Source organism: Varroa destructor, unplaced genomic scaffold (genome assembly GCF_002443255.2).
Source record: "Varroa destructor unplaced genomic scaffold, Vdes_3.0 BEIS01000001.1, whole genome shotgun sequence".
Taxonomy (NCBI): Eukaryota; Metazoa; Arthropoda; class Arachnida; order Mesostigmata; family Varroidae; genus Varroa; species Varroa destructor.
Genome location: NW_019211454.1, coordinates 48,006,543 through 48,294,900, shown reverse-complemented (window position 1 = coordinate 48,294,900; position 288,358 = coordinate 48,006,543). Strand labels below are relative to the sequence as shown.

Sequence of the window (288,358 nt, the reverse complement as noted above, 5' to 3'; positions counted from 1 at the left end):
GTAACGAAAATCGGGCCTTGATAATAATTGACTTCAAGAAGAAATACTAAAGAAGCTAATACTCGTATGTAATTTGCCTTTTTAAGAATAGATCGATGTATTAAGCAACTTAGTTTACAGAATATAGTTCAGGAACTTTTCGGATCATAATTTCAAATATATTAGTGGGTAGTGGCAAGAAATATATTCTCCAATATTCAACGCAGCTTCTGTGCTGCTCGATTGAAAAATTGATTGTGCCTCTAGTTGATTACAAGCAACCTCGTTTAAAAATCCTTCCAGTGATATCTATATAACCAAACAAGGTAGAATGGACCTATTGGAATCGAGCACCGAAGTAATTGTTAGTGATCAATGTAACAAATAAAAGAATTTTGCCTACGTTAAACAGTGTCTAGATAAACAACACATCAGTCGGCGAAAAGACAGCGTATATGATTAAGATTATAGGTAGATATTTGTGTCTCCATAGATCATTACCAACCGAAACAAATACATCGATCTAATCTTTATTGACGACTTCTCAGGCTCCGTGACGTTTCTCTATGAAAAAGCGCATTTCGCCAAAAAGATACTCATAGAAAACAACCTTTTGAAGTTTCGCTTTCATACGGTGTCTGAAAGCAATCACAAACAGAATACTATCTAGTAGTTGTAGACTGTCTAAATTTAACCAAGTTCACTTGCTGTAATAATAATGCAGTGTATGTTTTTCCATAATTGTGAGTTAGGGCCAAAAGGCTACGCTTTACAATCAAATAAGCAGGTTTCCGAGTTTGACTGTTCCTGCTTGAAAGCGGGACAACAGGGCCACTACAAAGGGCTGCAACGGCTGCCATCGAATTTCAGCCATATATTCGAATTCGATAGGTACATCGCATAGCAGACACAGTAGCAACGCTAGCGATTCGAAACTAAGCATAATGTTTTTTTCGAGGGTAACTCACAGTGGCGTATGTTACTCTATTTAGGTAATGACTTTGCATAGTTTAGAAAAGCGGCTCAAATAGCTCTGTCACAGAAAGTGAGTCGAAAATGGAATTAGACCTTTGAAACTCGGACAACCTATAAATTTCCCGAGGTGCACAACAGATGCTTATTATGCACTCCTTATTGCACTTTTTCTCTAGAAGAAAAAAAGATTTATATCAGTCGGAAGGTATGTCTCTGCTTATAGTGGTGTTTGAAATGCTCTTGCTTGACAACTGACTGGCTGGATGTCCATAATGGTACTAGCGCTACTCGATTTTTTGTCGCGCAAACACAGTGTACGCTTAATTGAACTACTTGGAAGTTTCTAGTTTAGTACTAGGTTTTTTTATTTTGACTCGAATCGCATCTAGTTCTTAGTTAGTAGTTAATAAGAAATAATCAAGCCCAACCTAAATAAGTAATGTGCCTTTGATAAATCAGAACAGAGTGCACAACCATGGAACACAGACTTGTTATGCCACGGGCTGGTACTAGGGCGCATAGAAAACTGATATCGCTTTATCTAACAGTTGCAATTCTTACTTCTGTTACAAGACAAACAAAAGCTTATTTTTCTGTATCATTAGGTTTATCCAGAAGTACTATCTGAATTTCGAAACGGATCTGCCGTAATGTCTTAGAATGGAAATCAATCTTTCGGAATCATTCGACATGAGTCGATGATTGCTTCAAGGAAGCGTAGCGATGCGCGAAGACAGAACATTGCTTTTCATCTTGTGGGATTTTGAAATTGCCGAATTCGACCACTAATTAAATGCATATTACTCAGTGAAATGTATTATTTTTTTGTATTTATTTTATTTATTAAGCCGGTAGGATTTAAGTAGACGATCTGCAGATGCATACAATGAACTTTGTTCGATTGCACCTCATCGGCTATTTTTTAGCAAAATTAATTCGATTATGTAGATAAAAAGGCCGTTCTCCCCATCTGCAGCGAACTGCATAGAGCAGTAAAACATCGATGAAGATTACGACCATTATACTTCTATACGGTTATAGTCGTTACTCGGACATCGTAGGCATACAAAGTATCAAGGTCGTTTTAGAACGTCTTCTATTTCGTCGAGGGCCCAGTGTATGTAATGTATTCATATCTTACACTGACGATTCGATCGTACACATGATACACAAGGTTGTCATCATTTTTTCTACTAGCTGTTTACTGGTTCTCGCTTTTACACGGCATCTATTGGTGTGTCGGATGCGCCATAATGTTGGGACACCGTCAGCTTGCTTGTTCTGACAGTGTTGATTCTTACGATTATCTGGCAAACTTTGCTGATCTATTAACAGTAAACAAGAACCGACGTCACGGAAGGTTACGTCGATCAGACACGTCGTTCATTGCTCTTGAAAAATGGGTGCTGCGTTTTTTTACCTGCACGATAGGGTACTTTGAGTAACGTCTGCTGTTGACAGAGATATTTCTGCTTTGTTGACTGCTACATTCCACCCGTATAGCTGCTAGTCTCGCAGTCGCGTATATTTAAATGATACCGCCAAATATATGAACAAAGATCACCTTAAAATTCACAAAAGTACTCCGTCGCGCTAGTGGAAGCAGAGGAGTTTTACCTAACTCATTGCGTGTGATGAACTGCAAAGTTTGAACGCGACAGGGGCTAAATGCCAACGTGTATATTTTGGTTTACAGTCATCGTGATAGGTGGCGCAATCCTTACACTCTTTATGCAATTACAAGGTTTTAACTATACAAAATTTTATATAATTTTTCAAACAACGTCAGTGCTCTCAGTTTGACTGCGAGATTGTATTAGTGAAGTTCTTTATCATTCTGCTATTTATGCTAGACTGGATTATTGGGCGAGGAATGATCTGCCCTTGGTGGAAAAAGATCCGAAAAAGACCGAGAAAATCATGCGATACATTTATAAGACCACGAAGATCTAGGATCAGGTTAATAATTTAGCTATTTATCTAAATCTCTGAAGTTACTTTGCGAGGCCCACTATTCGGAACAATAATCCTATCCATTCAGGCTTTAAATTTTCCCACTCTTTTGTGGTTCACATTTGAGGTGCATAACCTACCCGATGTAACGAACCGTAAAGTTAACAATACCCGCGAACACCGCAAAACAAGGAAAATCAGTAGCGTGAATCAGTTCAAGGTATGCTACCAACCATATATATATATATATATATATTTGTCTTACATGCTCTGACAATTTCGAAAGTTTGTTTCAATATATATACATATGTACGAATTCGTCCTTCGCTATTTCGTAAATATGCTTTCTATCGTGATGTCGTAAAAAGTACTATTTAGAAATTACATTGTCAAAGCCTTTCTTATATTATATATCTTACATATAACGAAAATGTGATGATTCAGGACTTCGAATCGGCCACGAAAAGATCGGTAGCCATAAAAATCATAAACGGGCGAAACTAAAATTAAGGTCGAAATAAGGCGAAATTAAAATTAAAAACAAGGTTAAAAATTCGAATGATATGCCCCAAGACGAAATGCGCATCAAAATCACTATCAATTCAATAGATTTCGAAAACGGATTCACTGCGATTTGGCAATAGTGATTGATATTATGTAGACGACGAGGTAGGTCCATGGCAGTCACCTAACTTACCTCAAACCCTGGACTCATTAGCGACGGTGAAAGGAGTCAAGTGCCAGTGGAACGAGACACACTGGCAAGCGCAAAGCAAGCTCTTACAAGCTCATTAACTTTATATGCAATTTCTGTGTCGCTCTTCGACAATTACCTAACGCGGTATGATACCTTTTCGCTGGAGGACTAATACCAAATTTTACGTAGGGAATGTAGTTCAAAGTTCATAATGAAGGTCTGAAGACCGAGGGGCGGATTTCACTTTGTCTGTCACTTTGTCACATACTTGTCCCTCCCGCCACACTTTTCAAGCATTCGCAGAATGTAGCGAACTTATACAGACCCGTCGATTTGTTTTGTTCGATCCATCGGCATGCCTGAACTCAAAGACACGTGGCCTGCGACTCTTTATCGAAGTTGCTATGGCGCATAACGTAGACGAAGGGAAACGTATTCCTGTTGCTCAAGAAGTTGCCGATCTCAGTCTTGTATCAAGAAGGACAACTGAGTTAACGTTCATATTCAGTATCAATTGTTTTAGTGCGATGGCATCTAGTACAAGGTAGAACTGGAGTCTCAATTATCGCTGTTGTGTACACATTTGCTTGACACCTCAATATTTTTGAACGAAACCGCCCAGCTTGTTTTTAAGTGTAGAGGGACTTTACGTGCATGTTTGCTTCATTTTCGAGCGGAACACCGTTCTGTATAAGTATGTAGACTCGTTGAATGCACACAAGCGCTGTACAACTTTTATCCTTAATACCTATACACGTTCTCTACGCAGGAAGGCTTAAACTTTCCAGTCGTCTTTACCCCACCCGAATGGTTGTTTCTAGTTGTCAGACCTACAACTCGGGGAATTACTCCATATTGCCTTGAGTTGAATTAAAGCGCCGCCTCGCCCAAGCTAGTAACAGGGAACAAAGCGACGAGAAATCTGGAAGCACTTTTCTATCTTCTATTCTGCTAATACTTTCTTCTTAGATTAATAGTTATTTAGGAGATTGAATTAATCCTGCAGCACCTGGCGGGCATACGAGTAGTGGGTCGCGTACTACCGTTTTCTGATTCTAATTGTTATAACAAGAACACATACCTTAATTGACGAATGTATTAAATAAACAAAATAGATAGCAAACATCAAGGGACCTTGCCAGTGTATGTATATACAATGACAAAAGCAAACATCTGGGTGTTGAGACGTTCATGTTTTTTTACAGCCCTTTATAGATTGAAACGCTTGAAATGAAGAGATCGGAGATGACTGTTGAATACGTTGTGTCTTTGCACAGTCTTTTTAAATCTTCACGATACATCGGTCATCGGGCACCTGTTGCTCACATTTGCTCGTAGCGTTATAGCTTTATGATTCTGGCGAAATTAGACGGTTGAATCATTGGCGAATAACATAGAGCGTCGACATTACCTGCCGTCATATACGTTACATACACACGTATCGCTGTGATGTCTGCGTAAGCACAGGAGCTGTACGCTCAAGTAGATTAGTGTAAGGCGTCTACACTGTGACCTGTATTAATACACATATAGCGTCGGGTTATTATGATAGACTTAGTGTAGTGGGTCGTATTTGCTAAAATCACAAAAAAAAAACTCAAGTACGGTGACCGTGAAGAGAAACGCGTTGCACTCTACTTCAGATTGCTTCATAGCTGCTTAGCTTATTTTGGACGATACGTTTCAAAGAACAGCGAAAGAAAAGCAAAAATATCTTATTATTGCAATAAATGTATTATACGTAACAGTAAATAATTAAATGTTCGAAAGCTTTACATTGCATATGTAAATCGATAGGATTTTGCCTTTGTAAGGAATACCCTTTCATCTTCCTACGTATTCTTTGGAATACCTGAGCCTCGGAATAACTGTCTCCAGCATGCGTCACTTTTGTCTCTTCTGGCTTTTTAAAGGTTTTTGTCAAAACTCTCCTACTATCATGATCAGGCTCACTGTTCCAATTATCTATAATTCAGTGGAGGTCTCTAAGGCTGATAATTATGAGAAGCGTTTAACCAACATACAAAGAAGAAGTCGGCTTTGAAATTACACCCCTAACCATTTTGATTGTTTCTTTTCGGACAGAATGAAAAGAAATTGAAAAGAACCTTTTAAACTTCCTGAGAACAAAGAACAAACTGATTAGAGTAGGATGGAGTTGCCCACCATTAACGCTGCCAGCTAGCTAATAACATGGCGAAATTGTTTTTCTTACTTACTTATTTTTCGACAGATTTTCACATTTTTAAAGAAAAAGAGAACATATGCATTTTATAATTATAAAATGCATATGTTTTCTTATATTATATTGATAAACTGGATTATTTGTGGCCAGAAAAGTGTGACCGCTGTTGACGTACGTTGCGAGTTTTGTTCATGCCATAAGAACGTCTCGGAAGCAATGTATTTAGCACACGTGATACCATAAGGTTAACGGAAAGTGGCCTTTTTCATCTCAAATGTGTAGAAGACTTATTTGGAAAGAAGTTGCATGCCATAAACTTCTATGTAAAATTGCGTGTAGTTACTTGCCGGTTTCTAATTAATAATCGATTACTAACTGGAGACTGTTACACTCGCCTAAATGTAAACAATCGAAATTGGTAGAACTTCTGGGTACAACTTATGCTGTACGCCCTCATCCGCCCTACAGCCCCAGTTCGGGATGCTAGGGGGCTCAGATCTGGTCCACTGGGATGTTGTACATTACTGTGTAATGAACGAAGCGACATTGTAAGTTAAAAAAGAACAGCGTAGAAACTGTAAAAGATGTAAATCAGGTATACCCACTGAATCCTTAAGTTCCGAACAAGTCTGAGACGTTGCTGCAATGGACGAAGAGGAGGGCCCTGAATCTCTGAGATACTTGAGCCTACAGCCGTTTTTAAATAGATGCGAATTTTCTTTTTTTGGACCGAACTTATCGAACAATACACATACATATACGCATATAATGGTTCATCATGGACTGCTTTTGACACAACTATATTTTACAAGGGGCAGGTGTTTTCGAATTGCTTCATACATGTGTTCGCTCGTATATATATGTATTTTGCGCGGAAAATATCGAACGATTTTTTGTCTGACGTGTACATCTTATAAGATAGTTATATATGAAGGCTTCTTGGGTGGATGATTCGGAGACCAGCCGCCGAAATTCCACGATAGAGTTTCAGCGGCTGTTCTACAGGTGGCCTGTATTACACATAATAAAGCAAACATGAATGTCAAAAACCGGTCATATGAAGTAAACAGGAAGTAGAACAAATAAATAATAATTCGAAGAAGCTGACACTCACTATTAAATTAGATATTAATTTTTTGTTAGTTGGTTCCATTGCAGTAAACCTTAGTCACAAGCATGTCAAGCCTGTTTAAGTAGGTAACATTCACTTACCCGCTTTCGTATTGCATCCCTTTGTTGACAGTGCACGACGTAGGGGTACTGACATGTTCGTTCTGAGCAGGCAAAGTTTGTCGAATTAAGACATTTAGACAGTTATGTTTTTGTGAAAATATAGAAGGAGTTCTCAGTGACGAAAGGTAGGTATCGGTTCCACTTAGTTCCACTTAGGGTAGTGGTCTCACTTTCCAAGCAAATTATCAATCGAATTTAATTTAATCGTTAATTAATTATTATTGTTAATTAAGAAACACAATAACCTAACACTAAAGAAAGAGCTCATAAAACCACTGAAAACCTTTTGGACCATATGGGTTAAACGAGATTACTACATCATTAGATGGGTTAATAGATTTACTACATTAGAACTTTCTGCGGTTAAAATTTGATTGATTCATATATGTATGATAAGGTGTCCATGCAGGAAATGACCTCGACTAATTTCTTCAGTCTTCATATTAATCAGAAAGGTCATTCAACAAGATGGAGAATTAGGCTGTCCCTATGGACCATGTCAGTTGCTCGTTTGAAACGCATAGCTCGGCCACTTTATCATTGCTGCATGCTTATTTCATTCTTCCTTGTAAGAAGCTTGAGCACGTTCATAGGGACAACCAGTTCGGCCGGCGTAAGCGTAACCTTGTCGTCAAAAGCTGAGTCAAAGGAACGCCGCATATAACGTATTGTGCAACGTCTCGACTCTTGTACGACGTGTCAGCAGAGCGCTTCTTCCGTTGTTTTGTAGACTGAAGAATTGCAACCAGATGCCGCACGCAAGGTTCGCCATGCACTACGTCAGCTATAGGGAGAACTTCGTGAGTGTGTTTCAGTAAAAAAAAAATCCGTTAGTTTTGTCTACTATGACGTGCACAGACACCATTTCACCTGCAAAAATTCGAATTAAGATAGCATTACAGATAAACTACAGTGTTGTATACCTACGTAATTACCTTATGAACCTTGTGAATTCAATTTACTCCTCAGCATTTCCAGGGTGGCTGAAATTGTTGTAGAATTTTCTCCCAAGCTAGTGAATATCGGTGCCTTTAAAGTCATGTGAGAAGTATGGCCGTTCTTGGCAACCTAGAGATTGGTTAGTCGCATAAGGGTTCTTATTGGCAAATAGGCGCTACTTGGACCGCCTAGTATCTATTATGAGAAGGAACGATGGGACGGGCTGTTTCTGGTAGTACCCGTTTGCAGCAGCCGAAGCCAACATAGCAGTCTGCACTATGAAAAACATGTATCAGGGTCTTTACGTTTCGACCTTGTCGTGGAAGAAGCGTGCTTGCACAAGGTATATAAATGCGTCAAGGCCACTTCGTGCAACCTAACGTGCTTTATCTACTATTAAGTGCGACTCCTTTATCGACTAAAATTACTAAGAAATACTTCCCGATACATGTAGAAGTAATTGGTCACTGGTGTAGAAACGAAATAAATTCGCTGATGCCTTAAGCATCATTTGCTAGGCATAAAGGCAAATGCTGCACGAGACGTTCCATATAATTGCATTTTTACCTCTGGAAAATTATAACAACCGTATGTATATATACGTTTATTGTACGACCTCCCTCCCGTCCCCCACCAAAAGGACGTGGTGCGCCAATATGGACGAACAAATTTTTTTGAATTTCCAAAATCTTAGCAACAAGCCAGCCGCAGGTATTAATCCACACATACACCGAAACACAAGTTATTAAACAACGATAATGTATAATCTAATCAGCCTAAAAAAGGCACCATTCTATCCCCAAAAATTGGTAGAAAAATGTGGATCCTAGTTGTTCTTCAGACGAAAATAGTCCGATAAGGTCTGTTTTCAACTGGAAATAATTCTCTTTGAAAATGATGATACCGCTGATTGAGCTATAACAAAAGCTGAATAACAAAAATAACACTCGATATGGACAAATTGTCTTATAATTGAAACTTTTAGTGACGGTCCGCGCAAGCGGACGATATTTGGCAGCGCTTCAAGGTCGCGATGAACAACGGGTTTACTACGACAACCTGGTCGCCTACGCATTGTAGAATATTATGGCGTTTACTTTTCGTTTATGAAGCTGAAATGTTTTGGTATAATTGATATCAGGTGGCATAAGTTCTGACAGAGCGCGGATAGTCCGGTGGAAAGGTTTCTATTTAAGTCCCACGTTTCAGATGGGCTGTGGACCGACGTTACGCTGAAAAGGTCTGCAGAGTTGTTTTTGCACGACTGAATAGCTCGGTTGCGAAAAAAATTTCTAGCAGACGCTTAGATAACTTTCCACTGGGCAATACTAATGACAGTGTATGTATATCCTAGCTATCTGATCTACTCGAACTAAATATCATATTAATATTATAGAATATTATGAGCTTTACCTGACGCTGAGAAACTCACAAGAATATTTTCATCCGTTGTTGACTGTTATTAATATGTTTCTTATCAGCAGTTGTTTGCTAGATGTAAAATGTCATCAACCTAGGGCAACAATGTTACATCGTGTACGAAATGGTATCTTAAATTCGAGTCCGTACCAGCCACTTATCTGAGGGTGGATGCTGCAGATCACGCATAGTCAACAAGCAGAGCGCAGTAATTTACAACTTACCCATTTACCTCAATGTGCTGGTAGTTGCTCCTCACACCCCACGGTGAGAAGTTGAATATTGTATATGCAACGTAGTTAAGATTTGTATTCGTTTTTTGATATTTGACGATACGAAAAATTGGCAGATGTTTTCCATAAGTCACCCAGATGGGCACTGCTTGACGTACGTGGCTGGTCTAGTGATACATGACGCGTTTTACTCTCAAAGTCGTCGAAAAGTGGTTTCGATGGTGGTTGTTAATTTTTTCTTCAATGCTTTTAGATAAAAGCGTATCTGTTTGGTTGCTTAGTTAGCTCTATGTATTAGCAGGTTTGTATTGCATCGATCACTGACCTAATACGAGATATAATATAATTATTTTTTATATGATCAGTTTTTAAAATATTTTTCTAAATTTATCAACTCAACGGACTGTAATGTCTCACTTGAGAAGATATTAAAGCCAAATAAAAGTAAGACAATTAACGAAAACTGTTGCTGGCAATTAAAACAGACCTTTGATCGTGTCAAAAGCACAGACGCATAAGCTAGGAAAGAATAAAACCATTTGTCAAAGTGTTGTTTTTACTGAAATTATCCTTGTGTATATTCAGAGCCTCTAGTAGAGACAGAAAGCCTTTAGTTGGTAACCGGATGATCAGTCACAACGGAATCAGGGACTGAAATCGCGTCCATGAGCCGTCCAAAAGCTAGGTCGACACACTTATTCAAAACCCAGATTGCTGTTATTACTCAGACCAAATATTCGTATCTGAAGGACGTGCTTTGCAGTCAGTTTTTTTAATTTGTTTATGCACGATTAGGCTTTTGTCGCTTTTGTTAGGTATCTATAAGTACAACTAAATGACAATGCAAATCAGCGTGTATGCATGCACGCATGCATGCATGTCACGAAGCTGATGTACGATCATAAATTTCTCTGGCATCAACCGATATTTTTAGGGGTAAATTGTGTTTTCTTGTAAAATGCCTGGCGGTACTTGATGATAAATGATCATTGAAGCCCTTACTTTTTTTATAATAATTGGCATTTTTAAATAAATCGTCATTACATTCTCATCCTAGGAATTATTTGCAAAACCCTACATGCATAATGTAAAGTTCACTTACACATTGCAGTATGCAACATTGATATGGAGATCGCTAGAAATAGCTTGAGTTAACGGAAATAAAATGGCCAGCAAGTTACTATAAGTTATGCGTATAAAATTTCAGCCTTCTAATTTAGCCATGTTCCGTACGAAGCGCCACCTACTGAATAATAATAATTGATGTTCTGTTTTTCATACATTTTATGCAAAGGCAATAACCCAAGTGAATTCCTTATCGCCCTTTTTTGTGCAATCTTGATAATTGGTACCTTTTAGGCATATAGAAAGCGGTTTGTAAGGATCCCGACGAAGATTAGAATAGTAACCGAAATGTCTGGAAGGTATGGATCCAACAATTTTTTTTTTTGTTTAATAGAGCGACATATCATTATGGTGGTGAACTATGCATCATTGACCGGATCCGAGAATTATAATAATGCTTTCTTAGCAAGGCCTGCTCTATTATTCGCTCCATCAACGAATACAACATCACAACCCAATAATCAGTAGAGTTCTGCGTCTGCGACTGCGCGGTAAATTATCGCTGTAATTTTGGCCTGCGTAAAAACTGGTCACAAAGTATCTCCCGCGGCTACGACACCGAAGAGTAAATCATCAGACTCGTGGATAAGCTCTGGTAAGGACTCAGAACTTTTGTATAACTTATGCTCGCCGAAAGGGTTGGATAGCACAGAACGGCCTTGTATAATAGTACGATAGATAATGATTGTTTTTTAAAGTAATATTAAGTTAGTTGCTAATGAGTAACCATCTATTCTGGAAGCTATTCGGAGAGTCTCATCAAGAGCTGTACTCTCAGCACAGAAAACCCAGATCAATTGCCAACAATTAACATAACTTATAGCCAGAATTTTCGTTCATAGCAGAGGTATGTCTAACGATAAAGGCCGTCATAAAAGGACAAACCATGAACTTAACTTACGTTGTATTGTTGCAGATACACAATTATGAAGACAGATTTCTAAAAGAAGGTAGATCTAACTATAGTACGCTTAGCGAACATCCGTCGATCAGATAGACTACTATAAAGTGTTACTGGGCTTTTCTAAGCGGTAACTTGTGAGGAAACTTTTTTACGGTTGTATGCTTGTGGTATCTTTTGCTGCCACTATAAACAAGGGCAAATAATAGAGAATGCAAAATAGCAGACAAAGCTAGAGAAGTTCACGTGGCAATTTATGGCGGTCCGTTGGCGGTCGTCCTAATTAATACCGGAAACTGGCTTCCTTTTGTCGTCTTATTATTTGAAAAGGCTCATGCATTATAACCAACCTATTCAGGAATAAGTGATCAAATAAAGAATGGCATACGACATTAACATACTTTAACAAAGTACATACGATAAAAGCCGGGTGGGAATATCGTTTATTTTTTCTACCTATATTGTATTATGGTAGTGATATAGTTTATCAGGCACAGTAACGCTTTGTTCATAAGCTGCTGATTTCACCGCATGTATTCTTAGAGCTGGAAAATTTTCGGCTTCTCCCTTGGAAGTCGGCTATAATTATATACTTTAAGCTTCTATTCAAGCCTAATACGAGTGGGATCGTTGGTCTGACTTTATATTGATTCATTATTATTGAACACCTTTCATGTTCAATACAGTGATGTGTTAAGAAAGCCATGGCTGGGCGTTGAGTACTTTTTATTAAAAAAATTAAGCCCAGAGCTGTCCAGTAGATTCTAAACTAAATCACATAGGTGCCGTTGTCATATGCCCAGCCCAACCCACCGCTTAGTGTGTTATAGTTTTAACAAGGGTTATAATCGCTACCGCTCAAAGATAGCAAATTAGCTCATGCAATATGTGCATCTATCATACAAAAAGTATGCTTTTTTTAGTCTGCAGCATCTTATCGTCGCCGGCTCTAAGTCCCCTTCGGATGCGGAAACTTGCGTAGTGCACGCCCGACTTCGAAATCATGTGTGTCCTTCCGGTATTATTGATATATTGGTTTACAACTGTCCGTTCTCACATGGGATATCTTCGCCTTTTTTGTCAGGCATCTAACGATTCGGTGTCGCAGACCGCGGTCGTTATCTCGAATGCAAAAGTTTCTGCTAACGTAAACAGGCTACACTTGAATAACTAAACTTCAGAGCTCAAATTCGTTGTGCGATTGCCCCTTGCAGCTCTAATGGTACCTACATTTAGTTAAAGCGATGTTTAATGATCCTCTATGCTTTAATGTGCCATAGAAAAGCTGTCATTTCTTAGCCCATTGTTTGTTTGGCACATAATGCGGCAATATTTTCCCCTGCACAGAGGTATAACCCTACCGATATTTGTAGATACCCGACGCACTACCTTATGGTAACAATGGTCAGTGCCTTATGTTCTGCTGAACTTACATTTTCTCGCTTTTTGTCGCGTCTTTTGTTTGTGTCGTGGGCCTTCGGTTAAACTCTGCGTGCTGTTAATGCTTCCAAACAGGCCTAGTACCAAAATCACCCATTACTATTGTGTTAGGTAGCGTTCTCGGTATTTGAATGGTTGGTGAGATAGATCGGATCTTGATACGACACTGTCCCACATTATTTTCAACCTAAAATATGTCGACGAAAAAGTCTGATAGTTCGACAAAAGCAGATAAGTGAAACGTAAGATAAAAATTACGAAGTCACATTTCTAAATGTATGACCGACTGCTAACGATATTAGTTAATGAGAAGTATAGATAGGAGCTAAATGCGCAAAAGGAAGGAATCTGCTAACACAGACCTTATGTTTTCTACAAGATCAATAGTAGTAGCGCAGTAGTCATAATTTCTTAAAGATCTCTGAGGGGCACTAAAGGCCTTAGAGTGGCCAGGTCACCGAGCGTTGATTAGATGGTTTCCGAAACTATGACATTACCTTCGGCCAATAAAGATCCATATTTTCCAAGCAATCCATATTTTCCAAGACTCAAAGCATCAAATACGTGTCTATCCAAAACCATAGAAACAACAGAGGAGACCGACTTTAAGAATAGTATATATCTTGCTTTGATCTTTTCCTATAATGCGAGGCTTTTGGCACATCGTGTATTCTTTGTTCCACTCATATTATAGCCGTGAGTTTGCTGATGCAAATTTGGCCGGGAGGAAAAGAAGTTATCAGCTCAGGCGCTTGTTGCGAATGACTCTTTCAAGACAGACACTGAAAAATCCCCTTTGCGAGTTGAAAGTAAAAAAGATTCGATTTTGAGATGTCTGCTTAGGATTGGACACCAGCGCCGATGTGGGTGTGTAAGATGAAGCAAGCACCACACTCAACGAAGAGACCCACACGTAACGCGCGGACCAAAGCAAAAGAAAACTCCTCAGGTGCAGACGGATTTAGCCAACTTGGCCTAAAGTCAGAGTAGCTCGGAGAGTTTCATCCAGACTTTCGTAGTAAGACAATAGGCATTACGTAATCGAACGCCGAATGGCTAACCAAAAAAAAGTGAGTCAACACTTCTGCGAGTACGGATGCGAGCACAACGTAAACAGTAGTGATAAAAAAACCGCCAGCCTACAACTGATACTCGCCTCGATTTCTGGGTTAGCAGAAGTAAAACCTTTGACCCAGGCGGGCAATTTGTTTTAAATAATAACTCACTATTTTTACTTAAAAATGGGTACATCTGTAAGTACAAGTTCTTTCCGATGAATATATATCTCAATTCTGCAATAAAAAGAACGGATATGTGTATCCATTTAATTCGGAATAATTAGATGTTTCGCTGCAGTAACTAAAATAGATGCATTTTGCAAGCTACAAAGGAGGCGTAATGCATGATGGACACTAATTTCACAAAGACCCTGACATAGGGCAACCACCTGTGCCTATTACTTTGCTCCGTGCTAGCTAATGATCCACCGTGAGAAAGAAGAAAGGGCACGGAAGGTAGGGGGTATTCCTTTTAAGCAAATTATCTCGTGCTCTTCAACAAAAGCCACATGCGGCACGCCCGAACTCATGTGCCGTTGATTCAAAAAATTCCGGAAAGAAAATTTTCAGCTCGAAAATAGGCTCGTGGATGATCCCTCCAAAGGTAAACAACGACAGGTTGCGAACTGTGCTGGAAGCCTGCCTACCTCTCTGTGTTAACACTTATTTTGGTGCATATAAAGGTGTCATACCTGTTCATTTATAGGGTAAAACTTATAGAGCAAGCAAACTGGACAAATAGGTACTACATGATTTGGGCAAGGAGGGGCACGTTACAGCAGTGACCCATTCCTACAGGTTCTTTACAATAGTCGCAAGGGTCACTGGATTATTAGGTGGATGTAAATGAACCGACGGTATATAGCCGAAGGACACACGTCCAGCTGCTGGCCAAAATTCGTGAACTCTGAAACGCAAACGATATCCACTACAGCTTTATCAGTTTTGCTTCATCGATTATCCTTCGGCTGAAATAAACTGCCCACAATTGGAGAAGACGATGAAAAACTCTGCATTAAAGCCACTCACACAATGCTCGATTTCATTTAGCAAGAAACACGGGGGCAACACTGTAAGGTTTCAATACTCGTTTCGGCCGGCCACCATGCTCGCCAGATATTGCTCCCACGAATTACTGCCCTTTTAAACTGGCCTACTTCTTATATATATATGTATATATGTATGCCTTCTGTCCAGCCGACGCAGGCCGAAGGTATTTGATGTGTACGAAGTAAAACGTGCGCTCGTAAAACTGCGTTGGAATTATTCATGAGAGTTATGCTGTATATTTTGTAGGAGTATGCGGTTACTCGTTATTGTTAGATCCATGGTAGCGTATTATTAATCCGAGTAATTTTCAGTTCTGGTAATGTTACATTTCAGTTAGCGTCAGTTACAGAGTAAAGCATCTCGTATATCGCTAAGAGCTTCATGCTACTATTAATCGCAAGGATTCCGCATTATCAGTCAGTGTCATGGTGGCGCTGGGCACTGCCGATATCCTGAAGGGGAAAGTGAGTTCTTCAACAGCCTGCCGCCGCAAGCTACAATAAACACACGAACACGAACGAGCTCGTTCGCGTTCTCGGAGATTTTACAATCCCTGCTGTCAGCTTTCAGGTACTACTTCGTCTCTTGCTTAGGAAGATGTGACAGTATGCGTAACATACACTCTCGTAGACAAGCAAGTTGACAAAGACCCATACAATGTCACCTAATAATAGTGGCACTGACGGAGGCCCGGATCCCTATCGAATACGCAACTTTATGGTTGTATAGCATTACCGTATTCGGGCAAGTTGCCCGATGCTTTCGGACCCTTCGGCAACTTCCGGTGATCATTCTTGTAGAAACGCATTTCAGTGAGACGACGCTGCACAAAACAGAGCCAATAGAGAACGCTGTTATCCATCTTCGAAGGCAATATCCGGCTTGCAACTTATAATTCATCTAGTACTGTGAACGTTGCAAGAGATGATCTGTATATGTTCTATAACACGGATTCTACATTTAGCTCGAGAAGTTTATCGGAAACAGAGTAACTTGAGTGCGGCTAAATGTCGCATTAACGTTTAGCCCAATATAGAAATCACCAATAGTTGCGAATCTGAAATTCAATGTTCATTAACTTCTGTTTACATTGTCACACGGATACATATTGTGGTGAACGAATAATATTTGAACGGGGGTCTTACTCTTCACGATTAGCATCCCATGGACGCTCTGATCTTCAATTTGTTCTCGATAAAACCGACTGAATACATATATACAAAATCACCTATCCATATTTGAAAATCCTTTGTAATGATTCCACTTTACTGTCACCGAGTCTATCATATTATTTACTTTGCAACTTGCGGACGACAAAATAAATAAAATAATACTCCTTCTAAGCTATTTCCATGAATGATTTTTCATTCTTTAGATACGAATGGTTCGTTCTTCGACTCTCGCCATTATACGTCCGCGGGGCTTACTAAGAAATACATGAGGTCTGCCCCACTTATCGACTTCATGATTTTGCCTCATAGCCGAATCTTGTTACCTGTACCAATTCGATTTGGTCGTATGACCGAAGCTGCCCCCAATCAGGTCAATGCGATTTTCACGGCAGCCTGGACCACACCCACATCGAGAAATGCCTAACCCAGCTGCTATTGTATCTGGAATTTAGCAGTGCGCGGCAGATCTTGTTTAATTACAAAGTACACCTGATACTTTGATTCTTTCATTAAACGTTACTCAAAGCGCCTTGGCGATAAAAATTTCTTGAGGCGCCATATTCTAAGCACATTAAGTAATTTCAACGTCAATATATAATAATAGTAATGTATAGCATTGTTTTTATCCAGGGGCGTTCACTGACGCGATCTTTACTTCGAAGAAAATTAAAATTCAATATTTCACCATAACTATTTCACACAACGAAATTTGCTTTCTCTGCACGAATCTATGATGGGTGTTTTTATTCGTGTATATGTACAAAGCTGAAGAACACGTTTCTGAGCTGGGGTATGCTCAGTTTTTTCATGTCGAAAAGTTTTTTGTTGAAGAACTTAGATGTTTTGTTGTTGTTGACAGTTGACCTTGATAATGTTATTGGTCAGCCTAAACAATGAGCAACTTCTTGTTGTCAATACGATGTTCTATTAAATCCGTTTAATTACTAGAGTTTGCTTTGTTTGCAGAATAAAGCCGTGTGGCAATCCAAATGTTTTTGAAAATGTTTGCGACAACGGGAACACATCTGTAACGCTAGTTATGAAAACTTATGCCTTCACAATTTTTGACATCCTAGGTATACTGCAATGAAAAAAATCCCATGATTAATATGAATTTCCACTGATAAGTATGAACGACTAGTAAATAATAAAAAATCGAATATCTTTCTACTCATCTTCTATGCTATGTCTATATTACAGCCTTATTGAAGCTCCACTATTATTATTATTCCGTAGCCTCGTTTTTGTCGCCATTTCTAATTCAAATCGATATATGTGTTGCTGTCGATGATGTTTGCCTGCAATCCTTAAGCAGCCTTTGAATCTGCTGTTTAGGTCGTCAATGAAATATTGATTATAAATCTTAATAATAATAGTGTATTTTAGCAAGGTGACTACGTTTACATGATATCGTGGTACATGAACTTCGTGAAGTCGTAATCCAGGTTCGAACACACGTATATGAAAATTTCCTTCGTACTGGAGATAGCCCATCGACGAGCGGTTTAGATATATGATGGGAAACACATTGATAATGTGTTTCCCATCATATACATGGGGGAAATAGATTGACGTAATATTTATCACGACATCCTTATGCGCTTCTAAGAAATGTTTTTATCGTTAATTATCACCTAATTTAACACAGGTTTTATAGCCACGCCTTTTTTTTGGCATTTTCTTGTTTTCTGGGTACAACAAATCTATGATAAAGATTTTTGCCTCAAACCCTATTATAGTGTATAATTGCGCTAATATCACACCGTATAATGTCTGCAGGCTCGTCCTCTTTGACCAGTTAAAACAATGGCGTTTCAACCTTTAAAACACTTTACATTATATGTCATACGATGCATAAGAGGCCTGTTGATGCTCTTGTTAATTACAATACGGTATATCTATTGTTACAGAGTGCGTTTTTGTGTGTACGATCCATAGGTCGACTGATGTATATCAGTCGGTCGTGTTGAGATTTTCTTCACCCGTTCTTGAAGATCATTCAATGCGAACTAGCGTTTGAATTAGTTGTACAATCCACTGGTCCTTATCTCTACGAGTGCATTGCTTAATTTAATTGCCTGTAGAGTTTCTGAGGTGATTAGAAGATTAAGCTCCTGCAGATAAGGCTACGTTCCTAGTGGAGCTCATCACAATGACAGAAATCTTTTAGAAAACGCAAGCTGTTTTTAATGCTCTTACCTAGATGGCCTAAATGAATATTTTGTATGTATTGCGCGACACTGACAAACTCCATATTATAGCAGCGTAATAATGAATCATACAATGTTTTTTTTAACTATACGATTTCTGCGATTAGTAATCGACTCTCACACGTCAGCGGCGAAAAATGACATGATTGGATCGGTATACTAAGATAAAACGGCTGTATCGTATAAAGATACGAGGCGCGAGAAGGGAAAACTGCCAGCTCAAGGAAAATCGATAAGCCCTTCGAATCACGAGATACCTTTTAAATCGGTGAAGTTGATATGGCCATTGGAAGCGAGAATACGGTCTAAGAGAGCATGCTGAGCAGTTACAGCTAGATCTAGTACAGATGTCTTGAAGCCTATAGCTATCGGAGGCGCGTATCAGGCTAAGAAATTTTATGTAAAAATACCAAGACGATTTACAGTACGTGGGTAGCCGACGTTCTCAACGACACCCCTGTCTAATCGACGTATGTAGCTGGCGTTAAAAAGTTTACCATTGTCTCAAGCGATTTTTTTATTATTTCCTCATATTTTCGACGAATTTATCGGTGGAATCTCTCAATGATTTGGCGGAATCGTAAAACTGTATCAGCAAATGCAAGTAGTGTTCTCTCTCCGCTGTTGTTAGTTATATTTGCTATTCGTGCGCATCGTTGTACCAGGTACGGAACCAACATCGACCGCTTTTGCTATTCGTTTATAAACATTTTCCTATTGACTTTCCTATTTCCTATTCATTGATGGAAAAAAAATCGACTAATAAGGAGACATGAGTAGGTTCCTTCATGTGCAAAAAAGGATAACATTTTCTTCTAATGTCAGCCTTCAATAAGGCTCTTGTTGCAGACTTCAAAAAATGAAATTCAGCCAGCCCTACAACTGCAATTGAAAATCCTCGCTCATCAAGTAAGGGTACAGTCGAAAAAAAAAAAAAGGCTTAGCCGTTACGAATCAGGAGCGGAAGCCATGGAACGACAATATAGAAAGTTCGGAAGCTCTACAAGTAAACTATGCCAGATAAATCACTTATATAAGGTATACCCATGTTAATAATCCACCTTGCTGTAACATAGTTGGCGGCAATAGTATCCCAGAGCAGACTTCGGTTTTTGGTTTATTATGGCGCACATGCGTTCATCCAGTAGGTCGTAGTGTTAGAGAAGTTGTTTTTCAAAACGAAGCCTTATTATTATGGCCGAAGCAGGAAGTTCGCCTTCGAATATATGAGCTGTTCTTTAATAGCCTCGCATTGAATAAACGTTCACCGAGACTTGCTTGGATACCCCAAATTGCCGGTTTATTCCACTGCCACCCAGTATGGGGCTGTTAAAGTGACCGAAGCATTTTTGTGTGAAAAGCCACGGTAATAACAAAGATAAAAGTGCATTTCTGGCCGCCCTGGTATCTCAAAGCACGTCCTGACAGCCAAATTGACTATCGCTTGAATCGTTTACGGGCACAAATACGCGTTTTGCGTGCGAGGTCAGGTTGAAGCTCTTTGAAAACCGCAAACAACAAGACATTTGATCGGTATTTGTCCTTTATTTACTTCGGAGTGCCCTTAAGACCTCAGCAGCAGAGGCAGCGGCCGATGCTCGATTCTTTAGCAATGAAAATGTGGCAGTGCCGGCGGATACGAAAACTCAGACGCGGGCACCAGCACTGGCTCGTCCATGATCTAGAAAATGTTTTTTTTTTCTGCAAAAAAACAAACTTTTCAGCCAATTGGCGCCTTGTGAGGGCTATGTCTACTGAGAAATAAATCACGGCACAGAGAAGTCTATGGTGATATGAAAAGATGGTGATGAATCCGTTGTCGATAGCTACTGTATCGTACGGCAGGCTATGTCCCTTCCAGCAAAGTGAAGCATACGCTTTGCACTTGCTCATTACAGCAAGGCTGACTGAGGATGGGAGGATATTGTGGAATAAGGACGCAGTGTTGAACGGCAGACATTTAGAGGAATAAGGGCTCAATGTTGAACGACAGACATCTAGAGGAATAAGGACGCAGTGTTGAACGACAGACATTTAGAGTAGGTAGATTACCATAAATAGATGGTGACTATGCCTGATATGGCAACATCGGCTCATTCATTGTCGTTATTAAGACGGCGCTTAGAAATACGGATAAACATGTTTTGGTAAGGCGTTGTTAGTGCTTTAAAAGCCAGACGGAAACGGTGACTGAAGCTGGATTTCGTAAATAAACACATCGATTAGAAACGTCAGTGTTAGCTGAATCAAAGTACAAACGAATACTTGGAGAAAAAAGTGCACCCGAACATCGAAATGGTTGCCATTTAGTATGTAGCCGTGATGGCTAAACACATATAAAGCCAACAAGAACATCTTGCCTAAACAAGACTAAACCGAAGTGCATAATGCTACTGATTTGTTGGCACAGTGTTACCTCTTTGGGTATATGTTTACCTTCCGACATTTAAAAATTCTAATTTTTATCCTAAAAATATCGATGTTATGACTTGATCGGTTCAAACACAATAATAAAATAGCCTATTTTAAACACGTTACCTCGTGTAAGGCTGGTGAGAAAGGATAGATTTGTCTGATGCGTAAAACGGTGTGAAATGCCTAAAGCGATTATGGACACAGCTCGCTTTTGTTTGGAGATTCAATCAAACAATGCCTAATGTAAATAGTAAGGAAACAAGAAGCTTTCGAGGGTACCATAACGCTGAAGTACCTTGCGGGGTAAAACGTTGTGTCGCTTCATCAAATCGCAGTCTTATAAAAAGAAGCTTTCGAGGGTACCATAACGCTGAAGTACCTTGCTGTAGACTCGCGAGGTAAAACGTTGTGTCGCTTCATCAAATCGCAGTCTTATTTATAAGACAACAACGTTTTACCCCGCGAGTCTACAGCAAGGTACTTCTTAGCGTTATGGTACCCTCGCAAGCTTCTTGTTTCCTTACTATATATATATATATATATAATTCTATTTGCAAATGGCGTGGATTCATGCCTTACAAACCTGCTTGGCCCGACAAGAGAAACCTATATATTGAAACATTGATTTCAATACTTAAAAATAAAAAGGACAATTTTAAGAATTCGAGTTACGACATGTTTTTTCAGATTTGCGTATCGAAACGTCGTTTATATAAATGACTGGAACTTAAGAAAACACTTACTCAAAGATTGGTAATGACTGCAAACGTGATAATGAGATGCAAAGCGTAAACGATTTTTAGTGAAGTATCTTTTGCGAAAACGACAGAAAAATTTTTTTTTTTAGATTGCGCCCATTAAAAACAGCTGCGGACATATTCAGTGATGAGTACCGACGTATTAATAAAATTCATGTTTAGGTTTGATTAATTAATTAAGAAGTAGCAGTTGTTTATGATTGTTCTTGATAATTATTGGTTATGGGCACAAACCTAACAGCAAATTGTAAAATGGAAATTATTCATAAATGCGTTATAGACTGAGCCTCGATCTACGGCGTTATTCGATCTATGGCGTTACGATTTATTACCTTCAAGCCTATAGGCAAAAGTAATACGCGCCCCGGAAAAGACCACCAAACTCAGAACATAAAGTAACTCGCTCTGTTGTTGATTAGGACACTTATGCTGTTCCGACGATAATTCAGTGGCACCGCGTTTGCTTTTCTAACTGGGGCTATACAGAAGTCCATCTAGGTTCAAATCTGGTAGTGGAGCCACGTTGATCCTTCAGCAAAGGTTCGAACAATAGCTAATGAATATAGAAATTCCATCTAACGCTTAGTTACTCTAGATTGTTCTGGCTGAGCCAACCTAGCGTAAATTAAGGCCTGCCGTGGAAAACACGGCGCAGAGTCGTCTATGTGAAAAGTTGGGGTATCTATGGTGCGTTAAAAAGGTATGTGCAGTAGGTTCTAGTAACAGGTGTCGTCTGCGATTTACTCGCTTTGATAACTACCGGCTATAAATGCTTCAAATCTTACGCCCGGTACTGCAATGTGTCAGAGAGCTTGGTCTTTCCAGCACGATACGAAGTGCCTTCACGCCCGAATTCGAATTTGATCCATCTCTCATACAGCTACATAAGAAAACTTTACAAATCCCTGAGACAAAGCTATTTGTTATCTAATCAACCCAAACGAATTACTGTGGCGGTCAACATGGGACGGCATCCTATGGACGAGAAGAGAGTCTTTTCCCCAATCGCTAAAAAACAGATTAGCACAGCTGAGCGACAAACGAATGCGAGTGGCAAAAGCCAACCGAATACTTCGTTCCTTCAGGTATATCTGGGTAATATTAGTAGAAGTTGCGTAGATAATTCTTATGTGATAGCGGCGGATGATACACTTTTAAAAGAAGTAAATCACCCTTGCCTTTCTCACTTTACACAGTAGATCATCGTGACAATGTACTTTTTTCAGTTAAGGCCAATTTGATGACGACACGTAATCGCAAAATTTAATCTTCGGTATCTATTGTGACCGCACGCACCTGCTTCTTTACCGTGCACAAGAATGTACGATATGTACGAAGAACATGATTAGAGAAAAAACTGGATAAAAATTCTACAAACGTGTCATTAGTGCCAGAAGAGCACGCATTGACATTGCGTGTTGTAGTCTTGTAGAATTAATCGTCGATTCAGTGGCAAGCCGTCTGCTACAGAGCCTTAAGTCGTCAAGGATAATGCAAACAGATACGATCCTGGAGGTGGTTCGCCGTCTGATCAGATGTAAACGCAGCTCCGGTGGTTGATCTCGAAATTTTTATTTTTTTGGGTACCTAATTTATCTTTTGAAGTTTACGTTCAATTCACTATGGTAGTACAAATTTAAGCACTCAACTATTTATGAGCTATGTTTGCGTGAGCGTGCTGCTTTGGAAAAGGGGAACAGCTTGTAAAGCACTATCTTAGATTAAACTAGTTAACAGTAAATTCATCTCCCAGTTTGATACGTCATAGTGATACTAAAGAAAGTAATATACATGCTACGAGATGGTCCTATGTCTTTCCTTCCGTCTGGACTACCCTGTTGGATAGGAAAATGCAGAGAGCGTTCAAAAATAGCGTCAATCCCACTTTTGACGAACGCTCCTAGAGCATTCGCGCAGCCACCCTCTGGACCGCTTTGGGCTTGCGTGCAATTTCAGGTTCCGCAACCTGCAAATAAAGGCCTGGGTCACTTATCGAAACAAAGCCCCGCAGCGACGCCAGGCATACCAGCTGAACCATCGATGGGGAAACAAAAGAGCGATTAAATAGCTTGACAGGCTGGCCACGCAATTCTTTTATTGAGCCGCGAATTTGAATTAGATGTTGCTCTTATGTTGGCTGAAGGGAGTTCAGTTGCAGAGTGCAGGGGCGTTGTTTGATGCATTATGATCTAATCTTGTCTGGGCTGAATTGTCAAGAACAAGTTTCGAGCTTCCTGTGGACCCATGTTCGAGAGAAGTGGAACGTGCGCTAACGAATTGTGAACTGAGTTAGACGATATCCGTTACCACGTGGCCAACGCGGAGGCAAGCGACGTTTATCTGATAACCTAACCAGTAGCGATTAGGAAAGGAAGGATCTGTTGTAGAGGATAGTGCTTACGCAGTGGACTGTGAAGATTCATCGATGGTAAAACTAGATTGTGTGTAGTAAATCACCTTGAAAGTGTATAGACTTCTACTATATACTTTTGTTTACTGAAGATTTACTTTATTGCTATTTGACTTGGATTTGTTAAGTATGCAAAATGCATAATAAGATTTCCTTAATAGCCTTCGAGACAAAATTAATAGCTTTCTTAGAACAACGCAATTTTGTACGATGTAGGAATTATATTTGCGTGCCATACGTTGATATAGTTATTAATGTTCTTAATTTGTTAATAACTGTGACAGTTGTTGAGCGGTCCCTGTGACTATCGAACAGAAAAATTATTTTTTCTTTAATGAACCAATTACAAGAATTTAATTTTACATGTATTTTTATTTGTGTAATAGTAATTATTATCTAAATAGCACGTGTCCTGTAATGCGTGCTTCTGCCACCATTTCACGTTTGTACCAATAGTAACATTGCCAGCTATTTGATATTAAGCGTAGCATTTACCGGAAATATGGGCGATCAAGCGGTGACAAAATCCACAGGTAAAAATCGAGATCGATTAATGAAGTGGGGCCTATCGGGCAGTGAAGGGTTGTTTCTCTACCGGAAACGAGTATGCACTCAATTCCAGGGTTACCAAGCGCTCGAGTCCAAAGGTTTAGTCTTCTCGCCACACTCGCTTCCCTATTCGAACGTTGCACCGCAATATGATTTGTCGGTAAGTAGTGTCTGGTAGTAAAGTTTGTCAAAACGTACACCTTGCAGTTCAAGATAAAAAATACAAAGAAATACTCGTTCAGTAACGCTTCAATTAAACTGTAATGCGCACGTACAATATAGAAGTCTACGACCGATGATCCTTTGGCCTGTTCGAGGTGAAGCTTTCCGTTAAGCATCGCACAGTTGTACCGTCGCGCCGCTACAACGCACAGAGCTTCATTCATTTACTAAGCAAAGGAAAAACGTGCGACCATTAATGTCTGCTAGATGGTTCTCAGGGATGTTACTATCGAAATACACCCGCAAGGCCTCATTATTGGCGCTGCCGGGGAAAACGTTTACTTGTGAACGAGAGATTGATGACGCTGGGTTTTCCCATTCATTAACGAAGTCTAACAATCTCCAGAAAATTCACATTTTATTTATCATCTTGTGAAGTTATATTGTGCTACCAACTGTAAGCTAATTGTCAGAATGCTGGCAATACGTTATCCATGTATTAAACCCATATACAATGCTAAATATCCATGTAGTGTCCAGTCTGATGTTGCACCTAGGATTTCACATACGTCCGTTGTATAAGAATACATGTGATGTACCCCGAATTCTGTCTATAGAAGTTCAGATAAATATTATTTAGAACTGTGCAGTCGGAACACGATAAATGCTGTATACAGTATAGTTATCTGACTCACTTTTCAGCTAAATTACATCAGACAATGATTATTATCTGACTACTAGTATTTTTTTTTTTCGCATTTTGTCTGTAGTCTTGATAATCTCTATAAAAGTAGCCCCAAGACCGCATGTCAACATTGTTTGGCGCAATCATTTGCCACGAGGCATCTGTGCGGATATGCTTGCTTTTCATTAGCTTTAATTCCATACCGTAATTCCGATCTATCTACAATTTGCCCAATCAATATATAATAGTAATAATAACAGTATCTAGCATTTATAGGGCTCTAATGAGGGATCTATTTCGTTTATATGCAATCCGTTCATGAACATCACAGAAAACACTCCATTTTGAGCACACTACCTAAATTGAATTCAATATAAGAGCGAATCCAAAGCACCAAATGAGACGAGACAGACAGATATAATAACAAAAAAAACTCGTTTTTCATTTGGCTCGGCAAAGAGTTTGATTTGAAGCAGCTGCAATCTAAACGTAGCGCGATTCTTTTCGACGAGAAATGGCGACATCTGTGAGTGTAACCTAGGTAAGCCTTTGAGTGCCCCTGTCCTGACAGACACAAGGAAAAGGATACGCTCCGTTAACTTTCCTCTATCCAACGGTAGACGCAGGGCTGAGTGAAGTAATTGGAGAGGGTAGACGTTGCATAGCTAGCGAAGGCCGTGAATAACAGAAGATATCATTTTGGTTCCGCCTCACGATTATGCTAATAGTGTTATACTACGGAGAAAAAGGAATGACAGTACCAGCTAAGCGAGTTCGCCATCGGTCAGAGCGAGCGATGTCGCAGGTTACGAGGAAGAAGGCCGCTGGTTATCTCTAAGTGGAAAATGTAAACTGGTAATTCTAATAATAATAATATTAAGGATGGAGCGGTACCCAGGCACAACAGCAAGTGACAACCTCCTCCCTTCATCTTCCCTAGATGTGAGGGCATTGTCGAAACGATAGGCGACAGCGACATAAATACTGATCACGTGACACGACGCATCAACAACAACAAACAAAAGATGCTCCCAACGAAAATATGTTGTACACTCTTTTCGGAGCGGTGGAGCTGATCCTAGGGGTTGCGACGGCCAGGCTGTTCCACATAGGCTCACATGTCACCGCCCTTCGCGCTCCTTACAAAGCAAATTAATGACAGCGACGTCATGCATGGCAGATGTTCAGGGATGATTTTGCCCCCCTACCAATCCAAACTTCCGGCCGCGCTAGCGGTTGGATGATCAGTTTTTGTTGCACTGCTGCTCTGAAGAACTTTTGTCATGACAAGTTTGTTTGCCAGTTTACGTATTGTGCTCCTCTGTACTTTCGTCCCTGGTTAATGATATCAATGGTTCACCGACCACCCATGGTAACAGCACGGGATTACCACTCCACACAGTCTGGGATAGGTGGTTAAGTAATTCTGATGGTCGCCAGTCTGATTTCGGATGTCTTTGTGTTGTATTTGATTATTTGACACTGTAGGATATATCTAACTTGCATACATCTGAATAATATTTAGACAATGCGCTCACGGGGTGCTTTGCATTGTAGCTCATTCCTTCACCTGCACCTTGAGGGAATTTGAAGTATACTTGGGGAAGATCACGTTCGAATTGACTATTTTGTCCTGAGCAATTTGCCACTTCAGACAGAAATCCTCATCAATCAAACGGGATCTAGCATGGCCACCACTGAGCGAAACGTACAGCCTTTTACTTTTTCGCGGCCTAATAACAGGCCCATTGAAGAGCATCCGGTGCCTTACAGAGTTATACACATTTTTCATTTAAGCCAATCGCTCTGTAAGCAGCATTATTTATTCCTGACACGTGTCAAAAAATTGGCATACAAGCAGCGTTGCAAAAGTCAAGTCCGGTTAGGATACTGTATAATAATCTTCCTTTTCGAAGTCTTCAAAGAATAGTGCATCCGCCAAATGTGACGGAATCGATGAAGTAAGACACTGAGTCATTGCATACAGATACGGATCAGTAAGTTGAGATACGACTAATATTTGACAGCGTTCACTGCGGCGATATAGCATCAGTTTCAAATCAACAGTCATTTTTTACATATACATATATAATAACTTAATCAAGTAAGCAGATTCTAACTAGATCGAAATTTATCTAAATAGTCGTTGACACTCTGCAATCAGAATTTCTGTTAACAGTTTTCAGATACACTTCGACTTATTTCCTACAGAATCATAAGTAGCTCCAATGAGATACTTGTTGGACACGAACGATTGTATATAAATGAGTTATGCTAAATTCCTAAGGCCTGCAGCCACACGGTATTCATCCCATCCAAAGGTAAAGGAAAAGCAAATCCTTTTCGGTGATGAGGACGGCATCGTTCTTGTTCTTTGAAACGTTTACGCCTGCTCTTTCTTACAGCTCGTAAAGAAAAAAAACAAATTAATCATTCAACGAGCTAAATACTAACTCTAACTGGTCAAGAGAATGGGACTGGGTTACATTAGCATAACACACTGTTTCAGACGAGTAAACAACGTCCTCGTTTGTTACGGACCGGCAAGCCACTTAAACAGAGTCAAAACAGTAAGGATGGAGTATTTCTTGGTAGTGATAATTGCCATACGAAACGATTTCTATTTTAAGCTAATTATTGACACTGACTTTATAAAGGACTACCGTGAGCCATTGTTCCCTCCCACTTGCGTTTTTCCTGCGTCCTTTTCATATAGCGAAGAAGAAGTGTCGTAGACTTGGCGGATGAGGTACTCAGCTCAAGGGACATCGTCTTACTGCTGCGCCAGGCAGACAGCGACATAGACGGCGCAGAATGGCTCTTGGAATTGCTATACAGATTTGTTGCAAACCACCCTGTACGTTTAACGAGGGAGTATTGTTATTATATGGTAGCTCACAATGTCGTTGACATCCGGTCAACATGAACCCTGGCGTAATTTTTTAAAGCAGAAATATTACAGAATAGGTTTACCCTAAACAAGCGTTCACTAAACTTTTGTGAAAAGGGCGACCGTATTGAATTCAGCAAAGGTTCAGCTTCTAATTAAGTACCTATGATACCGCAGACATAAACTATTAATTGTCTCCGTACACTGTGGCGTTATTAGTAAACTAGCTTTTTTTAAAGATCTTTATGCCCCTATACCGGACTAGTGTTTACCCTTAGGAGTATATAGTACTAAAGCAAATTTGATACTTCATGAACTTATTTTTCATCTTTTCTACCTTAATATAGAATTCGAGAATAGGAAATAATTAATACCAAATGAATTGCATTTGGACGGGTGGCTTTCAGTAACTTCGACGCTTAAAAATATACGACATCTGTAATTATGACTGTGATAGATTCAGTTGGCTCAATAAGCGTAAAAAAGGGCGGCATTACTAGTATTTCAAATTATTACATGCGCTTTTATTATTCAAAATTTATCTAATTTCGCTTGCAATCATTAAAAAAAAATCAAAATCACGAAAAACACCGAAACGTTAGCGCTGTTCAGGCAAAGAACTACCCAGACAATATTGCCTTACTTTACCGCTGTTAATGTATATATTGGCTTTTAAACACGAGCTGCTGTAGATAGGTCCGTGCATTTTTCACAACACCTATGTTCAAATATCTAACGTTGTACTTATATAATTTCCCGTAGGCGCCTAGCCGTTATGGCATAGACCGATATGGTACATTACGCCAATATCTCGTGGATGGTCATTAGGTAGTCATGCCAAATCTCAGAAAATGAAAACCCTTGTTATTCAATCATATTCTATACAATGGAGGTGGCTTCTCGCTTATGGAAAACTATCATCACTTTGTTTTGTGCCTACGAACTACCTATGTGATTTTCCGTATTTACCGCGGACCCCGAATTACAGTCTAAACTGTAGTATAAGATTCAATATGACTGTCTTGATCGATTCGAGAAATCGGCTGGGTCATAAATCAATGATTTCCGCCTAGGCCAGCCTGCCTGTGGGCCTAGCAAATAAATGCAATTGTGCGAATAACTACCAGCTTCTTACTGTCCGTATTCCCAAGTAGTTTCCTCTACCGGAACCGTCTTTGGTCGAAGAATCTCACTTGAGGAGAACTGAATAGCTTTAGGAGGCCGAATATTCTGTATCTCTAGGATTTAAACGAGAAGTATATCCCCAGCTCGGAACACGGCGTCACACTAGTCTACAGCTAAATCAGGTGATTTTGCTGTGATCTATACATATTGATGTGGTGGTCGTACAATAGACGCTTATAGTACGAAGACGAACCCGCATAGAGGTCACGTCATTTTGTCACTCCGAACCCCTCTGATAGGCCATTCTAGCCTACCATCTTTGCATATATATGAACACAATAAGTAAACTAAAATAAACAGCTACTTCTCTAAGGCCGTGCCGGTTAATTGTATATAATAATAAAGAGTCTAGTTGATGGCCTGCCTAGATGTATATAATGATAGCTGTGCTCAATCAGAACTGGTGTTAATTCAGGTTGAGCTTAAATTTTCTAAATAATTCATCCCTTAGCTGTTGTACTGTTTATTTAACCGATGACATTTGTTGATGTCGCATCTAGCTTAAAGTAAACAATCGAGTTTTATGAAAACATACCAACGGCTGTTCTGTTGCATTAACCCGACGCCGCCTATCTATTTTGTATTCCTCTTCCAGTATGACTGGGGTTACATTTACCCTAATATTCCACTGCAGTTCTAATACTTGTTTGCAATAGGTCCTTGACGTACGCCTTCCTGATTTAGTCAACCTATGATAAAGCGTTAGTATCCGCGCTACATATAGACAGTTACTCTAATAATCTCTTCTAGAGACTGATTGTGCCTAGTTTAAGCTGAAATGTTACTATTATATTGCAGTTGTTCTATATAAGTTACTAGGCTCTTTTATTGAAATCTTTCTCATTCAGTTTGGCTATGCTGATGGACGTTTCTCGACTTCTTATCGCAGTGTTATTAATTATTTTTAATTATTCTATAGCAAATGAACAATTTTGTTATTCACTATAAAATAACGAAATTATTATTCTTTTTTTCCAAATTGAATATTTGGTCCAGCTTGAGGAAGAAATAGGTGTTGAGCAAAAAAACCTTGAAACTGAAAAGTTCCAAACTGTTTCTGAAAAAACTGCCAAAATAGTCAAAGCTGGCCAGGCTAACATTACGTTGTATGGGTTGAAAAGATACTCGTTTCAAAATAATACTCTCTCTCTGATTACCCATTCTCTTAATAAGACAGTGGGGGTATAACGATGGCCAAACCTCTCCAGTAGACCGTTTAAGCTCTTTTTTAGCGTTTTTTTTTCTTCTTTTTAAGAAGGTAAAATCTTTACAAAACATAGCGCGAATACACAACATTTTATTTGTCTACACTACCTCTGCAAATGTTTCGCTGCTAGCAAGCAGAAAATGGCCCACTTCTAATGCTGTTGAATGAGGTAAGATGCTGCCTCTGAAAAGCTTAAGCTTCGTCGAATTCCATTATATCAACTGCTTTTTACTGCCAATGAATGATAGCACGAAAATTCTGCTTCGACAAACGGTCCGGTCCAGGGCGATTTCTATAAAATTTTTCGTTACATTCCCATCACTGCACGCTCATCGAATGGTGTGCCCATCACCTATGGCTTTGTACGTCTAACTACCAAATGGCGTCATTACCCTATACGGCCTATTATACTTCGTCTTATAAGGATAGCAAAACACTTAATTCTTTCCTTTGGCTGTTTTGTAAGTGCTTAGTACGCAATATATAGACTATCTTTAGCAACAAGTGCTGAAAATTGCGTAGGAGTTAAGGCTAGAGACGATCCTTGGCTCGTGATTAGGAGCATTACCAAGTGTTCTTCTCCGGGTATCAAGTAAGGGCAAGGTACGAGAAACTACCTAGCTAATAGCGAGAATGCGTTCGCACCTTCAAATGTGCCAATGCTAATAAAGGATCATGGCCAGTGCACGAATCATGATCGGTCTGCTGCAAAAGCCGATTATCATCATTTCTTCACTTTACCGCATCGTCCCTCCTTAACGAATGAGTATACGTTGTTAGAGATGGGCTTCCACTATGCACTATAGTACCATAACAGGACTCCGTAGGAATACAGCTACCATCCCAAAAACTGTTCTGCTAAGTTGTCTGTTTTTTCGTTTGAAAGCGATAACAAACTGATCGATCTTTTATTATAACGTCGTGATTTTATAGTAGAGAAGCCACTCTAATGCTGAAAGTATTGGTACGGATTCAAAATCGTTTACATTTAGCGCTGCTCTGAGTAATTGAAATGGATATTGTAAGCAGCTTTATGACATTTGCTTTATCTTTAGGAAACCATAGTAATCCTGCTGTTTACATCCTATAAACATACTTTTCTACATTTCAGATATGTGTTTATTAAATTTTTATTCTAATACATACAAATATGAACAGAGACCTTTTGTTTAAGTAAAATGTACCGTTATTATCTATGATCGTATGTTTAATGTTAGTTTCTATTGTTCTTTACCCTCTACAACTGCCACATCTCTACCTTACAAAGACCGATCGCATTAATATTTCTCCGCATGTTGAGCACTGACCTTAATCAGCTGACGTATCTAGGTAAATCTCAATACTTTTGCGGGATATATGCCAACGATCGCATTACTTTGCTTCAGTTGACCTGCCCCGACGCCTATTACGTAGATCTTCCTTTCCACCTTTCTAGGACTTCACACTCAGGTTAGACGCGACGAGAACAGATAGATAGATAGATAGAGTAAAATTAAAATCGCAAACAGTAAAGCTAAAGCAAAAATCAGATTGTAAATACGAATGTCATCATCGTGGCGCTGCGGCTGTGCTAGCACGAACAGCTAATCATCACGACGTAAGCGTCTAGCAGTTGCGATGCATTGATTTCGTCTGCTAACACGTTTATTGTTAGATAATAATCAGACCAATATGTCGCCCGTCGACCATTCTAAGCCAACAGGCCACTTTTCACTCTCTCTTAAATACTATTCTATTGGATTATAGTTAGTGGCCAAGTTACCAACTGGTTAGTCAGTTATGTCAAGCGCTTGATAATATATGTCTTCTAGCCTGTCAAGGACACGAGGAAGTGGAGCACGACTGGTTTTATGAACGTGATTTACTTTATTTGAATATATTTGACACCTTAGAGCTACGAAGAAACGAGCGATTGAGGCTTGAAAATATTGGCCTGTTACTGTGGGGTCAATTGAAAGCGCGTTCTTGATGGCGCGCACATGTGTGGTAAAATCGTTGTGGCTGTTTGGAAAGTTACAGCCTTACGGACATAGCCTTTAGTAGACAAAGGCTAGAAGATAGGTATCTAATACATCCGGTGTCATAATCTTTATGGCGAATCACCTTTATAAGCACTTGAAGAAAAGAGAAGCCAATGAGAGGTATTGAATCCTTGAACAAGACGCATTCTCCATTATTATTATTATTATTATTATTATAAAAAGAACAACGTTCTCGTTGCTATTCTTTAAAATAAGGAGTTTTGCGTGTAGCGCATACCGCAAGGTGAAGAGATTCACTATGAGTCATTGGTTAAGACAAACAGAACATAGCAGGATACAGGAATCCGGCCAGCGCTTGCGCCGTTATGGTCTAAGCGACGGATTTTACGTGACCGAATCATTTTGCTTAGAATAAAGTACGTACAGAAACGGAGAGATGTGAAAATGCTAGGCTTTCACTAAATGCTTTTCAATATTCTGTCCGCTGAAGGTTCTAGTTGACGGTTAATCGTTAATTTTTGTTCATTCAATTAAGCTATATTAAGAATTGGTCACGCTAATCAGATGCACCTATCCGGCAAGTTTACAAGGCATATTAACAAACGTTTTACTTCTAAATTATACCGCGTGGTCAGTTTACTATGATTAAAAGGCCGTAAGCTTTTTTCTTTCAGGGACTCGGTAAACGTACTTTTACCGTGAGTTAAACCTCCCCAGAAGCTCGTACAGCCATTCCTGCAATGGATTCCTTTTCTCTTCTCTTTTTTTTTTGCTATTCATTGTCTAACTTCAGCCTGGCCTTGACAAGAGAAACGCTAAAATTATTGGCCTATATAATTACTGACCTCACTGAGATAATGCGAGGAACTTTCGGCATCTGAGATTCGTATAGCTCGATATTATTCATGGCCGGTACAGAACGTTAGGCTAAAACTAGACAAAATCTTCTATAGCAACAGCATGAACAATTGCAGAAAGCGTTGGTCCTTGGCTTCTATCCCGATCAGGTAGAACAGAAGATGCAGCCTACATACAGTATCCGTAAAAGAGGAGTAAGGAACTAAGAATGCTTCACTCCTTCATTCATTAAGCAAGCAAATATGCAAAATACGCTTATATCGCGCCAAGTCTAAAGTCTATGCGGGTAAGGGTCATAGGTCGGTTCAGGCTGGCCGCCCCCTAAACCTTCGCGGGTGGCATAACACCATTGTAAGCTATAAAGGACTGTAACACACAAACCTATTCTACCCACTATCTTGTATGCAGATAGTGATGACAAAGCCATGACTGATGAGCCTGCAGAAGCTATCTTTTTTCCATTGGGTAGGCTCGTATTCGGAAGTGATTAAACATTGGGCATAACTATACTGGCCGACAATGTTCGTCATTGATGCTTTATAATATTGCTCAACGTAATACCTAGCAGCGTATGGTCAAAAAAAAAGAACAAGGATTTACAACTAATGAATAAACGATGTTAACTTGGCAGTCATCGACTTTAGTCATAGAGAATATCTAACAAGAAAGCAGGCAAGATCATCTAGTCGTGCATACTTATATATATATTTTATCAATTAAATTCTTTCATTTGATTCACATGCATCTCATCAACGTACGTGCATGAAAGCCGATATCTAGACGTCACTTTAATTTATACCGTCAAGTATAATCTGTAAGAGGGATAGCCACCCCACAAACGGCTAAATAAAGTATTATGAATATGTTTAAAAATCCTTGAACGATGACTTGTTATTATCTAACCTTAATCCGTCAATCGAAACACCTTAGAGACGGTTATATCTTTGTCAATATCGTAACTAAGCCTTTTAACTTTCCTCATGATGTTGCGAAAGACGGATTGTTCCTCTCAGCAGGCTGACCTAGTCACCGCCGTTGCTACGCAATAAAGTGTCTACCACTGTGAATTGCTATCGATAGCTTACTCGCAGAACGTAGCTTGTCAGCAGAATTTGCTGAGCGGACTTCAGAACCATCCGATAGCGCCCAGTTGACGGCCGGGAAAATGCCGTTCGTCAGTGTTTTTCAAGTTAATTCATTTCAGACCTGCTACTCTATTCTCGAATATATAGAGTTTAATAGAACGGAGAGAGAGGAAACAAGCGGGACCGACGTCGACTGAAGCTCCGGTGATGTATGCGAATTGCGTATGAGCTCACGTAAATTGATCTAGATTGCTGTGGCATGTGAAAACACATATGCGCTGCTGCACATGTAAATAGCTGAACCCCGCTATTTACTGGAAAAGAGATAACATGTTTAGCATTTGGAATTGGTGATTAGCAATAAATACTGATACCAGTTTGGTAAAGAATTCAACCCGAATTGACAGGGTTCGTTGGTCCTCTTGTCGAAAATAGCTGCTATCATTAAGTAAGGTACATGAGCGAACAATAAAAGTGGGAAGTTTATTTGAGTATAAATAGCAAAATATCTCTAAGTCAATGTGAACTATAGCTCCCACGAAATGCATGTACGAAGGAAACGTCTTCATCGATTTCGCGTGCACCTCGAGAGCTGAGACCATCAAAGGTTGCTAGATTACCATTAAATTTCGCACTAGAGAATGTAGAAGGTGGCCGACCGAACCATAAATAGCCTTTTCTCCCATAGGACGTTCACAACAAGTAAATTTAGTTATGGAAAGTTTCAATCATACCTCAATAAATGCAAGTTAAATCAAGTTACATATGTTTAGTTATTACATGTCCTAGCAAAATGCCTAGATGTTCTCCCGTGATTTTTACTACAGATCGTCTTGACTCGACTTTAGTGCTAAAAAAAAATGTAAATAACATATAATTCAACACGCATTGTACCAAGTTAGTATGGCTGTTCATTGAGAAGGTTTGTCATTCTTGTCTTTCATCGATGTACGTTTTATACGTACCATTTGCACCGTAGAAATCGCGTTGAATTGATGTCGCACGAAATCTGGGATATAGAAAGGCGGAGAGTGCGCGAAGCAGAAAAACGTTCTACAGGCTTCGACAAGAACAAAAAGCAAAGTTGTGTAAAAAAAACATGTTGTGGGGTCGAACAGCGATGGATGAAGCAATCGATTACGTTCGAATCACTGCTCGCCGTGTCGATGGTTATCGACGTCGTTGACCGAGACAAAGGGATGTCACAATAGCGAAAAAAAGCATTGAGAAGCGTATACAAGTGGCAAGATCATTAAATACGAGACGGATAATCGGAAATCACTAACTAGTGATATGTAATTGGCGTATACTATACGCTGAACGTATATGCCGCGATGCTAAGCTATAACCTGGTTACTAGAATCAGTTTCGTATGGAAAGCAGAAATCTAGAGCAAAAGTCGGTGAACAACCATCTAGTATTGTTGACCATTGGACTGTTGTTTACAGCTTCAAAATCATGCGGTTCGTGTGCTATAAGAAAAGCATAAACATAATCGCCGTCGCGTCGTCGTCTGCAGATGATCAAAATAGAGTAATCATCGTGCGCGCCATAGCAGCTAACCCGTAAAAGGCGTAAACAGCCATAGAACGTTGCTTTACGAAAAAAAACAAACGGTTTTTGGCGGCTGCAACTGCCAGCAACTGCTTTTCAAATTGATACCGAGTTGATTGACGACGAAATCACTAAAGGTCTCGGAAACTTTCTATAACGTTACGCACTACTAAAGGTATTCTGTGAACTAGAAGCTTCCCATCTAACGTTAACTAACTCAATTTGAACAACAATGAACAAGAAAAAGGCTTGTCAGACGCTAGCCACGAACGATCTAATTGCAGAAACTTTTCAAATATTTTTCGGTCTCAGAAAGGGACTACAAGATTCGAGACAAGCCCAATCTCAGCGTCAGTTTAATCTAAAACCATTATAAATAACCAGTTTCTCTCAACTGGTTTCTTGTAAAACCGCAGCAAAGTTGATATGGCATATAATTAGACTAAACTCTGTAATAAAATTATATTTTATTACAGAGCTTAGTCTGATTATATATACCTTAATGTGTATATGTATAAAGTAACCACTAGTCGATTAAATCAAAAGTACATATATACATGAATGGAAAAAAATCGACCGAGGAGCTAATCCGAATTCATTCAATGAGGCTGATTCATTTGTGGATAAGAGCCCACGTAGAGAGTCAAGATCAGTTTTTCCTGCACTGGGTACGGGCTATCCGAAAGCGCAAAGTATACATTGTAGAGCATGTAAGACTTTCAAATTTCGTGGTACAGAGATTATGTACATAACTGAAAAGTAGGCCCAATAGGATGCAGCCGCGTAGGGCGTTTCGAATGGACCTTGTTTTTCGAAAGGCCGTGTAGTAATATTTTCTTTAAATTTAGCTCTAACAGGCGCGACACTTCAGACGGTGGCCGAGCTTGTCGCTGCTTCTCAACAATTGTATGCATTATTTGCTTAGGGTAGCTGATTGGATGACAATCGCCTTGTGTTCTACGTGTTTTAATGGGTGCCTGTGTCTGTACAAATACGTGGGTGTAAGGCTATGATTATTTGAGCACCGGATAGAAAGATATCGCATTCGAATATCTATATCTGCATATTTCACGCAACGCGGGCTTTGCTCTATTGGAGTATAGAATCTTTGAAGTAACTGAGAATTTTCAGTATATATATATATATAACTTCTAAAAATTAAACTTAAAAATACCCCACTGCTCTAAAACTTTCGTTAAGACTAACTTGCACAAACCTTTTCTACATAATGCGAATTTGCCGCCACTCGTAATACAGCATATTGCACAGCTAACGTATTAGGTAATGGCAGATAGCTGAATCAATCGAGCAGGACGATGCAAAACGTAGAAGTTTGAACAGATTTGTAACCGATTCTGGCACGAAAGGTGCTAACGAACTTAAGCCTAATTATTCGCTTTGACAAAAACAATCAATGTCTAGACTAGAACTATAATACCTGGGTAAAAGGAATCGGTATAATAAGGAAAAGACGAAGGTGCTTGCGAGTGACAAACTGTAGGTAACGTAGCAAGCGTGAAAAAATACTCATTTTATCCAAACTTCCTTTATATGTATAAAGCTAGTCGTAATGAATGTCTATTTATAAATTGTACACGTTTCCTAACGAGGAATAGGTGTACAAATTCTCGTAGAGCGATATCGATGTCGAGCTACTACGATGTAAAAGCTTACAGAACAATGTCGCGCCGATCTTTACCCGGCTTCTCTATTTTCTTGTCCGCTTCCATGCGACGTTTGCGGCATTGCTCCACACGGACTATCAAATGACTGCAGGGTATAAGGCCAACCATTGCACTTTTGATGAGACTATTATTGATATTACAGCTATATAGCTTTCTTTTACAATTATACTTTGCATAATAATGTAATTTACAGCCGACAGATGGGTAGGCCCGAAATACGGCAAATACTGACGTTTCTTTACCGGAATCGAGGCACATCACTACTGCGACTATGGAAACATCGCGGAAGAATCGAAAACTAGGGCATAGGCCTAGGAAGAAGACTACCAGGCTTCGCTTAATACCACAGAAATCGAAACTCTTTGCTAATCTCTGTTCACTATAAGCATGCATATCTCATACGGCCTGCGACAATTTACACCCATATATAAAAAACTGAATAAAAGATAGCAGACGAATTCTGAGCCCTTATTCCTTAAACCAATGACGTTATATACGATTAAATTTGGAATCGCGCTACGCGTGATGAAACTTCTACTGTATAAAAACAATTATATAGTGTCTAACAGTTTCCGTCGTTTATACATCGCTATTTCCCATTTGTTGTATAATACTTAGCACAACTAGCGGACGATCATCTCAAATCATATACTATGGTAGTTTATGTCAGTTCTGGCCCATTCTAACACCTAAAGAAGCTTCCTTGTATTCCGTTATCGTTTTATCGAAATAATGTTACCAAGTTGAATTCGAAAAATGTCGATCTTCATCAGATGGGCTCAGTTACGTAATCCCTCATGTGACATACAATAAGACACTAGCTCATATAACCTATCTTAAGCTCGGTCAGAGGTTAAATTATTCTTCTGAATTTGTGACGTTAATTTTTAGAACGGAGTACCACTACCTGCTAAAGTAGTTAATTTAGATTTTTGTGACTTCCCTCACCGTTGATTTTTGCGTCGTGCTTTCAAACCGCTTCTCCTTCAACTGTAATTGACGAAATGTGAGCTGCGCATAAAATGTTTTTTGTCCAGGACCTATCAGGACCTTCGGGCAGACCAACGCCACAGGGTAAAGTAAAATCATACACTGGGTTCACTTTTAGCGCTACGCTCTCTATCTATGGCCCTTATATTACCACTTTTGTAATTCAGTTCAACGTGTTAAGCCAACCAATAGTCCACGTTCACTATTATGGTGAATTTCCGAAGCCCTTAATAGAGTATTCCCTTTAGATCGAACCTAATTTGAAGGATTGTCTCTATTGGGCATATCCGGGTTTACCTATATTCTTTTGCGCTAAAGGTTGCTGTAAATGTTTCGGGTTTCCATTCTTGGAAACAATATTATAGAAAATTTCTTTTTTTTTTTCCGGTCGCTTAAAAATAGATATTCATATGCTCAAAAGTTTAATAATGGTAGTCTAGTGGTTTTATGGTGGTCTAGTGGTCTAATGGTGGTCTAGTGGCACATTGCTTTCACAGTTTAATTTGCTAATTTATGTAAACGGCAGTGGTATGATAAACTCCCATCTATGCAGACAACTCTTAACGACGGGAAGATGGCTAAGAAGATCTCGTCGAAGATACAGTTTTTCTGTAACTTGATTCGACTGCGCGGAAAACTACTGAGAATGACGTTAGGAAAAAAGTAAACTGTGGAACGAATCTATGAAGCTTAAAGAAGGAAGGTGTAGACCTTCAATGCAGATGGCTAGTAAATAGAATCTGCACGTAGCAAAGGCTATCGAAGGTATCTTCCAACCGACTAAGTCTTTCGGATCAGGAATTTTCGGCATGAAGCAAATCTATAGAAACTATGCACTCATAAACACATCATGGATTTATCCACAGCTTTAATTTATCCAGAATAGAAAATGCGTATAATTGAAGACATGACTGTTCCACAGTGAATTATGCATCATTTATCGTTGCAAAGTAGAGATACTTTGACAGACAGAGTGGTGGACACAAGGCACGGTGCATATTATCATTTGTAGTATGTGGTGCAGTATGAAGTTTTCATTATTTAAAAGTACGTTATATTATCTAAAATTGCCAGGTCAACGATGCAAAAACCTGACTGAGTGTGGCTGTTGGGTACAGAAAAACATAGTAAATAAAGGGCGTGTTAATTAGGCCAATTCGAAAAGAAGTATCGCTGTTGACCATCTGCGAATGGACTCATGACGTATGCGTTATGATGGAATACTGTTTAATTATTGGTAGATAATTTGTTGTTGAGGACAACTAATGTCATTGTGCTGTTTAGAAGTTCGTAATGTAAATAGACGACGACAACAAGGAAGCGTTCACAGTCTCAACTTAAGTTTACATTTTTTCGTAAACGTACGCGGATAACTTTAATCTATGTCGTAGCGGCTTTCCACAAGTATAGGAAGAAACACTTGTCATAAATATGCCCTTGGTTTATTATCCACTTCAGTGTTCCCAAGTGGTTGATTGTTCTAGACCTTAGTCTTTGCAAATACCCGTCGCTAACTGCCAGCTCCCAGTTCTCAATACTGAGGTACATGAGATTAATCCGGTTCTGTTCCCAAAAAAAATGACTTTCTTTGATAACGGGCTTAGTGTCCTGTTTGCTGTTGCCCACATACATCTTCCATACGTATGGTATTTTGTTTTCGATGTCAAAAATTAGAATTTTAATTAGCGGAAGTGCTCTCTGTCTGTCTGATCGGGCCTCAGCGCCTGAAGCAGCTTCGCCAGCGCAACTCCTTATTGAACACACCCAAGAATAAAAATGGGCTTCTATTTGAGAGCAAAATTACCCTATGTTTTAGATTTCACTGAGCATCATTGAGCACTCTCGTTCGATTTTCTTATTTATCTAAGAATCGATTTGGCGTCAGTTAACCACAGTAGATTCATGCTAGCGCACTGTATAATCTTCAATAGATCTTTTCCTGGCCCTTTTCCCTGCTATAGAAGCCCAATGTGGCCTTCTGTTAGGCAAACAGAAGCAATTTCTCTTTGATGAAATGGAAACTACACAGCGGCATATAGATTTTTACAAGTAGTTAGGTTAGGTTTTTTAAAAATTTTTCTTTCGTACGATGAGATGAGCTGTCATTTACTGGGATAATCGCAAGGTAACTTTAGCATATTACCTAAGTGGTTCATTATAGTATGCTATATTCGCAAGTTTTTTTCATGGGGCCGAACGTTAAAGGAGACAAGAAGAAGTGTTTAAACAGTGAATACACACAGGTGATAGTATTTGAAGTGGAAGCCAGTAATGGTACTAACATATATGGAGGAGGCGATACGTTAGCAAGCGAAATCTGGCCCAGGTGTAATTTTTGAATATAGGGTAATTGATAGCTTTGCCCAAGGTCCTCTGAGACTTTGAGTGAATACAAAGCGAACTGCTACGGTTTATCAAATAAAAGTACTATTATTCGAACTCAGCGTATTATTTTGAGTAAACATTTTGAATTAGTCGAATGTGTTCCAAGAACGCCTCAAATAAAAAAACTTTTGGCTTCATTTACCTAAATTCGCTTTTTTCCAATATTGCCATAGAAAGCCGCTTACCATGTTATCTAGTTTACCTAAAATTCAAGCATTATTAATTTAATGTAGACCTCTATTGTTTTTGACTTTCCTCAGGGATTTCTATTTAAAAAACTGACGTTGTGAGGCACTATTAGATAGCTTTTATTAAAGAACAAGATGACATAAAGGTAGACCTGTAGATTGAAAGTTCTATATATAAAGATTAGGAGAAAAAGTGATAACTACTATAGGAAACTGGTGAACAAAGTAATTGGAACCGCATATTGCCTTCGGTTTGAAATCCTGGTTACTGAGTAGGTTGAGAGCTAAACAACCGTCGTGGAAGTCTCAAGGCTACCCTGAGCGTCACCGGAAAGACTTGCGTCCTTTCCGACAATCGCTTGCACTAGACCTACTAGCTGAATTTTTATATAGAGGCTGTGCTGTGATATGGCTCGCGATGTAGTATTTGAGGATAAGAATTTGCTGTTTGCATGCCACTATATTCAGTTCTCACTATTTATGGGGTAACTTTAGCCGACGTCGTTTCGTCTATCTTTGGATTGACTGTACAGAAAGTTTCCTGCCTGCAGCCGGCGCCACTTGACAAATGTTTCGCTAAATTTAAAAGGTGAGATGTATGGTCCCCTTTTAGGTATACTAGAGTTTCAAATATTTACCAAGCTCGAAGAAACCTGCTTGTTAATAAGACGTTCAGCAATACAAAAAACTTCCGCGCTCAAACTGGAGTTTTCCTTTTTTGTTATTTCCGATATTTCTATTGGCGAACAGACTAACATTGAATGAAAATAAGTAGTCTTGAAGTTGTCAACAACATAACATCTTTGGTCATGGTTCCTGAAAAAAAAAACTGCGGTATCGCATTGCTGGAATTTATATGAACGTGCATCTAAATCTAATTTTCATTCAATATGATGATCGAGACCGCGGAGAAGTCGAACGAGCAAATGTAGCGTACCTAGAAGGGATCTTCACTTACAAATATTTATAAAAAGAATGGCTTGGTCTTCGGCTCATTCTGAATTACAACGATATCGAAAGGGACGTCATAGGGTGAACGAGCTTTACATTAATATACAGACTAGATACAGAATAAGTCGCATAGAACTTCTTGGACACCAATATACATTTTAGGTTTGTGTATCATGGTATTACTAGTTTACTGGTTGTCACATTTATAAAGCTACGTCCATAATCTTGGGAGACGATGAATTTCCACGATGGGACGTAATAGGTACCAGGGTAGAGGTCTATAGAAGACATTGTGGCCTAAGTTGTGTGTCTAACATCCAAGTACCAAGAGAATATAATAGCAAGACAAGAAGAAATATATAGTTCATTTTTTACAGTTTTATAGTAGATAGCTCTAAAATGGTCATATATTCATTCATCTCTTGTACCTTAATTTTTAGAAAATATCCTGATACGTAAATTTTTCAAATACTTTTTTTTAGGCGATAAATTTTTTTTAGGCAGCACTCCATTACATAAAAATGCATTACGAATAATATGCTATATTACTACTATAATTATTATACGATATTAATACTGTTTGTAAATATTGAATGTTCTTATTTCACTCAATGTTTTCCAGTGCAAAAACCAGCAAATATGTATACGTTGTTTTTCCGTGCATATCTGGCGATGTAAGGCTCATAGTTAGTTAAGGGAAGTCAAATACATAGCCAATCAAAAATTGACCACTATTAAACGCGACGTGGTCTTACGTTTATGTGAAAGTTTGACTGAAAATAAAATATTAGCTACGACGAACCCTAAGTTAGGTGTAGGGTTAGACACAAAAGCTTTCGACGCTGAGTTAAAACAATTGCTAACCTTGTTTGCTCACGAAATTTGCTAGTTTAGTCCAAAACTGACTACTAAAGTTAACGGAAAGTCGTTTCTTGTTAGAAAAGCTTGTCACACAGACACTAATGACGGTAAGTAAACTTGTAGTTTAGCCTCCTTGAAGAATTGTACAAATTTCTTATCCTTAAGTACAACTGCATACAGGCACGATTCATACATCCTATCACGAGCCGGCTGAAAACAATAAACTAATACGAAAAACTTACGACATAATAGTTCTCACATATGTGCCGTCATTGGCATGAAAACATGTAGTTCAAGATAGGCCCCGCCTTAGTCACATTTCCAATATATATTATTATGCTTATTAGGCTGTCATGCTTACACACATGCATTTGCCCGGTTGTTTTGTTTAAAACTTCCTTATATATTGTGATCTACCCATCGTTTACGATGCATCATAGGAAATCTTTATCTGGATATTCTACACGGATGGAACGATCCTTAGATAAATGAGTCATGGATCCTGTGAGTTGACCGTGATAGTAACATAGGCACAGTTTGCCAACGATAGGACACATCTTACATCGTAAATGAGGAGTATGCTGGGCCGCAACCCTGGCGTTGTTGTTGTTGTTAAGTTGTTTAACTAGACACATTCGTGTCTAGTCCTTTTGTGGCTCGTAAGGATACTAATGACTGAAAAAGGCGCACTACTGTTTGCCAGATATGCGTATATACCGACATACAAAGAATCCACTTTTTGGATATGGCTATTTCAGATGTGTCGCAATCGCCCTACAGAAAATTTGCAGTTACAGACCCCTAACTTCTAAAAATCTTGAACGCTAATGTATGATAATACTATCTATCCTGCAAGGCAAAATAATTCTGATGCTGTCATGTACTACGGTGAGCAGTCGGTTTGCCAAGAGAATCGAGTGCCGAAAATCGCAGCATTTCAAACTAATGCTTAATATATTTGATGATAATAATAATAATAGCAAATATATGTGGACCCGAGAGCTGTTATGAGCTTCTCTTCATGTTAAACTGTATACAGAGTTTTCTCTGCTGACACAGCGCAGCTCGTGCCGCCTACGTCAGTTTGCTCAGCACACTAACAGGTATGACGAACTACTAGACGTGTATCTAAACGAAGACCACCATCGACATGCATAGCGTTATCGTCTGGTACAATATATTCTACACTGTATCTTAAACGCTAAAGCAAGAAAGACTAACGAACGATTCTGATTGTCGATGCAAAAAATGACTTAAGATGAATGCAACGATCGTTTGAGGTTTAGTTCACAAAACGTATGTCTCTACGATACCACTTCCGGGAAGCAAACGGTCTGATCCGGCCAGTGTCCTTGAACTCCAGTTTGACTGATAGTGTGAGCTAGAGTCAGCTGCACAAAAAGTTCCAACCCTTGGAAACTTTGAAAGTTCCAGGGAAGACCAAGAATACTAGTTTCTCCCGAGCGCCCCTTGGCGTCACTTCAGTCGAAATCCTTTGTACTGCCAAGGAGCAAGGAACGGAACTATATAGTCCATCGTTCTTTTCTGAATGCAGACAAGCGGGTGTCTAGTAGGATTGGCCAAACCGCTCCCCGTGCCGACTCTCGTCCGAGGAAGTCAACTTACGCCAATGCTATTGCAAATATTGGGCGGCAGCATGGAATCAAAGAGGTAGCTGGTTGTCGACGTACCGCGGTATAATATTCTGCCACTGCTTTCTGAATGTAAGTCGCCTAGTAACTTTTCGATTGTTAATGCTGTTTGGTAAAAAGTGTCACCGAGTGGGCCATGGAACGATAGCCTGCTATAGTCTCTTGACCGCTGTGACCATTACGTCTTGAGCTTGTTCTACAGGTCCCTCTAGGAGTTAGCATCGGTCAATGGAAGAAATTCGGTTTTTGCACCAGCACTGCATAATGGAGACATTACAATGGCTTGAATAAGGTTCGATCCTCTGATTTTCGTAACGTATCAGCGACCTTCGTTCCTCCACATGGACATTATGATTACTGGGTACTAAAAACACCTGAGCGGGAGATGCACAGACGGACGCATTACATTAGGTGGTTTTGCCTGTACCAATCGTTCTTCTATTCTAAATAGTTTCTACAAGAACGATAGTGTCTAAAAGATCGCGTCATCCAAAACAGCGATGTTAACCTCAGTAATGAACGCCTAAAAGTTACCTTTACGTGGAACTGGGCCGTTTCCAGCTTGCTGGCCAGAGTTAACAGTTATTGACCTGTCAACTATCTTTAAGATCTAGACAAACACAATAATAGTGTACGTTCGCACTCGGTCACATGCTGAATTCGTACTCACGGAAGACCTTATAAAGCACAATGGGCGCAGATGCATTAGGTTTCCGTGAAGCAGCGGTGCTTACAACCTCAAGCATCTTAAGAATTATCCTGTGAATTTCTGCTTTGCTTGACTCGATCTTTTTTGTCAATTATGAAGTTAGTTTCGGTCTTGTGAAGCCTCGAAAAGGTTGCGCGAGATTGGTACCTTTTTATGCTAACATTAAGTTATCCTCTTACGGTTTTAGCATCCAGACAATTGTGCGGGCTGTCATAACGGTACCTTCTGATGTATTATGGATTTCGATTGAGTGCCGTCGCACAGAGCTATTCTATATAACAGCAATTTCACTACTATTTCTCGGTCCGTCGACGTTTAAACTCTTGGGCGCTACAACGGATGCGTCTCTCGCAAAGCACACATCAACGCGTGCGTCGGCCATCGCTTCCGTGCTTACGTTATCAAGCGAGCAGCTCGTCCATCATCCGACCATCCCCAGCCCAGGTAATCTTTCAGCTGTTCATGTGAGATTCGGATCCAGACTACCTACGTTCGTAACGTATAAACTGTTGATGAACGTGCGTGAATGGCTACGAGTTAAGACGGTACCGATTTGCTGCTGAAATCAGTGATCAGCCTGTGAGACTGCTGCAGGTTTAATCGGCCCATTTCTCACATGTTCTAGAACACATTGACCCAGTAAGAATTGGTTGGTCCATGCACTAAGTCAGTTTGCACAGTATGTGTCAATGACTGATCCATTTTGAAGCACTATGCGAAGTATTATCACTTATTAGCCACCTAAATCCCGAGCTGCGCCAAAGTGCAACAGCACCATTGGAAAACCAAAACACCAAATGATTTCTCACAGGCACATTATCTTCTAGGTATTAGATAGGCATATGCACATCAACTAACCTATACGGTTTGCCTATCATTATATGAAATCGTAATTACCGAGCTTGAAAGTAACGCGTTGAGTCCGAGCTTTTATTTTTCTATCGTCCCGCAAAATGTCAAACGCTTAGCTACGACTCTGATTTTGTGGAGTTTAGATCAGCCACTTCCGCCAATTATCGCGACGGCACTTCGTACGCGTCGTATGAGCCATAATTTTCGAGATACCTGCTAAGAAGGCGCGTTGTAGCTTTGCGGAAGTCTATGGGGTGAAAAATCATGTTCAGAGTGAGCTAAACGTGGGAAACAGATGCGACCATATTTTAACAGGGGATAGTGATAACGAGATGCTAGAGCGCGCTGCTTGTATAACTTATACCCTGAGTAAACGGACGTACAACGCTGCACTATGATAATGGGCAGATAAGAGCATAATTTCCGCTGCTGATGTGAAATGATTAATAATCAGTTGTCTGAATTTGTTTGAATGGCGCCACATTTTGAAAAAACCATCGTATCCTTTTAGCAAACACACAAAGCGTAAGGCGCATTGGATCAGCACAGCTAACACTCCCGGAAACGCAATCCTTAGTCGTAATAACGCAGGTTCCTTATTGTAGCGACTGGGTGCGTCGGTGCGATTCGCGCGCAAGTCCTTATCTACCTGCTTTATCTTACTACCATTTCTTCGACTACATTGAGAATCTGCTATTACGAGTGTAGTAAAAATATCTGATTGCTCTTTTCCAAGCATATTAAGTTTAGGATTCTCTTAGTCAAGAAGACTGGGACAAGCAAATGGTTGGATGACTGCGGCCCTTGTGAGAAAGCTTTTAAGGGATATAATTCACCTTGCACCGTCCTAATATATGGTATAAGAGGCGATAAGATTTAAATAGCCATCATGCATCTCTGTGAGTACGTTGTCATGCTAATCATAACTAACATGCTGCTATAATGGTTCAAATCTTAGCGTTAAAGGAACTATTTTTAAAACAAGTCACTAGGGAAGTATAAAATTATGGAAAAGTAAAAATCTTTTATCCAGGCTAATAGCTCTTTGCATGGCTTCTATGCCGTTCCATAGGTCTATTGGAAAAATCTGAAATGAGTCCTAAACTCCTAATGAAAGCAAGTCCTTGACGCAATACTTAAAAAACTGTGTTTCGAAAACTTGTTCAGGTAAAAATGATGGATATCTAAAAGTACGAAAAAGTAATGAAATACATACGGTAGTACCATATAGTAATCTAATGGTATAAGTCTGAATGCTCCCTAAGATAATAGACGCAGCTAAAAGATCATTGTAATACTTCTTCAAACGAGGCGAGTCTATGCATAGATCTGAGAAAAACACGGTTGCGTGGTTAAATAGTGGTGGCAGCCCTCTTGCTGAAATTAATACTGAGCGAATTTTGATTATTTTAGAACGCTCATAAAAAAATAAAGTTCTAGCCGTTTTCATCTTCGTTTTAACGCACAGTGCGCGCTTTCCGTTGTATATTTACGCTGTATGTGGCTGCGGTCTTGCCGAGGAAGTCCATGCAAGGTCACTCACAGAGGGCCTATTGCTTAAACAAAGCTGTCGCCACCATTGTTGTTATTGTCTTCTGCTGCTACTGGTCTTCCTCTTGCCATTTCTATTCGCTTATGCCTCAGAGGCCATTTGTCAAAAACCAAGTTGGGTGATCGGCGTGGTAGTGACAAGGTAAAAACGGTCACTTTATCCGTCCTTCCCTCATATCCTATGGTTTCAACATGCCCCGTTGCTGACAAATCCACTCAAGGTCGGTTGACCGGGGGCCTGCGAAACCGAGCTCCTACCAGTACCGTCTGAAGCCATTCGTCGTTGAAATGCCAACCCAGTCTTAGCTGTTTCTCTCTGTCGACGTGTCAGCCGCGGCACCACCTTCCTGTGATGGTGCGGAAATAAGGGTGTACCACGTAGGGAGCATCTGAACAGTCTGACAACGCACATCAAGCTCAGCACAAGAGACCATTGGTAGCGACCACTAAAGGCTCCTCTTCTTGGTCCCGCAATGAAATACACGAGTGCCCTCTAGGTACTTAGCGATTGGACCAATCTCCGTCCCCTCAAGCGCACTTATACGCCCCCTCCAAGTGCTCTTTCGATACCACCTTCACCTCTGCCGTTTCTTTTTCTCACAAAATCATAGACGAAACAATCTTTCGACGATTTACGTTTTATGTCTCCTGTCTACTGCTGAAGGTTTGCCAGATCGGGTCCAGTAGCCGGCAAACGAAACAGGTTACACTGGCTTGTCATAAACCCCCTATTCGCCTACTGGCTGTGGACGTTTAGCATTAGTAGTCACCGGATAATCGTCACTGTTTCTATTCAATAGTAGCTAGTTGTGTTGTGAGCAAAGCTAGTTGTTCAACCTGCGAGAATGTTGCGAGCTGGCTCCCCTGTGAAAAGTGAGCCGGGGTAAAGTAGGTCAGACTCGTAGACGACGATGTTATTGTACGTGGCGCCGGTACATACACCACTCTCGGACCCCCATTCGTGCAGCGGGTAGTACCGACGGCCTTTAGGGCACCGCCTAAATTCGCCATGGGTAAAGGAATGCGTGGTGGATTCAGTCTGCCGAAAGCGCTCTATTCTTTCGGTACAGGAGAGCACGGTCGGGAAGCAGCAGCTGTATTAGGTATGACCTTAATGGCCAACATTGCGATTGTCCCTGTTGTCCAGAAAAAACAACTAAGGCTGAATCCTTCACTGATTTATTGACATTCAATTTTTTTGAGCTTTGTACTTTGAGAGCGTTGCTTTTGAAGTAAGTGAAGAAGAACAATAAAGCAGCAATGGAGAGACTGAGAGCGGTCGTAGAAGCTTGACACTTCGGTAGGAAACATCGTTATATGAAACCTAGCTACAATATGGGGTCAAACAAAGTAGTACAAATGGGAACCTGTGTATTGATTCCATATGTTTGCTAAAAACGTTATACGTAATTTTCTGTGGCCGAAATACAGGGCGTCGTTGTTTTACTAAAAACTATCTTTTGACATACTTTTTGAAGAAAAAAAAAAATCGGATATTAGCTTATTGTCCTAGTTGCACGTCTATATAAGTTCTCGTCAAATTAATTGTTTGAATTAAAGGATCGCGGCATTGAACTACGATTCTTCAATATGCCGTCAGATTGTCTTCAGTAATTATACAAAGCACACTTGAATCTCATTGCTTTTAAGCGCATTCCTAAGAATTTGGCTTTTATCACAATGTAAATCTTTATTCTTGTCTAAAAAATCTTTAACATAATTCTTCCAATATCAGGATCTCGGACTTGGCTTAAGTAAATACTTTGTAAAATCATTTATGCGTCTTTAAGGATCTAGGTTGGTGCGTTAAATAAAGGAGCTTGAAAGGGCCTCTACTTGATCGTATTGTACAGAAATTAGATTACTCCATTCAGGCAACTGCAGTGATTAAATCCGCCTTTTGGCTGTGAATTAATCGCTAGATCCCTCAATTTTGCATTTCTAGAGAATATTGTTGTTCAGGAATTCTCTACCTGGAGAAGATGTCATCCATTCTGCAGCTCGTTCGACGGTAGCCGCTCACGATATATTAAGTAGGCGTTTTCCTACGTAAATGCATCATGACGCGATTAGAATTAATCCACGGAAACAACAACGTCTGTAAAAGTTTTCCATGTTTAGTCCAAAGCTCACTTCAACCTCGCTTATGCAAACTCGAATTTTTCGATCATATACTCCACGTAAATCGTGTACGAGCATTTCTGACTGTGGAAAATTCCAAGGAAAAAATATTTTGAAGGTGCTTGCAATGTGCCATGTAGTAGGAACCAAAAATAGGCTTCTTATTTAAACTCTTCTTTCATTGCATGAAAAGCAGATATGAGCACCGCATTCTGAATCCGAAGAAATACTTTGAAATGAAGTAAGTTGTTCAAATGGAAACAATGCCCACTACGAATACTATGAATGTCCTAAGAAGAAATTCACGCAAGTACGCAACAGTGAGAAACCTAAGGTAAGGGTGTAAAAGGTGTCATTTGTAAGTTTCTTGTCTCCATACGGGGTTGTGTAAAGGTCAGTTTTGGCTGTGACGTTGACTATTGTCAGCCTCACAAATTACATCCTTCAGTAAAGATAAACGTGTGTTAGAGACACTTCTGTCTGAATGCCTGACAGCTTAATTGGCTCAGTAAACGAGTATACGACTTACTTGACCCCCTGTCTTGTTGAGCTATAGTAGCACGGTTTTATACGAAAGGCCCATGGTTGTTTTGTCAGTCTGCACTATCTCCGTGGTTACCAAAATAATGGGAATCCTATAATTGAAGGAAGCAGAAGATTTCGTAAAGAGCATAGGATTACTAAAAGGTTTTCTGATTTGCTTTTCAGAGAGGCGAGCGAATGCCGAAACCACTTCCGTCTACCTAAATTTTCATTAGGATAAGTCGAGTATAATGGCAGGTATTCCTCTGTAATATTCCTTGATGCGGTGATAGCGTTCGGTGCAATAAACAGCGCCATTGCGAAAGCTCACGGGAATGGATTTCCTGGAACGTATGCCTGGAATCCTGAATCATTTTTTTGGTATGAGAGATTTCGCTCGTGGATTAGGGGTAGGCTTTATTCTTTACGATCTAATAAAGCCGGCAATTGCCGCTAGAAAATCTCACACGTGAAAGAAAATACACGTGTCCTGGAATGCAAATTGCGTCGAGATCTGAACTTAGGAGCGCAGCTGTATTCCTGTTAGAACGGCCAGCCTTCGGGTCAACAAGTTTATTTGAAATATTAAGTCTGTGTCCAAAGTGTCGTGCAATGACTCGTATTGCCTCTGCGCTAGCATGGTACAACCTATGATCCACTTGATAAAAGAGCGCCCATCCATTAAGTAGGATCAGAGCTTTTGTTCGGCATCAATCTGTCGCGTTCCCTCGAAAGATATACTTTCCTTGGAAGCCTTGAGGAGTTCTCCGTCGGATAGACGTTAACATTAAATCGGTGGCACGTAGCAGGATATGTTAATGTGTCTACGTAGTATAGATGATTTGTGTTTTTGTTTAGTGCAACTACGAGTACAGACAAAAGTTTCTTGCACCATAGGGCAGGGCGAGCAACATAAAGATCCAAAAAGACCAAGATAGTGAGCTCGAACCTGCTACCTATTCGGCCCTACGACCAGGTCGACTACTATAATAATCTCTTTTTTAGTCTGTTACTTTTTAGATATACCGTACAGCTAACTTAATACTAACTATATTGAGCTAATACTATTTTCTATTCGCGCCTGATCACCGTTCTGAAATGAATTCGTGGATTGATTTGGATTTTAACATTTTTACAGGGATCTACAGTAAAGTTGCTTTTTCGGTACAGAGTAAATATCTCCTGTAATAAATCTAGGGGCTTATCTGGCAGTGCGTGGTTGCGCGTTTTGTAATTGCAATTATATATGTATATACACTCGCGTTTCCGGTCACCTAATTCAGTTTTTAGTGTCGAGATAGGAAGAATTTAGAAATAAATTCGAAGCTACAGATTATCGGACATAGCGGTCCTTCTCTTTGTTACCGAAAACTGTGGAATTATACAGTACTTTAATATATTCGTTAGGACACGACACGATTTGTGCAGCAGTATTACAATAAATGCAGTAAGAAGCTAATGTTATTCTTACGTGTGGCATTCAAACAGTGCCGTTGAAGTTCTCAAAGGACGAATATATGCTTATTGCCAGCGTTCTACGAATTCAACGAAATCGATTTACGTTAAACGGATCTTTTCGTATGAAACGCACTTAACCAAAACGGTTGGTTTTACAGGATCCATATTGTTAGACTCTTAATCGTAATCCCTCACCCCTTAAAAGCAAAAAGTGGGTCGAAGGGATGTCGAAAAGCACACGCATGTTAACGAAGGTTTCAATTACTGCTGGACTGCCTGAAAATCAGTTGGGCAACGAAACCGGTGGCTAAAAGCCTTTGCTAAACCCTCAGACCTCGTTGGCTCGTCTCTATATCTTGTTTGCGGGTTTAACATTTTCGGAAGCTTCACCCGCTGGCACAGCGACCACCGGCCATTAGTAATTAATCATAATAACAAGGGCTTAAGAACAGCAATTAGCAGTCTCCTCACCACACGCTGATCTCGAAGCCAGCGACGAGGCCGATTTGCTCTTTTATAGAATTGTGGGTTTTTAACGAAACTTTTGACGTGTCGGCTAAATCGTTACCCACTTGCCTTGTTTTTATATCCGTTTCTACCTAGCTACAGTCCCAAATATGCTAAAGACCTTTCTTTTGGACCAAAGGAAATTTGATGCCAGTTCGATGATGCGGGTTAAAATTGGGACGCCAAGGACCCAGTAGATGGAAAAAAACTACATCGCTAAGAAACCATCATAGATATCTATACGCAGTTCGATATATAGAAGGAATCACATTACCGTAACGTAAGAGTCGCTAAGTGAATTCCAAATAACCATTAAATAAGGATAGATGCTTCAGCAGCATTGATAGAGGTTAGAGACAGGGCCATCATCCGTTTTTACATCCTCCATCATTTGCATAGATTTTGTAAAACGAGATAAGGGACTTTGTTATTGGAAGTTGAAATATGTGGAGCTGTTAATTTGAATTTTTCTGCGTCTGATTAAACTGTGACGGTCAGATTGGAGCATATGTAATATTTTGTAGCCTCTATACACTTATAATTTCGTATTTTGCTTAAAATTAGCACAATTTTGCAGATGCATACGCTTTATCAATCCGTTCGATAAGGTACTTATCGACTAGCAGCTCAATAGAGACCAAAACTACTCATAATATATCTTTATTACTTCGTCTACGTTTAGCGAATTTACAGCTTTTTATTTCGCCATTTTGAATTTTTATTGCTCACAGCTGGCAGTAATCCTAACTTCGTAACGTGCAAAGTCTACCGGCGTATCCGAAAAAACTAGAGGATACAAGCATAACCCGCCAGCTAGCGGACAGACGGCAAGGTTATTGGATATCAAATCAGGCTGATTTCGCATACCTATGTTAGATTTTATACAGACTGGCATCTGATTTCCACTGAATGCGCGAACTTGGTGAATTCCTTTTTACAACTTCCAGAAACTAATAAAGTTGCTAATAGTGACTTGAATGCATCTTAAACAAAATTCAGATCTGTGCCGCGAGCTAGCCTATTTGAAAGAAATCAACTATAACCCGGTAATATGCAAAGCTTTAGGAGCGCATGGTTCGTATCGATGCAGCTTCCAACAATGCTTAGGACTGAATGTTGTTTCACCGAAGAGATATTCTTTTTCTAGCTGAATAAAACCGTAAGCACTTGTCTCATTACGACAGTTTCGCTCAGTACAATAGAACGTCGTGTTTAAAAGCGGCGGAATTTTTTGTATGCCAACCTATCAACCCCTCACTTGATAGCAGAAGTTGCTTAGTAACTTTTCTTAACAAAGCCAATTTGACGCCATTTTTAGGCCTTTCTTAACGATAATAGCCGATGGCAAATAGTTACCACGATATAAGGTTAGCATACCGTTTCATAGGGTCTGTTCAAGAAACCCCCGATAAGTTCGGCGAGAACCGTTCCAGCTAAACCTACTACTAGTAAAGGAAAGCCGCTGATAATATAATAAAGAGATGATTTTGAGGAATTGTTTAAAAAAAGTAGGAATAATCGAAAGCGTCTAAAAAAAACCTTTAATACCTTTTAGGGTTATACGTTTAGGGCGATATCGGACCTAGAAATCGAAGCATAGAGGGTTTCGATCATAAGATAATATGAATCCCAATATGCATTGAAAAATATAATATGACTCTAGAGGATAGTCCGGATATAAAGCAATTGCCGTGTTCGCAATAGACCGTTACTATATATTATGTTTGTTCGCGTTTTATCGAAAAGGTTTGCTACACTTTTACAAGACGAGATGTAAACACCCATTCTCTAAGCGTACGTGAAAGACCCGATGGGAAAAGATCGTTAAAGTATCGTTTTGTTTCTTTTATTGCAACTGTAATCAGGATCTTTTGCGTATCTTGGACTCCACACCGGCACTGCGCGAGTCACTATTGGTTCAAAATATCTATATGCGACAACCGTTTGGTGCATAAATTAGAATCTCTTGCCGAAAAGTCCTTAGAGTCCAATTGAAACGCTGCGTCGTGTGAATCGCGACACACATTGCGTGTTTTTAAGACTTGAAAAAGGTAGACAATCTGTACTTGTACCTTCCGGACATATAGGTGTTACACTAGCATTCTTAGAATATTGACCTTTCACATGAACGCCATAAGTTCTCCTGCTAAGAATAGCTTCAAGCCAAGCTAGCTGAAAATGTCTAAGTTGCGGAAGAAGAGCCAGCAGCTTCCAGCGTGGGACACGTTTAAATACGGATTTAAAGTTGAAGCATTTAGCGTCGCAGCACTGAAACCTGTTATGCTTGATCATCCAATGGAATTCAATATTCAATAGTTGGAATATTGAATAGTATTCAGGCCTATAGGCAAACTACACATCCAATACGGTTCCTCGTGCATTGGCATTTTCGTATATAGTTTGAGCCATATTTTTCAGGACTTTACGCGCTACAGAGATTAATGGTACCGGGCGGTTATTGTAGAAGGCTGCCGTTGAGCTTTTTTATGGACAAAGCCGTCCTAAATTTCTGGTGCATATCCTTTACCGAAAGCCCATGAGAGCTCGGTACACGTCAACAGCTCAAAGTTTTTCACTACGATAGACGGAATTGCGTCTAGCCGTTTGCTTGTTTTTTACTGCAGCTTCTGCAGGGGCTGCCAGATTCTAAGGAAGCTCTTCTGAGATAGTAGATGGCCTGTTTTGCCGAATTTCGTGTATCGTCGGGTGTGTCTCGTTAAGGCGCTTCTTAGGATTTCTGCCTGCGTTCTATTGTCCCTGGTGAATATATTCGAAGATTCTGGCGTCCGCTACACAAGTATCCTCTCATCATAAGCGAACTTGCGCATAAACTTTAAACTCAAAAGATAACACATTTTAATTTATATTTCGTTAACCTTAAAACATTTTCAGTTACTATTAAATCAAACAATAAAACTATAATGAGCTATTTAATTTAGTAGTAACTCTTAAATGACAACAAAAAAAAAACAAACGTTTCACATCGTTTGTCTGCATCTTTGTCTCATCGTTTTCGAGCGTCACGATTCGGCCATTTTGTATCGCACCCGTTGATAAATAAAAACAAACCTTTTATACTTCAGCAACTTCTGTTATCAGACAAGCAGGGACCAAAAGACCGAAGTGGCGTTTATCGGTACAGAAATGCAGGTAGTTACGATATCCCTGCAGCGCTCATATTGATGAGGTGCATTCACACCTTCTTAATAACTTGACAAAAATTGCTTGTAACTTCCTTGTGAAACGTATTCAATATACAAGAAAATTTACTTAATGAAACTATCACTAACTTTCTAATTGTTTCGCAATTTTTTTCGGTACAATCGAAGCGTAGTATCGTTCGTCGAAGTATTTTGTGCTGAATCAAAACCAATTCAATACGTACTACATAATTTGTGTGAATAAATAGTGATGTTTACTATGCAGACTGTATCACATATATAGCGAAAGATCAATTTACTCATCTACATATATATAGTCTCCGTCGTTCATGCATAGTCTGATTTGGAAATTTTCGTGCAATCAGCATCCTTCAGTGTTTCGTGAAGTTGTCGAAGTAACTGTATTTCTGTAGCGCTCCCTTTACCCAAAGGTAATGAAGAGGACTCTGTAGGAGGGACCTTTGTCCGTAAACGTTGATAATGCGCCATTCTTTTCTTTATCCTCTTCAATATTAACCTGGGGATAAAATATAATAATAACAAGCCAGCATAAGTATATTGAAAGGTAGACTCTCATTAAAATCAGAGTTGAATTCAGCCCAGTTTAATTATACAAGTCGATACACCCGCAATTCTTGGAACGTCGACCGCGTCGAACGGAAGTCTATCTATTTATCTATCTAATCCGCTTTCTTCAGAAATCTACATTTCTACTCTAATCAGCTTCGCTAGCTGAAACGTATTTTCTCAGTTTGAACTCTGAGAAGCGATGAGCCTTATAAGCAGGCCAATCTAATATAAACTGCGGAGTTTGTGGACGAATACCAGTATTTCAGTCTAAAGCAATCTTTGAAGAAGTCAGCTATTGAGAAGCACGAAAAGTCTTGCGTATGAGGTGGAATACCAGGTCAATTTGACGGAGCTAATCTCAGCTTTTTTATGGATGGGCAATAGTGTTGTAAAGAAGGAAGATACAAACTTGAATTTGTTTTTACAGCTAAGAGTAATATTAAATATACGCTGAACCTTCTTAGGCACCCATACAACTTAGGGAAACAGTATAAGTTCACTCTTATTCTCCATCTTGGGGAAGAGCCTCTCTGATTAAATAAGAGGACCGAGTAAATCAGTTGAAGTCGTTCTCCATGAAAACGCTCTCAGGTCGAACAACTTCCAAATACAGCACGCCTTTGTTCGAACTCACGTGGCGATCACAGGCTTAGGACTAACCGTAAACCTGACCAAGACAGAGGCGACAAAATTTAGAAGGGGAGGCGGGACAGCAGTCACTGATCTCTTGTTTTTGGACAGATCGCCTCTTTTTTTTCGAGGGCAAATGCATGCAGACCAGACTTCACAGATGTGTTGTCTGGCTGGTACTGTGCAACTCTCACCCACTAAACGCTGGATCATCAGAATCTTAGGCTTTGGTTCGGAATATAGTTTATACTACTCCGAACAGATCGCCTCTAGTCTATGTAGACCGGTTTCCAATCTTGGGGTTGCTGGTCGCTTCGAACGGCAGAAGTTTCACCACGTACATCACCGAAAGACGCAGGAAGGCATCTGTGTTAGCCGCACAGTTAGTTGAATCGCTTCATCACTTGCCTGTTTCGACTGCTCTTGGCTCCTTCGACTTCAAAATAGCTCCGATTGGACATGATCACCCGAAACGGCCTTGCTTATATCCTAACCGACCTGCAACTGTTGGTTGAGAACCTATGACGCCGCTTCGAGCTTTCAGCAACGGAAGCCCTCAGAATGAACCCTAGAACTTGGGATGAAAAACTGACGAAGGTTGATAATAGTTATAATAGTAACAACAATAGTAATAAGTACTCAAATAATTGCGATGTGAACTTGAGTACATTTTACAGTATAATTGAAAACAGCGACTGGTAGATAGTAATATTATGTATGTTTATTAACAAACTTCTACAGAAGGTGAGCCGCAACAAGATGAAAATGGCTTTATCCCGAAGCGCGATTTTAAAGGCTATTTAAATATTTTTCTAATAACTTTAATCGTAATAAAGGAAATCCAATATTGATTGATAGTAATAAATCTATATACCTGATGGAATGTTTCTTATTTGTCATGCGTGTGTATCTACCTACACACATATGTACGAACAACCTTGATTTAAGCTAATGTGTAGCTATACTGTAAAACATAGGTAATTTTGACGCACTGCCTGCCACAGCATATTCATTCCAAGAAATATATATGTTCTATGAACAGAAATAATGATAATCCAAATGAAGATATTTCTTATTATCGTTCACCTGTGGCGCCAACAGTCCTAAGTACATAAACTAGTTATGCGTACTTATGGTACATATATGTGTGTGTATGACGTTAAACGCAACGATAGCGTTTACCTGCGAAAAACATTTCCGGCAAAATTACACGCAAACGCATTGCTAAACCGGCTTCTACGTGTTTCGCCTATTTGTATTTCCTATGTATACGTATGCATTTTTTCCTTGTTTAATATCCTCTGGTCGTTGAAGGTGACGAAATATCTCTTGTAGGCGACAAAAGTAGTCGTTGACGCGGTGTGGCGGTTCGTGCTGACCGTTCCTCGGTCTTTATCATGCTTTTAGTTAAACATTATACGTACAAGGCCCACGCAGCACGGTTATGCACCTACGTTAGCGTGAGGATGGTAATATGTCAGCTCTCTGACGATACCATGAATCGATTGTGATCTTTGCGGTTGGTTCGGTGTTGCATTGGAACATCAAAAACCGGCCAAGGTTTAAACCCTCAGGAATCGTTGACATTTTTTTACGACACCTAGATTACTATTATTATCATCATTAGTGTGATACGAACTTTGGTCTCGCAAAGGATATCCGTACATTGTTGAAAAAAGATGGCTGTGAAGAAGATAAAGCGGCGACGCTGTTACGCAAATGTAGTAGCTATGCCTAGATAATTGCGAACTAGAAGCAATAAAGTATAAAACATTTCGGGGAAATATTACGGTATGTGACCTTTAGAAAATATGTAGATATATTAGATAGAAAAATATATATAGAAAATAGTAAATTAAACTTTTTCTCTAAAGTTTCAAAACGACCTTTAGCAATGCACCTAAATTTCAGTCAAGTTCACACCGTAGTAGAAAAAGGAGAGACATTTACTGACTATTTGAAAAGAGCTCGTTGACAAGACGAAACAAAAGTGCTTCTGTTCTGCTGTCGTTTATATAGAAAAGACGAGACGAGACTTGCGCACATGGACGGTATCGCACTTCTGTGAAAGAAATTTTCTTTCGGTTCAACATATTAATATTGTAATGTAGCTTGAACCAATGGTCTCAATAGGAAGATCCTTACTAGGACACGTTTTTTTAACTAAGCTATGATCGAGACGATATTGCAGATGATCAACAGAAAACATATCTCTTTCATACGTATTTGCCCGAACCCTATCGCCAGAAGCGGCTTTTTCTAATGTCGGTTAATAGCAGCGCTTTTTGGCAGAAAGTGTTGACACGAGACACAGCTCCACAATAACTCTCACCTGTTCGTCTGCTTACCTAGCGGTACGGTATTCCTGCGATAATAAGTTTACTTCATTACTGAGTGCTACATTTCGTCGTGAAGCCCAACCACCCAATGACGCCAAGTTTGTCCACGGTAAGTAACATATCATAAGTTAGTAAAGTTATATGGTACGACTCACCATATTCAGCCTCGTTGGAATCGACCACTTATATTGTGAGACGTCCATTGATTGGTCAAATGGGTGTGTTTTATTCATCCGTAGAGCAACTCTAAACTATTCAAACTAGCGCTTTTTCTTTGTAAGAAGCAGTTCGATAGCGAACTTTGCTCATCCACAATTAATAGGCCCAAACTTACCACTATATACAATATTGAAAACAGGTAAACGTACGTATAATAGTAAGCGTCGAAGTTACGTGAGCAGGATAGTAACTCATTAGATTATTATTACAACATGGTAGAAAAATATAAATAGTTTACAACAAAAATTGGAATATAGGTCTACACGAAGCGGAATTGCTTCCACACGTCTATTATCAATGGGAGCGCTAGCCGGCTAGTTATTACCTAGAAGCGAATGCATATGTGTCATACAAGGACGTTATGTACAACGAAGACAGGGACACTCATAGCTTTTTTGTACAGAGTGAACTCAGGAGACTTTGTCGTGTTTTTGTTTATATACATTTGGCGATTGCATGTCACAATGACGTTAACTTTAAAAGCTATGTTTATTTAGCAGTTAACTCCCTTTCAGTTTGGCTTACTATTTTTTTTAGCGATAAATCTTGTCGGTATGAAGCCAACTATACCGTGCTATACATACACATCGTCCTAGAAATTAAGGGCGTCCCAAATGTACTGCAATTAACGAAAACTGCAAATCCAATCGACTGTCCTAAAATCACGGCTCCAGAGTGAACTGCCATATGAATTTTCCGGTATGTATATCCTTGTTTTTATATATTTTGCGTTATGTGTATATACCTATGGTTTGTTATAATAACTGTTTAAGACCACTCTATGCTATGCGACTATATATGTATATATAGTATGGATCTACACCAAGCGAAAACTCGACAATCCTGAACGTCTCCCATAAGAAATAACAGAAGACCATACATGTACAGCCATATATGTATGTAAAGCTACGAAGACTTCAGTTGACGCTGCCTACACTTATGATTTTCATTATTTTTCTTAATTGAGGACTATTGGTTTTGACGAAAAGCTGACTCGTAAAGACTGTTTTTTTTTTTTTTTAATTTTTTGATCGGTTGGCAAAGCAGTATAGTTTGTATGGTTGTAAATTACTATAGTTTCAATCATATTTGGCTAGAATTTACGCAGACGCTCACTCACGATCAAGTTGAAGAAACTCTTTAGAAAAAAAAAAACAAAGAAAATATCTCCAGGCATTAGGTATCGTTCGGTACCTGATTCGATATTTTTCATTTTATATTTCTCCCTGACATTTTCGGTTCTACTATCGTCAGATAGCAAGTGGCTAGAAATTTACGCATCTCAAGTGTGCTATCGGCACTAAGGCTGAACCAAGAAGCGACAGATTAGATGGATATTATTTCTATTCGCTGGATCAAATATAAATATTTCGATTAAAGTTCGTATCGAACCCAGATCTGGAGATGCCGGAAAAGGTTAGCTATCTGTAGCGTATCAGGGTGCGTTCACTTATAAGCTTGCGAGTTCTCTATAGGTATATCTAACAGCAGAAAGGCAGGCCACTCATTAATTAGCCACATGTAGGTAATATGGCCAATATATCATGCAAAAAACTAGAAATGCACTGGGGAAGCCAATGCGCGATAATCGGTCGATTCTTTTCGCGCACACCTGATTGCAGTTGAGGTAGAACGCGAACAGCTGAGTCGCTGCAGAGCCGTGCGACATCTGCAACGATGAAGCCTGCAGATGGCTGTTAAAACGTGCTCTACTGTCAGCCAAAATACCTGCCGGTTCCACGTTCTCCTGTGAACGATCAAGTAAATATATGAATGAAAAAAGTCTGGTTAGAAAACAAACACAAAAATCCACTCTGACATATAGCTAGTCGTGCTATTGACGATTCGCATGTCTAGCTTGTAACACTCTTATGACAGTGTACCGCAACTCGAGGACAGCTTTTTTTTCAATTCAATCTAGGCCTAAGATTGCTTTCAGTCTATTCGTCCCTAACCGATAGAAAGAAAATAGGAACAGGGTAAAAGCAAATGTTTTATCCTGACTGAGAGGGTTCGTACCACCGGCGTGCTAAATCTAAGGTTTGCTATATGCATTCTTCTATTCTCGCACAATAGGACGATGAAGCGAGGTAACTGATCCTGAGACGTGAAAATATCTTTGACATTCAATCGCTATGCGTATACGTAACAACTGCGTTACGCAAACAAAGAAAATTGATTCGATAGTGGCCCCCTATACACGTGTGGAAGTTAACGCGGAATTCTTATGAGGCTATCATTGTGTTCCTTGCAGATGAATAAATAAAAGTCTACAAAAACAAGCCTTTGTTGGAAAACATCGGTTGATCCTGTACATTCTCACACAACAGGCATACTTTAAAAAGGTATAGGGCGTAGATTTTTAGACACTCTCTGAAAATGGCTAGTTTCTTGGAAAGAATGCTTATTTTGATGATTACCTATTATGATGCATGGTGACACAGTGTGACAGGAAAATCTGGTTCGTCCGGTTACCAATTTTTGAGGTCATTATAACCTTCGACTGTCAGTCGAAAAAAAGGATCGAAGCTCTGCACAATCAATTGTTCTACTTTAATATTTGTTGCGTAATGCAGTTAATCTTCGACCGACCGCTCGAATTTGGCGGGGATCCCGATTTCCGCCGTCATCGTAACCGATAAGCTGGCTGCTTTTATATATATATATATGTATGTATAGGAGCAACACGTCGGCAGGGTCAGCAGTTAAACGAGTAGAAAAAGCTTCGCTTCGAAGTTGTGACAAATCGTCTTGAGGAGTTATATTTTCGCCTCTAGTGTTTGATGTCTGAGGCGGTCCAGATCTACTCGAATGAAAGTGGATCAAAAGAGCTACTAAACACAACATCTGCAGATTCTTTCTTTTTTGCTCCGGAGACCGGCTCTGGATGTACGACTCGAAAACACAGCGACAGTCATATTGGCCCTGCTAATATACTCGACTGCCATGTTAGAATAAAAGATCTGCGCAATCTTCAACATTGCTTTTCTATGTACCGAACTCACGATTCCATAGAACGCTGAAAAAATCATATATCTACTAATATAATATCTAAAATTTCAAGATCGAGTCTAGCATCAAGTTTTATCTATGGGCAGAAAAACTATATGGGAAACCCGAATTTACCGAATGATAAAGTACTATTACTGTAATCAAGACGTAAGCGTAAACGGTGCACTGGCGACGTACACCTGTCTATATCTGAAAGGGTGGTAAATACAAACGTAATGAACATTTTCGGGTAGCAATTAAGGACTGAACACACATTAAAAACACTTTGAGGAAAAGCATGCCAACATGTTTGTTCCTAACTAGAGATAGTTAAAAAAAAAAAATAGTGCAATTTTGGATCCTCTTGGTGCTCACACCAGCCCTGACTATGTAAGCAAATGCAGCATAGTCTTAAAGTTTTTTCGGTAGAACCTCGTGATCTTTATACGGATCGGAGACTGGAGTGAGCGCTCAGTTATCGAAGAACGCAATACGAGGTTCGAATAGGCTTAAAGTGAAATCCACGCAATGCCCTGGCAATATTACTAAAAGAATATTTAATGAATGTCAACGCGTTCTTCATTGTATAATAATAGCTTCGTGGAAAATAAGTTTGCCATATGTGATTCTAAATAGATAAATAAAATAAAACCATCCAAACAGAGGCATATAAAAAACGTTTCATAATTTAATAAATAAATAAAATAATTTCTTATAAGGAACTTATTAAAGGGGAAGATTCTAAATTAATAGCATAATTAATAAATATAAAAAATCGTAAAATAGGAAATATGTGTATTATTCCTTTTAATGAATGAAAATTACAGGTAAAAAATCGTTCATAGTAAATATGGGCTAAATAAAGTAATCTGCTAGAACGTAGACCATGGCTAATAAGTATTCGAAGGGCGCCTGTGAGACACGTGTGTCGATCATCAATAAAGTTAATCAATAAACTATAGTTATCAGTATGCTTCAAGTCGAACAAAAATAAGCTTTTTTTTTGCTAGCCAAACGACACACGGTAAGCGAAATTGAAAATCTATATGGCATTAATTTATTTCTACTAAATTTTCTTACATCTTCGTGCTCGATGAATGCAGTAAGTTGACAGAGATGCGAATTGTCCTATCTAAATTTAGAAAAAATACTAAATGCACGTTTTACGTTCAACGAAGCGGTTACTTGTTCTTGAATGATCGAGCGGCCTACAGATAGTAGAGCTTTCCAATAACTACTTGGTTGAAATCCGTGTCGTATAGATACATCGTTAAAGAGCTGATACACGGTATTTTGCCTTGCATATAGTTCACAATGCGTCTTCACAGCTCATTCCAACGTAAGGGAGCAAGTAGAATGGGTCATGTTGAAACAATTTGTATTGAAAATCCGGTCGCGTCTATAACTGTCCGGATAGTTCTTTAGCAGATCAACACAAACTGCTAAGCGCAAGATGTCTGCCATACAATCAATCTATAAATACTGACTCTATACATCCTAGAGTGCTAGAGATGTGCGTCTATCCGAACTTTCTCTTCAATAGATACTTACCACATTTGCCGTTTGGGTCCCGCCATTGTTTGTCGTTATCTACAACGCAAACACAATACAATGTATGAATTATAGGTTAGCGCTGTTAACTGACTGATGATGGCATTTTTTGTCCAATATGGAATTTTTTCCGCCGTCCTCAGGGTAAGCTTTGAATATAGAAAATAAAAAGGCACTTTCCTTGCTGATTTTGTTTATAGTCAGTCTAACAACAGTCTAAACAATATGACACTATAGTTCAGGTCTTGATATTTCGTTAGGGGTTCACTGAAGAATCAACTGGGACGGCTGCCTCACTTTTAGAAACTAAGTTTTATCATCTCATTGTACTATATATTTACTGTATTTTCACAAGTAGTTTATTAGTAGATCCTCTGTAAATATCGAATTTTTTTACTATTCAATCAAGTCTCCATTGCTAGCTATTATTATCTCTTGTGCTGTATATAACATCAAGGATCTGTTACGCTCCGTCAGAGCAATGGTTCCAATTTGAAAGGTATCTACGGGAGTTTTATAACCTGAACGTTACGCTGCGGTAACACTCAGATTTTATACCTCCCTAATAACTATACCTTAATAATATATTATCTTGGAGAAAGACCGTATTGGTTGAACTAGTTCTAATGGATTTGATAATAATAGTTGATTAGCAGCAACAAAACAATATGTGTTACTTAAGAAAAAATACATTTCTTACTAACAGAATGAGATAAATGGCTAAGCTACTCCGAGGCGAACGTTGTTTATAGCGAAAAAGCTGATCCTTTACAGAGAGATGTATACGCTTCACTGCGCACCTGTCCGTTTTATCGTAACTGTACTGTTTATCATAATCGTGACGTCACCTCCTTAATTATGTTATTCTATTAGTTCGATACCGAACAAAAACAACTACGCCCTTCATCGATAAACGTAAACCCCCCTTACGGACCTTACAAACTGACACTGAGAGATCAATTTAAGCGCGTAGTGCAAGGACTAATTATTACTATACTAGGCGAACGACCCATTAAGAAGTGGCTCAACTGCCACAGTGGATAACTAACCGAAAAAAAAGATCGCATCCCTTATTTAAGCAAAGGTTTCTTATAATGTCAAAAGTTAGATCCGCGAATGACCTGAAATTGGAGTATTATATATATATATATAAACACAAATGAAGCTTTGAAATCGGAAAGAGAGGTTGTTTTCGATTATGCGAGGTTTACAAAATGCCTATATTAGCCCATTAAACGATGGGTAAAATACAAACAGAACATGCCCACCAAAATATTGTTGACATGAAGCGCTAGAGTAGTAAATTTCTGGGATGATTTCAGGAACCAAAGGCCAACTGTATGCGTAAATAGATCTGTGTTGTTAAGGAAAAATCTCAGGTGCATTTCGTTGAGACGTGTTACTATGCAGAAAATCGTAATAGTGGAATTAGTACTCCCTTCCCGGTCTTAACAAAAACATTCTGCCGTTATTGAATTTGCCCGCTTTAAGGCTCACAAGCTTGAATACGAAGAGCCGAAATCGTACGCATTTTCAACATACGAGCTATGTTTAGTCTTTATAAGACACATGCCAAGTTTTTTTAAAACGGCTTTTACTGCTACTTTCCTTCCCAGATCATGGAAACAAAAAAGCCAGTGGCCTAGGCTGACCGGTAATAGCAAAAAGCAAGAGGCGGCAGGCACGCTCTGTGCAGGATTTACTCAGCGCAGGCAAACATTCTCACGTGTGTTCACTGGGTGTCGACTAAAAGTAACAATAAGCTACTAGTAAGGGCGTGTTTAGGGAACACATTACAGACTGCCTCCAGATGTACAATTTAACACCGCCACCAGCATTGAACTAGCGAAAGTGTGTTTGCACTTAGTCCGCCATTTTCCTCGGATACGTATCCATGGGCACCGTTCTTTCCTCCCTCCCACTTTGCCCTTGTTAGTCTGCAACTGCAGTAGTAGTGATTGCTACTATTAGGTACATAACATGTGCAATTGCCCCGTTCGGTCACTAGCTTGCTTGTACGACGGTTCCTTTGTTGACCTTATAGCGTAAAACAGAAAATGGATGACGGGACACTCAGCTGGGTGAGCCGTTTAGGCGGTGGATGTTGAACCTCGGACGGTCAATCCCGCCTATTTAACTGTCTCCTGGGTAAGGACCTATGCGCTATTGTGCCTTTTGTTTCCACATTCTCCTCTCCGGTTACGCACGGCCGGACAGAAGGGGCAAAAAGTTCTGCTGAAAGCTAAAGCGACAGAGGACTTCGCCGAGTAGAGGCAAGCAGACGCAAGGGCTAAATGATCCCTTTTGATCACAACTCGCTATATCGTCTCGTTTATTGCCACTTGCCGGTAGGCCTAAGTAACCCAAATTGAACAAAAGATTCAAGGCTATGTCGGCCGTGCTTCATCGCAAGCTTTGCAAGATCAAGTCGACCTTACATAGATATCCATATATCTTCATAGTTTCGTCTTCTTTCTTTTTCGGTGTACGTTCGGTTTCTGTGTCCAACGCACTGGAACCGCTAATTTTCTACCATAACTCCGTTCCATATATTTACTGGATTTAGCAAACAAGGCCGATAGCAGTGGTCACTAGTATCACATTTGCTATTCGCGGTATCAGAGCCCCCCACTTCTTATAGAGGAACAATATACGATAAGTTAGATCGCTGAGCTAAAAGTGATCGTTTGTAGACGTTGACGTGTCACACACGTCTCGTTACCGAAGTCACTTACTGTTAAGGATTAAAATACATACTAGGATTAACTATTAGGTGTTATAAATAATTCATAACAATTTTAACGACCATATAAATAAATATAGGCATTAGGTGACGTCACCTAATTTATCTATGGTGAGACCACTAGGAGGCATTTGTGTGGATGGGTGCTCTAATATACCATATATGTTGCTATTCGTATAGCTTATATCGTGCGCCTGCTGGCAGTCAGTCGGAAAATTATAAGCTTCTGTCGTGTGTGCTTTTATCGTACATGCAACAGGGCCTCTTTGCTTTCGCCAAAAGGTCCGTTGTGTATGTATGTTATACGTTATATACATCTACCCATGTGAGTGGATTGATAACAGTCAGAGGCAGACATTGAGCTTGTTATGCAGAGCTTGTCTGCTGTTGACTGGAAAGGAGTGTTGTCGGTAGCTGAATAACAGTATGAGTCAGATTTTATCTGGGATAGAGCCAAGTAAGTGTATCAACCGGTGACACAACTACTTACCTACTGATTGTTATGGGTATCTGCCACCTCCGAAATCAGATTAGCCATCAGAAACGCCTCGAATGGCCGTTCGTTCCTGGCAACATACTGCTCAAACCAGGCGGTAAGACACGGCTAACGTGTGACGACGTAAAAAATAAAGTAAACGAGATAACGGGCACGATCTATGCGACGAAAATAATCTAGAGGCAGGTACGAATGCACAAGGTCGACAAAAACAGAAAAAAGTAGGAGGAAATTATAAAGGTAAAGTGGTGAGGGGAAGAGTGTACCAGACAATGTTTCTTATAGCTAATTTATAACGAAAGGCCGTAATAACTAGAATGAGGAAGTACGAAACAACCTGCTTCGTCGTTTGGGAAAACGTGCCATCGATCATATCGGACTCCGCTTACGTATACCGGGTGAAGACAGTCGACACTATGTGTAGTACCTAATGAAAGTTCACATCGTTTTTTTTTCAGAAAAAGGAATGTAACTTTTTTTCATGCTTCGATCATTTCTGTTATCAAAGTTAGGCAAGCCTGTTGAATCGACTAGCAGGACTTTAGGTCGGTACCGGAAGTACTAGAATTGGAAATGCTGATTATGAGCGTCAAATGCAGAAAGGGCTTTCGTAAAAAAAAACTTAAAACAGAAATGAACGTGTCAGAATAACGTTGACTCATCAACTAATTTTTGGTTTTTTCAGTAACTCGTCTAGTAACGTTCTTCCTTCAATCTAACTACATCGGCCGAGCTTCGAAAATCACACACACACACACATGTCGCCATTGCCCCCATTCTCCCCCTAGAGGTTGCTTATAAGCGGGTTTGAAGCATGAATTCAATTTATCGTCTTTACTTCTCCAGTACAGCTGTACCGGCGTACAATTTTCGTAAAGTTTGTCGCGGTTAACGGCATCATGTAATAGTGACCTAATGCACTAAAACTTTGCTCCGCGCTACAGGTGCTAAGTACCTTCCCGAAAAGTTCCTTATTGAAATTCTCACGTTTTTTTATTGCTGGCCCTAACTAATAATTGGTAGTGCACGCGGCTAGACAAATAGCTTTATTTTTTGATATGGTAATATAGAATGAAAAAAACGTCGGCCTACTACAAAATGAAGAATGATCTTTATGCCAATCATTATTAGCAATCTTCAATTATAAGATATCGGTATGACGTACTGGTAATATTTCTTTCAAATGTGTAACTCTTCACCCAACACTCTTCGACATACATTTTTTGGTTATATCTCAGAGTTCCGATTTGAACGCTCCAGAGACTTTGAAATCAAACGAGGTTTTGTCGAATAAAACAAGGTAATCTATGGATATTGCAGGTCGCACCTGTTGGTTGTAGCTCTCGAAATAGCTAATATCCTACACAAAGCTAAAAGCAGCCGAGTTTTGAGCAGTGACAGTTGCGCTGTCTGACATTTGGTCGTTAAAAAAAGCCAGGCAGTACATGATTGCATACTCGGCATTGGCGCAGCACATAGTATACCATTATCATAATTGCAACACGTAGATGCGTACTGGAGTTGCTACCGAGCTTGCCGTCAGCTACGGTAGCTCCAAAACGCACCCGATAAAAGACGATGAACCATATTAATTTTTGGTTCAAGGAGACAATTTGGGTTTTGGAAATGAACGCTATTGAACATTTGCGAGACCGAACCATTCAGGCCACTGGAAATTGTTCATGGTTTCACATAGCCATTTTGAGGCCTGGATAACTAGGGCTAAGTGTCTACTTTGTGGCAGCTAAAATGAGTCTAAGGTACGTGTGATTAAACATGGTATGTTGATACGAGAATCGTCCAGACGATTAGAACTTTGAATTGCAAGCCCTGATGAACGAGACAGATGATGTCAATGAGTGTCGAGGACTACAAATTTATTAATTGCTCTTTCGCAAACATCACCTGCAGGAACTATTACAGTTAATAACAATATTGGCGTTTTTCTTGTTAATTTTTCTTTTTCACTCACCGTCTTGATATCTGTTGGACGATTTTGTTGCTGTTGCTGCTGTTGTTGTTGTTGCTGTTGTTGCGCTACACAGACCAGATCTGATACGGCGTGGGGTTTTTTGCGCCAGAGATAGTTGACAAAGGTAAATTCGAGTAATGCCGTAAACACGAACATGGTACATACGCCCATCCAAACATCGATGGCTTTTACATACGAAACGGGCGGTAGATTCGATTGGATGCCGACACCCTACAATCATACAACAACAACAGTAAGAGTTTCCATGTTTGCTTACAAGTGCAAATGTCATCATACTTCATCGAATCTTCAGGAAGTGATCTTCATTTTGCCAATATAATTATTAATCATACATCATTGTTATATAAGTTCAAGAAGGCGATATACGATTCTGCACGCTAGTCAGTTGGTGCATGCAAATACAGGGCATACGAATGATTAGCTGGATTTCTGACAGAGAACAATAACAAACGTCGGTTTGCAAATATGATGTCCAATTTAACTCAGAGCTCTAACTTCACCGTAACCTGCTCTCGAACTACGTAGAGCTATTACGCCACTGATATGCCCAGAAAATATTCCGGAAATCCACAAGGAATAGGCGTAGGTGCACCAACAAAGCGGTTTCTTCGAAAAACCAGAAAAGGCTAAAGGAAAAGCAAGGTTGGCATGGCACTATAACGATTTTATTATTATAGCAGTAATAGTAATTTAACTAAACGGTTAAGCAAGTTCTTGTGTTGCTGTCAAGTACGCTGGAAGACTAGTTGAGTTCCGTTTGTGCTACTTGAAACAGTTGGCTTTGCTTGAAACAGTGGAGCATATGCCCAAGCTGGACCTAGAGCTTATAGGCGGGACGCTAATAAAGAGGACTCTAAAAGAATCGTTCGCGAACTTCTCCAACACCTGACTGCTAAAAGTTCTCGGTTCTAATTTTTATCACAAAGCATGCCCAGAAGCGGCTTAATGTATCAGAATAATGTACCCTAACTATATGGTAGTATCAATGGATTTGTTATCTCTTATTTCTCACCAAATAGGAATGAAAAGACGCTTTCATCCTCGATGCTCGTAATAGCAAAATACGGTTTTGGGTATAAGGGTGTATTTGGCGAAGATGTCGCCAAAAAGCGGAGCCTCCATCTCAGAAACTTTACTCTTTCTTCTTCATGGATTCAAGACTCGAATTGCATTTGCTAGGAATGCTATAAAGGCCCATCTTACTGGCCAAGCGATATAGAACTAAAGATTCTGCCTTTTTTCTCTCATTCGTGCCTGGAGTTCATAGTTATGCAGACGGAGAACGTCCCTCGCTAGCGAAATACATTTTACGGACAAAGCGGTGGTTCTTCTTCTGCAGCTGCCATATGTAGGTTCACTTCAAGGCTGGTCAAACCGAAGTAGTACAAATACAATGGTATCACTAAAACTCTGTAATTACTGTTATTGTGTTTTGCCAAGCGATTTGTTTTCAAGTGATGACAAAGGAGTTTTCTTAAAAATATTAAACTGGGGCTCTGTTGTCATTTGCCAGCTTTTGTCCATAGCGTAGCGACTCCTGGAGAGTCAAATATATGCAGAGCAAAGCGTTAGGAGAATAGATCAAGTCTATGTAGATAGTATCGCATGAACAATGTATGATATGTCTCCGAAAGTACACAGTAATGAACGGTCAGAAACTGTGTTTGCTAGTTCTTCGTATGGGAAAGCCTATTTTTGTTGGCTGTTGTCATCCAGGGCATCGATTATTCTTTGCAGGCCTTAGCATGCTGCGTGGGACCTGAGATTTATAGTTGTCTAGCCCACACTTTTGGAGAAAACTGATCTAATACCATCAATATTTCAGATAGACGCAGACAAGTAAGTACCCGTCTTAACTCTGGTGAGGTTTAGAAAAAATACGCATAGCGCCATAAAAATTGCCCCGCGAGCCAGAAGCTCAAAATCTATCATTAGTTTCCTTTTGCTATGATGATTGGAATGAAAATAAGAATATGATTTTTGAGTCTTTGCTAACTTTCATGCCCTACCAGATCGATGTACTAAAATACCATAAATATGCTCGATTCGTTGTTTTCGGTGAACAAATCGAAATATGCCTATTATTAGGTTACGTGGTTGACGAAAATCAGACGACGATCGAGTTCTGAATTGTCGAATAGGATCAAACGCTTTGTCAGAAGTGGATCAGATAAAGGCCATGGTACAAACCCGGAAGTGGGGTTGTACAGTACACAGGACTACTGAGTAACAAGCACATGATGAACGAACCTGTTTGAAATGAATCACACTAACTAATAGTTACTTCTGATGTTGTTGCAGCTTTGTACGCACTTTCGTAATACAGGATGAGAAACAAGAAGTAATAAATATATATATAATAAGAAGAAATAATAATAGCATAAGCTTTAGTTGAACTACCAGGTTCTGCTAATCGAACGATATAAATCAACTAAAGCTTCTCGTAGCGAAACGTTAAGGTTTGCGTTATCAAGCCTTCACGCTTCAGTGAGTGGGAACTTTTCAATTAGGCTCAGCCTAAACGCCCGCGGTCGACTAAAGTGGAAGATGAGTATGGGAAAACACTACCGAACGAGCGGTTGACGAGCTAAAATGACGCCATTTTTAGTTGATTGCCTCTGGTTGAATAAGTGCAAGTCATCAATCAGCTAACCAAGTAGACTTGTTTGTAATGAGATTCCCGAACTTGTCGTTAGAGAGGCTCCTTAAATCCCGAAAGCTACTCATTAGAGACATGTCCAAGATTATACTTAAGATTAAATAAGAACAGCAAACAAATATACACTGCAAAAAATCACTAGAGCAGCTGGTCTTCCATAGCTAATTTATAGTAGTTTAATGAATCTAGGTCAAGTATCCTTCAGAATATGATATCGTTTGAAGGCGGAGAATAATAATGGTAATACTATGAGTATATCACTAATCATCTATTGCAGCCCATACGTGTTGATACACTATTGAGCTAACTTTTTAGGACACACTCTGTATAAAACAGACAAGTTTTATATGAAAAAAGCACATTTTTCCATAAATAAATAGATCTTCGCTTCTGTTTGTCCGGAGTTCTTAGGGCAGATTTTCTCTCGGTCGAGCGTAGTGTTCTATAGTCCTCATTACTACAATTCACGATAGTTCCGCAAAGCTAAAAGGTTTCTGAACGGACATACTAAGCGAAAGAGGTTTCGTTTTCCAAAGTCCCAAGTGGAGAAAACTTTGTGGCCGTAACACGCAATAGCCGCCATAGAACGCCATAGAACTGATGAAAAGCAAATAATTACAACGAATCGAGCACGCAAGACGAAAGGAAAGGGAAAGAAAGGGTCGATGCCTAAGGTCACTCGTGTCATATTGAAAGGCAGATCAAAAAGCTGCAGCAAATATATACTCGATATATCGGTGCGTTTTGTTGAACGGTCAAGAGTGTTACCAAAATTTAAGCGACCAAATATGCATACGTATGTATGTTATGGTCGCCGAGAATTTGAAGGAGTACAGAACCCAGATTTCCTGATTTATTAAGCATTTGGGAAAAGAACATTTGACGAAACCACTAAGCTGATACTCTTCATTTTCATTTACGTTGCTCTACCCTCCCACCTCATACTCTTTCTACTAACAGTAATGCCACCAATGGAATACTGGCTATGCCCGATCGTTATTAGACTCGAACAGGTACCGAAGCTTACGTGCATAGGCGCGCGCACACAAATGCCATCTTCCGTTGCATCATGTGGCATTGCTTAGCGCCTTTTAGACTTGAACAGAAAAAAGGCGATGAAACAGTCCTTCTAGTGCTCTACCTGTGCCTTTGTCTTATCTGACACTTCTCCTTTTCTTTCTATGTGTGCAGCACGAGCGTGCTTCGTTGATTCTCCATCCGAACACAAACATTCCCTTTTTGACGATCACAATGGTACGCGTACGTATCTTTCGTGATAGAGCGGTAATATACTGTCGTAGTGCTTGGTAATTTAGCACCACAAGTAATGTTCACAGTGTGCATGACTCAGCAAAATAGCCTAACGCTGACAAGGCCGTTCGTTGGTTTAGAAAACAATCGGGGTCAGAACATGCATTGCTCGAGGGATATTTGCCATTAGAGGGTCCGTATAATAAGCGGTCTCCAGGGTGGTAAAAATAGGACAGTGTTTGTTTTTGACACTCCCAAGCTCAGTTACATATGTCTTTCCCATATCAGCTGGCCATAAACCCCACAAACAGGGATATGGGAGGGATTTTCTGTGCCCACTGTCCTCTACCATTATTTGATCCTTTTGAGTAACGACAGCGTCGTTGGGGTCGCCGAGGTGATTCTCAACTTCATTTGTCTCTTAATCGTACAAGTGTACAGGTGCACACCTTTGCTAGCGATTAAATACAACACCCAGTTGTTCATGGTGACCTCACTTACGCTAAACAGATTACAGAGCAATTGAAGCTGTCGTAGGAGAAGCAGATTGTGGCGAAACGCCAGAATACAAACGGAACTTAGCACGACTTAAACCATATGCTTTAATAGGGTGCTAAAGGAAAGGTACCAAATCGACGGCAGGCTAACCGGCCGTAGGTATGGGTTAGGGTGAGATACACGATGACTTAGGGTAGGCCGCAAAACGATAATGGTAATGTGTCGAACATGAAATAAGGTATACTGCACAAGCCATTATTTTATTAGCTTCTCACATGGAACGGCATGATCAACTCATATTTGAGGACCCTCTATATTAGATATGCCTTTTTATAGATACAAGTTGATGGATACAAATTAGCGATTCTTTGGACCGCGTGTCCAGATGCTGACCTTAGCTTTCTAAGCTACCGAGGTCTAGCCATTATTTTACTAAAATGCAAACAACTTTTATATGCTTAGAGCATATAAATTATATATCTTTTAACTTTTGATGCGCAAATAAAGCTATTTGTAGATGGACTTGCTATCATCGTTCTTTGACATCTTATTATACGTGTTTTCACCAATTCGCTTACAGCGAAAAGGGAGCGGACTATTTACATAACGTGATCGTTTGTCCTACGTTAACAACCCCATTCGTTATTTGTTTTTTTCAGCATCAGCGCCACACGACCTTCATTACTTTCAAGCTGATTAGAAAGCGCCGTTACAATCTCGAGTCGTTTGGTTAACGTCGAACAAGCAAACCCACGTATGTATGTCTGATGTATACTTTTTGTATATATGGCTAAGTTGCTCGTACTTCTATTCGCGGATCTGACCCGTGTATTGTCTATAGTCGGGTAAATATAAAATCTATAGGGTGACTGCGCTGCTCTTGTCAATATTAGGCAGGAAGTACAGATATGAAATACATTCGAAAACAGCCTTTCAAAAGGTTTCGAGGTCACTTGCCATCGGATTTAGAAATTTATTGTATAGTTTAATGTGTTGCCAGGCTATGATAATGCAACGCACTGGGAAAGTGGTCGCCTACCAGCTTGGTTCCATTAATGATACTAGGTTAGTCTACTAATAGGTCATAGAACCCTTAGCATTAATACGTAAAGAAGTATTCGAGGGTTGACTCGAAGTTCGTGGTATTTTGCCATTCTTAATTGTTTCATCGGGTTCATTGACTCAAACTGTGAGGACTCAGGAAGTCAGCGGATATTTTTCAAGTATGCCACTCTCTTACATTCAAACGCAACGATCATGGTAGCGCAAGCAGGCATTAAGGTTTCGCTTTGAAACCTTGGTAGGTCGGGGCCTCCGTCAGCGCAGATCGCAGAAGATAGACCCAAGATGGCCTCTGGTGTGGTGAGCACTTATTTATTCAGAGGTTATTCCTAGACATATGAAGGCGCATTATTAACGAGGTGAAACTATTCATATTCATCGGCTACATTTTTATATAAAAAAGGACGCCATTTGGAGGTTACCTGTTTTTACTCCAATTAGTCTGACTTAAGTTAAAGATAATTTTGTTTTCTTATGTATCTTTGCTCGGATGATTTGACATAAATCCATGGAACAGAAATGGAAACTCATCATCTGGCAACTAAAATCTGGCAATGAGAAACGTCTCTAACACCAATTAACGGCGCTTGATTTGATAAATTACTAAGAGAATTTTTACATAATCCCTGATGCCTTTCTTGATAATAAACGACCTTCTTATATGAGCAGAATACTGTAATTGCTGACTCACAATTTACTTTTGATCTAACTTTTATGAGGCTCAACCTTACGAAACCGTGACCTCATTCATGACCTCTAACCCGTTGATCGTAAAAGAGTCTATTATTTACTGTTTATTGCTATGCCTCTGATTGGAACGACACAATTTCAAACGCAGCGATTTTTTTGGTATCGCCTGCGTAGAGGATACGCGTGTTGATTTAATTAAAACAGTCAAACGAATTCAATAGAAGGAGCGAGGCGATTGGCCTGGACGAGTCGGTAACGTTGTAGGTGCTGAGTCAGCTTCAGTTCCATAGCATCGTAAGTTGGGTTTCATTGCTTTGATAAATAGCCATTACGATCTCCAGGTCAGTATGTTGTAGTTCAATTTCGGCCTGATAAAACCCGGATGGATAAAAACGACATCACTTTTAATGTCGCTATTTGGTCTGCCCTTGGATAGTAACATAAGCCCATAATTAGTAAGGCGTCTTCTATACAGCAAAGGATTCATTAGATCTACTTTTTAAAAGATCTACTTCTCGAATCAACTTCCAAGATGGTTGTATTTTAGCGAAAGAACTCAATGGCCGCATACGCTCTTTGAGATTCTGTAGTGAAAGTGAACTCCCCGTTCCAGAATCTAATACGCAAGTTGCTTTCGACGCTCTATTGGTCATACATTAAACTCGCAGAGCTGTCGTTTTCACCGTTGCTCTCAAAAGCTTACATAATTTACTTGGCGTATTGGTTATTTATGAGCGGTCAGATCGAGCCCATCGGACGTTAAGGAAACAAAGTCTGCTAGCTTCTAAAATATGCCTAGAACCAAACATCTGAGCTTTTGGAGGCCTTCGTCTTTTCAGACTCACAAAAACTGAGGTAATCGGAGAGCCGCACCTAATAGTGCGATTTGATTATAGCAACGTCGGTAAAAAGACAACAAATGCTTGGTCAAGCGCTTCAATGTGCATTGGAACGCTCGTCTCCAATATAACTGATGAGACAAAGTAGGCCTTCAACAGTAGAGGATACGTCCCGTCATTCGTTCAATACGGTTAACATCGTAATCTTGTGGGCTGATCAGCCCCGGCTCTACGTAGGCTATTTTAAGGGCTGTGAAAGTAGACGAAAATTTCAGTCCAGTTTGAACGAATATTGCAGTGCCCTTACCACGTACGTGTCGGTTTATCATTTTCATTGCTTACATTAAAAAACATTTGACTTGAACAGAAGTGGATCTTATTTTTTTAGGGGAATATTTTGCGGTTGACTGGAAAAGAAGATAGAGCAGAAGTACGAATTGGAAATCATGGATCAATAGAGCAATAGCTTCCTGACCACTGCAAACGAAGTTTATCGTTAACGTCGGACAGCTCGACCGTTGCCTGAGGTCGTTTCGCGGTGCATCAGTGCGTATTCGAAAAAACCGAATCCAGTAAAATTTGGAGCTGTTGCAACCGGTATGAGCCAAATAATCAACAAAACACCTGGGAATTTTTTTCTCCTAAGTATACAGAATCCCAAGTGATATATACACATCACAGGGCATTTTAGGGGCCAAACGTACGAAGGTGAAGAAATTGTGGGCGGACTCGCATTTTGGGGACGGGTGGTCTCTTTGTTATACCGCCACTGATACAAGTGGCTTTTCTAGACTGAGCTCAGAATAAAATCGACATGACTCGTATTCGGCGCTCGGTTGAAGCAGACAAACATGTGCCAAATTGGGGGGTGAAGCAAAGCTGTTGTTCAAATAACTATTGGTAGAGAAAACCTATCAGGCAGGCTTTAGGAAGTTGTGAGAGGACGATGATTTGCAACTAAAAACCTGGGGCCAAAGCTGTCTTCGGAGCGCATAGCCGGGAATGTAGTTTACTGCCTGTTTGTAGTGTAGCACCAGCAAACGAACGTGTCGTGAACCCAAACTTTCGATAGCCATCAAGCAGGAGCTTAAGTGCGCATGTTGTTATTTTACAATGCACAGAACGAAGAGGACATTTGCGGTCGGGTAAACGGCTAAAAGCCAATGGAAGAACTGCTATACGAATCTTCGTACAGTGCTTTCTAAATAGCGAAGTGGCTGTGGTGTTTTCGGGGAACACCATACTTAGGATAAATGATAAGTCCTTGGGACGAAGGGTACTCCTATAATCGTGTTGGACTTCAATGTTGGCCTAATACGTCGGCTTTGGTAAGTAGTTTATCGATGGTGAACTTTCGGACCGACCATCGCTGGATTGGAGCAAGAGACTAATAAACACGTAATAGCGCATGTAGTAGCAATATGGCGTGGGGCCTAGGCTACTATGTCTTGATTTTAAAAAGGCCAGGAATCGCTACTTTGTGTCTCGCAAATGAAACAGATCTAATAAACGATCTGTGTGAACGAAGGAAGTTGTTAGCAGCAGTGTGAAGACTTAATACGCGTGGTGACTTATTCGTGGTGCTCGCATTGGTTTGTTGTCAATAGATCGAGTGGCTTACTTGCCTTGGTTAGATAGTTTTTGCAGTAGAAAGCTCACGGGATCAAGAATAAAAATTAAATAGCAGCATCGAGAAACATGATATGGTTAAGAACTTGAGAATCGTTTGACCTCCGTTCAGTATCTTTTTTGGCCAAGTTTTCCTTCCAACTTGGTTTCAAGTTTACCTGTCAAGTTCATCACGCCTTCAGTTTGCATTGCGAGGGCAAATTATTTGCACCTAGAATTCATAAGCCATAACTTAAATCTGGTTAATCATGGAACAATGCTTAATGGGCTTATCGGCACTTATTGACGAAGACCTCACGCACTCTGGCGCCTTGTAATTCCTGGTAGAATTAAATCTCATATTTGTTACAAACACCTAGTCTCCAGAGGAGCTTTTAGTTTAAATAAGATTACATTTAAAATATTGTAACAGAACTTTGTGATATCTTCGGGTAGTAAGTATGATAATAAACTCATCGCATTATTAAACAAGTTCTTCTTAACCCCACTTGTCGATGCTTTCGGATGAATCTCCTTTGATTTCAACCAAATAGCAGAGAAACGCGAATGGATGCATACTCTTTTTGCTGACGGCCAGATCGTTTTAGAAAGGAACGTATGGGGCAAACTTCAGTAAATGAATCGACTACACACACTTTCAAGGAACGACCTAAGTATGGCTCGTAGTATAACTTATCGTTAATGGAATCACATACTGTCAGATACTAAGGTCACACAGAGTGATAGAATGAAAAACTGCCTGTTTTCATTACAAAAATTATACATCGAGCTCGAAAAGAGGAGCGAAGGGTTTAACTAAATATTTCTTAAACGTAAGCAAGGGCTTTCCTACGGTAAGCCCAGACAACGCCTAGGTAAAATGATGCTTTCTCTAAGGCCGGAAAAAGGGAGTCGAAAAGGTTCAGTTAAAAAAAATCACCTTAAGAACTATTTCGCGATGAACATGAAATCATAGTATAACTAATGTTGGAACCCGAAGGTAGTTTCTATTAACTAACTGTTGCTATTAATTACAGATTTCATGGTAATAACGGGGGAGTTACAGAAAATTACTATTAATGTGGTACAGATATTTGCTAGAAATAGGTGAACAAACACGACATGCGCAGGAGAAGTTGATGAGTCGAGAACACTTAATACTTAAGCGAAGAGAACAGGACAAAAGGACGAGTGCAAACATGCGGGGGCCAAGGTCTGAATGAAAGCGCTATTTAAAGCTAGAACAGAAACATTCGGCACAGGGCAATAACTTGTACTAAAATGGGCCCTATCAAACTCCAACCGTCTTTGATGAGGAGGTAGGTCTATTTGTGCCTACTGTAGCCTATGATAATACTATGCTAATGCTAAATAAACCTTAGGTAGCCTAAGCCCATTACAAAGAGCAGTCTCCTGGCGCATAATCTAATATCATCGTGCAGTTTGTACAAGGGAAGTGGGGGGCATTCAACATTCCTAAACCCCAATCGAGGACTTCGCATGGGTCTAGACTAGAAGAGAGAGCGAGAGAGAGAGAGAGAGAGAGAGAGAGAGTCGAAAGCCAGCAGGTGATCGCTAGAAAAGCCAGTGCTGTCGATACGGGAAAAAGTGATTAAATGCGTAAAACGACAAAGTTCATCGAAGCTACGCGCAAAGAATCTTAATGATTCGAATTTAGCTGCCTAACACTCTTTCCTAAATCGTAGAATAATACCAATAAACCAATAGGGGCAGTTGAACATGCTGGAATACTATGTCGTGTTCTGAGTAGTCGTCCGGTTATGCTGACCGATCCATCAACAGTCATCGAAATAACGAAAATTGGCACCCGGTTCCTTGTAAAAATGTACCGCACACCTAATAAACAAAGGCACATTACATTATCTGCTAGCTTGTCAGTCCGCTGTTGAAGATCAAACCTTACCAAAGTGTTGCTTAATGAATTCTTATGTTGGGGCCCACTTCAGGCGCTTGGCAGTATGCAATAGTATGCAGTTACGGAATACTATTAAACAAATATACTACTTTAGAAAAAAATACATGCTTATCGTTGCTATTGTCTTGCCACTCGTAGAATTTATTAGGTTAGGTAGATTCAACCTGCAGCTATAGCTGCAGCTTCATATCTAGCAGCGGCCATTTTGTCGTGGTCAGAGATCGTCTGCTTACTGATCAGTGATTCAGATTCGGAGACGGGCATAAATAAGCTTTGTTTTTGCTGAAAATCAAACGATGTCTAGCCGGACGCGAGAATTTGAAGCATTTGTTAAAACACAGATAGCACTCAATGAAAATGAAGTTAGATGCATCGCTTTAGTTGCAGAAGGCCATCAGCAAAACAGCAATAGGACAATTTCGAAAAGATGTCGATAGTTGTAGGTCGGTTCGTCGACTCTTAGTTCTATCTAACTCACTGGCAAGTCTTTATTTACCTATTTACGCAAACAGTTCATTCGTAACACTGTCTAGTCCCTGTTACACGAGAGTTTTCATCTAAAATCTGTAGGTGTTTATAGCGATTTCCGGTTTGTACAAAAATGTGTTCTGTTTTCATATTTGAAGGGGACATTGATACAGAGATTTCAGTTTATAGTCGCGCTAATCACCGAATACCGCTCTTGGTCTGTTGACGAGTATGCTGAATGTGAATGAAAATATCTGAAGAGCCATTCGCGGCCGATAGGTCACATATTGAAATCTTATGGAAGATCAATGACGATAATACGAAACGGGACGGTTGTTAACGTTAGGTAGAGCTACGCTTTGCAGTACCACCTCTATGCGTAGCATTTGATGTCGTTGATGGCGGCGACAAACTAAATCATTAAAGGGTCGTCTGAGTATTTCTCTTTTCCTACATATGCAATGTTTTCCACAACCATTTGGACCGAGCGAGTAAAACTTGAAATTAGCTGCAACTAGTACGGCAGGTGGCCCTGGCCTAACGAAGAAACGCCATTTCGACAAAATTCGTTGCCATCTGTTAAGGCATAGAAATTTTTTAAGATGATGACTGAAGTTCCCCGAAACAGTTGATAACATTGCCGAGCTGAACATACCGGATACAAAAATGCCACTAAAATACATAGCTTGTCATTGTAAATTATTGATTTTTGTTATTAGCAAGTTCAAATATGTAAACAAATCGTAAAGTATAAATACGCCATAGGCCGAATTCATAATTCTACCTATGGCACCCATATCCTACGAATTTTATCGTAGGATATGGGTGCCATAGGTAGGAAAAATGTTCGAGCGGCTTGTTGACGCTATCGCTGTTTTGGTGTTTACGCATGTCTTCTCGGAAGAAGCGCGCGGTGCAGTTTAGTATCATACAATACTACATAATGGCAAGCCTGCATGGGCACATAAGTGCTTGAGGTCTCTGTTTCGTCTGTTCGCACATGGCTCAATAGAGCCATGTGGTTGTGTGTTGTGGTGGGCTAATCCATTAAAAATCAACCATTAATAGAAAATGGGACGCTGTTAAATGGCGAGGGCGCGATAATCATGTTTTAAAACTTAGTGGAGGATAAATCAAGAGGCACGTAGACACGTACAACAGCATCCGGCCTGCGAAGCGAGAGATTGTCGGAGTCAAACACAGAACTGCGACTGTGCAAGAAGAAACAGACTATCCCGAACCTCTTTATGTCATACAAAAAAGTCATCGTTATTAGGTTCTTACTTTAGTCAGCAGCAATATATATATATATATATATATTATATATGTGCTAATAACCAGATTCTGAAAAAACAATGCCGCATGATGATAGTCATTTAATACGTACGTATCTAAATAATGAAGTTCGATATTTTTCATGGCTTTAAATTTGACCTCACAACCTTAACAAAGCCTACCCTGGACAAATGTATAGGACGACACGTACAATATTTACGGTATACGTTTGTACCGCTACAGACAAGCAAGTTGTTTCTCCAAAGTGAGCCAATATTAGTAATGAATGCTTGAACGTCTACTGTTGCACGATAAACACTAAAAGTATTGTTATCATTGGAATAACATTACGTATGCATATAATGCATAGTTAGAATTACCGTTATCATTGTTATTATACCGCATGCTTATTTCAATTAACTATCACTTCGTTATCACACTGACCTTTGACGAGATCGTCAGTAGAGTTGTTACTCCGAGCGTGATGCGTGCCGGAATAGCTTCTACATCTAACCAGAAGGACACCCAAGAGATGACGACAATCAACACAGTGGGCAGGTAAGACTGGACTAGATGGTAGCCCATTGAACGCTGCAGGTGAAATTCCGCCTTTAGACAACTATATTCGCCTATAAGCGAAGCAAAAATTGAACAAATACACCGGTCGTTATCGTAAAAATCCGCGTTACACAAAAGGCGCATGACAAAGCTGGACGACGTTCAACAAAGGAGCGAGGGGAGCGGGCCTTCATTGCGGAAAGTTACGGTATTCACATATGTAAAGATTCCGTTAAAGAAGCGGCCCAGTCGCTCGATCGAACAGGGTGGGCATGAGCTATGGGCTACAATGAAAAAAGCAGAAGAAGAATTGCCGGCTCATAATTTGAGATAGCTGAAACCGAAAGGGAGAAAAGTACGTTGATAACTGGTATTACAACGCATTGCAACATAAATTATTCACAGCAGTGCCCAATATGACGCAATGTACCTTGATTCGTTAACATGTTTGGTTTATCCTTAAACTTGTATACAGTTGATATTATTTCACCTATTTTTTTTTTTATGACTCGTACAGTATCACTGATCGTGAATTAAATTTCTAAAATAAAACTTGGGGCTTCTCAAATATGCCACGTGCAGGTAAGTTCAATGTGTGAAGTTTGCAATGTAGCAGAAGATACCTAGGCGCGTTCAGAAGAAATAGAGCTAGAGAAGCTTTGAAACAAAGCTCGATGGTGGTATCCTTACCACATAAATCTATACGTCTCGCATAGAACGGAAGAATCGACGAGGTCGACATTTACGAACGCGCATGACTTGAGGGGAGTACAGGTCTCGCAACGTATAACGCATGTGTTAAAGATCAACTCTCATCTCAGGTGACCTAATCGTCGTGCCTTTCGATCTCCAAGTTGGTTTTACTGTCTATGTAAAATTTTGTCTGGCGAAACGAATAACTGCCGCATCTCTCCAAGCACCGTTTATCATTACAGAATTTTCATTAATCAGTTTGAAGTAGCCTCTGTCACTGTAATAGGCGTTATCTGCACAGATCCCTCACAAACGACAACAGAACCTTAAGTGTAAATATATATATGAATTCTATGATATGTCGTTTACGAAAGGTCGTAAGGTAAATTAAGGCCAAGTAGTGAGAGAAAAACCTAAGAGATAATCGTGACCGATATGTGTTAGTGGAATTGTGGTATCTATTTAGTTCATAAAATAGCATACGTAGAACACAGTTGTCAAGTAGATGCAATGTAATTATCACATCCAATAAGTAACCTATATATCTCTATATATATATATATATATATATATATATATATATATATATATATATATATAGAGATAGAGAGATTTAAGAGTCTAATTAAAAACCACTATTTCAAAATTTATTAAAAGCCCATATATTTTTTCACCTTGAATTCTGGCTTCGGTTAACTGCACGATATATTAATTAGTACATACTGAATACAATGAATGATTGCTTCAAGCTGAGCCTTGAATATTGAAGACTGAGCCTGCTTCAAGAAAAACTATACAGCTAAGCATTTGACTGAAAGAACCAGAGACCGATGGCTCCATTTCCATCAATGATATCTGCCATTTTTGAACTGACTGACTGACTGAATTTTTAAATGACAATTAACTTTAAAAAAAGACTGAACATGATGAAGTTTGAGCCAGTCCAACAAGAATAGTATTTTGCTTAGGCTCCTCGTGCTTTCACTAATGTCCTTTTCCATCTTTATCTTCGCAAGTTTTCAAAACGCCATCGAGTATAACATATGCCTAATTTCGAGCTAAACTTTTTTCTATCCTTATTTTTATAGTTCAGCTTTTTGCTGATAGATTTTCCACCAAAAAACAAGTGAATACATAGAGTGTGTTTTCAAGGACACGTACAATGCGGTCACCGTGTATTCTACATTACGTTCTAAGCATTCTATATTATTATTATATATTTCACTACGGCATTGAAGAACCGGTAGTTCCAACGCGTGCGCCGATTCAGCTCGGTAGCCTCCACGACGCCCCTTGCCACTCGCCGGCAGGTTCGCAAACGAATGGAGACGCGATCTCCATAGACGTATTGCAATATCACAAAATTAATATTGGACGAGACCTGTATCATACGCATATTTGGACGAGATTTTATTGCACTATAGATTCCCGCCTATTTAGATGTATGTGATACGCATAGATGGGGTGTCCGATGGTACCCGATTTGTTCAAAAAGTAGAGGGTAGTCACGAACCCATATGCTATTTTGGTTTGAGACAGTATAAACGAGGCCGACGGGCAGGCGAACGATCCAAAAAAAGATCAGATGTTGCTAAAGTTCTAGATCGCTTCACTGCACAGCTAGCACTTATTCACGTTCCAAATACTATAGAACTGAGTCCGTCGGCTGCTCTGGACGTCGAGAGAATATCACATTGTAGACCGTCGTGGTTCTTGGACCAAGGGGAAGCCAAGCAGAAAAGATTACAGGGCCAGATGCTCTAACGCACACACTGGAGCAACTCCATGCTTGCTTACAGTTATGTGTAGATACTTGGAGGATTGTTCGACAAAAGGTGTAAAACCATTTCTACATAGTTGTGTGCGGCCATGAAGTTGTTGCGTACAGCCATATCCAAACGAGTGGCAGCTCGACCCTCTGAAGCGCTTTGGAGCTAAAAACTATCATTTTACGCCAAACTGGATTTACGGGCAGCTTCTGAAATCTTCGAAGGCTTGCTAGCTTCCTGGTAACGTTACGAGTAGCACGGTAAACGTTAGTGAAGCTGACTTTTAACTGACAACAATTTGATATTAGCTTTGGTAGTTTATGGCGGTTGTATGCATGTACGGAGCTGTACGTTTGTGCGCATCTGCAGCCTTCGGACACTTAGGTTCCCAATATTTTCCCTCATCTTGCTTTGATGCCACTAGATAACCTATTTCAAGACAGAACGTCGAATATTATGAAGCCAAACGCATAAATGCATATATAATTTGCTTATGGCAGGTATAGTACGCGACAGTACTTTGACGCTATACTTTTGCATCTCGGAGGTGTCATAGACTCAAATGACGTTTCTTATTATCCAGTTTAAGTCGATGGGATTTCTCGAAAGCCTTGAGCAGAGCTATTATGATGAGCTAAACTTGGACGAGATAATTTTATCTAGATACTTGTTGTAGCAGTTTTGAATTGAATTGAATTTCAGCTATATGGATTGTAGCTATATGTATAAAAATAGTAACCTACATAGGAGTTGTTGTAACAGCAAGATGCGTGGTTTAAGCCGTAGAAAAAGATAAGTACGTTTTACACTTGAATTTATAAAGATTCCATGCACGAGTGTACACAGAATCAGCAGCAAGAAACCGGGCTGTATAAAAGCAGAGCTCGAAAAGCCATTGTATCCGCGCGACAGATTCACTCGACCTTGATGTCATACTGTGAACGTCTACAACGCGTACATTTAGTCTATACAATTTGCTCAGGCCATCATCAATCTAATCAGACACAGAGTGATCTTTTCGGCTTGCTCTTATGTAATGTTATCTGTTCGTTGACCGTCCTTGTTGCCGACGACGTGTGCGGTCATTTCTTTCATTTTATCAAAGAATGGGAGCGTATTCATGGACTCAGGTATAAATTCTTCAATACGACATCAAACCGTTACGCACTGATGGTCAAGGTCGGTTCAAGTTACTAAAGTTGCCCCGTCATACGAACGTCATTCGAGCAGTGGGATGCGGAATTACGGTCTGAATGACTGACATTTGCGCGGCGAATGATTACTCACCGAGATAGAACGTCTCGTTGCAAAGCGAGGTGCTGACATTTTGAATTTCAAATTGGGGCAGTTTTAGGTTCTCAAACAGGATGATGGGGTTCCGCTCCGACCAGTGCAGGACCAACTCGTCGGTCGTCTTCGAGACTGCAACCAAAGAATCAGATAGGGTGAAAGACTTGCGGAGGATTGAGCTGGCCAAAAATTTCAGCAATGGTGAAACAAATAGAATAAGAAACACAATAAGAAAGTGCGAAGAGAAGCGAGAGCACTGAGGTGGGAATGTGTATCATCGAGGGTGCGAAGCACGGTCTCTTGCCTCATGCGATGTTTGACTTCAATTGACACAATACAGCAGATACTAAAACACGATAGAACACAATGCTACTAGACGCAAACTTTGCTTTACCGTGCCTTACTCGAATATGTAAGTTCATTGGCGCGACAAATAGAAAAAGCAACTAGCAATAACAACGTAGGTTGGCGCCTTCTAGCTGCTTCCCGCTTCATCCCATGTGCAGTGCGCAAAGAATGTGATACATTATAACAGTGTAAAAAAAGACGACAAAAGTAAAACAGTCTGTGAGACATTTAGTATAGATAAACAAATTCAAATAGAAAAATTAGTAATGAAGAAACACAGATTGCTTGTGTTGCCCTATACCTGTTATTGTCTAAGCGGATACCGTTGTTTTCACACTAGCAGTGAGATACACATCAAGCTCTAGTATAAGGAAGAAATATAAATAACAATTAACCTCCTTCGTATGTGACCTTTCCATTAAATGACCTCATCTATCGTTTGTTGAGATAAATTTCAAAATCAATTTTTGGTATGGTACTTTTATTGTTTGCTCCTGATTTTCAAGCACCAGTGGTACAGGAACGTATACATCGTTGACTGTGACTATTTAAACCTAGCATAAGAATATTGACAATGTACTCACAAAAGTATCTGGTATTGACTGACCACCTCTTCTGAGATGCTATTAGCGGGAGTCTTGTTTTATGGAGCTTATGGAAGTAATCGACAAATCATGTAATCTATGTTATTGTTTCGTACAGGAAGTATATGTACATACACGACGCGAGCTCGATAGTGCAGGTTTGCACATCAAGGGGATACCGGTAGAGGTCCATCATACAGGAAAACGTCAACTTTAACCTGTGAAAGGAGAATCAAAAAGAGTCGAACGACAACTTCAAGTAAAATGGTTTAGCGGCAGTGATACTGATTGTTGTTAATAAAAAGTTGTATCTCTATAAACTATGTGACGATAGGCTTGCACATCGATCTCAATTCCGTTACACAAGCAAACAATTATAATTACAATAATAACAGAATATTTTACCTAATAACAACATGTTTATTTCTATATAACAATTTCGAATGATGAAAATCCATTATTAGAGGGTTAGTTACCCACTGGTCATTGTTCAGGTAAGGACTATGTAAAGTTTCACTGAACAGGGTTGCTTAATTTATGATTTCCTAGTCGGGAGCAAATAAACCGGACGCTACACCTACCACACTGTGCTGATCATTATATATGGTCATTTAGAAAACTTGGTAGTACAATGCTATTCATGTTATGGGGGCGTTTTCCGTCCGCTTTTGCCTGTGTCAAGTGTTTGACGATACGTATATGCGCATTAGAGCCCTGCACTGGGACGCCCCCACGCGGACAATATTGCTGCCAGATACTTTTTGTTACTGCGTAGAAAGCGAGATATAATATACGTGCTGTATACAGAGTCGACGCACAGGACCTATCACTTGCTTATCTGACCTTTCGCTGGGGTTACGAACTAGAATATAAAAGGAGCTTTCCCAAGAATCATTTACTTTAGATTACTCTCACCATCGGCGAATCACATCGCTATCAGCAAACATGTAGAAAAGGGTAAAACCTTTTGACAGTATGAAGAAATAATAAATCTTCACATTTGATTTTTTAGCTATAATTATTATCGCGCTTTGCGCCTGTACTACTTTAACAGATCTAGAGTGAAAATTCACGATTTGTCAAGAGACTATTGCTCCATTCCGTATGCATTCACTAAGATTAATAATTGTCAATCGCTTGTCATACCGCGCTATTTTTTTTATTTTAATTTTTTTTACGATGGCATACTTAGTTATTTTGTCTACGTCAGCAAATATTCGGAATCAACTTCTTTTAGGTTGAGAATCAAGAGGTTGCCCCCAGTTGGAAATTTAACCGGAGTGTATCGTTCTAAACCTATCAGGATACCTTCCTTTATTGTTATTATATTATGTGAAACCTTGCTAATAATTATTATTATTTTCCCATAATCGTTATTAATTTATGGTAATAATTTTCGTGGCGCGAAGATTTGAACGAACGTGGCTGCACGATTACCTCATTAACGTATTCAAAGAAATGGAATGGGTGAAGACATTAGGAAGCCAGATGACGCTGCATTTAAACTGATTTGACAAGTAACTATCCTACGACCTGAATCTCATCGGATAACCCTGGCCGAAATAATGCTTGAACTCTAGTACCATTATAGACTGATATGATTCTGAATGAATGCTTCGGAAACTTAGAATAATTTCGAACTGTGTTGTGGCGAAAAGCTCCGGACACTAAGGGCATCGGTCGAGGGTAAATATTATGTTATTACGTTTATTAAGAACTGGGATCATTGCAAGCAATTAATCGCACTAGGCATCGTTGCCTCAATGAACAGGGGTCGATGCATATTTGTGAACGCGTTTTTCTGAAGCCAGTTAAACAATAATAAGTAGATCAACAATAATAAGTAGATCAACATGCACGAGGGGCAATCAAAATCTGTTGCGTTGCTATGCGAACGTGCATATTACGTGCATGCATAACTAGCAATGTGATCTCATTGGATTAGGCAGTGGCTTAGCAATAGTAGTTTACAAACTGACAGTGTAAATAATGAACAGGCATTCCGCAGATACTGTCTATTAGTACTAAATCAAAATGGCATTCACAGCTTATCTCAGTCAAATTATGATAAAACACTTTAGAAACGATGCTTCTATTCTACCACAGCCTGTGATACTTCGTCGTAATTAGCAGAGTAGTTATATCTAACTGAATAGCTAGAGAAAATCGACAGTTTATAATGGATGTGCTGTGGAAACAGCAAATAAAACGTGCGCGCTCAAAGTTTCTGGAGGAACTTCTTCTCACTACATCAGTGTACACCCGCTGTACCTATGAAGTGCTACCTGATCTTTCGCGAGTGCTAATATACTAATCAATTTTTTCGCGACCTAATAATGTACTAGGAAACCGCAGTGTGTCGCAAATGAAGACTAACATGGGCAGAATTTATTCAGCAGAAAAGTCTCCAATTTTAGTGGAAAGTTGTCGTAAAACGCCACACGACTCTCTTCATTTATCCTTCCACTTGAAGGTTTTTCTCTTTAGGTCTAAATAGGTAAAAGATAGATTTAAGGTAGAAGTTATTTAGCGTATTTGCATTCGGCTCTCGAGCTGAGGATATCGATAGGGAAAAATCAGAAAATGAATGACTATTAAGCTGTACTGCATCCTGATCACTAAACGCAACGATTCCAGCGAAATTTAGCTCAAGCCAGCCAATGATCCCTGTGGAAATATCCGATCAAGGCGTGGTAACCGTATCCTTGTCTGCAAATATTTGCCTCGCCATTGTCACTGACGAAGAATGACAATAGTATACGGGTATGCATGTACGAGATAAAGCACGAACCCATGTCTGTTGTGGATTCTTTAAATGAAATAGAAATCTCTGAGGGAAACGTATTTAAATTATTAGGAAAATATTAGTCATTGCTATTACTATCGCTATCATAAATTAGACGTTCTTCACATATTGGCGCACTCAACAATGTGAAATAAAGATAAATTAACGGATAAACTGATGTCCAGTCAATGAATACTCCGTAGTACTATGAACTTGATACACTTGTAGGTCGACCAACGTTTCTCCTCATTTGTATTAGAACTCATCTCTAAAAAGCTGATTTTATTTCTTTCCATGTCATCTGACTGAAAATGAACAAAACTCCCTCGGAACAGAAGCCATGGGACAAATCCTATAGTTCACAGCATTTTGGACCTGGCAAGCTTTCCTTCGATCATCCCTTCATTTACAACAAAGCGGATAATGGAAAGAATGGGTTGTCGATAGCCGTATAGATGACATGGTGCGATAGCCAAATTATTGATAAGGGTTGCACTGAAGCTTCGCTCGCATTCGCAACAGTCGCTTCTAGCGTCCCTGTCAGTGAATAAGACATTGTTACTACATTACCCTAGTCTTCGCTAGACATATTACGTACTTCTTTGAAAATGAAAGTTCTATAATGTCGTGTCATACGCGCAATTAGTTCTGTCACACAAGTGTTACTGGAATAGAATAGCTCCTTCCCTCGTCGTGCAAAGGTCTCGGAGGATACGGAGCGCCCTCACTTATTTGAGCGAGCACATCTATTGTCGAACGACGTACGATATCGGAAACAAAGGAACATCCTGTGCAGGGCATCACTCGAACTAATCAAAACGAGCGACTTCGACTGGGTGAAAACTGGCGTTTTAGGGGCACTCTGTCCACGGAGCAGAGTTAGGCTCCTTGTTGGGGGCGATCGGTCCGTTTGTAGCGAATCCAACCGCTGGCTGAGGCCGGCAACGCAACAGTAGGCGGCAAGTCGCAAAAAAAAGAAGAAGCGACCGCACAATCTTCCTGCGCTATAGAGCACAGGCCATTACCTAATGCTCTAGATGCGACTAGAATGATCTAGCCGTGAATGTGTAACTGGTGCCCTATCCACAACTAGACAAAGCGTAATAACGGCAAACAAACGACGCGTTGTCTACTTTCAACCCACGTCTTTTATTAGATCCCACAGCTCAATACGCGCAGCGACGTGTTCCTCCGCAGTCCAGTGCGCCTAGACTCTATATGTCTATATAGAGGAAGTGTGGATAAGCCGAGGAAGTATGTCGACGTGAGAGGGAAACAGCTAGCAATATGATCATTCAAATAGAAAACAATAAACAGTACGGAATGTTTCGCCGGATGCTGCAGAAAGCCTCTATCGATTCATTCGCGACCCGCCAATTGAGTGGACCAGGAAAATGCAGTAAATCAATCAAGGAGACAGCGGAACTGAACAACCGTGAGGGTAACCTTATAAGTGGAAAAAAATTGTAGACCTGCTATCTTGACGCGTAGTAGTGTATGTGAAGTTTATTAGTTTTCTCAAATGCGCAAACCGAAAAAGTTTATTTTCGAACCGCTGATTTGCCGACTAGCTTCAATAAGAATACATAGCTCATAATGCAATATAATATTAATAGCTCAAATAAATGACGCAATGGAAATCAAATCGGAGATAGACGTTCAGGCAAACGTTGAACATTTACGGGCAAATGAAACAAGAATGCCTTATGGAAGAGCAATTGTCCTATATCTATGTATATATAGGCCAAGTGTTCTGTACGTAAATAAGGAGTGTTTCTTTCGATTGCCTTACAAATCTCGGCTCTTTACATACATTTAGTACTGTATCTATGGGATCTGCGAACAAATTTTCGACGGACATGTCGACGGTACTTTCATAGCAGGATTCTGTCAGCCTTCATATTTCAGGGGAGCCTTGTCTTGAGAAACAGGCCAGCAAGCAACGGTTCGGCAATCGCAGCTTCTTTCGAAAAAATGGATACGGCCTATTGCCGCTAACGCATCTTCATCACTGATGAAAAAGTAGCATAATGAGTAGAAGCCTTGTTTTGAGTAGAGTCACTATGCTAAAGTCAGCTATACATCGACGGCATTGCGCAGAATAATATGTAACAACATTTAACAAAGCCACGCCTCTCTGAGCTCTGTCCATAGCTGCACTCGATTTTAAGTTTGCTATTATAGAACCTTTTACGTTTCCGTGAGCGTCAGTTACTTGGCTTCTGTTGTGCTTATCAATAACATTTGCCCGATACGGCCGAAAGTAGAAACGCTTTGAATAGCAGCGTACCGATATTACGGCATATGATTACGTTTAGATTGATTCTTCATATTTAAACGCTTCTTACAGCGTATCAAAACAGAAAAAAAGAAATTTTGTCGATTTTAGTCGGTTTATATGTACGTGGTTGAGTATCGGCAGTATCGACTCGGTGCATATAGCATCCTCATTCGATCCATTGTATCATATCCCCTACTTAAGAAGATGCCAGTGAAGCTTGCATTTCATAGCTTCTTGGCACCTTGAATTGATTGTATCGATGCGTTTTTTTCAGGTTTTACCAAGCAAACTGTTGCCGTAAGCTAGAAAGATGTTGTAAGCTTAATAAATGGGGCAGTTTACCTTAGCATGTAAAGTATCATTCCATGAGGAGTCAGCCGAACCAATACATTGGGTACCGTTACAAACTGGAATTCAGCATGTTTTGCATTCGCGAAGAACACTTCTGGCTTCCATATTTTTTGCACGAGCTTCGGGTCGTTGAGGTCAAGAGGGGCTGAGATGTTCACTTTTGCGAGTCGGCCATCGTACCACCGTTGTCGAAGATACAGGTCCACCTCATAGTCCTAGAAAATATAATTAGAATAAATGAGCAATGATATTCGGCTCTCTCTCTCTCTCTCTATATATATATGTATATTCAAATTTTTTTTATTCAATTTTTTCACTTTTGAATATATATATATATATATATATATTCAAAGGTGCTAGGTTTTCGGTGAGACACAAAATTATCGACGCCTTGGTACAACTCTATTAAATGAGAGTCTCTGGGTCAGACCAAGCCGAAAAAAAGGACCTCAGGCCGTAGTATTGCTTTTGGGTATTTCCGTCGATTGTACACATGCTCAAGGTGACACAGTAATATATAACGTCATTTGCATATTACTAAAAGCTTTGTTTCTTTCTTCTTAATAACAGATTCCCACACACAACAGATATTTATCCTGTAGAATATCACATTATTATAGAATAGAAGTGCTATTATCTAAATAGAGGTGTCGGTTACTTTACTTTAAATGTTAAGATATAGAAAATCAACTCTGTCGTAATTGAGCTCGTAGTCCATAGTAGAACGTACTGCATTAACGAAATGATATATAAACAGTGCATCATCAAAAACATCCACAGATGCAGGCTTCCCCAACAAACTGCTTTATTACCAAAGCATACTTTGGACTAAATTTTCCGAAAGGACATTTTACTGAAAACGATGCCACGATCGATCGTAATCGATAGTTAATCGCACCGTAGGAACAGGCCAATACGCAGACAATGAGAAAGGGGCGGCCATCAAGAGTAGAAATATTCACAGAAATGCAATTTGTAACGCGTAGAGCCTGCGCGGGAGAACACTTGCAAAGAAGCTTTCTGCAAGGAATACTCGCTACATTAACTTTTCGTGTGTACGAGGACTCGTGGCACTGTTATCAGCAAATACGCCCAAAAGGAAACTGCCCCTCATTCTAATCCATGTCTCTGCGCATATAGCTGGAAGCAACTCACGACTGCCAGTGGACCATTCGCACAGAGGTCCAAATACGCTTGATTGGTAGAACCGTTGTATCATTCAAATTAACTATATGACCACTGATATAGTTCAGTATACATTTCATTTTGCCATTGGCTAGCATGGGGATGTTTGAACTAGCCAGGCACAAAAAATAATTGTACGTACCTGTCTTAAAAATCATCACAATGTTTTCAGCTTTGTTCTTATTATTATTTAGCAACACAATTCGACGCACGGACACCATTATCTCACGGGGTGTACTGAAAGCGTACGCAGCGCAAATGAGTCATGCATTTGTTTCAAATGGCGATTTTATATGCTGATCTGATATGATCAGGCAGTGAATATAAGCGGTCTACTATAGATAGAAACACTAGTGAACTATAGGCTACAAAGCAGCCTAATCTGAGATCTACTCTCAGGTAGGTAGATCTCAGGTTAGGTTTAACATTCCCCTGACTTTTTTTGAAGCAGGCATAAAGCAAGCGCGCCAAAATTATAGACGAGAGAGAAATTACGGATAAAAACGTTCAATTTAAGATAGATAGTGTTTGCTTCTTGCTACTTGTCCGCTGTTACTCGTTGTATTAGATTTCTTGATGGAACTTCAGTTACTTTTAAAATATACCGCTAACTTACCTGTTACCTTTGGTAGTAACAACTGGTATAACCATGAAGAGAACGACGTTGTAGCCGCGTATTCATCAAAGATTCTTTTATTATACAGCCGAATGGCTCATTTATTCTCGAGAAGAGATCTGCTAAAGACAATGATTCTGTACGACACAGTCGGTCACTCAACAAAACTGAAAAAGGTACCCTTCTTCTCAAAAAGAACTGTGCACGTGGTTATAGGAATTGATGATTCTAAACATTTACCGTTGTCGAAGATCATGTCTTATCTACCACAGGCCCAGATGGAGTTACAAGCAAATAGATTAAATCCAATTAATTCGATAATATTTTCTCTCACTATGCTTTAGGTTTTTCTAAATAAATATCTTATGAAAGGTAGAGTAAAAAAAAAATAGATGAATGTGAGCAGGATCCAGTGTATTCGAGGACAGTCTCCGCTAAGCGAGTGCAAGCATATGCATGAATGTTTGTTGTATATAGATATTTAAATATAAAGCCCAAGCACTATAGCGATTATAACGGGTCTGCGAGTACAGGTGGAAGCGGGCATAAAACAATAAGGAGACAACGTCATACGTAAATCAGCTAACGTCGAACGCCTATAGGATACTAACACTGGAGTTAACCTTCGTAACTCAATATCGCGCCGGGTAACGAGGCACTATATATGAAAAAAAAAGTCATTATTCCTTCGTTGTTTCTAAACACATCGTTAGTCACATAGGTTCTAAATTAGGTAATCATGATCGTTGGCCGTTATTAAAGCAGAAACGTATACAGGGCATGGCACGCTTCATGGATCATGCCTGCATGTGCACCATGAAATCGGCAGGTGAATTTACAAGGTCTGAAAAGTTAGGAACACATGTCAATCAAACAGCTAGTAAGCTTTCCATATATTTTCCCTTACGATTGGAAATCAAATAAAGATTCATTCAGTGCAGCATGTTTATTTTATAGTAACCCTCTAAACACCTCGTGCATCCATTAGTGAGTGTGCAAAAACTTTATGGCCTTTCGCGTATCTATGCCTATCCTTCTTTCTTTTTCGCTTTCTCTTTCGTTCGAATCATGCCAGGCGCGAGCTAATCTGTAATCACAAATGTATATACTTTGGAGCATAGAGATTGGCAACTAGACATAAGCTTGCGCGGTGAGCTCCGGCGAGGCAAGCGCCACCTTGCCACTCGAATACTTCAGACGACGGAAAAATGCAAGTCGGAAAATAGTGGATACATTTACTACTGCTTACCATCACTTCACAGCAACAGACTTCCTGTAGAATGTATTTCTTTATAGGTAGTATTGCCGCTCTAGAAAACGCCCCGCATGTGCGGGGTAGCTCGCCAAGCTCATTAAGTGGCAAAGGTCCGGGTATGTCGTCCCAGGTCTGCAAATCATTTTCCCGCCACCCTGGCCTGTCATGCCTAGGCCCCTCGCTCCCTGCGCGACAGCGTGTAAGTTTAACCCGATCATAAACTGCCGTCACGTTTAATTTCGCGTTCACTTGCAAAGTCATGACTCAAGCCAATGGCTCTATAAGTGATTCCAAAAAATCTGTCTATAGCGACTCTAGATAGAGACATTATATGAATCCTGCACTTGGGACGCGATATGACTATAACCTATACTAGTTGTAGGGTAAATGCTTTGTATGCCTATAGAATAATATTCTATTCAAGATATAGATTCAGGAACCCATGGGTCTGTTTATCTCTATCTAATTTGGTAGCGAGCGTCATAGACTGCCTTGCCTAACTTTTGTCTCTTCATAGGATTGAACAGACATGCAATTTTAAGTACTAAACTACAAAGCCTTACAAGAGAAACAATGACGAATTTCTAATTTAGGGAAAACTAGCTATAGAATTTAAACAAATGGCATCTGCATGGCCAATTTCGCATACTATACATGTCAGCCAATCACTCCCCAATCTAAACCGTCAATCGTAATGTATTCGATCTCGTTTACAAACTAAAGATCTAGACCCGGTCGTTTTATGGTTCCGCTAATCGAACTCAACGGTCCATGCTCCCTTAGGATCGAATCCGCTTTTGCTTTGTCGAAAAATCGACGATGTAAAAGAATAACTCCGTGTCTTGGAGAAGTCACAATATCACAGACAATGGTTATATAGTTTTGCCGCTATAACGATACGATGTTCGAGCATCGTAAGCTGCGCCAAGGTGGCGGTATATAGCTCTAACTGGAGGTAAGGTACAAGAGATTATTGCGTATAAGTTGAGAGCAGAAGTGACCTTCATATTTGCCAAAATCAGGTTCATTAGCCAGGCTTCCAGAATATTAAAGCATTTTAAGGCGTATCTCTGTCACGACATCAGGGGCAAACGCTTATAAAGAAGCCCGACACAATTTTTTCTTTTTGCATGCCTGCGATGGGACCAGGCTATATATTTTTTATTTAGCTAAAACCAACCAATATTACTTATCCAGCTCACCGATCGACAGAGTGTTTGCTAAGTAAATATGAAAAAAGTATGGCTTTTTACAGCCTGCAGAAATTATTTGAAATTATAATCCCTTTGGGTCTTAGTACAGTGAAGTAATACGGCCTTCAATTGATTAACAGCATTCATTGGATGTTTTTTTTGCTTATGTATTAACAATAATATATTTTATAATGCGTAGTAATTACTTTAAAAGGACATGAGTATACCGTTCCTTGCTATGGCCACATTCTGTCACTCATGCATAAAACATACTTCTGTCATACAGATATATATCCTGTACGTCGGTCCTATCTGGTCGACTGCATCGATTCTCATCGGAACGCACAATAGCGCTAGCTATGCTATGGATATTAATTTTAGTATTCGTATTTTTAGCCTATTGGTTAAGCCTACTTGAACGCAAAGGCCATTGTTATTGGTTGACTTAGGTTTTCAGTGGATCGTTGCATAAACCTAAAACCGTTTTACATTTCTATGCGACTGTCCCTCTACAGTTATTATTTCCAAGTAGTTTAAAGATCGTCTCTTAGGTCAACGCTCGCTAATTGTTTTATGGGGGCACGGCTTTCTTCTTGCATTCCATATTGTACCGGTATACACTGTTGAAATGAAGACGTGTCCCCCAGGGTCAATCTAGACCTTGTATTACACTAACCAAGTTACGGATCGATTGGCTGTTAGTGGCCAATACATTTTCTGCTTTCAGCTCCGGCTTCTCTATCTCCTTTTCCAATTGTAGGCTGATGTTAAAACCAGTTCTAATCGTTATTTGTTTCATCATGAAACATCTGTCTCATCTATGAATAGATGCATATACGACGAGCGCTCATCGTGTACCGTGTGAACAGGCTGAACACCTTCCTTTTTTTTTCGTATCGGTGTATTTGTCCATAGTGATGAAGGAGGAAGGATCAAGTAGACCGGCTTAAGAAGGTCCGAAAACGCCAAAAAAGCATCAAGCATCGGCAGCGTCTTGGATTATACTATTTTTGCAGCTCGATTGTAATTGGCATGAATGTGTTACATCGGTAGACCGCACATGTTTGTAGTAAATTGTGCAAAGAGATAGATGTCCAAAATGAGCGCCGTTATATGCCTTCGCCGTAAACACCGAGATACTTCTTATCCACATCGACAGCACGCGCGGACGGAGCGAAAACTGCCTCTTGAACTGAAAATCTAAATGTAATAAGGCTCTAAAGTAAAACCTACCGTGAGCTCTTGCGTGGTACACTATACGAGTCAGATCGCTTACAGCTTCAGTTTACTGTTAACTATACTAAGCAACTACGGTAAGCAGAAGACACGTCTATGAGAACATTAACGCGTTTCACATTATAATGGGGCCTGTGTGGTATTTTGACTTTGAGCTGCTATTGCCAGGCGTGTCATCTGCGGGCGTGGACAAGCGTTACGATCGCAAAAATTCAATACATAAATAGTTCGAAGTATAAATAATGCTTTGGTACCTGATTGACTTAGCTGAACGGTTACTTCGACGTAAGGTCATATATGGGTGACGTTTGACGATCTACATTATATAGATGGAAATGAATAGAAAGACTCAACTTTGCATGCTGGTTCACTCAAAGTGAGAAGTAAGTTCGTCACCATTGGCGTTCCGGAAATTGTAGCACCGCGATATGGAAATGTCGGTGATGTTTGATTCTGATCGTCAAACAGAATATGGAGAAAAATGCATAAATTATTTAGAGACCTCCTGGGAATGTTGTTATGTGATTACGCATTAGGGCAGAGCCTTCTTTGCCAGTCGTATTCGAACAACATATAAATTATTTCGATGAGGTGAAAACGGCTCATTGCGGAAGATCAGAGTCTTATATTTCTTGGAAGCAAATCAGTTATGTATTTAAGCAGAATCGGTCATACATCTTTCTACTTTTGAAGTGATGACATTAAAACTTTACAGCTTGTATGGCTATTCGTTAAATCTAGAGATTTTAGTATCATTTGTTAACATCTGCAAGGATTCACAAATTGCATGATTCTCGTAGTAAAGCCCGTTGCAGATATATAGAGATTTTGCCTCGCGGAGTTTATTGTCTCGGTGGTCGGCGGAGCTCACTTGGCTGATTTAAGCTAGTTCCTAGAGTCCAAAACGCTCTCTGTGGAAATTAACTTCTATAAGAAACAAACCAACTAGTGTATATTCTATATTGTAACATCAGCCAGTTATGGGAGTTCTTCACGCGGAAGCATATATCTTAATTTTAGACGATAACTACAGTCATAGCTAACAATATATGGCAATGAATATTTAACGCGGATGCCTTTACACGTACTTCTATACCGCTAATTTGCATGTTGAGTGTTCAGTTTTCACAATGTCCATGAGCCTATTCTTTTATTTAGTATTTTTCTTCCTTGTCCCCTTTCTTCGGTTCCTCGTAGTAATCACTGGACTATCGGCGTAGCATATATATCTTAGCGTCTTATAATGAGACGCTCTGTGAATGTCCTGCCTGAGAGAGGTTTTTATGAATGATTACTTTGGTCCTAAACTATTTCGAGCGCGAGCTTCCTAAACAAAACACGCCAATTGCCATTTCAAGAATGGTCTTGCCGAAAAGTTCTTGGGATTGTTATTCTGTTTTAAAGCGATGGTATCGGTCTTAAGTCGTTTATGGGAAGGTGCTATGGATTTTTTAATTTGAGTACCCAAATTTTAGACCAAAACCGGCACACATGCTGTGAGTCAACATCGGTTTCCCAACTGCTATAACGCGTATAGAAACGCCTCTGAAAGTCAGTGTGGTCCCTATTCTCAGTCGTTCACTAACAGAAAATTCTATTTCCTTATTTGTCATGATTATTTAGTAAACCTCTATCGAAAGAATTTAGCTGAAACTATCGATGTCTATAACTTGGTTAAGCGAGTATATAAACGTCTTGATGCACTCAAATTAGGAGCCGAATCTTTTCATGGAAGATTAAATACAATATTATGCGGCTACTGTTAGGAGGGTTCCGGACCTTGTGTGTCGTACGATCGTGAACAAGGACCTGTTAATTGATAGCGATGATATACGCATAAGCTCGAAAGCAGCCTCGTAGTGAAGTCAAATTAGCTATCTAAAGATGAGTAGGGATCGAAAAAATTACTAGGGTACACTTATCTAAATAGGCACTAGAATACTCTCAATCCTCTCTTAAACAACTACTAAAATAGGACCAAAACCGTTCGACCTGGTTTCTGTTGTGCCACGAACAATATGTGAGCCTTTAGCGGGGAATTACCACGAGAATATTTTGGGCTCTTAAGAAAAACATATCATGGCAGCCATTGGGTATCTGATTATTGGCAAATTTGGTTATTTCGTCAATTAAATGAACTCTTATCTAAACGAAAAACATGAAGAGAGGCAGAAAGCAGCAGCACTGTCTTATCTTCTAAAGTGCTATCAAGAGCTTCTATAGCGTTTTGGTCATGCGCGGCATCTTGAACACGTCTTAAGAATAGATTTCATTTGTATACATTCATTACGTAGCAGATTTAAGTGACAATGAGCTTCACGAGCGCGTAGCATCGTGACATCGTTCCTAACCATTAGCCTATTTATCGTCATATAGTTTTTTGTTTGTCACGGCCGCTGTTCCAACGAACCTTCGTGCAGCACTTCAACATACTGTGATGCAACCTACTCTTCGGGTGGTAACCTTAACGATCATTGACGATTGAAGATTGTTGTTCTAAGGCGACCAAGAGTGGTCCTAATTTCTTTCACTGAGTCGGAAGGATCTGAACCGCTTTAGGCTGTGGTTAGTGGCTGTGGTTGAAGATCTGTTAATTATAACCTGCATTGGGTTGAGGAAGAAAAAGTGAAGCCTGGGTATTTCTACCATCGCTCTTGATACCCTATCAAAGAAAACTTAGCCTACAGGCCCAAAGGAGCAGCGAACAGAAATCGTTCTCTTACTCGGTAGCATTAGAATAAATATGTCTTTCTTAGTAAATGCGGTTCTTTAAAGTTCTCATTTGCTTACGAAAGATTGAAGGGGTCAGTCATTATTATATAGCAATTTATTATATTATTATATAGCAAGGGATTGTAAAGCAAACAGTCTTACGATAAATAAACGTGGGAAGGCACAAAGCAAAACGAAGCATTCACCAGTTCATAATTATTTTGATTCTTTCTTCATAAAGTTTTAGTGCTGCTATTGTTGAACTCGATTCTGTGTACAGAGATTCAGGACATGATTTTGCCTGGCGAGGCGTTTTTGTTGGGTTCCTTAAAGCTACCATAGGACAGTTTACGGCAGTCTACTTATCGACATTAATGGTGAGCCAACAAGGCGACGTAACACTTACTTCAACTTTGTTACGATCTCTGTGCAATTTCACGAACGGAACTGTCTTGTATTTAATATCAAAGGAAACATATAATATTATGACAGATGTTAGGAGTTACATGTTTTCCTTTTTTTGTAGATATTTACCCAGATACGAAATATCTGTCGGATGGAGCACAGGCGTTCTTAGTGGCACCTGTCTAGCTGACGTCAATGGCAAGCGATGCTATGTAAGACTCTCACTTATTCGCACACCTATTGTCGGGGGTTTCGGATTGTAAATGAAGAGTTGCTCTCGGCAAAAAAGACAACCTTAAACAGCCTAGTTATCTCCAATGGGAGTGTAGATCGTCGTTCAGTGCCTATGCGAAGAGGCATCAGGTCTTATATTATGGAAAAAAGTAGAAATAGGTCAATGAACTATTAGTTAGAGAATATATTTGACTTTATACAAGGGTAAAAGTAAGTAGAAATCAGCATGTGTAATGTAGATTCAGACTAAACCATACAGTTAAGCCAGTTGGACTGCTTTAATAAAAAAAAGTATCTAACACAAAAATGCATATCGAAGAGATACGTAATAATATTGTTTCGTGTACAGAATATAGGTAATCGTTAATTTTAGCATTCTACGCGAGGACCTTGTTGACAGACGAACATATCGATTGCGATTGCGTTATCGATCATTCAGCGGAGGTTTTTTGTTTACAGCTTCGTGTGGACGATGTAGTTGTTATACAACCTAATAATAATTTCGATTACGAAGAAAGAAATAGAGCTAAGGCAAGAAGTTAGATATGGCTAAATTCGAAACTTTTCCCGAGTTGTTAAATTTTCATATGCTTGCTGAGCGGATTCAGCCTTGGGACTCTTATTTAAGAGTAACAGAGTTTCGCGAGTCGTTTGAGATTTTTCACTTCATATTCGTTCTGCATTCAGTTCGAGGTCATTTACAATTCAGCTTCTAGGATCATTCTCTCCAAGGGCCTACGCTTTTGACCAGCCTATGCTAAGGACATAAGTATATTTGTTTATGCTTCCTCAGTATGTATCAAGCGCATTTCGAATAGACAAATAGATCCGTTCAAGCTCCGGATTATTTGCAAAAGAAGTGGCTAAACCAAGCACTATGCTTGACATGACCTTTTTCCATTGACCTTGCCCCCTACGTCTTTTTCCCTAGCCACCCGTTGCACGAACGATAGCCAAAATTGATTCAATCTTGCTATTCGTTGAAGACGTTTTAAGCAATGTCTTTTTTCTTTTTTTTTTTTTTTGTTTGCCACATTAGCCATCGTAGTGACGTGTCCAGAAATACGCCGCCGTAGTCGCAGGTGGAACATGATTTTGCAGTTTCGCTTGGGAAATCATTACGATGCGCGCTTCCGTAGTTGACAGCACATTAGTAGCATTCCGATGAGTTTTTAGAAGCAGCGTAGTCATCACTCGAACAAAGTTACAGCTCAGGAGAACATTTGTTCGTATTCTGTCACGGCTTTGACGTGAAATCTGCGCTATTTAGCACGAGGACATATTCATTCGTCATTATCTAAGAATCAGGAGTATGTTCCTGTCGGCCATCGTCGTGACTACAAAAGTTGCAGGCTGCTTGGGAAATCCGCAGCTTGAAAACAAGTATACTCAATATTGGAAGTTGAAAGTTACGAAGAGTCGTCACATGGCGCCAGGTAAAGAACACGTATTTCAGAAAGTGTACCAAAAAACAAGCCGAATTAAAACTGAAGACTGAGTTGCAAGCTCTGATAGAACTTTTTCCATGGTGCCGTATATTATATTTGACTAAAATACAGAATATTCATAAGTAGAAGGAATCGAAGTTTAATAATGCCTGTCATCGAATCGTACTTAGTCTAATGTCGAGTAGTGCCATTAATACTATGGAGTACCATGCTAGTGTTACAGTACTCACAACGGTAACGGTAGTATAAGAGTAAGTTGCCTTTCCCCGCCGGCGACTCTCGCTGTCGAAGCTGGCGTACAAATAAAGTTGCGACAGAATCCCGTAATGAGGTTAGATTTTACTGAAGGCTTTGAAGTTCACGCGCGTTTGCCTAGCTTTCCTGATCACCAGACTGATGGGCAGAAACAGGAAAGGCTTTAGTACTTCCACGATTCAGCCGTGGAGTGTCTAGTATCGATTTAAAAAATGGTCAAAATAATGTATAATAACTCGCACTGAACAGTTTGTTGGGAGTATGGACATCCAGATTGTGATTTCCTAAAACGTTTGACGATACCCACATAATTGACACAATTATTAACAAGTTGTCTGAATCAGCTTTGGTATTGTGTTCAGACTTGCCTCTGCTCGGCTTATTTGTCGTTTGACATTTAAACTAGTATTAGCCGCATGTTCACGGTTACCATGGCACTGCTTTTCATGGTACAAAATGCACATTAGCGCCCCAGAACATGTCGCCCCACACTTGCATGTAGGTAAGACTGACGCTGATATCGAATACTTGTTTCTAGTAAAAATAAGACCTACGATAGCACCACTTCTAGGATGCGTAGTTATATCAACAAATCGTGGGAGGGTTATGGCAATACAGAAACATCTGCGTATCGTTTGCTATCCGTCATGCCGACGGCGTTCGGTGTAGCTGAATCAATAACGGGAAACTTGAAATCACCTGTAAGAAGATAACTGATTTAACTGTACAGGATGGCCCTTAAGCTTACTATCGAGTGTCTATTGTCTATTCTATTTTTAAGACTAGTATGCATAGAATAGATAATAGCAAGCATTGTCGTCCGTTAGAACGTAAAATTCTCTATGCAGATTGGATTGTTCTAGTAAATAGCAGTCAAGTAAACCTTAGCACAATAAAAATCTTCAGTTTTCGGAAGAAAATTAGTTGAAGTGAATGTCATAGAGCCCCATAGAGCGTCATTATTAGCAAGGAAAGGAGTTGGGCTTGGTTAGCCCTTAACGTATGCCCATCCCACTGTTTTCTATAACGAGAAGGAGAATGCAGCAAAGGTGGTTACGCAACAGTTAGATGTAATCTATTCTAAAGCCTATGAATTTAGAAAACTGACCAGCGCAATATATCAGTGCCCAAAAAAACACGTCACTGACAAGTATCGACATCCGGAAACTAGCATATATTTTTATTGCTACTTATGAGAATTATAAAATATTGGATTCTTACGATGGCCAGCGTCTGTGACCGTTATCTCTGGTGTGATGCCTAATACAGACATTGTGAACTACAGGGTGAACAAGATCACAACGATGGCCGTCAAATGCTAAATTAGTTAGACGCATGCGTTTAGCCTTATATCCATAAAACTTAAGTGTCATTTTACTACCGAGCTCACTTTCATCAGAACTGATAGAAGTTCGTTCAACTTTCTGCGTGTACGTGTGCTTGTGTGTATATGTATGCCTATTCAACTATACGTTGCTATGTAAAACCATTCAAGTAACTTACGCGAACTTTTCGCCTTTTGATAACAGTCGGCTGTGCGCCGAATATGGTTGCTGGTGTTATGCAATTCAGGGAGGCTGTCGAATTACTATTGCTTTATATTAAGCAACTGCATGTTTGTTGCACTACAAAAGAACAGCGTGAAGACAACTGGACGACACGATATGCACGGACGTATGTTATTTATCCTATTACTACTAATGGCCTGAATAGTAAGTTGAACAAGTTGGTGCGCTATAGCCTTGTTACACCTTTGATAATTTATGCCGGTGACCCTCGGTCTTCTGTAACATATTTGTTCGTTAGTTCTAGAGGTCATCATACGTATAGTAATCACAAGAATTTCCCGAAGTACTACTCGACACGTCGCCCTATTATCAATGATCTCGCTGATGGACATCAGCACTACCTAATTTTAGCTTCCTTGAAGTTACTTCTAGGATTCACTGAGGGAATAACACGTAGTTCTAGTAATTCTAAACTTTGTGCATACATATGAAAAGTATCTTCATTCGTTAATGCAGATCTAAGCCGCCAAGTAGTTAAAGTTCTGGAATCCATTTCTAATGTTGCTATCCAACCGGACATCCTTCGCACTTAGTCAGACCTGTAAAACGACAGTCCTTGTCAATGAGGTCACATCTGAGGACTAGCACATCTATAGAACTATGTCGGCGGACACGATGTCACTGCTGTTGTCAACACGTCCTTTGTGTACGTGTCATACGTACATGATGAGCAGGCCTCAGGGAAGTTCTACAAAGATTCTTGATGAACTTCGAGCAAGGCAGTGTTATGCATAATACAGTGCCTGCAATGTTTTTATTGCCGATAGAGTCAGGCGATAACGTGCCAGTGTGATTTATATATGCATATCTATCTAATAGAGCAAGGCTGTCGGTGAAATTTCAATTCATATCTTGCCAAGCCCGGAATTCGAAAGTTCCGCTGTCAAATGACAACCAATAACTAATTCTATTTATTTACCATCAACAATAGTTTCTCTAGTAACCAGCCAAGTGTTTAGCGATATCATGGACAATAAAGACTACTGCGGATTATCGAAGGCTATTTGCTCTGAGAAGGGCCAGTTTTTGAAACAAACAAGCACGTAACTGGACGCCCTCTTGTGACAATGGCATAGTTTCTATCATAATACCATTGTTAACAGCTCTAGGAAGCCCCTACCAGTCGTTTTTCTAGCGATAAAACCGGCATTTTTGCCATATTTATAGTCTTCTGAAACCGACTGGACGAAAGCCAAAATTGGTATTATTTAGTGCTATCCGATTTTTCGTAGGTGACGAATGAACGAAAAAACTGTTTTTGCCATATTGATCGTCAAGAATGTTTAGACTTCGTGATTTATGTCTACGCAGCGAATGCTATAGCTATATTAAATAATTATTCTCATGTATAATTAATCTTATTTTGGCTTATTATAATCCCTAACGATGTGACCATCGTGGTGCTGCCATATCCGTATTGTTATAATCTAACCAAAGTATAGCATTAAGCAGATGTGCTGGTCTTTTCCTTTCATTGAACGACAGTAATGCAATGATCGGCCTCGCAGCTTATTGATGCTAACCAACACGGTAATATGGATCCATCGCTTAATCAACTAAATATAATCAATAAAATTTACGGGGCCAAATCTGCCGGGTCAGGTTTTTTCGATAATTTTTTTTATCGACGTCTTAAATATCTATTAGATTGTTGGTGCATTTAATGATTGCTAATAATGTGTTATGAAATACGTATATATTATGAAAAATAGAATCTTGTCTGAATTTACTAGGCGTAAACAAGGCTGCGCGAATCTTAGCCATCGGGACCCCATAAAAACTGTGCCTATCCAGTGGGTTCGCTGCTCCATTTTCCTGTTCGATACATATTTTGTAAGTGGACCCGTTTTAACGTGTTCTGGCCCGGCCTGGTCTTCAATATACTCCGTGAAAAACATAGGTTCGTACAGTTAGACTCGTACAACGAGACTTATGTGGAGCACGTAAGCCTTCGCTATTTCCACCTAAATACCTACAAATGACCGCTTTCCTATCGAAACCCCTTCATCTACAATATTACGCACTACGTACTTCAGTGCCTGACTTAAAACGTGTAATACGGTACTATAGCTGGGCGACAAAGGCGTGATAATCAGAATCCTCAGTGGAGATTGACGTCGAATTTTTTTTTCGTTGCAGAGCATATTTATAATCGTTAATGTATACGTCTTTTCGAAATTGTATTAACCGCCAAATTTCGAACTGTTGCATTGAGTAGAGTTATTAAGGATATCCTCAATTGATCTATTAGATGATTTATATCGATAGCTAGGTTGACATCGATGTTCTCTTTTCGAGCATTTGCTCCTTCTGCATGCTTCAGTCACACTGTTTACCATTAGCGATTTATTTTCCATACTTTGTCACTAACCGTATAACGTCCAAGATCCTGCTATTAGATAATCGCTATAAAATAACTCTTTTACTTCCTGCCCAGAGTAGCGCTGTGGACAAAACGATATAATTTAATCTGATGAAAAACGATATCGGTACATAGGCGCCGGAAGCCTTATATACTCGCTGCGAAATTGTGAGGCTTCAAGCGCTTCCGACGCTGTAAAGCTTCTCTTGAGGCTTTGTCGTAGAAGCGACACGAGTGGCCCTAATCCAATGGTTCTAATCCAATTACAGTAAAACATGTACAGTTATATCTATCCATATCATAACGAAACGGAGTAATCTTGTTTTGTAATTGACTAGCAGGGACAAAGGCCTCACACCCACCTGCGCCTCACACCTACCTGCTTCGCGCTTGTGCGGCCATGCGTTTCAATGTGCTATTGTCATTAATAATAATAATTCAGCTCTGCTAAGATATAATAACTAAGAAATTATGTTAAATTTCCATTAATTCATCATATGCATACATCATTACAACTCGGCTAGGTATTTTCGGTGGTACGTCATCCAGCGACCGGTGTTTTTTAAACGTTTACTGCATTTAACCCGTGTTTTTTAATTGTTTTATATTTAAAATGTGTATTTCTTTAATTTAAAAAGTTGCCCTTAAAGTGCGCGTCAGGTAACTAACGAGTGGCACAGTTACTGGCCTTCGACGTAATAGAGGATGGCCTGCATGAGGTAGCGGCAACAAGCTCAAGCACTCAGACTTCACCCCGCTTAAAAGAACTCATGCTTATCTTTTAATGGGCAATTCGCGAACCCGTTAGCTAATGAAGTAAAGAGTGACGGGCTTCCCTTCCGCACGCCGACGCACGTGGGAACCACGTACGAACTCATGATCTAGCCCATGTCCCTCTCACCAAAAAATAACACGCTATTAATCTGCTGACCCTCAGGTGGCCCCGATGAGAGGTTGGAAACAGCAAAGCCTTGGCTATAACACGCCACTAATCTGCTGACGCTTGGATGGCCCCGATGAAACGTTGGAAACAGCAAAGCCTTGGCCAGCTTGCTTGAGGATATATCCATGATTATCTTCCACCCTTCCCCCAATATCCGTATTACTGCCGCCCAGCAAGGATTGGTTTGTTAATGCACCATGACCGATGTACAGAGAAAACTATAGTAAACATGCGGATTAATAGGTGGCCAGCACGGCCTCGATTCTCGGCGTCGACATTGTAGGCACTACTAAAACCTGTCATTCCCGTTTCCCTAGTCTCATTAACCCCAACCTCTACTTGCGGGCTCTGCGCATTGTGTGATTTCTCCGAAAAACAGATCTATTGGTACGCTGCCAGAAATGCGTCTCAGGCGTCTCGGTCTTAGACACTCCAAGTACTTCAGTCAACTTGGCGTACGAATCGCCTTAACCCGCTTGAAAGTACCCGATGTCGCAGTTCTTCGGACGTTTACTAGGAACACGCTAGATTCGAGATTGACCCCCCAAATTATCCTGCAGTGCTCGTTTACCGGACACGAGCCGTTATTCCATTCCTCCTGTATTGACAAAGGAATAGGATACGGTAAACCGGTATCTTTCTAGGGAGACCATTCGTACAGCTTCTCTTTAAAGCTTCCCCGCATCTCCCCGCACCAATCTCAATAGAACCAACGACGGCTGCTCCTTGCACATATCGACTCGTCCGCCTTACGACTTAGTTATTTTCGTTGCTGTCGTAGCCGCTCGCCTCCTCAACCTATCATTTGGGCTTTCTCTCGATGAACTGTGTGAGCGACTTTTCCAGGATTCGGTTACCATAGCCCCCAAAATGAAGACAACCAGCTCAACCTTGTTGTTGATTCGCAGAAAAAGCCACTTGTTCTATACTTATATCGCTGTGGACAGGTATCATGCATTGCTTCATATTATAATATTTGCACCATTAACATATACATAATGACAAATTGTTTAAGTATTATTGTTAGTTGATCCAGACGTATCTGACTCCGTTATGTACACAGGAATATAAACGTACGTTTTGTTGGAAAAAAATGTAATTGACACTCGCAATGGGTTATTGCTAATGAAACTAGAACGATAATGAAACGTTTACTTCGAAAATTGTCTGCAATTATTAGTTTAAGTCACTTAAAAGGCAACAAAGCGGTAAAGGTCTAATTTCGAAAAAAGAATTACACTGTGGATTATACCAAGTGACCCTGACTTCCGTAAAAGATATGAATCAAGCTGTAACACGTCCGCCAAACCGTCTTCAAGAAATTTGAGGGAATTTATAGATCTCAGTGTGAATGCACTGTGTGTGGGTGTGACCCGTCATAATGGACCACACAGTTACACAGTGCCTCTGTCTTGTGATTATCCTTGTATATAATGTCATTAGGTAGTTCGCCTTACGTCCGCCTCGCAAGTCACACAGCTGGGTTTTCAAAGTAAACCTGCTGAGCAAACAAAGGACTCATAAAGCGATATATGGTTTATAGTCATTAGAGTTAGATCTGGCTTGCAGATCCACTGTCGTATATTTGATCTGCATACGCATCCTAATCCACCATCAGAAAGAATTGTACTTTCTTCTATTATACTCCCAAAAAGATAATTAGGAACCAGCATGCTGTTTTGACAACTCTTTGTAGGCTGGCTGTAAAAAAAATTTATCGAAATAACGGTAGACGAACCTGCTTGCTATCGCCATTTCCAATTTTATGGCGCTTTTGATTTCTGTCCTGTGCTTGAAGTTTATCAATATATAAATTGTTTTTTTTGGCCAGGAATTGCTTCAGTATAATCGGGGTAGAACGTAGTTTTTTGCTGCCTGTATCTGCGTCGTAAACGTTGTGTCTTGCTCGTATCTTCCTCCGTGGAGCTTGATAAGCGCATAATAATGCTAATTAATTAGCAAAAAGTCACCTGAACGGTCATATGCCAAAAATGCAATGGTTCGAACTAGAAAATTAAATAATCTGATGTAACACCTACGTTTCGCATCTTATCATATCCGAATTGATGGACGACAGTACAATACAAAGTGTGTCTACCAAATAATGTTTCTCCATTGAAATAAATCGTAGATTCCGTCGAAAATCTAACTAGACCTATAAAGTCTATAAAGATAAATATATATAAAAAGGCCTATAAATCCGCATGTTTGCGTTTTACCTGTCGATTAGATAATGGACCTATTAGTGAATCAAACACACAGACATCTAACGAAGATTAGGCTATTGAAAATCATTGTCACGCGCCTATTTTTGCGAGTCTGGCTTTACTGCTTCAATGAAACGTCTATTTATCAACTGCGGCTATCGTTTCTAAGGGATGGCTCGGTCGAATCTAAACCTGTCTTGAGCTTGTTCCCCGAGTGGGCAATGCCCAACTCGTGCACAATAAAGCACTTCACAGCTGCGTGAATTCTACACTACTACTAAATAAAGCTCTTGAGTAACACGACCGAAAACCAGTTATTAGAAACGTAGCGAACTATGTTTTCTTATTATTATTAGCAAATTCTATGTAATTGTCATATTTTGGAAGCTAAAAAAGTTAGCAGTATGTCGATATAAACGTGTCGTACTTTCATACGACTTGGATAAGCATTTGTAAAGGCTATTCTGTGCAGGCGGGTGGGGGGTGTTTAGGTAAGATCGGAAGGATTCAATGTAATCCTTTCGCACATCGTCACCTGTAGCCTAATGTTTCTCTTAATGTATCCACATTACACACTGGTGACGCTGTGTGAAGCTTCTGATAAAGTGGTAACGCCATGCAAGCAAATATTCCAATGTATTCTTGTATATACTGGTGTCATGCATAATTTTACTGACCGACATAGGAATTGGGCGAGGTCTATTGCCAAGAAAAATACAGTACGAACAAACACATTTTCGTTTCTATAGTTGAAGTTAGAAGTTCTGTTTTTTGACTGAAGAACATTTTGTTCCGCATACTACTTCTATTTAATCTGCTGATAACTTATGCTAAGATTAACTGGAGTGAGAGAAGATTGTTAGTTTTTAAGAACGAAAATGTTACTATTTCCTATTAGCGCGATCTGTTGTCATCTACGGGAGTCTACAAAGTGTGACACTGCGTGTTAGGGAACGAATTCAAATCGTTCCAACTAATTATATTAATAAGAATATATAATATTAGATATTCAGTTTTTTAGGTAAAAATACATTGACATTTCTCGTTGCAACATGTATTACAATATTGTGGTACAATCTACAGTATAGGTGAGTGTAGATGCTACAATATACTATGGTACGTTTGTTCACGTGGAAACCGTTCAAATAGGCGATAGGAGAAATTAGGAACTAATTGTTTGTTTCTATTAACACATCCTTGATCTAATTGGCGATGCCTACATAGATGGGCAAAGGCATCATTAAATATTATTATTATTATCAATTTAGACAAAGCACTGATTGTTATCTTTTGTTTTTTCAATCTGCTCAAGACGTTCGTTTCAGGTCGATACTACTCCATTTGTCACATTAAACAGTTCCTGGAAGCAAGTAATAAGAACATTTCAATACGAAATTATATGTATCCGATTGCAATATGCTGCACAAAAAATTTACCGGCATATCTACAAATCTATCGTTTATCGACATGACGACGCAGAAGGACTACTGACAGAAAAAAAAAAAGAAAATTTCTTGCAGATTGGATGATATTGATAGCATTGGCTAACGTTTGAGACCTCTGAAGTCTGTACGAGCCGCGCTCCCATCCGATATGAAAACTTGTTCTATACGTTTTATAACGTTTAAGTTACATAATGTATTAAGTACATAGACACATTTAGTTATTGGCGATTTGAAACAATAATTAATATATTTTGTTTGCCTGCTCCATGTTTAGATAACTAACTAGTTCTGAAGAAGCAGCCAAGCTTCAAGAGACCTAAAGCGAGCCTTTGGCCATCTTAGGCTCTTACTGATAATAATTTGAGAGACATTTACATTTCAAGAAGCGTTATAGCTCTGCCGTTAAGCGCTGCAACGGTTAACCGTAGTTAAATAAACCACCAAATAGCTAGAGCCGTTAAACTGACGAAAGGGGAATGAAAAGCTATACTTCAATAAGGGGCAACAAAAACTCTACCTCCAGGTTCGAATCGCTCCATTAAGCTTAAGTGTCCCACGCTGCAAGCTTGCATAATAAGACATATTACCGTTAATAACTTAGATTTCATTAATTTTTTTTTTTATGTCTAAATGCTAGATCTTAATATTAGAAGAATTCACACCTGGGTCCACATTACCCCTTCTGGCTGTAATAGAGCTCCTATTTACCTGAGAGGTTCGTTTTGCCATCAGCCCGAACGCTGAGTTGATAGTAACATTTCATATAGGAATACTAGTTAGCACACAAAATATGAATATTTTCTTTGAGACTAGCAGAACTACACAACTCCAAGTTAGCGTCTGTTTGTTACATCTTCGAGGAAGATCCCTTCACAGAAACCTGTAGGCTTATTTTTATCTGTGTAGCAAATCCAATTCTATCAAGTTTATTCACAATGCTATCAGAAATCAGAGTATCTTATATCTGATGTAGTGTGTGTGTGTGTGTGTGTGTGTGTGTGTGTGAAAAACAGTACACGACGCAAAAACCTGGAAGGCAGTAAGGTATCTTTAACAAGTTATTCGTCTCGTTAGACCCTCGTCCACCTTTTCGTCTTGACCAGTGTCATACGTAAGGTAACCTGAATTGTTTTTACAGAGCAGGACAGCGGTCAGAGGCCTAGGAAGGCGCGCGCCTTTTTGCTAATTCCAGCCAATTGATAATCGTCGGGGAAACGCAGATGTACGAGTAGCACCGTTATTTTTGCACGAAACTTCGTTATTTTCTATTTTAATTGGCTATTGCTTCAGACAGAACTCAGTTCACGTACTTTTTTTTTTTTTTTTTTGCTGAAACTACATCTCATTCCTTTGGGTAAATAGCTAAATACTGTAAACGCACTAGTGCGATATGAATGTGTGTTGAAGTATACGCGGTCGGGTTGGCAGGGCATTTCAAGGCCCGTCTAGGGGCCTAAACATGTGAATAGAACGCCTAACGAATAATGGTTATTATTGGCTCATAACTATGTCATAAAGACGACAACTACTAGTTCTTTTGCTTAGACATCATGGAGATGTAATTTACAGCGCGATCCTATTATAGTTACCATAGTGGCAGGATTGATGGAGCCAAAGCTTCTGATGTAGACTTCACACGAAACATTCGTGGGTCCGCCGGAACCTGCAAAGGTGGGCAAACGATTGTGCAATAAGTATATATTTCATTTGAAATCCAACTGGACGAATATTCGGCATCGTTTAATAGCGGATATTATTGTAACATTACGGTGGTGTCTATTTTAAACTTTCTTTTTTTTTGTAACTCGCTCTCATTTTCGTCTATTGGGTGCAACTTCTTAGAAGTACTGCAAAGACCTGTCAGGGCAGAGGACCTAATATGATCGGCCATGGTAATGAGAGAGTAGAAATAGGTGCTATTAGTCGCTTCTCCATAACTTGTGTTCACCTGTAATGTCTTCCGGCTCCTCAGATTTTTTTCTGCCTTTTGGTCTTCCTGAGGCATATACGCGTCGAAGAAAAGCAACTTTGACACTATCCCAACATGTTAAGGTGCCAAATTCTGTAATCTACCGAAAACGGCCCCGATTTGAGCGAAAAAAATAGAGACTTATGGGGAAGATACTGATGCACATATTAAATATCAGCTTTAGCAACAAGTTTCTCTGTTGTCAAAGCAGAAATTACAAATAGCAATCCTGTTAACAGTAGAGCTGCGCTACCTGGTGAGATATGTGGCGATCTGAATTCGAGTATCCCCGCGGGCAGACTTCCTTTCGTCTTGGGAGTCAGCCGACTGACCGAATGCTTAACGTCCTGCTTTTTCTTACATTTGAATAATACATGCAATGACAAGGATAGCCTCTACTTGTTTCAAAAACACGCTATGACTTAATTAGCTGTCAATCTGTATTTGCTAACTTGTCTCGGACGCGCTCACTGCACATTCATTTACTCCACTTAACCAGAATATGATCTTAGCCAGTGAGGAGCTTGTTTCTATTGAAGATACCGCGGGTGTTCTTCGATTCCGCTCGACTTGAGAATAAAGCCGTAAGGTCAAGCTATGTGTTTAGCGTCATTGGTATAAGATTACCTACTTTAGGTAACCTGTAACATTTGAAACTGCAACGTGGTTGGTCCACGTTGTCGTTGGCAGTAATCGGACTACATCAGGACAAAGGTGACACGTTTCAAGATCCTGATTTTCCTCTTATTAGAATTCAATTTATTTCCCTTTACGTTCGACATCGTGCCAATAATCGCCGTAAACATTTCGGTTGTTCTGCTTCGACAAAGATGGACCGGAAGGTTAATTTGCCTTCGCTATAAACCTTAGCTAATTGTTGCACCTGTTATATTTTTTTTTTGGGTTTTGCGATCCTAAACGCTACCACTGTCGGTGCCAATATTCGGATTAGGCTTTGGACACAGTATAAACATTGTAGTGAGTAGGATATGTTTTGATCTTCATCTAAATACGATTGGCAAGTATCATTGATCTAATACGTGTGATGCCGTTCTTCGTCCTACGGCCTGCACTAGAGCTTCAAAACAAATAAGCCTTGAGCTTACATTACATCTGTGGAGTCAGCTAGTAAGACTACTACTAGCTGTAGTAAAGCTTGTGTTTCGCATTTTTACAGCCAACTTACCTAGTGAAAGCCGCTTATTTTCATAATCATGTCAATTAATCGACAGCAGTCAAGATTAATTTATTCGTTTGTATTTTACAAAACTTTGTCCTTTTTTTTTCTGCCAAACTTGAAGGTTATTTTCATGGACCGCTGCTACAAGGATCGTGTCTACTAGCTCCCGAACATTATCTCCGAAGTTACATGTCTCTATTGTATCCATTTGCTATGCCCCAAACATCTAACAGGCCTCTTTATCCGTTGCTATTTCTGGGTTAGCTGGTTGCTATTTCTATATCGATTTGTTTTTGTATTCTATTGCGATTAAATCTATTTCCCAATAAAAAAAAGCCGTTGACGAGGCCGTTTACGTGTCGGCTAGTTGACAGGTGGAAAAGCAAAGAACCTTGTCGAGGCAACGGGCAGGACTATCATTATTGCTGCGAAACCTTAATTAAGGTTAGAGCGTACTTGACACCTCATATAACTGTCTCATTCACATGATCGCAGCGTCCCACAAAATAATTTTAGTATTATATTTGTCTGAAGGTTGAGCTGATCGGGAAAAGGATTACTGTAGCCTATGATTTGGAAAATAAAGTGACTTACAGGCCATACGAGTTTACGCTAGTTTCACTGTCGTTTCGTTGATAAAAAGGTCTGGCACACGAACATGCTCCAATGGTTCGAAGGAGCCGTCCTCTTCGTTTAAAACGCATTGAAGGGCCATTACCGGCATGCAGTGAGGCACGCGCAGGCTTTTCTGAACCGCACAGAAAAATACGACTATCCCCGTATAGTAAATTGCCGATGTAAGAAAAGCATATCCTAATGGTAGCAAAACCGGCACATATGTGTCTAGGTATTTCGCTTCGGAGTCATTACTGCCGCATCATTTCTGTGCTCGCCCATAGAACTGTTGATAAGGATTCCTGTTATTTGCCAATAGCTGAACGAATACGACGTCGTGACCAAACAAATATTATTATTTATCGTTAACGTGACTACACCTATTAGAGAGCAATTACCATTTTCCCGTTGCTTAGTCAGTGCGGTTACTTCTCATCAGTTTTTGTACCACTTGACGATCTCACTTGATTAAACGCAAATAGGTAATCCGTAACAATGGTGTTTCCAGGAATGAGGGAAGAAGCCTAGGCTAAAGTGAACGACTACACACGAAGTGGCCGACGTGAAGCTGAGGTAAATTGAAACACTCTCAGACGTCCTAATCTCTAAGGTGGACAAATTTAGCTAAGACGCTCGTGTCTCTCGGAGAAGGACCGCTTACGAAAGCCTGCGGAAATTCGCTAAATCGAAAGCCATCAAATCCGGCAATGGCGTCAATGACGCCAAAAACGAATTACGAACGAAATTGCGATCGAAATTACCTACCAATAAAAGTCAATGTTTTACTAAATACGAGAAAATTCATTCTCGTGGAAATCACAGATATACAGAAGTCAGTGCTCGCTGATATAGGCTAGTACCCTCAAAATTTTTCTAGACATAGGTAACTCCATGGCTGGCATTGATTTAAATGATAGATCATGACACATATTGTATTGGTCTCGTAGGCGAAACACTCACACTGTATATGATCCTGCCACGTTATGCACTAGCGTGCCATAAAGATGCTAAAACGTATGTACGATAGGATGACTCGGAGGAGACACCTTCTATATGCCATGATTTATCACAAGGGGAGCCCGAGCGCCTTCTGGTTTAGTAGCCCAAGTGATCGGTCGGTCGGTCGGTCGGTTGGTGTGTCTGTGGAGAGACATTGCTGTGGCAATAAGGGTAGCTTTTTGGGACTTACATGTTAACTTAAAATTGAAAATGGGTCAGAAAACATTTTGCGGGTAGTCGCCGATAGCATTACCGCCAATAATCTTAAAATGGCCACACAGACCAACAGCATGCGTTCAGTTTACTTCACTTTACGACTACGTAAATCGATAGAGAGGAAATCTGAATTACAGTGAAAGCGGAACCTTATAGTATTGGACGGAATACGCATGCCTTCAGATCAGTCACTCCTAAATTTCAGCAACTTTTATTAGATCTGTCCATTCATCTTTTAATGTCTTTTAATGTAAAACCTATTGATACTTTTATCTTTTGAGTGCAACTTGTTTCTCACACATATCACATGGTTTTTTTTAGTAAGTTTTAATAGAATTTTATCAAATTTTATCAAAAAATGTAATGCGCACGTGTAAGAGGTAGGCATAAAAACGTTGTACTACACATGTAGAACTGTAACATAATTTTAATGTACAAACGCTGTACGTATAAGGTTTTACGCAAAAACGTTTGTATTTGTTTCTCTAGACCATAGATCTATATATGAATTATGACAAAATGGTGACTGCCTAGTGCAGTGTCCTTATTCAAATATGATCATTTTTTAGTAAAGCAAATACGAGCCAGATGTTGCGGGCTTTACCCAACATGTAACGTTATTCGACAGTGAGTGTAGACGTATACGATCCTCCTCGCTTAGAAACGTTCGTGCAAAAGTACTATTGACGTACACACGAGATTCGCATTGCTGCAATCATTCTTTTTCTCGTTTTTTTTTTTTTTAGATAGTTTTACGTAATCCAGTCTATCTTTTATCTACAGCAGAAAACAACTCGCATGAATGAGCGGATACGTCGTGACACATCATATCTGATTGTAATGATTTTTGAGGGCAGTTGTTTACCCTAACGTGTCGGAGGAGATATTTAGTAACTGAAATTTTTAGTAATCTGGATGATGAGGTTTTAGAGAGAGAACTTCAGATGATTGTGAATTTATAGTCTAAAACTTAACATGTCCATTGGAAACAGGAGTAACGACGTTTGAAAACGTAGGGGCTAGACAGACAGCGCACTAGGACAAGAACTAGAAGGCAGTGACTGGTAAGGTTAAACGCAAAGATGGGGCTCATGGGTTGAAAAATATCCAGAAGAGCATCAAAGGAACGGTCAAGAGCGTTGGATGAGACACGAAAATTGTCGAAATTGGCGTGCTATGGCTAGACTCCCAAAACACCGCCCAGTTGCAGATGTAAGACAACACGGATGTATCTTATTGTTTTAGAAAAACGCCTAAGTACCTTTAAGTGGAACCGAGCAGAGATCACGCGTAGGTAAAGAAAGTGGTTGATATGGGTTTACCAACACAAACTATTAGTGTAAATAGAAATACAAAATAAGGACGCACAATGGCTAAATTGACCGACTGATTACCTAACACGGGGCATACCAGAACAGCGAGAAGAGATCAGGAGTACCCAGCATTATTTGCGCAGCATCGCGTGCAGTTCCAGGAAACAAAGTAAACACTGAGTATAATGGAGAGATAATGATAAGCCCATTTGTGGCTGAGTGCTTTCATTTCCCTTGTGAACGGGGGACGCGATAGTTATATCACTTACAGTGACCATATATAGGTGAATCGGCAGAAACTAAAAAAAAAAAGTTCTGTAACCTTCGGACAGATAGTTATAAATACAGTTGCCAAGAGGTTTTAGAAATGAAGTATGCTGTTATAAGGTTCGTTTAGAAGAATTGTTTGACTACCTTAAAATTTATCATTAGAGGGAAGCAGGAAGAATGGCGAGGTAAAACAATCACATATTGATTATCGTGATATAAGGCCAGATCTGAAGAAGCAGGTGCGAGCAGCGTTTCCGGTAGCAAGTAACATTGTTATATAGGTTTTGTGTTGCCTTACCTGCAACGCGATAAAATGAAGACGTGCGAGGATCCCAACATGGCGAGACTCTCACAACAACAACGTTGTAAAAGCGTATAGGACAAAATACAATTTGCTTCTAAACGAGAGCAAGGGCTTCCCTGTTACGGCGACGAATCTTCGCTTTCGACGCGTGCCCCGCGCGCCACTTCGACGCTACACAAGCTATTCAAAAGCGAGTAAAGTTGCTAAGCTGTTACGAAGCCAAGCAGAGGATCTCACTTTCTATTGTGGTAGTATTCCTTTGAGAGACGCTTCGTAAATTTTACATCAGACCATGTATTGCACTCCTACTTAAGCTGGTAGTGAATGCTGTGATCAATGCTGTTAAAAAGAACATACTGCTCTGCTATGAACCGAAGGCAAAAGCGTACAAATGTCGTTTAAAAGATGACCTTGGAGAGAGCGGATTGGATAGCTTTGCTGGAGCATTGCGATGTCACTATTACGACCCATAACGGCTACCAATAGCACACAGCGTATAATACTGCAAAAGTGCATGAACTATCTTATATAGGAAAGTAGATACTGCGTTTATTCCGCTTTGGCGAACACATGCCGCCGCCATTGCAAACGTCTGTCTGATTCTGTGTGGGCCGCAAGGAGCCGATCAGGAGACGGCTTTTAATGTAGGAGCATCACTTCCATAGCATTTCGTAAAAATTGTATGAAACTATTCGATCCAGATAAGAACCTTTATGACTTTTCATGTAATTTGGCCTTGCTTGTTTGGCGAAGCAGAACAAGTTTATGCCGACTGAAATACTAGTGCTAAAGAACGTTGTCATTGAAAGGCAGTTGTAGGTATGTGGCCTATTTAGTTTTTTAACCTATCAGCTCGCCTGCCATCCATGGTATTTTCAGAATGGTTACTGTCTGTAGAGCTTGCGAACACGGGAAAGCAAACCAGGTTTAGGATATATTCTCAGAATATGATTGAAAGGCAGTTATTGCTAATGTCTTCGCTGTTTATAAACCGATACAAATACTTGCGACTGACGATACTACTGCTGCTAGTCGCCAGCTCTCCAAGTATCCGGAGTGAGAAAAGTAATGGTTCCTGCGAAATTTACCGACCCGACTATATTTAACATTATTGCAGGTTTAACTGTACTATTGTGATAAATTGTAATAAATATCGATCGCGGCAATATTTGCTGAATATAATAACTAAAGACTCGAGTTACTGGGCTCGAAAGCCCGCCCAAAATGACAAACTAAGTCTCTTCGAATTCGATGTGGAAATTAGAAACTGTTTTTGGGTATACAATATCTCTTCGTAGGAGAGAATCTTTATCGCCAGTTGAATAAGGCCTATAGATAACCATTAATGATTGGCCGTTCTTTACTCCTTACACTTATTTGCAACGTTTGAACTTTTGATTAAGTTGTACAAACGAATTCAAATTGTTTAACTTTGAAATTAGCTAGACTAGGATGGTAATTTTGTTGTATCTGTTAGAAATGTTCCCCTTCATTTTTTTGTACACTTGTGCCAGCGCCCCGCTAGCTTCACATACGTGATGTTTCCACCGACATCAATCGATAATGAACTATGCTTGCTCGCCAACTACCCTTTTTAAAGCACGGAAAGCCTATAGCAGACAGCATTCATTATTTAATTTTGGCGAACATCTCCTTTATGGTCGAGTATTATCATTATCTTACGTCTGAACCTATTAAGGACAGCCACCAGACTCAATTTCACTTTAGGGCGATCCTATTTTTTTCGCCTGGTTCCTTTTCGGCTGGCAGCAATGATTAAACCATGTCTCGTGATGGCGACCGCATGCTTCGTGCGCGTTTTTTGCAAATTGCACGTAGAATACATCACTCGCACCTCTACCGTTTTTGAGAAACGGAAATTTCACTGCTGAGCAATTATTACCGATACTAGAAAACTTTTTTCCTCTAAAATGTTCATTTTCCTGGAGCGAACTGAGGCGGTTTTCAGGTGCAAGTTTCTAGAAAACTGTAATATTTACCTGCCAAATTTCGTCTGCTAGCGATGCGTAATTTAAAAGTTATTTCATTTCCGTTTAAATCAGTCGCTGGGTTATTTCTTTAGATAAGCCTTTTCCTGAAGTGTTTTTAGATGTGAAGCAAGAATAAAGCCACGGTCTTTGTTTTTGTATGAATGTGTCGTCCTTAAATTATGTGCGAGGCTTCTGAGGACCTATTGGCAAAACCGTTTAGAGTAAATATTAGTTCGAACGATGACAAAGGGTTTGTGCCTATTCTAAGCTGATGCCATGGCTAGCTACATATGCGAAAAAAAAATACGTAACTATAGATGTTCTCAATATATGCTGGACTTGTGAAACACTCGCAGATAAACCTTTTAGACAACTTTGTGACATTCTCTGGAACTTCAAGTTTTTAGGGGTTTTTGGCCGACAGTCGGCTCACAATTCAGATAAACCGGATTTTATATAGAATGTGTATGAATGAGACTCCAACAAGCTTGTAGGTAACACTTGTAATAATAATTCAAGCCTGTAATAACGCTTTCATTTTACTCACGATCAGTATTAAAACATGTACGCGAATTTAAAGAAGTACTTAGCAAATCAAACCGTCATTGTGACGAACGGCAACCGCAATGAATAAGCACGCTGGGGGGGCAAGGGATCAATGCATATAGAATATCGCCGACGTCACTTAGACGTCTGCTTTCAGGTAAAATACCATTTAGTGGAGCTTTTATTTACTTGATGTAAAGAAACCTGATAAAAACATCGTAACAGTATTGCATTATGTGTATTACGACCTACTGGAAATTATGCGTAGAAAGGGTTTAGTAAAAATTGGCATTATCTATTAAACGTTCAGCTTCATACAAACCGTTTGTTTACAAAGAGCCCGTGTCGGATTATTTCTTCTCCTTATTTTAAACCCTATTTCACTGCAGAAATAGAAAAGCATACGTCATTTAGTGTATTGAAAAATTGCCCCTTATATCTCTATGAAATGCATCGTATTTTCAGATATCTCTTCCACATAAACGCAATATATTTATACTTTTCTTACCGTCGTGATATCCTGAAGGCAAAGCCCGGCGATCGTAGCTTTTTAAGGTGTTGTCCAATTTGTCTAGATCCGAGACTGTTCCGTACTTCCTGAAATGAGCGTACGCAAACATTGACGACACATTTCATTACCACAAAAGCTGGGTCCATTTGATCATTGAGCGGCCCGCAAAAAGCATAGCACAATGAAGCGTCCACTTACTGACCCAGTTATCTTATGTATGTAAATTGATAGATAATTGAATTAACCTGAACTAAGCTTCAAACCGACCAGATCGTACAACGACATATTGCAGGTCTGAACTGATGCATAGGTATAGCTACTTCAAATAAGTCCATAGATGGCAGGGAGGTGATGTCAGGTCATAAACAAAATGCAAGTCTATTGGCGTACTCATGGATAACTTCAATAGCGGTCTAGATAACCGATTACGTTCTTGCTGTGGCATTCTGAAACTAATGGCGGCAACACGATAGCAGGGAAATCACACCATTAAGCTAGCTTCTGCTGCCAACAAAAGCTTTTTCTCTCCTATTGTCTCACTATGTATTCGATGAGCGTGAAGGTAAGTTGATAAAATCATTACACATTTTTAATAGAAATACAATGATTCATATATAATATGATGGCTTACGTAATGCAAGGGTCTCTCATAACGAAACCTCTAGATGAGACGGGCTGACAGGTGACTATTGATATAAAAATAATATTGGCACACGCTTCTCAGCGAAAACCGCTTGTGCGGGTGTGCATAGACATTGAAAGTTTCTGTGCAGTTATCTACCTATCAACATTGTATTATACGAAGTAAAAATCGTTCACATTTATATCTGCTGGTTAATATAGTTTGTAGTTTCGCTAAGAAACACTTCGTCGTTTAGGGCGTTCTGGGGGGTATATTTCGTTTGTCGCTGATACGAATCCATTATTTGCAGTCGTATTTAGGCGTTTTTATTCATAACAACAACCATCTTATTCAGTGTGATTACGCTGAGAACTATAACAACTGATATAAATGTAAAATAATGAAGTAAAAATAGCTAGAAATAGTAGACGCATACTCGACTAGGAACCCGAGTGCCCTACCTGTCTATATATTGTCGTGTGATTGCCTGTATAGGGCAAGCATAAAAAGAATAACATCCACAGAACCTTTCTAATACAAGGATAACAATAACAAACACTGGCAATGACAACACCAGGGCATGCAAGGGCACACTGCGGGTCGGCTGAGAAGCTCATGCATCCAGGTTAGGCATGGCCCATCCCCACAAAGAATCGATCTCTTTGAAGCTGCTATGCGCCGCACTACGACGTAAAACATGCTCAATAGTAAGTTCCGTTTCACGTTACGCTATTATGCTGTGTACCGAATTGAAGGTAAAAACACTATAAGGCCCGCACAGTGGCTCTGGAACAAGCCTACCAGGGGATGGGCCTGTGGCGTTCAACCTCAGAGCGTATGTAGGTTACTCGTCAGACATGAAAAAAAAACTGTGTCTTTGTCCACACGTTTCCCGCTATAATATTGTCTTGTAAAGAACAGTGTTTTTTACATTAGGATAATATTTAGGTTCTGCCTGCAGACCTCACATGCAGGTACTTGCTATGGTAGTCTGGTACTTTTTTTATAGCATTTTTTATGGGGTTCTTTCTCTTGCAGGCATTCTCTGACTGCAGTAATAGAATCCATATAATACTATAGAACCCATTATATTCACTAATAGAATTCATTATATCCCCCTGTGTTTGGTATTAAAGCGATACTAATTAATTAGTGCTTCGATTCTAATAAAGACGAGAAAGGATAACGTTCTTTCTCGACTTTCCTGGAGTCATTTATTATGTTCCTTGTTATAATAAGTGCGTATCTATATTAAGACAGTATAGCTAAATAGCCCCACACCACGTCGCCGATCCAGTGTAAATAGCGCTACCTATAGCTCTAGCGATGATGGATTAGCCATTTGTAAATGTTTGATCTCGCACTAACAGGTCACATCTGTTAGTGTCATTGAAAAAAACGAACCGTGACAGGAAACGATCTTACCAAAAGGCAGTAACAGAAAAAGTTAAGCCAATGTTCCATCACTGGCCAAGACAATGGTATGCTCTGGTAGAAATGCAATACCGGAGTCTGCGCGGAATATATATAGACATTATTACGTGTGATAATAACGGGTAACAATATTACCCGTACTGAAAATTTTTGTCCTTACTTCTATGCGAGGATGAGGTGTTGCCTCAATTAACAATATACGTGCCGGCCGGCCGGCAGTACAAGTGTATCGTCGCTTCCGTTAGTGGCTATGAAAGGAGAGTAAATTGTTAAAATCGAGAGACTCGTTGTTTAGAGAAAAGCCAGATGATGGGCCAAACTGAAGGGTCAGGGCTTGTAATTATACCCTTGACTATATAGAGAGCCGCCACTGAAATGACAGTTCCTTAACTCGGCCATTGCGTGTGTACATCCATCAGCTTGTGCGAATAATAATCGATGTAGTAGGGACGACTCGTTAGTACCTGCACGAACGTTATTTGAGAAACTGCTCATTCGCAAACAGCGATAGTGACTGATGTGCTTAAAATCCCGCTGTGCTACCTACGCATGCGTCTCGACACAAGGCCATTTGCACTCTCATGGACGCGCGCGGATTTCCGGTTGACGCTCGTCTAGAGTTCGCCATAACCGAATCGTACACCCAATACTGGCGAGCCATCATTTGCTTGAAATTTTCCACTTGCTTACTGGGGCCCATTCGCCGATGCAGACGCAGACACTTCTCTACAAATCGCCGAGCTAAGAAATGATGGTTTTCGTGACGAATCGCATCACACTGTATATATATATAGACAGACACTCTGTAATCGACATGTTTAGCACACAACAAAGACACTTCATTACGACCACCGCGCACTAATTGCTTCAAGGTCGAGGCTTCGTTTTCGTTCCATCGTCACTTTCCTATAATCTATCATCCTCTAATGAAGTTGGCAAAAACTAAATAACGTGTGTTCATGAGCTGTTACTTCGTACGACACATTTTCATGAATAGGTCTGAAGGTATTACAAACGTGCGACGTACGATGCGCGCGACTTTCTAAACTTTATCTCGGATTTCTTCCATAGTTGGTTGATTTTATATTTTTCACAGATTACCCCTGTGAATTCAGCATCAAATTCAATATCTTTATTTGGTATCACGGTGGGGCGGGATTCTCTAATCACTAATCAGAAATTGCACCCTTCGCCTTATAATCACATGAGCTAATCTATCTTGTCACGGCTACTGGCCGTTCGGAAATCAGGCCTAGCCTCAAACGAGTTAATGCCCAGATATCGGCGATTGCTTACAACTGCATCGATTTGTCACATTGAATACAGTTTCCTTCCAAGAAATCAGGACACTTTACTAGCACTACCAGTTCAGCGGTTTAGCCTTCGTTGACACCATCTGCAAATAAGCACCTTCACGTGCCGTGCTACAGGACAATTTCATGTTTCGCACGTACATGCTGGGGCGAACGTATGAATAGCAATTAACGTTGTTTCAGTCCAGCGATTCCGGACATTGCACGCGCTGTTATTACCGTTATCAGTACCTAGTGTTGTCCTGCGGCGTGCGACTGATCATCGTGATTTGGGTATAATAACACCTCTCGATTTGATGTTATCGGTTGGCATCCTGATATGCAAGCAGGTCTGCATTTAGGTTCAATGGCATCGAACAGTCTGTACTTGAATAAAAATCATTTCGTTCTGGTTTCACGCGTCGGCAGGCTTTCTTAGCTTCAATTATGCCGCGCCCTTAAAAACGACAATCCGTCCACGCTTTTCCTAGGGACAAGATTATCGGTTATTCCAGGATAACATCGACGCTACTATTTATGCGTGGAGCTATGACGTATATCAAATTTGCTTCTTACCCTTGTAATTTAAACAATACGCAGGAAAATGAACTGAGAAAAATCTGTGGTTATATTGAGAAAGATTTTATCACAAACAAACTGTTCGATTTGACGGTTGTTCACTCAGATCTATAACTTAAGTCCGTGTCTCAGTGGTCAATGCGTTTCTACAGCTGTGCAAAATCTCATTCTCATTTTGTGCAGTCCTCTGAATTGGTTTACAAGATGGCCTTTCTTACATGAGGCGTGTACTTTACTTAGGGGAAGTGATGTTTGGGAATATATGTTCTGTTGAAGCTTTCATTCAGGTATCAACTTTTCGCTAGTTAGCAATTTATAAAGCATTAATTCAGTTTTGTCTTTCTGCATAAACTGTGTAGTACCTATGCATTCCTGTCAGACCTAGAAGATGCAGCATTGACCCTTTTCAATCAGAGATTTCAGATCAGAGACGCCTGAGCCAACCATCTGTATATTTAGGTGCGACTAAGTTTCTAATGATTCTGATGGACCAGCCTGATAAACCACGGGTTTGTCTTTGTTTGCATCGTTCTTATTGTTTCAAACGAGGCAGGTAGGTTATTCTGTCCTGCCATTCCTGCATTTGCTTTATACAGTCGCATATATAGCTTCCGCACCCATTTTTATTATTACTTTATTAGCTTTTGTTATGTCATTCGTCGGTCATACGTGTACGTATGGAAAGAAAATATAGAAAAAGTTTTTCCCGCTGACGATTGGCATACTTTAAAAATCGGAACAATATCGATGGTTGCTTGGGAGGTGGTTTGAGGAGGGGTTGCTTTGACAAATGTCGTTTAGATACGTCGCAAGGAACAATGCTCATGTTACGTTCGATATCTGACGCTACCTTCACTTCAACATGGCGATCTTTGCGTGTCACCTACTTCTTCTCCCTCGCAATGAAGCATTAAACTTTGAAGTAAGTTCCCGTAGTGAGTGGTAATCGAATAAAGTTTATGGGACGTTAATAAAGTCTATTGTTTGTTTAGAACACACGCATTCGACCGATCGTCTATTTAAGCAACTTCATATTTCGACAGCTTGTAAACCTAGGTGCGGCCTACACAACAGTACAAACACGAAAAAGCATTGTAGATATGAATATCAATTTACTCCAGCAAACGATGTAGAAAATCTTCTCACTTAGGCCTAAATAACATACTTTACATAAACATAAATAAATTGTTACTTTTATTTTATTTGTCATTTTTTTTTTGAACGGGTACACTGTTTACGAAATGTCGAGAGATAATCACCAGCCGAACTTTAAGATCAGTACCAGCCAATTTCTATTGTTGAACCCGTAGCGGACACGTAAGCTTCTGACGCGGCGCATTCACCCTTAAGATATCTCAAATCTGTTGATATCCAACGATTGGGCAAGCAGGCATATGTTGATCGAAAACGGAAATGTTAAGGATCGCTAACATACATATGAATTTCTGAATTCAAAGCAGTTTTGGGCGCAGCGAGTTTTTTTGTTTACGGCAAAAAAAAGGTTTATTACGATTTTTCGTAACTGGTACCACAACCCAACTTCGAATAATTAGCTAAACTAAGTTTATACAAGTTAATTAGTTTCTGTTGCGTTCTGTCCCATCATTTGCCTCAAGCCTTGTTGCAAGCAAGTAAATAACAAACAGCATTAGCGCCAACCCACTGTATGACAAATCTGAATACGAAAAACGTGGTAGGAGAGTAGGCGATAGAACACATAAAGCTTCGTTATTACGTCGCCAAGAACCATCGAGGAATGCTCGTAATATTTGACGGATAACGTTTGGATCATACCCTCTGGTGGCAGCTGCCTAGTAGCTAAGTCAAGATTGCTTAGAAGAACAACTTCATACCTTCTTCCCGAATCTTACTTAAGCTAGCGAATAGAAAGTAACACCAGTTCTCTCTAATACATTAGCAGAAACTGTTTTGCTAGGCAGGAAACGTCCCAGACAGGTGAGTGAGTGAGTGAGTGAGTGCCACTTCTACGACAAACTAGAAGATTAGCGCACCTTTCGCTCTGCTTCAGGTGAATATAGGTTTCATCTATCCTCGTCTTTTAAGCCAGCATGTCATGAAAAAAGTTTGTTTCAACGATTTCTCAAAACACTTCGAAGATAGCCATCTAGAGAAATGGTTGTGTTCTTACTGTTTGTTTACCTAAATCGTACATTTAGTTGCATCAAGAGGAGATTTGTATGTATGTTTTTTGCTAACTATTGTCGTATCATGGAAGCAGTTACTCCTAGATCGTAGCTAGATCCATAGCCCGGCCAAACTTTCCCGTAAATTCGTTGTTATGAAGAAATCCATGGCTGTGCTACCGGTTGCGTGCTTACTAATGGGCTGTAATTCATGGACGCACAATAGTTTATGTTACATTCGCGGCATATCTAGCTCTCTACTCATGCGTACATCAACCTTACTATTAATGCAGAGGAAAGTTTAATGGTAGGATGTTCAATTTGTTACCTTGGCCAACGAAGTTAGCAGTAATGCGTTTCAGACAAAAACATTACACACTGTGAGGCCAAAGGGTTCACACTCTGAAAACAACTGGTTTGACTGTGGACATGTAACATAGGAAACGCAAAAGGACGCTCTATCAATCATGTAAATATTTCTAATTTGTACCTACGGAGTTTTCGGAGGAATGGATGTCTCATTGCTGTTAACGTAAAAAGCCGATGAAACACTTAAAATGCTCTAGTGCTCATTCGTGCGCAATTGATGGCATTCGTTACTAGTAACAATGCCATCAATTGCGCATATTGGCACGGCTGTTGCAAACAAGTAAAGAGGAGCAGTCTTTGTAGGACTGATATATTGAAGTATTGACCCTGGAAGCTTTTACGCTTAGTCCAGAAACAGGTTTCCTATAGCTGACAATGAGCCCGCATGAAGTCACAGCCATCGGAATTGGAAATAAATGTTCGCTTGCTTCTCGAAGATCGAACCTTAATACAGAATTTGACAAAGGCTGAAATCAAATGTAAATCAGATGCGTTGGTTTCATTGAGTGGCTCAGGTGCCTGAAGCTTGCTCGGGGGAAACGTGGGCCGTAAGAATTTACCGCTGATCGTCGCTTAGAAGCTCTCCAATCAAAATTTAAGTCCACCTCATAAGCTTCAGTGTATTAACTTGCTGAATGGACCCACGTTTGCTATGGCGCCGAATCTTACGATTCTGACGCTTGTTTTTAATAGCATGTTTGCTTCAATATACTACCCCTATTATAATTGTAAATGATAGGAAGATCTTTAGTTACAAGGTATCGCCCATCTCCAGGAAGTCATACTGTAGCCTGATCACTGCAAAGGTATTAATTATAATGCGCGTTCCTGATGTTAATCCCTAAAAGGACATATTTGTGGGTTTTCGTAAAGGATCGCGAAGGATGGAAAGTGATCTAATCCACCTTCCCTGACAATTACGTGAGTCCATTTTAGGTTTTCGTATAATCAAACCCTTGTATATCGTATGCATGACTTGCTATTTTTTTACAATAAAGAGATATAAGTTAAAGTCTTCACGTTGGTATGCTATTTTTTTCAATTAACTTGCTCGTGCTGTTCCGATACATATCATTGTTGCGTGTTGTTATCAGCGTGTGTACGTTACGTGAACAATCCGAACGACTGATATATCATTTATACATGTTCAGTTCGAATACCTCCACATTACAGAGATGCCTCAGGCACTTTTGCTCACCATTGGGATTATGTCTCTGGACCGTCTCATCGCTCATTCTGTATTTAATTGGCCGCAAGTAAAGAACGGTTTTGGTCCGGCGTTGTTTTCGACTCATTTGGTCGTCCGCCGCCTCATGTACCAGCCTCCTCAAACAAAGCAGTTTCGTTCTGATCCGCCAGAAAAGGCTCATCTCGCAATCTGAACTAGATAGACGTTGGTTTGATACAACTCATGTTTTTTCCTACGAAAAAAATATTGGTACATACTTGCTATTCTTCTATTAATTTCCGCAGAAATTAATAGAAGGCACATTGGAACTATCTCTCACGAGCAAAATATTCGTTGTGTTACGGTATTAGGCCCGTATTAAAAGTGGGTCCTGCCAAGCAGGAGCAATGAGCGTTCACGAGAACAGCCTTGACAAGCATGCGTACGCGAGTACACGTGTCTGCGTTTGTCTTCTAGTGTAGGCTCAACTGCAGAAGGGGTTGTGGTAGGTTTCACTATGTAGCCCTATATAGATTTATTATCGATAGAACCTTATAATACGTAGAGACAAGAGGAGGCGGATAAAACATGCATTAGCCAAACACGCGAACCTCGTCGAGACATACGTACATTCAGATCTCGTACGATCCAGTATATGCGGGCAGCTAATAATGCCTCAAGCCTTAGATGTTATATATACTATAAATACTATAGATATATATATATATATATTTATACACAGCATGCCTAAATGAAGTTTTTTTTTCATTCTGGTTTGATAATATCGGTGCTACGTTAATATCCATTGCTTATAACTGATGTAATGGCGAAACGTTACGGCATAGTCTAGCTTTTGGTCACTTGACGGTTAACTGGAAACCGTATGGTCGCAAAATAAGCCTATCACGGCATTCTAGGTTTTCAAATTTCATTCAAGAGTACAATGTAAGGCTTTACGGACCTCAGATGCGTTTCACCTAGAGTACGAGTGTGATAAGAATATTATGTGAAGATGTTGGTTACTGCATTCGTCGAACAAAGTAGTTAATAGACCATATCCTAGCAATCCCAGTCCTCCGATAAGCATTATTGTTGATTGAAAAGTTTAACGCTAAGCGTATGATATGATAGGATCTAGAAAAGCGATATACACGATTGAAATCGTCTCATTAAGCTCTACACGCTATTTTGGGTAAATCTGCGAAAACGTTTGACACTCAGAGAAAAATGTTTACGGTATTAAAGACAATACTCGAACTGATTCCATAGCTACTGAACGAAGTAAAGACCTCAATGTAAACACTACGTACAACAAAACAGAACCGATTGTGCTTTAGCGTGTGTACAGCCATAGTCAAGGCTTACCAGTTGACACTTTTTAACGAGAGTATCTAGAGAGAACTTCCCTTAAGTTTCAATTGATTATTTCCCCTGAGTAACTTTAACGTTTCTTCCAACAGTGATCCATGAACACAAACGAAGGCCTTTGCTATTTTTCCTTCTATTGCTCGTTTACAAAATTATAGTTGCACCCAATGGTCCAGTGTAGTGCGAACAGTATAGATACATGACCGTGTGGGGCTGCATGGGTCACCTATTGAATTAACGCCCCAGCAGGTCAATGCGTATTTCAAGCGTCCATTCCATCTGTCCTCGGTCGTTTCCGTTCAGACGCCAACGCAATCCTACATTAACGCAACGAAGTTGACGCATGTAAAATAGTTAAAAACAAGATAGGATGGATGGATGGATGGCTGTCGCCATTATACACAGAAGATCCCGTCCGTATTTTGACCTGTGTGACAAATACGATCGCTCGTCACAATGAGTGAGTCCAACTTCACACAATGATATCAGTCATCATATGGGGGGGGGGGGGGGGCATCTTAATTCTGGTACATAGTCACACATGAATCTAATTCGAGAAGTGCTAGCGTTCTACGTATTCGTAATTAGATACAATTGGGACTGTCAGAAGTAGCCTCTTACCAAAGGTAAATGATTAGTTGCGTAGAAGTTTTGCCTGTTGATGTCAATGAATTGTCGTCCGTTCCAAACCATGAAAAGTTTCTTCGGATATATGAAGGTTAACTGTAAACAACTGAACATCTGCAGTCGTATCCATTCCCGTCAGATTTTATCGTCACGATGGATATGTTTGACACGCTCGCAGATGTTCATCTTGTATCTGATTGTCACTCACTGAACTATATTCAGATCTGAGAAGATAACGCCGTATTTATTTTGTATTACTCGTGTAGGTATTAGTCTCATGGATTTTACCTATGTAAAGAAGTACACAGAAAAAATGTTTACTCAAAATTTGCGGCTTGAAATACATGTACGTCTATGATAAGTTTGACAACATTTAGGCACGAGCCAGGCAAGTTTACTGCAGCTCGAGTAAATTTTCTATATGGTTATATTGTCGAGGGTACACTTTCCACGCAACCATACAGAGCGTGTACATGTTGCAGCTTCTTGAATTCTATCCAATATGCATTGATATGTAGACATCTTATATGTTGTTATGCAAGATACTTTTATGTGACTCTATTTTCGCCATGATAAAACGTTGCTGCCATACTTTGTGTGTCGCCGGTTAATTGGAATCGGCTAACTAACGAACGTGCGCTAATTTATCCATCGAAATATTATTCTGTTTCCTCTTCAGAACGAAGAAATACCCTGTGGATTTCATGAAGGACATTCAGTGACATACAAGGCCATTATAGAGACAACGGCACGCGACGCTAGCAAGAAAGCGACATGAGTCTAGCACGGATACCCCTATTTTTTCCAGAAAAAAACTAACGTAAAATTATTTATATGCAGCGACTGTAGACGCCTAAAATGCAGTAGTATAACGTCAGCTAATCTCAATGATAGGACCAAAGTAAATTCAGTGATTTGTCAATTGCACAATGCATCGCATAGCTCAATGCTTCCACCACGGCTAATACTGTTATGATTTGGAAATTCTGCGTAAAATAGAAGAACAACGCAAAAAAATGTAGCATCGGTGGAGCGTAAACAATGGAAGAGCTACAGAACTCGGCGGAGACCCTCATAAAGAAAAAAAACAACTTTGTAAGAAAAATGGTTATCTTGCAAAGGACATCAATAGTCTGGGCGCTGCGTGCTACTGCCTAGGTAAGGTAAGTGCACTGATAGCCGGGGGCGCAGCCGTAGCGCTAATCGTCACGATATTTGTCGGCCGCTACACCGAATGAATTGTTAAAAAGCACCTAATAGGAGTGCATTAATAAACGAAGTATTCTATGAGTAAGTGCAACAAAGAGCGATCGTTACTGGAGACTTTACGACACGACTGTCGTTTGCAAAGACAAATATGCGGAGAGTCTACATAGCAAAGAGTGTCCCAACGCATCAGCGAAAACGCCGCACGAACCATAGCGTGTTCAGGCCAATGTGCACTCCGTAACAGTCAAGAAAATGAAACTTCGTAGGGTCTATATTAACTTCGATTAACGATGATCTATAGGATTTGTTGAAAAACTGAAATTGATGTCAATTCTTTCTCTTCCGAAGTTGTCGCTGGTGAATGAGACTCCCACAAAACAGTGATACGGGTCATGTCAGTCTGTTCCTTATCCACAGGCACACCCGATAATCTCGTAAACCCGGACACTAACCGGAGAAATAAAAACAATAATGAAATATGACAATACTTCTTCAAAAGTTTCAGTCGATACTTCAGATAATCTAGACCTGTAGCTTATCGACTGAAGCATGCCTACTACATATAAGGAGTGAATTCGCAGGAAACCAAGGAAGTAAAATTTTTCAACTTCTGTGCCGAGTTTGTCACGGATCCCACCCGGAGCATTATAAACGACGTTGGGATACTTCCCAATAGGATCGGTACGGGTCACCATTTAGTGAAGTGCTGAATCTCCGGGCTCGTAGATGATAAGAAAAACTGTCGTCAAAGAACTGATCATGTAAAAGCAAGTTATCCTGCAGTGAGATCTAATCTAGATTGAAGAGACTTGCAGATCTCCTTTTAAGTCTGTGAGTACTGAACAGCATGGAGCAAAACTTAGCCTGATAATTCACCTGTTAATCGACGAAGATTAACGAACATATATATACATATACATCCAGAAAGTTGTATGTTCAGCATAAGATCGCATACGTACACAGAGAAATTAATAGAGCGACTAGAATACGACGAGCAACTTGTAAGTAGCGATTCGAACAAGAATAGTTATACAAAATCTACTAGGCACCTAGGCGGAACGAAAAGGATGGATAAACGCGTCAAAACACAGATATCCAGCGATTTTTTTTGTAATACATACATTGCTAGGAAAAAATCGTAGTCTAGAGCTAGCGAGAACCCAGATAGACTTCCATCATACTCGTTCGAAAGACCCAGAATCTCGATTTGCATCGTCTCTTGTAAAATTTTTGGGCGATCCAGGAAAAGCGCTCAAGTGCCAGACATATTTTGAACGGCCACAGTGATCCCAGACAGCAAAAAGGGATCGAAGGATGGGCCTCGCAATAAAACGCTATTACCTCTAGGTGTAGAAGCATACAGATTACTACAAAGAGACAATGTGCTGTTATATACAAGAACGCTAATAAGCAGAAATAGATATCTCCTGCGTAGTTCGACTACAGACTGTTCGAAATACGAATCCAATGGGCAAAGTTCGTCAACGTGTGTCTGGGTTTTGTTGTGAGGTACTCCGACCTTATATTCGAACGAGTCACTAACGCGATTTTCTATTTCGGCGTCGCTGATCAGCTGGAATCCAAAGTTTTCTTAGCGATCGCATATTTTGTGCCAAAGTCAATAAGGACTAACCAGTTACCTCAAAAGCCATCTTGTATTATCCTCGAAGAAATATCTTGGCACTGCTTATGTACATTCTGTACATAAATTCTATTATACATATTATCCCAATACGTATTTGCAAATTTTAATGCAGATCATGCAATAATATATGCAAGGGTTGACAAAAACAATGACAAAGATATTCTAGAAAAGTTTTTATAATGGACCAGCAGGTTAGATTTTAAACAGTCGATTGAAAGAAACGTATATTCCATTAGTGGATTCAATTTCCAAACAGTATCTACAAGTATTATCCGACATTGCTTACACGTATTGTCCACGATTGGGAAAAGTTGTCACCACATTTACCCCTTTGGAAACACAGAACACGCGACAGGTATAGTTCTTTACATATCACGTCGCTGTACTGGATAAATGGAGGACCCACCTTCGCGCCTCAGGCTTAGGCCTTCTAAGATGTCGATTTATTTTAAGCCATTCATTAATGCAACATTCGTATGCTATCTAAATTTAAAAAAAAACACTGTTTGATTTATTAAAGTTGAAAGTGTATACGTAAAATGCGCTGCCTTCAAACACCAGTGTGAGAAAAAAAAGTTAGAAGCTCCATCAGTCTTTAATGGATTAACGGTCATTGATAGACAGATCTCTGATCGTATCAATAAACATATCCCGAATTTGAAAACAGGCTTACTGGACCTAATCTAGTCAAGTATTGTACCTTGGACGTTTTAGCGAAACCTATAGCCGAAAAATTGTACATAGACGGCCAACTATTTCCATACAGAGTCTCGCATACGTTGCGCGGGTAATAATACACTGCTGGGTTACATATATAGCATGCTTGTTTTATGTATACGTCCTTCATCAAAACCTCCGTATACAATGTGTTACTATAAAAACATACAAAACCGTTGGCAGGGGTTCATTTTGAAAATATCGTCGATAGGCGTTTGTGTTAGCTATGAACGCGGTAATATCCACAGACGCCAATTATGGCCAGCTTATTAAGGTAAACGTTATTCAGGAGAGCTTCTTCCTTAGGTAGAAGCGCTTCTTTCCGTGTTTCCCTATTTGCTGGTCACTGTTTCTAAATATTGATAAAAGGAAGTGCTGTGCCCGCCCTTCATAGGGACCTAACGCCAAAGGAAATACCGAAAGTGAGGCTGATTAATTCGATGACTCGTCCATTACGTCACGGGCGTGTCATAGAGTTAACACTATATATATAGCATCCTATATTACCTTCGGCATGAAGCATCCGGGCTGTCTGCTAACCAGACTGTCGCTTTTAGTCTGATACGCTCGATCTGATCAAAGCACTGCACCAGGCTTTTGGCAAAGACACGAACAGATAATGCCGGCTTATGGACATGTATGTGGGTGCAGAGATCACGACAACAAACACCAATGGCTAGGGAAAGCAAGGCAGATAAACAGATGGCCAGTTGTTTAGACCTCTTATAAATAAAGGATGGACGTTACTGAGCCTAGAAGCGTTAGTTCAATTTTTTTTGGGAACATTTAAAAGCGAAATTGAGGCGTGACATATATAAGATCATCTTGTTCAACCTGTTCTCCAGTTAAAAATATATATAACAAGACGACTTATGATCGAAAAAACATCCGTTATCAAACATAGAACCATCGGTGTTACTGGTATTAAACGCTCTCCGGCCGCCATTGGCGTGTGCTTTTCAATCAGATGTAATTGAATCAGCTTCTACCCACGCATTAAAAACGACGAAAGGGGTTCCGTTTATACAAGGACTTTTTAGTTTATTTACCTAGTACAGTGTAATAAAATGTGGTGATTAAGCAGCATAGGGAGCTAGATGCAATTTTTAAATATGGGACCTTTTGTTTACCACATTGATGGAAAAGGAGGACAGTATTGGTGCTATAGGCGACTGATCCATCATCTGATCCAATGAAAAATATTTCAAAACGTATTTTCAACTAAAACTCATCTACTAATCATTTTTTTTTGGGCTTTTTCAAATTTGGTTTCGCGGTCGATTGCACGTGGACGGGAGGTGCGAATTACAGTGGCTTGTACGCTAGCCTGCATACATGTAGCTTTCGCAATATACGTCCTCTCTGGGATAATCTCTGCAGACAGATAGTTAAAGAAGCTGGTTATCGCGCAACCCCCCAATCATTTTGTATCAGTAAACACCTCTACCCGACAGAAGATTAAATTGCAAAGAGAAGTTTCTATGCTGTGCTACAACAAGCTGGCTAGCATCAAAACAATTGTTGCATGTAATTATGTTAATTTAATTCATCAATTGTTAGGCCTTAAGATAGTCACGTATAGCTATCGCTCGTCCGAATATTTCAAATACAAGACGGCTCGATAATCATTTAGAACCAATGTTCTTATAATTGGCTTAAGGCAAAAATTTACTATAATTCCCGCGGGAACATTTTATGCATTTTATTCTACACATCATATACAAGCCGATAAAATGAGCACAAGGCGGTGTACGAGGCTCGTTTCAATAAGGGCAGAAACGCATCGAAGCGTCTGATGAAGTGAGCTACCGTTGCTGGTCCACGGAAAGCTTTTCTTCACGCGCTTGCCTACATGCCTTATATCTAAATTGCTTCATGGTCTCAAAATCCATTTCATATAGAGCCAGATAAGAGACAGACAGAGCCATTTGGGCCACCTAGTATGTATTATGTAGGTTTGCATGATGCTTATATGGAGGAGACGACCTCAAATGCGATTTTTCACAATTGCCATTGAAAACCGACCCCAGGGGAGTCATAGTTCATCCTGATACAGCGTTATATTCCAACTTGACTGACCCGTTCCTTCCCTACGTCCTTATTTCGCGATAAGGATTTGGCCAGATGAAGGCTGAAGGGAGAGAACTCTCTTGGTGTCATGCCGGGTCTTCCTGCTAACGTGGAGGAACATCGTGCATAACGGATGACAAGCTGAATAAGCATAGCGCTATGCCACATCCAGATCCATCTTTTTCCGAGCCACACGGATTCGTTTGTGCTGGCACGTTTTCTCGCTTACTGATCTCTGTGGCTTTGTTCGTAGTCTAGCCACTATCGCGACGGGTTTACGTACACAGGCAGTCTCCGACTCTTCCACTTGCTCATATTTAGGTTACTTCTTTATAATACCTCCATATTCTGACGAGTGGAGCTCGACGCTGCGAAATTCTCTTTACGGACAAGTATGCGGATGCTCAATATTCCTCTGCCTACTTAGTCGGAATGTACCGCCTCTTCCAGCCAGCATTTTTACAGTACCACACAGAGACCTGCTGGCGCCGCGAGAGACAGTAAATAGCCCACACTAATATATGCGGCACTACGGCTGCTGAATGCAGGTTCCGGGGCATTGATGCCGATCGACAAACTATAAAGAGCCATCTGCTACCACATACAATATTTTCTGGCCCAGATTTGCGGCATGAGCTTACTAATAACACTAATAAGATCACGTGTAGTTCCCTGAAGTGCTTTCAGTAAAGCTTTACGCCATGGCCCATTCCAATCAACTTCCAAGTTTCCAACAGCCCAGTGAAATTGAATTATCATACATATCCCACTACAAGATCAACTTGATAATACTATGTACGCGAACCTTTATTTACTTACCTATTACATTAGTAGATTACGAAACAGAAATACTTCCAGCATCGCTGGCTTCGGAGATGTTTCATCACACAGTATGTTGGCGCGCTCGGTTAAATCTACCGAATACATATATATATATATATATATATATATATATATATATATATATATATATATATATATATATATACCTTCTGGTAGACGGAACGATTTGATTGATAGCGGCGATAGCAAGCACTTCCTTGCTGGGTAGGTAGCAAGGAAGCAGATACTATAGTCATACATAGAAACATGCTTTTAAACAAATGCGCTTCGTAGAATTACTAGGAACGACTCAGTAAAAAGAACGTAATGCAAGTTACTTGAGAGATGCAAACGCCAGAGCGCCGGCGTTCGGGTCGGGTCATTGCAACTCCATAAAAATTAAATCCGACTAGGCGGAATAAAATGAAACAAAGCGGATGGCCCGGGCGATATTAATTTGGTAGAATCTTCAATCGGTGAAGTTAATTTATTCAACTAAATGTAAGCTGAAGAAATATTTAATTGCAACCCGTTGTATGTAACATGCACGCATTCCGCATGGCTACAAAGTAGGGTAAGTTGTGCTGTACGGATAGGTGCGTTTCTAATCAAGCGACATGAGTGCAAGGTTGCCTCAATCGCAGTTTAGAATGATGATTCATAATCCAATCCATATTGATGCACAAAAGCACTATGGATTGTTGGTCTTATTACATTTGATAGTAGGCAAATTAAGCTGACGTAATTCAGGTTAGGAGAAGTCCTATAGAGCGGATAAGGACAATGAACAAAGGTATATCTGAAGCGTTTGTTGATTAGTTTCAACACGAACTGAAGAGCAACCTCAAGCAAGGCTTCATTTTACGGACACATGATCATAACAAACGCAGAGGCCTTTTTGTAAAAGGTTAAAATAGGCAAACGAACGGGCATTCAGTAACTACTTTTGGTGTTCACAGATTCAGGGCAAACCATTGCATTGGACAAATTCGGGTTCAGGCGGATCAGATCGCAGGAGTAAGAGCATACAAGTGGGAAACATTTACGCTGGTAAGCCTATTCAGACAAATTGCATGCCGTGTTAGTGAGTCCTTTGAATACTGTTGTAAATGTAAATGCAAAAACAGGATTTCTATATTTCATACATAAGTATAGTTTAGAATAGGATATTTTTAAGCGGTGCTTCGAGGGCCATTTGTCCCGAGGTAGCCTCTTCCGGCGACCGAGGGATTTTGTTGATGGCAGTTGCGATTGCCATCGTCAAAAACGTAAACAGTATTATAACAAGCAGTTGTTAACTGACTTGCGCTTGTCTCTAACAGACTCTCAGAGACAACCCAGACTGTTAAATGGCGTAATCCTAGAGCTTCAGTGTTCATCGTAGCTGTTCAGTACAGCTCCTCAAGCATTGGCAATGAGAATCGATGCCATTTTTCAGCTGATTTTTAATCTTACTGTCCTTCCAGTGTATAAACGTGTGCAGTTCGAACCTTTTATTGTCTTGGACCTCATTGATGAAGCATCTTGTGTTCGGTACAATGTTATTATCTTTAATTTTACGTATGTCTTAAACACATGAGCGTCGTAAAGGCTACAGTGTCGAAAACGGCGGGGCAGAAAACTGATCAGTAAGGAGAAATCGATGTATTGGTTTGCTTGAAGCGTATTACCTGAATTATGCGTATAGTCCTAAACTTGCTCCTTTTTTATTATCCTAATAATGTTTACCCTCTCGCACTGCACAGAATGCTAGCCAGCACACATTCATTATAGGCGAACAAGGAGAAGTCTGCCAGTACTTTTTGCCGTTTGATTCAGAGAATTGATTGTTTTTTTGCTACCGATATTTCAGTAGTAAAAAGTAATACCAGGATATCTTCTATGAAGAACCGGAGAACCTTTTTATAGGCAAAACTGAAAGGGCTCTTCGTCTCACTATTTTTAGTGTAGTCCATTTACGACAACCTCTAAAATCAGTCTCTGAGGTGAATAAATTGCGTTAATCTTATGGCTATTGTGATCAGGCAATTACGCGAGACATGAAAGTGGCCGTGTTTCACCTTCAAAACAAGAAAGCCAAAACGGACTTCGTCCCTAAAGACGAAATCATAAACAGATTACTACAAGGGATTCTGGACCTTCCCCATATTCTACCCACGCGGTCTTCGGCGAACCAATCCCAAATCTCTGCCAAATCTATATAATTAGCTCTAGTCTAATAACTAATAATTTCCTGTAAAGGCGTATCATATTGGCTACTTGATTGTTTAAACTATTTGTTTTTCCCAACCAACTTTTATTTAATTAGTAAACAAGATAACTAGATTGCCTAAAAGCATATCGTTTTCACACACCTTGGCAAATCCGTCATTTCATCGTTGACATCAATCGCCGGTCAAAGTATGTTACCGCTGAAAAGTTGGATTTTTCATACGCAAAAAAAACTTGTGGAAGAATTTAAGCAGTTTGTGAATCACGAGCACGTTAAGGCGATTAATAACAATTTTTTTTTTATTAAGGCAAGTTTGCCGTAACAATTCTTATTACATATATATATATGTATATATATATATATGTAAAATAAGAAGCGATAAGGTTAAGATACAGTACTTGTACGTACGTTACGGCGTAATATATATATATAGCCTAGCTTAACTGAAATCTGTGCTACGGGATTGATTTCGACAGTACGTTGCTAGTTTTTTTATCGCTACTTGCCAGCGTATTGAAGCAGTAAGGCCTTAAGAGGGATGATAACAAAGGCACCTACAGTTTTGTGTCGGTGACCTATTTTTGCTTGAAGAAGTAAAAATATGTTACACTAACCAACCAACGCTTGGTACACAATCGCCGGCCCTTTTTGTGTCAACCTAAAACAAGCACTTTCAACATAATCAAGTTTTTTGAAAGTCCACTCACAGTGAATAAATTTTAGCAAAAAATAATACATGTCAGACATGCAAGCATGTCCGGACAGATTGCTCCAGGGAATTTTCCCTGAAGAAAATTACTTTTAAGCCTATTTAAACGATTCGGCATATATGTACAATTCCACTGTTTTGTTTCTGACCCGGGAGGGCCCTTGTTCGTATCCATAGTTCTGGGAGTTGTTGCTGTCCAAACAGTCTTCCGACTTCGGAGGCAACGAAACGAGGGATGAGGGGGCTGAAGCCCGAAGTAAAGTGCGGGAGAATGAATTGTCAAGGTTGAACCGAGCTGATGTACATAGCTAGTCAGCAGCCAGCCAGCTCTGCTCTTTTCCGTGGTTCTGATCACGCAAAGACTTCTACCTTGCCACCGTATAGCTTGCAGTCATCCCCGTGAGTGTTACGGATTTGATTAGTATGTACAAGTATGGTTCGATGTGTTCGTATGTTCTTTAGATCCGAATCTTTTATTCGACGGCGATCTCGCCGGTTAAAGCTGTAGTGGACCCTCTACTCGTATATGAAACGTAAACTTTTACAGCACAATGGCTTACAGATGGCTCAAAACTTGGGGATGAGGAAGTCGGTGGATCGTAGTCTTCCGTCAATGTTTCCAGGTTCTAGGGGCAACGGACATTCATTGCGATCGATGCACTCGTTGCAAAGCCCACAGTCTATAAGCTCAACAAGTAGAACGAGGTTAAATGGGAGTGCCAAGGTTAAATGAAGTGTTCACTTACGAACTATAGAACACACCACTACTGTAGAACAAAACAGAGTTTTTCAAAATCATATGGAAGTTGTGTCGTTCTAATCTACTAGCAATAAAAGCCATTGAACTCTATATTATTGTCCATATAAAGGATTGGGTTTATCAGTTCTTGGCAAATTGAACTTTGGTCATTTTACATTTCCGTTTCCCATAATGTCTTTATAGATACTCATTTGACAAACTTGAAAAAATTAACTTTTCGACTTCGCTTTTGACGCATCTGTCCATTGGCCATTTGACATTTATGCATTAATAATAACTAAACTCAAAGGATTGAACCAGCGCCTGCGTATGGCTCAACATGGCCTATAGCTGTGATACATATTAGGTTCTATAGTAGTTAAACTGTCCCAGATACTTAAGCGAATATAAAGCGAAGTCGTAGCATACAGCTTGTGCGTTTCAATATAAAATATGTTAAGCTAACTTCACAGACCTCATTAAGATACATGAAACTGTTTAGGAATATGTAAGAATTTAGAAATGATCTTATCATAGAACAACAATGACAACCCTCTGTGTTTTGAGTTTAACGTCCGGTATCGCTGCTAGTCATGCCATCAGACGGCAACCTCTGAAACATTTTAGAACCTATCAAATTCATGTGCCCATAAACTTTTCTAACGTCACTCATATCCCTTAGCACTGTATAACTGAGTTCGATTTGTTTACTACAGCCGGTCTGTGTAAGTCTGTTAAGCCATGCAGGTCTGATGCGTTCCGATTATTCTGGATCTTATTGTGTTTTTTTCATAGATCTAAAATGCTCGCCAATAGGAAGTGATCCTCTATCGGCACTTTTATGTGTTTGCTCAAATGGCGTAGACAAGCGGCAGTGGCGATGTGAATCGATCGCTTGAATATTATTTTTTTTTTAATTTTTTACCCTCCCTGGACAATAATTGCGCAAACGGGTCCTTCGTTTACAAAAACGGGAATAATCATATACAGATAACGCTGTGGCGGAGTTTCTCTCCCTCAAGATATTTGCGTTCTTTCTAAATGCCATATAATAAGCAAAGCGCTGCTAGTGTCAGCAAAGATCTATCTTACAGGTATTACAGATTAAAGGCGGATAAAATCGAATCAGAGGGGTTAAGCACAAAAGCAGGTTTGAGCCTGATGAATGATTGACATTTGCCTTTTAGCTACTTACTCGGAGACAACTATGCAACTCCATTACAAAAATGGCTGGATTAGCTGTGCACGACAACACGTGCACTAGGGAACGCGCTTCATGGTAAAAGTTATCACCAATCGCGGATTGTTGACTTCATCTTAGTACCAATAAGTTAATTCTTGTTGTGCTAAAATTAACTTTCGGTCCCCTTCGCCCCTAAACATTATCGCAGAACTAAGCGCTCGGTACGATATGTCAAAGATTGCTGCCTCACGGAAAACTGCGAGAGTCAGCATATAGAATAATGTGTTGTTCCTTTCTTTTGCTCTCCGTCTTTTTCTGTGCATGCACATAAAGCAATGGCCTGCTAAAATACGCAGTGGCTTTGAACACGGCAATATTTGCACACAATGGGTACGGCCGATTTCGGGCAGTTCGTCGTTCCGAAAAAAGAACACCACTATGAGGGCAACATTTGCTCCGTCAGATAAAGCTAACGGATTGCTGGCCTGCCTTCGTTGTATGGTGGCTACACTGAAAAGCGGGATGTTTTCGATTGCAAAGTAAAAATCTCAAGCGATGATATCAGTGGAAACAACAGCTAGAACAACAACAACAACAACTTATTCATTTGCCGCAATTTTTCAAAAAGTCGCTTCAGATCTGCATTTGCTTCTTTCGACAAGACGGCCCAAGGCGTACACCGTGCGGACGCTTAAAGTTTAGCGTTAGCACAGCTATACTGATTTACCGGCAGAGTTAACATTGCATTTTGTGCATAGGCTCATTTGCCAGGCGACGATAGGGTAATTCGAATACACATCAAGCAGCGTGTATAAGCGAGGTGAAACAAAAAACCTGCAAAAATTAGATCAGATTATCCCCGGTAAAAATTTCGGTGTGCACGAGGAGGACGGCTTCGCAAAAAAACAGGGGCAAAGCGGAAATTTGTTGATTCGTTTTTATATATCTCATCGGATGCCGACAGTTCTGGATGCCTACTACAATGGGGATGGCTTGCCTAACTCAGGAGCTCAAGAGGATATAAAACGAAGGAGTGCGCGTCGTGTAGATGTCACACCTGCTACGAAGTTGTAAAGCTCTCCAAACAGAACTTACATCGTTGCGCCAATTGGCCACTAGTACGCACATATCTGACTAGGAAAATGGGTACATGTATTTCCCCGATATCTGTGGTATCGCAGGAGGGCTTTTATTGTGTATAAAATGTAAATACACAGAAAACGTGAAAAGGACATGAAAGATGACCGAAGGGCAACTCTGTCCAAGGTCTACATGCTGGACGGACTCCGACTGACGTTATAGACTTCGTTAGCCTTTCGGCCGCAACAGGTTATTTTATCGCAAAAGAGTACGCGCCTCAATAGCAAGCAAATGCCAGTTCTTCTACATGGAGATGGATGACTCATACACAACAGAAAAGACAAAAAAGGCTTCAAAATTAGGGAAATGAAATGAAGCCATACTTTCAATAATCCTTCCATTCAAATTAGAGCTAACCCGCGAGGAATCGTTTACGCGAGTCTACGATGTGCGCGCTACACTGTAAATACCAGACAGATGTCCTCCAAAGCTATACATTATTCAACCCAGATAACCTAAAGGGTGAACACTCAAAAAAAAGAAATAAGGTCTTTGCGAGCACAAAAATTATCAAGCCACATGAGTAGGTGGACCCGTAAGCAATGTTTTTTCAGGGACATTCTCATGATATGTAGATATAGATAACTATACTTTCACATAAACGCGATGCTCGATAATATGTTAATGGGTAAGCGAATAAATGCTTAACGCACAAGGCGGACCACCACATATTCTAAAACTAATCTGTATTTGCCTCTGCACCAGACCTCAAACCTTTACGTATATAAAATGGCCTTACATGACCTACTGCTGATGCTCAAAAAGGTATCACAGCATGTTTGTAATAACACAGAAAATAATAAACGCCAAGTATCGAAGGAATAAAACGATTCCTAATAATAACGATGTTTATTACGCATAAATCAATTTTTATAATGTCAGAGTATACTTAGATAACTAAGACGATATTGGTTTACCTATTTTTTAGTTATAGTTATATATATCGTTTAATCTATTATAAGTAAATGTAGACACAGGGTAAACAAGAAGTTTATCATCATTCGTTTTCTATAATTCTAACCGAATTATACTGCTTGACAGGCTGCAAGTAGCAAAGGAAGGTTAAACATAACCGCACAAGATGCCTTCTCAGCTGGAAGATAGCAACTACTTGGCAACACCCTTCTAGATAATATTTGTCAACGCGACCTAAGGGCATCAAAGGCCGGTTCAACAAGAGCCACAGTGCGTAAATCATCGACTCTTATCACTGAGTGTTTTTAAGCTTGACGTCAGTAGTATTATCGTATATACTTTCTGCGCTTATCGTTTGTACTGAAACATCCCGATCCACCCACAAAAAGATGATGCTGTAGTGATCTAACAAACGCCATTCATATGCCAAATAGTAGATTATTTGATAAGACTATATGATTCTATTCTAAGATTCTAGGGTTATATGAAAACAGTAAGGTTATTCGGTTTTCGTTTTGGGCCATGACAAGATCGCAGAAAATATTAATACAGGTCAAGAAAAACCAAGGCGATGAACTGATTGTTTTGGTTGTTAGATGTTAAGATAGCAATGATAGCGAACAGCCGTCCCTTCCTGTCTTATGGCCGGCCACTCGTTATAAATGTTGAGCAACTCAGTAGTTACTCGTAAAATACATTTACGTTAAAAGCCAAGTATGACAACTTGTTTGACACATTGCTTCAAGATTCTCTAAGGTGAGCCGTTACATTAGATATTATGTTTTCTTTCCATTATGGTTGTGAGAACTACGAAGCTTCGAAAAGATAACCTAATCTATAAGAGAGCCTTTTCAACCGAATCTGCCCGCCTTTCTACTCCACTTTTTTTTGTTGTAATTATTCTAGTAACTTGCCCTTAAAATCAAAGAGACACACTCGCAACGAACGAAAGCTAAAAAGGCAGTAGCGTTGACCGCCATGAGAAATGACCGTTGTTTTAGGCTGACTACATGAACGATTCTATAGAACGTTACCCACTATTCAGTGCGCATCATGTACTTTTCTACCAGGTATCAATGATAGTAACCGCTAAACGTACGGAAAACCAAATCGAGCAGTAACCGATCCAAAAATGCTAGAATAAGTTCATTATTTTGCTAAGGAAAATAACTTCTGTTTGTCGAAAACTTCTTAGTCGATTACTATGCACGAATACAAAGGGTCATTTCGGTTTCGGTATATAACAAACAAGCAATACCCAATTAAGGCGATGCGACTAAACTTACGGATGACTATCTATTCAACTAACAGAAACAATGTCGTCCCAATCTTATAATGGGCGGATACGTACATGGCCAGATGAACTTTCTACTGACGCATGTTGCTAGCGACGTATTTCTTTTTCTATTTTCTTATCAACAATAGAAATCACGCTGTAAAAGAGTTTAGCCGAGGCATTGACGCAAACCGTAAATACCATACATGCACTTTATGCATACGATACCGCGCTCACTGCTGTTTTTTACCGCAACCCCACTACCCCAATAAAACGCTATTTTCGTTTGGCAACATCCCACTTATTCGTCACACGCATAAAGGTTCACAAAATGTCGTCCTGCATATCCTGGGTGATCTGTGAATGGTTTAATCATTCGAAGATAGCTGCTTACTGAATATACATCAGCTAATGTTATTATAGGTATAGTAGATTTCATTTGAAACTAGGTTATGAAGACTGTCTTAGAAAGGTACAAGGGTTAATTTCGTTGCAGGGTAAGCCAAGTTTTGCCGCGGTGTTTTGTATGTGATTGCTCCCTTTAACATCGTCTCCGGAAGTTAAGTTCTATCTGTCCACAAAACATTACTTCTTTTGAGTCTAGAGGAACTTTTTCGGACTCACATTACCTTATTGTGTCCTTGAAATATTCATAGGAAGAGATATGTTTCTCGAAAGCTCTTTATTTATATTTTCGCACTTGTGCTAAACGTCTTTTTGTGAGATCAAACGCTTTTCGCAGAACATTGCCCATATCGCTTTCACTTCGATAGATATGGCTACGTATTCTTACCTAGAAGAGGTAGAGTGTTTGCTATAATACATTCAAGCGAGGTTTGTGTATATCAGTCCAATTGGCTGATTCTTTTCTAGCAAAACGGCATATATCCTAGATGGCAGAGTTTCGATCATTTTAACTGAAATTTCATATTTAAATTTCAAATTCACTTCGCTGTAGTCGTAGCTTTAGCTTTCAACATTTGAACTTATTGAATACCTTGATTCCAGCATATAACGCAGGACAACCTAATACAATCTTACACTATTCCGAAAAAACGTTGAATTTTTCTCATGAGATAATCTTTGCAGCACCAGTTTCATCAATACGCCTGCCGCCTGAAAGAAAAGCCATCATATATTACTGTTTACTATAGATCTAACAGCTTTTGGATATATTAATCTGTGAGCCTTTTTCAATTAGATTCATTTCAGGAACGTCACACTTCTCTAGATTTTTCAATACGTAGAGAATGTAAATGAGTCCAGAGCAAGAGTTCTTCAATTAATGTTAGTGTATCTGTCTTCTATTCACTCGTCTGCGTACCAAATATTAGACTAGTGTTATTTTCTAGATTTCTATCTCCCTGACTGTATATAACGTTTCTACCGACGACTGTAAGAATGACGTGGAAACATGGTCTCTGAAAAGTTCCCTGTATTCGGCTTTTCGACCTCTCGATTGCCGATACGAGTTGTAAAGACTCGGGGAATCGCAAAAAAGATTGGTGCTTATTTAATTGTATTTCATTTGTGCTTGTTGAATTAAAGAACAAGAACCTTTTATTCAAAATTTATATTTTTCCATACGAATTTTTTGTTTTTCTGCTCCTGTTGCCAAAGTCTACGACTTGGCGCGATATTTACGGAAGCTTACATGATCGCCTTGGCACACTGAAATTGACCGAGAGTCACTTTGCCAGGGAGCTGTCGACACCGAGGAGAAACATACACGTTTGTTCATATATATACATGTAAATGTATATCGTTGATCATTAGTGATATTTGTATTGTGCTCATACATATATATGGAACTGACCGAAACGGAGGGTTAAACGGTTTTTGATTGCTCTTTTCCGCTAGCGGCAAAAATTCCACTGCGCACGTCACCGAAAGATGCAGGAAAACAATCTTGGCCGCACGGATGATCAAATCGCCTCATTGCTTGTCCTTTACAACCACTCTCAGTTTGTTCGACCTTAGGCTTCGACAGCAACGTACAGAATACGTGTCGTTTGGGAAAATTTACAATTGAGACCCTTGAATAATTGGATCTCATCAAAGTTTTCTTTCGGGATTACAAATATTGACTCGAAATTATCTCTCGGACCTCCAATCCTACCTGCCACTGCTGTCTGAAGGCCGACAGCGATGCTTTAAGGTCTCAGCGGAAGCTCTCAAGAACAAGCTTGGGAACTGGGAATGTAAATTCTTGTAATTTGTTTACTTCGGGTGCAATGAGAGGCAACGTGTGGAAAGGGAAGAACCGGCTAAACAGACATGGCGTCACTCGCTTTACCATGATGGGCTCCACCACAGACGGCAAATCGGGCTTTTACAACACATGCAGTTATTCCAGAGGCAGACAAGACTGTGATAGATATTATACTGCTCGTCATATTTCTGGTACCAGCTTTAGACAACCTAGCAAATTAGCTTTATAAACTTAAGACTCGTACGGCCCCAGATGATGCAGAGATAGTGTTTGAAATTGTACTATATATTCAAACTCATACGAAGTTTTGAAATCCTATTCGCAGAGGTGAGTTAAAAAATAACATTTGAGTTAGCGTGCATTTGCACACCATCAGACGACTGGCTGGCTCCCAGCATAAAACGAAGTCTGTCCGTCATGCCCGAATTCGAATTTAGACCATAACGTGTCCCTGGGATCAGGCAAACACGTTAGTTGTAGAGCTATCACGGAAACACATTTGTCAACCCTAAAATAACTGAGGCAGAGTCACACGGAGGGCCACTAGCCGTATGAATTCAATAGTGGATAGACTCTACGGCCTGATATCGAAGTGTGGAGGTCAATCAAGCCTCCATCTAATCTAATACTGATCACAGTAGGTTATATGGCTTAAACAGAAGCCCTGAAAACGTATTACATATAAGCCTTGGTATGTCTTTTTTTAATAATAACGAGGATAACGGTAGTATCAATTATCAATTTTCATAGGACAGCGCATAGGTTGAAGTGTAGATGACGACACCACACGTTTGTTTTGAAAAATAAATATTTTTGCTGTTTGCTGGTCGGTACAAAAATAGTAGCCAACTTAGCTGATTCGTACTTTTGAGTAGTCTTTGCGTAAATAGTCTGTATCCCTAGATAATTTGCTCCACTAAATGATTGTTTATTATAATGACGCATCACTAGAGCGAAGAGTTTTCCTACATATATGTAGGACCCACACAGCGCACAAAAGATGGTGAACGATTGTATTGAACTAATTGGGCTTGGACGCAATCCATTGTTGCGTTATCTGTAAATCAAGATGGTTGTCAATATCGATATAAGGCTATATAGTTTTATAAATAATATCAAATAAACATCGGTACACTTTAGAGAGTATATGATTGCCAGTTCGCATTGCGCGATCACTCAATTACAAAAAACAAAACAAAAATATTATGGCCGGAGTGGCGTTCATTCCCTCGAGGCTTCGATTACTTCTTTAGCAGGATTCTATGACCGTTTGTTTCCAGTCGACAAAAGCCTGATGACAAAGAAATAATAGAATCATTTAGACAATACAGTTTACTTGGGTTTCAAAAAGGTAGATTTCGCTAGACGTGGAAACATCTTAATAACATGGTTAATACACACATTGGGCATACAAGTCCACTATGTGAGGAACGGTCTCAAGCCAGTAATGTACAAGGCAGCGATTTTCCCCCAAAATGATACCGTGGATAGACATCCACGAAAAAACTTGACCCGAACCGTCGCAATTGAAAGGGTCGGTACATACCGCAGATGGGGCAGATCACACGCTTGAATGACCCTGCTGACAAAAGTTTGCCACTGGTTAATATGAATTTCGCCAATCATCCTACGACAGCTGACAAAGAAGATTGTAAGCCAATGTTTTACGAGCTTTCTTCTAGAAGATTGCTTCTTAAGCGTTTCAATCATCTCTCAATCAGCTAAACCGACCAACATTCAGGTTATATATTGACCCTAATTTACTATAAATATTATATATATATATAAAATTTTGCTATATTTCATTTGTGGACACAGAAATCCATAAAACTAACCTACTTGCTCATACTTTAGTAGAAAGCTTTAATACTTGCATCGAAATGTAGTGCCGTAGGTGCAATGGGTACTAGTTGGGATTGCACAGTAAAGTGATATTCGTCCTGGTTAAGTTCAGCTGAGCAGGAAGTTAGTATTTCACTTAGAAAATAATTTGATTTTTGCGTTGATATTAGTAGGAATACTGAAATCAGTTAAAAGAACAAATTCTGTATTCAATTAAAAGCTAAGAAATCGAGGCTAACATATACCGATTTCCAGGTCGATTCTCTGCCAGAGCTGATTAAAGGTCGATTTCAATGCTTCACATCGTTTACGGCGCCTCTATGAAAGTTAGGCCGCATTGTTGTACATCATGCGTATAGATTCTATGAACTTACGAGTTAATTAATTAGTGCAAACTTCTAACTAAATTTCCTTCTCAATCGTCAGGCATTAAGTGTATTCAATTTGCCTTTTACACTTGTCAACTTCTGCAATGTTTACAATACAATATCGATAAGGATTTAATGCTCAGTTGCGCTTTACTAGCTATTCCTGATTTTTGCACGTCTGCGTTCTTCATACACCTTTGTGAATCCCATTTTGATCTGTGCCCTAACAAGGACAATATCGATTAAGTGCACCATCAACTGCAACATTATCATTACTTTCACTGCTTACTGATTCTAGCTAGGACACATCTTTCAGATCCCGCATAAATTATGCAAAATTTTACTGTGACCCATTCATCATCAGTAAGCTTCTGTTCTCATTTGTATGTGGCCATCACCTCGTCAAACCTAAAATAACAGGTTTTCTTCTTAAACCAAGGAAATCTATAAATATATGTAGTCAAATAAACAGTATGTCACATAGCATACGCTTAGCATTTCGGTGTTTTTTCAGATGATTACAGAACCTTTTCCACTAGTCAGTGGAAAGTTTTAATTAAATCTAAATCTTTTTATCGATATCCGTTGTCAGTCGCTATGCCAAAGTATATACGCTACGTATGATGAATATTGCATTAGAGAAAAATAGCTATATATGTTGAAAAGGGTGGCAAATTCTCCAGCTAGGGACAATTATGCCGTTACGTATAGGTCGTGGAGTCAAGTAAGACAATGAGGGCGATATTTCAGCAAAGACGCATGCGCGATCCTACACTAGAGAATGGGCTCAAACGGAGCGCTTCTGTCGTCTGCACAAGGATTGTTTTGTAACTACCGAAACTTGTGTTTACACCATAAAACAGACGACTTTCATGCACTTCTCAACGTAGCTTTTGCAACTAGCATAGCTCTTATCCTAAAACGAACACTGATGCTAAACAGTTTAATATTGTATCTCATAGTAAAGCATACATTTCTGAAACGATCAGCCTTTCTGTAGAGCTTCGTTTTCGTCAAAAACTTCACACATCGAAACGTTGTTGACATCATGAAAACGGCTGGCTTTCGCGCAGCAACAGAATGGATGCGCGTGACGCTGCAGTCGATTGGAGATATTCGAGACCCCATAAGCACTGCCTTTTTACCCCTGTAAAGGTCGGGTTATGATATAACTCACATATATCGCGGTTCTAGCAGTGGATCGATCGGTTCACATTAACACGGAATCCTCGCCTCGGTCAACAAGGCTTGTTCGACCGTCTAGAATAGTTATAGACAGTTTTTGTCCGTCTCATACAATTAGTATGGGACCTTCCGATTGAATATATAAGAAGAAACTGATATAGAAGAAAAACATTTGCGAAACCCTTCAGTGTTCCGCAGGGTTCTATTGCCGGTTAATTTGAGAGGAACAGTTGCTTCTTACAGAGAAGATCGTAGATGCGCTCAATGACGCCACTAAGTCGCCGGATCTTGCTTGAATAGCTGTCTACAAGTATGTAAGCATACATGGGACGGACAATATGTACATAGATGCTGAGAAGTATTACTAAAGGTAAAGCTTAAGGGCACTCGAAAAGACACAACAGTCTATCGTGGATTCTGACAAACATACCATTATAATCCAGTTACTGGATTCAAAACCGGGGGCTCTAAACATAAAAATAGCACTATCCTACGTAGGTGGATAATTTTTTAGCCCGGCCCAAACGTCGTCCAGACATCTTTTTTAAAAGAGTATACGATTTCTTATTATATAGAGATTATATAGACGTTGAGTCGAATGTCTACGTAAAAGTTAACGATTAAGTGTTGGTATATATTGCGCTTTAAACTGTAGTGGGAAATCACATAATTACCAACAAATGCTGTTGTTAACTGATTGAATATCGTTGACTTAATTTTCATAGAAAAATGCATGTATCGATGTGCGTGGTAATTCCTTAGAGCCCAAATTTGGTCTTGGTCTACGCTTCTTCTAACCGCCATATTAAATCACGCATGTTGCCTAATTTTAATTGAATGTACTTGGATTAGGATGGCACACATGGGCATAATACGCAGGAGAATCCATCCACCGAATAAAAGCATTTTTGACCACTAATGGCCAAAGTGTACTAGGTCGCAAACCTCCGGCACCGAGCGCGAAAGAGTATTTACGGTATCGTTGACTGGACGGAATCAAGGCACGGCATCAGTTACTTGTGTATACAAAAACATGTTTAGTTAATGAAAAGAACCCTTTTTTGGGTTGCAGGTGAATGGTGGGTCAATACGGCTTCTTTTGTAAAACAGGCTCATACATAATGACGTTCGGGTATGACCTGTGTAGCGCGTCCGACAAATCACTCGCTGAGCTAAGTACTACTCGAGATCGTCTGTAGCGTCCTTTTAGAACTTTGTCACTATGATATTTCTGTCCGTAAGAAATATACAATATGGGATTAGTACAACCGTTCGATCGCTCTTTTCTTACCATTTCAAAATTAGCCTTTCCCATATTGAACCCCTGGCTACGCGTAGAATCTACGCATTTATCATCAATGATAAATGGCACTTCATTGCATAGAAATACTATATTTTGTTATTAAAATTGCATGAGGGGCAAAATGTTTGCGGCGCAAAAAATGCCTTTGTCAGCTGAGGAAGATTCTGGAATCCTGACACGTCGTTGGGTGTGTAGTGGTAGATATTTGTATTAATCGCTTCGAATTCAAGTTATTCCAGGCGGTTTCTTCTATAAACGCTGCCAAATAGTATCTAGACACAGGCAGAATTGCATCATCCAACGGCTATAAAATAGAGTTTTTTTTTTAAATTGAAGCATTATTGTCCTCTAGTTTTGCATAGTAAATATGATCAGTTATGTCTCATATATCTTTTAAAGGAATTGTCAAAAAAAATGAAGACGATTTTCCATTTTCTTTTGTTTCTTACTTATTTTTTTTGCTAACTATGAAATGGCATTTACTAATATTTCAGGGTATCTGTGTCGGTATACACCATGGCGTTTGCTGGAGCGTTGTGTTAGAAATAGATGGACAAACATCTAGTCCGCGAAATGAGAAAGCGTGATTATAGAGACCATCATGCACTACAGCTGGTTCGAACAGACGATACTGGTGCTTAGCACATATAGGGATGGCTTCTTGACAATTTCATCAGTATTTAGGCAACCGGTTACTCACTGAATTTTTCTGTTAAAAAATGGTTATGCTTTCCAAAATGTCTTCTCTATGATTTTTTAGTCATACTTCGCAGCACGGCGTTCACTAAAATATTTTACCTCAGTACAATACGATGCAAAATAAATTCATTTCTATGTTCCCCTAACGTCACCCTAAAAGGAAGGAGCAGTACGTGAAAATATTTATACTGTAGAGACAGTTTTTCCAGTGACATTGCTATTTCCGCCTCTCTGTTTTGCTTCCGGCCAACAACCGCTTTAAAAACAAAGGCCCTTACAGCATAGTAGAGTGTTAAGACCATGTGCCAACGTTGCTATGTTTAGCAAAAAAATTGTGTGTTCTTATATTTTAATCTGTAGAAAAGGCGTTTTCTTAATTTTCATAAAGTATAGCAACGTAATAAAACGTACTAAGTACTACTAGTAAATCCTCTAGTCTGTTGCTGCTGTTCGCTTGTTCAACTAATGCTGCCGAACGGCTACGTCAGTCATTCACATGTATACTCTTATAGACCAACGAAATGGATGGGATTATTTGAAACCCACATTGACCTTAAGAGTGATGCACGATGCAAAATTTAGCAAAATCACTGAAACAATGAATTGTTTTTTTCCCAAAGCTTTGCTAGTACCCACCAGTTGACCTCGGGTGAAACGACTGTACGCAAACACGCATTTTCTAGGATTTGGCTAAATTCCCTATCGTGGGGAAAAGACGATTTCCTAGACTTCGTCTTCAGGTAAACGCTGTTTAGACATAGCCAGAGGAAAACGCAAACGGTTCCGCAATCTTCATTGTTTTTGCTAGCGTATTTTCATTCAAAAGACACAAATGGTATCAGGGAGTTCTCGAGAATTAGCGGAGATCGCATAATAGAAGGCCACAGCGCGCTTATAGGATTTCATTTTCACTGAACTGTATTGTAGAGAAAACTTCAGAATAATGCGGTTTGCTCGCTCTAACAAATTGGGTTTATTAGACGTTCCGTCGGGAATAGGATTTTGATGACTGTAAACCTGTTTTTCAATGAATAGATTCACGGAGTCTATTTTAACACGAGTAGAGTGTACTTTTTGGAGAATAAGTGTCAAGAGGTTGGGCAATCAATGCCATTAGATTTAATTTTTCATTAGGAGCAAGCTACTGACTGAAAAGTCATTTCCATGCGTTTGCGAAGCATGAAGTCGATTTTATTAACTGCTATTGACGAAACATGGATCCAATACTGCATTCAACTCAAAAAAACCAACTAAAAGGAAAATTCTTTTGCTGACAGGGTGAGACCGAAGTGATTCTTTTTAGGGGTGCGTATAGTACCTTCCTTGTTAATTACCTGGAACATGCAGGGATGAATATGATACGACCATCCTTGGCAAGCTGTCAAATACCGTCGGCTAGAACTGGCATCATCTAGACAAGACAAAACTTTCCCTTTTCCATAGACCCATTACTTGAAAACTCAGTGGTACGAAATTCGAATGATATCACGGTCTCTTTCTATCCTACAGCCACTTATGGCTGTTTTAAGATTTCAAAAGATTTTGCAAGAAAAGAACATTTTTGGGGTATTTAATATGAAAATGGCAATATCTTCTTTTTCATTTAAAAAAAAATCGTCTTCGATGGCCGCGTGTGTGGGGTAAGACTGGTGCTGATGAAGCAGAACAGTCTTCGCTTTTAGTCTACGTAGTAACTGAAAAACCTACAGTATTTGGGCCCATTATAATGATGGCCATATCAAAGATGTAAGCTGTGAATATTTGATCAATTAAAATTGACTTTGAGAACTATGGATACTCTTAGTGAAATAGACCCTTTACTGGACCATGTTGATGCGATTTGTTGTTGCTACAGAATTTTTAGGCACATTACATTGATGAGGGATTTTTCCGCGAACCGTCCTGACTATCAAGCACGAAATAGAAGCGTTAGGATGCAGCGTATCCGCATGTCGTTTCCATTTGAATCGTCATAGCGGTGAGGAACATATCCCTTTGATCAACGACGAGAAGGGCCTCGACGTTCGGGCCTTGTGTACTCAGTTAGTTGATTGTGACTGAACAATTTTCAGTTGTCCAGCTTTTGTGCCAGTCGACTTGCGAAACCTGGTCGTTGAGGCCGACGTAAGGAGCAATACCAGTGCACAAACTCTTGCCGTTCTGCACACTCGTTGCAGTTGAGTTCAGTTCTGACTTACTTATAGTTAAATTATTGTAATCATCGAAGTAATAGTAGCAATAATTAGATCATCTGTTGAGGAGTTGGGTTCTGGGAAAAATTAGTTTTCCCGAATGGGCCTTCCACTGTTGAGGGATATATAGAATGTAGAAGTCGTATAGGACGGCTACCCTTACTCTTACATTGCGTTTCGTTGGACCCATTGATAAGGACCTGCGTGATGCCTAAAAATTCTGGGTCAATATTATATGTTTCGAATGATATTGGACAAAACTCGTGAGTTCGTAGTATTTCTATGGCGCTCATCAATACGTAGCTTCCCACCGTAGAGTAGAATTGACTTGCCCGATCTAGCTATAGTTCAAGCTCAATTTTCATACGAAACTTACCAGCATAGTGGAATTAACCGTTTTTAATTTACCAAAGTAACTTATGCCTTGCTATCTGTCGCTTTGGTTATTATTTTTTGTGTGGCTGATTTCCAATACGTGAATTAAGCTAGCAAATAATATTGAATTTATCTCGCAATCAAGAGATTGGTAAATGTAATAAAGATGGATCTGTGTCTGCTGCTCCATTCGTTTCACAAACCATGTGGCATAATAAACTCTGAGAGAAATATTCGAGAATAACGTAGGTACCTCGAATTTTCAGTGTATGTACTACATACGTATATACATGATCTATCTGAACGAAAAAAAAAAAGTTAATATTATTACAGTAGGTAACAGCCATAGCGTAGTTTTTGATTTGTAAAACCTGTAACTAGCTGATTTTGATAGCATGTTTATAGTTCGGAGTTAATAAGTTATACAGTCCATAAAGTTAGTATATATTGTACTCAATTTGAAAAATAACAGTACAATTTATAGAAAAAGTATTGTAGTTGGTTAAGATTCTAAACGATTTCAAACAAGCATGTTAAAGCCAATTTTTCATTAAATGTTAAAGCCATTCAAAGGTACGAAGAGAAATATTTTAATATATAAATGCCGTTTTTGATAGCTTAAAATTTATGTTCTTAATATATTCTCCACCGTTATCCACTTTATTTAACATATCACCTTTTATTGGCCATATTTAACTAATGAATCGAACTTGTTTTTGTGCTCGATTGTTGTTCGAGAGTAGGTTTGTAATCAATTAGCTTTATTGCCGATGTTTATTACCTTTATCAATCGGTCTTTTCCTAAATTCTCACAAATGTCGACGACAAACACGAACGGACGAGCAGATATGCATTGAAAAATAGAGCGTAAAGTCTACATTAAATTTCTAAGTAATGCTCGGCGACCTCGCTTACACGGTGAACCTTTTTGCTAAAAGAGCCGGTAGTATCTAGTCCAAGCGTCACTGTACTACATTTGAAGAAGGAAAAGTAAACAAAGTATCTTTATCTGATCAAAACAATAACGACGAACTTATAAAAAATACATTTCGGAAGATTATGCTTACATAAGGCTTTGCCGGCAACTGAAGAGCAACTGGTCGAAATTTACCGAACAGACTTGACAGTCTAACATAAAGAAGTAAGGGAATTTCTGTGATAATCTCTGCGTGCATCGTCTACAAATACAGGCGGACACAAAGTTACTAGTGGATAAGACGTACATATCGAAACTTACAGTCTCACTTTTCACTATTAACAATAACTAGACATATTAAAGATCTGATCGTTCTCTCTTCCGACGCTACTTTGACTTACTGCCATCTTACTTACATACGAATCTCGAAATTCAAGCCCACTTGACATTCATTGCATTCATTTCAGTTAAATTCTAACTGTTTGTTCGATTAAAAGTAAAATTTTTGCAATCAGACACATCACTGAGAAGTGTATGATATTTTTTTTTCAATTTATGAAATGTGAAAAATGAGGTATCAATTAATACAGTATACGAACGCTACTTAATATATGAAACTGAACGAGCTAAGCGGATACCGACCACGCACGAACCCATATACACAAAAGGATACCTGGACTGTTATTCCTCAGTGTAGGACAATTCTAAAAGAATATGCAATACTTAACAAGGTAAGCTGGCCGGCCGTCGAGTGACCCCCCAAAATTTATTCACTTCTAGCTTTTTCTGATAAAATTCGAAGTGTAGCATAGCCATACTTTCGTATTTATATGATAATCTAGTAAAGGTTGAAACATATACGCGTTTAAAAGTCGTATCTTTGATTGGTTTATTCAAATTTGATGTTGTATATTCTTTTAATTTTTTAAGCACCCTTTATAAATATTTTGAATTTCGAAAATTGAAACTCAAGTAATAGACTGCACTACTAATAATAGAGTGCTTTGCAACGTAATTCATTCAAGCCGATGGTATGACAAGATGATTAGTTGCACGATCTTTGAAGTAAGCTTCAATGCAGTCGGTTACATGTCGAAATTGCTTTCACTCGTGTGTACAGCTTCAGTCAGCGCACTCGGAAGCACAAGTGAGGTGCGCGCTCGGGCACTGCAATGCCGTTTATCCAGCTTTCGTATTATGAACTTGACGACGAGCAAACAGAGGAGAGTTCATGGCCTTCATTCTGCACAATTAGAATTCACTCCAGGAGGCAGCTTTAAATTAATTCCATAAGACAAAAACAAATCGCGCCACATACGTACTATTGTGGTCGCCTACAAAGAATACTTAGCTAATGTTTAGAATCCTATATTTAATACATAACATACAGTATATATGTTATTAGGCAGTTCAGTAGACTGTGGCAGAAAGGCATATCGGGTTTTTCTAAGCCGCAACTTCAACATCATATTGAGATTTGAACAGTTCTCCTATTCAGAAGTAAATTGTCAATTTTTAACAAAATAGTCATCCGCAAGCGCAATATTTGATGAGCATGATAAATATCATCCTCGAATAACCCTTGCATTTTTGCTATTCTCATTATTATGGTGTGAGATCGAGTACTGCCGTGCACCAACAATGGTTTATCTTTGTTCAGTGATTTGAGCTATTTACTGTAAAGTACGTTTATTGTCTTCTGCAAAAAACGTTGAAAGTACACTTCGGCCGTCGTCCATAAACCAGTGGTCAGGAAACTAGAATTTGCACCCGTTAGTTCGGTTCCATCCGTTCACCGGTGTGACCACCTGCGAAGATAAATCTTCACCTCAAATACCAATTCAACGCAAAAATAGTCGCGGTTATGACGTAGTGGTTAAAGGACAAGCATTTCTACCTCTACCTTGTTGATCCTCGCTCGAATCTTGAGACAAACAAATATGGAACCTTTTCGTGCACCGAAAGTGCTGAGTGCCAACACCCGTAAATTTTTAAATTCGGTCAGCTTTGAATACATAGTTCTTCACGTCAGCAATATAGGCCTTAGTTGGATCTTCAAAATCTCCGTTCTTGAATTTTTTCGATCAACGAATTACGGTGTCTCTGGAAATAGGTGCTGCATCAGATATGAGGTTTATTGGGCGAGCTGTCAATTTTCAAGCCACCTGATTTTTTTACGTTCCATCGCTCACTGCAACTCAGTTAAGAGCCTGAGTGAACGGTGTTAGATTCAAAAGAGACCAATTATATCTCGAAAACAGCAAGGTGTCTCGAGGTGTAGCACCATTATAAAAAAATCGTCACCTTTATCTATGACATTAACGTTCCTCGCAATTCATACCCACTAAAGACGTATCGAATAAAAAAATTTGCAGATACATTAATCTCTATAAAATCCACAAATGTACCAAGGTACATCTAATATATCACAACAATTATAGCCGGCGCATGTGATTGGCACGATCGAACGCTTTCTATTTTTGCGCATGCCACAGTTACATGATTTCCGTAATAACTTAGTATTAGGATCGTTGCATGATAATATTAGGGACTAGTTGTAGTCTAGGTTCGAACCCGGGCATAGACAAGACAGAGCTCGTTTCGTAATGATAAAACCTACGTAAAACTCGGAACGTAGAAGTCATTAGCCTCGTCGTATCGCGCATATAAATATGTATGTGGCTCAATTAGGACTCACTAGTGCTGTAGTACCTTTTTCTCTACACATTTACCGTTGTTATCAACGTTGTTGCTCTTTCTATAATGATCGTTGTTGTTGCTAGTACCACCGCCGCGACCGGAAATGTATTTATGTTGTCTCGCCTACCGATGTATTGTTCCGACTTTCCGTCAGAGCACATGGTTGGGAATAGTTCACGTTGTTTTCGAGTGGTAGAAGTTTGTGATGGCGAAGGAATAAAATGCAAAACTGGGCCGCAACGGACGCGACTGCCAATGGGAGCTCGGGGCTTGCAAACATCCAGGAACGAACAGTTGTTATTCACTGAAGCAATTCCCTTTGAGTTATGAAAGTTGACAGTAACGGTAGCAGAACGAAGCTCGGTAGGAAGATACAACGCATTCACATCGTATAGCGCGCCGCACTTGCACCAGCAGCGACATCGTTTTGCCCGCGCACGTCAGTAGGAACTAAGGAAGAGAAAGTGATTCGGGAAGATTTGAAACAGAAGTGTGTTTGACAAAGACAAGGCGGTGTTGGCCAGAACGATGACGACCGGCCGTATTATAAATAACTGCCAGCTAAATAGATGGGCGGGCAAACGTATTCTCCAAAATAGACAAAGAAAACCCATCGACGTAACAATTTACACCGTAAGTATGAAATGCTTTACTACTTTAACTCGGTACTCGCGTAGGTACTTGTATGTAAACGTATAGTGCTTTTATAAGCATTATCGTATTTATAGTAAAAAAAAATTAGACCCCTAAAAGAAACATACATTTAAAAAAGAAACATTTTAAGCGGTAATAACAGTTATTATTATTATATCTGTAGAAATACGGAAGGAAGGAACACGTAACACGAACGATACTGTGTTAGTCCCAGACTTAGGCTTTTAAAGCACAGCGTTCGTGAACTTCATCACGGTAGACAAATACCTAATTCGAGCCACCTTTATCACGGAGTAAATGGTCATAGACACTGTATATCCTTCTGGTCCGCTATCATTTTCTAGATCACCATACTTAAAACTGTCTGCAAGAATGTTTGTACAATAGAAATCGGAAATTTTGTTTATTTAGCCGTTGTGTCCATTTACCCGTTGAGCCAGTTAATCTCTACCTCTCTCAGTAGGTGGCACGTAGTGTTGCGTTACAACAAATTGCATTTCCAGTACAAAATGCACACTCTTAACATTCTGTCAGATACTATTCAGCACTGAGCGCATGCTCAGTACTGAATAATCCTTAAGAGTAATGGGCAAATAAGTATGTGAAGTTTGTATCAGACATCGTAGTATGTAATCGTACAATTTTAATTTTTTTTTTACAGTTATTAGAATCAAGACGAAGCTGCAGCTATATACCATAACAAGAGCATAAAATAAATACGTAGTCAACGAGAAAAAGAGACTTTTGATTAGTCAGTTCGTGTGGATAGGGCCAGATAACCGATAGCCAGTATTGGAATTGACATTAGTCAAACCATTTACTAGCAACCCCGTATCTAACGCTAGCCATAGCTATAAACATTGAGGGGAAAACGATGACCTAATTAAAAACACACACACATATATACGTACGCGGACTCTATTTTCAGTTATTCTTTATGCATTCCCCTTAATTAGAGCAAATATAACTATTGAAACGGATTCTTTTCTGGCTATTATTTTTTATTTTTTTAATATTATATTTTAAACGGTATAGCTCTTGCTGAAAATGGCAAGTGACCCGACTGCCGTATCTATAGGTAACTAAGTAAGCAAATAGCTACTGACACTAATCATAAGAGGCCATCTCAAGAAAGAGCAAATGGCCTGGCTTGAAACGTTGTCGTGGGCTGATTTTAGTGAAGGCCATACCAGAGAATCGGGTTTATTGGAAATGAGGACTTACTCTAGTTGAGCCAGACACGATGACGGTTAGTTTAGCTAGAGTATGTAGTTTATTTGATAATCTGCTCTACTTAGAAATAGAACTTTTATCCCAACAAATACATGGTCATAAACGACCGTAAAATAGCTCCTACATAAGCTAAGCCGTACGAAGGTTTATTGCTTTTGTTATAAAATCGAAAACATCAAATTGCTTACAAACCAAACAGTTACTACTGCTAGGACATGTGAACTTGAGGGCCCAGTTACAAGAATAGCTGGGACAAGCCCAATTTTTGAAATAACAGCCCGCAAAATCCTACCAGTTCCATCTAGAAGACATATATAGTTGAGGATTCATTGTTTTTTGCGTGGCAGAGGAATTGCTACAATTTAAATGAGACACAACAGAATAAGCAGTCTTTGAATTATATGTATATATATATATATATATATATATATATATATAAGTTAGATAATGCATGTAAAATTCAATTTTATAACAAAACTGATGAACAAAGACTAGGCGTTCTTATAGCTCGAAGAAAGGTTTGGAAGTGAAATATACAACAACCCATCTTCGATTAAGTTGTCTGACGGAACGTACTATTAGACGTATGGGCCAATAAGTGGCGTCATACGTGACTCGAGAAAGAAAATACGTGAACCGGCAAAGCGAAAAACACTTCAGGTAGCTCATGCGTGTAACGCAAAGTATGAGGTTATCGTTTACTCAAACTTGCCCTATCGTATTCGAGTACAATAGTACATAAAATAATTTCATAAAATACCATGCTATATTCATACCGCCTACTAAGGTTACAAAACATTTCGACAGTGAGTATAGTTTCAGGAAGTTGACTAAAAATTTATGTTCATATTTTTGGCGGTTGTTTGTAGAATTCTACTATATCGTAACCTCAAAGTCAATTATGAGAAGTTGCTTGAGCGAGCTTCAGTTTATTTAGGATAATTTAACAGCATCTATTTGGTTACATTTAGATGTGAGCAAAAGCGGGAACTTACCTTATGGTCGTCCGCTCTGCAACAGCCAGAGCTGTTCCTATTACAGCCCCGATTACGAAAACCACAATCGCCGACATCGATTGAGTTTGGCAGTGATGTTGAGCCACCATTAGAGTAGAATATAAAGAAATCCCTTTCGATCACTAGAATAGAACTGAATAATAGAACTGTCTCAAACTTTTCCCATAATTTTTGTCAACACTCACTTCACTAAAAAAAAAAAGCAAGAATGATAACACTTTACCCAGGGTTAAACAGCTTGCTTTTGTCTTGCCAAGTGCCTACTACAACGGTTACAATGACTGAGAAACTTTTCCTTTCAGAATAGCTTTGACTAGCGCACGTGACGATGAGAAGCAAAGTTTGTCACCGGAACACTATACCCGCTATTATTCATTTCAGGTGTGACTTCACGATTTAAGCATAATCTGGTCGTTGATCTAATGCAGATTTAGGCAGTTTGACAGATGTACTCGTATTCCTCATGATGACACCCCCGACTTCAGTCATAGAAAACTTTGGCTAATGAATATTCGGATGAGAACCTTTCCGGTTCTCATCCGAAGCACGTGCTTGGCTCTGACGAAGGGCCTCTTGCAAAGCCGGTAGAACTCCCAGAATTCCCAGTTCTTGACGGGAAACGGAGAGGGTCCGAAATTATCGTGGAAAGGGTCACAGACCTCCCAGCAAACAGTGGGAGCGGAGGAGGGCATCTCCAACATGGAGCCCTACGAAGGCCTTCCGCGGAAGATGTGGTACCTTCCTTTGCATTTATTGGGTAAAAAGTGAACCAGTCGAAGTCCAAAGTAAATGAGATGAGTCATACCATTTCGATTCAACCTTATAACCAGCTTCTGTTATCGCGATGATTCTTCCATTTAGACATGTACTTGAATAGGCTCATCATATCGAGGCCGCAAGATAGATCTAACTTATAGTCTCGTAAAAGTTCAGTAGAAAATGCTCGCTAAACTGGCGTCAACTGCTTTCCACTTTAATCATGTCTCAAAAGAAACAAAAATATAATTTATATCTTGAAATTATAGAAATTATAGACCCATTACCAGGTTGCCTATGTAATTAACTATTATAGCTGTGAAGGAAAAACACATGAAACGTATGGAACAGCCGTTTGAACATACGGCTAATTCCAGTCACGGTACTGTTAATATCTATATCGTCGTTATGCTAAACCAATAGATCGGTTATCTCCGCATATCGGACGCAGTTGCTCATCGCATATTTTCTAAAATTAGTTTTTTTTTTTTATAAGAGCCTTCAATTCAGGTAACAACCACGGCTGGCAATGCAGGTTTATATGCTGAAAGAATATCTTTTGGGTGAACATGTGTATACTGTCTGTATACATGAATTAATCTTAAATAAACGGTATTTTAATGCCTTTCGACTGAGTACCCAATTAGCAAATAAGCGTATAGAACATACGTTTTGGGGCACTAATCTGTGTTCCTGTACCAGTAATTGATTTGTGTACTGTAATAGTTTGTTATTATCATTATCGACAAGTTGTTGCCAATAATGCGTATTGATTTCTTATATTCGGCACCATATTTTTATAAGGGAATATATAAAATAATATGAAAATACGTTTCTACGTATTCAATACATATTAGTTCTTTGTGGAATTGAATACCTTTGAAGATTCGCCTTTTTGTCATTTCTGGAGTGTCAGGTAAGGTCAATACATTGCTAGCTTAAACTTATGGGTGGATCTTTTGTCGACGACACATATTCTCTTATTTTTGGAACGTATAAGTTTGTTACGGAAGCTTGGTGCGCAAGTATTGCACTAGGCTAAGCTTAGACGATCCCACTCCTAACACAGACCAGCTTATTGTTCCTATTCGACAACAGCTTAAACATGATAAACGCTGAGAATAATGGCGGTACTTTTTGAAACCATTCAGAGAGGTCACCCCCGGCCCTGGCTCTCACCAACGTACCCCTAACGAGCAGCAAAAGACACACAAGTGGTCGCTTAGAAAAACAACAGAAGGGAAATTTTCTATGCATATTTACTGAATACAAGGAATATTAATGTGTTCCATATTATGGTAAACCTAACTTCTTGGACATATTAGTCGCAGCGTGTACTTGTCTAATAAATGAAAGTTCACTTGCCTAACCGGTGTTCAATTTAAAGTGTTTGTTTGTTACACCGTTAGAAAGTGCCAACTCAGACATGCTCGGGTCCGGTTGACCCCGAAAAATCTAAGCCAGCGATAATCGACATCAGATGACTCTATTTGGCTTACATTCTTTATAATACTGATTTAGTCCACTGAAACGTTATCATAAAACAATAATAACACGATTTTTATAAGTGCCGGTAAAGTAGTAGTATGTCGCCATTTCGACGAACCTGTGCGACCGATTCTTTCAACTGCTTCGTTCGTGTACAGCTTGAAACGACTATGCAATTGTATTGATTCATTCAATAGAACATGACAGCACGTAAAATATGGCAGCCTGCTTCCGCGACAATGCAGCAGCAACCTAGGTAACCTAGGTAAGCCAACTGTCTAAAGCAATAGCTAACGGTTTAAATAGAGGACTTAACTTATAATGTGGCAGCTTAATCGACGATAAATCGTCGTCACATCGACTCTGTTTGAAAGTTAGAAAATTGTGTCGTAATTAAGTATTTTACACATAGAGCTTATACACAACAGTGAAAAAAATAAGCTGAGACCTTTAAAGTCTGAACGTACATGCAATATGAAGCAGTCGTGCTAAAAATTTTCCAGTCAAAACATAAAATCGCGTCTTCATTATCATATATCTGTGTGCAATAAGCGCAGTAACGCTTAAACGCAATGATCTCCCTCGAGTATCGTGGTGAAAATGGACGAGCAGCTGAAAACGATTGACAGAAGTTAGGCTGAAATTTTGCTACATGATTTTACGGCAGTTTTTATATTCAGTGCGAGGACTCAGGTAAACCTTTAGCTTTCGTAATGATTTCAGGTTCAGTTAAAATTAAATAGCTAAGATCATCATTACTATTATAAAGTGAGTATTACAAGAGTATCTCTAGCAGGAATGTGGCCCAGGTCAACAACGCCATGTTTCGATCATTACTGTAAGAGATGACTATGATTACTAAAATCTCGTGAAAAAAAATTCGACCTTAACGCTCCTGGCATTAAGCGATTAAATTCATTTTTCTGCCTATCCGAAGGTATAGTAGAGTGGAAAATGCCAGCGGCGTGGCACAGCACATTATTATATTATTGTCATAATAAAAAAAGGTCCGTTCTTACTGGTCCATTACATTTTCTTTCATATAGCTCCGTATGCTTAATAAAACTGGATTGTTTCCAAATGATCGTTTCCTGTAGGGCTTGTGTTTCGATATGTGTAGGCGTACCGTGCCCACAGGTAATGTCAGATACGGGTTGTTATAGATGACTCCTATTGGCAAGTCAGGGCCGGTCAAACGTCGTCTCTGCACACTCAGCAGATTGGGAAAGAGGCAGATTTTTTTTGCACAAGATCACTCGATCTCTCTACGTCGCAATGCAACGCTGACTGAGTCCAGCTTCGACAGATTGGTCTCATGAGAATAAATCAAACACGCAAAGAGCTTCCCTTTCTGCAGTGAGAATTAATATAAACATGTGGATATGGCGAAGTATTCAGTAATCATTGCCAAAGTGCAGAAAATCCTTGGTTACAATTGGCACTCGGCGATATTTTTGTATGAGACCAGCATGAGGTTAGAAATAGCTGAAGTGTTGCTTCTAGCTAACAACGGTAAAGTGCGCCTACCCGAATCGATATATGGTATATTACATGTTATATATGGTATATAACATAAAACATGTTAAAGCCGAATCAAAAACAGACTTATACTAGAGCTGAAGCTGTAAACTTGCGTTTTTCCTAGCTATCAATATATTCGCTGTTTTTTTTTTATTTCAAGCCTGCTATTGCTTTTTCGTGAACTGTAATTTTCATTTGTATAAAGAATTCTATTTTATATTTAACTTATATATCTGTTTTAAAATGGTGCAGACAACCGATAAGAATAAGAATAAGAAAATTGCCTTAAGTATTTTGTCTCATGAGTATTTTCGATTAAGAAATAATTACGGTGGTTTTCAGTAGAACACATGTCTCTATCCGTCAAGTTGTAAAGTTACCATTGATTCTATTTTTAGCCGAACCGTTTAATGTTTTGAGTATACGTTGTTTGTATATAGATAATTAAATACTTGAGAATGAGGTGGGCAAACTCGAACGATTATTACCTTTGTGTAGCTTAAATTAATTCAAAGTAGATTCTACGATCTATTTAGTTATTCTATGGCATTATTAGAACTGTATTGCACCAAAACAGAATTCAAATGAGTTTAATACAATTTAAAATCAACGTACGTAATTAAGCATACCAAATAGACTACCATAGCATTATAATTTCAATTATTTGGCGATTCCCCGAAAGCAGTCTTATTTTATAAGAAATCTTATCTTCCACGTCACTAAGTTATTCAATAGAAGCTTTTGTTGTAGTTCATGAAATGGATAGTCTCGCTACGATCTCTCTCACACCTTCCCGCCTTCTGGTCTTGATATATCTATTATAGGATATTCTGCCTCCTAGTAATTCGTTATTGCTATTATTTTTTATTACCGTATTATTTATGCCCAAATTTCCTTCATCTGTCCGGACTATCAGAGCGTGGAGCTGTTGTAACTGCCCTACTCGTTCTTGGCCTTTGTTAAAATAGCAAACTCTTGTGGCAATTGGCAGAAATGGCCTGAATGAACGCTCTAATCAGTTACTTCCTCTAGGCCTTCATCATCACGACGACATCATTATCACATATTCTGTGCATGAGTTTCTAATACAAATTCCGAAATAACCGATACGAAATTATAAACTCCATTGGCGAATTGAACTATAATTAGGAAGAGCGAACAGTGTCTCGGAGTTCTGTATAACACACTGGGGTGACCGTGGCTCAGGTTGAGGGAAGGCGGTTCACTCCGACAACCCGCCAATATTTGAATTGAAATGTACTTAGAAGAATGGAAATGTTTTTAGCTTTTGTCGAAATAAAAATATTGTTGAGAGCACCAACAACACTACAACCACCAGCTCTGCTATTTTAACACAAATCGAGCTTCCGACTAGCCTAGTGTATTTCAGAAGCGAAAGATGACTTCGCTATAGGCCATCCTACGAATTTTTGTATCTTCGCTAATCTTCGCTACCGGTTGTTTGAGGATAATGCGCAGCACAAGTGTTAGGCCGCATTCGAAAATAGAGAACGAGTTCGACAAACACGAGTCATTTTATATTAGAATTCCTGCGTTACATGTCGTACACGCTTGGTTCAACTGACTAGGGCGCCGTATCAAAAAAAGATGGTCAATGACTTCGTACAACGAGCTATTATGCCCAATTATTTCTGTAACAATGCTAGAGAAAGAGTTTCGACGACGAATAGGTATATCACTATGGGTGGTAAAGTCGGTACAGATCCCCGGCCCTATGGGTGTGTCATTTCTGCGTCACTTCGACCTCAAGGTACGTACGATGTTATGGGCTCCCGTTCCCGTGTATTTGTAAAGTAAAAACCTTGTAATAATATCGAACCTTAAAAATGATCACGTACTTTTATTTGATTATAACTTTTATACTGTATCTTTACTCGGCATTTGCTAAACCAGACAGGGCGGAAGGGTAGTTGTATAGTGAGTGTCGTTTTGGCAATATGTATTACTTTTATTAGCTAATATATGCACGATACTTCAGTTGACAAAACGATGACCTTGGCAATCATCTCACTAATCAATACGACTGTAAAATTTTGTAAAATCTTATGCTATTGGATAACCATCGCATCATGAATTTTAGCTTCACTGTTTACTAATACATCATGCTTGCTCTGTATATTCATAAACCGGAAAAACCTTTAACCGAAAGAAATCTACAAAAAGTCAAACGATTAAAAATGGCGTTTATTAGTCTTTAATAGTTAACGATCATAAAGACAATCGAATCTTTTTTTCAACCCATTATCTTCCAAAGGTGTACAGTAATGAGTTCTTGGGCCTCCTTATTGTATAGCAGGATGGAGCTTATATGGCCCAATCAGATATGCAAATCTTGCGTGACGTGTTTGCAAAATTGTTTCACCTTTGAGATCCCAGCATAAAAACAAGTTCATCCGGTGCTTTGAATGGCCAAGCCTTTCGTTAAAAGAGAGTAGAGATCGGCGCTTTCGGTTCCGTTAACGACACGTGCTACACAACCTATGTGAATCAACAAGGGTAACCGCAAAAGCGAGGTCAACAGAAGAAGCTTTTGAAGGTACGCAGCTGAATTAGATCTGAAGATCGAATCGAAAATCAACAAATATTGCATTTGGATCAAACTTATATATATAAGTTGCTACACTTTTCTAAAAAGCCTTTTCTTCTCATTTGCTATTTGCTTCTGTGTCGTTCGAAGGCGCTTCTTCTGCTTTATCAGACTGCTATAATGGCGTTGCGTAGGGAGTGCAATTCTCTGAAAAAAACTAGTCGAAGATACATGCTTCAAACAGAAGAAGGCGCATTTCCGATATCTTTTATATGATACATTTCATCGCGGTCCAGACGCTGCAGAAACAGCCTAAGGCGTGTGCCTTATGTACGGTAACGATGCTATCACTAAAGGAACTACGCAGGAGAGGTCTGCCAGATTTGAAGACGGCGTCGAAAAGATGCCCATGGCTTTGGCCGACTATGTGAGTTTTAAAAAGGTTATCTAAAAGCTGTTTTGAAGAAAGACGGTTGACAAACAAGACGGAAATAACCGAAAAGATGCCGTGCAACGACCGTCGTTAACTCCCTCAAATCCCTTGGATATGGACAAACGCTTGGGACGTGGGTATCTCATGAGCTTTTTAATTTCAGCCAGGAACTGCGACTTAACCCTGCATCTTAATATCTTGCCCACGACCAAGCGTCACGCGACGACAATAATGAGAGATTTTCGCATCGAATTGTCACAGGCAGTGAGAAGTGGTGTCTACACGTCAATAGGAGCCAGAGATTGGAATGGGTGATTCCAGGAAAAAGCCAAGGTCAAGGATCCAACAAGATCTCAATTCAAAAAAGGCTATGCTTTGCACTGCGAAGACCTGATTTATTGGGAATCGTTTTCCGCAGTGATTGATCGGCAGGTTTATTTGGTCCAGTTTCATCGAGTGAAACAGGCTGTCCAAGAGAAAAGACCTGATAAACGAGGTCAGGTTGAATGGCAACGCGAGACCTCACACAGCAAAAATCATCAAAACTGTCTTTTAGAACTTTGAGAGGTTTTGTTGCACTCTCCACGATCCGTTGATCTTTCGTTGACGGATTTTGATTTTTTCTGTTTACTGGGCGATCACCTTGGTGGTCTTGCCTTCGACAATTACTAAAAACTCGGAACGTAGTTGAAAGACTCTGGGACAAAACGTGTTCCCTGGCGAAAGACACCATTTAGTGGAAAAGAATCATCGATAATGGCGACTAATACATAATATAATAACTTACTGTCACAGGAATAAAGATTGTGGTGTTTTTTATTCAGTGAAAAAGCGCTCGAGCTTTCCTTCTAACTTGAAATGTATATGCAGCAATGACCTGATCTGACCGCTGGCGATAGGCTACTAACCGACCGGCCGGAGGGTATATATTATATAACCATAACGGACTAAAATCTGTACCGGAAAATACATATACATTGTATATTATTACAATATACATAATGTATATGTCTTACCCGCGTCATGGTGTACTGCACAGTCTGCTCCTCGATGCTGCATCCAGGCTCGAAACGGGGTGGCAGCTTTGGGGAAATTTCGGATTCCTGATGACGGCGGCATAAGAGGACTAGTTCGCCAGGCCAAGTCGACTGCCGTAAAATCGGGTAATACGGCTTTGAACCCATTTAGCAATTTGAATAGGGTGGCGCCCATAGCTCTGCTCATCGTTGTATTCACCGCTAAGGCAATCATAATGGGGAAAAGTCGGGCACCTTCAGCACACGCACGAACAGTGGCTGCAACTGTGCGGATCGTCCACTCCACTCGTCCATTCGCTTTCGGATGGACTAAATCAGTCTTCGCATGGTGAATATTAAAGCGCCCCAAATATTGCTCAGTGTGCCAACCTCAAAAGTAATTCACCTTGCCTATGGCCTCGTAGGAATTCTGAAAGGCAGACAGTACCCTTTGCGCCTGTCACCCTTGAGATGTCATCTAACGAGTTAGGAAAAGGTAAATGAAACGAGTGCAATAACCCGTACCCACCAGAACGAACAAAGGAACACGTTCCGAAGTTTGCAGTGCCGCCAGTAAGATCTAAACTCATTTTGCCGAAGGGCTGTGTCAGCATATTCATGGGCGTTTGCGAAAGCCAAAATTCATGGATCCGTTTTTTGACACACTTCACAACTGCGAACATACTCCAGGTCCTCGCCCATACTTACCCTGACGACCGCAGGCAGAGGCGGGCATCCATAGGGATGGCATAGTTTGGTTCGCTAATACACATCTATTTGGGTGCGTTGTCACGGTAATCACAAGCATGCGGTTATCGCTGATTCAGATTTCAGTACTTATTGTGGCATATTGCTACCAGATCGTTTCATTAATCTGTTGAGGACACCGCACGTAGATCCAGTAAGACACACTCCGACTCGACCTTCTACTGGGGCTAAGTTCCGGAAACTATACCGAAGAGGTCGATCATAGAACCTGTTCACATAGCAAGAACAGCCGATAACGTTGAAAAAACGGACATCCTGTTAGTACTTGCAGGTACGCAGTAGTCGGTTTTTGGCTAAGCAGACAAATTACTTTCGAGGTTACTTCGATTGCTCGCTGCCTGAGTCTTGAAGGTCGCATATCATTTCCTTCTCATCACAATTTTTCCGCATTTTGACCGTTGGGATCGTGGTTACCTGCTTTCCCGCAGATTCTATTGCAGTACTGCTTTCAAAAGGGAGGCTTTAACGCGATTTAATTGTTGGAGGTTTTTCACTGTAATATCTTTCTAGATGATCTGCGACATGAGCTACTTTGAGGATCATCAATGTTACTGCAAAGTAAGAAGTATATCGTCTTTTCTGGGTGGCTCAGTTTTTTTCTGTCTTTGCGTTTTTAAAATTAGTGTTTAAATTGCATTTTCGGAGTTAACCTTGTGTTTCGTTTGAAAAAGCGAGAGCCCTAATGAAAGTTGCAAATGCCGTACTTCCGAACAACCGTTCAGCCAAATGATCCGTAATAACGAGGTTATGTATACCTGCTATTAAGCGCTGCGAAGTGCCAGCTTGCAAGACTCAGTACGGCTTTTTCTACAGCCCTAAGTATAGGCACGATAAGGTCACCACTCTGAGGAAACGAATTTGTTTCTTATTGACAAATCTCTTAGTACTTTAATTACCAGGTAATTTAAGCCTAATTGAACCTAACAGGCAAGTCGATACTACGTACACGATCTAGCTATCCCAAGACAGATTTATAAATGTTTCAAGTCCATAGATTGGATAGTTAAGTATTGATACAAACGGCTGGCCCGTCGTAACACGAAACGAAGCTTGTCTGTGCTCATTCGGTCCCGAATCTTGGTCACCACGTAATCAGCGTCCGCTAGAATTCACTAACATATACTTCGATACATATTATTACGTACTGCTACGGCGCGACATCAGGATTCCAAAGCAGGAAACTTGCGTTGCAATTTTAAGCGAAAAATAAGGAATTATGCAGGAAGTCCGAAACTAGAATATCGAGCAGTTCTTGGGTTGAGATGATTAAGCCCTTGTAGGATACTCCTTCATTTGCTTCATTGCTAAAATGAAACCGCTCGTTTTATGGCTGGCTTGCAACGTATCAAACATTTTAGCCGACAACTCATAGCAGTGTCAATTCAATAGACAATTCCGGACAAGCCACATTTCGTAAAGTGTGCCACGAAGCCAATTTACAGCTGGCGTCTAGCATATCGGTGGGCGTGTTAGTGCAGAGTCAGTTAACATTGCATGCTAAAATAAATAAACACAAATAATTTTAGCTTGAAAAAAGGTAAACGGTACATTCCAAACAAGTAGTTACAAGAGTACACCGAAAATAATTTCTTAAATCCAAATCTTGAAAAAACATCGCTTTTTCATAACAAATGCATGCACTTATTAGAACCACTTTGTGTTGAATTCAATAATCGTTTGTCATTCAACCAGAATACCTGCCTATCTGAGCCTACGTAGGTAATCATCATCAACAAGAATAACTACTACTACACCAAATTGAAACTCTCTATTTTCGAAGCCTTCACTTAAAAATTGACAATCATAGAGTAAAATTCTGTATTGCTCTTCGTATCTAGGTTGTCGTTCCCCATGACGATAGCCTAATCTCAACTACATACTTCTAGAACTCCAACCACTACCTCTACGAACGCTTTCGATCCTCATCGACCGCCGAAATCCATGGGTAAGGTCAAGGATCTACGTATAGCCGTGTTATTCGTGTCCATTCGTATTCTTGACGGGGCCAGCTAATGAATATGCGGTCAAACAGCCGATGGGCTAAGGGGACAGACAAAGAGAATTGGAGGGCTAGGGCCGACGATGAGCTCAGGCCGATTACATCAGCTAGCAGTGGTCACAAGGAAGAAGCAGTACAGGAGACATTGATTAGGGCAAACAAACCGGTGAGATCGTATTAACCTCAGATGCCGCTGCTAGCGTTAGCACGACCGCCTTAGTCATTCCATTTCGAAACTATCGATCAGTTTATGAGGTCTGTAGATCACCGTGGGCTTCAATCACCATTTTGACAATTCACTTCGCTGTTGTCTCCGCCTTTAATCGCTCTTCTCTAACGTTGATCACCTAACGCTATGGCCACAGATTCATAGATAAAGCGGTGTAATTCACTAAAGCAGAGTTTGACGCTTTCAAATTATTTGATACAGTGTCAACCTTCAAAGTAATGTCTTACAGTTTGAACACGAAACATTTATTTAATGAATTGTCAACAGATATTTAGCATCTATCTACGTCAACATTCCGCCGGTACGGTACCTACGGGGCGACTACGGGCGCATGGCGACGTCTAATTAAATACTTTATCATCACAAAATTTGGAGCGTTCGAGCGGTGCGTCCATACAAATGCTTCTTTAAAAAAAGTGTAGGCATTGCGTTTCTATACCTTTTTTTTGGTTCATCGTTTTGGAGATACATATGTGCTTTTTTATATCCAGGACAGCCTCCTTAACAAAGTTAAACAACTGAATGCTGAAAAAGAATAGAATTTATGAATACAAACCTTCAACTGCTTCAAGCTTCTCAGATCGTGAACAACAAAAAAAATGCAGACACGAACGCAGCAAGTTGCTAACAGTAACTAGCGTTCTCGGTTCAAACACCGAGAATGAATCAGCGCTTAAGAAGAACGACCCTAAAATTTTAGCTTCTCTGATACTTAGAACCACGGCTACCATTTGTTGATACTGTCCGGTTTAGTTTACTGTTAAACTAAATAGAGCAATTATATTTTTTGCAGAGAACTATCACACTCACTGTGTTTTCCACTCATACCAGCACATAGTCTCAACATTCTTGTGTAAGCAATGCATCAAACTACGTAGAAGTTTAGTAAGTATGTAAACGTCACCAAGCTTTTTCTGGAAAAACGTTCAAATCTTAGCAACTGTATGTAAGACTGTAGCAACCAATTCGGCAGGCTTGCACAGGAGCCACTAGTAGACCTTCTTTCTTCTGCTTCTATAGCATTCAATGGCTAAGGGTTACATTAGGAGTTTATATCCAATAGGTATTGCCGCTGCAAGTGAAAGCTTGCTTTTTAATCTTCTCGGTAACAAATGGCACTAGAGCTGCATGAAACACAGAATTTGCTCGATATATAAAATTTGCGAACTGTGAACGCATGTTGTTTTTACGGAAGCTCGACATTGGGTCCTTCACCGTTACCAACACCAATCCAAACACAAAAAACAGGCTGTACTCTAACAATGCATTCTCACAATTCTAAATAACAAAAAAGATTAAAATCTTGCTAAACTTTTACATCCACGAAGTCTACAAAAACTCTCTAAATATGTGATTTAACAATCGGCGTCAAGTGCCTTTTTGAATGCTTGTCATTTTTGCAAGTGCATATTAAAAATGCGGCCGTACGAAAGCGCAAAGTTACACAGACAGAACTGAGTATTAAAATTATCAATGAAAAAAATTGAAGCGGGATAAATAAGATTACATTTTTGTTTATTATTTTTATAATTAAATTTTTGTTTTTCAGTGATTTCTCAATCATTAATGAGATAAAATTGGAACTATCTCGCAATTGCTGTGAGACATTCATAAATTGTGTGAAGAACATCAAGACAGGAAAGTATGCTTGCTAGAAATAGGAAGCAACTGGCCTTATTACATCTTTTTTATAATTATTTTTATTGTCCTATGTTATAGGAGCGAATCAGACCATACATCTTTTATGAATGCTAAGGAATACAGAGCACGACAAAGATTCTAAATGAGGTAAACATACTTTGTTTATTCTGTAAACATTGGTCTAATTGTGCTTGCCTGGAGCCGCTTGTAGATAAATTTACATTCTAGATAATAAAACAGAAAAATACATTGTACTCACTAATTATATAATAAGGAGCATCACTTTCGTGCACGTTTATTGAAATCAAAGGAAAAAGCCACCGCATGTAATAATATATGGAACCTTAGTCTATGAAGTAGTATAAACTCACTGCGATTTACAAACGCTGAGATCCGTCAAAGTGCCTCGTGTCCATTTAGTTTATTCACCTGACTATGATCTTCGCAACTTCATAAACCTATTCCTATCATACTATGTATAGTCTCTTTATGTTTCAAGCTTTAATTCTGGTACTGCCGTTCGCCACTCCATCATACTGCTGGTTTCCAGTACGAAACGAAGTCTGTCTATGCCCGGGATTCGAACCTAAACCACAACGTGTACGTAGGATTAGCAGGTAAATAAATTACCCATTCTGCGGGGGTATTCAACTTAAACCTTTCACAGTCAAGATGTTCAGTCGTTCAAGCTCACGTCATTCATGATTAGACTACTCATAAAAAGACATGAGTTATGCGCCTCTAACAAGCGTCTCACGTCATGTATTGCACGAACCGCATGCACCAAAACTTGCAGTTTTTTGCTATCGAAAATAATCGTCCCAAAAGAAATTGGTGCTGTTATCTGTGACGTGGCTGAAAACGAGAAGCTCTAATATACAACTAATTGGATTGGGCTTATATTCGCGTGCAGATAGCGCTTGTTTCGTCGGCTTCGTTAAACGCGTGTTGTATCTGCTTGCCCATATTAGATGCTAATCAATAAACAGACAAAGCAAATGCGCTTGTTTTGAGATCGTTAAGTATAACACTAGTCACATAGAGCAGCGCCGCCGGGATGCTAACCGGATGCTAAATACTAAACGAGCATGCTTGTTCATGTGCACAGCTTGGCCTTATTTTCTCCACCCATCTTGCTCTATCTACAATAGTGTCACTTATCACTTCTGTTGGAATGGGTCAATTACATCTGTCAATCAATGGTATTTTAATATCGGTATTATTTGTAGATTGTATTATTGTAAGAATTCATTAACTAACCTTAATGGTAAGTTTTTATAAATAGTAAGGCTATAGACGAAATATATTGACCTGGGTAAAAGGTGTCATCGAACTTCGTGTATCTGAAAAAAATTGCCTTAAATCTACTAAGTCACGGCTAAACTTTAGTGTTCACAGCATGTTCGTCTGCATGCGTCGACGTATTGCAATTAAAAAAAAAAATGACTTCTTTTACTTATACAAATTGTATAGTATTTATCGTTGGCAGAACTTGAAGCAGCAGCCCCGTGATTTCCTTCAACCAGAACTTTGGCCGTCCAAGCCGTTTCGACATCAAAAAAATTCCAAAATTTCAATTTAAGAGTAGATTTAAAATTTAAGAGATATTAGGTAGCATCAAGATTAGCCATGTGAACCTAATGTTTGTCTGAACGGGAAGATTTGGATAACTAGCATAGGTTGTCTTTTTGAGCCAAAAAGGGTCACTACTGTAGGCGTACGTCGATAATTATAGGACTGATTTGAAGAACTTTTTCTCCACGCTAAGGGGCAAATGCACTCCAGCCATACCTAATTTCAGTGAGAAATTTATAATGTTGTCGTGTCATGAAGTCAAGTTTGCCTAATTGTGGCAACTTTTTTGTGTCTTATATATACATTCAGCAGAGTGCCTTGTTTGGGCAGACACGAGTAAATTATGGACTTCACTGCCAGCAACCTCCAAAATCTAATGTCTTGCTCTGCTAGATATAGGGTTGTCTATTGTTAATATATAACTAAGGTCTACAAAATTGAACAGAAAACTAGAACTAACGGATAACGGGAAATGAAGGGAGAATCCGAATGAATATTGATGTAATAGACGTATCAGTTGTCATTGGTAATAACAGGTTATATCTTAATAACCAGCGATCCACTTAATCGGCAGCCGTGCCAGAATCATACCATGAATGAGTTAATGTCAATAATCCTCAATAAAAGTAGTAAAACAATATGGTTATATGTAACTTAGTAAAATATATGTGACTTAATATAAGAAACGCCATCATTTCGCCTACTTAAAACTTATTAACCCTCGGGTTTGTCAGTTACAGTAGTAAACCCATTAAAGAGGGTCTCCAGTTCCAAACTACCTCCATCTCAATTATCCTACAAAATCTTACAAAGTGATTCCAACAAACGCTAATATATGTAGTCACATTTCACCAAAGATTTTGACGCTATGAAAAAATATCTATCACCTCCCGGTGTAGAGAATCGATTTCAAAAATCCTATTAGCGCCAGTTGTCAATTTCGATCAAGATTAAAATGGCAGTAAGGTGACTCATCCCGCTGTGTTTTTAGTGAGATCATTTATGGAGAGCCAATCGTCAAATGAAAAACACCTTTTAAGACGCTCCAACTGGACCCGCAGCTAGGAAAGAGACTGTCGTTGGAAGGCCCACTGTAAATGTCTGCTTTGCCTGACAAAGTTGTATCGATTCTCCTGTTTCTCTATTCTTTTGCGACTGCTAATCAAAACAGGAAGTTGTCGACCTTGCTTATTGGAATAAAGGTATCTTATTAAATATATATTGTTTTTTTTTTAATAAATTATTCTGTACATTAATTGCTTGTTATGAATAATTAAGCCTAATAAAGCCATTTATTTTATTTTTATTTATAAACCTCGTAAAATATATAAATACTCTTATAAAACCACAATGTTTCTGTATCGTAGAGCACGCGCAATCCTTGAATTTGCGAAACGTATACGTGTCGTATCTTTTCCTAAATTGCTCGCTGCGTTTGTCTTTTATACTTATTTTAATACCTTAACATTTACACAAAAACGAATTCGTGCATCTGCAAACGCGTTGCTGCCTGCTCGCTAATCCAAGCCAATCTTTATAGCTGACAGATCGAAGTTCTGAGAATATGCGGGTCACTTAACGGCAATTATTAAAAAAGGTACAGTGACAAAAATATTGAACGAATAGCCTGAAAAAATGTGCAAGAGCAGGTTGCCTTCAGGAAATCACAGCAAATGCAACTGTGATGTAAACCAGAAATTAGCTCGGCCAAATTCTAGCTCGACGCTATCATAAAATTCATCCATTCAGATCTTTAAATATTTTCTCTCATTTGCAAGATATTCTTTGAAAGTTTCACCAGCGTGAGAGGGAAAGCGGGCGAAAGAGGACACAAGATTACAATTTGTATCGATGTGATTGAGAAGGTTTTCTAGCGAAAGCATTTAGTCAAATACATCTGAAGTGTTTCCATGTAAAAAGGGATAATTCCGCTCCAGCGAAAATCAAGTAAAGTGACGTCTTTATAAAATGTGTAATTCTAATACGAGTGATAATTCGTTTTCTCCTATGTCAAAACTGCTGATTAAACAATGCTACATTTTACGCGAGGTTTTACAAATTTCGACTCTATAGCTTCTATGAAATTAACGTTAACTTTTGCGCAGAAAAGCTACATTTTTCTATCCACATTTGAAGCGTTCACGTTGCAAATTTCTACGAGATCCTCCGGCAAGTTATCAATAAAAAAATAGGAGATACTTATAACTCATAGCCGCAAAGGATTAGTTTAGCCTCTTTACACGGAAAGCCATCATATTGTCAAAATTATTTTGAAAAACACCTAATTTTAAACATTTACCACGGCTTGTGGCCGTTTTCTAGCATGAAACATGACGTTTAGTTATCATTCTTATTTCTTATCCTTTTACAACAACTACATTGTGGGCCACATAATTGCGTTTCCTCTACCCAATTTAAGCTTCGGCTACCAAAGGATTTGAGCAAGCTACTTTTGAAAATATTGATTCGTTTCTGGCAGTATGAGCCTTTGTTGTTGTTGTTGTTGTATATTTGTTTATTCTTTTAATATTTTATGTCATAGGGCTGTTATGTATAATACATAGTATACAGGTGTATCTGTATCTACCTAACTATAAGTTACGATAAAGCATAGCTGTCATAAATCACCGCGCGTTATCTATCTTATGGTAGACACGGCCCCCTGCTTGAGGCATCTCGTTGTACCTGAGGCTCGCAACGAACTGAAAAACAATTTAAGAGACATTAGTATTTTGGCTGACTACACGTACTTGCACTATAATTGCTGCTATTACTTCATGTACAACTGTCAGATTAAATCAAAGTCGGCGCTACAAGCGTTCAACTTTTATCCTAAACATCGACGATGTACGTTCTGAGGTACACAGCAGTAAATATTGTCGGCTATAGTAATCCGAAGATTCAACGCGTCTAGTACTAGCGGTCGAAATTTGTTATAATATACGTAAATAAATGATCAACTTTCAAACCAACAACTTGTTTCGGTACAAACTATAATATCCCCCCCCCCCCCCCAAACCTTTCAAAAATCCACAGTTTAATTTAAAAAAAAAAAATTGTGTGAAGGAGACTAAGCCCAATGTTCACATTCTTTTTATTCGGTAGCTGCCACGTGAGATGTATAGAAATGCGAAATCAACACAAATTACAAGCGCTCCGAGCCAATCATTATCCACTAGTTTAAAATGTAGCAATTTTTCTTTCAAATACGAAGTAGAAGAGACTAATGTGGATAAACGAACCCACCTAAGACTACTTACCGACAATATCAATATTTTCAGGTTTGATTGAATGGCATCTCATGTGTTGTCGCAATGAAGAACTCTGTCTATATATATTTCCTTCAAAAAAAGTAAACAATACTACCATTAGTGACCGACAGGTTGTCACAGGCGAACGCGTTTCACAGGCGTCAAAAGCGGCATCGTCACGTGATTTGGTAATGGGATAGGTTCTATATAGCTGGGTCAGACAGAGCGTTGTGATAGCAGAACGCTAGTTTGTAACGATATGAAACTAAAAAATCATCCATGGATAACTTACTCAAAAATAAAAGTAGTATAGTCTTAAGCAACTCACATGAAAATCGCAATCTTGAACATAGGATTGAGTTATGAATCAGGTTCTAGAAGTCGATAACTTTTAAACATTATTCAATTGCGTTGTACGAATCACGAAATGCCGTTAATGAAATTCTCGGAAACACGGTTTTGTCACCCATCGTTAAACTGACAATGTTTCAAACTAATGTCTGGCACCGTGCTGACCCGAAACTATACGATACATTTTCACTGTAGATAAAATATAAATAAGCAATTCTGCTGCATTTGTTTTCTTGATGCGTTCGCCATTGACCGCGTACCACAGTTAGTGCACTTGTAAGGCTTCTCAGCGGTATGAACAACGAGATGTTTGTAGAGCGACGAATACTCTGTAAACGATTTATCACAATCGGCAACGCGGCATCGAAATGGACGTTCTCCACTGTGAATGCGACAGTGATTCCTAAAGAAAGCAAACAATGTAAATATTAGATTATCAATAAACTGTTACACCATATAGATACAGAAATATAAATGAGCCGCTGTTTTACCGCATACAACATTTAGTACATGCAAAAGTTCTTGCAGAGTATTTCTTCAACGGTCGTACAATTACCTATAATGGATTAAAATTCCCAGATGAACTACAACTAAATTTCGAACTATCGATTTATAATTGAGCAGAAGACAGATTTAGGAGGCTGTGTGAAATGATCTAATTGAAACGCGTCGTTTAGCATTGGCCACCGAAAAAAGTGACTCCGCTTTAGAAACTCAGAGTGTAGCACTTTCCAGCCCCTTAGAAGCCGCTCCAACAAAGCACTGCTATTCTAAATCACTGAAACTTTTGAAAAGAAAAATTTCGCGTTAGCAATGTTCATGACGTCACCGTTATTGTTGTTCTTGACTAGTATGTTGAGCACCAATTGCTCTTTAAAATCAGAAAAAAGGTGCTAATTGTTTCATGCCGCTTTATTATTATACAAATGCGATCATTGACAAGATGCGAATGCGATTACAGCAGATCCTCCGTATTAAGAATTTACGAGCAAACATATAACCACTTAGCTACTACGACCAATTAGAAGCAAACAATGTATTTCTTTTATGTATAAACCGTTAGAGGAGCCCAGGCACTTCAGCACTAGTACACTTCTTATAAGAAGCATTGTCCATATGGTGAAAGGAACTGATTTGCTTATTGCTGTGTTCTTTTACTGTAGAGCGGCAAAAATGTAAGCCCGACTAAACAACGCTTTGACTTCCATATAAGACAAGGCACGAAGGGTTGGACGGTGTGTAAGCCGGACTGTTTTTTTTTTTGAAATTATGATGAATATTTGTATCCAAATCAGTTATACAAAACATGAATGCATTTGATGTCATCTAAATTAAAGAGAAATAATCCAACTAAATTTAACGAAATAATAGTTGTTGCGCCTGTTGCTCTACTATGTGATCAAGGAACATCAGTGGTTAAAGATCGTCAAAATAAAACTTACCGCAGATTAGTCACATTCCCGAAGGTCTTGCCACAATCAGCCACTTCACAGCGGTAAGGCTTTTCTCCACGATGACCTTTCAGATGCTCCGCGAGAATCCCTGCAGTCGTGAAACTTCTTCCACACCCAGGCTCCGTGCATCCGTACGGTCGATCTCCAGTGTGAATCCTGGATGAGTCCATTAAATTTAATCATGTTCGTGTTTTATAAGATTTAGATCCAATAAGCAAGCTAAATTATAAAAATATATAAAATTATATAAAAATAAACAAACCGAGTTTTTATAAAAACGAACATTTCTAAAATCCAACGCTTCGAGCAGTATGGTAGCTACGTTGTGTCTATATGCTGAGCTGGTTTATAACAGGTGGCTTACCTGCTGTGCCGCTTTAAGTCACTGGAGGTGGTGAAACCTTTCGTACAGAGGCCGCAGATGTACGGGGTTTCACCCGAGTGCTTCCGCTGATGAACTTTTAGAGCATACGAACTTGATAAAACAGCATTACAGAAAGGACAGCGGTGCGATTTTTGACTGTTTGAAGAGCTGCGTGCTGCGCGCTTGGTGCCAGCATTTGCCTTGCTACAGCTGTCGGTGCTAACAGTATTCTCCATCGGCTGCTTCTCTTGTGACGGTACTGTGATCGACGGAAAAATCTTTTCGTCACTATCGGTTAGCAGTCTGCAAGCAGAAAAATTCGCAAGGAACAACTCACATTTTAAAGTAGCCTTGCGATCTGTTTACTATATGATAAAATAGATTTAAATCCTCGTAATTGCAGAAGCTTCAAGTAATATTATAAATGGCAAACAGGAATAACGCAGAACAACACCGTCTTCTTATTAGCTTACCACTACCAACGGAAATGCTACAGTTTGCGGACATCATTTGGACAAATTAATATATATATAATAGACAGCTATACGATAAAATTTCATCTTACACTTGTAAAGGAGAAGAACTTTCTGCTGACTGATATAACGGATCATTTTCTGGCTGCGCAAGAACGTGTGGCCCAACGATCTCTTCTAAACTTCCTGTCTCCAGGAGATCAAACTCAAACGCCTCCATCATGGTGAGTTTTTGAGCTACTGAAATCGAAGGAAGAATTAACTCGCAACATCGTATAGACTAAAATAGATTAGACGAGGTGCATTTTCTACTACTTATTACGTTATCTGATTAATTAGTTAATTAACGTTTCTTAACGCCTATATACTACCAGATAACTCTCAAATAAATTGTTTAATAAAAGCAATGCTGTAGTAAATTTGTAGGTTAAATAATATTTTTTAGTAAACCTATCCATAGCTCATTGAAAATCTAAAATAACAAAAACAAACTTTCTCTAAAATGTCTTTCATAATCCAACCTGCAGTAGTAAGGCACTTTTACTGAATAATCTGGCAGCTGACCAGTTAGATAAGCATCGAAGCATTTCATAGACACCTTGATTTCGTATCATTTTATAGCAACAGCAGCAAATGGAAACTGACTTTATTAATATAACTATATTGATAAAAGTAAATAAAACAGTTTAAAAGAGCTAAGAAAATGCCGCAATTTTCGGTCTTTCTAATAACTGAGTACAAACCAAGCCATAAGCAGTAATTTTGTATTGAACAAGATCGAATAAATTACTCTTTGAGACTTTTAAAACAGATAAGCTTAAGACCCTTTTTTAAAGACAACTTGCGACCAAATATAGGACTATCAAGCCATCGTTAACAACATTCGAACCCGTCTTGGAAACGAAAGTGATAAAGTTTTGGCAGAAAATAACTCCTTCACAAGATGATCGGTTCTGTAAAGATAGAGTAATTCAACCAAATATACGGCAAATGCTCTGCCGGAAACTGGTGAAATTGCGTAAGAAGAAAGTCTGTTCATAGGTTGAACATCGTCGATTTACAGAACTTCAGAAGCATATCGGGAACAGAATAATTGTGCGTACAGTTGTAGCTTTGTTGCAGAAATTAGACTCTTAAGGATATTAGGACACGGTCGGGAATTGTTAGCCAATATGTTAACTTTGTTGAATTCAAGTTCACATAAACTGAGGTAATTTGTATCAATCCTTTGGCGATCTATAATATCACATTTATATTAGCAAATACTCGTGCATTAAGAAAATGAATCAGGTAATGAAGTTTGCCTTTAGAAAATGTTTTCCCATTCTGCGCGGAAACTGCTTAGAGCCTGTCGGTCGGCTTGGGCTTATCCAGTTTTGACGATTTCACTGTTTCATAAATGTTTCAGAGTGTCCGAATACAACGGATTGGATATAGAGTACATTTTCAGGTCATATAAGTTGCTGGCAAATCAAAAGATGCGCCGGCATTTCATTTTAGAACGAACACCACAAAACCGAGGACAGCACATTTCTGTTTGTGTACGAAAGTCTCGAAGTAGCAGACGACTCGTCCATGTGGTCCGCGCTGCGACCTTGCAGTTACACAGATATCAGCATTGCTACAGTGTTGTTTACATGAGTTAACTATTAAAGTAACACTTATATCTTTATCTTATATACAAGCTATACTTCGTGCAGGCTCATAGCCTCCTCTTATTGCGAGTCGGAAAGTTCATTGTTTCTTAGTTAACTACTGTAATAACAAGTCACGTACTATACAATTTTTGTAAGAAAAGTTATTTTTACAATCAGTCAAGAGAACGCCAATAACGACAGTTCGCGACTACTTTTACAGTACTAGACAACATAGATAAGTATATTTTGCAAAAATGGCGCAAATCGGTAGCAATTTAGGTAATCAACTGGCTGAGCCTTGCAGCCCTAGCCGTGAGCGAAACCATTCATTCGTTCTTATTTTTCCATTGACACTCGTGTTCGACCTACTCTCCTTCCGCTAGGCTGTCGCTGTAAACAACACTATAAGCAGAATAGCAGACTCTGCCCCAGTAGAGAGAAAGACCACAGCCTCTTTCGTGGATATATTTAACTAATATTTAGTTCCGAGATAATTAGTTAGTGAAAAAATCTGGTATAAAGGCAGTATGGCTTGCACCGGTTATTGTAATGGACCCTCAGCTGAATTCTTATTCAAGGAAGCAACGCGTGGAGCCGCCTAGTCCGTAAGCGGATTTTCTCAGTGTAGAGAAGTAAAAGATTCGAAATGGCAAGTGAACAGATGGACACACCAAGTGCCATGTCCCAGCAGTGTGGCAGTGTAATAGAATCGTCGGCTAATACTGACATTCCATCTGTAGCAGGAACATCTTTGTCGTCTCGAAAGTAAGTTGACTAATATTCTGACTTTTTCAAAAATAGTATCGTTGTCTGTGGGCAGCTTTGGTGTAGCATTGGCAAATTTTCGAAAATAAAGAAGACCCTTTTTTCTTTGAAATGCTTTATTTTGTGGGTTAACAATTATATTAATAACTTATTACCAAGCAGAACAGTGTGTAGTGCTTAGTTAAAAGATTCTTGCATTACTGGGATACCTTTTATTTTTTACCGATTGGCAACTGTGCAAAAAATAAGTCCGTTCACATAAAGCCACAACGCGTAAATATGTAGTTAATAGTTGATTAAAATACCTTGTACAATGATGAGGTCGAATTGATTTAGTAAATTCGTTAAAATAAAATGTGTTTTCTGCCCCGCTTCAAGTGAGATAAACACAGTGAATCACAGAGTATATTTTTTGAAATCTTGAATCATCGGTTGAGCCTAAAATTGCAACGACATTGTAATGGGGCAGAGAATTTCAGAAGGAAGTGATTGAACAATGGTTCCAAGTGTAAAAAATGTAGGAGTAAAGCAAATATGCTTAACAATAACGGAAAGCATAGTTAATATCTAATACAATGAAAATTGGCTAAAGCGGAACTGGAATACGACATGGCTGAGCGTCGTGTTGTTTCAAAGTAACCAACTAGTAGTACTTCCAACCAAAGTAGATTTCTCGTCATTTGCTACTGTGAGGGTTTACATCGATAACCGTTTTTCTCAACGTTTCTTGATCTTCAAACCTTTGCTTTAGCTTCTTGTCGCCAAATAACGTTGAAAATCTGCGTACTTTGGTGGAACGTTGTGATTCTGTAAACCCACTAAGTGGCTTTTGTTAGAACACTGTGAGTTAAGCCTGATGAGCATGAAGTGGCCAATTTTTTCTACATAATGTCAAACTTTTTAAACAGAATTTAAAAAGGTAACCGCCTGTTTTAGAGTGAATTATTTCTTGTAGAAGTTCAACCAAGTTAATTAAAAAAAAGACCTGATAATTTCAAACGATTATTCCCTTCGAAAGAAACATATATAAAAAAAAAAACTATTTTTTTTTATATTTGTTTTATTTGTTTTATTTTTTTAACTTCCGCTGCGTTATTTCAGGAAACGGCCTCCGATCCGTTTGTCTGCGGCGGAGCAGGTGCGATTGACATGGACGGCACGACAAACTGAACCGCCAATAGAAACATGTTCAGTGGACATGCAACCCGAAACAGAAATGGAAATTGGTGCTACACCAGCAAAATTAGATATATTTGCCGGCCAAGAAATACGTCTCACACCGAAAGCCCCAGTTCGGCGGAAAAAAAAAAGCGGTGAGTTTTTCTTCTGTAGAATGTGCAAAACGCGTACTGAGTTGTTTCAAAAGCTGATCGCAGGTAACTATATAGGATATAATTATTGTTAAGACTATTGGGATCATTAAGGTACCGTCAGGCTAATAATAAATTCATCACTGGAGTCATTTAATGACCTTTGTTGCTCAAAATCATACTCATAGGATTGAGCGATGGTTTATTTACACGTTTGATACATAGCGGTAATGTTGGTGCTTATTGGATCTCTTTCCAGTCAAGGAAATAATACAATCTCGTATTTCTAAAGAGTACGCACTTTCATTGCGCCTGATTCCGTTTGAACCTTCACACAAGTCGCACTTTCAACTTGGAGAAATAATTTTAAGAGGTAGTAAACTCGATGCACCAGGGCTATGCACTAATATCGCCGGGGACGATTCTGATGGAAATATTACCGGTGCTAAGAATGCAGGCATTTATTGGGCTTGTAAGAGCACAGATGAAGGAAGCCCAATGCACCTCTTTTGGAGGGATCCTACTGCTGATGATGAGGTAGGTACTGATCAAAAATGCCTATGAAAAAAGAATTAATCGGTTTATACAGTGATGCTGTGTGCAAATACCATTCAGTTCAATTTCGGTCTTGATTTATAATTCAACTATTACTTCAGGGATAGCGAGACTTCGAACTCGTTAGTGCTTCTCAACGTTGTTTCTAATAGTAGGTACACTATCAGAAATGTCGCGTAACTTAAAAAGCTCACGCAATTACTGTTGTCATAGCTTGGCTTTCGTGAAGTGACTGCCAATGTTCCAGCATACGTGATCTCCGCTCTATCTTCCCGACACCGTTCTATGTCCGGGGCAGCGCTACTATGTCTTCGCGAGTGTTCGAGTCCAACCTCACTTTCTGTCACTGTATTGTTGTCCGAACGTGCTCTTCGTAATATTGCATATCGCTACGAGGCGCCGACCAAACAACCAAACGTCAGCATGCAAATTATAGTAAAATTTTTCTTCGGAATTGATTATACCGGTGAGATATAGGTAATATGTACAACGCTTTACAACATACTCAAGATAAAAAGTATCCGGTAAGAATTTTCAAATAGGCTTTTACACTAATTGATTAATGAAATAATTCTTAAGTAGATACTTGTTTGAGCTAGGCATATTCGTGAAACATGAATGAAGATATAACACGGCAACATACTGTCGAATTTTTCAGAAATGGGTAATCAGCTGGCTATCCACCCCGATTATGATCGCTTATTATACCAGGAAGTGCTGGAAACTCAAAGGGCTGCTGGCATGCTTCCCATCAGTGACGATAAACTACAATGCCCTCTCCAGGTAGCATATAAGAATTGTTATAAGAATTTCCTTTTATTTACAATAAAGTAAAGGTCGTTGTTTCTAAGTGTTTGAATGAAAAGACTAGAATAGCTCTTGTTTAATTCATCAATATATACATCTGAAAGAGACTCCGTGCTTCCGATGGTCACAGGTGACTCTACGAGAATATCAGCGTGAAGCTGTAACATGGATGGTTGCGATGGAGACATGTCCACCGTCAGTAGGACCTGTTGAATTATGGCAACCGCTAAAGGATTCACAAGGCCTTACTGTATATTATAACAGATTTTCTGGATGGCGAGTATTAGCTCATTATTTCTGAATCTGTGCATTAAGGATAGAACTACCGTTTCGTGATCATGTGTGATAAATTGTTATTTTTTCAGTAAAGTATTGTGATAGTTGTGATCGAAACAACTGTGTATTCGAAGTCGTACAGGTAACACCGATTTATTCTTACCTTTTACTCACGAAACTTACGTATAATAACGATATCTTCATGTGAAAGACTCGGAACTTTTCTTTTTCTTTAAAGGTTTGGCAGTCGAGTATCTAGTATTGGGAATACCGAAGGCCGCCCCCCGGGTGGTATTTTAGCCGATGAAATGGGTCTTGGTAAAACTCTTGAAGTAATTTCATGTGTTCTGGCTCATCCGCGTCCTGGTTTTCCAGTGATGGTAAGTACTCCAAAAACCTTCATGTACATAATATTCTTCTGTATAAGTTTGTGCCGGCCAGTGAAAACTAATTTCTTCAAGGTATCGGAGTGGTGTTCTGTTTTAAGCGCATATGAATGACACCTTTATGGTTAAACGGGCCAAATTGGTCGAATCTAACGCGTACATCCTTCACGTATTTCTTTGTCACAGGAAGACCAGCAGGGGATTGTTTTGGTAGAGGACTCCAAGACACTGACTCAGTTCTCTTGTACTATCTGCAGTAGGGTGCGTTCTATTACATTTTTTTTTATTTATCGTGTATTCAGTCGCATTTATTTTATAATTCCTTTTAGGCTCCGTTTTAATATCTGTATGGCGCAAAATTATTGACCGTGGTCTTCACCCATCAGCTGAAACCAAGAAACGAGCAGTTAGTTAGTTGGTGGAGTGAAAGTTCTCCAGGCAACCGTATGGTTTTACAGCAGACATTCAATCCTAGGAGTTACATCTAAAGATCTGATAGAAAAACGGCCGTTTATGAAGAACTTAATACCTAACTGTAATACATGAGTTGAATTCCTTATGTTTAGAGGTACCATATGCGGTAAAATATACCGATATGGATGAATTACGGATTGATTCTCATGGATATGAACTTTATAGGTGAATGAAGCAAAGTGCGCCGAAAACGTATCGTCGAAGTGTCCGCAGTGTTGGGCAGCTGAAACTGCTGAAAAGCCTCGGCCTATAAAAAGCACCCTTATTGTCTGTCCAGCCACCATTTGCGAGCAGTGGACCGATGAGGTTTGTCTGTTACTTAGATTTAAATGAATATAGATTGTTAGGAAGTCATATATGACCATCCCAAGACGATATCAGACAACCGCTGTCTAATGACCCTCCAGGAGACAGTTCGGCACCTTTGTATTTACCGTTTTAGTTTGAAATGGGGAAAAAACTTTGAACATTGTAACGCCCTACATTGCCTATTAAGGAGTCACGAAATACAAGACATAAAGATGTTCTTACGATCTACTTCAGATTAATTGGCTAGTGGGTGGCGACTGTTCACTTCAAGTCTTCGTCTACGGAGGTGTATCAAAACATGGCTACATTCCTCCTGATCGCTTGGCTGAGTTTGACCTCATTATCACAACCTACGAAGTACTACGCAAGGAGATTCATCACGCAAACATTGCTCTTGGTAGATTACTGAGGAGCGCACAGTTCAAGTTTCCATAGTCTATATTCGTTGCAGCTCACATTTTCCAAATGAAGGCATTTTATTTATTAATTCATTATTGAGTTGAATGCATTGCTAGCACTGTAAAAAAATAACATTTTGAGACATGAAACTAAAATACAGAATAGTGTTTTTTATGTCTGTGTATGTTTAACAATTTTTTCTAACGATTGACTTCTCCAACAATCGGTCGAAGAGCCTCAAACGGAGACATCTCGCTTTCGTACTCCGAAGCGCTATCGCGCATCACCTTCCCCATTGGTATCTGTCGAATTCTGGCGAGTTGCCCTCGACGAAGCCCAAATGGTTGAACAGTGCACGGTAAGCGCCGCGCAAATGGTGCTCAGCATACCAGCAGTGAACAGGTGCTTAGAATAAAAGTGAATTCCACTTAATATTTATTTATATATTTATATATTTATTAAACACAGATGTCATATTTTTTAAGAGGTGGTCATTTAAGTGTGTTATGTCATGTATCATGTCAACAGGTGGTGCGTCACAGGCACTCCGATACATCGCGGCTTAAACGACCTGTACGGTCTTTTTGTTTTCCTTCGACTGTCACCATTTGACGAAGAACTGTGGTTTCGGACGTTATTGGCTGAACCGTTTGCTCGAGGTAATGCATCGCCTTTGATCAATGTGCTGTCACGTTGTTTCCGTAGGATGAGTAAAGCCGAAGTGTGGAATCAGTTAGGTCTTCCTCCTCAACACATTCATGCGCACAATCTAAACTTTATGCCAGTCGAAGAAGTGTTCTACAAATCGCAAGCAAGGGAGTGCGCCCATCGAGCTTTCCGTGTTGCCGACCGTTTTCCTCAAGACGCTATTATTGAAAAGATGCCTAGATCGGACATGATTACACTTTTAGGCCCGTTAAAACGACTTCGACAAGCTTGCACTCATCCTCAAGCAGTCCGAGGTGCTGTAATTTCACTACGAAGTTCAACCTACTCGATGAATGACCTTTTAACGGCGTTAATTAAAAAAACTGTGCAAGAAGCTGAGGAATGTCATCGACGTATAATTATGTCTTTAAACGGCTTGGCTGGAATCGCGCTATTGAGGTTAGATGTAACTTCAGCTGCTGATTTTTACCGGCAGGTGTTATGGTCGATCCAGTCACACAAAGGTAACGTTCGAGCAGATCCTCTGCAACAGTTTCATACGTATGTCAATCTACATAAATTACTTGAGGACAACAACCAGCAGCTGGAAGTACAAATGGCAAGAACCGCGCGCCCTGGCCTTGATCGCTGGAATCCACAAAGCGTCGCAGCAACCTCTAATGGCTATATGGTGCAGGATCTTGCTCAGGAGTGGGCCCCTCACCCACAAGTAGGTGTTTATGGCACCCCAAGGGTACCATCTATACCTCGCGCACCTGGCGACGACAGTCTGATGGAGCAAGCCTACCAGGTTAGTGAATATTAAATATTCTCAAAAATTTACCCCAGGCATGGATTGGTAGTAGTGCTCCTTACCTGTAACCGTTTTGATATTAAGCCTTTAACACTTTTACAAAAATGCAGTTATAACCGTGGTAGAAATAATGTTCTTGAAAATCTCTAGAGACCGTAAGCTTATCAAAAAAGTTGCAAAGTGATTTTGTCGCTCAGCTAACCTTGTCCCCGTGGAGCCTTTTGAGGGTATGGAAATCTGTACCCTATTTGGACTGAGAAGTTCGTTTTACTCACCTGACCGGGTTTATTTGCTAAAATTAGGTTTTTGAGGCTCTTACTTATTTAGACACATGCAAAAACTGCTAGCCGGAAAAAGTTACGCGGGAGTCAAGGAGGTCGGAAAATGGGTCTCCGACTATTTTGATTCAAGGAGCTGACGATTCCGGTGCGAACTAACCGTTAATTGGGAGAACCGCTCGTCAAATCAATAATTAGTTCAATAAATAAAGTTTTCACATTGTTTTGCAAAAAAATATATTGGTTAAAAAGGCTAAAAATGTATTTGTGCATCTACTGTAATCTTTAGAGTCAAACTTAGGTTCTAATGAAATATATCAAATAAATATGTTTGAATGCTTCAAATAACCCAAAAGTTTTTACCTCCTTCTAGTTCTGAAGCTTCCGTAACTGTCTATGTAGTAGGTCTAATATTTTCTGTTAAAAAATCCGTACACAATCCAGTGGTTGCTAAGCATAGGGCTATAAGAGTTGTCTGTCCACATTACAGGCCTTATGTGCCTCGCGTGTCATTGCTTTCTAATTATCGTACGCATTTGATGACACAGGTGCGTGACAAATATTTGAAGAAATTTATTGAGGCACAGAAAGCGCTGCAAGTGGAAGTCGATGATGCTGGACGAAAACTAAGTGAACTCTCGCGTCAATATCAAGGACTCAAACATAATCGGTGGTACCACAAGCTCATTGATGAAGCTGACTCTAGAGGTCAGTCAAGATAAACATTCCGCTTACTAAACCTATCCCAAAGGGGAAGTTAGGGAAATAAAGCAGGGAATGTGTCTTTGTAATTTAATAGACGTGATTCAAAACTGATACAAATTAGTTGAAATTGGATAGCTCTAAAAGAGGTAAATATTGATAAAAGAAGCTAGTGTATGCAGTTGGTCTCAGTGATATCATGTTATAGTCTAAGTGTCATCGGGAGCTAAGTTGTAAAGATTATCATCGTTCCGTAACCAATTGTTGTTTTCAATTAACTTTTTATTTTGTTTTTCAAGGAGATGGGCATCGACTTGTGAAAAAAGTTAGGGAATACCTACTGGCTAGACAGACGCAGTTTGGAATGTGTCTCATCAATCGGTTTGTTTCTCTTAATCTTTTAATTAGAGATCGTTTAATTAGAGTCACAGAGTTTAATCTTAGTTGACGCTTTTTGGCTCAGATATTCAATTTTTATAGTAAAGTTGATCGTTCTGTTTTCGACATTCGTAATTTTGTTTCATATCAAGTATTGTAGTATTCATCATATTGAATCATATCAAGTACACCTTGAAAAAGACATCTATAGCAGATAAGTCGCTTACAGGAAACGCTACGATTCGTTGTTTCCAACCTCATCGAGAGAGAGACCCGTACATAGTTACACAAAAAACAAATAATTTTGTAACATTAAGAAATTATATATATATATATATATGGTTTCTCGTTTCAGTTTCAACGATTGTAATGGTTTGAAATATCTTATCCAGAGCTGTCTTGACATATTGCTCGAAAGCAGGGCGAATCTCCTGAAAGTGATATCACAGTTTGCTGCTGCTCCCACTCGGGTACGTGGTCAGTACACCAACCGCACAGATGATTATACGATATTTCGATAGATTCTGAAGTGGTGGAAAGCATTAATAATAATACTTTTTATAAACCAGCAAAACACAGACTTAAAGTTGTAGTTACAGTTAGTTAGTTAGTGGTGAGTAAGGTTGAATTTGATTCATCACATGTTTAATTTCGATTTCTTGTATTTTTCAGGAGGACATGCAGTCGGCGATCATGTGTCACCTTCGGCCCGTAAAGAAAAAACGGGCCAAATGCCGTTATTGCCTAGCTAAAGAGATGATTACAGCGTACGAGGGTAAGCTATTTTCGATTGATCCCCAGTTCACATCCAAGGATCAACTTGAGGAAGAAGATAACGAGCTGTTAGAGGATCTTGAGGACGAATTTGAAAGCAAAAAAAATGACCCGCTGGCAGACAGCGATCTGACTAAAGGCTCGGGCGTACAAAAGAAAGGCCACTGGCTACCTGCTGACACTGAGAAGATACTCACGTTCCTTGCCAGCTTCGCCAAATCATACACCAGTAAGGATTCTCTCGGTGTTTTCGAGTCTATAGGTAGTTATAGTATAAATGCTCTCATTGATGAAATAGTAAATAGTAAACAACAACTTCAACATCCGCCAGCCAGTGTTCCCATTTGAGCAGTGGTAAATGATAACTAGCAATGATTAAATTGCACTGACTGGGGGGGAATTTAGTAAAAATATTCTGTTATAGTTTCATCTATCGGCTGCCTTTTGCCGTCTCGAAAATACTCATACATGTGAAATATTTATAACTGATTGTATTCCATACGCAGCTTATCCAGACGTGGCGCATGATGGAAGTGTTCAATGCAAATACATGTGTGCGTTGCGTACTGAATACGTTACATTCAGCAAGTACTACGCAGGCACAACCATTTACGTAGCAGCTCTAGACGAACTCGAAATGGCCGCGCTACGAATGGAACTTGCTCCCGATGATAAAACATTCAAGAAAGGCGAGGAGAGACCATCATACATTATACGGTAGGGCAACGAGGCGTTTTCTGCTTTTTTTTTTTCTTGAAAATTAACTGGACTTAAAAAATGTTCGTATATGTAAGTTGAGTAACAACCTAATTGAATGACAGTTTAAATGGGCGGCAAGTGGAAAATAGGATCCACATATTGATCCAATAAATTCAATCGCGTATCAAATAATGAGAGTGCTCTTCTACTATTCTACAAATAATACATCAGAAACCAAAAAAAAAAGTGCAAGATAATGTCAGAGTTTATTTTTACATAAAAAAGTGGCTTTGCACATAGTGAAAATACTTTAATTTTTTTTGCATTTTTTACCAAAGTCTTTGCTGGATTTGAAGAAGACAAATTAATAGGGCGGCCACTTTGATTTTCAGCCAACTTTCATAGCAGTATTCCTTTATTTTTACGGCATCATCGTACAGGATATGCAAGTTGCTGTTGAATGCACATACTCTTCGTTCTTCAGTTAAATGTTTAGGTTGTTAAAATGTGTATAGCAGATTAACGTATTATGTATTTTGTTACCACAGTCGAGCTGAATTAGAACCGCAAGCAGCTCAGCTAAGCTCTACGAAGCTTACAAGCGAAATTGAGCTACGAAAAAAACTCGGTCAGTTATTCTATCTCAGGTTAGTTTTATTAATTCTCAATGGCAGTACCGGATAGTGAAATGTTCATACGTTTATTCTATAACACTTACATATATTAGCTGCTACCTCAACTTTTTGTATGACGTTTCTACTGAACACGTTGTTATAAACTGTATCCCGTTTACTGCAACCAATGCTTCTGTTAATGTGACTGCTGATGACTTAAAGGAATTTGGAAAAAGCAAATAGTCTTGTGACTAACTCCAATCCCGAGGAATGTCCAACATGTCGAGGCGTACTCGGAGAACGGTGGAGCGTTCTACACTGCGGTCATTCCGTTTGCCTCGAATGTATTGAGCTTCTTCTCAAGAATCACTGTCCACCCAACGTTAATACCGATCGGCAGGTAAAATTAAAGTTACATCTATTCAATTATGTATACTTATTGTACGCTATTGTCGTCAAGAAATTCGCGAGTTGGTACAATGTTGTATAAGCTAAATGTCGTTATTTCAATAGGCTGCAAATTGAGCTCGTATCACACTAGCAATATTGAGCTGCAAACTAGCAGATGTGCTAACAATGGCCTGTTACCTCTTTAGAGCAGTGGGGAATCGTGGATCCGAGTTCCGTGTCCAATGTGCAGAGAGCTTTCAAATCAGGACGAAATCTTCTACGTGGATACCAACCGGCAGAAGAATGCCGTCACAAAAGATATAAAGGTTGGTAGAAATCTATTTAATAATATACAATGTTTTCGATCGATGCTTTCGAACTGAGTGTTTTTTTTAAACTCTGGCAAGTTATATTTTACCTTTTGATTATGTCTATATAGGTGTGGTCATCTCAGATATACTGATGCACTTATAAAAACTGGCCGTTTCGTTATTTTTTGCCGTTTCAATGTCTATCGAGGAAAAGACGCTTATTATTACTAACCATTAGAACATTAACATTAACCTGTCATATAACGTACTAGGTGGCTGGTAATTACTCGACAAAAGTTGTGGGAGTTGTGGAAACCCTGCTACGCATTCGCATGGAAGAACCAACAGCCAAAGCGTTAGTGTTCTCGAATTGGCCATCGGTTCTCGTTGTTCTACAGAAGGCTCTAGTCGAGAATGGCATCTCCCATGTGATGCTTTTATCAAATGGGGCACTGCAACGTAAACTCAAGATGTTTAAAAAGAATCCCGACATTACCGTGCTCCTCATGCCCATTGCTTTGGGATCGAAAGGCCTCAATCTGACGGAAGCGTCACATATTCTGCTGGTCGAGCCTATGCTAAATCTTGGCGATGAAGTACAGGCCTTAGGCCGTATTAATCGAATCGGGCAGAAGAAAGAGACACACGTTCATCGATTTATGGTCAAGGCGACGATCGAACAACGCATCGTTGAATTCACCAAAAGTAAACGAGCAGACATAAACATAGTGGAAAATGATAAAGACAATGCGAACGCACATGTTAATCAGGAAGAGCAGGAGGGCATAACGGTTCACCAGATGACGGATCTCTTTGCGGCTGAATTTCAGAATAATTGAAAGACACCGAGCACAAGAACCAGATCAAATACCAATTAATTGAAAAATTTCTACTAATGATTTTCATAAGCTATTCGTATAACAAATATTTTAAATGTAATTAAACAAATTACAAAATTCTACAGTGCATGAATGGTAACTCCTTTTAGTGGCAAATTGGGTATTAATTGCTCCACTGCTAGCTGCAGTGCAGTAGTTAATAAGAAGCATATTATACATATGTATTTACTACCTTCATCGCGCTCGTCAGGCACTGTATATAATACCTAATTATACATACACCTTTAATGCAACATTCTATAATATCACGTTTCATTGTGATGTTCTGTCCAATACATAACAGTGGTTACGTTATATACGTCAGTTAGTACATATTGGTAGAGACCTTAAAGACTACATATTTGCGCAATATAATTATTGACGTATGAACACTCAGTTGTGTTTGGTGTCGGTAAGATTTGCCGTTATCTTAAATAAGGCTTTTTGAAGCTCGAAACTCTTGTGAACCTTCCTCTATTATATAAATTGTATTTATCCCTCATGATTATAGCCCTGTCTACCTATCGCTAAGCAGTGTACATAATAATTACGGTGATAAATGGGGAGAAAAGTAAGATATGATACGAAGTGTTCGTGCAAACAATGCATGTGAATTTCTTCGATATTGTGTTACATATTTTTACTGAATTGTCTTTATGTTCAAAGAATTTGTAGCATAAGTAGTCTAAAATTTGACAACATGATGTGACTTCAGTGGAACATGGCTTAAATGCAGATTCAGCAAATATACGTCTTATTTATGTTGCCTTCCGGTGAAAAAATGACATGTAAATAAATGAAAAATAAATCATATCAGCCCACCGCAGGCAACAGGTGAAGATCTAGACTTTGATCATTTCTCCCTCACTGATGTCAGGAACAAAAATAAGGAAAGACACCACGTTTTATTGTAGGCAGCTATCTCTCTTTACTCGTAATGATTATAAACATCCAGCTGCTAGCTTTGGTTAAGCCTTTGTTTCGTAGTTGTACACATGCTTATACAGCTATCACTGGCGTCGCTTCCGTAGACGCGCCTCCTTATTCTTCAATAACTCGTCCTTTTATTTGAGAGATAAACGTTATGCTGAACTCCCTGCTAATTTTTACCTCGACACACTGTGATTGCTGTGATTCAAGTCTCTTGTATACCCTTTTTTCCTAGGTCTATTCAAGTGCATACCGTCTGTCTTCAGACTTATTCAATCTGATATGATATCGTGAAGCTCGATGTAAAGGCCCGCGAAAAGAAAGTTCCTTTTACCTTGTAAAATACCCTGGACCCGCGAAAAGAAGGTTCCTTTTACCTTGTAAAATAACCTGGGCCCGCGAAAAGAAAGTTCCTTTTACCTTGTAAAATAACCTGGAAGTCGCTCAATTTTGGGGATTCAATAACAACAGTCCAGCCATGCATATAAGTGCTCCATGCAGTTAGCTTAGCGAAACACCCTAGTGATTCAGGTCGTTGAAATCTACCACAGACTCCGAAATGGCCAAAGAAAAGGATCCGTGAAAACTTACCGTGTCGAGATAAAAAAGAACGTAACTTCACTCACTTTGTGGAATTATTCTAAACCGACATTATTTACTTAACTGACAAGAACTTAATCGGCAATAAAATTTTGGGCTTACTAAAATAAGCCCAAAATTAGATCTAAAGATATTTTTTGTAACGGTAGCATACTATCCCATACATTATACGTACAGATGGAACATAGACGTTTTACCAGGCAAAGATCTTAATGAAAGGCTTCAATAAATCTTTTGCGGTAAGCGCCAGAGCTCAACAATAAAGGAAGGGATTCTTGATCACGGTTTGAATACCCGAGGCCCAGAAATCGCTCCCAAGGTACAATGACGGCTATCCAGCGTATCTCTCTCTGTGTATCGAACTTTAACTTCAGCTGCGGCTTACTGAAAAATAGGAAAAAACATTCCGCATACGCGAAGTAGATGCGGGAACAACGTTCAGCCAGTTTCAGCCATATTTCTTAACCAGAGTAAACCGTCGTGGCAAATTACACGCAATTAAAAAGTGACGTTAATTTTTATATTTGGAGAAAGACTTAGGACAGGCACGAGAAAAATGGACTAGGAAATGCACTCATTACCTGAGGATGCTTCCGGTTGTAGCTAAGGACGTCCACCTATTTAAAAATGCCTGTTCTGACGAAAACAAACACTTCATGAACCTCGCAAAGCTACTGGGTGAATCTACAGCCGATAAAATAAGTACCTTTTACTGGTTTCTTTTTAAAGGGAATTTATATTGGAAGATAACGAGAGTACTCGGCGAATTGAACAAAAACTCTTCTAACATACTGAAACAATACGGATGGATTTCGAAGGGCAGACGTGTCAACGGAATGGCCTAATAACTGGGAAATATTCAACCTCAATTTATTTTTATAGATCGTCTAGGGCAGACAAATGCATATTAGATATACGCAAAAGGTCAAAACATTTCTTAGCTGATAAGCCAACCAAAGCGCAGTTTGCAGACAAAGGTAGACAGACTTAGGGTCTTCTGTGCAAAAGGGTTCGAGTTAATTTCAACTTGTACCGTGTTATATATGGTGGTATTGTAAAAATTCTAAAGGTTAAAGTCAGTTTGAATGCAGTTTAGTACCACTATATATTCTAGCAAGAAAAAAGGCTAACAATACACTTTACAAGTCTTTATACATAATATTAAAAATATTTTCTCTGTTTTGACCAAAATTGATATAAGCCCTTTTGCGGCGACGTACTTTCTACCGACCTATCTATCTATCTAGAAATACACCTGCAATGTTTTTTCTAAAAGCGTTTTTCCCGTAATATGCTGCGTAAACGAGGCTTTAGGCTGTATGTATCGACGCGAAAGTCGCAATTGATACAGACATTTTTGTGGCAAATCAATGTGCCGCACTGTCGCATAAACGGAAACACCTGATTTTGTAAAGTGGCTGCCGCTTGGAACTTTCACACTGCATTTTTTTTTGAAGAGTAAAAGCTTCCTCCTATCATTAACCTGTCTAAGCACGAGTATGTCGGCGTAAGACTCGATTACGGAAAGAGGACATCCATGTGGGGTATGCTTCTTTTTAATTTTTGACTAACTGATATCCTGCCAGTTATCTCAAACGACAAAGTGATTCATCTAGATATCAACCCTAAAAAACTTTTTCGCCTGTTTCAGCGCACATCTAATGGTCATACTAGAACACCACAATATGTGCTTCAGACTAAAGTTTTATGGAAAATAATATCTCTCAATGGTGGTTTCGCAGAAACTCGACCTAACGTATATTACAAACTGCGCTGCCAAAGGTGACTATTATGTACTGTGTTCTGCAGAATAATAATATGCTATCATGTGTGAAATACAGTGAGTCGTGCAGTGTAACGGCGTATATATACCTAAAAAAATATTAGTATGGAATGGAATTTTTATTGCTCTGCTTTTCAGTAACGGATACTGTGCATCAAATCTGCTCCACGCACAACGATTGTATAACATACGTTTCGTTTATTATTAAGTAGGATGATTCAAATAGCTGCAGATCAACATTAAACTAAAATTACGAAGCCAACGTAAACCGCGTGTATCTTATGCCAGGATGCGAAACAACCCTTTGAGATACGAAAACTATCATTTCATCCCTTTTCGTATTGTCTCCGTGATTGCGCGGTGGTTAACGTGTTTGCTTATTAAACTTAGGGATCCGTGAAGTGATCTAGATTTGAAACCGATGTAGTCACACTGCGTTTCAAGCTGCGAGGGGCTGGGGGCCTGAAGCAATACTTAACGAAAACAGCGTACGTAAAATTCAAATACATTTATTTATTGTTTTGTATTCTATTATCAACCGAATCCATAAATGAGTTATGACATTTCCGAATATCGAAATATTTTTTGCGTGATACCGAATCATACTTATCCGATGTAAACACTGACACTGTTACAGGTAATAACCCTTTTTAAGAGCCCCTATAACTATGGGTGACACACCTGGGGGGAGACAGGACAGCATTGTTCAGTTTAGGTAAACTTTCCAGTTATTTACTCGCTTCGTAAGAGTTCTATAGATATTTGGCCATTTCAGTTAAAGAGGCATTACTATTTATTAATACCAACTGTTAAATCAAACTGTATGTAATACGTAACAGTAACAATAATCGCATCGTGTATTCCCAAGCAGAAAGCGTCTGGTATTTTAGAACGGTATTATGCCTCTGCGAACAGCACTTCCATTCGTATATATCGTGATAAGTAGTGCAACAGCAAGCATCAGTAAATAACATCGCGGTTATTGCGGATAGTGTTTTCACAAAAGGCCCAGTCAGCGTCGTCAGAATCATGTGTCCATTTGGACGGCCGCTAGCTCATTAGTAGATCTATCTCATGTCAAGTGATTCTGATCCATAAGCACTTAACCCATTTATTTCACGATTGCAATCAGTGTAATGGTTACGATTACAAGAGGAACTGCATGCACTTCTAAGATCATTATAACCAATCGGTTGGAAGTCCTAAATGAAGCGTCATATTATAACCAGTATTCTCGTAGGAGAGTCATACTAATAGCGCCATGTTATCTAATGAAATAACGACCGGGAAATGCACGTTGGTTGACTGTGTGGATGTTCTCTACTTGATGCAGAATATCTAATAGGCTGACGTTTACCTCATTATAGTAGATTAAATTGTTATTTGCTGTTTTATTCGTTTTGCTGGAAAAGGCTACTTTTATTGGACCATTCTGGTTTTCTGCTTTGATTCGATTGTACTAGTTATTCTTTTTTTTTCGTTTCGTGTTTTTTTTTGCTGAATAATTCCGGCAGACGATGCAGCATCTGCAGTGATTGCCGACTAAGAGATCGGTACTTGTTCAACTTATGACTCTGCAATAAATATAGTGCTTTGGGTTTTGATCAATTCGTCGGTTACTATCAGCCAAGTAGTGGTGTCTAACCTATAATCATCGGTGACGACATTCTAATTAACAAATACACAAATCACTAAGTTTAACACCTGGTTTTAACCCCTGTTACGGCTGAAAGATTCCACGCACATAACTATCGTACATATAGGTACATAAACTAACGACACACCAAATCGCTATGCATTTTATAAAGCTGGAGCAGCCTAGCTTTTTGCTTCAGCACACAGTCGTACGCAACAGAATCGGCTGTCTACATTTTCAGCAGAATGACTTCCCACCAACTAGGTTGAGCGTGCAAGTGCTCTTACATTGTCGTGTCCTTGCTTTCACTTTGTACCAATATTAAACGTGTACTATCTAGATACTAGTTCGATCTTAACAAAAAATCAACAAATGATTAAAGTAATTATTAAACACCCATTATGACTATTAGCACCACAAGCAGTACTACCGGCAAACAGAGGATCCTTGATAGTTGTTATAATCTAATTCCGCTTTCACTAGTTACTACCAGCGCTTCTGTCGGTGTGGGTGCAGCGCTTCGAAACAGAAGACCCAGCAGTCAGAAGACGTCGTGATCGAGCTCACTGACACGTCCGCAGCTGTAGTTTATGCTTTCCGTTTTACGGTTGCTAGCCACCACGACGTCCGTAATGTTGCCATGTTATCGATTACGATCGGCCATCGTCTAACATTGCTTTACTGGGCAGGGAACGCTCAAGGCGATCTAAAACGTTGTCTCTCTTGGTCGATGTTTGTCCCATTTTCTCATGCAGCAGCAGCAACAGCAGCACCGGGCGACTAGTTGCAGTGTCGCCAGAGCACTGCCATCACCATCATACGTACGATCTAACTTGTGAGAACCCGCATGCGCAACGCGGTGAATAAGAAGAGACCGCGAAGGCACAAGAAATGAGGACCGATGGGATTGCTTGATGCCTGACAAAGGAAAACAGCCGGCCAACCGACAATGGTGGCCAGGAAAGGATGGAACGAATAGTGGTCGATCAGCTGCTGGAATTCGATCAGCAATTTACAATAGCTACATAATGCAATGTGAGGTGAATGTGATCAAAACTTCTTTTACCTATTTTTCTCTCTTCTTTGTGCCAATATTTTTAGCAGATGCAGAATAACGTCTGGGAGTCACAAAGGCAAAGCGCCGTTAGGCGGGCCATTAAGCCACAAGTAACCAGCTGTTGACGTACTAGTATTATCGTTGCAATACGATGTTTCGTTTCTTAAAATTATAATGTCTTTGCCATAAACACCTTATATAAATTCGTGCAGACGTAAAATGTTTTTCATTTAAAACTTTCCATAGTCACAGAGTCAGTCAGTCTGTATTGGCCTGGAGTTCGTTTTGGAACGGATTCTTACTCCAATGAGGACGTCAATCTCAGGATGAAATTAACAGGTGTAGGTCTACTCTACGAACAGCAAACACAAAACAATCTACACGTGATATTGCCTCAGCTTCGTGGTCATTTTAGGTTTAGTTAAATACCCTAGTTGAGGATACGTCTTTTTATTTAATAAATGGCATTGGAAAAGCTCTTAATTTAGTTAGAGGTACAAAATGCATTGCAAACAAAAAAGTGAAACATATTAGTCTCAGAATGGATGGCTAACAATAATCGTAATTATTTATTAAAATGCTCTGTGCTTAGTGCAAATGAAGTGCTGCTGCACCTTATGTTAAAGTAACAATTCGGTAAGTTGTAAAGCCTAAGTTGGCTGGCATAGCTTACGCGGCAGACTTGAAATTGCCCATGCGCTAAGTAACAAAGAAACGACTTTCACTTGTCGTGTTGACGCAGCAAGACATCAGTGCTTCCACGTTTCGGCTCGGTGACGTCACCTCCATCCGATACGCGGTAAGCTTTTGCGGCGCCATCGTTATTACCGGTTCAGTTGTTTCTTTGACAACGATTCGTTTGTCGTACAGTAATTACCACTGAACGCCCCAGTATGGGTATATATCAGTAATTAATCCTTATATTTTCTGATTTCATCTCATTCGAAGAATAAAAAATAAAGCGAGCTAAAATAGAAGTAAAAACATAAGAGGAAGCAGAGACTAGAACATGTTCACATGTTCGGAAAACAGGGTTACGACACATGTTATACAGAAAAGTAAAAGAGAACGCGTTTTCATTGTTAGAAATCGCTATTGCAGAGTTGAGGTGAACGTACTCAAATGTAGCATTGTTCATATAGAATATTTCTCTTTGTTTCATAAAACGAATAACACTTTGGCTTTTTTTCATATATGTTTTGCCATGTCCTTTTTGCCCCCTGGTTGACTTTGCGCTCTGCATGGCCCGAATTGTTTCTTGCACTCGAATCAGATCGGGCATGTGCAAAATTGCTAAAGCCCATGCTCACAGGCACAGTTGTCTGTATTTAAATGATTAGAGTAGACCAGTTTAATATAAACAAAAAGGCTGTAACTAAACGGGTTGCATCTAGCTACTCGCTCACCATAAGGTACCAAGTCTACCATCTTGAATAGGAAACATAATCTTCTCCATTATTGAGTTCCATAATAAAGTAGGTACTTTTTCTATTTGTATTGATATATTTGGGTTCGAGTGAATTAAGACTGCACGATTATGAAGATTAGCTCACGACCTTGCCTGTATGAAAGTAGAAGCAAAGCAACTGATAGACGACAACGCAAATTCTCATAGAATCCAGGGAATAAAAAAATTATTGTGAATCCGCGCAACTAAGTAAATCTTTGCTGCGTTAGGGTCCACATTATATATATATATATATATATATATATATAACGTATGGACGACGACGTATTCTTTTCATAGTATTTGAAATAAGCTCATAAAGGGACTTTGAGATATACCCTTACGTATAGCATCGTTGCTATGACACGCAGGCGTTCCGTTCTCTGATGCTGCCTGATAACACGTTATTCTGTTCCAGTCTACTTTGTGAAGCTTCTCCGCGCCATCCCTATTAGTGAATAGAAGCGATAAAATACTTTATGCATCCCATCATGTCGATGAAGAGTGCCTGTGTTTGTGCTACTGCGTACATGCCTGTCTGTCTGTCTGTCGGTTCGTCCATCGGTACGTGTGCGCGTGCACAAGTATGTGCTACGGACAGAACGAATCGAATCAGTGTAACAAGAGCAAAGAGACTCTTGTCCCACTTCTGCAGCGGCGACTTGGTCTTCTGACGCCGTCGATTGCCACTCTTGCTACGGCACTTTGTTCGGTAGTGGCACTGGCGTCTGTTTGCTGGTCGACCATTACACGACTGGCCGGTTGTGCACTCTTTCTGCCGGTTCTGGTTTCAACGCCAGATCTCGCTGCCACTGGCATCGTCGCCGACGTCGCCGTCGTCAAGCTGCATTGCACGGTCTGTTTTTCCTTCTGGCTTTTTTGCTCCCTGATGGTTTTCTTTTACGGGTCCTTCGCAGATAGCTTCTGCCGCGGCCATCGCTGCTGCTAATAAAGAAACAACAGCGGTTTCTCCGTTTTCCCGCTCGTCGTCTACGTCGTTTCTGGATCTACCACCGGTTCGTTCCGCCGACACCGCCAACACCCCTCACTCGCGCTACTTGTCCTGACGCTCTATATGTCTGTAGGCTGGGGTGTGCGCATCCGTGGTTCGGCCGTTGTTGCTGGTGATCGCTTGCTTGCCATCGCCCAACATCGCTGACGACATCGAAAGAGCCGGGTCAGTGCGCCAGAAGAACCGTCCCCGCATTCGATCGCTAGCACGGGGACAGTTACATTCTTCGGCTGGAGCAACTGTACTCAACAGCAGACGCGGCACACTGCGTAGCACTGCTCCCCAAACAGGTAAGTACTTTTATGACGATTTCGTACTGTTACGATGGTCACATGGGCAGCGGATACGCTAGTGAATCTAAAGAAGCGCAATGGAATCCGAAAAACGCGCGAGTCTCCTAGTACCGCCGGATACAGACCTATGAAATACGTGCAGTTCACTAGTTAGTTAGTGTACGTCAGCAAATTGTGGGCTGTGTGCGGAGAGCCTTTTTGAAGTTGTTTGACACAACTGGTAATGGAAGAACCTGAAAGCGCATTTGACCGTTGTCGCTATGTGGATGCTTTCATAATGGATTATTTGCCGCATTAACTTGCTCGTCTTCTGAGCAAGAAGAATGTGTAGATAGGGCGCATACTGACTGCCAACTGGGTGAGGAGTGCGCGAGTCACATTAATTGATGAATGTGCAGCTGTCAATGTGAACACCGACTTTGGGATGCTTCACATTGGATACCAGATAAAGGGAAATGTTACAGTTCAAACACGTCATAAGTTGAATGAATTTTTATAATAATGTGATATTCATAAACGTGTCCATTAAATTCTAAGCATAGGCAGATTTTTCTTTTAAAACAGGCCAGACATTACGCGCCTCGCATCTGTCTATCCAATTGTTCTGTTCAAGCTACAATGTAGCTTGTTTGCAAGCACAGTACTATTGTTAAGTATACTGCCAATGCTAGTCAGTCCAATATAACTGTCTAGACAACTTTTTAACTAAATTGGATTTAAAAGAGAAAAAAAGCCTTTAAGCGACCTGCTATCGGATTGGCTATCCACCCTAATGTAAAGAAAATCTTATCCTGCTAACAGATAGCAAATAGGGAGGCTTTGTGCTAATGAAACCTATTCGAGTACCTATTCGACACTAACAAAAAAGTTTAGCAGCTGGTCACTTTACAAATTCGCGGTTTATTAGACTCCACAGTTCCAGAAGTTAGAGGACAGAAGCTGTCAAGAAAATCAGGCATTTCCCGAAGAAGTCTACTTCCGAGTCACTGCATATTTTGCACAAATCTATATCTATCCGACAAGTTCTTTGTGTCAAAAGAGTGCAACATACAAGGTGTTTATCCTTCTCACCAGCTGACCTAGAACGATTACTTTTGGGGGAACTGAAATCGAACTTTTTAACTTAGAACTGATACTTTTATTAACTTAATTTAACCTGTTAACCGTGGAAGGCAAAGAAAGTCAACATGGTCAAAAATTGAAATATATTTTTAGTACAAGAGTGCATTCTGCTAGGTCATAACTAATGGCATTAGCATATTTACGGCTAGAGCCACAACGGAGTCTCACCAGAGTATCACATTAATCTTTCAATATCGGAGATAAACCATTTTTTGGATATAACATGTATTATAATTTAAGTGTTATTAACCGTTTTTTTTTTATTATAGGTATTTTGCTAAGAGTAAGATAGATTACCTACCGGAATCTGATGCTGGCCATCTTCACAATTTTTATTGTCTAAACAACTCGACAATGCTGGCGCTATCGAAATGTCATGCTGAAAACTATAATGAAGTCAATCATTAGCTATATTTTTTTACTACATGAGAATCACCGTATGATCGATAATAACTTTTATAATTCCGATACATGAAGATTCTGTAAAGCTGTTTTTCAAGCAATGTTCATGAAAATGAATTAAAACTGATGTAAAAACTACTTTGTTATGTAAATTTTTCACTAAACAATTTTGTGTTGTATGCCGCCGCGGAGACTCCACGCAGGGCGCGTTAGCAGTCGACTTAAATATATTTAAACATTCTTCATGACAGACTTGATCAAGGAAATACATCAGGCAGAATGTTTAAAAATTAAGCTTTAATATACTGCTATCGTTACTATTTCTTATAGACCATCATTAGAGAACTTTAAAAAAAATTAGAAAAGAACAATCCTTTGTAAAAGTTTTTTGGCCTATTTGGGCACCACTTTTCAACCCCAGTCAACTCACGTTTCTACGGTATCTACAGCAAACAGCATTTTTAATTAAGAGCACAGATTTGTTTAACTGATATGGATAACCAATTAACAAAGAATAATCTTGCGTCTCCTTGAGAACGTACATACTTCACGAAAGAACCAGATAAGCTTAACGTTATCAGTCCATAACCTTTAATAGCAGTATCGAAAACCACGTCTTCGTCGGTCTATCATAGTTGGTACACTGCAAGTTGCTAAAAAAGGGCGGAAGAGACAAACAGCATTTCCATTGATCATTGTTAGCGAACTACAGGCTTCAAATCTGTTCTTCCATTTTGTAAAGTTCCAATATTATAGTTTAGTGTAGTTTATCTTTGATCGAATCACACCTGACGTATAGTAAATGTCGTGACCTTGTATTATATTCTAATATGTGACGATAACTATTTCTTAATATCTATGCTCAACTTAACCAGTAAGGCTCACTCGAAGCTTTGTTACCAAGTGCAATGATTTTACGGTGTTCTCTAAAAAGTCGCTCATTACTCAGCCTAACTATTAAAGTGCAACAAGCGTGGGAAGTTACTAAATAATAGAAAGGCAAGCTAAGAATGTGTCCAAGGGTACCATTTATGCATCTACTAGTCTATAATTTGGGCAGACACAAGATGTACACCGCCCAATTTTGACCTGTACCGCAATTAGATACGATAGAAGCACGCAAAGGTTGCCCCTAACGGATCGATTTAGATAGGTGGAATTTAAACCGAGTACCCCAAACCTTTAATGATGTCTAAAATTATGATTTAACACATTAATTTTAAAGATGTCTTTGTGACTTTGTAAACATACTTACACGTCGTGAGCCATCATCCGGGGACTTTCTCGATACGGCTTTTTTAGTCATTTTGTTCAACTTGGATGTTTGCCACAGTTAACAGTAGAATTATATATGAAGAAGGCTATTCTCTATTCCACCGCTAATCACGGTTAATTGAGAGACGATATTAAGCTTTTCATCGAGTAAAGTGCATCATATTAATATAAAAAGCAACATCAGATACTGTAAAAATCCTATAATTTTAGGCGAAGCAATCTAATCCTACCGACATAGCATATGGATGGATCTTGACGTCAACACTGTTTTTCCCAAATTATTGTTTAGTCAAACGGGCCACTTCTTTTTGATGCTCTGTATTGACCACAACTCCATTGTGTTATTTAAGCCAATTTGCCAATCGACAAGCCGACAATGAGCGGCTCCTGGCGAATAAACAGTGAAAACTCTCCGGCTTTCTCATCGGGCTCGATTATGTTAATGTCCGCCCGCTACACAAAAGAAGATTAACTCAAGTAAGCACGACCAACGCGGACTAATCTTAACTGTACTAGTACTGCCACTAGTGGTAATAGTAAACTGTCCAGATAGACACGCTATGCAAAGTGAAGCAGCGTAACTTTTTGAGAAGCAGAGAAGATCCGGGAGGCATGCACGCAGACAGTTTTACTTGTTGGCCAATGGCTTCGCTCGCCGGAATTTTTGCTCCCATTACTTGCGGTATTGGGTCAAGCGCAAATTGTGACTGGAGCGGTTCTTCACGTAACGCTGGTAGATGGGTGTCGTTGTAGGGTGACCACCATAACTGATAGCGGCATCACCGCGTCGGATGAGTTCACGTTGGCTCATAGGACATACAGGTCAACAATAGCAGCAGTACCGCGTGTTTTGCTCATCGTCATAACATTGTGCTGGATGCTTCGACAAACTTCAAAGGGCGTTTCTTACCAGTTTCTCTCTCATTCAAGCGCAATTCAATAGTGAATTTAAAGAATGAGACATCTTGAAGCAAAACCAGATGCAATTTTGCAAATGGTAGACGTTAGATTATCTGCGTCTTCATTCGTTATACTACAACAGAAGCAGAAACAACCATCGTCGCCTCAATAACGAGAACGTTACGCGAACGACGCCTGTGCTAAGTTGTGAGGATTAAGTACACTTTATACCAATTCCGTTTAGCGCCGAAAGAGAAAGTGACACTGGTGTATCATTACAGTTTTCAGTTGTTGAGATGAGGGCGTACGTAACACTGTTCGTGGGGGTCACTCTATTAGCTGCAACGGTGACCGCAGCTGGTGAAGAGGAATTAGCCAGCGCACGGGAGACTAAATCTGTCAAGGTAGCCCGTTCTCCACGAATCGAGGAACGTCGTTACAAATTTCATAATTCTATGAACAAGAACTCTGTCGGTGCAAGCTCGGAGGCCGTAGAACTCAAGGCGCAACAGGTACAAAAGACAAAGCAGATACAATAATAGATGTGGATGTAAATTGTCTCATACGATATTCTATTCTCATTTCATCAAAGGAATCAATTATTTACTTCATAGGGGAATTTGGTTAGCGAATTAAGAAAACAAAGCGTTGGTTTATCTGAGAGACTTTACCAAGTGTAGTGGGGAAATTACTCCGTTAGATACATTTGCCGTGATGTGCATTCCACTGTTTGTGTGGATTCCACTGAAATAGATTGCGTATAGACCATACAGTTGACATTCTTATGAGGTAATATGTGATGTGTCACGACGTCTTCGTTTTCTTTGCATGGGCAGGAGGTGAGCAAGTTTATGAATACGCGCAACCTGATTAAGACGGCTATCAAACTAGTCTTTGGTTCCGATGAAGAGAGCGCAGCCACGTCTCGGCAAATTTTGAACCTCTTAGTCACAGTTCTTGATATGGTGAAGACAACGTTTGGTGCTCGAGCTCGTGCTGCTCACCAGGGCCGTGGACTCAATGGGGCCCTTGATGATATCACAATCGCGGGAGCATCAATGATGAAGGGCCTCCTAAAATCAGCCATGGCAAAGGACGAGAACTGCATGCAACGCTTTTTGTGTGAGGCTTCAAAGGATGCTGTGAAAGAAGGACATGAACTCGGTTACCTCGTTGCCCAGTTTGGAGGGTAGGTAACCCTTGTTTAGGGAACCGAACGTAGTGAAAGTACCTAGTAAACCTTATCGTAGTGAGAACATACCGTAAAACTGACACCGTCCGTAACATTTTATCCACTAATTCAAACAATAGCTTAGAAAAAAAAAAGAAAGTTGTTCTTGGAATAAATCAATGCGTGAAGAACAAAATATCAATAAAGACATAATTTTTTTGTTCATCTGTACGTCTTTCAGATATGCCGCTAGCTACGCGCTGGAGCGCCAGAAAAATTTAAAATTCGATTTTAGCTACAACGCGACTCGTAGTGGCCGCTCCGGTGATGACTGCTTTACACTTTACCAAACGTGTAACGAGGCGGTTTAGAATGATCTGCATGACCTATAATGTTAGCTAATTCGTCAATGGAGTTGATGATAATGAATGTAGTAGAGGTTGCACAGCGAAAGTAGTTCGCACATACAAGCTGTCAGTCGCTATTCCTGAGAAAACAGTTTTATCGTTAGTTTTTACCAAACTACCCGATTGTATAAGACTGGCAGTACTTCTCATCGCTGTGAGCAGCCTTTTAGAGTCTTAATCGTCGAAACTATTCATTTCCGATTTTTATGTACCGACAACTGAGATACAATAAGTAAGCGCAAACTCCAAAATTAAAAAAAAATATAAAAACCATCCATTGCAAATATCAAGTCATCTCTTCACATACCAGTCAATCCTAATGACTACCCTATTTATTGCTCCATTTCACAACTTCATTTTATTTACAAGGAGGAAGGAAAAGAAGATGCAGACATATATCTTAATTATTTTAACGGATGCTGCGATACAAACGACGAAAAAATAAAAGATGAAAAATGAAACGTACGGCAATGTCTCACTTCCTTAAATTATTGGCATGTGTGTGTTCTTCTATGCTTGGGTTATCTATTACTACATATATACAACTACTTCTCATAAGGTTCAATACTAACATTTTTTAAGGGCCAAAAAAGTAAGTTTTCTCAACGTTTACTGTCTGACAATAAAATACCTCAAAGCTTCTAACTTACCCGGTCAGAAATACTATGGCATTAACTGTCTTTGTCATCTTTACAACGTCGAATAGATTCACCTATGGAAATTCAAAATAAACAGTCCATCCACTGCCTCTAAGTGTGAATTAAAGTAGCAATGAAATAGGATAGTAGCATTACATTACAAAACGCGACAGCAATGGCGTTTACCACCATTAGAAAAAATTCCAGTATACCAAAAAAAACAAGAAGAATGTTATACTTTTACGTACAAAACTATTAGGAAGATAATAGCATCGATTAGAATGTTATCTATATAATCGAAAATTTATTACTTATACACCAGTTTGATTTTTACTTGATGTGATTGAATTTACAATTGTGGATATGTTACATATATAATAATCTTCGTTATATCATTGCTATAGTTACCAAGTATTTTTTTTGCGCCTTCTACTTCCATCCCTTGGTTGTTTTGCCTTGAGGCACCGTCACTGATACGGTCCCATTTAATGTCAAGCAACAAACTAAATCATTTTAGGTAAATAGAACTGTCAGTTCGGTAGGTTCCAATTCCATACATGAAAATCTTACCGTATGTGCATTAGGTGTAATTAGATGAATTGCTTGCAAATAGAGTTAGAATCTCGAAGTAGAGCATGCCTCAATAAATGTATGTACTCTCTCTGTATTTTACGATATGAAACGACTGATCTAGCAACATCTAATTTTTGTCACTGTAGTCTGAGAAATGCAGAAATTCAATTAATTCATCGAGTTAAGCTTCGTTCTTCTATACACAGTAGCTAAATGTCGACCGCCTCCTGTGATCAGAACACAGAAAAAGTTACAACTCCTGGATTATGAGTAATTTGTATCGTTTCATACACAACCCATGTTTTTACAAGTACCATTTTGAATTAAACTTTGTTGAGTTCTGTCGTAAACATTTACCCCGTTACCTGATCGCGTTTACTCCATTGTATTAGACGACAGCCTTCGTCGCCCATCCATACTGGCGCTAGAGGCCTCAGGCTCTAAAGATGAGAGACACGAACAGTATTGTTATACTTTTCGCTTGTCTTCCGGCGGATTTTTAGACCACCAAAGACTGTTATATCAACACTGCTTTTACAGCTTATCTTACTGTTATCATTGCGCTGTCATTGGACTAGACAAGATCGTCGATCTATAGACTGCAAATAGCCATAGCAACGCCGTTACAATAGTGCCGCACTGCCTGAAGTCGTATTACAATTCGATTGTAATACTGTCACTGCTTACTTATACAATACTGATGTACCGTATGTATCCAGTAGTTGCTTTTCAGACAATGGAATATATTGAGTGGAGTGCTAGATGTATAACAGCATTCTCAGCTTTCTAACAGTAGTGATAAATAGCCTACCAAGGAGACGATTATAATAAAAGGTAAAAAACCCCACCATTTGTCAGTCAGCATAACTTGTATCCTTTAAAATATCACCTATAAGGAGCCGACCCCTATTCCGCATTAACAATAACGCAAGCCGTCTTCAGAGTAGCCATTTTGTGAAAGCAACTTCCTTGTACGTTATCTGTGGTTTTCGACGTGAGGGGCTTGTTGTCCAGTTTGCATCGTTACCCTGCATAAGCGGTGTTGGTGGCCAGTCAACAAAGCAGACGGACCACTCGGGAACTCAGAAATGCCGCAATCTGACTTTCTATTGAAGCGATGACCGTCTACTACTCTCTGATCGTCGTGCAAAGATCAGGCCCAATCTCCGAACCTGTCCACCTGCACAGTGGAATGCAGCTCCAGCGCAGAAGAGTGTTATCAACGTGATGGGAGCCAGTGAGGCCACGTATACCTCGCCCGCGTTGAAGAGTGTCTGCGCGGAAAGAGAAAAGAAAAACATTAAATAACATGATTAGCAACTATTCAATTACCGTACGTATTGTAAGTGCTATATATGTTTGTACCGCGTATTTTTATGTTCCAGGATACAAAAAAGCTAGGCATAGAAAGAAAGGCAGACTTACAACCAACGAACAAGTCAGATGCAGCAGGATTGTCGCACAAGCCAGAAAGATATTTTTTGTATCGTATGCGTGGAACAACATCACGCCCCAAGCGGTGTTCAGAAATATGAAAAGGCATGTTGTAAACGACGAAGCCAGGACGAACCATTCAGACTGGCCGAATAATCCGACGGAAGCTGGTCCCCCGATTTCTGCCAATACATTCATGAGCGAGAACCCTCCGGAAATGGCGCCAAAGCCGAGGCCGGACACTGAAATGATCAATGGTTTCCAATAGTTATCACTCGATTCAGTCTTGTTATACCAGAGTAAAAAAAAGAAGCAACGTATCATGTAACTTATTATCACGTAACTTATTAATTTTATGTTTATCATAATAGCGTAGCGATTTAAAAAAAATAGATCAGGTCAGATAAGTAAAAATAATATGACAGGCTGATTATAGCCGGAAAAAAATTTAAAGAAATTGTATACAAAATGCGTGCTTGACGCATGTGACAAATGAAACTGAATAACTGCCTATGCGCTTACCATAAGCAAGTGTTTGCCTAGAATCTGACACGACATTTCCGTCCGTACCAACTTCTGTGACCTTCTTTAAGCCAACTTCAGCTTTTCGCAAGATTTTATAGAATAAATAGCGAAATAATTCTTGAAATAGAACCGCCTCAATTACGCCGAAGGGAACTAGTTTGCTAATATCTGACGGCCGGAATATTGCCACCGTGCAACACCACAAAATCGACGAATGTAACAACGATACTAGCCAGAAGAATGCTCTGTAACGGAGACACGATAGAAATGCGCGGCGAAACAAAAGATTACGAAGGTGCTGTATTGTTCAGTATTTTGTAGGAAGTTGAGAACGGTATTTAAAATACCGAAATATTCGTTACTCGACACAAAACACTGCGGTATTTTGCAACACTTCTTTGAATGATAGGATAGCTTTTGAGAGCTTTGGTTTTTTATTGACTAAATAGGCTAGATTGGATTGTTGGTATGTTAGCTGCAAACACATCAGGCTGAGTTAGAAGCATGATAAGAAGTAAATGGATTCCACCCTTTTAAAGCACTGGGTCACTAAGAACTGATCATCTTCTTTCGTTAAAGGTTAAAGTAGCAATTCTCTGCGGTTAAAAAAACGTGAATTAACATTAACAAGAAAATTTAAGATGCAGTGAAAATAAATGTAAAGCGAATGGTCTCTACTTATAATAACTTGTTTCTATCTGTTAAGAGACTTTTTTTTTCACCTTTTTTAAATTTTATTTGTTACAGTTAGAGGAGATATAGCGGCTTCTTACTCGTCTTTTGAAGCTTTATATATATTCATATTATTTGTTATTATTCCAAACGAAATGCTCAATATTGTTTTCTGGTGTCTTATTTGAGTGATTGGCTTAGCCGTCCCTATAAGACTGCACTGCACAATAGCTTGCGGTTGCTTTAATAAGTGAGTGAATCATGAAAGCCCAGCCGGCCTCTGGATGCATTAATTTCAAAACCAACGACTATTTACCATGGTATCCATACATGTTGCCATTTTTTGTTTATTAGTACTTTTATTAATAATGATGTAGTGTTATCATACTTCCTTTTTTCTATAGGGCAGCAGAAGTGTAATGCTTATTTTATAGATTGATACTGAATACGTGTTCGAATTGACCATATCGTATAATGCTCGTCTATCCAGTATGTCGTAATGGATACGACTGCAAATACATTCACTCTGCTATAATTTTCTGAAACGATGCTCACAGCTAGATCTAGCTAGAATAACTTACTGGAAGTGGCACAGTAATAGCGATAGAAAATACTTACGCAGTTATGAAGATAATCACTCGGATAGGGCACGAAGCAATCGTAATGCAGAACATAGAAAACGACGGCCCAAAAGCCACCAGACTGCAGCCAACAAACTCCGCTAACGCCATTTCTGCATACGAAGCAGCAGGCGCGGCGAAGCTCAACAGTGTAGAAGTCAATCAAACACTTAAACCTAAGGCACAGTCCAAAAGTACAGTTAGTATTTTTTTCTTTCTTTCGTTAATATTTAACTTCACTACACTGATATACTGTTGCGGTTTCAGTGGGCTGTCATAACATGACAAAAGCGGATACGTCGTCTGCTATTTTGGGTGGCTTACCATCTGTTCAGCTCCGTTGATTTGGACGGCGGTGTAATCATTTGGTGCGTACTACCGAGGAGCAGTGTATTATGAAATTTGTGCGGAAAGGGAAGGAGAGAAGTAGAATCAGAGTATAGCTATATATATATAGGCATACGAATTCAAGGAACGTGCTGTATATTTTTGTTGAATAGTAATTTGTGCGAGTCTAGTTATAGTAAAAGTGTTCTAAAGTAACATGTGCTTTCAACCAGAATAAAGAGCAATATAGTTTTGAAGCTGCTACCTATATTTACTTTTTGCGGTTCGAGATCCCCAATAGTTCAGAGATAAATATTCAATTTTCTTGAGCTAATCAATTACCAAGTAATCAATATAAATTGTAACAACATCTCATGCGATTCAGTGTACTGGTATAAGCCGAATAATATTATTAACATCATGCACGTAAGTTTAGTGATACGACCATGATTCGAACTGAAACATTCTCGAAATTATCTATGCTATGTAAGCTAGCAATTACAAACGCGAATTGACGTAAAACAATGGCGATTGCCTCAGATCATAAATTATTTTGCTATACATTATTAAACAAATCTATCATTTTCGTAGTCGTAAAATTTCGAAAACCGTGAAACCATTATCAATGGAGGCCAAAATATATACGGTCACAAAATATATTTATGGTACGATAATACATTATTACATGTTAACGGTATATGATCTAAATGTCAGCTAGATTTAGCTGCTGCGTACGATGTAACTCTAAGCAGCTTCTGAAGAGTGTCTCAATTTGTGTTTACTTTAGGAGCGTATGTAATTATGCAGACATCAAGGTCGGCGTATCAGGGCTGCATTACGTATCAAGAATTTTTCAGCGCTAAACACGGGCGATCTAGGTCCTCCAGGCGATATAAATTCGATCAAACCTATGACCCAATCGTAGCGGGTACAAAGGATGGGTCAGGAAATTTCATCAACGATAGAGCAATTATCCGGGCCTTTCAGGCAGGTATTTTTCTACTGATTGTTTTCCTCTTTATATGCTATTTTTTTTAAGGAATCGTTTATGTTATATTTTCAGTAAAGTACTTGAAGTTAATGCATTGCCAAGACGGTTTTTACCAAGAAATCCTTTATTTGTCGGAAGATACAAGAACAGCCACAGCTTAAAAATTTTAACTAAAAGTGTAGAGGCCACACGTGATACTTTCGTAGTATTCTGGAGTTTCATGTCAGTCTCTTTAAAGATGTCCTATTTTGCTCTAATTTTGCTATAATATTTACGTAAACTTAATCTGCAATTAGGCAAATTTTAGGCCGCCTGCGTTACAAAGTAACCCGAAAAAGACCGTATTTGTTGGAAGATTACAACTAACAGTGACTGAGGATCAAATCCAGCAGGTACTTAAGTATATTTTTTTCATTTTAATATACATATAATAATGAATAAATCCGCTAACTGAATTACTAGTTTTAGTAATCGACCGAATTACATACAGATGTTACAGAAATTTGTGTTTTAAATTGTCATAAAATCATTGTATTTTTCTAACGTCTTGTATTTGTACGTTTTCTTTGCATTGCGTGGTTGATTTTTAACGGACCACGATTCGATTCTCTTTCGATTTATTTTGTTTTCCGTTCATATCCATTAGCTCTTCTCGAAGTGCGGCACTATCAGACATATTCGCCTTGTGCACAATCTGATAACTGGTGCTTCACGTGGTTACGCATTCGTAACATTCAAGCACTCATCAGGTGTCCGAGCAGCAATGGAAATGCATGGAACCATCGTAGACGGTCGTTCGATCCTAGTCGAGCTTGAAGTGGGCAGGACACTTCCTGGCTGGAAACCACGGCGTCTTGGCGGGGGTTTCGGAGGCCGTAAGGAAAGCGGCCAAATGCGTTTTGGCGGAAGAGCTTGTCCTCATCAGGCCGCAAGAGTAACTGCTTCGGTTGGGGAACGTGTACGGCTGGACTCATTAGGTAGAACTACTCACGATCGCCCGTACTCTGCAGCGAAGAGAAGACGCAGAAATGATAGGAGTCAAAGTCGATCCCAGAAACGGAGCGCTCATTCACCTCTGCAAAAAAAACATTTTTCAAGTGGCTCAGTTACTTATCATGTAGAAGACCGATCGCCATCTTCAGGCCCAAGGAATTCCAGCAGCAAAAAAAAATAAAAGAGGATAAAAACTGCCCTCGAATTTTGATAGAAACTGTTGAGATCGAACATGAAATGATACAGTATGTGAGTTGCTAGAAATGATTCACCTATCAATCTATCACTATCGATGAATGTAGTCCTGTTCGTACCGATACTAGTTACCTAGACTTACTTCGAAATTATTGATAGATCTACACATCGGTAAATGCAAATACAGGGTGTGAAGCGGGTCATTCTATGGGAAACCGACAAAAAATAACGCCTTCAAAAATAACTTTATGTAATTTATTTTGTCCTGTAAATAGACATTTGAATAGCGACGTTTATTCTAGAATAAGGAAGGTAAACAGCTCCAAAAAAAAATTACTTTTTGCAAATCATAAACTATCGATCAGATTATGGCCTAAATTTGGCAGACTCTAATAACAATTTTCCTGCCTCTTAATTGTATCTTTATCAAAGGTCAAAGAACGGGCAAGTTGACAATATTGAATTACTCTGTTTTTTATACTCATTTATATTGATTCGACAAACTTTCATAATTATTTACCATAATATATAAAGAATGTACAAAATATTTTGAAGTTGGATGCGAATTTTGTTTTGGCGTGCGCAAAACAAAATGCCACCAACGTATAACCTTGAACGTTCATATGAACGAAGCAATAATTTACACTTTCATAATTCAATTACAGTGCACGCCTTTTGAGTTTTGATAAATCTAACTCTGCGAGTTCAGTTTTCGTCGGTTCGTCTGTTCGATTGGTGCAATTGTGATTGTATTATTTTTAATGAACACATCCCTGCTAAGATACTTACTAGCTTTCAAACATACAATAATTCTTTCATATCGGAATTTCAGCATTACATTTAACGTACAGACACACACATGCGACGTATGACTATATATATATATATATATATATATACGTCCTCTTCACATTTTTTAATGGAAATACCTGACCAAGTAGTTTTTTCCTTTTTCATGATAATGTTGTTGTTGTGAAAATGGTACTAGTTTTTAACCGACCCGGTCATAATATCGCTGAAATTCTACTAACAGCTACTGCTACTATTAGTGATACTAATACAACTGATATCCGTCGTTTAATACGCGATACGTCGAGACAAACCTCCTCTATACATCATCCAAGCCAATATTTCTCCTAGCTGTCTTGACTGTTATCAATTCTTTCGTTGTTTGTTGTAACTCTTTAAGAAGGCTGTTCCGTGCGTCCGCATATGAAACTCAAGGGCCTTTGCGTCCGCACAGCTGAGGTTGCACACTGGGCATTTTGGCCGTTGGGGTTTCTTATCAGCCGTTCCTCGAGCCTGTCGACCTTGGCTAGTCGTCGTAGCCGGCCCCTGGCCATGCGCACCCTGCGTATTGGTGCCGCTTAGGGTCTGGCCTTGAGCGGCTGAGCCGCTACCTGCGGCTCCCTCTTTTTTTGTAATCAACGCCACGAGTTCTGCGACCTGACGTAGGTGGTCGGTTACTACAGCAGCTTTTACCGCTTCATGGGCGGCCGGCAAATGTTCGCTGAGCGCGGTCTCGTCGGCGAGATATAAACCGCAATCTGGACATTGGTGCGCCGTCTCACCTTCACGGTGCAAACGAATATGCTGCAAGAACTGTACTCGATTGGTAGACTCGAAGGCGCACTTGACGCAGCGAAGCAGAGTCCCTTGAGCGAGGGTATACGCGGCCAGTTGTCCAGCCTTGTCTCCCTTCTCGGCTCCTGCCCCTCTGGCCTTTCCCTTGCTGTCCTTGACGCCAATAAGAGCAACGTCTATCCGACTGCGATCCTCGGCTGCGGCCATGACGTCGGCAAACAGGGGTTGCCATGCATGCTCCGCCTTGTGATGTTCGTGAATCGCCAGCTGGTCGGTGCGGAGCTGTCGGCAGACGTGACAGCGGAACACGAATTTGGCACAGGAAGACGTATGAATGGAGAGGAAGTGCTGGATTAGCATTTCGGTGTCGGCGAACACGCATGCTTCGCACATCGGACACTTGATCACCGACACTGGCGTAGCCGTCGCGTATGGGTGGCTCTTGCTGCTGTGGCTAACGAAGGCGGACGTGTCGCGAAACGCGAGCGAGCACAGCGAGCATTTGTACAACATTTGTACGTGAGCATCGGCAATGTGTGTAGCTAATTCGCGATCTCGGTCGTGAACGGCGGGACAGTTGGGACACTGAAAGACGAGGGCACGCTCACGATGATGGCATAGACCGTGCACATGTTGAAGGAACTGTTCGGGTGGGGTGTCGCGCGGCGCCATTTTGCCGCATTCCGGACAGACAAAGGGCGGGCTACCTGCGTGTAGGCGCCAATGAGCCTGTTGCGCACAGCGGGTTGGCATACGTTGGCCGCACGTCTGACATGCGAGCTTCAGTCCAGTAGAAAATGTCATGTGCGCTTCGAGCGAGTCGTCGGCGCAGAACACCTTGCATTCATGGCATGTACGTGTGGCGCGAATTAACTCTTCAGCGGTGAATTTGCCACTCGACGGCGCTAACGTATCGGGCGGAGCTCGTAAAGTCACTGGCAAACCGGCAATATGTGGTCGAACCTCAACGACAGTCACTCCCCATGCTACTTCTGTGTCGCACAATCGCATCACGCCTAGCACCTGGCACGGGTTGTAGCAGATGTGCACAATATTACACTTGAGGCAAGGAAGGCGCACCTCAATTGAGCGCCGCTGCAGGTGCTCCTCTAGTCCAGCCTCACTCATTAACTTCAGGCCGCACTGTGCACACTCAAATTTCTGGAACAGTAAAACAAAATGAGGGGCATACATTATATAATAGAACATATATTCCTTTACTCTGCTAATACCTTTATTTGGCTACAGTCCGTTTTAATATCTTTTCGCGATTTGTCACTCTATAACTAACGTTTGAAGATGCGGTAGCATCTCGTTCAGGAAGGATATACTATAGTAAAATTACTACGCAACTTGAGTATCTAACATTTAAGACAGAGAATTCGATTACAAATAGGCAGATTTTCAAATAAGCCATCATAGCAAATTGAATAATTGCATGTTGAGCACGTTGTCATTTCAACCGCCAAATTCGCACTGTAGTGGGAATGCTAGACTCGGAATCGTAAGCTTTCAGATTCAAAACCCAGTTTAAATTGTTTTTTTTTTTACTTAAATCAATTCAGCACACAAGTTCGACGTAGTATATATTGTGTTTCCTTATTCATATCTTTAATCTATCTTGCACGCTGGACTTTTTATCAAGTGCCAATAAAACTGCGCACGGGCGTTCCTGCAAGCTAGGCATTTAAATAATTGCTTAAGAGGTACCTTCGTAATCTATATCGTACTAAAGTTGCTGCTCACAGCGTTATGGGCACTGTGCTATTAACGGTGATATTGGTGCTGAAAGACTTCAACTCTGCGTAAAAACTAAAGTGTCGAAATTATACGCCAAGCTTAATAAAAGTGTATAAATTACCACATTTCAAATACATCATTAAGTTAGTGATCACTACCTTATCAGAAAGGCCAACTTGAGATTCCTTAACTTTACCAATGACGTTGGCCATCCAGTCTTCCTGATAGTCCATGAAAACCATAGGGGCTTCGGTACGTCCTGACACCTTATCTAGCTCCAACCCCTGAAGGGATTCATATGAAGCATAGCATTATTATTTTGGCAACAAGTAATTCGGAGAGTATCTGCATATACAAATATCAAAAGAAACATCCTGAAATATAAACAATGATCCACAAATACACAGGAAACAAAATAACAGCATATGTAAATATAAGGCTATTTAGCCGTTTTGCAGGAACCTACCTGTGCCGAGGTGCCCGGCTTGCCGACTACGGCGCTCATGTCGCCCACAGAGTGCCGCGTACGGGACAGTGTGTCCTCTAGCGACTACTGGACCAAAACAAAGCTCTTCCTACCCAGTTTTCCTAATTGCCGTCTAAAGTTCCTTAACACTGTTTGCAAATTTCCAGTCTAAACGTCTTCGAGACTTGTGCCCTTGGATTGGTTTCTTAAGTTTCTACTTGTGCTCTGCGGCTGTCGTTCTCTCTCGTTGTCGTCGTAGTCCTCTCGATCTGCAATCTTCTGAGCGTCCGTTGAGAGCTGGTCGATATGAAACGTGATGGAAATGATATCACATGTACGCAGAATAGCGTTGGTGAGTGTGCCGATTGGAGTAGCTAATTGCGACACGCCGAGATGCTCGAGACCAAGGTCTGCGGCACGAAGCACGCCTGTCACAGGTGGACCGTCCACCATACGAACGGAACAGGGGCAGGCCTCGCTAGCTAGCGAACTCAACGTGCGGAGAAAATGAGCTCGTAAACGAGATCGCGCCAGCACCTTAGCCGAATCGCTCATCCCAAGATCTGCAAGGATGGGCGTGTAATATACGGTAAAGAAAAACCGGAATATCCATGAATACGACATCGTCAATACGCGATATGCCGATGGAAATTTTTAGTAAAAGATGGTTATAAATTATGTTTGTAAATGAAACTACACAAAATCGACAATTTTACGCCTCTAAAGACAAATTTGAATAAAAAAAAAAGCAGAATTGAAAAAAATTGCACGGGGAGTACAGTTTATCAGATAGCATACGATAAAGAACGAACGATTAACTCCGAAACGCACACTTTGTATAGCACCGTCTTTAACTTATTTGAAATAGTACAATGCGATATACCATTCGTCCAATTACGTATTTCTGTCTTAAAACACGAATTCTCAGAGCATATGTTAAGAAGATTGTCGGACAAATTTTCAACGTACTCAACAGAAATGAAAACAGCTTTAAAGGACACAATAGAATTTTCTTTTTAAACTTGATTAGTGCGCATTTTGGGGCGCTTCGTTTCCGGACGCAAAGTATTGATTGCCAAAATACACAACATAAATACCACATGCACGCTGGCTTCTGCCCATATACGAGATAGGAGCCTATCAGAAGAATTCATACAGGTAATTCTAAAAATATTTCTTATTTTGCTAGCATCCTCTATGTCACTGACCTACTTTTTTGCATGGTGTTAATCAACTCGAACTTTTCTACATACACATTTATTATGCTTCATAGCATAAATCCTCAGTGTGTGTTCACGATAACCAGGAAGTTGTCAACAATGATTTGCGTGAGCCATTCAACAATCAGACAGCAATATCCAACAACACCGTATGTTTTATTTGTAAAGCGTAAACCTTTTTTTATTAATCGCACAGTATGCATATCTGTTATGTAGGCAATATATGCTTCTACGCAAATAAAACAAGGCTAGCCTAAACTATTCCACGCAGATATCAGTACCAATTTTCTAATGGAGCATTCGCCCTTCAGCGAGACGTGTTGTTGAAACAATTCACTTTTTATCTCATTTGCCTATTTTGTGCTTTCAGACGTTATCCTAAATTATCCACTTTGGTTTAATTAGGGGATTTATATTTTGTTGATCTCTAGATATGTTTAATTTGACGTAATTTCGTTATACACTGAAATATGTGAACACTAATAATATATAAATTTTAAAAAAATGATGTTGAGGGGTAGAAAAGCATAAATTTCGACGGTCGAAGTCCACGATCGAGACGTTCCCATTTTGCTCACCATTAAATTTTGTAGCGTTGAAAACTAGCACTCAACGAACAACACTTGAAAATTCACTTAAATTTCTATCCAATTGGAATTGTAAGAACCTCGATCTTTCGACTGCCAAGGACCGGAGTTTAGACGTCAACACCATGCGGGAATAGAGCTGAGCGAAATTCGTCACAGTCTGCAAGGATGCCATGCGCGCGAATTTTTAAATATGTCAACAAATAATATACTTTGAAAGCCTACTGTTTTCTAGCGGCAAAGTGAGATAGATCTATGAAGTGAGTGAAGTGTATGTGCCGTGTCCCATTATGGAATGTCTGACCTGACGTTCATGTGAGGTTCGCACCTGAATACTATATCCTATTACCATGATGGATAGGTTGCCAATCGAACAGCAAAAACTGATCGAAGAAAAACGCCTAAAAGCTCTAGCTCGACGAAATGTTACCAGAACAGCCCAACTAATACAGTAAGTACATAAGAGACTGGTAGCGCAAAACGCAAAACTTGTAGCAGCAAAGTCACGGTAATATAAACTTCTAGGTGTATTGGTCGAGTTACCGCGAGCGCTATCGATTTGTAGGCAGTTGTTTTGTCTGACCGTGTTCAGACGATAGTTGATCAAAGCCGAATCTCACTGCGGCGGGCAAATGCTAATTTTTTTGGCCTCATCAATCTGGTCAAATCTGGAGTGAGACAGTGAGCGAAGTCAGATTCATTAAAGAAATAAAGATTTACTGAAGTGGGTAATATCTGCAGGTTCCGATTTCACCCATTGAATTATGCGACCCGCTGTATGTGATGCACTTAGCGGGCTGCTAATATTGAAAGCATAATAACATTCATAATGGTAAGAAATAACTCATCACTGTATGAATGTGAACCTTCTATAAGCACATTAAAATTTTACACATTGTTCTTATGAGAACTCTTTAATTATTATCAATTATTTACAGCGAAAGTTATGGACTATCTATAAGTTATGAAATTGAATTCTGTTTTAGGTCAACTGTACGGGTGGAACAACGAGCAGGCAGCTCCAAACTCGGCAATGGGTTTTTTCATAATGGTGAGGATGTTGTGCCAAAGAAATTTAAGGAAACACCTGAAGATCTAGTTCATTGCATCGAGTGCAATAAAATGTTTCTCGAGTCTGTAGCACGGGTAAAGTTTAACTTGAACGTTTGTGATGAGTGCAGGTAAGTTTTGTTATATGTTCAACCGTTTACCATTTTGTTTTGTCAATGCAAATAGTAAAAATCATCACTTTTAGGGTATTTGGATGGGATACATGGTTGTCATATGCCACATGACACAGTAATTAAAACTCATCAGCCTTGTGAAAGACCGATTTGCATTGAAAAAAAGTCGCTTCCGTTTCTGATGAATAAAGACTATAACAATTTTTTCAAAAAAGCGCGTCTCGTCATAATTAGTTTTCTATGTTCTATGAGCTCAAATACCCCTGGCAGGAATATTTCGAAAACGCATTCTTATGCATATGCTTAATACTCATAAACTCACACATCACAAACTCAGGAAATCCAGTGAACGCTATAGGTTCGTGCCTCGTACAGAAGCGAAGACGCTCTTCAAACTAAAAGACTGCGATATTGATTCACGTCCTCCTCCATTGCCATTCCTCTCCAAACCAAACCCACACAGGTAGGCGACAGATCTCTGATGTGTGTATATATAAATAAGTAGAACATGTTTTGTGACCTTGTTTTATCATATTAGGCATTCACAAGTTCTGTTATTATACTTGAGCTTCGTTTATAAATTAGTTCCAAACAGCTCATTGCCTACCTATATGGTACGTATTAAATCCATTGTGAATAACCTTGATATATTACAGAGAACACGGTGCCCCTATGAAACTCTATTTGTTTAGCCAACTGGAGGAACGGGCCCTTCTCGTGTGGGGAAGTCTAGAAACCCTTGAAAAGGAACGTAATAAACGTAGGCAAGACGCTAACAAACGAAGAAAAGCAGGATTTGAAAAGAAGATTAAAGGTGAACTTTCGCACATGCTGTTCATTTAAAATGTGACACCTTAGTGGCCATGCAATATCGAGTCTGTCAAAAAATATCAACGGTGTGGTAAAAACCGATCCAGACTTTGATGAAGACATTTTAATTTGTTGAACTGATATTAACCCAGGTATAGCCTCGGTAGATTTTAGTTTCAGAAAAACTACCTCTGAGGTTAGAATTAGCTTTATTACAGCAATATCTCGAGTATTGCAGAAATAGGTAGCGCTATCTTCCGTTGTAATCAAACAATGAGACGTCGGAAAAAAACAGACTAATGAGACGAAAGTCGGAAAGAATATTTATTTATTCAAAGATGCAATATCCACTACAAATGATAATATTTATTTCGATCTTTCTGTCTGTGCTTCAGATATGCGACGTGAAATGAGAGCACAATCCTATCAACCTCCAACAAGTCATGAACACACTTACGGAACGGAGCAGGCGGACCCCGATCTAGAGGATGGATATTTCAAAGAATGTACTTCTTGCGGACATCGTCTCAGTTACGAAAAGATGTAACTGACGATGTCATTATTATCCATTAAGATTTATGTGACTACCATGATTCGATCGTAGTTATATTTTGATTACCCAACAAAACTAAAAATCAAAAAAGCAATCAGTGTTTCTGCATGAAAACTTCCTTTACTTAACCTAAATTTCCTAGGACTGTCTCCCTTTTTCCAGTCGAATCTAATATTGAAACGTTAGAAATGTCTGAGATGAATGACTGTATTAACGGCAGCAAATAATTTCTTGATAGCCGGCTAAAGAAGGAAACACTTTTTTTTTATAAGCTCAGTCTTATTTATAACTTTAATAGACTTTAAATAGTCTTAGCAAATATTAATTTATAACATTTTATTGTGTTACAAAAATATATAGTCAGTTATATGTGTAATAGTTTTGGCTATAGGTAGTTAGTGTTTTTCTTTAATATACTGCAGAGAAAAATCACATTACCTTATCGTAATGTAAGTAAAAAAAGCGGTGTAGTAAAACGCATGTAAGAATGTTAAAAAAACATGCAAATATTAATCAAACTCATTATGATTTGAATCGGTACTCTTTAGTAAATAGCTATGTTGCTATATTTTTATGTGCTAAACTCTTACAAATTAATTGTCTAAAAATAAATTAAAAATATTTATTTAAAGAAATCACTATTACGAACGGAATTAGACAATTTTACCTCAATAAATACTGTTTCAAGCTAGCAGATTTTCTAGAAAAAGTTACCAATTGTCCGATAAAAAATTATTCATAAGAAAATTCTGTGAATATTTTCGGTATACTGGGACTAGCACAGTCTACGGGTTTAATTTAGCAAAGAACATGTGAAATAAACATTTTTTTGGAGTTAGCTTATGTGAATCAAGTTAACTTTTTTAATTCCTCTGGATCCGTTTATTAGGTGTATGTGTTTTCCTAAATATCCATACGGAAATATAATGCACAAAAATAAAGAAGAAGAACTCACTTAGCCGTTTCTGTCTGATATACAAGACCTACTTAGTTAGGTAAATACTTGCGTTGCCAAATTTAACACTAAACTTGCAACCTATAGTTACTACTGGTAACACCTTTTACCAGAGAATTGTGCTGAATTTTTAGACGATCCGAGTACAGGCATGGTAACTTCCACTCAACAAAGAATTTCCTGGCAACGGTTCTTCGGAGTCTATCTTTGAACTCTTTCTAGCGAAAGCAGTTTATAGCAGTGTGGCCTCCGTGGGTGGCTTCAAGGAGCTCTCGTTCGTGACATTGAGACTGGAAGTTCAATCTGTAGAAACCAACCGTTAGAGCAGTGCTTTTTGCCTTGAATGGTCGCACACTAGTAAATGCTTGACGCTACACACTAGAACATGAAAATGTGGCACTTCAAAGATGAGAAGTGTCCGCTTATGTACAAACAAATACCTATTTTTATTCGAAGTTTAGAATCACAAATAGCCGTAATTGCTTAATAGTGTCTATCGGGACACAACTCCAAAGTGTGCACAAGTGAAGCGAACCTGGAAAGCGGAACCTGTCGAATTAGCGGGTGACCATTGTATAAAAACAAAGCATTTGCTATTGGCTATTGGTATCTTTGTGTGAAACTCGTATGGGATAAACGGGAATTTGCTACTAATTTGTCATGACGTAAGGGAAACTTGCTACCTAGTGGAAAATCCATGATCGTCTGTAAGTATATTACGCTCGCGTTGAATAGCAAAATTTAACTAAATACGGGCTGTTGAAAGCAATATTTTGCATTATTGGAATAACCTGAAATTGTACTTTCAACTCATGTTCAACCACTTGTTTTTAAATATACACCCTTAATTTCTAGGAAATGCGCCATGGAAAAATTGTTCTGTAATATTGAAACGTCGAAACTAGTCAGGCTTCAGAATCCTGATAACTGAGTGTAACCCTGTACCTAGACTGTGTGAAGTTCTACGTGAAAGGCTTCGCCTTGTTTCTCTTGTTATTAATGCTGAAACTACATTGCTCAAAAAGGTTTCTTCCAAGGCTATTAATACTACTATTTTTTTTCTTTCTTGACTATTTATACATTTTTTGTATATGATTCTATCAAGTCTGTGCAACTTGAACCATTGAATGTTAAATATTTTAGATACGGATGCAACAGTTTGAGTTACTTGTTGCACCAGCGTCACTAATAAGATGTGTTTTGAATTAAAGTGTAACATGAGTTCATATAAAATCGCTTTAAAGCTTATTTCGAGCAGCAGTGTTCAATCGATGCAATTGGGACAAAGCACGCAACTGAAAATATGTTTTCAATATAATTGTTTACAAGAAGAGTAATAAAATGTTTTTATTTAGTGCTGTACTGTTTTCCAGAAGTAAAACTACGACTAAAGCTTAAAGCAACATGATGTGTGTTAGTTAAATAGTTATTCAAGAACAAAACCACTTCAGGCCACCATGCATTACAGCGACGTGTTGAGTCTTAGATTAAGGAAAAAAAACATTTTTGTCTCTGCTAACGGTCTTGCTAACGTAAAAAGTCAGCAAGGCCGTATGAACGCCTGAAGTCGGGTACCCACATTCAGTAAGGATCCAAAACATGTCCTGCCGTAATTTCTCTCTTACACAAAGACGACGACAAGTCTTCGTAGAAATGAAAACTTACTTTTATGTTTGTTTAAAACGGCTCTAAAATTTTTTAAACACCATTTAGGACCAGGGCAATGGTAGATTAATGAAGCGTATTTTCCAGACGAAGAGTCAATATGGCGTTAAGTAAATTCTCAGTGAGTGATCGTCATATGTTATATACATCCTGATAGTGAATGGAATATCGTACATGTCGGCAGAACCTTTGTTTTTCAAGTGCCATTTTTCGGCTATGGGACATGCAGCGAAGCACTCCAGAAGTGCTTCAGATCCAGCTGGTAAAAAAGAAAAACGCGAGCGGAAGCATGACCCACAGACAGAATGGAACACTGCCGCCACGTTATCCTTCTAATTTAGCTTAAAAAATGAAATGCCACTATAACATACTGAATTTCTTAGTCGCTCTAGATAATACCATGATATCTCTAAGCAATTTTACTACAACCTGTATATTTGTTGGTTTTATTATTAAAACAGTTGTGACAACAATTAAATTATGGTTTAATAAAACTGAATTCACAGATGATTGTAAATATGAGTCGGTTGTGTACACTATAGCGTACTACTTTTATTTTAAGTTTTTATTGATTGAACTAAATGATCAATTAGCAAGTTTTATTTTTTGAATATAAATTAATAAAAAAAATATATAAAATGACGTAGATAGTTTGAAGCTGATGGTTTGTCGAACTCATTTCCCAATTCAATGGTCTAGTAAGTTAATTTACGTTCGGTTACGTGCGTTCTAGGCGTTTGCAATTTGAAGCACTATCTTTTACATACCGCTTTGCAACAAAGTTAAATTCCTCAATGATTAATATGCTTTCTGAATTGCATTTAGAAAGCGGAAGCAATTTCTGTGCTATTAAGACAGATCCTCTGGGGTAGCAGTCATATTTTTAAGCTTCGACTGCGAGAAGGTCTAATGTAGTAAAGACAATAACACAACATATTTGAAAGCTTAACTATCCGAGTGCAAAAACACGATCTAGTTTATTTAACCATTTGGAATCGTCAATGCTAAGAAAAGCGCTTCTTCTTTATCTTTATTTTTTTATGACATTACATTCAAACAGCAAAAGGGAAGCTTTCCACGAAGTCTAGCCTGTTCATTCTCAGATAATTTGACTGCTTAAAGTGAATTCATCCTAAGATCAACATTGAGCAGAGAAATTATTGGAGAAGTGTTGTTTTTGTAGGAATCTCTCGGTAATATCTACATTTGTTTAAAATAACAGCAGGTGACTTTCGCCTGCTCCAAAGGCTGTAAACATTTAGATTTCGGCTATGCTTCAAGTGTGTCATCCTCCATGCTATATTAGCCACTCTATTAGACACTCTTAGCAGAATAGCCTCGCCAGAAATTTATGCATGCACGAATCCGTTGGCTGTTGTTATGTGAACTGCATTTGCCGTTGAATAGTCGGGCGTAATTTCTATCAAAGGTATATGCCTGTGTGTTATAACGGTGTACATAAATTCCGAAAAAGCCTATTAAACCGACCACAGGCTCAGCCTCCTTCCAGTTTCCAATACACTAATCGTAAATGGTTGGTTTATCATTGCAAAATGACAGAGATCAGTTTTCTGTAAGTGTACCACACAGTACGTGTGTCAATTTTGGATTTGCCTTTTTTTGAAGCTATTTTGCTATGTTTAAGACCATCAAAATGGAATCCTTGTCAATTACGAGCTATTACATCGCAATTATTCATTGGGAGCATAATTGCTATGAAATTAGGCGGATGCTTGGAATTAGAAAAATTGTCACTCGTTTTAAATGATTTTAAGGATACCTCCTATGTGGCTTATCTCTTACAGGTAGTCGTTGTAACATTATTACCTAAATTCAACAACCTGTTGGACTGTATACGCGTACATTCTCCGGCATCTCACTTGTGCAACTTGCTAGGAAAGGGCATAGTGTTCGGGGAAACATTGCCGATACCCTCTCCGTTAGGCAAGGAAGCTAGCCTATCCATTTGATAAATGCGTCTCCATTAAAAGGTAGTGCAATGTATCACCTTCGAAATTCATAGGAAGCATCAACTTTTTGATTAAATCGTATCAGCTAGTACAAATCGAAATTATAACCAGCTGTGAGATGGTGAATGGTGCTAACAATATGCCACATCCTCTAACATAATAATTAGCTGTTTTGCCCCGCCCTTCATTGCAGTCATCTGAGTATTTATTTATTCATATCTAAACGAAGCTAGATTTGTTTTTCTGCAGTCGTTCAATACCAGCGTGTGATACTAGGATTTTACCTTGCACGCAGTGCCTCACGTTTGCTCTTGGCTTTGATAGATACGTTAATTACACCGGTGACTTTCAAGCAGATATTTACGTAGAAGAAGAGCTAATGTGAGGGAGAGTAAGTTAAAGCTAAATGAACTGCGCAAGTAGGTTAATTCTTATTGTTTTTCTGTTTGTAATTAGGATGTTTGGAGTTTTGTTTGTAACTGGAAGGTTTAGAGAATCTTCTGAGAGGTCAATTAAATTTCAAAACTAAAAATAGGGACCAGAGAATAGATGATTTTTTCCGTTGTTAAAAATTGGCTGATTTTAAACGTGACAGGTTTGCTTGCGACTAGGATTTCAGTTTGAAAAATAATTGATTTCACCAACTGGACACCGAAAGGTAAGCCCGTGCAATATTTGTAAACCAACGCTAGGTTAATGTAATTCTGCATTTCGTACAGATAATGCTAGATATTTTTTTTCAGTAGCGAGGATAGTCACAATAATAATATTATGCGGTCGTGTATGATAACAGCATCTATCGACATCTACTAAAGATAGATTTTTTGTTCTCAATGTGCGCACATGAGTCAAGAACCCTATGTGTTAAATGACAAACTCCAACATTAATTTCAGAACGGTATTCATGCAGCTTCATAGCTTTAAACTATGAGCATCTGGTAACCTAAACGAAAAGGTCACTAAGAAATTATGATTAAGCTAAATGTAAACCACATTACGCAGCTGTCACCGTCAGGAAGTCTGAGTGAGATAGACACTAACAAGATGTAGACTCGATAGCCCCGTTTCGTAGCCATAGCTGTCAACTTATACAACCATTTTGTATATTGGTACGACCTCAACGGATATGCCGAATTGAAAGTCTTTTCCGGACTCTAGACAGTCTCTTTTTACTTCGATAATAAAACACAAAACCAGTTGAATCTACTACCAAATCGAATTCGTACCGAATTCGCTTCTTTAAAGTAAGTTGCCGTATATGAACAAGCGCAGTATTCAATGAGGAAATTGCTTTCCGACATGGGTGTTGTTTCCATCATGAGGAGCATAAAGAAAAAAAAAACATCCGACCGGAATATATTACTCATTGTAAGATAATTCTAGCCTAAGTTCTGGTTAGTTTAACTAGAAGTGACCAACCGGAGCTTTCCCAGAGAGAGGAAGGAGCATGCTCGACGGTCATCAATTTGCGGATCTTGTTATAGATTTCTGTTAGTTGGCAGAATGCGATCACAGCGAATATAGCAAATGGAGGATGACGTGTAAATGACATGGAATATGATCTCCATATAACAACATCACATTAAAGTGATAAGTTACTACTATTAAACCCTGCAAATTACCATACACAGAAATATAAATGTAATTGCGATTCGGTGAAGCCGACATCTCAATCTGTAGAATTGCTAGGGCCTTGGGTGATGAAATAACTCCCAGATTAATAAAAAAAATTAAGCAGTTTGAGATGGCCGCAGACGAAATCAACCTCGTGTTTCTTTGTTCTGCTAAGAAAGAAAAATTTATTGTCGTGTTGGGTTATGCTCTCTCACATAAACGATATATTGTGTCGAGTTCTTAACACGTTTTCAGGCTAATTTTTAAGTCCTGGTGAGGACGTTGGCGGAGCAGTTGAAAACACTTCCTGCACTGATAACCTTCAATATTGATTCGAGATAACTTGCTGATAGCAGAAAATGCGTAGATACGCATGACTCACAATCAACTTAACGGACGTCTGATCACCTTGCGACGTTTACAAAAAAACAATTTGCCTATTTAGATGTGATTTTTAATAGTTGACACAGACAGTCTTCAACAGACTCGAGATTTTTATTGCAATTTGAAATAACTATTATCCTAAAATAGTAATCTTCTTTTTGCGGAGAAATATATATTGATTATTCACTATTTGGATTTCATATATCTGTTTCTTTTTTGGTTCAAGTCAATATACAACTCAATAGTGCTTAATTTAGTCAAAAATTTTTATCACCACACATATCATTACACACAGTTAGTGCTTTAACCGGTGCGCGATCGACTGCTCCATCTACATCGACGAAAATTGAACGCGAATGACGCGGCGGCTTCCATGGCATCCGCTAGGTGGCGCCGTAGTTTCTGCCGCCTACGGCATCACCAGTGCTGTGGCGTTCTGTTTTCTAAAGGTACCACCGTCAGCAACCAGCTTCAGAGCCTTGTATTGTGCTTTTGTTGGTCCATACAGCGACTACCACCGGCGACCAGAGTCAAATTGTCCGCCTACATCATGCCGTCGACCTGCAGCAATGGACGACCTATCCAATATCCAACGATCACTATTATTCCTATACTTATTCTGACCGCTATGTGCTCTACGAGCACTTATCTAACTGCTATGTCCATTGAATCAATGCACTCTCTACGGCGCTGCCGCGCAGCCTTCAGCGCCACCATCACCCCTACCGTGAGCACCAGCGCGCCATCGTTGTTGTTATGGTTTACTCAGAGGAGAGTGGGAAGGGCAGCCGATAGGAAGATTCCTCACACACGACCTTAATACGCCGCCGAATAGCGAGCTGCTGTGCGGCGCTCACAACCAGCAGCCGGATCGGTGTCGCCGATTGGAAGAAGGGGCCAACGATGAACGGAACGAAGCGACGGCAGATGGTGAATGTCAAGAAAATACGTTTCGCTGCTGTTCGTAATAACTGAGGGACGCAGAAAGCGAAGCCAAAAAGAGGCAGTTCTACTGTAGCCTGGCCGGAAAAAAAAGATCCGCGAAAGCTGCCGGATAACTACGGTATGCTGCTTTGTTCGTGGCCTACACTTACTAGAACGATTGGTACTGTACTAGTATCGTAATTATAATAACAATGCGGCAACTAGTTTTATCGACATCGTTGCGCTTTTACTGACTCCTACAGTTGCTGTCGTCACAAGAAACTCCCAGCCAAAAGCAAGCATAGTTCACTAGCTTACAAATACTTCAGCACAGGTCAGCGGAACGTCATCCGTTCATTAAAGGAGGACAGCGACCACAAGCGGCGGCGGCGACAACGGCAACTGTGTCGCTAAGTCGTCGGACGAACGGGCAAGCGACAAACGACAAGGGCAGCGGCCCGCTAAAAACTACCAGGGCGACAGAACCGTTCAAGAGGAAGCCGACGACAGCTGAATCGACAAGCGTATAACACAAATAGAAAATACAACAGCAACAATATTAGAACTACTCTAATGACAACAGCTTTAACGAGAACAAGGTGAACGATAACGAGTCAAACAAATTTTGTGCGTTCGGAGCCGCGAACTTGTGTGTCGAACCGAATCGTTCGCCAATAGTGAAACCGCGCTTTTAATGTAGAGCTAGCTCCATTACGATAAAGTAGTTTGTCGCTTCGATCTTGCATAGTGTTGAAGTTTATCTCAAAGAACAGAGTAGTTTGAGACGTCGAGTTCTCAGCATGAAGAAGATCAGATTGCTACCGCTTCCGAGTGACCGTTTGGAATCAAATAAGAACACGACATAGTAAAACATGGACTGCTCATCAGCAATACGTACTAAACAAGTACAACAACAAGTGTGAATTGAAGCACTGTGCTATAGAAAGAGATATATTGCATAAGACGAGTGAAGCGCGGCGCGACGCTGAATCGAAAGGGGATAGCGTAACATAAAAAAAAAGACTAAAGAAGTGGATTGGCAACGAGGATAGCGGAGTAGAAACGCTAGAGATCGACTGTGTAGTGCCCATATGTGGATTTATCTTTCGAGTGTGCCGTCGTATGCGCGCCCCTCTACGCGAACCTGTGGAGAGCGTCGACAGCATATCACTAGCAACCAGTGAGTGTATGATTACTCGCTACTCCCCATTTGGTTGATTTTGCCCGGTCACTTTTTGGCTGGCCCACGAACTCGTCCGACGCGGAACGGCGCTGCTGTACTTAGCTCGACACAATTCCAACGCTGGCGCCACCGTTGTCAACGATGTTAACAACACGTTAATGTTGCATCGAAGAGAAAAAACAGGAGAAGGATAAAGACTGTTCGAGTCGCTGTAGCAATAGCGTCTGCGCCAGTGTTCGCATTCAACACGTTGTCGCCGCGTTTCAACGTTGGCAAAGCGTCGACCAAGCGGCGACTACTGACTGACTAGCATCCGTAATGATCCAATGTCGACAGGCCTCGCAGTCACGGTGCTGTGGGAAGCGATCGCGAGAGGACAAAATAGAGAAACAAATGAAAAAAAAGAACTGAGATACAGGTATAGTGGACATTTGAAAGCAAAACTGGTTTATTTGACAACAAACAAGTTAGTTAAAGTTAGTTGAGCTGAGCTTAGGTAGCAAGCGTCGCTAAGCGAAACAAGTAAGCATGCTACGACCGTTGGTGGTAAAACAAAGAATAGGACGTGACTGTGGTGAATATGTGGATTTGCGCGTAGAAACCGCTGACGAAAGAAGCATAGAATCCAAGTGGTGAACGTCCAAGAACCGCTGTCGTTGCCTCCACTGGCTGGAAGGTATCTTGTCGTCGTAGAGATAGTACTACATAGAAGCTGCCTACTGCTCGACCGTCAGCTGGACGTTGCTAGAGGAGGAAGACGCGGTAGGGCAATGGGGTCGGCGTATATACGCCTGTTCACTGAGATGCCCAATTATCCCTTCCGTTGATAACGTTCGGGCCAGTAAGATGCATAGTGCGCAGCTTTGTTTTTTTAGAGTTGTTAGCAAGTCACTGTTGCTACTCTTCTTGTTCTAATTGGCTATGGCGAGTCTACAGCGAAACATCCAAATGCAGTTGCTTGAAGCAGAACTAAAATCTCGATAAATTCAAATCTAATAATAAAGACGGTGCCAGTTAAGCAACCGGACTGAGCGGTCGACAATTCCTCTCCCGCAAAAGTCAAACACACAAAGTTGACGCCGTGCTTATGAGTACAAATTGCGCTTAGTGTTAGTCACCGACGGGTGCCTTGCAGAAATTTATTCGCGGAGCTGTGGAACGATATGAATAAAATTTTAAATGTTGTTATAAAGGTTAGAAAGTTCATTGGCGTCTTTCGTGTTTTCGTGATGTCACTATGAGGAACTACCGCTAGAATTTGGTTGGTTCGCGGCGGATCTGAGAGCTGAAACAGGTAGACAGAACGAGAAGGGAGCAAGGACGTCGTTGTTGCAAGTAGTGCTAGACGGTGACTGTGAGTTTAGCGAAGCAAATTAGACAGTTTAAACGAGACAAATTTGAGCTTCCACTGCGATAGAGATACGCGACAACACATTGTGACACGCAGCTTGGAAGGCACCAACAATCATAAAGAAAGGCAACACAATCCAACTTAGATCGACCTCTGTTTCAGCATAGTAAGGGTAAGTGTAAGAGGAGTCATTAGCATAAGCTATTATTTCAGCTAAATTCGTACTTGGAGGGCGCGCTTCTCACTGTTGCCTAAGATCCATGGATACTAAATAAGCCAAAATGCTGTTCAATTTACCACTGCATTGCGGACATACATCGTTGAAGCTGTATGGTGAATATTTTTGATACGAGAAAAATTATATCCTGTAGTGGTAGTAGTGTGTCGGCATTTCAAGTAGTCGTCATTCAAACATAGATTTCATCGCTCTATATAGTGTTCGGCACAACTGTCTACAAAGCTTTACTAGGCTGACTACATGGACAAATAACTAAATTCTAAAAAAAACTAAAAATAAAAAAAATTTAATGAAGATGTGAGGGCGGCTCGAATATAAACTAACGGAGCCTTTGTTCAAGTAGGACATCGGAGGAGGATGAACGCAATGCGACGTCGGTCGACCGTGTGAGGCGGTTGGCTCGGACTAGGGCAGCCATCTAGAGGGCCAAAAGGCCAGATTACTGTGATGAATATTTTGTACTTGCCGTTATCATTTGCGTTACCCTGCATGATGATGCCCGCACACATTATTGTATTCTAGTTGGGTGCCGCAGGGACGGAAAACGCCTGTTCGAAATCGTATACAGAAGCCAACAGTCCTTGCTAACTTGTCGATGATACTGTCAGAAGTGCTCTACACTTGTATATATAGCATATATATAACGTGTCAAACTTTAGGATCGCTTTGCATATCACATGGATGAGTTCGATATTGGATTTTGTCTCTAAGCGTTACACCCCATCGAAGTCGGCATTTAATTAGAAGTAAAATTTTAAGCGACAAACTGTCGTTCATTATCAAATCGCATTCAGTTTCCGCGTTCAACTGGCACTGAAATAAATATCTGTTCAATACAACCTAATGCATTAATTTTTCTGACAATTATCTCAGTTCTGACTTGCACACGTAACGATGGAGGTACAGGAGCGATTTAACAATTGTTCGCTGTGCTTGCTCGTGCCATACGTATGCACGTAGGCGCACGTATATATATGTTCATATTAAGCACAGTGTAACTAGGGCCACGACGACATGGCTGCGCGACATCTTCGGTTTGTCCCCTTCAGCTCCCTCGTGTTGTCCTCGAACATGTCAGAATTTAGTTTCAATCATTGCTGCGCTGACTTCCGTTTTTCTTCCGTCCTTATCAGAGAAGGACCAGCTAATGGAAAATATTTTCCCTTCTAGAGCTGTACTGACTGCACACGCGAACAGAATCCACTTCGGCTACTGCCATAACCACGATTGACGCTACCCTACATTCTAGAAGCAAGATCTCGTAGGGTGCAGTTTGGCATTTGTTGACTAAGGCTATTAAGGCTCGCTTTCGCGTAGATCGCGATTATCCGTTGTAGGTCGTACTGTGTGCTTATTTGTGGAATGGTATAAGTGGAATGGTAACACAAAATTATAAGAAAAGCAGCGTTTTTGCTCGACTTAAATCCACCCGACAAAGGTTAGCAGCACGAGATAGACACTAAAGGTGTTCTGTTGTGTACTATCTCGTGTGGAAATGAATGTTAGCCAGTGTGACACTTGGTGTTCTATTCGGGATAAATAGTTTGGATTGTTTTGTCATAACGAATAATACTGATTGACCTTCTATTGCTTTCACCGAGTAGCGCATCGATATAACAATCTTTTTTACGATCAATGATAAACGGGTGAAAATGAAATGGAAGTAAGTTTAACTTAAGAATTAAAAAATCCGAGTAATTAGTCATAAAAGGCTTGTACAAATCGAAAACAACAACTTTCTATATTGGCCGTGACATTTTTACAGCACTTGCCGATAAACATCCTACTGCAGATGATTGCAGCGAAAAAAATCTTTCTATCCCACCTCTAGAGCGTTGTTTGCCCTGTGTGAGATTACTACGCGGACTTCTACTTGAATGGGGTTTGTAAGACAGAAGACACTGGCTGGCTCAGGAACGAGACGAGGTTTTTGCACGTTATCAGCCCACTTTATCATCCTGGCTATTTATTTATAATTGATTGAAACAGGCGTATAAGTATAGCTTCGAGTTCCAAAATGATGTTTTTTTATTATGTAAATTCTTGCCTCGTCCAGTTTTATGAGTGCGTTATCAACCGCCTTAAACACGAGCAAGGGTTGCGAAACGAAAGCCATCAATCCGGTGTCGGCTGAGACTGTTGTTTATTGAAGACTTGCTAACAATTTAATTTCGGCTTTACGCCATTTACGTAGTTGCATGGTCGAAATTCAATAAAGATCAGTGAACTTTTGACACATGCATAGTTTGCTAGTATCGCGATAGACTAAAAACCAAGCCTGGATCTGGAAAAGGATAATCGAGTTCGAGGATAATCGAGGATAAACCTGGGTTCCGACATGAGAACCCTGTAGAAGAAGATTATTCTAAGCATTGATTGTGGTGAGTAGTTCTTTCAATGGAGCAAATCGGTTTCAGATTAGGTCGGATATAGCCATCATTTCTATTTGTTCATCTCCGATTTACACTTACGCGTTGAAGTCGTGATCTGTTTTCCATTTTAATTGCAATGGATAGGGCGTGAGAGGTGATCTTTTATTTCTACCGTATGTAATTTCGTTTCTTCAATCTGACGTCGGTTTCCTTTACATAACGGAAACCTTCATCCAGGCTGAGTTTAGGTCACCATGCGCCATTTTGTCGAATCGTTATCGATCGTCAAGTAACTCTTTCAGGCCGTATACATGATAAGGCCTCGTGTTTAAGGGATACACTATTTTTGCCGATAAGCAATCATTCTGCGAAAAGGCCAAAGCTTCGTCGCTACAACATAGTAATTACCTATCTAGAACAGTTAACGGCTGTTTCGCCTGAATGGCTATGAGTCTTCCGCTACTGTTTAGTAAACGCGTATAGTAATGGGAGTCGATTTTCGTTATACTTCAGTTTAGGAAGGGCAACTTCGATCGCCTCACCCATTGCCTTTCTTCTTGGGACTGAACAATCTTCCGTTTACGTAGAGTATAGAACCAATTGTCTGGTGGCAGATTCGCATTATCCTTACATCATCCAATATATATATATATATATATACTTTACTATACAGTAAAGCTTATTCGGATTTGAAGAGATTCGAAAGTCAGTGTTGTGTAGATAAATCCTTTCGAATGTGATAAACGTGTGCCTGAAAAAGTTGTGTACATGGACATTGGAAACTTCTAAAATAAGACACGCAAAGTAGGAATATCTCTAAGAATGCTCAGAAGCACATCTATTTTCTTTAACCAAAGGTGGTAAAATCAAATTAGAAACTTTCAGGTTTCTAATTTTTTGTCGATTTCTGTTGTTATTAAAACCAACATTGTCCAGTATTAAGTACTAAAATTCTAATACAAAGTTACTGTAATATCTTTATCTGTAGATGTACTATTGTCTGCTCAATTGTACAGCTACGCTTAATCAACCAATTTATTTAAGGTCTTGCTTGAAAGCCACCGTTAAACCGTTACGATGTGGACCTCCGTTATTGTAACGTTTCTCGATATGTTTTGATGCTTTATGGACTCTGTACAGTGCAGCCTGCTAGCTCTCTTCTCTTATCAAAAAAACTTTGTCCATTTTCCAGATGAGCGCTATAATACCTACATACCTCCACAGGTTATCGAACCCGACGAAGTGAGGAAGGAATCGGCAGCGCATAGCATATTCACTTTTCAAGAAGAAAGATTATTCTCAGCTAGAAGACACGCCTGTAGTGCACAGAGCAGATCATTTGTTGTTTTGCACTCCCATGACGGCCGCCGTTAAACCAATGTTCTATTGACTAATCGCTGCTCGCGGCGCCGTCTTTGTGGAGCGGTACATGGCTGCTACTCCTTTTGCTGTTGGCGTTGGTTTGTCTGGCGACCGCGGGCTTCTTGTTGAAGATGATTTTGCTCCTACCAGGCATTTGGGGCGGCGACGTATAGTTGCGTTCCACTAGCATATGTGCAGTGTCACCACATGCACTGCACTGCCGCGCCAATGCAGATCCTGTTCATCTCGCTGCAATAAACTGAGATGCAGTGGCGAAACCGGCTTGACGAGACAGGCAGCTTCTGAGGGCAAAAAGGATTTACTATACAGTTGCAGTAACTCACTCTTTTCGCGGGCTGTTCGTGTTGATGATCTTCACTGTCGTCTGTATTGCAGGGCGAAATGGGCTTTATTGTTGTTGTTGTTGTCAGAGGACTGTGGCATCGCAATTTTCGCATCCCGTCCATTTGTAGAAGCAGCAGCCTAAAATTATCTCCTACCATGTAAACGATAAGATAGGAAGGCTGGAAGGGATGGCGACGTTCAGAGGAAGCTGATAATTGGTTATTAGCGTCGTGTCCAGTTCTTCCAGAAGAACAGTTGTTGGTAGCATTGTCAGTAAGGTTCTCCGGTAGTAGCAATTTATTCACCTTAGAAAACAGGACAGGTAGTTGTGCGTTTTCTCCATTTCTGTTCCAATTTGAGCAGATTCTCGACTTTCCTAAATCTACTAGAAAAATAAAACGGGGGAAGGATGCGAATAGTAGAGTAAGATAGAATGAAACGACTGTAGTTTTTCAAGCTCAGGGAAAAAGACCCTGATTCTGAACAAGCAGATCCTGAAATATTTATTATTAATGTCTTTACATCAAGAAAAAATAGTGTGTATACTTTTCTCTAGGTAAAAATTATTGTTTTTACCAGAATCATACCGACTGGTACGTCGTAGACGAGGACGATACGTTATGTTTATATTTTGGCCTTGGTCTTTGTTTTTGCGTGAAATTTGTCGTTTGCTTTGTCTTGCTGAAATGCCGTTCCAGACAATTCGTTTTACTGAATATTTTTGTTATGTTTCATTATGGCTCGGAGCGCTTTCTTTGTCGTATTTTTCTTCACATGTGGGAGCAGAGATCGACATCTTGATTTCACGGTGGTTGAATGCCGGTCTCAAAAAATATTAACATGAAAGCTTCATGCGTCGGAACGATAGTGGTCTTATCGTTTAGGATGTATTAAACCAGACCTATTGTATCGACTACTGTATGATGTAGTTGTCGAGATTACATTGGATGTTGGCTTGTTTTTACATCGGTACGGGGTTAAAGAAACAGTAGATTGCAGGGTGGATGTCCATGGTTGCCCTTTCGGAGGTCCGAAATCCGGATAGTTTGCCCTTTGCGCCTCCTCAAGGCCACTCTCAGGCCTCGAAACCAGAAGACGACGTTGATTTGTTGCGCAGCCGTTTGGTGTTCTTGTCAAGGTTATTAGTGCTGCTTTTTTTTGCCATTGGATACAACAACATACCATAAGTGAAAATCTGAAGAAAAGGCAAGACAGCTTCGTGTTGGCTGAGCTCACAATGGGTCCGAAGAACAGGAGTGAACGTAAACATCTAGCTTGTGAAGCGGTATCTAGTCGTAGATGCGAAGTAGCCTAATTGAGCATCCCGACATGTTGCAAAATAGAGAAAGGTCGCCTGTTATTGAATAAGCTTCTCTCCGGTAAAAAAAAGTCAGTCAGTAATATCTATCTGCTCTGTGCATTTATTGTGGTTCAAATTTTGGAATTGGTTGGGCTCTGAAACTGAAATTGAAGAAGATGACTTCTTATCATCACGGGGTGTTATAGTATAAATCAGATCTTCTGTTGAGTTATTATCGATTGTTTTTTCAGTGTTTTTTTTTTCATACAAAAGGGCGTGATTTGTTTGTATGTTAATAAACTGTTGGCTTACAGTATCTTTAAATTTATCAGAAGTTTGCAATATTAGTATGAAACTTGGACTTTTGTTTGTCATCCAGGCTGTTACTTCTAGATATATGCATCTGGACACGAAGGTTTGGTTTCGAGCATGAACGAGCCACGAGCAAAAGAATTTTCAAATGACTGATTCAACCGAAACGTACACTGATCCTACTGTCTTTCAAGCAATGGTTGGTTTTGCATTACGGCTATCCTATCCAACTCTGTTCCAGGGTATGTCTTTTGGGGACACGTTGGCTTTATAGACCTTCTATCAGTTGAATAAAAAAGTCAATAGGCACTTTCATTGAAGTTCTCCTTTCCGCTCTTTACCTATAATGAAAAATGGTGTTCTCAATCCAGCTGAAGATTTACGCTCATAAAATAGATCCGGCCATGTTATAAACAGAACAGCCCATGTTTGCGGTTACAGTCACGTATTGACTTCCAGAGAAGATGTCAGCTTACAACATTATTAAGGACAGATATACGATTGTGTGTTTGCCACGACACCCACGCCATGTACTTACTGTTTGCTTTTGTTTGATATTGAGTTTCCTCCATTTGAAGTTACTGTCGCAAAGCAGACGAACAACGTTCGTTTTCTGACGTGAAATTTAAAATCTTTTTTTTTAAATCATTTGAAACCTTCTTCATTTCCAATCAGCAGAAGAGGATCTCTCCTATTCTCTTTTCTTGGTTAACCAGAGCGAAGTCGTGCCATTGAACGAAGGGCTTGACAAATTCGGTGTTCGAAAAATCACGCTGCGCCAGTGAAAAGTGTCGACCAAAAACTCGAACAAAAAGGTCGCACGCGTAGAGAGTCTACTATCATGAGAAAACAAGAGGAAGTTTACTTACTTGTTATTATGAGCTTTGTATGACATTATCTCCAAGCAGCATTATCATGCTTATATAAAACGTATATAAAACGAGCTTTCCGGAAAACATCACCGTGTTGAAGCACAAGATTGTTAAAAAAGGAGATCTGAAAAAGAAACATTCAAATTATAAGATATTTGGGGTTACAGCAGCTGAGCTGCATAGTAGAAATACATAATTTCATCTTTAGTAGTAACCGGTAACTTGCTACTTTATTGGATGAGTTTTTTGAGATTAAACGTCGAGGCTAGAATACCAAATAGGATTTATTAATTCTGTTGTCAATGGCTAAGCAAAATAGAGCCACCCAGCCGTTGGCGAATGAACAGTTTGCGACGATTTTATTCCGAGCGATGATTTTTCTAAAAAGTACAACTGGCTATTAGCCATTACAGAATCTCGAAACTTCAGCTTGTTTTACAGACTTGTCGCGTTTTTACTTGCAACTTACAGAAGAAAATTGCAGTTACGATTAATGTAAAGTGAGGATTGGACATTCAGATCGTAAATGAGACGCATCAGCGACCTCTTGATAAATATTCCTTTAGCCTTGATCCGTACATTGAGGAAGCGACAACCGAAAGGCTTGATACCATTAAAAAAAATAAAAAATCTAATCTCCAGCGGAACCTCCCTACTTTGGTCCGAATTGGATTAACAGAAAACGTTTTGTTCATGTAGAAAGCACTTCCTATTGCCACTGCGTCACTCAAATCACCAGAGAAGCCACTATTTTTATGGCAGAATTTAAGTTGGAAAGAATGAAAATTTCGCTTTTTATTCATCTCGGCAGCGTGCAGAAATCACTAAGCGTCCTTACTCTGCTCTGACGTACCTTAGTAGCTGAGCCTGTTGGCTCGTCCTTCTCTGTTCTTGAACTTCGTCAATTTTTTCGTTGTGACGCATTTTGATGGACCCTTGTTTTGGACAATAAAGCACAAAATCTGTAAGACTTGCTGTTGTTTCTTGAGGGTGTGCAAATGTATGTTCTTTGGTAATGACCGATAACATATGCTTGTTAAACAAAAAAGAACACATATCAACGAATGATGCACCTTGCGCTGCAGCTGTTTTTGGGCGTAAATCTAGTTTTCCTTACAATATTTCAGTAAATTAATGGTAGGAGACTAGACTCGATTTTCACTTGTGTTAGAAATAAAATTAATTACCATTATCATGGTAATTATGAACAGCTATGTATTCTTATCTATGAAGCGTAACAGTAACGCTCCTTCTGCAAAATACTCTTGTTACACCTTTTGTTCAGGCAGAAGAGGCAGCCTCAGTCATTCCATTAACAGAAATCTGGTAGGAAAATCGACCTAACCTAATTAAGCTCGTGGTATTTGCGACTCGATAACGATTCCGGCCACATAGGTTCGACGTTCCGTTAGCTTATCGCGTAATCAACACACACAATGCTTAGTTCCCTCGTGCATATGGAGAATATTTGCTCGTTTCAAAACCGGCCGAAAAGCGTTTCAATTCGGGCTAGCCATATATACGTATATATATATATATATATATATATATATATATATATATATATATATATATATATATATAAATGACCAACTGCCTATGGTTCAGTGGGTGATCTCACAATGAATGAATGCGTGTGAGTATGCTATTATGTACAAAAATTGAATAAATTCTGCAGACCTATGCATATATACTTTGCAAGCAGAATTTGCCCCGCAAGACGCAGAGTTAAGATTATTAAATTGTTATGTCCGAATAAAGCTGCCCTTTTATCGCTATAGATTTCTGTCTTCATATACAAGCACACAGATACTGCCAGTTTTCGTCCCCATTTCAGTCCGTATTCAACCTTTAATGTTTGAGGGGGGAAAATACTTCTATATTGGCAATATGATACTTCACTCCCAGCTCTTCGGCAGTTCTTACCAAGTATTTGGTCCCTGACGAGTTTTCATTGGATCTAGGCTGCCGTATTCCTTTCTTGACTGATATTCTTTTTATTCACCCTCGACATTCGACCATTTTTATATGACATTAACCAGCGCTGTCTGACGCTATCAGCCTTATTGTAAACGATCCCTCTTCGAGAATTAACGAATATCTCAGTGGTGACAGGCTACCTGCGGTATGGCACTTACGACGCTCTTCTTTATGTGATAATTACAAATTAATAACGGACGCAAATAGGACTAACAACGCGGTCCTATGCGATTAGGTACATGAACTGGTATAGAGGAGACAAAAGATGCATAGCATTAGAAATGCGAACTCTCGTCTCATATAGCTTCAACTAAGCTTAGTTAAATTCCCGTCGCCTGGGAACATAAGCTAGGTTTGAAACGGCATCGTATTTTTTAGGAGAACATTAAATATTAGTTTAAGTTGTTGTATAGGTTAAAGTTAATATACAAATACGTTAACATAAATGGTCAACGAAGGTTCCGCAATGAATTTTTCAGAAGTATATAGCACATCTAAGATTATAGCATAGCAATACTGAGCGGATTCGAAAAAGCATAAGAAAACTTGCAGCACCTTCTATATAATCGAATTTACTATTACTTTCAAAAGAAAAAGCCATTTCGTATGAGATACCTTTGCGCACTGGAATTTCAGTGGAGCCGTTAGTAGTACTCGATTCGAACAGCTTTAAGGGGCTCTCTGCATTGGCGTTGAAACAAAGTTAAGATCACCGTTTTTTCATTCTTAGCGGTCGAACAGAAGACTAGAATGTGAGCAACATGACTGCGTTTGGTGATTACAAACAAGTGTCCTACAAAACATCTCATTTGTGGAAATTGTGAGTATTCAGGATCGACATTCTGCTTCTCAAACAGACAGGACAATGAAATTTTTTAAATCTTTGGGATATTTCCCGGTTAGTTACATCAAAACTTGTGTTACTGTATATATTTCGTAACACAATACTACCATATATAAATGTATATATAATATATACGGAAAATATAACGTAATGACACGAGCAAACTACTGCAGCAGTATCACATATTTACTCACCTTCGCGCCAACAAAATATATTATTGCAGTACATGTATTTAGGTATGGACGGTTCGTCCATTTGACCGTTATCTGGCAGCCATAGCGCCGCCGATGATGTTGAACGCGTCGCTTTCTTTCAGTGGGTGCAGTACAACCAGCATATATACAGTTGGTACGCAGTCGTAGTAGACGAGCGCTATTGGAAAACTGCCTTTACCGCGGGAATGAAGATGATAACTGCGAGTAGACGTTGTCATCACATCATCATCTTCAGAATCAACATTATAACCAATGCTCGAATTTGAAGGAGTTCACCAGCTCAGTTTGACTTGGATTGGCTGGCATAGCGGTGGCCAAGCGGATAGACGCTGTGATACGGAGAGGATGAAAGACAAGTCGGCCGATTGCTGTTTATGCTGCTGTTCTTTCTAGTCGGACACACGGAAGCTTTTAATGGGGACACACATAATCCAGCGAGATGATGGCGGCCAGTGAAAACAATGCTTGCAATGACGACGTTGTCGCGCTGGCTGATGTTGATACAACTATTGTTGCTCGTGGCAATCGCTATGTGATAGGCGAGATGTTGGGCGATGTTTGGCTGTGAAGGTTCACGTTGGCAGTATCAAAACTGTGCCGCAGCGATAATCCTAATAGAGTGCTATCAGCGGTGTCGGACCGACTAGAAGTCAAGACATCGACAGTCCAGAGGTTCGATGCAATGGTCCGCCCCTGTCTACGTGTTGTTCTCCATAAACAACGACAAACATATACGTATCACGGCATGTAAGTGTGCACGTGAGTACATATTTCGTGTGGCTAAACCAGACCAGACTGCACAAGGCGGTACGATGCAGTACAACATCGTTTCTGATTTCTGCCAATGACAATTATGATCGTCACACAATCCCTGGTTGGTAATTTTTGAAGACTTTACATAAGTCGTGCTTACGGACGATAAAGGCAAAAGTAGGTCTGTGAGGTATAATATTTGAGATCATAGGAAACATGTTTCTGTTCAATAAACAATGTATGTTAGTATTTTCTGCAAGTAAATTCTGCTTGAATCATAAGCCTTCCTATATTCACTAATATTAGACATGTATATTTCAAGTGCAAGTATCATCCTACTACAATCTTTCTTTTACCCTTCTTTCCTTTGTATGTTCCCTTCAAAGGTTACAGGACAAACAGATGGCCAAAGACTAAAGCGAAACGGATATGTATATCTTATCGCTGCTTTAAATATACGTCTATGAAACCAGGGAGCACTATTTCTTAGCTCTGTATTCCACTTACGTACCCATGTTGTCCACAGTGCGAAGGTACGTTGAAGGGGATAGTAGATGCTCACACAGCCAATGGCTCTGCTTGCCATGTACCGCGCTATTACAGCGAATGGTACAAACACAAGATAAACGTGAATATGATCACGCTATAACGTTTCAGCGACAAAATATCTAAAATATGCATCCAAACCATCTGTGTATGTCTACGTATGTACTGTATATGCTTATAAAATATTCCTCAATCAATTCTGGCTGTGTACGTAGACGCTTGCTACCTCGAGTATACTCTGACACAAACCTGCGTGAGAAATGGGCATTAATTAATTACTCGTATAGTAGTATACGGTACTACATTGAGTGTACATTGTACGCCCTTTTATGCTATTTATTATTATATTTGGTTACTTCGACGGTCTCAACACAAATTCACAGTGAGTTATACTTGAGAATGGCTAGGCGTCCTTATTTGTCAGAACGTCCCCACCAGGTTTCAAACCTAACTCGTCCCACTAGCGTTAGCAGTAAAATTTCGCCTTAATGGCCACGGGATCGATGAGCTGGAAGAAATCGATACTAGAATATTGTTACTAGATTCCTCACTGTTATCCTCTTTCCAAGCCTCAATTCTTTCTCTTTTTCTTCCCTACTTCCGCAAACGGAGCTATCGTTACTTCCAGTAAGTACAGTGTCATCTGACTTTTCATTCTACTGCCTGTCCCTTGCGGCAAATTTCTGCTCATAGTAAACGTGTCTATGGGCTATGATGCATTGGTCCTACCGAAGCACACGAATCCTACAAGATGAGCATGCAGCAAGCCGAGGAGCTTATCTTGGCAACAAACTCGAAACTCACTGCTCTTTCCCCTGTTTGCCACCCAGGGGACATGCAGGTTATGCTAACTCGTTGATGGGCCGCGGCACAGCTGGCAAGCCCCGCGCTTGCAACGAACAAATAAAAAAGTAACGCTAACTACCTCCTCTAACTATTGCGACAATTGCTGCCCGCGGCTGCATCGCTACAACAAGGTGTTACCATAAGCTCAACTCACTTTTCTACTGCACGACCGCTTTCGCGTTGGTCTACATGGGAAATGCTTGGGTAGGACAGTGCGAGAGTACGATAGCATCGCGTGTCAATCTCGTTTTACGAAAGAAACCGACAAGCAACAGCTAACACAACGAAAAATACCAGCATTGTTACCGCCACGGTTTTCAACAACAAGTACATTGTGACACAGAAGTACTATAGCAGTACTATTAGCAGGACTTTTGTCGCAGGCGAACCCCTGATAGCAATGAACCGCTCGGGGTGTTAGTTCCAGTAGAAAAAATGGGGAATCAATTCGTAGGAATGAAGCGGTGTATAAAAATTTGAGGTAACTGCACGTTAGCTCCAACCCATGTTGTTATTATTGGTCCTACTGGGAACGAGGAAAAATATATGCGTAACTCATAACGTTTCTAAAAACTGTCTACATCTAAAGGCTTAAATATTTGTCGTGTACTGCGTGTCGGGAAATAAGTGTTGTATAATTTTGTTTAAATGGTTAGTATAATAATGACTGATGAACATTGGAGAAAGTTCAGCGTATTTTATAATCAAGAGCCATGAATGAGGCTATTTTAGAAATATGAAGCTACTTTGATACCTTCTGTGTGTTACAGGGCAGATTAATGATAGGTTTCCTTTCGGTGCATCTGCCACATCTCTAGGCTCAAAAAACTCGATAGAGCTACTTAAATACCCAGTACCTTGCGCAATTTTCACTGTTCTTTTGTTTAGAAGACTGATACGTTGGCGATTTTATCTGTTGCTGTAGATTAGAAGGAAAAATATGGGACTGGACGCACTGGCGAGCTACGAGTGCGCAAGTGAGCACCGCTTAAATAACGGATCTTTCTTGTCCAATCCCCGCCACTGACGGCTAATAATGGATCAGTCCACTACTGTCATGTACGTGGGGATCGTCGATTTCATGCGTCAACATGCACATGGAACATCGAAATAAAGCGTTCAATTGAAGTGAGCACGGATCGCTTACCTTCAGGATTCGACTTAGAAAGGAACTGCGTCATAGCGCGAGTTAGCTATCAATGATGACAGCTAGCTATTGAGGTCATTGACACGATGTACCAAAGGTTAACGCTTATCGCCGGGCTTTCTAAAGTAACAAGTAATTTGGCGAGAAAGAACAGGTCTATTTTCGACAAAATATTTGCATAAAGCCTGCATATTGTTCCCTACTAACATGAAATATAGGCGCATGTAAGCCTGTCTAAAATGGAATAAATGTATATGAGATCAGTAAGTATAATTTATGCTTTACGCAGTAAGAATAGATGATGTCCAAATTTTACGGTTAAGAAGGAAATACTTCTTTGGCTCCAGTTTGTTAATCAAATAATAATCATCCTCAGCGTCTTTAACCCCATTGTGTCCTAATTCTTTACAGTAGGCTTACCCTGAGGTGTTAACAATTTATTCCTATGAAAAGATTCGTGATAGTTTACAATGGGTTACTAAGACATGAATAAAATTTATGCTTACCTGCCTCACTATTCTGCCTTATTTTGATCCCCCCTCCCCCGTTGTTGACTAGACCCTTCCTCTGCCCCGTAGTACGGCGTTCGAACGAGGCTCAGATATACTAGAGATAACCGTGTCGCCTTTGTGTTAAGACGAAAACTTTATAGCTCCTGAAAACTGCAAGGGATTGTTGCCCTGCTAACCGCAGTGTCTATAAAACGCAGAGACAATGCATATACCGGGGGAACTGCCAAACATTCCATATCTTAGCATAAGGTATCTTGTTCAGGACTTCTGGAGTCTCGTAAGTGACTAACTGAAATAACGTTCAAACATTAAATTAACTCGAAAAACAATTTCTAATGTTTAATCGCTCAACGATAAGCTTATCATAGGTCTAATTTCTACACTGAACTTAAAATCGTATTGGATGGTTAATTCGACCATGTTACGGGTTCCGTTTCAGAGCTGAGGCTGCTGTTGATTAGCACGGTAACGTCTAGTACTGTAATATTATTAGATTTGATAAAATGCGTGTGTATTCAACGTGTTCAGAAGACGAAGGCTTTTTAGTTCAGCGCTCCCCTTTGCTTACGGATGGTCAGAAGTTATATATCGCTGGGCTACCGGAACGCTTTCCGTTCTCCCTGCCAGGCTATTTTCACCGTTTTATTTATATTACAAAAGTTTTCTTCCAGTTCGGACCCCACAAATATGTCGAGCATGTCAGGTGGGAGAAGAATAAACTTGAGCCACCAAGACTATACCGGCCAATTTTTGGGTTCAAAGTTCTCTGATGTAAGTAATACGGCAGCCTTATAGAATAGAAAAAATAGCTTCTCCATGGCGCATAGTACTTGACCATTGGCAAACAAACAACAACCAGAAGAGCAAAACAAGTTTCAAGGACCCTTAATACTTCCATACCAACCTATAAACCGGTAACCTTTGTCATGCATTTTTGCTGTGGAAAGTTTAAACCTAGTTTATTCGTCGACGGTGGGGCGTACATAATTAGTACTTTTATCTATTGATTTGCTTACTGGTGCGACTACAGCCAGCCCACTTTTCGTTATTATCCGGAGTGAAGGTCAGTGACTCTTTCATACACGAAAGTATTTTCAAATCCACAAACAGAACATATTTCATTGAACGTAAGATATTTTCTGCTGCAAGTATCAGTACCTGGCATTGCTTCGAAAAGGAAATTATTAACAGCATCCTGGATGGTCGACAAAGACAAGAAACAGGCGTACGACCTGTGTTAATTTTCAAGCTAGATTGATCGAGTGTATCGAAATAGTTGGGCTGTGTGGTCGACGACTTTGCAAACTCGAACATCAGCAGAAGGCAAGCGACGTCAACAAATGAAGAATTTCAATGTTCAGTGATTCGTTTCAGGCTAAATCGCCGTATAGAAATGATGCCTCATCCAATACGATCTAAATACATTAGCACCAACGCCGAAAGTCATGGTCGTTTAATAGCGAGACTTTAATAAATGGTTATAACTGACTGACAAGAGGTGAAAAATCGAAGATCAGCGTGTCCGCATCAGAGCTGTCACAAGTAGCAACAACGCCGACGTCTTCAGACGGCAAGCAGTAATGTAGCAGAGGTCGCATCAAAACTTTGCCTGACACGAAGCACGACATGCCGTCGTCGGATACGAAGAGGATCGATCGATGAAATCACCAACAAAGATACGTATTGCGATTCAACTTGCATATACGATGACATTTGATGAACAACTAGCACAGGCGATACCTGTCACATGTACGATAATGTTCACTTTGGAAATTCAACTGTGTGCTATTACGCTGAATCAACTCATGTAAACACGATCGTAGATTCTGTGGCTGGTAAAACGCAGTCGTGGCCTTTCGCTTGCGACCCGCCATAGAACGTCTGATGCCTATGATAGATGGACACATTGAGATTGCCGTTCAGGCCATGTTATACGTAACGCGAACTTTGGGGGTTTCTATTGGAATTGTTGGGAAAATAATTAGTCTATCCTAGCTAGGAACCACAGGGTATGATTGTTAGCTCTATTTATGGCCTAAAGGCTGCCCAGGCCAACTGTGTTTTTTCCACTAATGAGTAATATCATGGCGCGACAGGAGATGTCAGTTTAGTGGCGATCAAAGTTGTGACATGAAAACCAGAGGATGAATATATATATATATATATAAAACAAGGCGTGCACCATTCGATTACGAACATCACATCATGTCTCGGTATGTATTTTAGTCCGAATGGTTATCGATTAATTAGAAACGGTTATTTTGTGTTATTATATTATTTTTGTTTGCTTTTTCTGTCTTGCTGTTCTTTCTGTGATGTAATAGTATAATTGGGTTGGCGTGTTTTTCGTTTGTGTGCTTGCTCTTAGATGAAATACACTCGACCGTACCAGATGTGGCGATGACGGTAACATACTAAATTTGGTATCTGTTAAAGCCATGTTTAGACGGCTCCTTCTCGAGCTCCAGTACTTTACTGAGACCTGCTTTTTGCCAATATGGAATGAGTACGCCCTAAATTGTCCTAAACTTTACCTAGTTCAATCAATCTTCCGTGGTGATCTGCGCATCTGCCAAGAGCACTTATCTCCACATCATGTTACAGTAAGTTAGAAGTCAAACAATGAATATATCACGTCTGAGTATAAATCCTAAACGTTTCTCGTACCTTCGAACCTTCAAAGTACAAATCTTATCTTGTACAAACTAAAATTGATTGTTTAAGTTTCTGTTCATTTTTTATCTAGGCCAAACAGCTTCAGTGACGCAAGCCTTCTCTTGCACGAGCAGTTTTGATTATCCAAGCAGTAAGATGATGTCTATTCTGGCTTTCATTAACAGTAATGGCGCCTAGCTTATTAATTAACTTTATCTCGCGACACTTTTTCGTCATGCTTATGCTCGTCTACTAAACCGCTAGTACTCAATGTTTATCCAACTACAGATCGTTAGTAATATACTATATAATAAAAATAATCAAAAAGATAAATAGGCTCCATTGAACCAACCATGTTAGATTGACGATTATCGATCAATTTAATGGTACCGATCATGACACACTGTTTTGCCAACGTAAATATGGATTCAACAGCGGTCTGTATAGCGGTCAGGGTTTTCCCATCTATTAAATCGTCATCATTGGATAGCTGCAATTGCAGTAGCGCAGTGCGGCCGACAGCAAGGGCGTACGATCTGCCATTTTTATAACAACGCCATCCAATTCCATTCCTCTACAAAACCATCTATTGAAATGTCTCAGCTCTTTTAAAGCCGAGTCAGATAGTGTTTGTACTGCTAGTTGACTTGGAAAAGCAAGCAGTGGATGCCGAAACGGAAATGCTGACGCAAATAAATAGAAAACCGTGAAGATATATGCTTGTCGCTTACTTGCGTACGTAGAGTAATAGCTGACGCCGCTTGATCATGCCCGGCAGATAAATATCGCGATTCGAAACGTTGCCCTCTCTCACTCACAGGCTTTCCTAGTTGCATTCTTCATGCTTTTCTTTGATTTCATCTTTTCCATCCCGTTCATTTTGTTTCTTTTCGTCACGTTCGGTTGTTACAATCGGCGTTCGGCATTAAGATCTAGAGGAAGATGGCGGCGAAGACGACCACCATCACGGCGCCGTAGCCGTCGTTCGTTTGTGTCACAGGGTCGGTTGTCCAGACGAACGCTTTGTGTAGCATTCTTGATGTTCGTTCTGTTGATTCGTTCGCTGCCAGTAACTGCGTTTCAGGACCGGCCATTTTGGCCGTTTAGTTCGCTTGGTATGTCTTTAGTACACTATAGCCTCTGATAATGGATAACTTTTTCATTTCGGAGAAACTACAATGCAAGGTCGACAGACCTTAACTTAGCTGCGAGTAGTTGGCTTTATAGCAGTCTAGTGTGATTTACCATACGAATGTTAGTTGAGAGGTCAATAGAGGTAGCTTGTCCAATAGCATTGTATAGCTTGCTGTTTATTTAGCTCGGTTAGCTGAGGGACGCGTACGAGTCAAGTCCTTTGGATGAGTCAACTATTTGTAACCATATAATTGTTTATCGTTAATATGATTTTTTGAGCTTGACAAGAAGGAAGTCAATTCCTCTGTAGACACTATGCACAAATCTTCTTTTTAGTCATGTAGATGTGTTACGTATATGAGCCTGATGCGGATAACACCGTAGCAACTTTCAAAACGAGATAACAGCGACGGCGAATCAATCGGGCATTTGGCTTATGTCCTGTTAGCGTCCCCGTTCAATCTTTAGTGGAATCCTTTGAAAGGTTGAAAAAGCCACTTGTTCTTCTATGGCCGTCGCACATTGGTGGTCGCTTTTTCCTTGCCCGTATTTCTAATTAATTGCGTCTTCCAAGGGTGATTTTTTCCTAAGCGCTAAAAATTCCTATTGATTTCGTGACGATTTGGCTTGCGTACGTTTTAAGCGGAACCGGTGTAGCCTTGCATTGGCCTGCCTTGAATTGATACGTATCGATCGCATAGACTTGTGATTAGCGAAATATAATATAACAAGAAGTTTTAGGTCGGTGAAAAGCAGAACCCATTTAATGGTAATTTGGGTCGAATGGAAAATTGGGTCGACGTTGTATACATTTCTCTATTTTGGATAGGCTTTTTCTTATCTCTTACTACTAATATTGTGGGTTAAAAATCTATCTGAAAAAAGACGATTTCTTCAATGTTATAGAAACTTTGTTGATTTTGACTTCCTATTGTGCTGGCTAAAAAAATGTTTCTTTCTGCTTGCCACTAGTCGCCGAGAGGTGGCGTTCCTATCGGAAAGCGGAGCGATTACTAAATTCCATTTGCTGGAAGCCGATAATGGCGTCTGTCACAACTTAGAGCATGACAAACTGTTTTTGTGCCATCTATTCTCGTGGACGGCGAATGAAAAAAGTAGCTCGAAAAGAACTATCGGCGCCATAGGTTTCAGCGTATAGGGTATTTTAGAAAAGTTAAAAGAGATAAACAGGCTGAAGATCTACTTGGTGCTAACGCATAGTTGTCAGTTAGTACACGGGTTAGCTAATGGCGTCCTCATTTCATGTTGAGTCGTCGGACAAAACTACGCTGCTCCTCTCAACATGCAAAGACATAGGCAAATCACCATTATAGGACTGATCGCTTGTGGTTGTAAGAACAGTTACTGGACTACTGCAACTACGGTAGATAGGCTTACGCCGTTTAACCATAACCTGAACGAAAACGGTTGACAGGCCACTGCAATTAGACGGACTTCTCGAGGAGGCTAACTCTTCATATTTGTCTGCACTAAAGCTAGCCAGTTGTATCAATAATATATTGCAGCTGCAGTCTTTGAAGCGCTGCATTATCTAATGTCTATCTATAAAAAGAACACCGAAAATACTGAACAAAAAGGTAACAAATCAATACGATATTTCTTAAAATAGGAGAGAGCTAAATATTACAATTTTGTTCCTTAGCCGTTATTGGCAATCTTTTTTTATTATGTGTACACATCGTTCCCGCACAAACCGCCAGTTGCATTTTTTTCAGTAGCTGGATCGGCATAATTACATCTCGAAATGGGCTCATTGGGGTCGCATGGATAGATCAAGCAAAATTCCTTGAGGTGGTCTTGTATTCCTTATTGCGCGTCGTACGTATGTCTACGTCCTGTTCTCACATCGATGTCGTTGGGGCTGTCGACATAGTTCGTGGTGGCATCGCTGCTGCTGCTGCTGTTATCGGTACGGTCTCGCTCGCCTACACTGAAGCGGCTAGGGCACTTGCCAACGAAAGCTGTTAGCTTATATTTTTCCTCTTTTTGTTCGACCTCCTCTTTTGCGGTCTTTGCGCCTTCGCCCTGCTGCCTCTCTTACGTCGCGGATTTTCGCGTGTGTCCTTTCATGCTTGTTTATCTCCTTCCTGCTAATTGTCGCGAATGTGCCCGGTTTCGTGCGGCCCGATCCACCCTCGCACGTACGAAGGCTCTTGTACCTTGCCGGCCTCTCCGAGAGTGTCCCGTCATTGCTTCTCACTTCCATGTAGTTCTGGTTCTGGTTCGCTTCTTTCTAACCAAGAGCTACATGCAGATGCTTTTAGGCCTTGATTGAGTACTGGCTGGCTAGCTACCTGAAGCTACCCCATTCGATTCTGGCCATCCCGCATCAATAAAGGGATGAGAAAGGAAGTATGAAAAAAGCTCGCATGGGACGACAACGACGAGCAAGATTGAAGAAAAAGCCGGCTGCCTTCTCAGCACCTGGAGTAGATGTGCCAAAGGAGAAGGGCCATCGCGAGGATCAGCGGCAAAAGGTAAACAGAGCGCGAACGGAGTTCATTTCTTTGGTTGAATTCCACAACCAACATAGATTGGCTGTTCTTTCTAACAAGAGAACATTTTTTCGCAGAGCCGAGATCGGCCAGCAGTTGGAAAGTACTGACTCTACAAAGACGAATGGGCCTCTTTTAGTGGAGACGTCGAAGCCAGAAGCACGTAATGATTCTGCCGTCTGGCACACGAGTGTCTATAAATTCGTCACGTAGGGTATTGCATTTCAATGGGATTGACGTACGTAGTATACTGTTACGGGCTGCTCCACGGCTCACATCACAGCGTGACGACATTACGAAAATATTTTAACAGATTTGTCTTATGTTAATTCATTCGCACTCTGTTCTTCACAGGGACACATAATGACATTGCCTGCGCTACGACAAGTTCTTGAGAGTTTACTAAATATTTCTGCACTATCGTGCAGGACACAGTAAAGAGAACCATCCTTATCAGGGCCAACAACAATACTATTTGCGCGTTTAGGTGTACGTTTGTGTGTATAGCACGCAACGTTGTGGCTACAGTCAACAGAACGTGGTGTCATCACGTCCAACATCACTGGTTTTTACAGTGGTAACAGAATGAAATGAGGTCAACAATGCCAAAGTTTGTTTTGCGTACCTCAGGAAGATTTCTTACTATCACTTTACGTCGCCTTTTAATTAGCGAAATAATTACTATTATTTATTATTATGTAAGCTATATCTAGTACATAGAAAATATGAACATAAGATAGATACAAGAGATAATCAGAATGGGAGAAGCACTATAGAATCATAATCTATTATGTACCACTGATAAGCGCCTTTTTAAATTTGTGATATGCGATAGCTTTAGGGACCTGTCTCATAAATAAATTAATCACAAAATAAATCTTTAACACTAATCCAGCTATTTTGTTCCAGTCAGTAAGTGAATACCGCTAACCCCTGATATTTGCTTTTCATACGTCTGTCCGTTAGTGCGTCCTTGCCTCGTTCCGCATCATTTTCTATCTCATAGTGCCATCGTCGTTGATGACGACACGGTGACGTTGCATGCTTGTAAGTCTTCACCTAGACTTGAAGGGTTGCCATCGCCTTGTACCTTTCCCTTGACCGTTCCCGCTGCCCACTGCTCCCGTACTCCACCGAATAGTTATTCTCGGTTATACAGTTAGGTGCAGCACGTAGTCACCTAGTTAAACGAATTTCCACCAAGCGAATTCGGGAAAACATTGCAATTTTAGACGACTTGAATTTTCCTGCCCATTAAACAGAGGCGAAACTCCAGGTGAATAGAGATCTCTCAGAGGGGGTCGCTTAAACTTCACGCTGCTACATTATTCCAACACTGTTCAGAACCGCTATCCACCATCCATGCTACGCCCTCGGTGCGAAAGTTTACACGAGCATTTCATGATACGCAAATAGAAACACTGAATCTTAAACATAAAACACGCGAGGCGCCAGAGTGATGATCCTCAGCTTTCTATACTATGGTTTCTCAGTTTTTTTTCCTGCTGTTGTTTCATAAACAATTCGATACTTATTCACCGATGGTAACCTGCTTCCACGTTAGGACCAACGGATTGGGTTAGGTGCGGTCGATTCAATGGCAGCTGACGGCCATTGACTAGACCGTATCGCCATTCCATTGTTGACTTCAACGTTCAAGCAAATGACAAATTGATCGAGCAGAATACCGCCGGAAAAATCTACTAGTGCGGCCCAGTGTATCAGATGGAAGACGACTTGCAACGCAAGTTAAGCGTTCCTTTCCAGTGCACAGATTGCCTGCCGGTTCTTCGTCTCCGCCATTCATCTAAACTTGATTTCGTTCCGTTCATGATTAAACAAGCCGTGGTAGGGCGTGATGAGAAATCTTCCAAAGTCCTCTAAAAAGATGAAATCAGAGATGGAATTATTGCGGTTGAAACTTGATTTAATTTAACCGGGGCTGTAGATGCTCGGGTCGTCATGAACAAGAGGCACAAAAAAAACCATGAAATGTCTTATCAAATCAGAGCTCTTTTATCAGTAGCCGTTTGTAGACACTTAGGGAAAAGGTAGTTTTATCATTTAGACAATAAATCCGAAGTCAGCCTGAAGCTGAAGCGTCAGCTAAAGCGAACGCACAGAAGTAAAGAAGACCCATCGGGAGGCGGCCAAGGTACTCAACAAATGCTATATTGCACCACTGCATTCAGTTATGAAAAGTGAACACTAAGGTAACTAATGGCGCGTACGATTGTCTCCTACATCTTACATCCCTATACATGCAATCTCATGTGGAACAATGCATACAAACAGGCACATTGTCTAGCACTGAATGATTTCAATGGCTGTCGCAATTCGTGTAGATCCATATGTTCTGCAACGCTGTTAGCATTGGTGGTAGTGCTTTGACGAGACTACTACCATTTGTTATCTAGATTAGTATTAAGACTGTATTGTTTGAGTGGCGCGTGTATGTACGCAGAAAGCACACCTAAATAATTTTAGATAAAAAAACATTAGTATATAATTGGGGTCTATACTTGGGCACGTTATAAAGGCCTAATTAGAGCCTTGGCAAAGTTTTTCCGCTACTTCCAAGTAAATTAAATTCGTGCACGTATTTGCTAGAAGATATTTATTATTTTATAGACTTGTACCTACGGGTTCTCTGTTACGCTTCATTTTTAAAACTTGCCCAAGCGCGTTCAAAATCACTCGTTTGTGCATGGAAAGCATTCTGAGCGACAACCCAAGAACGTATGTGGGAAAAGCCGAAAACATGTTTGAAGGAAAAGTTTCACCTACGAGTGATTTAACAGTATATGTATGTGTGATTATCTATCTGTCTGCTTGATAGTTTTTGTAGGTGGACTGTGCTACATGTACATACATACATAGTAGTTCCAACAGTTTGTGAAGTTAGAAATTTGTATAAGATATTATATTATTAAGCCACTATTTGAGATATGTCGTACATATGGTTTAGCCATTGTTATGTTACATGATTTCAGTTCTATCGGTAATACATTTCACGAACTATCCAACAACGAAGTTACATTGTGCTACTGCCAATGTACAATACTTTGCCGCCTGATAGTAGGTGCAATGAGTGTTAAATTCCACAGCACTTTCCATGCAAGTCCTACCACGACCACTACTGACGTATCCGGAATGCTTTCCGCGATGCAATCTCGGGCTCAGTGCCCCCCCGGTGACTCTGTTCAATGAGGCCCTTTATTGGTCTGGGGATTATTTATTTTCATATTCCCCTTGTACGTGTCCAGTAACGTTCTATCTTGGGTCAAATAACCGCCTATTATGTTGCTCAGTCAGTCGTTTCCACATATTATTATTAGTCGGGGCCTTTTTTTTACTCTCTGTCCCCTTCACCTTTGTCACCCTTCTCATCCTTGAAAGACTTAGGTTGTTGGTATCCATTACAAATGCCTATAATAGCAATAGCGTGGTACATATTGTTCCTGGATAGCTAAGCACTAGAGGGTCTCGAGGCGATGAGCTGAGTAGAAAAGAAATATGATTATACAGCAAAGAAAGTCCTCCAATGATAGCTTGTGCCCGTCTGACAACCTACACCAGAGGCAGAATACTGGCTAGAAAATACTCGAGTGCCTATCTAAGCGAGCGTGTTGGTGTCACCAAATACTCTTTCCTTCTTCGTTTTCCGGATCTTATTATCAAACATTTTATTGTGGATCCGTTGTTTCTTCTGCTGTTGTAGTCTTTTGTATGCAAAGGTACTAAAGAGATAGCCGGATTGGTTAAGAAATATTGCCTCGCGTTTGAATTTTAAAATTGAAGAAGACTCCGCGTATAACGACTGCCTTTGAACGTTCCAGCGACGAAGGAACACGCTGAGGATTTCAGTGCAAATTATATCTCGTGCTTTCTATGCTGAGTATACTGTCCACGGATGTTTCCTGTTTCATGATAGCGTTATGGTATCCAAGACACAGGACCTCCTAAACAGAGCGCCCTGTTCCTGTAGTAGCCCGATTGCTGCGTCCTACGCTGCTTTGGAGTCGGTAAGGTAAAAATGATTCGATGGATTATCGTTAGACGCACACGTTTTCATGTGATCAAGGTTTTCATAGGAATTACTGAAGAGCTATGGTAATATCTCGTAGTGGTTGGCCTTTCTTTGTTCCAGATTTGGCGTACGCGATGTCCTTTCCGTCCCTAACAGCGCATATAACTGATAATCATTTACCGCTGTTTACCAGGAGATCGCATACGTCAGCCTCAAAGAAATACCAACAAAGTTCCAAGGAAAAAGGTGTCACGAACGGGACAGCTACTGCCCCCTACTATGACCCCTGCGGACAATAACCGCCATACCAGAAGCCGCGTTTGGTACAAGTTTTCATAAAGACATCAGCGTAGGTTCCTTAAATTTTTTCTCCGTCGCTAACGCTCAGCTATTTCTTTGATGGCAGCTTCTAGCGTAGCTGTTTTAACATTGCTTTAAACTTTAAACTGGTTAGGGGGCTCAATCTAAAGGGTAAACTGTGTAATGGATAAAGATTAAACAGGAGTATAACCTACTGTATTCATCACCCCTTCTGCTGCGATTCGGATTTTCTTCGGAGAATCAAAGGGTGCCTATTCCCAGATTTCAACCCATTTTATTTCCGTATCGCCGCAATTTAAGGGCAAAAACGTCAGCTCCACGCTATCGTGTACACCTCCGATGTCGCACAGTTATCGTAGCCTGATTTAAGATCAGCTCAACAACAGTTTTCTTTTTTTATCGAATATTGTGCAGAAGAAGAAAAATGGCACAGACTACTTATTTGATCTCATGTGAACGATAACAACGGTATAGGTAACGGTGATGATGTAGCCAAGAATAAGAAGACTTTTTTTACGTCACATTCTTAGATACGACAGTCATTGCGACACCATTCGGGTATTTCAAATCCATATTTTTTTTTAACCCAGTTGCTGATAAAAAGGTCACCTGTTGAGAAACAGGGCAAAAAAGTTAGCAGAATAAGAACGTGTTCAGTCGAATGTGATGTAGCTTATAGGTACTCTTAAGCCTGTCTTCAATATCTAAAACCCACCTCAACATTTTTTTTTCTCTGGTAATCGGATTTTCGTGACATGTGGAAGGGGTTACATGTTCGTTGGAAATCTGATCGTTTGCACATGTCTATCAATTTTCAAAGTAACCGATGAAGTTAGTCGGCGAGTGATTCGGAACTAATGCATCCATTGAAAGTAATAAGCACTAAATATCTGCTGCAGCAAAAAGTGCATATTAATTAAACTATCGCATATTTTAAAAACAAAATCAATTAATGGCCATGCTCTATGTTCTTGTCCAATAGTGATAATAAATGTATTGTTTTGCATTATCTGTCATAACTGACTAAAATGTCGCAAGCGGAGAGCATTCTGAATGTTTGCCGGTCGATACTACTGGCAGTGTCCGCCGTGTAAGCCAGCCACAAATGTAAAACGAAAAAGTATGTAAAAGAGTATGCGCCTGCTTAATTCCTTTTGAAACGTCGATGATTCGAACCAAACATATCAGGGGTTAAATATTGCCAATTGATTTTGCTAATTCACCCGCTCTTAAGAGGTCGTAAACGCTAGGCAATATAAAGCGCGAAGCAGTAGATTAGGGACGGTCCTTTTTTAGTTCTTCTGCGTCACCGTTTCCGTGAAACGCAAAAAACACCAGCTTTGCCTGATAAAATCAAAACGCGCTAATGTAGTTGCTCCCGCTATATGCTGGTTAAAAGGAGTATTCTGTACACTTGGCAACGTGTCTTTTATTAGTATGCCTGTGGGCGTCTTCGAATCGTACCCCCGGACGCGCTGTTGGGCTTTTCATCAGATGCCTAACTTCCGGCATGAAACGATGTGTGTTTGCCCGGATTCGAACCTAGATTACGACGCAACGTGCCAAACATCTGCCGGCAAATACATCAATATCTAAGCTACCGATCAACGGCGTCTGTACTGCAGCTGTGGTAGTGCCATTAACAGGGATAATATAGCACTTCATGAGGTTCGCAGTTAAGAAGTGTTATACTTGTGGCTTGACCCGTCACCTTTGCTCTCTCTCTCGCCCTTCGCTCATGGGTTTGGGGTAGAGTGCACTTCAGTGACTTAGTCAGCCGTTCCCTGATATCCACGGCGAGCATGTGTGGCTACGGGGCTTCTCACTAAACATCGCCACTTCATTTCAGTTTTAATTATTGCTTTATTTGCTATGTGTGTGTGTTTGTATATGCGATAGAGATTTTTATAGATACAACTTACTTATCGATGTATGGAGATGTGTAAGAATTGGCGGAGCACTTAATGGACAAACGTAAGGCAAAGGCTAATCTTATTCCAGCTCGTTTTCCATTGAAGTAGCTTTGTTTTTTCGATGCAGTCTTTTTGGATTTGCTGGCCAAGGTTTTTTTCGGGGCTGCGTAAAGTCTTAAATTACTAAATAAATAATTTAAAATAAAAATAGCTTCGTCGTTCGCGCGGCGAGATTACATTGTTTTATTTAGCATTGTTTTGTATTCGCTTAACGCTTCCTATTCGCTAATTCGCTTAATATTTCCTTAATCTCTTACTACTGCTACTTAAGATAATAAAGTATTTATTAGAATATAATTTCGTCGAGCTAACTATGATAATGTTTGCCTTTCAGGTAAGCGTTGGTACCATTGATTCACTCGAAAACAGGACACACGAGCAATACTTCTGACAGAGGCTTTCCTAGATAGAGGGGAAAATGTAAAATTAAAATATATTTTCAAGCAGATTCCGACAGAACCCAACCACGCCCATGACTATTCAATGAATGACTTCATTTTTTTAATAGTGGTCTTTGGAAAGACCTAAAACTTTTCAAAAGTTGGATAACTATAACCTTTTAAGTTATTTAACGTGAGATTCTGTCGGTGATATCCGGTTAACGTTAAGACTGGTCAATGTGTTTTCCGGAACTGCTAACCATAAACTTCTTTGAAAGAATTCTTAATGTTAGCTATAGTTATAATTAGCTCGCGAAAATCAGCATTTATTGGCGTTGCTATCGGCGAAGCTTTAACAAGGCTGTGCGAAGACGCCCACTACGCAAAGGAACCAAACCGTTAAGGAATCTACGGTTTAATAAAGGCCCCTACAGGGGCCGCTATGCAACTACCGAACTAAAATCGCAGAGGCTAACATACAAAAAAAAACAAACCATCCACTCGAATTTGGTTCACTGCGAAACGCTATATCACCGTCTACTTGATCGCCCGTTCTGACAAATCAGGCTGCCGTATTAAGCCCAGCCATATAAACGGCGTCTGACAATCGTCGAAGGGGATGGTTTCGATCCCTCAAAGGCAAACCTTGCAGTAGTAACCAACGAAAAAGACCTATCATAGGTAGAGTTAATAGCACCGTGTTCTAGCGGTTGTCAGAGAACTTGAGTAAAGAGTTTCTTTGTTCGTGTACTTCTTGTATCGATCTCAACGCGGAGGCTGTAAATCTACATAATGCGATTACACTAAGATCGTCTCTTTCAGTGACCTGCGTATAGCAGCATCACGACGAACAATAGAACAACGGCGCTAGACACGCGTTTTTGACGCGTTGGTACTATCAATTAAATCTATTTTGCACAACTGGCTACGGAGAATGTCCATTCAATATATATATGATGGACAAGATTATGAAACGCCCACAGTACCTATTCTGAATCAAGCTGCCTAAAAATTAGGCACACTCTGCTCGTAACGGGCACGCAGTTTTGCAGAACACGTTTCGACTACTGACTGAAATATGACTTGACGACTCATTGTGCAATACCGAATACGCCTTTGGCATTAATTTTAATATGCTTCGTGTGAATTGTTTTTGTGAAAAACAAAAAAAAACATATGCGCTCCTTTTCGTGAATTAATTTTAACGCGCAGAGAACTGCACATGTATTATAATTAAATATAGAGCTGTCTAGTAGGTATATTGCGTTACGTTTATCTCTACATTTGGCTAGAACAAAGACTGGTCCCCTGCAGCGAACGAATCCTTCTGAGCCTATAGTATTTTTTAAATCAGTCGTTTGAAAAGGAAAAGACTCATTTTTATATTAATGGCTGGTTCGTTGGCTGGGTTCTTTGATGTTCAGAAAATTTACTTACTCAAGGCACGTTTCTCGACCCTTTATCAGACAGACTCCTGATACGCTTCACCATCACGCTCCTTGACCAGATAATGGAGCTTACGGAACAAAGCATCTGCAAATCCTTCGAATTTTCAAACCAAGTACAGCCATAATCTAAATAGTGTACCTGTAAAAAAATTCTTGCTTTTCTTAGAACTGGACTTCCCAAGTCTCAAGTTTTGTGTTCTGAAGCTGTTCGGTATTGCTTCAAACAGCTAATTTCCACAAGCATGAATCGAAGCGTGTTTCAAACGTAGACCACAGACGTGTCTCCTAGTTCAACAGGCCAAAGCATCAACGCTGCACGATCACATGGATCTGGGGCTGATATGCTGAAACAAAGCATAGTGAGAGCAGGACGTGGAAAAGCACGAATACTTATCCGTCCGCAGAATTTTCATATAGCACTGCACATGCCCAGGTACCTCTTTCAGAATTATCTTGGCGACCCAGCACAGATCGAGTCTTCAGTACGCCAGTACAACTGCACCCAGTGGTGCAGGATTAGGCTATGCATATTAATTCCAAACGCTTTTGTTGCACATACCTTGCTTGAAAGAATTTTTCTGGCCGAACGAATCGGCGTGTTATTTCTAATTATTTCCGGCGTCTGTCAGGGATAGGGAATTGCAGCTCGCCGATGTTGGATGCAATGCTTTTTCTTGTATACATGTGGCCATATTCTATGACTAACAAAGTATTGCAAATACGTAGATGATACAAAAATACATTGTACAGTTTAGTCTCACTAGTGCCACGTGGTCCTTTACCGACCACTGTTGCTGATTTCGCTCACCGCTGTATCAAATATGGCATGTTACTCTCAGTTTTCAGATGCATTATGCTGAGGTGGGGGTCATCTGACTTTAACGTTTGTAAGATGGAGCCGAGCGCCTAACAAACCTGTAACAGGTGTTACTCAACGGGGCGTAAACAAGTAACTGCTGGCTTCCTTAATTAGTATTACCGAACCTGAAGATCGATACGTACATGAGCTTATAAAAATGGTTAGTTCTATCAAAGACTATTTGTATGATGCTCTCCGGTATTGAGACAATAGAGAGATTCGCTCAATTGGATACGTTTATGAAGGGTTGCAGTGAAAATTTAACCGTAAATTGCACGACCGTTTGAGGAACTGAACAGGGGCACCCTGTCGTCGTAGTGTTTTCAATATGGGACTGAACAGTGTTCTAAAGTCAATGTTTTATTAGCCACAGACTAGTAGCACATACACAGGAATCTTCATAATGTTTTGATTTGACGTTTATGTTAACGACCTGATCGGCAGTCCGAAGCGCTCATTAATTTGCCTTTTAATAACTAGGCCGAAACTTCATTACTATAATCCTTGCTGTAGTATTACATATTTTTGTAAATATAAAGATGGTATATAACACCCCTTTTTTCAAATAAAGGCGTCACCTATTACAGTGCATCTTTAAAACCGAATAATCTATAATATATCTATCTACCGTGATTAAATCTTTCGTATTTTTTCAGTCTACCGCAAGCAGTTGATTTCCACTCTATGTGAGATCATGTATGTATACGTACCTAATGAATGGGAGCTGTACGAGGAGACAATTTATCGTCCCACAATATTATGTCCAAAGAGTTTGGGTACGTTTTCCCATTCGGTGCTATTTGCGCCTTGTGTGTTCGAGTATACTCCTAAACACCACGGCGATATGTTGTTCTTAAGTTTTCGTGTATAGGTCACACCTGTGCAGTTTCAGTTTTCTTAGTGCGTCAAACGGACTTCATAGAGCTGATGTAGTCCTATTATATGCCTAACGAATCAACAGGAAAGAAAGATTGGCCTTGACAATACAGCCGACTCGGAACTCTAAAAATCGAGACCGAGCCCAACCGTTTAGATTGCGAAATCACACGGGAATTCTTTGTGTCTGCGAATTCTACAGGCTTCCGTGGTACAACGAGAAGCCATAATAAAGGCTAGGCGTGTCCTGTATAAATTTTACGAGTATTTTACGAACGTTTTAGCACCGTTTGCTGGCGGGGGAAAAAAATTGAGCCATTACGGAAAATAAAATCTACTACAGAAAGTCAGACCACGTTGCATTGTTGTTCTAACGCAAATGGAAATTTCGACCCGAGAATAGTACAGCATAGCCAATAGTTCGGACGAATCTGCCGAATCTGACAGAAACACGAATACTTTCGAGTATAATGGATGGAGTGAAGACCTTCCGAAGGCAATCAGAACTTACTAGTTCCGGCTGGCTGTTCCTTAGATGACACCTTCTACTACGTTCAATTAGGAAACGTAATCTAATCATGAATGAAGACTGTCTTTGCGCGACCAGTAGATGAAAAAGCGTACTCTAACGCATGGTCATCATACGAAACGCTGACCAAAATCGTTAATGTTCAGACAGAAAATCCAATTACGGAACGTTATACTCTGTTATATCCCTTAATAGTTTATAAGCACCTTTACACTGTTGCTCCTAGAATACACTAGGTTGTCACATAAGAACGCCTATTGCCACTGACTAATGTTGTCACTGTACATGGTCTCAATATGTCACTTGCCAAGCTTCTCTTTTCTAAGCAACACGTGTTGTATACTCTTCCTGTTGCCAGCGTTGGGGGTAACACCGACGGCTGCAAATGAAAATATCAGAGTGTCCATTGTCAGTGATGGAACCAAATTACAGAGCACAAAAAGAAGGACTAACTGTGGAGGACTACAGCACACACGACAACGTAAACAGAGCTGACAACGTTATTCAAACAGCAGGACCAACATCAATAAGGCCCACTATTGATGTTAGGATGAAGCCTGTTGTTTTAGATGGTCTTGTGCGTCGTTTACTGAAAAGAGAAGAGATCGGAGGAAAACAACAACATTTAAAGGGATATGCGTACGAACAAACGTATCCTCGTCGTCGGCTGTGGCGGGCAGAATCAACAGTTGGTAAGAAGGTGCGGTATGTATACAGAGAGAATACCGGGAACGAAGCGGCTTGAACGACAGGGCAATAGCCCGGATGCCACGGGCATGGCGAAGCCGCTGGCCGAAAATGGTACATTAGCCGAGGATGTGCGGGCGGCTTGAAGATATTGCGTGAAGGATGAATAGATCACCCCCGGCTCGATCGTTAAAGACATCTCTAGCATCAGGAGCGGATCGGATACATTGGAAGATCGGCGCCTGCTGTTACTCCTACAACGCCCGTGGTTGTATAGGACGCGTTCATTTGGCGTGATTAAGAACGTCAATAGCCGGCACACGCTGAGGACGCGAAAGCCCTGAGGGACTGAGATGGCTTTGAGTAGCCGTGGCACGCGAAAGGCTCTTTTAAAGCAGGTCAGAAAGGCTGGCAGACACGGCACTTAGCCAGTGCATACATAGCACGATTTCGGCAATGTTCTCGTCGATCCTACCCGACGAACTCTAACGTTCTTGATGACTGGATGATGGTGACGTTTAGCTAGAACGCTTCACTGCGATGTGGATCCATTGATACCGGTTATAATGTAACGACGCTAAACGATTGGCCCGGCAGTTGCCTTTGAAATTTTACTGATCTTGAAAGAGACTTAATTCCTGTCGACACCATTTTGCACGACTTCGGTGCCCTATTCTCATGATTTGTCTAGTCAAGCTCCTAACATTCCCAGTCATCCTCTAATTCTAGTCTAACACCCCCGATGGATACGTGTTCTAGCGTTGAATTGCGACACATTCGTGTGCACTACAGCTGTAACTAACAACCAAATAAGCTTTCACGTTTAAAAACTATATAGTCGAATTAGCATAGTTTCAGTACCCTGCCCACGGCCGCTACGATTATATGTTGCATGGGCGGAGCGCCAGTTACATCACATCGACAACGTATCACGCAAAACACGGGGAAAGACGGGGCGAAAGGCAGGAGACACCCTTGTATGTTTTCGTCCCTGATGTTGGTACCGCGCAGCAGCTGCCTACAAGCAGGGATGTATATTTTGCCCACTGTTGATTTAACCTTGGGATAAAACTGCTATGGCCATTAGGCCACATCCCTCATGGAGACACGTAAGGCAAACTTTCATGTTTATACGACTTGCACAATTTATATTATCTAAGGTGATTCGACAATCGCCTACCAAAGCATGTTTCATGATCAGCCATGGCTACCCGATCGCGGGTCGAAAGAAAGAGGTGTTTTATAAAAGAAACGAATGATAAACGGGCGAACGGGCCAACTCATTAAGTGACACCGTACATGTCTTACAAACACGCCTCGTTCAGCTAACGGGCACTACTAGCTTTCATTACCCGGTATACTATATGTAAGCCTTATTGGCGAAACGCGTACAATAAAAAGGTGACACAATTTACTGTCGCTGTACTGCATGAGCGTATATCAACGTGCAATGGTTTCAAGTACGATCTGTTAGGTAAACCACAATACAAGGAGTTTGCGAATCCGCCGCTTGAAGAAGAAGGTGAGCAGCAACTTTATTGGGAAAGGTGAATTACAGGGATCACGACGAATAATGAATCACAACCACAGGGTATATTTCAGGAGAACCGGATACCTGCTTGCGCAGATCCACTATGATACTGAACCTATTTGCTACTAAATCTGTCTGCCTGACCAGAGCCATCGCTTTGAGCTGGTTTTTGTGAACTGGTGGAACGTTGTCCTAAGATGGCTTGCTTCTGAAATCGACCCAACTGGGTTTATATGTTTCCCCCGGGAACTTCATGTCCATTGATGTAAAAAATACCATGGCGACGCAAGCACCTGTGATGGCACATATATCTAAACCTATCCACTGAAATGAACAGAAATAATAACATCCTGTATTCAGCCTATATTGTGTTAAATATTAGGTCATGTACCCATCAAATGTATATTATAACTACCTTTATGGTTTTGAAAATAGCGTTAGTACGTGCGTTTAAACCATTTCTCGTGGATGCTATTAGGTTCTGTGCGACGGGATGGCTGTCGAGGATCGACAGCAACGAATCCAATCACTTGAGTTGATCAAAATAGACACGGGGCGAAGGGCACAATCCCGAAAAGCCATGTTTGGACTATATCCTAGATCTTGATACCCATAAAAGTTATAAGTTTTCTTTGAAACTATGCTACAAGTTCTTAGACCCCGTGCCAGGGAGGTAAATTAATAAACGGAAAAACATAGCTTCGCCTAACATACTTATAATACATCTGTGTCTTGCCCCTCCCATTGCTTCACTGATAAAGTAGGTTCCAAACTCGGATTATTTAACATTGGATATATTCACCAATTGATTATGTCATGAATAAACTTTATTATGAATAGTGACTTCGTTCGATAAAAATCACTTTTTATTTGTTTAAAAATTTGCACTAACAACCTCGTTTAGTATTTACATTATACTATTCCTCACTTTCAAACGCTGGCTCTCCGCGGAGGTCTTTATGTCTCAAGTATAGCCTCTCCTGTGCTGCCGAGATAAAACGTTCATCTCCTTTGACCGGCGGTGCGGTGTTAGGATGGCACCATTACTGCTCTAATAATCAGTCTTTCATGAAAGTAAACGTAATCGTTTCCCTCGAATTTCAGTTACGTTAACGCACAGCCATCTCCGAAGTCGCTGAACGTTGGCCCGACTTGTATCGCTGAGAACAGTGAACTTAATGGAGTCCTTGAAGTTTCATTCCACAGTGTGGATACCAGCCGTTGAAAAAGGCTGCACGGCCCATCTGCTTGCTCATGTTTATTGAAGTTTGCCTCGTCCTGTGGTCAGAATCGTGCCTCACAGGCTTGCTCACAAGATCATTAGATAAGCAGACCGTAACGACACGCAATAGAATGGCTTTGCTTAAGTGAATGTCTTTGAGAGCGGGCGCGGCTTTAAATCTGATGAACTAACCATAAAATCAATTTTGGTCTGTATTTGAAATGTACATATTATGCATGCTTCGTATTACGCGTTCTGTTTTGGCGTCAGTGCGCTATGCGATACAAAGATAATAGACCAGACAAGCGTTCTCCCGGTATAATTACGCACATTGACAAGAGTTTGGGGGGCATCACATACGCATTTGTATGTTTGGGCTAGACGTAATGACAGCTCTAATTTTTCATTTGGGCCCGATCTTTGCGACCGTTTGCGATCACCACTAGTATCTAGCGAAATTTTTGCACGGACACGAGGATCAGAGTCACAAATCGAACCGGTTCTATTTTTGTTCGGCGCGCCAGCCTATCACCTTTTCGTCGTTTATTGAGGACACAAAGGGGCCGATGTCTGCGGGTGCAAAGATGCGTTGCGTGTACGCGCGAAGATTCCGCGAATTACAATGACAGCTGCGGCGCCCGCTGCGACAGGAGCGCCAGTGACGGTGGGACTCTGTTAGTACTGAACCAGAACCCGTGATCAAGCTAGAAAATGGCACGTACACCAAGCCACTGACTTATTGGTAGATATATTATGGTTAAACTAGAAAGGGGGAGAAAGTGGTATGTGGCTAACCATGACCCGATAGAAACTGCTATCTAGTGCCGATAAAATGATCTCCGCGATGGTGCGCTAGAGTTTTTCTGCGGGTGAAGCTACGCCCGCTTTCTTCCAGAAGTTAGCGATGTAAGCAGTAGTACAAAAGCGATCAAATGGAAGGCATATGCTTGGCCTGCACCAGTCAAGTCTTGACTATCTATTTCTGTTGTGACCGATTCTGTTGATGGCCGGTGAGAGACTTTTTTCGCGCGGCATAATCGCGCTTCGTCGGCAGGCTGCATGAAGTGCTGAGGATCTGTTATACATAGCTGTATAACATGAACACAATCAACGGGACCTAATCAATGTACGTAGAACGAGGTTTGCGCAAAGAAAACTACGCCAAGTCTGTATTCAATATGCTACAAAATGTATTTACTTATTTATTCTAGAAAAGATGCAGGTAGCCATTTCAGATCTTATTGGACCCAGGCCACTTGTTCCAAAGTGGCTTCCATTGAATAGAGTTCTCTCTTTCCATTGCGTTCGTGCGTATGTATGGCCAACTTTTCGATGGAAGCCAACAGGTGGCTGACGACCCACTTCTCAGTAAACGAGCAATGCCACATTGAAAACTTTGATTCAGGGATGCCATTAAGCTATGAGGAGAGTTTATCTTGTGAGGGGCCTGCAATGACTTGTTTTGTCTGCTGCCTCGACTGGCATCGTAGGCTGATAATCAAAGCTAGTAATAGATGGCTCCGGCTTGAAGCACCTAAGGTCGTTGTTAGGGGCGCGCGGTCCTTTGACAGGTTTTCTCATTGAATCATTATCAGGAGAGCAGTCAGCTTCACAGCACGTAAAACCATCAGTAATGGTTGGTGAGACAGAGCCACAAATAGCAAAGGCAGCCTTCAGCTTAGCTTTGGTTGATCCGGATGGGCTATACGATCGCGTGAGACTGCCATACAGCTTCAGTTGCATCACAGCCACCCTAACAGCAAGAACGGTGGCGTCAGCAATAGCGGCAGGCTTTATATGAACCTAGTTTTCCTCCAGGCTTGCTTCTACCTTTTATAGGCGCTTTTCGCCCCAAGCAAGCCCGACGAACTTCCAAGAAGCATTCGAAATACCCGTAAATTCTCTTGATTCCCGAGCTATCTTAACGTCCTTTCTGATAACGAATACCACCTTTCCATCTTCAAAACTGGCCTCACAAGCACTCGCAGACAAGATCGGACGAGGGTAAACGTTGTGCAATGTATTCGTTTCAAGATTTAATGTCATGTTCATTTATATAGTGCCTCATAGGGAGATTAGTCTTCACTTGATCTTTTCCTGTGCGCTAGCTTCGCTAATCAATTAGATAACGGTATAATGTAGCTGATAATCGCTAGCTCCTTTTGTGCTAGTGTACTTAGTAAACGTAGCTACGTGAGCGTACCTCGTTACATTTAAACGTGTAGAACGCTGATAAACGGTTGGTGGTAACGAAAAATGACAGCTAGGTATAGACCGTGACGTAAGTGGAAAAGTTATTTCTTTGCTGACGTTAGTGCTACATACGCCCCACCTTGACAGCCCAACGCCCTGAACATGTCATATTTGATATGAGATAGATATAATTATTTTCGAAAAAGATACTTCTATAATTGAAGATAGCTACTCTTCGTAAAGCTACATAGAGCGGAGGGCGAAGCGCACAACTAATTATGTTTGTTATCGTGAATAATATATTTCTCTCCAATAAAAACAAATTTTTTCCCTGTTCCCTAGCGACTATATTCCAGTATGATTTGACTCTTTTACATCTTCAAGCGTCAAGCGGATACAAAGGCGCTCTCCAAAGCGATTTCTCCTCTGACCCGCTCTGACCATTGCAGTGACAGATCAGCTTGCTTGGTGTCGGCTTCTTCACAGTCACTCTATTCCTCTCTGTTTTTTCATGGTTCATGGCGCACTCGCGTATCATCCTCTGCCATGTTACCGTTGCCAGAATCGTGGTAGCTCTAGCAGGCGGTTATAGCAGCAGTACGACTGCTAGTAGTCATAATCAACTTTTGGAAATACTTGTCCACATATTTGGACGGCTAGCCAAGGATTGGCTCGTAGTAATGGCGGTCGTCGTATGTGCCTAGCCGTTACGTAACTTAATCAATCGTGTCTAGCTCCAAGGCCTTTGAAACGTCGGCAACGACGAAAGCACTGACAAACGGACGACAACAACAACGACGCTACGAGCAAACTGGATAGCCATCGACAACACCAGTGCTGATGGCCTCTTCCCTTTTGTCTCGTCGTATGACTCTCGCCAAAAAGCGCCTCTCGCCTAGTAGCATCTCGCCCCTCAACAACGACGTCATCGCATCGGCAAGGGTCATTTGGAGAAGGGGATGCCTTCGGGTGTTTACGGGTTAGCTGTCCCATGAGCCCACAAACAAAAGTAGTTCGCCTCGCGAGAGCGGCCAGGGTGCATCTCAGCCCGTCCCAGAATCGAAGCAGCACCTTTATCAGCAATAGTTTTCTTTTACGTAAAGCTTAAAATGGTAACATCATTAATCGGCTCCTAGCTATAACTCGCTAAACGTATACAACGTAAGCTGAAGTTTTTTTCTCGACTCCAGTATGTATAGAAATTGGTATACGATACGCTGGTTATAGAGCTGTTCATATACAATGTTAAAAAAAACCTTATGGTGAATTAATGATGAAAATCGCTATCACCTCGTGGCAAATAATACAGAAACAGAGAGTGTAAAAGCCTCTATGTTTCGAATTTTATATTCGGTATCGCCGTTAGGCATTCCATTAGACGGCTGGCTCCCAGAACCCAGGCAAAGTACGTTACTTACTAAGCTATCACGGAGACAACGATATACCGCCTGTAAATATAATAAAACCTGTGACTTGTCCAATAGACACTTCTGGGTTGGTTTATTTGAGACAATTTACCTTCTGAAACCGCTTCTCGGCACACTGATCTCTACCAAGGATAATCTGATCATTCTATAGTAATAATGTATGGTGAATAGTGTTCATAGGTTCATTATTTGCACGATAGACATGGGGCGTCGACGTACCTAACTAAAAAGGGGCCGGAGCAGACGCGATTCTCAAATATACAGCGTACAAATTGTAAGTCAATGAATCAGTATAGAACTGATTGATCGTAGCATCGTTCCAGGATACCTTCTGTAGCAGCCTGTTACGTTGCTATTGTTGTTTTGGACACCGTTTTGAAATGCGAGGATAATGAGCGCCAAAGGTTTATATCGCTGAAGACAACACCGTCCACCTAGTTGGTAATCGATGACCGTAATAGCGGCTGTACGAGTAGCAGTAACTGTGACGCTGGTGACGCCGTATGATCATAGAGTGTAAATAAACGGCAAACATGTGTTAACTATCTAGCAACGTTATCGATGGGCAAACAGGTTGCAGGTGACGGATCGGCTTGGTATTAACATACCTTTCTACCGTAGCAGGTAAAATCAGAAAAGCACAGCATAATAGCCCCACATTGCAGGTTTGCTTAGCCCAGTCCATTTACTAAATGACGCTCCCTTTAGTATCTAGATACAAACCGGTGTTTTCCTATTTCGGACTTCCGCTGCTTTATAGAGTGACATCGACAGAATCATACCTAACAGCAGACGAATATACTTATCCACCTATGCTAACAAGCGGAAAAGACAAACTGGTTGGCCTAATCGGCCGGGGCATAAAGCGTCACACGTCCTATTAAGCAGTATTTATGTGCATATACTATAGCGAATACACCGCCCAGGGTAGAATGATTCGGATAGACTACCACTAGAATAGACTAGATATGCTAGATAGAAATCGCTTGACGGACATATACGTACATGTACCCTATACAGATGTAAAGCAAAGGCCCACACACTGTCAATGACGTTTCGTTCATTTTATATATATATATATATATACGGAGAGAGAGCGAGAGAAAGCAACCGCCGATACAAATATCTTGCCGCATTTTTCTAGTTACCCAAATAAAAGTATATACATATATACATAAAGCACAGAATATTTCATGTTCTTGTAAACTCCTAAAAGTGTCATGACCCTCTATTTGAATGGGTTTGCTAGCCAGCTAGCTTCTTATCTACGAAAGAAAGAGACCTGATTACATCTACGAATATGCGTTTTGTCCTAAGGACGCGTGGAAGGGACTGGCGTGATCGTTGTTGTTCTCGTAATCCCAAAACAAGTCTAGCCAAATAGGTGACTGTGCTCGAATGCGCTCAAGTGCTATACTAGATTGGCCTCATGGGGTTCCTCCGACATGGAACCAATATATTTTATTCTCTTTCCTTTGCCATTTTACTGTATGGAAGCGCGGCTACGGAAACCCAATCAGTACTCGGTATATTTTTTTTGTTCGTATGAACCTCACAATGGTTCTCTCATAGGAACTGTATAACTGCGGAGCGGAATAGATAGATCTCAAAGTTTGGAAAAAGGGTAATTTTAAGTATGCACTGAGAAAGAGTATTTGGATATATAATAGACATTGTTATACCTCTATGATGTGTGGAAATATTGTCTAGTTAGTTTAAATTTTTTGCAGGTCCAGGCAGTTTTCCTCCTTCCTCATCCATAGTTTCGATTCCGTTTTTCGCCTTTTTTTTTGTGTCCGGCATCGATAACACAAACATTTTTGAATGAATGTCAGATTTAGCAAATAATCGGTATCGCAGTAACATTCATAGACTAAAGGATTAGCCGGTAAGCGTGGATATTGGGCCAGCTGACCAGTAGTGACATGGGCTCCTTCGACGGAATTAGCGCTGTCTGGTCCTATATCTAGATAGATATCATCGAAACAACTGCCGACAGAGATAGATGACAGATCCGTTCTAAACGAAAAAACTCTTTTGGTGCTAGGTACGCTGCAGTGGCTGTCGAAATATTCATGCCCAAAGAGTATGAGAGGGAACGCTCTATCGGGGACGGGTGTTTCTACATTTTTATTGAGCTGACACAACAGCGACATCGAAATGGAATTAGTAACTAGGCAGAAACCCTCAAACCCATTTATATATAAGAGTCTGTCTCTTGGTATGTTTTCTCGCGCTGGATCACGTAGGCTGTTGATAGAATTTCGTCCTTCCTTGCGATGCTGTTACACTCATTTCTGCAACCCCTAACTGGGACTCCAATCCGAATCCTATCGGGATTGGTCCTCACTTCTATGAGCCATGTTGACTGTTGTTACTTCAGCCTGTTTTGTCAGCTCCACGTGATCCTTTTACTAACCGGCAACGACGCGGAGCCGTCATAGATGGCTGGGAATGGGCACATGGGTAAACTTAGACTCGCAGTAGGCGTAGATCGACGACCACGTACCTCGCTAAGATCTGATGTCCGTTTTGAGCAATAAGCGGCGCCATGGTTTGTTTACTGCTAATGTTAAAATAGCCATTTCTTTTGCTCATTCGCGCGGTCATTTTGTATGATGAGCATTTGCTGATTTTCCTTTTTCCCTCTTATTTAACCTTCGAGCGTTCGTTCGTTGGCGCCTGATTCTAATATTGTACTAGGCCGCATTTCACGAAAGTTACGAAAGTTTTTCTTAAAGGCTAAGTCAACTTTATCTAATGATGTTATGGCGAATTCACTTACTTCCTGTGACAGCCACCTGACGATTCGCTTTGTTAACGAACTACAGTACGGTATCTCTTCTAAAAATGGTCGATGCGTATATAGTTGTTGTTACTTCTGGCGTTTACGGCCCACTCTAGAGCTGGACTCACACTGACAGTTCCGATCGTTATCCTGCTAAGTCCGAAAATGATCAGAGAGAAAAAAGTTCTTTTGCGTGTAGTGTTTTTGACTTTGCTGTGAAGGCTTTTCCAGGTTTGACAATCTGCCATTATTAGAAGGTTTTTTTTGTACGTATCTGAGGTAAAAGTGGATCCTGTACATACGCTATTGATGTTTTCTTTGTTTGACGTTGCTACATACTTGCATATATGCACTGAACTAGTAAGCGCTGGCACAGTCACAAGCATTTACAACTGAATTTATGATAACAATAATGCTCAAAGTAAAGATCAATTTGTCTCAGTTGTACATAAGGGATGGCAAAAGTATCCATCAGTCTAGTCGCAAACCCAAACAGAGAGGCAAAGAATACAAAAGTGCTGCGATAATACGAGTATATACAATGTTAGCCATGTACGTAATTGGGGAGTTTGTGGTGCCTGCGTCCTTACTCTGCGAAGTTCAATTCAAGACAGTATTCCTCGCAGCTTCTAGTTAAGACGGTTACGTACCAGGATCGTGACGTCCAGTACCATGGAAATCGTCAGTCTTCCAATGACCGATTGAGGCATAAACCCGTTTGTTCGAGACGCTCCCGTTACGATGTTCTCCTTAGCCAAGCAGAAGATAAAATAGCTACGCTGACACTAAATGATGTTTAATGTTGTTGCAATTGAAAAAAAAAACATCTTAATGCTGTATTATCGCTACGGTCATCATATTTATCTTCAAATCGACTTTTATATGAAAAAGGACATATTGTTTGTCCTTGAAAGCTATTCAACTCAACCATGAAAATAGGTTTTTTGCCATCCTTGCTTTACATTGTATCGTGCTATTGGATTGGTATAACGTCATTTGCAAAAAAAAAGTTGTAGGGACCATCAGTGGGTAGAATCTATATATCTATATACCCACTGATGTAGTATACGATCGGAGGATCCGTTGCCACTCCACTGAATTCAATTTACTAACCTGTAAATATTTATTCGATAAAATGATTGCAGCGGGTAGCCTGCCAAGCACCCAGCGTGTTCTGCATCTGTTTAGAGGACCTATGTAGAGCCTTTGGCCAATACTCGCCACCCCCTTAACCATGTGTCAGCAGTTCTACGAAATGTAATTGCGGTATCCGTAATTATTCGCTTTGACAATAGCCACAATAAATATAACACCAAAGGTCGCGTATCTGTAGAGATCGGTCGGCTGGTCGCTAACTCGCTATATTTCTACGGGTCTCTACCTATAGAAACAGAGCGTTATGGGTCTGTTTCAGCTGTGACAGTTGTAATACAGCGGAAAAAATAAATCCCAGAGGCCAAACTCACCTATCAAGTACGCACAGCACGTGTCCGACAGTGGGGTTTGGTGATTTTAAGCCCAGTTGATGACAGCGAAGTAGGCTTGGTGAGACTGATCGCCCGGCGATTTGTTAATAAATTTTTTACTCAGATGATACCCCGTGGTGGAGAAAAAAGGAGGTGAGACAGCCGACTCGACAGCCAGCGCGGTTCCACTATTCGCACCACGTTCCCGTGACTAACGCCTTTCACAGTTTCCTGCCCCGTTAGGAAAAACACTAGCAAATTTCTTTCTGTTTAATTTTGTGTGGTATATATATATATTAAAAAGTCGCTGTATCCACGCGATGGTAGAGGGGCTCATGCTTGCTTAACCGGCGTGAAATTGCTATCTCGTGCGTGGTACGTATCTTGGTACGATGTATTGAATAATTAGAAGCTTTTTTTAGCTACAGTTGGTGAGGATTAGTTTTTACGCCTTACCTACGCTCTCGGAGTTATAACAATAATGAGGAGATAACATCATAAAGCTAAAGTTGATGAGGCTTAATTGTGTCACTACGATAGACGATGGCGTTTTCATTAAGCAAGAGTTAGAGGGCCACGTTATTTATGTATTTTATAATTTACGCTTGCAATTTAGGGTGTAAGTTCATAAGCTGTTTCCTGAATAGATGGTGGTACGCAACTCAAGTGAAAGAATAGTTGGGATGAATTCCTGCTATTATCCATCTTTTCTGTTCAGTTCCCAGAGTTTTCTATTTCCATTGCAGTGGGCTGAATGTAAGAGTTTCTTGGCTGTAGTGTTTATCTAGATATCCTTGTATCACTATCTACCGCTGCGAGATAATGCAGCACACGACCCAAAAGCCAGCACTTCATTTTTGGGTAAAGGCCGCTTGTCCTCTTCGTGGCGTTAGGTAGCGTTAGCTAGACAGCTAGGCGAAATGATTTCAACATAAAACCATCGCCACAATTGTGGGTTGCCGCTACCCCCGCTGTTGTAAAAATCTTCACTGGCATGTGGTGAAAGCGTACGGCAAATACGAGACAGATACCATCGTAGTATAACAATTGCACTCGAATAGAGGTTATTCTTTCTATCCGGTTTGCTTCCATCTTCTTTTCTCTGGTGGATGGTCTAGTTCGTAATGTTACGATCTAGAACAGTGGTGAAACAAAAAAAAAGCTGACGCTCGAATACGACACTAAGGCTTTCATTCGCAACGTATACGTGCGCGGTTTACGGTGCAGCAACAGGACGTCGATATTTGTTTGATAGAAATGATTTGCTGGAAAAGATATGATATGACGATAAGATGCTACTGAATACTAACATACAAACAGACGTGAGTAGGATTAGTCCATATTGGCGTCGACCAAAGTGTTGTTGTCTTCGCTGTACTCTAGTTCTTTTTGGTGGAGATGTTCGTAACAGACGGTGGTACAAGTGATTTTTCTGGGCCATACTCGCATTTGGCACCATCCATTACCCGTGAACATGCCCGTTCTTTCCGCGGACATTGGGACCCTCAACGACTTAACCGTTTACCGTCTGCTTGGACATAGCTAATATTTGCAACAATCTTCTTCATCATACAACATCATTCAGAAGCAATTTTAAATTTCCAGCTCCTTAATTTATACGAGTCAGGATTTTTCTGCAGTAACAACCTGTCATAAAATCATCCGGGTGATAATGAACAGCATGGGCTGCAGTATCCTTAATTCTATTTATCTACTTGGCTATAGTTGGACATGATTGTGGAGTTTAAAAAATCGACAAAAATTTGCTTTTGTTAACGGCACCTTTTATGAGGTACTAGTTCAGGGAGGTTTTTCGACCATATCCATCAGATAGTTCCTAATGGTTGAACTTGTCTGTTTGGACTTCATGATAGACACTTCGTCGAAAATATCATCATTATTATCAGCAGCATAATTCTGAGCGGTCAATGGACGCACAGTCTTATCGATAGTTACTAGTGCCTTCACCCTGCTACAGAATCGATTCAATATGTCCACTATAGAACAATACTGATTCGGGTAATCCAAACGGTCTTCCCACAAAGCTTGAACAACTCGTAGCGTCATTAGCGGATTCCGACGTTGAGGCAGGCGTTTAAGTTATATGCGGGGGAGGTATTTGCAACCAACTTATTGATTCACTTTTGTTTGTGGGGTTTTGCACTGACCGTCAACGCTAGATTCTCTATCGTCGTAATTTCCCTTTGGTCGCACAACGCCAGTAGTGTTGAATGCGTTTGCTAATAGCAAGCAAATGGTGGGCTTCGTGGGGGCAAGACTGAGATCAGTGCGTTTTTTATCCGTTTGGGTTTGATACGGTCTTCGAGACACCAGCGATGTGACCACGTCTAGAAATTAGTGAGGACACCAAAACCGTGTTGGCCTGTGGGAACTTCTCGGATCGATATTGCCGATACTTTCCAACTGGAAGCGCTATGAGATAGCATGGATAGTGGTCAGCATTAACCGATAGATAAAGTCATTACGAGCTGCGAGATTTTCGTAAGATCGTATAGATTCTATCGATTGAAACTGGCAGACGTGTATAATGCAAGCGATGGATTCGTAAGTTTTTTTTTCCAATTTTGTTTCTCTAGCTCTTCCAAAGTGTGCCTGTATTCGTTAAATAATATTGAATTTTTAGATTAAAAAAAAATTTTAATAATACAGAATGAATGAAATGATTTAATGGCTAACCTACGATACAGATAGATTTTGTAGACTCTCAGCCTTCCGGCGAATGCTCATCAGATATAGTCTGCACCAAACATATAATATTGCTTATTACAGTACTTATGTTATTTAAATATTAACCTAATATCATTAATGTACATATTATTAAAGGTTTCGTAAAGTGTAGCATTTGTTTTCGGACACGTAAAAGCAGGTTCGGGCCTTACGACGGCATCATGATTAGAACGTAGAGGGTCGACCAAAATACCTCGTAACTCATTGAACCCTGATCCAACAGCGTCAGCGGAATAATGGCCATAATCTAATCTTCGAGATAATGAAAACTGAACGTACCGTTTTACTAACTCTGCGGATTTAGCAGCTGGCTATTGTAGTGTCATCATGCGGCAGCCGATGACAACAACGAGAGACAGTCCATACATTGTCTTGACATCGAGTCACCTTTGTACATAGTGCTTAACGACGATACTTTTAACCGGAAACGGATCTGTCTAACCACAGATCCTGGTGCACATCTTCACGTCTGTGAATAGATAATGACCATTAACATGGTAATACGTATCAATGTATATATTAATTTCTATCTTATTAATCTATTAATTTCTGCATTTTAATACCGATTAAGCTGGGCAACTGCCGCCATTTGCAACGTCCTTCAGTCAAAATTTCGGCTTAAACAGACATGTTTGTATTGGAATAATTTCTAACTGATGCTATATTCCGACTACACTGCACTGCTTTACGGTGTATATGTACCAAAATATACCAAAACTCAGCAAAGTTTTCTGTGCAAATTACGCTCGTGCTAAGCAGGCGTTATTGACATACACATGTTGATGGCCAGTGAAAAGTTTTTTTTATGTTTCGGCGCTGTTCCTTGTTGTTACCCTCACGTTACCTGCTCCCCACTTGCTCCACAGTGGAACTGATAAAGAATAGGACTAGTTGGTGTTTCTTTGGCTTTGCTCTGGTGATCCTGACGGCGGACTACGTCACGTTAGGTGAGTGTTGTCCAAAGGCGACAAGACGTCGACACGCACAGAATGTGACTTTCTGCGACTCTGTGGTTGCTATATAGATGGTCCCCAGTGCCGCTGCAGCCCCATCTGCTGTCCACCAGAGGGCAGAACCAAAATCGTAGTGAATTCCCTGGTGAGACAGCGAGCAAACCAATGGGCCGTGCACTATCACAGTACGTGCCCGACGTGCAAAAATAGAGAAAAAAGAGAAATACGAACACAACTCGCAGGTCGGTTTATGGAGTGCTAGACCGGAGATGCCATTCAAACCATAGGCAGTGGGCCTGTTTGCTTTAGGACAACGGACAACACACACGGAGTAGAACAGCAGGTCCGAGGCTAGACCTCGGCTGCTACTGCTCTAGAGCGTACTGCACGTACATACATACCACTAATAACGTTACAATGTAAAGGCGAAGAGCAACGATCTACAAATACAACCTTACTCGGTAGGGGTTCGAACAAGGGGTGCTTAAATATCTTCTAGGGCAAGAGGAAATCTGGAGGCCTGTATGTATAACCTCTATATTTCTTCTTCTTCTGATACGTGTACAAATACGTGTATACGTTTTATGCTAATGTGTCAACTTGTCTAATGCATGGCGTGAAGAGAAAGCGTTTAAATGTTCTGGGAGTCAATGATCTTCCTGGGTGCATGTCGAACTACGGGTGAAACCTACTTAGCTCGGAGAGCACTATGACGCGCTGGTGTCCCAAGCATAAGGACCAAATCAGGAAACATTTGAGCTGTAGTCCAAGCTATCACCAACATGGCAGGTATCCTTGTACCACACTTGGACTTCAATAGGTTTGTTCCTATGCAAGCGTATGCATACATGAGTCATTGCTTCCTCCCCTACAGGAAAAAGCGCATCGTATGTTTAGCAGATATCACGAAACTAAACTATCGTGAGTTTATGCTCAAAAACGCTAAATTTCTCTCGCTTATGTCAATTTCCGTTCTGTTTCATACGCGTTTTTTGGTATATCAAAACTGTGTCGCTGGTCATGTTGTTTTGGACATTTTATATTCTTACTGATAAGCTTATACGTATGCGATGGAATATATAGGCATGACGAGGTGATCTGTTCGCCGGCTAATCTCACTGATCTCGTTAGTCGTTTCCATTCACATCTAACAAAATAGCAGCTGATAAAATGATTTAATGTCGACTTTGTCTTCTGGCTCTGACATACAGCATTCTAGTGACGCTTAATGGTATCTTCTTTTAGCGTGTAGCACTGACCAAGGGCCTTTTGTGCTGCCCTGTTGGAATTCTGTTTACCAACTTGGCAGCTGCGACCGCACAACGATACTCTCACGTTTCTTCGACAGATCGGTGCCCCAGTCGTAGCAGACACTGGCTTAGCAATATAGAGAAAAGGGGCAATAAGCTTGGCACTACCAGCACCGGTCTAGGCAGTTGGTGTATGTGCGTCATTACGCCATCTTTTTTTCGTTATTTGCAACGTCGCAACCTTATAATTTGCGCTCGACTACTTAGCTCTTTTTTCTATTCGCATCATCATAGCTCAGGTGGGCTCGAGCTGGCGAGTCACGGTGACCGACTGACACAGCGCTTACATGGTCATACGAGAAATACGTAGAGTAAAATCGTTTTCAGTAGCGAACGTCGCGGTAGCGCCGGTCACGGCGGCGATAGTGCTAACGTACTATCTAACATGCTCATACCGGTTTCTGGCAGGACGCCAGCAATAAACGACGGACCAGACGGAAGTTCTCCCTATGCCTGAGTGCATACGACGACATTCGTTCTGCGCTTGCTATTCCTAGCAAAAGCCTGCTACCATTGCACCATCAACATCAGCAATCAGATCGCTTGCGCTAATGGTGGCAGCAGCAACAGCGGCAGCCTGGTGAGGCCTCACTGTCCCTGAAGTGGCGGCGCAAGGCACGCGCTCGGCAACGCTGGAACGACCCTAGACGGTGTCTGTGATAGCTACTTTTTTTCACCTTTTGAGGGTGTTTACCGCTGGCAAGGCCAGTAGTATGAGTTGCGAGGCGAGGCTAAATTGGTTAGTACCGCTGAGCGGGCGACGAACTTTGACAGCGGCAGACCGTAGAACGGCAGTAGTAAATGAGTGAATGCCAGTGTACGAACAGTATACTAAGCACGCTCCTACCATACACCCGGGCACGCGCAAGAGGATAGATTCAACTTAAAGGTCCGCGCCGAAAGAGTGTATCAACCACAGCTAATAACCACCCTGAAAAAGTTGTGGGCAGTATCGTCCACGCACGCGGAAAGCAGCAACCGAGCGTTGCACGCGCCGGAAACAATAGTAGCGCTCCATCGCTCCGACTGCCGTTGCCGCAGCTGCTGACATGGTAGTATTTTCTTTCTGTTGATGCACGTTCTACCGACGTTCTTGTCGCAAAGCATTCTAGTAGTCTGATGGAAGCTGAAAAATGCCTGCTTCCACCTACGCACTAAATGTAGTTACTATAAAAGCATAGAGCGTTGTCTATTAAACAACGTGGCCGTACTATCTGCTTCTGCCGCTATTGTCGGCCACATATCTTCTTTGTAAACGCATTTGATAGCAGGTACATTTGTTACTGGCGCTATGGCCATCCTCATCGAGGCCTAGATTTCGAAACAATGGACGCCTGTCAGGTTAGCCTTGGCAGACGCCCTCGCGTGTCTCTATCGATTGCTATAGTATTGAGGCTCGTTGGGTAGCTGGTATGTTAGACTTTTAATTTTCTCGACATCGTCACACCAAACTCTATAAGCTAATTGTTTTCAGAGAACGTACAATCATCAATACGAGGGTCGTAACTCCTCGTACAACCGTGCCTTCTATAGCCGCTTGTGAAACCTTTTCATAGGCGTTCCTCTATTCTTTTCATCTGTGTCTCTTTCGGTCGCATTTCTGTCGATTTACTGCTCTTCGATCATGAGAGCAACGCACCAAATAATGTCTTTCGAATATTTGGCAAATGCATGCGTAAGTGTTGTCGCTCCCCTTTTCAGCGCTGTTCTTTCGCCAGACAGCTACCGGCGTACAAGCTAACTGCACGAGACACTGTCGAGTAACGCACGTCGCTTCAAGCACAGATAGCACCTGCGTAGAGCGTGAAAGGCCGAAAGAAGAGAGATAGAGCTACACATAGATAAATAGAACGAGACAGAGTAGCTTGTGTCAACAGGCTGACAGAGCGTGTGGAAGCAAAAACAATTAGCGTACGGGCCGCATTTGCCGTCCGCTGCTTGTTCGTCGTTGCTGCACCGGACGGACCGGTCCGTTGTGGTGGTTGTGATTTGCTTAGCGCAGTGACGCCGTACTGGTGTCCTCAATAGAAGATATGTGTCCGGATGTCATTTTGATTGACGTTTCAGAGATAACCCGCTTGGCGTCTATGGCTGTCTCTATTGATGGAGAAGGTGGGACACGGCAGGGGCTGATAACGCGGACAGGACGTAGGAGAATGTGAGCGACATCCTCTAACAGCTGCGCCATCAGCAACAGTTGCGGCCGTGGTGCCGGTTGCATTGGCTTTGTAGCCCAACAACTGGCCCGACCCGCCCACAGAGAACAACAGTCAGGCAGCCAGCCGCCTCTTTTTCTTCGGTCAGCTGACCAAGCGACGGGTGAGGAGTCAGACGATGGTAGTCCAGTCGAATACAGCCGAAACGGCTAGACCGTAGCGGCGGATGTTGTTGTCTTTGTATTTCGCGATGTTACCGTGCCATTGCAGGTAGATGGAGACTACGAGGGAGAAATCAAGACAAGATTGCGAAAAACAAGCGGAACGAGGTAATGATAAGGTTATGCCTTTAGCCCTTGTCGAACGGAATAAACAATGTGAGACACACAGCATCTGCCAGATTCGTGTTTGCGAACTTCGTTGGCCTGGGAGCGGTTTCAAAAAGAAGCAAAAAAAAAAGGGCTTCCAAATAGAAATGAGAAGGTGGGGTGATTAAATCGAACAAGAGAAGTACCGTGCGATTTCAGAAGTATGTAAGAAATGGGAGAGTCCATTCGTAGACCCATCTGTGCTAAGGAATATTGTTTGTTTCATTATTATAGTTACTCGGCTGGGTTTTAACTGACGTTGGGGGGCGTATGAAAGGGAACTACATATGTAACGATGTATATTATAGATGCGCATGTAGATGTAGCATTTCTCATCAGCTGACAACCATTAAGAGAGGTTTCGTAACCAGGTGTTGGTATTTCATCAATGGTGCGGCAAGTTAGCGGAAGAGGATAGCTCAGTGTCGCTGCCGTTTGTGCCTCGCCAATGAACAAATGCAAATTAGGAGCTTGCTGGAATCGTTATTAAATTGCTGGACACGGGACGCAGCATGACTCTGTGGCTTTTGCTTGAATTTCGCTACTGAAGTCGATCATCGGCGGTGAAAGGGGGCGAAGATCTCGTGATAATCTGATGTGATTTGGGATGGCCAGCACTTGATACCCGCGCGGTATGAGGAAAGTTACTTAACGCAGCGGAGCAACCGACTGTTCGGGACTGGAGTCGCAGGGAAGGGAATTAAGTTGGGCGGTGAAGTTTCCAAACACTCCCACTAATGTTTTCTAAGGCTAACCCCTTCCCAGAAAATATGGTTAATGTTCGATTACTACTACGTACAGGCATTCAGAACGAAAGGAAAGACTATGTATATATGCAAATAGTCCAATTACCTATTTACTCACGTATGTATACGTGTGTAACCCTGCGTCAGCGGTAGGGACCGTGTCCGCCTGCAGTTATAATTGGCAAGCAAGCAACCAACCAACCATTTCGATATGCATGGGAGCATGTGCAGGGATTTAGACGTAGTACTTATGCAGATACACACGTTTAGTCGGTCGAGATAATGGTCTAGTATAATGGTCTATAAGTGAAAGAATCAACTTAAAATGAACTAAAAATTAAAAAATACATTTGGGCTTCAAGAGAGGCAAGAATAAAGAATGCTTGAGCAAAGATTTGAGTTTGTTGTTCCTTTCCTATAATGTCTGTATGTTATTTAGCGTTTGCTTCCCAGTAAATCTCAAGTTATACATCAAGTGATAACAATACTAGCCAATTTTTCATATTGCGGTCTCAATTTAGTTTACTGACCTTAGAAAGAAAACGGTGTAATACAGATATGTACACTTAATGAAGATACGTTGCGATGACATTGAAACTATTGTTTTTTTACAGGATGTGACGGTGTATCGGCCACCGGTAGCTTCGAGATCACAAGAAATGTGTGGGACATCAACAGTAAGGCCACCGCCGCTGGCGGACGGCAAGGAGCCCATAATGAAAGAAAAAAAAAAAGAGAAAAGACGAAATTCAGAGAAACGGAAAGAAAAATCGAGGGACGCAGCCCGATGTCGTCGCGGAAAAGAATCCGAAATCTTTAATGAGATGCTTTCCTATCTTCCGCTAACGGACGAGGTTGCTAGTCAGCTAGATAAAATGTCAATTTTAAGGTTGACATTGATATCGCTACGACTTAATAGGTTTCTAGGCGCTGCGGGTCGCAGATCGTTGAACGGTGACGACCACTGGCTTCGGTTCGGCAAGAACGAAGACGCCTTGTGCGTGGACCCCGTATTGGATTTAATGGGCGGATTTTTAATGATTTTAATGGAGGACGGTGAGAGCCTTGAGCCGATTTTCGTATCGGACGGCATACATACAGAGATGGGTCTTCTGCCCGCAGAATTGCTGGGTGTTTCCCTCGAAGGCTTTGTTCATCCCTGCGACTATCAGGAATTGCGTGATGCGTTAGCCGATCTCAAGACGACTCCAAGCAGCGAGAAACAATTGCAATACAAGACGCTGCAAATTCGAATGAAGTGTACAATTACCGCTAAAGGCCGTGTCGTGAATATTAAAAGCGCAGCGTATAAGGTTGTCAAGTACCAGCTAAGACTTTTGAAGCGTGAAGATGTGACGTACCTGACGGCCGTTTGTGAGCCAATGGGCCCATTCATGGCCAAATTAAGGCCAACGAAGATAGCGTTCTTTAACTCCGAAGTAAAGAGCGGTGACGATTTCATTTCACAGCACGATCTAAGATTCGTGTTCAAGAACATTGAAAGATTACCGTTCTGTTTTGGCTACTCACAGAATGAGCTCCGGGGACAATCACTATACAATGTCATTCACCCGCAAGATATGGCCACACTCGTTGACAACTTCAAGGAGCTGTTCAACAAGGGTTATTGCGATACCGGCTTCTATCGTTTTCTGGCCAGTCGTGGTGGATACTGTTGGGTTTCCACTAAGGCCCAACTTGTTCAGGACACGTACGGGAAGCCTCTGACAGTCCACTGTGTCCACAGCGTATTGGGAGACATCCACCAGCCTGGTGAGGTGCTCGCCTTGTTTCAAAAGGAGGCTTGTGAAAATCACTGCCCTACCAGTAGTAACGATGTCCAACAACAGCAGCAACAGGCTCTTTGTTCGGCATCAGAAGAACTAACAGCAAATCCCACAACGCATACGCAAATTGTGCTTGTGCCTTCTATCGAAAGTCGACACGCAGTTTCTGCGACAGGTTCTACCAACTGTTACGTTCAGGTATGCGGGCGGCACGAGATCGGTTATCCTTTGAAGGCAGCTCCGATGTCTGTCGTTTTGCCACCACTGACCACCCAGCATTCGCCGACCGTAACGTCACCACCAGCAACCTCATTAGTACCGGCAACAGCGCACTCGGTACCATCACAGCCGCAAGCGGTAGGGTTATCCATCGTCCACGCAATTTGCCGCTGCGGCGGCGGCAACAGCAGCAACAGCAGCGGCAGCAGCAGCAATAGCAGCGATGGAATAGTCGCCAGCAGCAGCAGCAGCAGCAGCAGCAGTGGCAGCGGTAGTCATCACGTGCTTATTTTTGCACCGTCTGGTCCCTGCCGGAGCGACGGTGGCTCCCTCTGCGGCAGGCCGGCGACCTGCTCCACGTCGCTGGCGCCCTCTGCCATTGGCCGCCACATCGGCGGAGGGCCCTCGCCCATGGCGGGTGAAGGGACCCCGGCCAACTGCCCTCTCTCCGTGCAGAGTCTGTCAGCAGCGGCGACTTGTGCAGCCGCTGGCGACTTGTGCAGCGGCCAGGCAAGCCCCGTAGCAGTTATAGGCCAATCTAAAAATAATCAGTTGGATAATAATAACAGTAGTGAACAACAGCAGCACCAACAGCATCAGACTGATTGTACAACAGCAGCAGCAGCAACCTCACAGCCATCAGCACTATCGTCGTCGTTGTCGTCGTCGCCGTCGCTGTCTCGGACGACGTTCCTCGCGCGACTAGTGGTGAACAACAGCGCTGCTGCTAGCAGCAGCGGCAACAGCAATAGTGACCACAGCTACCAGCCACAGTCAGTGTTACTACAGCGGCAACAGCAACAGCGAGTGGCTGAGGGAAAACAAATACAGCAGCAGGCTGCTCGCCAGGTGACGACTTCAGTGCTGCCGGCGACTTCAGCTCTAGTAGAGGCTTGCGATTTAACTACTACTACCACTAGTGTAGTTGGTGCTAGCCGCGCTGGTCGACTGCCCCTACTGGCCGAGTCTCCGACACAACCAGTTAGAGGAACGAGCCCGTCCAAGGCCCACGACAATACTATCTCAGTAACAGAAGCTCATCTAGACGCTGCTAGTTGTGATGGTAGCAGTTGTACGCAGAGTCGTTTTTGCCCCAGTCTGCTCGTTGTAGCGGACGGAGGGCTCGCTAGATTGCGAACCGTCGCGGAGCAGCAGCTGAACAGCAGCAGCAGCAGCGCCGCCAGCGCGGCCAATACTCAAGCCACCGTAAACGACGACGACGACGACGACTGTGGCCATCGACGACGACACGCCACTGGCACTGCCATCAGCAGCAACAGCGGAACTGCAGGGGGCTGCAGTAGTAGTGATAACAACAGCAGCGACGGCAAAAATAATCATAAGGTTTCTGTGATTTTGAACCATTTCGATCACGAGCAACGGCAGGCCGACGCGCAGCAGCAGCAGCAAAACCAAGATCTTCTATCGTCGTTTGTTACCAACACACGCCTGGCGACAAACGGTCGCAAACCACCTGCAGCCGCATCGGCTCTCCACAGTGGCAGCAACCATGGACTGACTGCGCAGGACTGTACTAACTTGGAGTTGTGTGCCCCATTGTCACTGCCACCGTCGCTTGAGCAGGCTTCGCCACCCCCGCCAGCCCCCGAGTGTGAACCTGTCGACTCTGAGGCGG

General features: G+C 40.2%; 12 protein-coding genes and 3 long non-coding RNA genes across 38 annotated transcripts in view; 8 read left to right on the top strand and 7 right to left on the bottom strand.

The window, feature by feature from the left end:
• Positions 1 to 36,313: 36,313 nt before the first annotated feature.
• Positions 36,314 to 38,452, top strand: LOC147758744 (uncharacterized). The gene is made up of 2 exons (XR_015318917.1): positions 36,314 to 36,484; positions 38,188 to 38,452. It is a non-coding gene; the product is annotated as an uncharacterized LOC147758744 (long non-coding RNA).
• Positions 38,453 to 54,627: 16,175 nt separating this feature from the next.
• On the bottom strand, positions 54,628 to 162,861 carry LOC111255352 (glycine receptor subunit alpha-2-like). 11 transcript variants are annotated; one of them, XM_022817239.2, is made up of 11 exons: positions 162,272 to 162,861; positions 121,355 to 121,443; positions 113,033 to 113,106; positions 92,371 to 92,594; positions 87,098 to 87,180; positions 86,028 to 86,162; positions 82,165 to 82,349; positions 69,414 to 69,644; positions 64,203 to 64,241; positions 61,273 to 61,407; positions 54,628 to 56,419 (listed from the first exon to the last, which is right to left on the bottom strand). In XM_022817239.2, the coding sequence occupies exons 1-11, from the start codon at positions 162,379 to 162,381 to the stop codon at positions 56,324 to 56,326; spliced, it is 1,401 nt and encodes a 466-aa protein (XP_022672974.1). In that variant the 5' UTR covers positions 162,382 to 162,861; the 3' UTR covers positions 54,628 to 56,323. The 11 variants fall into 11 exon arrangements, 10 of the variants coding, with proteins under 10 accessions (XP_022672974.1, XP_022672975.1, XP_022672973.1 ...); XM_022817240.2 differs by lacking the exons at positions 54,628 to 56,419; positions 162,272 to 162,861 and adding exons at positions 146,639 to 146,713; positions 147,414 to 147,794 and having other exon boundaries at positions 57,802 to 61,407; XM_022817238.2 differs by lacking the exon at positions 54,628 to 56,419 and having other exon boundaries at positions 57,802 to 61,407.
• Positions 144,787 to 156,311, top strand: LOC147758743 (uncharacterized). Its single transcript, XR_015327075.1, has 3 exons — positions 144,787 to 145,077; positions 152,277 to 152,694; positions 153,002 to 156,311. It is a non-coding gene; the product is annotated as an uncharacterized LOC147758743 (long non-coding RNA).
• Positions 162,862 to 168,263: 5,402 nt separating the features above from the next.
• Positions 168,264 to 171,485, bottom strand: LOC147758742 (uncharacterized). Its single transcript, XM_086987979.1, has 2 exons — positions 170,055 to 171,485; positions 168,264 to 168,556 (listed from the first exon to the last, which is right to left on the bottom strand). The coding sequence occupies exons 1-2, from the start codon at positions 170,287 to 170,289 to the stop codon at positions 168,468 to 168,470; spliced, it is 324 nt and encodes a 107-aa protein (XP_086844105.1). The 5' UTR covers positions 170,290 to 171,485; the 3' UTR covers positions 168,264 to 168,467.
• Positions 171,486 to 171,491: 6 nt separating this feature from the next.
• Positions 171,492 to 173,461, top strand: LOC147758741 (uncharacterized). Its single transcript, XR_015327010.1, has 3 exons — positions 171,492 to 171,721; positions 172,661 to 172,767; positions 173,318 to 173,461. It is a non-coding gene; the product is annotated as an uncharacterized LOC147758741 (long non-coding RNA).
• A 4,092-nt stretch (positions 173,462 to 177,553) lies between these two features.
• Positions 177,554 to 183,691, bottom strand: LOC111243413 (uncharacterized). Of its 2 annotated transcripts, none has more exons than XM_022788941.2 (7): positions 183,464 to 183,691; positions 182,252 to 182,399; positions 181,687 to 181,989; positions 181,311 to 181,478; positions 180,129 to 180,271; positions 179,527 to 179,607; positions 177,554 to 178,968 (listed from the first exon to the last, which is right to left on the bottom strand). In XM_022788941.2, exons 2-7 carry the CDS (start codon positions 182,380 to 182,382, stop codon positions 178,910 to 178,912), a joined length of 885 nt encoding a protein of 294 aa, XP_022644676.1. In that variant the 5' UTR covers positions 182,383 to 182,399; positions 183,464 to 183,691; the 3' UTR covers positions 177,554 to 178,909. The 2 variants fall into 2 exon arrangements, with proteins under 2 accessions (XP_022644676.1, XP_022644677.1); XM_022788942.2 differs by having other exon boundaries at positions 182,252 to 182,396.
• A 495-nt stretch (positions 183,692 to 184,186) lies between these two features.
• Positions 184,187 to 196,402, top strand: LOC111243412 (E3 ubiquitin-protein ligase SHPRH). 2 transcript variants are annotated; one of them, XM_022788938.2, is made up of 21 exons: positions 184,187 to 184,561; positions 185,663 to 185,874; positions 186,131 to 186,408; positions 186,640 to 186,892; positions 187,085 to 187,209; positions 187,364 to 187,509; positions 187,748 to 187,889; positions 188,082 to 188,156; positions 188,535 to 188,675; positions 188,913 to 189,075; positions 189,311 to 189,479; positions 189,606 to 190,536; positions 191,366 to 191,525; positions 191,819 to 191,900; positions 192,253 to 192,367; positions 192,570 to 192,900; positions 193,178 to 193,388; positions 193,919 to 194,017; positions 194,207 to 194,384; positions 194,586 to 194,700; positions 194,958 to 195,100. In XM_022788938.2, exons 1-21 carry the CDS (start codon positions 184,443 to 184,445, stop codon positions 194,966 to 194,968), a joined length of 4,056 nt encoding a protein of 1,351 aa, XP_022644673.1. In that variant the 5' UTR covers positions 184,187 to 184,442; the 3' UTR covers positions 194,969 to 195,100. The 2 variants fall into 2 exon arrangements, with proteins under 2 accessions (XP_022644673.1, XP_022644672.1); XM_022788937.2 differs by having other exon boundaries at positions 184,211 to 184,561; positions 194,581 to 194,700; positions 194,958 to 196,402.
• Positions 196,403 to 199,427: 3,025 nt separating this feature from the next.
• LOC111243414 (uncharacterized) lies at positions 199,428 to 210,063 on the top strand. Of its 3 annotated transcripts, XM_086977301.1 has the most exons (5): positions 199,536 to 201,552; positions 203,435 to 204,318; positions 208,302 to 208,532; positions 208,857 to 209,209; positions 209,433 to 210,063. In XM_086977301.1, the coding sequence occupies exons 3-5, from the start codon at positions 208,317 to 208,319 to the stop codon at positions 209,560 to 209,562; spliced, it is 699 nt and encodes a 232-aa protein (XP_086833427.1). In that variant the 5' UTR covers positions 199,536 to 201,552; positions 203,435 to 204,318; positions 208,302 to 208,316; the 3' UTR covers positions 209,563 to 210,063. The 3 variants fall into 3 exon arrangements, with proteins under 3 accessions (XP_022644678.1, XP_086833427.1, XP_022644679.1); XM_022788943.1 differs by lacking the exon at positions 203,435 to 204,318 and having other exon boundaries at positions 199,428 to 201,552; XM_022788944.2 differs by lacking the exon at positions 199,536 to 201,552 and having other exon boundaries at positions 203,344 to 204,318.
• A 449-nt stretch (positions 210,064 to 210,512) lies between these two features.
• Positions 210,513 to 214,199, bottom strand: aph-1 (gamma-secretase subunit Aph-1). The gene is made up of 4 exons (XM_022788946.2): positions 214,059 to 214,199; positions 212,766 to 213,013; positions 212,235 to 212,485; positions 210,513 to 212,083 (listed from the first exon to the last, which is right to left on the bottom strand). Exons 1-4 carry the CDS (start codon positions 214,169 to 214,171, stop codon positions 211,916 to 211,918), a joined length of 780 nt encoding a protein of 259 aa, XP_022644681.1. The 5' UTR covers positions 214,172 to 214,199; the 3' UTR covers positions 210,513 to 211,915.
• Positions 214,200 to 214,314: 115 nt separating this feature from the next.
• Positions 214,315 to 220,026, top strand: LOC111243203 (U11/U12 small nuclear ribonucleoprotein 35 kDa protein-like). 4 transcript variants are annotated; one of them, XM_022788421.2, is made up of 4 exons: positions 214,315 to 214,428; positions 215,175 to 215,374; positions 215,675 to 215,770; positions 216,025 to 220,026. In XM_022788421.2, exons 2-4 carry the CDS (start codon positions 215,189 to 215,191, stop codon positions 216,550 to 216,552), a joined length of 810 nt encoding a protein of 269 aa, XP_022644156.1. In that variant the 5' UTR covers positions 214,315 to 214,428; positions 215,175 to 215,188; the 3' UTR covers positions 216,553 to 220,026. The 4 variants fall into 4 exon arrangements, with proteins under 4 accessions (XP_022644156.1, XP_022644155.1, XP_022644158.1 ...); XM_022788420.2 differs by lacking the exon at positions 214,315 to 214,428 and adding an exon at positions 214,435 to 214,813; XM_022788423.2 differs by lacking the exon at positions 214,315 to 214,428 and having other exon boundaries at positions 215,181 to 215,374; positions 215,686 to 215,770.
• LOC111243202 (zinc finger protein 532-like) lies at positions 215,485 to 220,498 on the bottom strand. 2 transcript variants are annotated; one of them, XR_015319055.1, is made up of 4 exons: positions 220,357 to 220,498; positions 220,049 to 220,174; positions 217,670 to 219,311; positions 215,485 to 216,453 (listed from the first exon to the last, which is right to left on the bottom strand). XR_015319055.1 is itself a non-coding variant. In XM_086977300.1 (3 exons), the coding sequence occupies exons 1-3, from the start codon at positions 220,393 to 220,395 to the stop codon at positions 217,722 to 217,724; spliced, it is 1,755 nt and encodes a 584-aa protein (XP_086833426.1). In that variant the 5' UTR covers positions 220,396 to 220,498; the 3' UTR covers positions 216,808 to 217,721. The 2 variants fall into 2 exon arrangements, 1 of the variants encoding a protein (XP_086833426.1); XM_086977300.1 differs by lacking the exon at positions 215,485 to 216,453 and having other exon boundaries at positions 216,808 to 219,311.
• Positions 220,499 to 220,524: 26 nt separating this feature from the next.
• LOC147758740 (gem-associated protein 7-like) lies at positions 220,525 to 227,870 on the bottom strand. The gene is made up of 3 exons (XM_086977302.1): positions 225,776 to 227,870; positions 222,155 to 222,323; positions 220,525 to 220,919 (listed from the first exon to the last, which is right to left on the bottom strand). The coding sequence occupies exon 3, from the start codon at positions 220,909 to 220,911 to the stop codon at positions 220,525 to 220,527; it is 387 nt and encodes a 128-aa protein (XP_086833428.1). The 5' UTR covers positions 220,912 to 220,919; positions 222,155 to 222,323; positions 225,776 to 227,870.
• Xpac (DNA repair protein complementing XP-A cells homolog Xpac) lies at positions 222,405 to 225,559 on the top strand. The gene is made up of 5 exons (XM_022788424.2): positions 222,405 to 222,614; positions 223,150 to 223,344; positions 223,685 to 223,810; positions 224,004 to 224,161; positions 224,553 to 225,559. The coding sequence occupies exons 1-5, from the start codon at positions 222,514 to 222,516 to the stop codon at positions 224,702 to 224,704; spliced, it is 732 nt and encodes a 243-aa protein (XP_022644159.1). The 5' UTR covers positions 222,405 to 222,513; the 3' UTR covers positions 224,705 to 225,559.
• LOC111243206 (uncharacterized) lies at positions 225,017 to 244,691 on the bottom strand. Of its 2 annotated transcripts, none has more exons than XM_022788426.2 (5): positions 244,576 to 244,691; positions 244,153 to 244,218; positions 242,411 to 242,492; positions 241,555 to 241,681; positions 225,017 to 225,968 (listed from the first exon to the last, which is right to left on the bottom strand). In XM_022788426.2, the coding sequence occupies exons 1-4, from the start codon at positions 244,634 to 244,636 to the stop codon at positions 241,561 to 241,563; spliced, it is 330 nt and encodes a 109-aa protein (XP_022644161.2). In that variant the 5' UTR covers positions 244,637 to 244,691; the 3' UTR covers positions 225,017 to 225,968; positions 241,555 to 241,560. The 2 variants fall into 2 exon arrangements, with proteins under 2 accessions (XP_022644161.2, XP_086833429.1); XM_086977303.1 differs by lacking the exon at positions 225,017 to 225,968 and adding an exon at positions 231,391 to 239,458.
• The window catches only part of LOC111243201 (uncharacterized), a 63,203-nt gene continuing 3,520 nt past the window's right edge, over positions 228,676 to 288,358 (top strand). The window contains exons 1-3 of one of the 5 annotated variants that reach the window (XR_015319052.1): positions 228,676 to 228,903; positions 229,136 to 234,928; positions 235,338 to 235,477. Coding sequence is in view for 1 of the 5 variants with exons in the window: in XM_086977296.1 (XP_086833422.1) it covers positions 254,565 to 254,687; positions 285,331 to 288,358 (3,151 nt within the window). In the remaining 4 variants the exon portion in view is untranslated. Of the gene's footprint in view, positions 228,904 to 229,135; positions 234,929 to 235,337; positions 235,478 to 252,031; positions 252,171 to 254,556; positions 254,688 to 258,544; positions 259,085 to 261,363; positions 263,691 to 285,330 lie in introns of those variants that run through there. The other 4 variants (XR_015319051.1, XR_015319054.1, XR_015319053.1 and 1 more) reach the window with 4 other exon arrangements.

Excerpts from the sequence above, each read along its gene's own strand:
- LOC111255352 (XM_022817238.2), bottom strand. The coding sequence starts at position 162,381 with ATGGTGGCTCAACATCACTGCCAAACTCAATCGATGTCGGCGATTGTG. Across the intron at positions 113,107-121,354 it reads GCCTTCAGGATATCACGACG|GTTCCGGCGGACCCACGAAT; the intron begins GTAAGAAAAGTA and ends CCACCTTTGCAG. Across the intron at positions 69,645-82,164 it reads TACTGACGATCTCGTCAAAG|GGTGTCGGCATCCAATCGAA; the intron begins GTCAGTGTGATA and ends GTATGATTGTAG.
- LOC147758742 (XM_086987979.1), bottom strand. The coding sequence starts at position 170,289 with ATGATTGCCTTAGCGGTGAATACAACGATGAGCAGAGCTATGGGCGCC. Across the intron at positions 168,557-170,054 it reads TGCAGTACACCATGACGCGG|GTTGTGTAGCACGTGTCGTT; the intron begins GTAAGACATATA and ends TGATTCACATAG.
- LOC111243413 (XM_022788941.2), bottom strand. The coding sequence starts at position 182,382 with ATGATGGAGGCGTTTGAGTTTGATCTCCTGGAGACAGGAAGTTTAGAA. Across the intron at positions 181,990-182,251 it reads AGTTCTTCTCCTTTACAAGT|ACTGCTAACCGATAGTGACG; the intron begins GTAAGATGAAAT and ends TTCTGCTTGCAG. Across the intron at positions 180,272-181,310 it reads GGGAATGTGACTAATCTGCG|GAATCACTGTCGCATTCACA; the intron begins GTAAGTTTTATT and ends TGCTTTCTTTAG.
- LOC111243412 (XM_022788937.2), top strand. The coding sequence starts at position 184,443 with ATGGCAAGTGAACAGATGGACACACCAAGTGCCATGTCCCAGCAGTGT. Across the intron at positions 186,409-186,639 it reads ATCCTACTGCTGATGATGAG|CTTGGCTTTCGTGAAGTGAC; the intron begins GTAGGTACTGAT and ends CTGTTGTCATAG. Across the intron at positions 188,157-188,534 it reads CTTGTACTATCTGCAGTAGG|GTGAATGAAGCAAAGTGCGC; the intron begins GTGCGTTCTATT and ends TGAACTTTATAG.
- LOC111243414 (XM_022788943.1), top strand. The coding sequence starts at position 201,427 with ATGCCTGACAAAGGAAAACAGCCGGCCAACCGACAATGGTGGCCAGGA. Across the intron at positions 201,553-208,301 it reads GCTACATAATGCAATGTGAG|TTTTCAGTTGTTGAGATGAG; the intron begins GTGAATGTGATC and ends GTATCATTACAG. Across the intron at positions 209,210-209,432 it reads CTCGTTGCCCAGTTTGGAGG|ATATGCCGCTAGCTACGCGC; the intron begins GTAGGTAACCCT and ends TACGTCTTTCAG.
- aph-1 (XM_022788946.2), bottom strand. The coding sequence starts at position 214,171 with ATGGCGTTAGCGGAGTTTGTTGGCTGCAGTCTGGTGGCTTTTGGGCCG. Across the intron at positions 213,014-214,058 it reads GTGATTATCTTCATAACTGC|AGCATTCTTCTGGCTAGTAT; the intron begins GTAAGTATTTTC and ends TCTCCGTTACAG. Across the intron at positions 212,486-212,765 it reads TAGGCAAACACTTGCTTATG|TGTCCGGCCTCGGCTTTGGC; the intron begins GTAAGCGCATAG and ends TGATCATTTCAG.
- LOC111243203 (XM_022788421.2), top strand. The coding sequence starts at position 215,189 with ATGCAGACATCAAGGTCGGCGTATCAGGGCTGCATTACGTATCAAGAA. Across the intron at positions 215,375-215,674 it reads CAATTATCCGGGCCTTTCAG|GCAAATTTTAGGCCGCCTGC; the intron begins GCAGGTATTTTT and ends ATCTGCAATTAG. Across the intron at positions 215,771-216,024 it reads CTGAGGATCAAATCCAGCAG|CTCTTCTCGAAGTGCGGCAC; the intron begins GTACTTAAGTAT and ends CATATCCATTAG.
- LOC111243202 (XM_086977300.1), bottom strand. The coding sequence starts at position 220,395 with ATGAGCGCCGTAGTCGGCAAGCCGGGCACCTCGGCACAG. Across the intron at positions 220,175-220,356 it reads AGCCGGGCACCTCGGCACAG|GGGTTGGAGCTAGATAAGGT; the intron begins GTAGGTTCCTGC and ends GAATCCCTTCAG. Across the intron at positions 219,312-220,048 it reads AAGTTGGCCTTTCTGATAAG|AAATTTGAGTGTGCACAGTG; the intron begins GTAGTGATCACT and ends TTACTGTTCCAG.
- LOC147758740 (XM_086977302.1), bottom strand. The coding sequence starts at position 220,911 with ATGAGCGATTCGGCTAAGGTGCTGGCGCGATCTCGTTTACGAGCTCAT.
- Xpac (XM_022788424.2), top strand. The coding sequence starts at position 222,514 with ATGATGGATAGGTTGCCAATCGAACAGCAAAAACTGATCGAAGAAAAA. Across the intron at positions 222,615-223,149 it reads AGAACAGCCCAACTAATACA|GTCAACTGTACGGGTGGAAC; the intron begins GTAAGTACATAA and ends ATTCTGTTTTAG. Across the intron at positions 223,345-223,684 it reads AACGTTTGTGATGAGTGCAG|GAAATCCAGTGAACGCTATA; the intron begins GTAAGTTTTGTT and ends TCACAAACTCAG.
- LOC111243206 (XM_022788426.2), bottom strand. The coding sequence starts at position 244,636 with ATGGACGAACCGTCCATACCTAAATACATGTACTGCAATAATATATTT. Across the intron at positions 244,219-244,575 it reads TATATTTTGTTGGCGCGAAG|AGAGCCCCTTAAAGCTGTTC; the intron begins GTGAGTAAATAT and ends ACGCCAATGCAG. Across the intron at positions 242,493-244,152 it reads TGAAATTCCAGTGCGCAAAG|GGTCCATCAAAATGCGTCAC; the intron begins GTATCTCATACG and ends GTCCAAAACAAG.